Source organism: Parambassis ranga, chromosome 7 (genome assembly GCF_900634625.1).
Source record: "Parambassis ranga chromosome 7, fParRan2.1, whole genome shotgun sequence".
Classification (NCBI taxonomy): Eukaryota; Metazoa; Chordata; class Actinopteri; family Ambassidae; genus Parambassis; species Parambassis ranga.
The window spans coordinates 20,713,950-20,970,396 of record NC_041028.1 but is presented as its reverse complement, the minus strand read 5'-3'; the positions used below and the strand labels follow the sequence as shown (position 1 = coordinate 20,970,396).

At 44.7% G+C, this 256,447-nt stretch overlaps 19 protein-coding genes, 2 long non-coding RNA genes and 2 pseudogenes across 32 annotated transcripts in view; 10 read left to right on the top strand and 13 right to left on the bottom strand.

Annotated features, from left to right (window-relative positions):
• Positions 1 to 2,173, top strand: part of tamalin (trafficking regulator and scaffold protein tamalin) — an 8,706-nt gene extending 6,533 nt beyond the window's left edge. Inside the window, exons 6-8 of the mRNA XM_028410958.1 lie at positions 614 to 680; positions 1,150 to 1,216; positions 1,386 to 2,173. Of these exons, the coding sequence (XP_028266759.1) occupies positions 614 to 680; positions 1,150 to 1,216; positions 1,386 to 1,861 (610 nt within the window). The 3' untranslated portion in view covers positions 1,862 to 2,173. The remainder of the gene's footprint in view (positions 1 to 613; positions 681 to 1,149; positions 1,217 to 1,385) is intronic.
• Positions 2,174 to 19,223: 17,050 nt separating this feature from the next.
• Positions 19,224 to 22,861, top strand: nr4a1 (nuclear receptor subfamily 4, group A, member 1). Its single transcript, XM_028410842.1, has 7 exons — positions 19,224 to 19,335; positions 19,752 to 20,547; positions 20,642 to 20,771; positions 20,844 to 21,007; positions 21,102 to 21,304; positions 21,391 to 21,569; positions 21,885 to 22,861. The coding sequence occupies exons 2-7, from the start codon at positions 19,762 to 19,764 to the stop codon at positions 22,139 to 22,141; spliced, it is 1,719 nt and encodes a 572-aa protein (XP_028266643.1). The 5' UTR covers positions 19,224 to 19,335; positions 19,752 to 19,761; the 3' UTR covers positions 22,142 to 22,861.
• Positions 22,862 to 23,243: 382 nt separating this feature from the next.
• Positions 23,244 to 25,767, bottom strand: LOC114439091 (uncharacterized). Of its 4 annotated transcripts, XR_003671019.1 has the most exons (4): positions 25,609 to 25,767; positions 24,351 to 24,480; positions 23,949 to 24,222; positions 23,244 to 23,788 (listed from the first exon to the last, which is right to left on the bottom strand). It is a non-coding gene; the product is annotated as an uncharacterized LOC114439091 (long non-coding RNA). The 4 variants fall into 4 exon arrangements; XR_003671020.1 differs by having other exon boundaries at positions 23,244 to 24,222; positions 24,334 to 24,480; XR_003671018.1 differs by having other exon boundaries at positions 23,244 to 24,222; positions 24,346 to 24,480.
• Positions 25,768 to 26,486: 719 nt separating this feature from the next.
• Positions 26,487 to 29,523, bottom strand: gtsf1 (gametocyte specific factor 1). Its single transcript, XM_028410495.1, has 7 exons — positions 29,391 to 29,523; positions 28,873 to 28,966; positions 28,681 to 28,787; positions 28,388 to 28,514; positions 28,228 to 28,308; positions 28,082 to 28,139; positions 26,487 to 26,618 (listed from the first exon to the last, which is right to left on the bottom strand). Exons 2-7 carry the CDS (start codon positions 28,952 to 28,954, stop codon positions 26,534 to 26,536), a joined length of 540 nt encoding a protein of 179 aa, XP_028266296.1. The 5' UTR covers positions 28,955 to 28,966; positions 29,391 to 29,523; the 3' UTR covers positions 26,487 to 26,533.
• A 1,208-nt stretch (positions 29,524 to 30,731) lies between these two features.
• On the top strand, positions 30,732 to 36,839 carry letmd1 (LETM1 domain containing 1). The gene is made up of 9 exons (XM_028409065.1): positions 30,732 to 30,863; positions 31,149 to 31,303; positions 31,983 to 32,095; positions 32,738 to 32,820; positions 32,943 to 33,129; positions 34,288 to 34,389; positions 34,478 to 34,630; positions 34,701 to 34,797; positions 35,673 to 36,839. Exons 1-9 carry the CDS (start codon positions 30,745 to 30,747, stop codon positions 35,747 to 35,749), a joined length of 1,086 nt encoding a protein of 361 aa, XP_028264866.1. The 5' UTR covers positions 30,732 to 30,744; the 3' UTR covers positions 35,750 to 36,839.
• Positions 36,840 to 36,876: 37 nt separating this feature from the next.
• On the bottom strand, positions 36,877 to 43,157 carry cd63 (CD63 molecule). Its single transcript, XM_028409066.1, has 8 exons — positions 43,023 to 43,157; positions 42,332 to 42,422; positions 39,065 to 39,253; positions 38,908 to 38,982; positions 38,670 to 38,768; positions 38,344 to 38,487; positions 37,517 to 37,600; positions 36,877 to 37,275 (listed from the first exon to the last, which is right to left on the bottom strand). Exons 2-8 carry the CDS (start codon positions 42,395 to 42,397, stop codon positions 37,210 to 37,212), a joined length of 723 nt encoding a protein of 240 aa, XP_028264867.1. The 5' UTR covers positions 42,398 to 42,422; positions 43,023 to 43,157; the 3' UTR covers positions 36,877 to 37,209.
• agmat (agmatinase (putative)) lies at positions 42,429 to 47,677 on the top strand. The gene is made up of 9 exons (XM_028409067.1): positions 42,429 to 42,534; positions 42,629 to 42,664; positions 44,033 to 44,401; positions 45,238 to 45,440; positions 45,600 to 45,648; positions 46,071 to 46,266; positions 46,490 to 46,669; positions 46,745 to 46,829; positions 46,910 to 47,677. Exons 3-9 carry the CDS (start codon positions 44,118 to 44,120, stop codon positions 46,981 to 46,983), a joined length of 1,071 nt encoding a protein of 356 aa, XP_028264868.1. The 5' UTR covers positions 42,429 to 42,534; positions 42,629 to 42,664; positions 44,033 to 44,117; the 3' UTR covers positions 46,984 to 47,677.
• Positions 47,678 to 48,814: 1,137 nt separating this feature from the next.
• Positions 48,815 to 56,964, top strand: LOC114438503 (calcium/calmodulin-dependent protein kinase type 1D-like). The gene is made up of 14 exons (XM_028409919.1): positions 48,815 to 49,075; positions 50,398 to 50,588; positions 51,771 to 51,882; positions 53,617 to 53,742; positions 53,819 to 53,893; positions 53,972 to 54,110; positions 54,610 to 54,733; positions 54,856 to 54,931; positions 55,016 to 55,128; positions 55,224 to 55,302; positions 55,444 to 55,531; positions 55,758 to 56,104; positions 56,184 to 56,281; positions 56,634 to 56,964. Exons 2-13 carry the CDS (start codon positions 50,465 to 50,467, stop codon positions 56,239 to 56,241), a joined length of 1,461 nt encoding a protein of 486 aa, XP_028265720.1. The 5' UTR covers positions 48,815 to 49,075; positions 50,398 to 50,464; the 3' UTR covers positions 56,242 to 56,281; positions 56,634 to 56,964.
• Positions 56,965 to 59,595: 2,631 nt separating this feature from the next.
• Positions 59,596 to 60,247, top strand: g0s2 (G0/G1 switch 2). Its single transcript, XM_028410352.1, has 2 exons — positions 59,596 to 59,709; positions 59,812 to 60,247. Exon 2 carries the CDS (start codon positions 59,829 to 59,831, stop codon positions 60,168 to 60,170), a length of 342 nt encoding a protein of 113 aa, XP_028266153.1. The 5' UTR covers positions 59,596 to 59,709; positions 59,812 to 59,828; the 3' UTR covers positions 60,171 to 60,247.
• Positions 60,248 to 60,852: 605 nt separating this feature from the next.
• On the top strand, positions 60,853 to 64,726 carry taf8 (TAF8 RNA polymerase II, TATA box binding protein (TBP)-associated factor). 3 transcript variants are annotated; one of them, XM_028409467.1, is made up of 9 exons: positions 60,853 to 61,026; positions 61,603 to 61,659; positions 61,747 to 61,906; positions 62,562 to 62,660; positions 62,742 to 62,804; positions 62,912 to 63,036; positions 63,121 to 63,268; positions 63,356 to 63,498; positions 64,300 to 64,726. In XM_028409467.1, the coding sequence occupies exons 1-9, from the start codon at positions 60,979 to 60,981 to the stop codon at positions 64,438 to 64,440; spliced, it is 984 nt and encodes a 327-aa protein (XP_028265268.1). In that variant the 5' UTR covers positions 60,853 to 60,978; the 3' UTR covers positions 64,441 to 64,726. The 3 variants fall into 3 exon arrangements, with proteins under 3 accessions (XP_028265268.1, XP_028265269.1, XP_028265267.1); XM_028409466.1 differs by lacking the exon at positions 60,853 to 61,026 and adding an exon at positions 61,052 to 61,517; XM_028409468.1 differs by lacking the exon at positions 61,603 to 61,659.
• A 212-nt stretch (positions 64,727 to 64,938) lies between these two features.
• On the bottom strand, positions 64,939 to 70,335 carry atp6ap1b (ATPase H+ transporting accessory protein 1b). Its single transcript, XM_028409465.1, has 10 exons — positions 70,143 to 70,335; positions 68,997 to 69,117; positions 68,632 to 68,706; positions 68,357 to 68,550; positions 68,231 to 68,268; positions 68,072 to 68,157; positions 67,772 to 67,998; positions 67,634 to 67,669; positions 65,919 to 66,144; positions 64,939 to 65,824 (listed from the first exon to the last, which is right to left on the bottom strand). The coding sequence occupies exons 1-10, from the start codon at positions 70,262 to 70,264 to the stop codon at positions 65,612 to 65,614; spliced, it is 1,338 nt and encodes a 445-aa protein (XP_028265266.1). The 5' UTR covers positions 70,265 to 70,335; the 3' UTR covers positions 64,939 to 65,611.
• A 798-nt stretch (positions 70,336 to 71,133) lies between these two features.
• gdi1 (GDP dissociation inhibitor 1) lies at positions 71,134 to 76,499 on the top strand. Its single transcript, XM_028409464.1, has 11 exons — positions 71,134 to 71,425; positions 72,363 to 72,470; positions 72,634 to 72,733; positions 72,825 to 72,959; positions 73,040 to 73,238; positions 73,361 to 73,492; positions 73,559 to 73,658; positions 73,739 to 73,910; positions 74,547 to 74,691; positions 74,776 to 74,830; positions 75,421 to 76,499. Exons 1-11 carry the CDS (start codon positions 71,381 to 71,383, stop codon positions 75,571 to 75,573), a joined length of 1,344 nt encoding a protein of 447 aa, XP_028265265.1. The 5' UTR covers positions 71,134 to 71,380; the 3' UTR covers positions 75,574 to 76,499.
• Positions 76,500 to 77,924: 1,425 nt separating this feature from the next.
• On the bottom strand, positions 77,925 to 87,283 carry itih6 (inter-alpha-trypsin inhibitor heavy chain family member 6). 4 transcript variants are annotated; one of them, XM_028409456.1, is made up of 17 exons: positions 86,893 to 87,283; positions 86,348 to 86,383; positions 85,709 to 85,863; positions 83,673 to 83,783; positions 83,348 to 83,595; positions 83,044 to 83,213; positions 82,833 to 82,949; positions 82,534 to 82,705; positions 80,883 to 82,451; positions 80,759 to 80,791; positions 80,436 to 80,453; positions 80,288 to 80,335; positions 80,177 to 80,206; positions 79,994 to 80,089; positions 79,789 to 79,902; positions 79,311 to 79,694; positions 77,925 to 78,710 (listed from the first exon to the last, which is right to left on the bottom strand). In XM_028409456.1, the coding sequence occupies exons 1-17, from the start codon at positions 86,998 to 87,000 to the stop codon at positions 78,448 to 78,450; spliced, it is 3,672 nt and encodes a 1,223-aa protein (XP_028265257.1). In that variant the 5' UTR covers positions 87,001 to 87,283; the 3' UTR covers positions 77,925 to 78,447. The 4 variants fall into 4 exon arrangements, with proteins under 4 accessions (XP_028265257.1, XP_028265258.1, XP_028265259.1 ...); XM_028409457.1 differs by having other exon boundaries at positions 79,994 to 80,038; XM_028409458.1 differs by lacking the exons at positions 85,709 to 85,863; positions 86,348 to 86,383; positions 86,893 to 87,283 and adding an exon at positions 84,239 to 84,296.
• Positions 87,284 to 87,597: 314 nt separating this feature from the next.
• On the bottom strand, positions 87,598 to 112,470 carry pfkfb1 (6-phosphofructo-2-kinase/fructose-2,6-biphosphatase 1). 3 transcript variants are annotated; one of them, XM_028409462.1, is made up of 14 exons: positions 92,526 to 92,666; positions 91,480 to 91,605; positions 91,286 to 91,382; positions 91,063 to 91,129; positions 90,821 to 90,895; positions 90,535 to 90,591; positions 90,347 to 90,468; positions 90,054 to 90,261; positions 89,833 to 89,979; positions 89,621 to 89,725; positions 89,017 to 89,146; positions 88,885 to 88,947; positions 88,739 to 88,803; positions 87,598 to 88,337 (listed from the first exon to the last, which is right to left on the bottom strand). In XM_028409462.1, the coding sequence occupies exons 1-14, from the start codon at positions 92,632 to 92,634 to the stop codon at positions 88,278 to 88,280; spliced, it is 1,431 nt and encodes a 476-aa protein (XP_028265263.1). In that variant the 5' UTR covers positions 92,635 to 92,666; the 3' UTR covers positions 87,598 to 88,277. The 3 variants fall into 3 exon arrangements, with proteins under 3 accessions (XP_028265263.1, XP_028265262.1, XP_028265261.1); XM_028409461.1 differs by lacking the exon at positions 92,526 to 92,666 and adding an exon at positions 112,381 to 112,470 and having other exon boundaries at positions 87,599 to 88,337; XM_028409460.1 differs by lacking the exon at positions 92,526 to 92,666 and adding an exon at positions 94,523 to 94,714 and having other exon boundaries at positions 87,599 to 88,337.
• On the top strand, positions 96,029 to 99,563 carry LOC114438248 (UDP-glucuronosyltransferase 2B20-like; annotated as a pseudogene).
• LOC114438254 (P2Y purinoceptor 1-like) lies at positions 100,986 to 102,055 on the bottom strand. Its single transcript, XM_028409469.1, has one exon. The coding sequence runs from the start codon at positions 101,985 to 101,987 to the stop codon at positions 100,986 to 100,988; it is 1,002 nt and encodes a 333-aa protein (XP_028265270.1). The 5' UTR covers positions 101,988 to 102,055.
• LOC114438290 (P2Y purinoceptor 1-like) lies at positions 107,966 to 109,025 on the bottom strand. Its single transcript, XM_028409512.1, has one exon. It carries the CDS (start codon positions 108,968 to 108,970, stop codon positions 107,966 to 107,968), a length of 1,005 nt encoding a protein of 334 aa, XP_028265313.1. The 5' UTR covers positions 108,971 to 109,025.
• LOC114438255 (P2Y purinoceptor 1-like) lies at positions 110,409 to 111,439 on the bottom strand. The gene has a single exon (XM_028409470.1). The coding sequence runs from the start codon at positions 111,437 to 111,439 to the stop codon at positions 110,450 to 110,452; it is 990 nt and encodes a 329-aa protein (XP_028265271.1). The 3' UTR covers positions 110,409 to 110,449.
• A 966-nt stretch (positions 112,471 to 113,436) lies between the features above and the next one.
• On the bottom strand, positions 113,437 to 119,069 carry ccn5 (cellular communication network factor 5). The gene is made up of 5 exons (XM_028409085.1): positions 118,843 to 119,069; positions 118,079 to 118,295; positions 117,454 to 117,702; positions 115,140 to 115,381; positions 113,437 to 114,543 (listed from the first exon to the last, which is right to left on the bottom strand). Exons 1-5 carry the CDS (start codon positions 118,894 to 118,896, stop codon positions 114,256 to 114,258), a joined length of 1,050 nt encoding a protein of 349 aa, XP_028264886.1. The 5' UTR covers positions 118,897 to 119,069; the 3' UTR covers positions 113,437 to 114,255.
• Positions 119,070 to 128,109: 9,040 nt separating this feature from the next.
• Positions 128,110 to 139,446, top strand: ada (adenosine deaminase). The gene is made up of 11 exons (XM_028409084.1): positions 128,110 to 128,263; positions 131,481 to 131,542; positions 131,865 to 131,987; positions 133,368 to 133,511; positions 133,595 to 133,710; positions 135,249 to 135,373; positions 137,330 to 137,401; positions 137,786 to 137,887; positions 138,143 to 138,210; positions 138,297 to 138,426; positions 138,797 to 139,446. The coding sequence occupies exons 1-11, from the start codon at positions 128,126 to 128,128 to the stop codon at positions 138,899 to 138,901; spliced, it is 1,185 nt and encodes a 394-aa protein (XP_028264885.1). The 5' UTR covers positions 128,110 to 128,125; the 3' UTR covers positions 138,902 to 139,446.
• A 915-nt stretch (positions 139,447 to 140,361) lies between these two features.
• Positions 140,362 to 158,941, bottom strand: pkig (protein kinase (cAMP-dependent, catalytic) inhibitor gamma). Of its 2 annotated transcripts, none has more exons than XM_028409086.1 (3): positions 158,670 to 158,941; positions 142,544 to 142,725; positions 140,362 to 141,025 (listed from the first exon to the last, which is right to left on the bottom strand). In XM_028409086.1, exons 2-3 carry the CDS (start codon positions 142,695 to 142,697, stop codon positions 140,943 to 140,945), a joined length of 237 nt encoding a protein of 78 aa, XP_028264887.1. In that variant the 5' UTR covers positions 142,698 to 142,725; positions 158,670 to 158,941; the 3' UTR covers positions 140,362 to 140,942. The 2 variants fall into 2 exon arrangements, with proteins under 2 accessions (XP_028264887.1, XP_028264888.1); XM_028409087.1 differs by lacking the exon at positions 158,670 to 158,941 and adding an exon at positions 146,463 to 146,709.
• Positions 158,942 to 169,992: 11,051 nt separating this feature from the next.
• Positions 169,993 to 172,921, bottom strand: LOC114438289 (centrosomal protein of 55 kDa-like; annotated as a pseudogene).
• A 2,350-nt stretch (positions 172,922 to 175,271) lies between these two features.
• On the bottom strand, positions 175,272 to 183,053 carry LOC114438847 (uncharacterized). The gene is made up of 4 exons (XR_003670996.1): positions 183,019 to 183,053; positions 176,846 to 176,898; positions 176,275 to 176,369; positions 175,272 to 175,344 (listed from the first exon to the last, which is right to left on the bottom strand). It is a non-coding gene; the product is annotated as an uncharacterized LOC114438847 (long non-coding RNA).
• Between the last annotated feature and the right edge of the window lie 73,394 nt (positions 183,054 to 256,447).

Sequence of the window (256,447 nt, the reverse complement as noted above, 5' to 3'; positions counted from 1 at the left end):
TAGCAGGCGAGCTAACATTGGCTAGTGACGCACACTTAAGTGAGGCATTTTGGAGCTTTCATTAACATCATGTACTTGGGCTTTTTGGGAGTTTTTCACCTAGAAACACCTAAAAGTCTTCAGTTTAATTAGTTTGATTTGCTCATAGGAAAGTGAGTATATCCTTTTTTAAAGATTATAATCTGGGATTAGAATCTGTAGATTCCTTCAGTCCTTGCTGGAGTATGCCCCGTGCTGTCTGACAGTTTGCTGAGTGGGTGTTTAATTTGAACCACACTCTCTTCCTCACTCTTGATTAAAAGATTAAAAGGACAATTAACGCGGCCCCGTCTGCAAAAGACGTGAGGTGAACCACATCAGAGCGCCCGTGTAGGAGTACGGAGTTTACAGACTGACATCACCGAACTCTCAAAGCATCTGAGTGGAAACTGTGTTTATTCCTCGTCTTCCCCCTCCAGCTCGTAAACTGTCGCTCGACACCAAATCCTAAAAAGAGCCTTTCATATGGTCGAGTTCTGTGTGTTTTTTATCGCTGTTTTCTGCTCTTGTAGTTTTTATAGCTGCTTCCTGTTTGGCTTAATAACTCCACTGCCTTCTGGTCTTTCACTTGCAGGCTGGAGACGGTTTACAGTGACTCAATCCGAAAGGCCGAGCTGGAGGCGCGGCTGCAGTATCTGAAGGTGAGCGGTGTTTTTTCTGTTGCTGTGGCAGTTTGTCAGCGGTGAGTCAGCCTGATTGTGTGTCCAGCAGCAGCCCCCCCCACCACCACACACACACACACACACACATTACATTAGAGGCTAGATATAGACGCCACCTCCCCCTCCCTTCACACCTGTCTCTCCAGCAGCACCACCTGTTACAGCAGCAGTTTGTCCTGACGGCCGCAGACATTCTTAACCGGTGCTGCCTGTGAAGTGGCTCAAGCGGACCAGCTTTCCCCCAAAGATTACAGCAGCTGTCCGGCTCTAATCCGCCGCAACACAGCCGCCTTCTCTGATACTAATCCGGCATTTTAAAGATTAACCCGCTGCGCTGCACATTCGATGCAAATGGAGACATTTTCTCACTGTCGCTGTACTTTAGTGTCGAGCCTCCATGATGCCCACCTCTTGACTGCATATCCAAACATGTCTGTGCCCTTTGCAGCAAACTCTTCATGAGAAGTGGGACGAGTATCGATCGCTGATGGTGCAGGAGCAGAGGTTGGTTCACGGTGAGTCCATTGTTTATTTGTTTATGCAGTCTTTCATTCTGAATACTTTGGTGTTTTCCTCTTGGAGCAGAGCAGGGTCCTGCCAGGACCAGATTCCCCACAGACCGAGCCAGGCGTGCTGTGCTGGCTCAGAGATTTGTTTTTTAACGAGCTCCTTTCTGTCCCACAGGCATAGTGATGAGCGACGCTGCCGTGTACGAGTCTCTGGAGTCAGCCGGTGTGTACGGCAGCCTCGGCGCTCCCAGCCCCGCTGCTCAGAGAGCCCTGCGCTGCACCGGCAGCACCAGCAGCAGCGCCAGCTTCCTCAGCACAGCCACCGAGGACGAGCCTCTCTACCAGACCTGCTTGTACCAGGTGGACGGCAGCGTGGACTCTGTCCTCGCCGACAAAAAGAAAGAACAGCCTCAGAGGCAGCAGCGTCTCCGACCGGCCAGCGAGCTCTTCACATCGGCCAAGACGCAGCTTACCCGCAGCGCCAGCACTCGCAGCTACATGAGGGGGTCGTCGTCGTCCGCCTTGGGAGAGAAGCAGGGAGGAGTCGGCTCGCTGCAGAGGAAACCCAAACAGAAGAGCTTCCGCAGACGCCTCCTGAAATTCATCCCGGGTTTGAATCGACCGCTGGAGGAGGAGGAGAGCAAGCTGTGAGCTCTCCACCCGCTCTCCACCCGCTCTCCACCCTCACACACCTGAAGACTGTCAAACTAAACTGCCAAAGAAAACAGCAAAGAGTCTGAGACCAAAGCCCGGGGCTCTGTTGTTGCACCTCTTCCTGTGTAAATGAGTAGACCAATGAACGTTCGGCTACATGCGGTAGCTGCCAGTGTTCCACAGCTGTACATAACTTTTGTTTCCGTCCGTTTAAGTTATTTATTTATTTTATGTTAATCTACAGAATGAAGATGGTTTTTTCTGTTTTCACTGCATGCACAACTTTCATTTTGACAGCTGAAAAAATGGCCCCACAGTGATTGATAATTGTTCAAAATGACACTTTGTAAGAGTTTGATCGATGATTCTTTTTTTTTTAGAGATTTTCACCTAAGTTCACAGTTCCTAAAAATAAAACATGGTATTTTCTGATCATAGGTTCAGTATTATTATTATTATTATTATTATTCTCTTTTAGCAAGAAAAGCTGTTTTGTTCTACAAGCCACAAATGTTTGTGGGAATTGTTGCTGCCAGGACTTAAATTAGCGCTCAGACCTCGAGTGTACACAACAATCTGTTTGTAATTTCCCCTCGGTGGAAATGTGTCCTCGTCCATGTGATGCTTTAAAATAGTCGGCCTGTTTGCACGGCTCCTTTCGCCGTTTGAAGAATGTTATCACCCGAGTTTTTGGAGGTTAGTGTGCGGCTTTGGATGCTTCAAGGCCTTTTTATGGTGCGAGGGATCCAGAATGGAGGCCGTTGTATCGGCTCTGACACAGTTTATTGTTGCGAGCACGGTGTGGAATGTGCGGAGAAAAGCATGACCCAACATTCCAAACACAACCGTCTTCTTTCAGACCAATGCTGATTCCTCCTCTTCCACGCTCCCATGTTCCCAGGGTGGCTTCAGTTGTCCTTGTTGGGTGTGTGTGTGTGTGTAGGGGTTGGGCGGGGGTTGCTTGGAGTCTTTTCATTCCTGGCTCCCAGCTGACCCATGAGGTCATGGTGGTCACTCTCTTCGTTGGCTCTGCAGCGTTGATCCCTTTTGTCCTCCGCCGCTCATTCACAGATGCAGCAGGAGTGTCAGTGATGCTGAGCGATGGTATGCGCTCATGTTGGAGAGGAACCCTCTGCATACTCTGGAGGAGAAGCAGTGGAAGGGGGGCATGAAGGATTGTTATGCATGCGGTTGGAGTGACTGCATAACAAGGGGATCATTAGTGAAGAGGATGGTGCACTAAAAACAATGAGAAGGGGCGGCAGAAGCAGTTAACACACTGGGAGATTAGGATGGTATGTGACTGCTGTTGCAAATGTTTGGACGCCGCCTGCCTGCTAAAACACCGCTGTTGATTCAAAGACTAAGTGCTGAATTTGTTTTGCAGCTGTGCTGTAAGTTCATCCAGTTCTCGTGCCGTTTGTCCGGCTTAAATAGAAGTTCCTCTGAAGAGTTTCCTCTATCTCTTGGTTTAAATGTCACAGCAGCACAGGGTGACGGTGCATGTTTGCAGGTCAATACAGTAGCATGACGGCAGCATCACAAGAAAGGGTTCAATGTTTTAAGGTTGCATTAGCACCACTGACCCTGGTTCCTCTGGTACAAAAGCAGGTGCTGTTAGCATCGAATGTTATGTGGTTTAGCCACCTGCTAGCAGCTGCCATCCATCCATTGTTCAATCCCTGACCTCCACCAGGACTGGTGGAACAGCAGGGGGGCTCAGGCCTTCCTCCCTCCAGCTCCTCCTGGTGGATCTAGTAGATGTAGGAGGTCCCTGGGACAGCCAGGACTCCAGGACCTGTTGCTTCGGCTCCATAGGTGACTTCCAGACATGGCTAAAAAGAATATTTTAGACACCCAGACATTCATTTTTTAACCTGCTGTGTCCTGTACAGGGTCGTGGGTGGGGGGGGGGGCTGGAGCCTTAAACCTTAAATCTTTCTGTTGTTATATGCTGATAGACACATGCACGCCTAACTGGAAATGTTTGCTGAGACACCGACAGTCCCCTAACTGTCCTGTCAGTGATCAGAAAGAGGAAGCCGGAGGGGCCTGCAAGACACCGCCGAAGCCTCTGCGGTGACACAGCTCACGCCAGACTGCTGCTGGTGTGCGTCACACTTTCTGATCGGCCGTTAGTGCCTCTGCTTATACATTAATGGCTATTTTAAAACAGGAAGTAGTTAGTTAGTAGTAGTAGGACATTTGTCTCCACAATTAGCTGTCTGTCTGTCTTCTGTCTGTCCTCTGTCTGTCTGTCTCTGTCTGTCTGTCTGTCCTCTGTCTGTCCTCTGTCTGTCTGTCTGTCCTCTGTCTGTCTGTCTGTCTGTCAGTCTGTCTGTGTTCTGTTCTGTCTGTCTCTCTGTCTTCTGTCTGTCCTCTGTCTGTCTGTCCTCTGTCTGTCTGTCTGTCTTCTGTTCTGTCTGTCTGTCTTCTGTTCTGTCTGTCTTCTGTCCTCTGTCTGTCTGTCTAAACCCACATTTTAACATACAGTCATAAATATAAAAAGGTCACAGCAGCTAGAGGACGAGTCTGTCCTCTGTCTGTCTGTCTGTCTGTCTGTCTGTCTGTCTGTCTGTCTGTCTGTCTGTCCTCTGTCTGTCCTCTGTCTGTCTTCTATCTGTCTGTCTGTCCTCTGTCTGTCTTCTGTCTGTCTGTCCTCTGTCTTTCTGTCTGTCTGTCTGTCTGTCTGTCTGTCCTCTGTCTGTCTGCCTGTCTGTCTGTTTGTCTGTCTTCTGTTTGTCTGTCCTCTGTCTGTCTTCTGTCTCTCTGTCTTCTGTCTGCCTGTCTTCTGTCTGTCCTCTGTCTGTGTTCTGTTCTGTCTGTCTTCTGTCTGCCTGTCTTCTGTCTGTCCTCTGTCTGCCTGTCTGTCTGTCTGTCTGTCCTCTGTCTGTCTTCTGTCTGTCTGTCTGTCTGTCTGTCTGTCTGTCTGTCATTATTCTCACACAAGCAGAAATGTCACTAAAATAAGGAAGGTTTAGTTTTGTTTATCAGACAGTGGGAGGACGGTACGCTGGTGTCTGATACTGGGAGAGGAGCAGTTTGTGTGGCCAGGATGTGGGTGACAAATGTGCCGGAAATCCACCATAAAGATAAGACGACACAACTGGCAGCAAGGTTTGAAAAAAAAAGGAGAGGGATTCTTATATGTGCACGTCTCAGTGTGTGTGTTCCTCAGTGTGTGTGTTCCTCAGTGTGTGTGTTCCTCAGTGTGTGCAGAGCGGACAGACACACTAACATGTCACTGAATAGGTTTAACACGTGGCCACAAAGAGGAAGCCGCCCACAGCCTCACCAAACTGTGAAACTGAACGTTTAGCTGCATTAATGCAAAGAGCTGGAAGTTCTCCATTATCTGCATCTGAGATAATTCGATGCTTCGCTTCCCAGCAGCAGCAGCAGCCAGCTGACACCTTAATATTGTCTCTCTGTGGCTTTAACTGCCTCTTTCCTGGAGCGGCTGCTCATAATTTCCATCCAACAGCTCGTTAATGAACAGCTCAGGACTTATACTTATATCAAACCTGTTTCATACAGTCCATAAAAAGATTTCCAGTAGCTGCACATATCCAAAATAAACCCACATTTTAACATACAGTCATAAATATAAAAAGGTCACAGCAGCTAGAGGACGGTTCTGTCCTCTGTCTGTCTGTCTGTCTGTCTGTCTGTCTGTCTTCTGTCTGTCTGTCTGTCTGTCTGTCTGTCCTCTGTCTGTCTGTCTGTCTGTCTGTCTGTCCTCTGTCTGTCTGTCCTCTGTCTGTCTTCTGTCTGTCTGTCTGTCTTCTGTCTGTCTGTCCTCTGTCTTTCTGTCTGTCTGTCTGTCTTCTGTCTGTCTGTCCTCTGTCTGTCTTCTGTCTGCCTGTCTTCTGTCTGTCTGTCTGTCCTTTGTTCTGTCTGTCTGTCTGTCTGTCTCTGTCTGTCTGTCCTCTGTCTGTCTGTCTCTCTGTCTGTCCTCTGTCTGTCCTCTGTCTGTCTGTCCTCTGTCTGTCTGTCTGTCAGTCTGTCTGTGTTCTGTTCTGTCTGTCTCTCTGTCTTCTGTCTGTCCTCTGTCTGTCTGTCTTCTGTCTGTCTGTCTGTCTTCTGTTCTGTCTGTCTGTCTTCTGTTCTGTCTGTCTTCTGTCCTCTGTCTGTCTGTCTAAACCCACATTTTAACATACAGTCATAAATATAAAAAGGTCACAGCAGCTAGAGGACGAGTCTGTCCTCTGTCTGTCTGTCTGTCTGTCTGTCTGTCTGTCTTCTGTCTGTCTGTCTGTCCTGTGTCTGTCTGTCTGTCTGTCTGTCTTCTGTCTGTCTTCTGTCTGTCTGTCCTCTATCTGTCTTCTGTCTGTCTGTCCTCTGTCTTTCTGTCTGTCTGTCTGTCTGTTTGTCTGTCTGTCTGTCTGTCTGTCTTCTGTCTGTCTTCTGTCTGTCTGTCCTCTGTCTGTCTGCCTGTCTGTCTGTTTGTCTGTCTTCTGTTTGTCTGTCCTCTGTCTGTCTTCTGTCTCTCTGTCTTCTGTCTGTCTGCCTGTCTGTCTGTTTGTCTGTCTTCTGTTTGTCTGTCCTCTGTCTGTCTTCTGTCTCTCTGTCTTCTGTCTGCCTATCTTCTGTCTGTGTTCTGTTCTGTCTATCCTCTGTCTGTCTTCTGTCTGCCTGTCTTCTGTCTGTCCTCTGTCTGTCTGTCCTCTGTCTGTCTGTCTCTCTGTCCTCTGTTCTGTCTGTCCTCTGTCTGTCTGTCTCTGTTTGTCTGTCTGTCCTCTGTCTGTCTGTCTCTCTGTCTGTCCTCTGTCTGTCTGTCTGTCCTCTGTCTGTCTGTCCTCTGTCTGTCTGTCTGTCAGTCTGTCTGTGTTCTGTTCTGTCTGTCTCTCTGTCTTCTGTCTGTCCTCTGTCTGTCTGTCCTCTGTCTGTCTGTCTGTCTTCTGTCTGTCTGTCTGTCTGTCTTCTGTTCTGTCTGTCTTCTGTTCTGTCTGTCTTCTGTCCTGTGTCTGTCTGTCTAAACCCACATTTTAACATACAGTCATAAATATAAAAAGGTCACAGCAGCTAGAGGACGAGTCTGTCCTCTGTCTGTCTGTCTGTCTGTCTGTCTGTCTGTCTTCTGTCTGTCTGTCTGTCTGTCCTGTGTCTGTCTGTCTGTCTGTCTGTCTTCTGTCTGTCTGTCCTCTGTCTGTCTGTCCTCTATCTGTCTTCTGTCTGTCTGTCCTCTGTCTTTCTGTCTGTCTGTCTGTCTGTCTGTCTGTCTGTCTTCTGTCTGTCTTCTGTCTGTCTGTCCTCTGTCTGTCTGCCTGTCTGTCTGTTTGTCTGTCTTCTGTTTGTCTGTCCTCTGTCTGTCTTCTGTCTCTCTGTCTTCTGTCTGCCTATCTTCTGTCTGTGTTCTGTTCTGTCTATCCTCTGTCTGTCTTCTGTCTGCCTGTCTTCTGTCTGTCCTCTGTCTGCCTGTCTGTCTGTCTGTCTGTCTGTCTGTCCTCTGTCTGTCTGTCTGTCTGTCTGTCTGTCCTCTGTTCTGTCTGTCTGTCTGTCTGTCTGTCTGTCTGTCTTCTGTCTGTCTGTCTGTCCTCTGTCTGTCTGTCTCTGTCTGTCTGTCTGTCTGTCTGTCCTCTGTCTGTCTGTCTCTCTGTCTGTCCTCTGTCTGTCTGTCTTCTGTCTGTCCTCTGTCTGTCTGTCCTCTGTCTGTCTGTCTGTCAGTCTGTCTGTGTTCTGTTCTGTCTGTCTCTCTGTCTTCTGTCTGTCCTCTGTCTGTCTGTCCTCTGTCTGTCTGTCTGTCTGTCTTCTGTCTGTCTGTCTGTCTGTCTTCTGTTCTGTCTGTCTGTCTTCTGTTCTGTCTGTCTTCTGTCCTCTGTCTGTCTGTCTGTCTTCTGTCTGTCTGTACTCTGTCTGTCTGTCTGTCTGTCTTCTGTCTGTCTTCTGTCTGTCCTTTGTCTGTCTTCTGTCTGTCTGTCTGTTCTCTGTCTGTCTGTCTATCTGTCTGTCTGTCTGTCTGTCTTCTGTCTGTCTGTCTGTCTGTCTGTCTGTCTGTCTGTCTTCTGTTCTGTCTATCCTCTGTCTGTCTTCTGTCTGTCCTCTGTCTGTCTTCTGTCTCTCTGTCTGTCTTCTGTCTGTCTGTCTGTCTGTCTGTCTGTCTGTCTGTCTTCTGTTCTGTCTGTCTGTCTTCTGTCTGTCTGTCTTCTGTCTGTCTGTCTTCTGTCTTCTGTCTTCTGTCTTCTGTCTTCTGTCTTCTGTCTTCTGTCTGTCTGTCTGTCTGTCTGTCTGTCCTCTGTCTTCTGTCTGTCTGTCTTCTGTCTGTCCTCTGTCTGTCCTCTGTATGTCTTCTGTCTGTCTGTCTGTTCTCTGTCTGTCTGTCTTCTCTCTGTCCTCTGTATGTCTGTCTGTCTGTCTGTCTTCTGTCTGTCTGTCTCCTGTCTGTCTGCCTGCCTGCCTGTCTGTCTGTCTGTCCTCTGTCTGTCTGTCTGTCTGTCTGTCTGTCCTCTGTCTGTCTTCTGTCTCTCTGTCTTCTGTCTGTCTGTCTTCTGTCTGTCTGTTTTCTGTCTGTCTGTCCTCTGTCTGTCTTCTGTCTGTCTTCTGTCTGTTCTCTGTCTGTCTGTCTTCTGTCTGTCTTCGGTCTGTCTGTCTGTCTGTCTTCTGTCTTCTGTCTGTCGGTCTTCTGCCTGTCTTCGGTCTGTCTGTCTGTCTGTCATCTGTCTGTCTGTCCTCTGTCTGTCTTCTGTCTGTCTGTCCTCTGTCTGTCTTCTGTCTCTCTGTCTTGTGTCTGTCTGTCTGTCTTCTGTCTGTCTGTTTTCTGTCTGTCTGTCTTCTGTCTGTCTTCTGTCTGTCTGTCTGTCCTCTGTCTGTCTTCTGTCTGTCTGTCCTCTGTCTGTCTTCTGTCTCTCTGTCTTCTGTCTGTCTGTCTGTCTGTCTGTCTGTCTTCTGTCTGTCTGTTTTCTGTCTGTCTGTCTTCTGTCTGTCTTCTGTCTGTCTGTCTTCTTTCTGTCTTCTGTCTGTCTTCTGTCTGTCTGTCTGTCCTCTGTCTGCCTTCTGTCTGTCTGTCCTCTGTCTGTCTTCTGTCTCTCTGTCTTCTGTCTGTCTGTCTGTCTGTCTTCTGTCTGTCTGTCTTCTTTCTGTCTTCTGTCTGTCTTCTGTCTGTCCTCTGTCTGTCTTCTGTCTGAAGTGGGTGGTGATATCGTCTGTTTCCAGTCGACCAGTGCGAGCACCATGTGAGATGAAATCTGATCAGATTTTGTGCGGATGTTTGCTCATGTTGCCAGCAGCTGTCGATGAAATCTAACAAACGCCCACACAGACCTCGCTCAGTTCCACACAAAACACACAGTTACAACAAAAACACTTAGAGCATCTGCTGGGTTCTTATTTAGAACAATATTTGTTTGTCAGCCAGATGTTTGACCAGTCATCATCATTGCTCGCTCAGTCCTGTAACAGTGAGCCATACTTGTAGGCTCACAAGCCGACTTCACCCCACCGCCTCCTGCCTCCTGAGTGGAACGCAGCCATTGTTAATCCACCTGTTCTTTCCCTACTGCAGCCTGACCTAGGAGAGGACGACCCAAACCTGCAGACACACAAGGGCTAAACTGTGATGCTACACCACTGGAGGAGAATCATACTCAGCATAAACCTCTCTGCTTTACAGATTTACAAGAAAAAGCAGCATAACAGGCTTTTAAAGAGAGTTTTACAGTGCTGCTCAAGGCATCATGGGAAATGTAGGATGTAGTCATTTTAGATTTCAACCTGTAGAACCTCAGACTATATGAGTTTCTGCTGTTAAACCATTGTGTTTTGTGCGTGTTTAATAAGTTAATAGAAGCATCATAGTAAACAGAAAGGTCTGAGACAGAAACAGTGCTGAAGCAGAACTGAAACTGCAAAAACCAATGAACAGCGGTTTCTGTAGCAACACTACACACAACACCTCACCATCTCTTCATGTGGCGTCCTCCACTACTGACAAAATATGACCTTAAATAACCTCACCTCTCACACACACACGGTACATAGTCGTTTCCTGTTTCAGTGAGCGACAGGCATGAAAGTCTGTTTTTATTTCTCTGTGCTGGTCGGGCAGACACAGGACGGGAAACAACCTGATCTTCTGCAGGTTACATGTGTGTGTCTGTGTACACTGTGTGTGTGTGTGCATGTGTGTCCAGATGCAGTGTACTTTGGCTTTTAAACTGGTTCCTCTTTTCAGTATGGCTTTATGATATTTGAGAAGAAGATAAGGAACCACCTGTTAATGTTCTCTCCTCCACCCTGACACACACACACACACACACAAATGAACACACATGAGAAGCAGAAGCTGACAGAGACAGCTTGTTAACCCCGCTTGTTGTTTAAAATAAAGTAGAGAGATAACTGACTTTATTCGGGAGCTGAAGGTTGATTTTGGTCCATCCACTTTCATCTAAGGCCTGAGCCTCTGTTATATAAAACCTGGAACAGCTGTGTGTGAAAGTCCTCAAACACAATGGCAGGAAGTGTCATGGGGTTACAGCATTAAACACACTGCAGCCTCAGTCTGAAAGATTCTGCCAGAAAGTTCAACAATACAAAAGTTACAGCAGAAGAAAAAGACCCTAAATGACATATATTCATGGAAGCTGTAAGCAGCATCCACATGTGCAGATGTGACTTGGCTGGAAGGACGAAGAGCGGCGACTGTAACGTCTTCCTGTCTCCACAGACAGGAAGTGGTGGGGATCAGCCTGTTCTGGACGTCGTATTTTCGTTTCCAGGAGATGCTGAACAAACAGAACTTCCACATCCACACACTGACGGAGCAGCAGCAGCACGCTGTCCTCAGCTCCTCACCATGTTGGAGCAAATGAAACCAGCATGGCCGCCTCACAGCTCGGCCTGTGGAGCAGCGGCGTCTGGCCTTCAGGAATGCAGGAGCCCGAGTGTTTGTGTGAAAAGGAGAAAGGATGTTGACTCAACAGGCTTTTTTTTTCAGAACCAGTCCCGGAAAACAGAGAGGATGGAGCCCAGAGATACTGTGCTGTGTTCTCAGAAAACATTCTGATTACAATTAGAAATCCATGGAGTGAAGATGACAGAAAATCGTCATGGACAGACAGCTTCTCCTACAAATTCAGACAATCAGAACCGGACGCTTGTTTTACTTGAAGTTCCTGGTCTTTGAGGGGTGATGCAGAAAGTTTGATGCTGCTGTTTCAGGACTTCCTGTGCTACCACTGTCTTTAAGGACATCCACAGGAACATGGTGTCAACATAAGTGGAGGGTGTTCCCATTTACAGTATTATCAGGGGGCTGGCAGAGAGAATCACTGACATAATCACGCACAGGGCTGCGTGTCCATGCAGTTATCCACAACAAACTCCAGATGACCAAAGAGTCAGCACGCTGAGTCCTCAGACCGCTCGAGACAAACCAACACACATCAATCTGCCACTTCTGAGGAGGATCCAGAGTCCAGAGATCTCTGCAGCACTTTATAACCATGAGACTCAGAGACCAAAAAAACAGTCCAACCAAAACAGAGAGGTCAATATGGAGGTAATGATCAACCAATCAACCAATCAATCAATCAATCAATCAATCAACCAACCAACCAACCAACCAATCAATCAATCAATCAATCAATCAATCAATCAATCAATCAATCAATCGGTCAGTCAGTCAGTCAGTCAGTCAGTCAATCTGATTAGTGAGTTTAAGGAGCTGTACAGATGCTGAATATCCCAATAATGACGCAGATTAATCAGCACAGTGATGATGTCATAGCTTCTGGATGTCAGAGATGTCTGCATGCTTCCTGATGCTGAACATACAGCAGCCATCCTGTGTGTGTGCACTGTGTGCGTACATACTGCAGGCAGGTGCACACACAGACACACAGACACCTCAATCCAAGAAGGTAGAACTAACTCATCTGAGGTGTGAGACACACACACACACACATGTGTGTACACACTTTGGTAAGGGAGATATGACACACGGATGACGACTATGAAAGGTTGTGACATGATGTGACTGATCAAAACGCTCCTGGAATGAAGTGAAAGGAGGAAGTTCACACGTCTGTGGTCATTCAGACGTTTTTACATCACTCTCCTCAGGCTAGCTGGGTGAATTTAGTACTAAACAAGCAGTGACTGTACTCTGATGAGACCTGAGACGGGGAATTCACTGTGATTTGAAAACAGACCTAATAAAGTGCGCTGGGGCAAAGCTATTATCCATTTCCAGCTGAATGTGGCTGTGGCTCTTGTGGCTGACGTTTCTCTTCCACTTTCTTCAGCCCCTGTTTAATACCGAGAAGCCAGGCTCTGTGTTGTTTGGGGATTTCACCTGAATCGGTGCAATCAAGCCCTCTGACACACACACGGTCCTCCCTGCCTCTGGATCCTGACCTTGAGCAAGTCCAGGAAACTTTGAGACAATAACAGCACTATTTCATCCACGGCCTGTATCTGGAAAAACAAGAGGAAACTCACTGAGGGAAAAAAGAGAAAAGTTTGAGATGAAAAGAAGCCAACGTCAGCCGAGAGCCGACACCAGTGAGTCACTGATGGCGACTGTCCCAGAGCTGGAGAGGAATCAAAACAAAAGCACCAGCCGTGCACCGTGCACGAGGAGAGGCGGCTCCTTCCAGGGGGAGTTCCTGCAGGGTTTCAGGGCCGCCTCCTGCTCTGAGGCCCGACCAGAAGTGTTTGGGGTGTCCTGACTGTTTTCCTGTGGGACCTGTGAAGACATTCCCCGCCCTCGTCCAACGCCTCTGCTCAGTAAGTCTATTGCTTCTAGGAATTGTTGTGTTCCATCTGATACATTTCACACCTTGACCTATAAGATTGTAACATCCTGTCTTTTGTTTATTTTGACCTTTAGGTGCCACCAAAGACACATTTCACAGTTTCAATGAAGCAACAGCTTGAGGCCAGAAGAGCTCGAAAATCCACAAAAAATGAAGATAAAGGAAATCGAGTGCACAGATTTGTCTGATTATTTATCGCATCAACCCCTTAAAATTCATCCTGTGACCTTCTCGAGCAGGTCTGTCCATAGGATGGTCTAAACTATCACACTTATATTTAGTTTAATGTAAAATCTCTCTGTAATCTACATCTCTGGTGTCTTACACATCGCTAAAATCATGAAAACATGGCGTCCCTTAGCAAGATGCTACCAGCAGCCTGCTAGCTTATCCTACTGATGGCTGCAGGCAGCTTTCTGTATTCATATTAACATGGAGATCTGTGGCAGCTGACTCACTCTTGCAGTCAGCCTCCAGTGGTCATTGGAGGAACTGCGGATTTGTGGCATCACCTCACAGGCTTAATATCTCAGTCCTGGAGGTTGCTGCTTGGCTTTGAAAGTGCTGATATCTCAGAGCCAGCCATCAGCCATAAGCTAAGCTAACCTGCTATAACTAGACTAAAATGCTGAAGTTTTTCTTTCTCGTCCATCTCTGTGATTAACTGTCTTCCTGTATCTCATTTTGTCGGCAGACTTTCTCTGGTTGTGGCGCAGTGACGCCAACAGATGTGTCCCAGAGAATTGGACCATCCCTGTGTGTGTGTGTGTGTGTGTGTGTGTGTGTGTGTGTGTGTGTGTGTGGCCCCCATTGACGTGGCCCCGTACGTGGGCAGCTGATGAGGGAGGAATGTGAGAGAGTGGGAAGGCTCAAAGGGGGGACATTCCTCTCACACAGACAGAAAGAGTTTGTCCTCTCAGGGTGACAAACACAAGCTCATTATGCAGACTGAGGAGAAATGTCTCTGATGACAGCACGGCCGGGGCCGTACGTCAGCTTCACTTAATGTCAAATCAGGAAGGAAGGATTGTTCAACACTGAGCGACTGTCAGACACATTGTGACATCAGATTATGGAAACTACTTTTAAACTCTCTTTTGATTCTGCACATCTGGGACATTACATTTTGTCAGAATGTTACAGCTTTTAGTTGATTTGCCATCCTGTAACTTTCAATGTCTTGTTACACGTCTGCTATAAATAAGAATACATAACAGTTTATATATAATATATTGGAATAATCCATGCTATGCCAAAACCAAGACGCTGCAGCTGTAAAGTCCAGTTTCATGTCCGTCCACCAAAGAGAGGCTGTTCAGTCCTGTCAGCATGCTGCCCTCTAGTGGTGGATCCATTCAATGTCTAAATTGTTCTTCATCTTCAGGTAGTATTATTATTATTGTATTATTAAGTTATTAAATATTCATTTTTTATGTCCAGAACCAGGTGCCCTCGGCCGTTTTTAGTACACTGTAAGATCAGCTCTGATGTCACAGTAAAGTTGACCTTTGACCTCTGAGATATAAACTCTTCTAGTAGACATTAGAGAAATGTTGTGTATGAGTCTCCAGACTGAAACATTTCCTCCACACAAAAACACGAACTGAGCTAATCCTGTGTGGTGGCTCTCGCTGCTTTCACTCTTCACATGATGTTGTAGGTCTTATTTTCAGAATATATCTCATGGCATTCGGTACTATTTACATTTATGTCGTGGTGCATTATGACGATGGTGTTAGCCCATAAAAGGAGGAGCACTCTGCCATCATATATGTTTTAGTCAGCAGGCTGTAGCATTCAAACCAGGGTTGATTAGCTTGAAAGATGCCTGGAGTGTGCCTCTCCCCGTTACATCAGTGTGCTTCAGCAGCTTGCAGCTGCGTTTTGCTGCCCTCTCCTGCCTGCTTTGGGTGATCCTGTGCTTGCCACAGCCTCAGATTTCTGTCCTTGGCTCACAGAGCTGGAACTCTCTGCCTCAAGGTTGAACATGTTGTTCATTCCAAGATGTTGTCTCCTCAGCCTCAGCACAGTAGTAAATAGTGGTTATGTAACTTATGTCAACCAATCTGAGCTCTCTGTTCAATAAGGAGTCCTAGTGGATGATCGAGGCAAATCCTACTGATAGCGTTGGTGAAAATCCTCCGTTTTAGCACAATTTCTGCACCAAAAATTATAAATTGAATATACTACATCAGGATGTAGCACACAGTAATTTACAGATTACATGCAAGTTAACACAAGTTATGTAAAAGGTCTTCACGTCCAGAAATTAAGTGATCACTTCCTGGCTGAGCATCGTTAGCACAGTAGCTGGAGACAACTTCCTTTCTCATCTATTGCATGAATATTGTATTGAATCTGAATTTCTTCCTTTTATTCTGAAAGGGAGTTCTTTCTGTCAGGTTTGCAGCTCTCTGCCACCAGATGGCGCACGTGCAGCATGTGCTGGGTCTTCCTCATGGTGCAAACATCAGCAAAAACTGAGAACTCTGAAGCGACCACAGACATAACAGATCAGATGTCACTTGTTCCTGTACTGAAGAGCATTACATGCCCTCACACTGCACATGCATTAAAAACACAGAGGGGTCTGATGCAACATAAAGAGCGACACACAAAATGGATGCAGAAGTCTTTGAAGAGACATGGAATAAAGATGATAATTTATCTGTGTGATCTGCATGTTAAATATGAGACATCTTTTATGTGTGGGTGTCTGATCCTCTTTTCACTTGACACTGGAAATTGGAACCTGATAAGGACAGTGGTGACTTAAGCCTGGTGGAGGAATGCGGGGGTGATAAAACACTGTCTCACGTGTTCGGTCAAAGAAAGGGGAAGAGCTAGAAGGAGGCCTAGTCATGTTTTCGTCATGGGTACAGCTTCTCCAAATATGTCTGTAAATTCTGGTTTGTGCAACATGTGGTGTTAAAGGTGACATACAGCAACATATGATATATTTCTCTTTCACTTTTGACTTTTTTTAAAAGGAAATCATAGAAAAACCTCATCACCACAAGCAAAACGTCAGCCTGTGAGTTTCTGCTCCAGCGCATGATCAGCTGTCCGGGGGACTCCTCCTGCCGAATCGTGCTGTTTTCCTCCTGTTGCTGCCTCAGAGATCAGCGTAGTCAGCACTTGTAGGAGTGTGACCCTCAGAAACACTCAGAAGCCCGTGGCCTTGGTGCACACCTCAGAGATTTACTCTGGTAGTCTCTGGTTGGAAATGGTGGACCCATCCAAGTCTCATCCATGGTTCAAACTGCTGCAGAACTCTCTGAGGACCCACCTCAGGTGTCATAAATCTGTCTTCATTAGTTGCACGGCCACACGCAGTGTGTTGTCAGATCATATCATGGATCTTGACAGTGGTTTCCTGAGTGATGAGGATGAAGGGGTCATCTTGTAGGCACCCTCACCTTAATGCAAGAAGGAGTGTCCTCTCTGTGCTCATGGACGTCCTTCACAGAGTGCTGACACACCGCAAACTGACTTCAAACTGAAAGTCTCAGACTTTTACTGCATGTGCTTATTAGAAGAGCTGCCTCTGCCTCTGCCTCCATCTTAGGCCACACACTCATCAGTCACCTCCTCAGCTGAGGTCTTTGGCCCGATACATGGTGCCCTCTCTCCTCTGGTCCATACTTTTTAAGGAATCATGTGCATCCTTCTGGTGAAGTGGAACACGCTTTCACCTCCATACAGAGTGGACTCCTCTAAACTAGCTGATAGCATCCTCTCTGCTCATTTACATCTGTATGCAAACTCCCAGAGAGTCGACTGAACAGCTGTGACAGTTTTCCATGGTTGTAACAGTCACAGCTTCATTCAGACCATCTGATAAAAAACACTTTGTGAACCCTCATCCTACTCATCCCAGTGCTGAACTCCCTCATGGATCTCCCACACACACACACACAGGTCCTGGATGTGTCTCGCATATTCTAAAATCATTTGTTTTTATTTTTCAACGACAAGGCTGCACTGAAGAAGCAGAGGATTCCTCCACAATGCCAGACATGTTCTCAACACAAAAATAGCACCCTGGAAGAGCAACAGGTGGTGGGCGGAGCTCTGGCAATGCATGTGTGATAATACATAACAAGTACGTGTCTGTGTGTGTGTGTGTGTGTGTGTGTGTGTGTGTGTGTGTGTGTGTGTGTGTGTGTAAAAACAGAAGGGACAGTTATACATAAAGGCCACATTCCTCACACATCACATTTACGATTTGTGCCACCTGACCAGAAAATGTGCCCAAGATCACACACACAGACACACACACACACAGACACACACACATGCAGAAGAAATGATTGGCATATGTGGCAGGAAGACACTGTCTGATAACTCAGATCAGATAACAACTGAATCAGTTTCTGTGCAGCAGGGAGGCCCTGCCAGCGCTGGCATGACATCACAGACACAAAGGGGGAAAAAACACTCAACAAGAGGATGATTAGTTTCCACCGCAGACGGCAACCCACCCAGATCCTGACATCTCTGTCAGAACGCACAACTGAGGATCACAGCTGAAGCACTCTCCTTACTCAAATACTCTCACAGCGTCAGCTTGGCATGACTCTGTGTGTCTGTGTGTGTCTGTGTGTGTGTGTGTCTGTGGGTGTGTGTGTCTCTGTGTGTGTGTGTGTGTGTGTGTGTGTGTGTGTGTGTGTGTGTGTGTGTGTCTGTGTGTGTGTGTCTCTGTGTGTGTGTCTGTGTGTCTCTGTGTGTGTGTCTCTGTGTGTGTGTGTGTCTGTGTGTGTGTGTCTGTGTGTCTCTGTGTGTGTGTCTCTGTGTGTGTGTGTGTCTGTGTGTGTGTGTCTGTGTGTCTCTGTGTGTGTGTCTCTGTGTGTGTGTGTGTCTGTGTGTGTGTCTGTGTGTCTCTGTCTCTGTGTGTGTGTGTGTCTGTGTGTCTCTGTCTCTGTGTGTGTCTCTGTCTCTGTGTGTGTGTCTCTGTGTGTCTCTGTGTGTGTGTCTCTGTGTGTGTGTCTGTGTGTGTCTGTGTGTCTCTGTGTGTGTGTGTGTCTGTGTGTGTGTGTGTCTGTGTGTGTGTCTGTGTGTCTCTGTCTCTGTGTGTGTGTGTGTCTGTGTGTGTGTGTCTGTGTGTCTCTGTCTCTGTGTGTCTCTGTCTCTGTGTGTGTCTCTGTCTCTGTGTGTGTGTCTCTGTGTGTGTGTCTGTGTGTGTCTGTGTGTCTCTGTGTGTGTGTCTGTGTCTGTGTGTCTCTGTGCTTCCTCTTCTTCCTCCCATGGAGCCACACAATGAATTAAGTTATGAATGACATTCAGTGACGCTCTGGGATCTGAAAGAAATCCTCAAAAGAGGAAGCAAATGAAGATTTTCAGCACATTTGCTGAACATGTGTTAGCAGCACACACTGCTCCACCAACCACACCACAGAAATTCCACTTAAACCACCTTTTATAAGTGTCGATGGATTCAGCAGTATACGCCTGTAATCATAGGGGTAGACCTGGATTGGATTGCAGTGTGTAGCTCAGGTGATCCTGTGCCCAGCCTGGTGCTGTTCCCTCACTCACTGGGTGCAGTGTTTCTGCACCACATTCACATACATTCAGTTACATTCAATTATAACAGCTTTTATAATAAAAAGCAGGTGACACTTTAACAGGAGGAAACTCCTGGACCTGGCTCATAAGGGGCCCTCTGGCTGATGGATGGAGGACAGAAACATACTGAACACTGTTGGGTTTATTACAAGAGCTCAGTGTTGGACAGGTATTCTAAAAGGTGAAGGGTCACAGGGCCGGACTGCAGGTCAGCATGCACAGGATGCACAAAGATGCACAGACGGAGAGAGACAAGCACAGATTATGACATGAAGTACTGGATTATAAATCTGAGTTAGTCTGAGCAGAGGAGGGGATTATTAAATTATCAGGAATATTTACACAACTTTGAGCCTTGCAGCTAGATTTTAGAACATTGGTATCATCTTCACAACACAGCTTCAAAACCGGTAACACCTCTGAGTGTGTGTGTGAGTGTGTGTGTGTGAGGATATTGTGCATTTTAGGACCTTTGGACTTCCACTACCCTGCAACTGCTTCTCTTTTTGTTCATGAACTTATTAAGTACATTTTGTTTAGTTCTATTTTTGGACTACAGTAGAACCACTGGTGACAACATCTGCTGCTGTACTACAGTTCAAAAACTATTCCAAGTATTAAAACAGCTTTTTCTCACAGGAACAGGAAACAGTCGTATCTGACTTCCTGTCTCTGAAATCATTAAAAAAATTCTTTCCTATTTCATCAGTGTCACCAAAAAACAAACAGTGACTGTAGCTGTCTGCATGAAGAGAGACTTTAATATGGTCTGATTGAGTTTTATTCTGCTGATGACTCTGTGTGTGTGTGTGTGTGTGTCTGTGTGTGTGTGTGTGTGTGAGCCGCCAGACAATGCTGCGGTTCTTCGCTGAACGCGCGTCAACGGAATCCCGTAGTGCGTCATCCAGCGACTATTCTCTGTTAGCGCGCGCCGTGATTGGCCGCAGGGTGGAAATCTCCCCGCCCACCGCGCGCCCTGTGCATGGAAACCTTCCTGACGTCATGGGGACTCTGAAGCCAATCGTATAAGTGTCGCTGAGAGCAGGAGCGCGCACAGACTGCTCCCAGCTGAGACCCGCTGAGGATGACGGACGGTGGTTTGTGGAGCACAGACAGTTCAGAGCAGTTGTAAACGAACACAAACAGGTGAGAAATGAAACAGCTGTTATTCTATTATTTATTTATTTTAGTATAAATCCGAACGGAAGGCAGCCATTGTTAAGTTTTATATGGGTGCAAACATTTTATGTTCTATAAATAATGATGTAACATTAAACAGCCTGCTGGATAACCTGCCAAGTGTTTGCATGTGTTTACCTTGTGATTTATAAGCTGCCCCTGCCTGAAAGCCACCCTCTGCAGATGAAGTGACTGCTGCTGTAAAGAGTAGATAACTTTCTAGGTTTTCTCATTAAATGAAGGCTGATACCTCTCCTCAGGGATGCATTACAAACTAACGGCTGTGTGTGACGGGGCCTCCGGGCACCAAAGGCAGGGGGATTTTTCTTTAAAAGACACTGTTGCTGTGGCTCCTCTGACAGGTTTATGTTGTGTTTTCACAGCCTTGCAGCCATGACTTGCATACACCCCCAGCATGGATCTCAGCCCTACGAGAACGGCCTCGGCGGCCCGGAGCTGCAGAGCACCGACTTTATCTCCAGGCTGGCCGCGGATGTGACCGGCCCACGGGACCACCTCTCTGCTCCGTCCCTGCCGAGCATCGGCTCCCTGGTGGGAACTCCCACTGGAGACTTGGATGCGTATTCGTGCCAGTTTACAGCAGCGCCCGCTCACGTCACTCCGTTGTCAGGCCAGGAGACTCCCTTCAAGCTGGATGATCTCCAAGTATACGGGTGCTATCCAGGACCGTTCATGCTGAGCTACCCGGAGGAGGCCGTGTCGCCCTGTGGGTCCGATTATTTCGGTAGCCCAGGGTCAACCTCTTCTCCCTCTACGCCCAGCTTCCAGAGTCAGCATGCATCCACCTGGGATTCAGCTTTTGGGCCATACTCCCCCAGTCCAGGATACTGGGCGGCTGAGGAGACCTCAGGACCGCGAGCCCCATCTTTCTTCACATTTGGCTCAGGGTCTGTGGAGGACATGTCTCACATGGGTCAGCCACACATGCAGGAGCAAGACCCCTTCACTCTGAGCCATCCTCACTCTGCCCTGGCCTTCCCTGCCTTAGCCATGGAGCAGGCATGCAACCTGGATGGGACTGACCAGATGGATGGAAGCTTATCACCCAAATTAAAAAGCCCCAGTGGGAACGAGGGCTGCTGCGCTGTGTGTGGGGACAACGCCTCCTGTCAGCACTATGGTGTTCGCACCTGTGAGGGGTGCAAAGGCTTTTTCAAGGTAATAAGATCTGACTTGTCTGTGCACCCAGTTAGACACACACATTTGCTCTGTTTGAGCTAAGACTAGAGTAACTCTTCTTTCTATTCCACAGCGGACCGTACAAAAAAATTCCAAGTACGTGTGCCTTGCAAACAAAGACTGTCCGGTGGACAAGAGGAGGCGGAATCGGTGCCAGTTCTGCCGTTTCCAGAAGTGTCTGGCTGTGGGCATGGTCCGGGAAGGTGAGTTCAGAACACACACACAGATGAATCAGATGCTGAGCACAAAAATAAACAGTGATGTCTGTGTTACAGTTGTGAGAACGGACAGCCTGAAGGGACGAAGAGGTCGCCTACCTTCCAAGCCTAAAGTCGTCCAGGAGGTGACAACCACAGTGTCTCCAGCGAGCATGATCGCCACGCTCGTGAGGGCGCACATCGACTCAAACCCCAGCATGGGTATGCTGGATTATTCCAGGGTAAGAAAGAAACAACACCCCACTTTCTTTTTTAGTATTTTTGGGGAGAGATCATTTCAGCTGAGCGAGATATTTGTGTCTCCTCTCCTTTCAGTATGTGGAGTCAGAGGTCAGCCCGAACCAGAAAGAGGACGCCAGTGACATCAAACAGTTTTATGAGTTACTCACATCCTCCATGGAGGTCATCAGGAAGTGGGCAAAGAGCATTCCTGGTTTCTCTGATTTCTGCCCAGAGGATCAGGAACTGCTGCTGGAGTCTGCGTTTGTAGAACTCTTCGTGCTGCGTCTTGCATATCGGTGAGTGCAACTTCCTGCCAAATGCTTGAACGTAAAGACATCAGATAGATGCAACAATCTGTATGTTTTTTTATTTTATTTTGAAGGTCCAACCCTAAAATGGAGAAGCTCATCTTCTGTAATGGGACTGTGCTTCATAAAACACAGTGTGTCCGAGGATTTGGGGACTGGATTGACTCCATCTTGGAGTTTTCTCAGAGTGTTCATCGCATGAAGCTGGACGTTTCCTCCTTCGCCTGTCTCACAGCTCTCGTTACCATCACAGGTAAGATTATATCAGAGTTGCATAGCCGGCATGCACAAGAAGTCTCCTTCCAGTTTTACTGCAGAGGACAGTGAGCAGCAGTTACACGAGACACGACTGACACAACAGGTGTATGACAAAATGTGACAGGATCTCACGTACAGCACAGAGTCATGTCATATATCACAGCAGACCTAAACATAACCACAATGACAGTTTACGTGCAAAGCCAGGCGATTGTTCGGGCATTAACACGGCTCAGTCCACAGAGGAAACGATTAGATAACCCGCTTCCCGTTGTTTCACTTTGAACATGTGTGCTATTCTTCTCTGCAGACCGCCATGGTCTTAAGGAGCCGAAGCGCGTGGAGGACATGCAGAACCAGCTCATCACCTGCCTTAAAGATCACGTCTCTGGCTGTGGCTCCGACTCGCTGCGCCCAAATCATCTGTCCAGACTTCTGGGGAAGCTGCCCGAGCTCCGAACTCTGTGCACTCAGGGCCTCCAGCGCATCTTTTACCTGAAATTAGAAGATCTTGTTCCGCCGCCACCGATTGTGGAAAAGATCTTCATGGACACACTTCCATTTTGAGATGGGAGACTGAGCACAATATCTGGAGTTTAGAAAGACTCACACTGAAACTGCAATAAGAGTAATCCTGAGGGATTGTGCCACATCAAGTGCAGCTTCTGAGTGATATCGAGCGGTGAAACCTGTGTATGTGGAGCCGTCACATGATGCTCTTGCTAGTTTGTTGTCCAGTCTTTTTGTTGTTGTTGTGCAGATTAGAAAGGCCAGCTGATGGACCAAACGGTGGCTGTTTACAGACAACAAAGTGCCGTGGATGGAGGAGGCTGCACTTCCCAAACAGTTACGAAGAAAAACATATCGACGACAAGACGCATTATTGTGACAATGTTAGTATCGAAACCGGGCAGATGTTATGTTCGTGTTCCTTCAGGTGCTTCAGCTTGTTATTCCCCTGTAATTCACACAGATTGCCAGTCGGTGCACGTCAGCATACAGAGCTCCAGGGTGCTTTATATTAAATGCCACCATATATATTTGGTGATGATAAAGTAGGTTAAACCTACAGAATAATTCAGTAGTATCATTCATGTATCATGAATCGACTATTGTGTTGTCCAGTACAGTCTTACTCACTGGTCTTCTTTGTATTATTGTATGATTTTGCTGGTGTTATGGCCACATGGATTGTGTTCTACAATCTGGGGACATTTGTTTTGTTTCCGGCCTGTTTATTTTTACATACTGAGAAGTTCTAAATATGAAATAAAAAGTAGAACTGCCTATTTGAAGTGCTTCTGTCATCTTTATCAGAACCAAAGAGGAGGGTTTATCCACTGTTTGTTCTTCCATTGTGTGGCGGTGCTGTGCCAGGAGCCTTAAGCCTGAGTCAAGTGCACTTTATTCTTTTGGCAACACATCAGAACAGACTGCTGAAAAATGTGCCCCCGCCCACCTCCCTCCCAGTTATGTACTGGTCTCTTTTTAGAAGCCGGTGGAATTCCCTGTCCGGTCTCAGATGACCCCAGACCACTTTATCATTGTACAGTGCCACGCTCGTATATATGCGTGCATTTATGCTGGCAGGCACGTATGTGCGAGTGTGTCAACACATGAATGCACACCTCGTAATGTTTAAAGTCACGTTATGAGAAATCTGCCACAATTCAAAGCAAAGATTATTGGTGGAGGAAACTTTAGTCGGGTGCACCTGTTGTCTTTGCAGGTGGGAACTGACAAAGAAAGAAGGCATCAGGTGGAAGAAGAACTTTGACATGATGATGATGTTAGATCACTGACCAATCCAAACAACCGAATGACAGAGTGAGAGGAAACATCTCCAAAGATCCACCCCTGAACATCTGAACCCTGTTTCACTGCAGCCAGTTTATTGTTGTGATTATTCAGAGCACCAGTATGATAACAATGGGGTCAGATGGCTTCTGGAGCCTGATGAGAAGTAGGTTCAACATGAGAAGAGACAATCTGAGGCAAATCCTGAGCGGTAGTTTGTCACCATGTCCTCCATGTCCACCCAGAGTCTACACAGTTTCCAAGTCTGCGTGGTCTGCATCACTGCAGTGATCACCTGGTTTGTCCTGTTGGGGACATCCTCTCCCTCTAGATGTACCAGGAGCTCATTCGTCGCCATTTTGACAGTCACCAATACACTCTGGAGATCCATCTGTCTATCAGATGATGCATGATGATCTGAACAGAAACACAAACAGCATCTCTGCCTGGTGTTGTAACTTAACATACAAGCTGACTGATGTGAGACTTATGCAACAAGAGCAACTGTGTCACTGACTGGGTGTTAAAGAGAGTGTAACAGGGATAGGGCTATAGTGTCCACACTTCATGTACCCACCACAAACTACTTGAATGTGCCTTGTTAGAAATGCCGTTGATAATGGAGGATCACAAGCTTCAGACAGGGATTATAGGTCAGCTCCAGCGCCTGTGTGTCCATCTTTCATTGTGCACGACTGTGAGAAAATGAGAATGCCACATTTGTACGAGGCGAGACCAGCAGGGAGGATTTGGTGTCAGATGTGCCTCAGAGTTGATTGCAGTGTCCGGCAGGCAGCAGGACAGGTTCCATAAGGGTCACATCTGATCAGGGGTGTCATATAAACTCAAAACTGTCACATGTGAGAAAGAGGTGAGGCAGGACATTCAGGGGGAAAAAATCAAAGATGTCAGCCATAGAAATGCAATGGAAAAGGAAAGGAAAGTGCTGTGTGGTGTCATACTAGATACATCACCTGACCTCAACCAGGCTGAAGAGGTCAGTGATACATCAAATGGAAAGCAGGTGCACCTTCAGTCCTCATAGTGAAGCTGTTGAAGCTGGTGGACGGGTAGTAATTCATTCCAAATGTCACCCATATTGGGTCCAGCTGTAGACACAGAGTCAGAGTCTTAATCAGCCTGGAACATGATGTACTGGATTTTTACCAGGGTTGAGTGTATACACATACATATAGATGAGGTATTGGATTTCAAATGGAAACACCAACTGATCAATAACCACATCCAAATGACTGGATCCACCGGGTTTGCCCCCCTGTAAGTGTTTACTAGACAACATGGCTCACTTTGACACTGACTGACATTTAATAAAGTCGTGGAAAGCAAGTTTCATGTGTTCTCATTTATCCAGGTCATAGTCATGTCCAAGAGTTTGAATCGAGGCAGCTGGACTCAGGTGTGGCGAAACGTCTTCATAACAAGTTTCATAAGATTGAAGGAGTGACAGGCAGCCTCCACGCTGAGCCTCAAAGAACCACCGTACATGAGCTTTAGATGTCTTAAAAACAACCTGACCTTTATGTGCTTTTAAATTAATATTTGATTTGTCTGCTCTGATTGGTCAGCCCCAAAGACATGAGCAGGCTCCGCCCACCATCAGCTTCAGCTTATTCAGATACACTGGAGACTTAGCAGCAGTATTTGTGTTATGATATTGCATTGTCATCAATTTAAAACCTCATTAAATGATGTATTTATATCAGTGTGAAGCCTCATCAGTGCAGGCTTTATGAACTACTTGGCCCTGAGGTCTAAAAATACTTTCCTTTGATGCATCTAAATGGATAAGAAGCCCTTACGGTATCCGCTTTGTGTCTGATATGACACCAGGATACTAACACCTGGAGAAAAATGGACTTGAATGAAGATGTGAATGGTTCCAGTACAGTATGACACGATGCTGTGGGGTCTGTTCTGCACCAATTAACTTCACCAACTGTTTTTAAAATGTGACACTCAAGCCAGTGACAAGTTCGAAATTACCAGTCAACACTGTGTACACGTAGTAACACCTAGACAGTACCTGCAACAGCAGGTTGTTGCTCCTCGAAAGACTCAAGGGTTCACTAAGGACCACCAAGTCCAGCACAAACTCATATTTGAGGAATCATATCTCATCCTTACAGATGGTGACAGGGCAGCACAGTCTGAACGCATCCAGTAATAGCCACAACTAAAATAGATAGTCATCACATGAAATCAATAATGCCACTTACATATGACAGAGTGCGCTGGCAGCCTGCCCTCACACTGGGATTATCCTCCTGACACCCTTAGCTCCTTCCTATACAGCACCTGCAGAACATTCTGCTGCGCAAAGCTGGAAGTTTATAACCCAGAATAAGGACTCGTGTTAAAACCCTGCTGACTTTGACCAACCTGTGACCCTCTGATCAAAGGAGTTGCGTTTCAAAAGGCCTGAGAAGAAGCCAGAGATGGTGATTCTGTGTCAGTGCTGCAGGTTTGTACACACAAAAGTTGAAGAAGAGCCCCACCCAGTGGCCTGCTGAGGAAGTATTTGATGTTGACACTCGTGGCTGTTTAGGAAGAGCATAAAGGACAAAAACAATTCTCATATAATTTTGTCTCTTGTTGTGACCGATCTTTATTCACCTCCCTCTTCTTGCCCATACATCATTTTGTGTATTGATTTTTAGGTTTTAATGCTACACCCGTGACCTTGTTCACTCGACCTGTTGACCCATCACGCTGCAGAGGTGTGGCGCTCTAAACTCTGCTCGAGTTTGAAATTTACAAAGCTATCAATTACTGCAACCCTGAGTTCACGACCGACCTCTACACCGTCCAACTCCTTTACCATTCGACATACCGAACGAAATGTTAGAACTCTACATTAGATCAAACTGAACACACTGTATTTGATGAATTTCAACCACATTTCAGACCTTTACTACAAAACAATATGAACCAATTACAACAGAAGGCCATGAGAACATGCAAGAACACAGATGTGTATCAGGTATAAAAGTTATGCCCACATGCAGTGGCAAAAAATGGAACTGTGGAAGTTGTATGAAATTTAAGAATTATGAAAATTAAAAACTTGACAAAGAACACATTTAAGAAGAAAACACCCATGCAGGCATGCATACTGCAGAGGGGTTCTGCAATGAGCTCGATTTAAGGCTCTTCACTGGACCACGGGAGGTTTTCGGGGGCTCTACAGAGTGGACTGTAATGCATGTTGGTGGGCTGTGGGCCGAGTCTGAAAAAGAGGGGGGGACAGCTGAAGACCAGCAGACACGCACACAATATTAAGAGTATTACAGTTTTTTCTGATTGCTTAAACACTAACAATGATTCTTATAGCACAATTTCTAAAACTATTAATAGTTATAGCAAAATCACTCACTGAGTTTGCAAAACTAAAAGCAAAAAAACTGCTTTACACTCAATTTGCACTTTTGTAACACACAATTTGCAATTGTATAAATATAATCCACTTCACAGCACTGTTTTTGCTGAACTGTAAACACAACTCACTGCTTTACACACAACTTCCAAATGATCAACACACTCCTAGTAAAACTACACACATTTATGGCTGGTATTTACACTATTTTGCCAACTGTCTGGCTACACTGTCACATGTGAGAACTGTTTTACATCATTAGTTCACTTTGCAATCAGCATGAGATCTGTAAATAAGCCACAGGTAAGCTTCAGTGTGGAGAACAATGGAGGGAGAAGAAGACTGAGAAGAGTGAGAATTAGAGGAGGAACATGAGGAAGAGGAGGAGGACGAAGACTAGGAGGTGAATTTAGAGGAAGAGGACGAGGAGGTGAAGAGGAAGGAGGAAGGGTAAGAAGAAATAGAATTACTGATGTCATCGGAGCTACAATAGTGGATCATGTGATCAACCATGGAATGACCCTGAGGGAAGCTGGACAACAGGTTCAGCCTGAGCCGCTACACTGTAGCAAGCATCATAAGGACATATTGATGAGAATGGGTTAGTACAGTTCCCTCACACTAAGTTTTGTAGTAGTACCATACTCTAATGAGAAAAACAACAATACTGTACATGTAAAACTGAAACTGTTACTCCACAGAATTACTAGACATCCAGCATCTGGAAGGAGGCATGCGAGGATATGGACCAGGCATCATGTCAGGCCTGGATACGGCACTCCAGGAGACATGTTCCCCGGTGACTTGGGCTAGAAGACATTGCATGAGATGATGAAATTCTGTGGCCGGACCCAGAGAGACAATGAGACTGATTTTCTCTCTCTTTCAGTGAAATTGTATGTTTTCTTGTGTTTGTTTTGATGTGTGTGAATAAACATTCATACTTGAAATTTGAATCCCTGTGTGTTTATAGAACTATTTATGACAAAAGTTTGACCTCACATGGACATACCTTGTGCACAGAGAAAGCAAAAGCCAGATGTGTTTTCAGTTAATACCATCAGTGTGTAGTTGGCACATTGTGTGCTTAGTAATATGATGGTTTGTGTTAACTGTGTGGTACAAAAATACCATTTTTACAAAAGTTTGAAGAGTTAAGCAAGATGTATTAGCTTTTGCAAGAGATCTACAATGTTTTGCTGATTTGGTGTAAGGTTTTTTTATTTGTGTGTAGAGTTTTGCACAAATAGCCAATAGTTACAGAAATGTGCTTAAGCAATCAGAAAAAACTGTAATCGTTGGAGCTGACCACTCACCTCTCAGCAGCATTTGTAGTGATACCCCAGATAAACGGCGCAGCAGCATCAGACGACTCTGCAAGACAAAACTCTCAGCTGTAAGCGTTCAAAGCTCCACAAACTAACATCAAATCTACAAAGGACAAAGTGTGACTAAGTCGTACCATGGTCCCAGTCTTCAGTCACGTTTGGGTTTACCCATGTACTGACAGGGAGGGGCCTGATATGCCCACTTGTCTTTTCAGCTGTAAGGAGAGAAAAAAATCAATTTAATACCAAAAACACAGAACTCTGAATGTGTAGGTGCAGAAACTAAAACCTCACCATCTCCGCCGTCCACAGACTTCCTGTTCTTACAGGTCTCCATGTGGTATGCCAGCTCATGTTTGGGGACCAAGTGGCGGGCGTTATAAGGGCAGGTCTTCAGCTCACTGGCAAGTTTAGGATGGTTCTGAATCAGTTCAAGATGAGATCAGTTAGACACACAGTCAGGATGTGCTACAAATAGGACGTGATGATTAATGTATGCAGACAGTTCCTCCTGGCACACTGTAGCTTATTTACACACAGTTACAAAAACGCATTGGTAGCCGAGACACAAACGACGTCCAACTCACCTTTCTGCACTTTATAAGGTGGTAAGGGAAGCGACAGGCCCGGATTTTATGGTTCTTATCAAATGGGCACTGCTGAAGACTTTCTGGGTCCAAGTCTGCTTGCTCATCTTTAAAATTTGCATATTAAAACACATATTTTAAATAATGACAAAGGTTTAAAATGAGGGGAGCAAAAACAAAACCTCATCTTACCAGCGTCCATCTGGTCTTGCAGCTGTGGTTCAGCACCTATCCTGCATGGGCCGGGGCTGGTTCCAAATCTAAATGTAGTCATGTCTGGGCTTCACTGTGGACGGTGGGTGTGATCAATAATAAAAGAAAGGACACATGATCGGTTTCCACGTGTGCAGCATGTTGGATGTTATCATAAAACACACACTGAGACAGGTGAGCTCCATCAGACTGCGTCTCATCAGACTCTGGTCGTTTTAAGAGTTGTACAACAAACAGTTTAGCTAGCTCGAAGAAAACAGACTGAGCGCACGTTAAGATTGTGACTGTGATGTGTGGCTTTAAACAGTTTGAACATTTTAGCGTCAAAGTAGTTTAAGAAAAAAAGAAACTCGTCGTGTTCACGTTTAACTTCAGCCATTCCTCGTTGATTACAACGTCGCCTAGCTTAAACAAAGTAAAGGAACCGTAAAACCAGCCAGGCGCACGCGAACTTTCTAAACTTTAGAGCTGTGTAGTTGGGAAAATGCAAAGGTTACCTCAGAAAACGGCCGTGTCCGCCTCTTATCTGTCCTCCTGAGCTCAGGCTTCTGACTTTATAAGACAGCGCAGGTCATGTGACCAGAACTACAAACTAACTACGAGAATCACACGAAACAGAGAAACTCCATCGGAATGTGAACACAACTGCATGTGAGTAACTTATAGATATCGAGGCTGCAGACGGCCCCGAGTGAAGAATGGAATTGAAGTTTTGTTCAAAAATAGTAGCGTAAGTAACCCGGAAGTTAGCATCTAACGTGGTCCCTCTGAAAAGACACTGGGGTTTGTCTATCGAAAATGCTAACAGTTAACAACAGCTAACAACAGGACCAGGTTAGTGGTTGGTACCTATTTTCCAGCACTCCATTGTTTGCATGTAAACTGTAATTCATCAAAAACAGAACTACGACAGAGTGCTAACTATAACATGTGCAGCGTGGTGCCCTAACAAGGCCGGCTGCCCCCAGTGCCGGAGGTAAAAAACTGATCACAGATGTGCAACAGATGTGGGCTGATAACAAGCCAGAAGGTCCCACTCCTGTTCTGTCAGGAGGATGCTGTGTCAATAACTGCACGGCAGAGTTTTACACACTGAGATCCAGTCAAGTAAAAACTACAAAGGACAGCACACCTCTTGGTGCCACCCAGTCCTTAAACCACGTCCTTTCTGAGACAGAGACGGTTTTGATTTGGATATTGTAGATTTGTGTATTGACCTGCATTCAAAGTTTATTTACACAAAGATTTTTTTTTGTTAACTAATAATGTTAGTTCTATATATAGCCTACAGTATACAGGACATGGTGGATCCATGCCAATCAACCCAAAGGGCTGGGTTACCTTCAAACTATAATCATATTCTAGAGTGGAGTTTGTAATATTGTCTTTGTGCTTTTACCGTGATTGGTGTACTCCAGCTCCTTTTTATTTTTTATTTTTATTTTGCAGTAAAACATTACACACAGTAGGTTTAATATTTGTTGTATCTGTAAGAGGTAAACATGAACATTTATATCATATTGTATTAGCAAAAAAATAATTAGAGGAATGGTAAAGTGTTAAATAAAAATATAAATAGAAAGTGACCTTTGTGTCCATTTGTACACAGGAATAATAGAAGACAAGTGTAAATAGGGCGTTATAGAGGCGTGTTTTTCTGCCACATCATCTAAACTAGTTCTGTTGCCACAATATCTTTTCAGTGTGGTACCAAAACACACTTGTAGCTGACAATTCGAGGAAGTTTAGAAAAGATCCAGTTCCCCAGTTTTTGATGCTTTACGGTAACGGAGGGATTTCATCTGTGCCGTATATGTGCGTCATTACGGTAACTGCGCGGGGGCATCCAACATGGCGCTGTCCTGTTCGCGTCTGTGCAGCCAGTTGTCTTTGGTCCGACTATGCAGTCTCAGGACGAACAGAGCACCAACACACGGCCTTTATTCTCGTTATGTGTCCCGTCAGTCCAGGTGTGTGTGGCACATTTTAAAGCGCGTCTCCTCTCGTTTGTAACCGTGTTTCTCCGTTGAACCGCTGCTAAGCTAGCCGCCTGTCCGCCGCTCAGCCGTTTGATGAGGAACGTTTAAATTCCTCATGATAATATCAAGGGAGTTGGTCCTTTAAACGGCTGAAAGGGGTATTGTTCTGTAGTCATTGGTAGCTGATGTGTTTTTATGTAGTATACAGTGAGAGTGTTGAGCTGTCGTTATGTATTTCATTCATGTTATGCCATGTATCGTCTCTGTTCTTCACAGGTGGCCCCTGTGTAAACACTACTCATCGTCCAAAGTCAGACTGGGCCTTGGTCGATATGTGGCCTCCACACTGCAGTGGGCAAATACCAAATATGAAGGTTTCCTCAAAAGGCGGTTCCCACGCTTTTTTCGGCTCTACCACACCTTCATGGAAGGTAGGTGTTCATACATCCACACACACACCTTCACACACCTTCATGGAAGGTAGGTGTTCATACATCCACACACACACCTTCATGGAAGGTAGGTGTTCATACATCCACACACACACCTTCATGGAAGGTAGGTGTTCATACATCCACACACACCTTCACCTGTCCGTGGGGTGCTGACAGTCTGCCTCCCATGAGGGCGCGATGCCTCTACAGTTATGAAAGATTAAATGGGCTGTTGTCTTAGTGGATGAAGTCAGAGGAGGCGAGGGTTAAGCTCAGTATTCGGGCTTCCTGGTTAGGGTAACAAGTGTTTCAGGTCTGTGACACATGTGAGATAAAAACCTCAGTGTCCTGTTGACACGGTGCCTCCTGTAACTTGTACATACAGCTGCATTTTGCATCGATGCTGTCAGTCAATAAAGATAACTAAAACAACAACTAGAACTGTGTGGACAGAAAATAAATATGGAAACACTCAAAAACTCAAAACTGTCCACAAGCACTATTCATATATGCTAACAATAAGAGATCACCATGTTGTTTACTGTATATGTCATCAGGCCAGAGGTGCCTAAATATTGGGAAGTAAATGGAGGCGTTACACTTTTGATTTTGCTGACATTCATTGGTCTATTGTCTGTATTTTTAAACTGCGATGTTTTTTATTGACTCACTCCAGGATTTAAGCTTCTGTTACAAGATGGCAAGGCGATGAAGGATATAAAAATAAAAATGGCTGATGGTGTGAAGTTCCAGGATTTGCCCTACAGGGACATGGAGAAACTCAGACAGGTTGGTCTTTTTACTGAATGAGTCATAACAGCCAACACAAACACAGCAGGGTGTTTGACACATACAAGAGAAGGGGGCTGTGATATTCTACCGTTGTTGGCCTTGTTCATTTATTTAAGTGATAAAAACGAAGTCCCGCTCAGGCGGGTCATCATATCGTCATATGCTGATTGATTTTTGGTTGCTGGTGATAAACCCAATTGTTCACAATAACATTTACTAGTTTGCCGTCTTCTTCTTCAGCACCTGTCCTTTGCTGCTTATCTGTATCTTATGGCCTTGCCTCCATCTGTTGACTGGCAGAATAGTGAGAAACAGTTGGCAGGAATGTGTGTCCGGTTACTGGTGTAAATCTTTGTGCACAGCATTGACACCACAGGGGGCCATTCATAAAACAAAAATAAACTCAGTGGGACTACTGGAGGAAAACTCCTCGGAATACCTTAATCAAAGAAGAAACAAACGTCCTTCTTAACATATGAAATGTTAGGAATAATCAGACTGGCACTCAAACAGTGGTTAAATACCAAAATGAAGGCTTCTGTTTTATGACCAGGGCTAGCTGGTCTCCTGGCAGCATTCTGTTATATCCTGGCAGTATATTGGAATGTAGAATTATCATTTACATGACCTGTGTGACAGTTTCGCAGAGACTTGATCAAGGCCATTCCACTGATGATGATATCGATCCCTCCCTTTGCCAACTACCTGGTTTTTGTCTTGATGTGAGTTCCTCTTAAATACCCAGCTTCTTTAAAATTAGTTTCATAGTTTGTGTTTTAAGTCTTCGTTCCCACCAATCATTGCACCTGTCCTCTCTCTGTACAACCCTCCTCCCCTCGTCCAGGTACTTTTTCCCTCGTCAGATCCTGATCCCTCATTTCTGGACTCCCAGTCAGCAGGTAGAGTTTCGTGGAGTCTACCATTCCCTGAGGGCTCAGCACCACAGGCCTGTGCTGAAAGGGCTGGAGCATGCGAGCCAGAAGGTCTCAGCGGGTCATCTACAGAGTCGCCTGAAGGACCTGTGCGCTAAAGTATGTAAATAAATCAGATCAACGTTTTTGTCTCCCCACATATTGGCGGAGATATGTCATCCCCACATTTATAAATGATTCTCAGTCAGGTTGTATGTAAAGGCTGTTCCATACTCCGCGAGACAGAGAACTGAGAACTCGCTCCACGGGTGGTAAGAGATAAAAAAGTTCTTTTCGGCACGAAGGTTCCATACTCCGCGAGACGTGTGTGTGCAGAACTCCTCATACGGCCTCCTACGCAGCGCACGTCACACTAGGATGACAATGCAGTTGTGTTGTAAATTGTGAGCACAGTCGTGGTTACCTGTCCTAACGAGCTGATAATGTTCAGGGAAGAGGACGCACAGCATGACAATAGATAGAAGATCAGTGCAGCTGACTGCAGCAGACCTCTGGTCTGTGTGGGTTTAACTCTGTGAAGGTGTGGATGACTGTCTGCAATAATACATCCCGTCTCCTGGTGTTTAATGTCCAGCCACTGTAACACCGTGATCAATACTGGGATTAGTTTTTATCGCCACCTTGTGGACAGACTGTCTCCTCTGTGCGCCGTTTCTCCTTCCAGCAGCTGTTTGCCAGCTGCTCATCAACTGTCTAAACATCACGCCCACAATCAATTCTGACCAATCGCAGCATGGTTGAAGCACAGCCTTGAAAGAAAAAGTTCTGCCCGGACCCTGTGCACAAGAGTGCGGAACAGTGGGCGGTCAGAGACAAAAAAAATGACGTCATTTTGTGGGTGGAACGTCTGCAGGGGGGGGGGGGAGGTTCTCTGTTCCCGCGGAGTATGGATCCAGCTTAATGCACAGACATTGGGATTAAAAAGGGCAGCTTTTATATTCTTTGTGCTTCAGCCTGTGATCCCACAGACACTGATTAAATGAATGACTCCATGCACTGATGTCTCCAAATAATGTCCTCCTAGAAGATGTTTCTGTCACTTTTAAATGGTGTAGCCCTCTTTAATAAATGACCAGAGACTGAATTACAGGACATTTCTATTACAAATGACTTTAAATGCTTTTTAAGTGCCACGGAACTTTCGAGCTCGATGGGACTGCATTCACTAACACTGATTTGTTAATCTGCCGGTCTGTCACCAGTCGTCTGGTTTTAGTGCGGGCTTTAAGTTGAACTTTGTCTTTTCCTGTCTGCCAGGTGCAAAGTGGAGCCAATCCCAGTCTGTCTGAAATCCTCGCTGTCCGCAGCCTGTTTTCTGGACCTCCTCTGGGTATGAAGAGGATGTGTGTCAATCACATGGTCAGTTACACTCGCCTGCTTGTAACTTCTTAACAGTCGAATGTTAGAAAAGCAGCAGAACATCTTATCTGTGCTTATGGCTAACCAGAGACACATCAGCCCCCTGCTCTTCCTCACCCCTCACCTCCCTGGCTTCCTGATTAGCCGGCGGCTGAACAGCCACGCCCTGGAGCTGCTCCAGCTGGACCGGGCCCTGATCCGACTGGGCCTTCATCAGCTCAGTGACTCTGAACTCAGACAGGTCTGTCTCTCTGCATGCCTTTCCATTTTCACCAGTTCTTGGAATACTTACAGCGCCTTCCTCTTTTCAGGCGTGTTATGTACGGGGTCTTAATTCCGACGTTCTTGGAATCGATCAGTGTCGTGATTGGTTGTCTCAGTGGCTTCAGATGTCCTCCTCATTAAAAGGTATTGTCACAGTATTTCTGAGATTTCCTTATGAACATTATGATGAAGGAACAGTTCAACCTTATGGGAAATAGTTCAGGCTAGCATAAATAAACAGGGACACGGTGGGCAACTTCAGCCTAAAGCTCATAATAAACACATTTTATTTAACGTGTACAGTGTTGCACCAGTTTGTGGCTTTATGTCCGAGATCTTCGAGCAGACTCATGCTAGCTGTGTGTTGTGAAATGTATGTAGTAATTATTGTGTAAACTACATTATTTATTTATTTAGGGCCGATTTAGGGTCACACACCTTTTTACTCTACTACTTCTACCTTTTTAGGGAACTGTCCTAGTTTGGGACGAACAAACAGTCCATCTATCTGTGTATTTATGTATTTGACGTTGATGGATCCTGATGAATGCATTTATCAAATGCGAAAGGCTTCAAGTTAAAGGAAGTTGCAGTAATGCAACATGTTGCCTAAAGAACTCAGCTGCTCAGACTACAAGTCATACTTCTGCAATTGTGTGTGCTTGCCGCCGACTTCACAGCCTTAATATCGGACTTTTTTTGCATCATATAGCTGATGAGGAGAGCAAGACAAAGCCGGGGTTAGGTCGCTGTTTGCAGCAGCCAGTTGCATTTAGAAGGCAACAATGAGTGTTGAAGTTTTATTACAGCCTTTGTTTCTGTTTGATGTGGTACTATAGCACATATTCCCCATTGTGCTACAATCTACAACCTGCAACCTGCCATAACCATGGCAGAGGTGTTTGCTGCAGGACTGACGGTGCTTTTTCTCCCCAAGCTGTGTAGCTACTCTCCAGTGTTGTACTGTTCCTTTAATCTTAACCCACTGATATTCATATTGTTTGGTTTCATTTTTGCAGAGTCCGAGGTGTCGCTGCTTCTTCATAGCATTGTATTTTTCTCTGCAAACTACCCACACGGCCTGAGCCGCCACTGACAGGAAGCCTGAAGCAGCCTGGGTTTGTGATTGTGGACTCTCAATGCTTTCGACAGCACAGCTTCCTAAGTTGTCAACATCTCATTTTTTTGCAAAGGAAAAAACATTTCCAAACTCTTTTTGGCAGGATTTTAGACTGAACTGTCTGAACATCGTGTGAAGCAACAAATCAAAGAGCTTGATAACCAGAGTTTAGAAAATAGGATGAAGCCACGGTGTCTTTATTAAAGAGATTAGTGCCGGTCTTCAGGGAGTTGTGATGCACTCGGGCTTCTCTTCTGCTATTGCTCAACCTGACACACATCATTACACAAGCCAGGGCCACAAAGGACATTGTTAGAAGTTCAGCAGTACTTTTTAGTGGAATTGTACAAACACATTCCATTCATAGAAACTACATGAGAGCTTTTATGCGGGCATGTTACATGCTCATAGCAAACTCGTACTGTATTCTCTCATGCCATTACCTCACTCTGTGCTCAGCTTTTACCTTATTTTATTTTATTTTTTACTTCGAACAATGCTGGTCATGACATAGTTAGAAATGTGTTTAAAAAAGGACATGGCTAGTTTACAGGGAAGGACGTTTCTGTCAAAAAAAGAGGAAGTGCTCAACATAGATTCGCATGAAAGCACCTTTTAGTGTAAATATGTTCATGGATACTAAACAGATCAGCTGAAAGACGTTCGGGTTTGTGTGTGTTTCCCAGTTTCGGATAATCATTGTCCTCATAAACCTCTGGACGCCAGCACAGCAGTTACAAGGTGACTGACGGAGGCTGTGATGGCACTTTATTGTTTACTGCTATGGAGACTTTACATTTATTTATCCCGCTAAGACTCAAGCTCCAAATTTCATTCAAGACTTTTGCCTAGTTCTGGCTGACGGTACAACAAAGCGGAACTGCGTGTCCGTTGGACCGTTGGAAATCAGACGTTTCTTTCCTGTGCCTTTCACAAGGACAGGCCTGATGCCTCTGAAGTGGTTTTGTTTCAGAGTGTGTTTGCTACTGTTTGCTCATGCTTTGTTGTGCCAATATTCTACACACATTATCATTGAACTATGTCTGGAATAAATGCCTTGAAGGTGGCTCAACTCTCACTGTTTGTCTTTACACAAACTCAGATATTATTGAAGGAGTCTTTAATAAAAACAGAAACCAGCAACAAAGAAAACTCATCACCAACACGGAGCTTAAGTCTCAAAAAACGAGCAAAGAACAAACTCTTCATAACCAAGAACATTCACTAACATTAACCTCCACTACCGTTTATCATTTCTATGCAGTATGTAAGCAGAAACATTGTTATTCTATGAAAGTACAATCCAACAAATCAGTAATAAGGAACAAATATATTGTTCCTGTGCAGGTGATGTGAAGTGAAAGAAAAACATTGTGACAATTTTTCAACTGAAACTCCCAAAAAAATGACCTGAACGTCCAGCTCCTGCTGGAGAATCACATGACCTCATAGCCACTGTGGATGCCTCTCATCAACAAGCAGGCAAACACGATGCCCGTTATCTGGAAGAAAGAAAGAACAAACATGAATGTTTCCTCGTACGCTGCACGTTGATTTTTACAGGCCTGTATTCAAACAGAGCTCAGCAGTCTCTATGCGGCAAATCAAATCTAATACACCAGGTGAAAATGACTAAAAGGATCAATGAAAGTCGTGTAGCTACATGTGTTTAGGGATTAAGTAAACATATCAGGAATAAAGTCTGGTCAGATGATGCTGTGTCTGTTCACTGGAGCTACATACCTGCAGGAAAGCAATAACAAGAGCTGCAATTATCACCCACAGCACGTTTTGTTTCAGTACAGCTTCCACTGCATCATGGCAGCCCTGCAAATACAACAGAAACATGCAATTTAATGTCAATTTGTGCTGCTTCACTTCAATGATATACATCACCACACACGCCATACAGTGCAAATGCTTTTCCTATCTATACTCTTATGTTCCAACTGCAGACTAATAACCCTAAACCCTGCCCTCAGAGTCAGTCTCAAACAACGCTGTATGCACATTCATGAAGCTTTTTTTGAATCCACTGCTCTGCAAAGTAAGCAAACATCATCCTGTAATGTTTTGTGTAAATGTTAAAGGCCTTAGTTGTGTTATGTGAAGATAAGACAGAACCAGACAAATGCTGTGTGAGCTTTTTTTACTGTGATATAAAGTCCTCCACCTCTGTGTGGTCAGCACAATCGTGGCCTCCATAGAGCCAATCATATCTTTATGTGTAGTATAATACAGACACTCTGCACATCAGTGTATGATATACGGCCGCTGGCAGTCATGGCTTCCTCGCTGCTCTGAGGTCTTTTTGTGTTTTTTCCGTTGAGACTTGCAGACTAAAATGGTTGTGATGAAATATGATTTCAAGCTTACCCCAAGAAAGACAGGGTATACAGCTGCGTTCTGATGTCCCCACTCGCAACACAAATACTGTATGTTTGCTTGTTTGTGTGTCTGTGTGACTCATCCATCTAGTCACAGTTTGCTCTAACCTTTTCCTAGTCTGCTGTTCTTTCATATGGACCATCACAGAGAGGCTGGATGGATTCGGTGTGGTGGAGGCTTACCTCTGTGTGCACTTTTTTTGCGTCTCCCATGGCATTTTTTCCACAATCTTTGGTGACATTCAGGCAGCACGAATCAGGTACGGACTTCCCATCACTCGAAAAGCTTTTCCAGTCAGCAGAGCTGTTCACACCACAGCACTTCAACTGGGAGTGAAAACGCACATTTGTTATGGAAGTGCCAGCCTCAAGGCTGCAACGTGGGTCAGCAGTGTCGCTAAAAAACAATAATGCCATGCAGGGCGAGCCAACAGGATGCAGCAGTGTTATGCCAGGGTGTTGTCAGACTAAAAGCAAATAGTGACTAGGAACGTTTACACTGAACTTACTCCCTCCTGCAGATGGTCCACAGACTTTCTGAATTCATCTGAGCCGTTTTTGTAGTTGGTAATCATGTCAGTGAGGCTGTCCTGGACAATGGTTGACAGCTAGGGATGAGAGACACCGCACAGCAGACAGAGTTAAGCCACGCCTTCTGCAGGGGCCTATATATATATATATATATATATATATATATATATATATATATATATATATATATATAAAAACATTCTATTCTGCACTCACTTTGTCCCTGAACACGTATGCAGCGATGGCTGCGGCAATCTCAACAATGATGATCACTGACAGAAGGACGGCAAACTGTGGCAACAGGACACGAGGCATATTTATGCATGTTGTAATCACATAAATGTATGCTGCACAGACAAAACCCTGCTGTTACCATGGTGACCATGCAGTAGTTCTCCTTCCAGGCTCCGCAGCAGCCGAAAAAGGCGACAAAGAAAATCACCACGCCGACCACGATAATGACGATGGGGGCTCCTGAGGCCGACGCGTCATCGATCATGAAGGTGTTGTGCAGAGCCACTTGAACCAGGATCCCCACAACGATCAATGCTAGGCCGCATATCTGCAGGAAACACAACGCAATAAGGGCAAAATGAATGGGATCAGGGTTTTTCTTTAAAATGACAGCACTCAGCCTGGATTCATGTAGTCTGAACTGTGTCGATTTAATTTTCCAGTTTTTTAGACGTGATACCCAATTTTCAGGAGCACGACTTGGGCCACTAGATGGTGCAAATGATGGAGTCAAATATCAGAAGAATTCTTCTCAGAACCATGAATGTTGGGTTGAAGTTCAGGAGTCGTCCAGTGGCTGCTGAGGTATTTCTAACTAAGACTATGACTAAGCTGATCAATACGAAACACACAGAGGGAAGTTGCAACATTTTTCAGTTCCTAATGACAAATGTAAATTAGTCAGATGACAAACTCTGATATTAATGTGTCACCGGGTGGGGTGACCAGAACGCTTCACTTGATCTTTGCAAACAGTACGTGGGTGGACTGTTTGACCACGATCAGCTGATCCAAAGCAAATACCAGAGAACAGCTGTTGTTACTTAGACTTCAGCACAGAGGAGCTCCTTGGAAGACACAGCCTGAGGAGAAGGGATTCACACTGAGGGGAATCCAGCAGCACAGCTGACAGTCACTGACGTTCTTTACCTACGGGTTTGACTAAACACTGCTCTTTTAATCTGTAGTGGAGCCTCTACAACTACCTGACTGTTACTGAGCATTTCCTCTGCTCTCTTACCGCACAGCAGGGACAAACACTCTGACCGTAGCAGAAGCACCGCTTTTAGGTTTTACATCCTCATTAGTAAAAACTGTTTTCACATAATAACTGAACACCATCGCACTTTATGTGTTCTCCAGCTGCTGTGTGAAGCATGTGACCGCTCCTGTTTGACATTGTACCTTATCACGAGTGGGGAATGTGTTGAGGAGTGGGGGAAAACCAAACAACCAAACAAACCTGTACAACTGTTATTGTGTAATTTGTTGAAACCTGGTGACTATGACGGGTCACTGTTTGAGCGTTACACAGGGATAAACAGAGCTACAGTCAGGGACTATTGTCATTCTGTTATGTAGGTTTCTAATTCTGATTATTGTTTAAATTATCCAGGGTCAGAAAATGTGAGCAGCATCTTATTTCCCAGGGCTCAGTTTGACTAATTCAAGCTTGAGCAAAAGCACAAATTGATCAGGATGAGGTACTTTTCAAGCGACATGCCAATCGATGTCTTCAGTTCCTCAAATACTGGCAAATGCTGGGAAAGCCAAGACATTAAAAAACAGATAAATAGACTGCTTCTGTTACAAAGGAATCAATCTTTTCCTTATTATTTTAAATACTAAAACGATGTGGTTAGAATCTTTGGATTTTTCTGTGGTTTATCATCTTATTATGCAAATATGAAAACAGAGTTCCTCTGTGTAGAGACACAAATTCACCTCAGGTTTTTTACAGGAGGTTCTTTCTCCCACCTGACGTTAAACGCAGAAGCAGAACCCCAGGAAGGACAGTTTGTTTCACAGCGGTAAGACCTCTGAAGTAGCACTAACAGGCATGTTCATGTCACTGGTGAAAACCTTCTGCGCCCCATCATCAGGCAGGTTTATCCTGGTTAAACCCTGACTACTGCTGAAGCCCTCTCCTGACCAGCAACACCAATGTAAATATTTGAGCAGGAGTCAAACAGCTAATGGTTGACACAGGAAAATGTAAAGGAGTGAACAGGGCCTGCAGACACAGACCCATATGTTCTCAATCCCTGTTCACTGCATCGTGCCGTAGATTCAACAAGAGATGTTCAGTTTGTTTCAGCATGGAGGAAAAAACAGCGTTGGTGCAGGTTATTGTTGTGCACTGTGCAGGTTATTGTTGTGCAGGTTATTGTTGTGCAGGTTATTGTTGTGCAGGTTATTGTTGTGCACTGTGCAGGTTATTGTTGTGCACTGTGCAGGTTATTGTTGTGCACTGTGCAGGTTATTGATGCGCACTTGTTGTGCACAGTGCAGGTTATTGTTGCGCACAGTGCAATGTGTCGACATCTGATGAAACCGGCCAAGTGCAGGGACACTACACAGTGACGGCTTTCTTTAGGGTTTGTAGTGTTTTATTGTCATGATTGGCTGAAAGTTCTTGGTGATAACACGCAGGCCAGGCATGTCAGTATTTGTCATTAATGTTCTGTGTGTGTGTTCACGGTCCTATGGTATGAATGAATACATCCATACTCCTGGGTGGAGAAACAGAATCTAATAAGGATGGGTTAAGTTAAATATTTAGTGATAGATGCATCAGAGTCTATTTATACACCAGCCTACACACTTCACACCAGGAAGTGTGCAGCTGCCTTACACTGCATGTAAACATGTAATACACAGAGTGAGTCACAACCACAATAATACTGGTAATGGATTCCTACAAATGCTTCAATGTGGAGACGGTGAGGACAGAAACAACACTTAGCTCCACTCGTCTCAGCAGTGAAGGGACATTAAATAAACGTACTGTGATATCTATGTGTCATGCCGGTGTGTACACAACCTTACAGCAGGAGACGTGTACGCTAACAACTGCTGCACGCACACATCACTGCAAACACACCTATACCACCTACTTTATAAACGTCAGTGTGCTTCATGACGGTTAAATAGGGGAAGCCTCGTCACTCTTTACTTCCTGCTGTCCACGCTGCTCACTGTGCAGTCACCACCATCTAAACAAAAAGGTGGCACTGTGTCCGTGAAGGACCGAAAACATGAAAACACGTTCTGCATGAGTCACATGATCCTGTTACACTTTTGAAATCTGGTCATAAGATTCACATTCCATCATCACCACCTCACTGTCTGTCTGTCTCCAGTCGCTCTCAAAAAAACACACCAAAGGAACTGACACCAAGGTTCCCTGTAAGTGTTAGGGGTTAATAATAAACACATCATAGGTGCCAGGGGCAGATCAGACCTGTGGCTGTGTGTGTGTCAGCTCGTCCACAGGTGATTACTCGCAGCAGGGCGACCAGGCGGCCAGCAGTGAAAACATTTCACACACTTCATGTGTTGGCTGTCCACGTCCCTGCTGCCTTTCAAGAGGAAACGCTGACGGACGGGGATGTCTGCTACTCACCCAGAAAAGGAAGTTGAAAAAGAAAAGTAGGTACTTGACACATTTCATTCCCCCTTCCACGCCCATGGCTGATGAGGATCAAGTTCCTGGACTGGAAGCAGAGCAAAAACAGAAGAAGATGAAACTTTGATTGCTTTTATTCCCTGTTCAAGGCTGAAGTACAGGAACATTACATCAGCTGTAATAGGAGGGAACCGTGGAAGGTCTGACTCACGCATTGGGAAACATCCTCAAACCTTTACAGGCTGAACAGAGACCTTATGACAGATACTTAACTATATGACTATATTACTACAGATCTGCACATTCCCCGCGGACTGAACCCATAAACAGGTGAGTTCAGCGCAGCTCCAGAACAGAACTCCACATTAGTCAAAGCAGGACGGGTCAGTGCTGTGGGCCTGCAGGAGACATCCAGGTACATCACCACCAAGCAGAGCCCGTCCGAGCCGGACTGTCCATCAGGCAACAACCCAGCCTGCACCCACGGCCCAGATCAAATGATCCGATCAGTTAGCTCGACAGTAGCTTCGACACAAACAGAACCCCGAGAACATCTGGGGGACTTTTCATGGTGTTTAAAATCGTAGAAGCTTTGTTCCCCACAGAACTAACATACACACAACTTCAACAGACGGACCCGGATCGTGTGGGCTAGGTTAGCTTCAGGAGTCCTTTTAAAGGTTCTTACCTGTCCGAAGAATCTTTACTACGACACTGCGACGACAAACGGACACGGACTGTGGAAGTTTCAGACAAACTTCTGCCGTTTACTCCTCCCTCAGCTGCTGCTCCTCCTCCTCCTCCTCCTCCCTCAGCTGCTCCTCCTCCTCCTCCTCCTCCTCCCTCAGCTGCTCCTCCTCCTCCTCCTCCCTCAGCTGCTCCTCCTCCTCCTCCTCCTCCTCCTCTTCTTCTTCTTCCTCTGCTGTGAGACGTTCACGGACTTCTTGTTCAGATCTGGTTATATTCAGGTGAAATAGGAATAATTGGGGTGTAACTGCTCTGTCAAACTTCAGAATGTTCTAATTCCGAATCGTGTCCGCGCGCCAGGCTCTCGGAGTTGGAGTGCTGTTTGAGGTGTCCTGTGCTGTTACCATGGTGACAGGCTGACACACAGAGGCACACAGCTCGGCTCTGATTCTCCATCAGTTCAGAGCGGAGCTTCAGCTGCAGCGATCACACTTCATTCTTACTTTATTCTTTTAATATGTTTGTATATTTAGTTATCAATAAAGTCTAATTCAAGTATGACATGTGGGAACAATTTACAACAAAATAAGATCAAATAAAATAAATGAGTAAAAAAATATTTTAGGAAGTTTATATTAGAAAGTAGAGATGTAGTGTTCTACACACACAATCTTTAAAGTGCCAATCCCTGCTGTGCTGCATTCAGGTGTTAGTTTTCTGTGTTGTAAATAGTTCAGATTATGATCTATGATCATCATCATCACTTTACATGATGAATATTTACATATTAGCCTAATGCTCCATACATGCCCTGCACCTACAGCCGTGCTGCCTTCACGGTCACCTTTGTGTTGTATATTTGAAGATTCAGTGAAACCTCCACTTACAAATTAAATGTTGACTCGTCCATTCCCTGAAAGAGGACACTGTGTCACCTCAACGTGCTCATTACATTCTCACGACCTTTAATCAAACACTAAACAGTTCGACCTCTTTCTCTGTGTTTGACAGAGTTGGAATATTACGAGCTTTCAGGGAACGTAAAGGCAGCAGCGGACTTCCTGACCCCTCAGCTGACAGAACTCCCGCAGCGAACATGGTTCCAGTTTGGAGAAGTGTGGCAGCACGTCGCGCTGTTTTCTGTCCGTCCTCCTCCGCAGCGAGACAGACTCCGTGCAGCGACACACGTGTGTACAAAACCCCACAGAGAAAGACTTCCGGCCAGCGGTACAATGTGCCGCCGAGCGCGGAGTTTGTGGCCCGGGTGTCAGGGATCCCCACCATGGCTAAACTCCCGTACCAGGACACTGCAGACGGGCTGGACGCGGCGTTTGTGGGAGTCCCGATTGACACCGGGACCTCGAACCGACCCGGAGCCAGGTGCAGTTTATTTCTGTGCAGCTGCTGTCAGAGAGCCTGTGGGCCTGCTGCAGCTGGCCAGACACACACAGACACACACAGACACACACACACAGACAGACACACACAGACACACGCAGACACACACAGACACACACACACAGACAGACACACGCAGACACACACAGACGCACACACACAGACACACACACACAGACACAGACACACACACACAGACACACACACACAGACAGACACACGCAGACACACACAGACACAGACAGACACACGCAGACACACACAGACACAGACGCACACACACAGACACACACACACAGACACACACACAGACACACGCAGACACACACAGACAGATACACACACACACAGACACACACCTAACCACTGACAGACAGATGTACTTCATTGATCCCTGGGAAAGGTCACTACAGCTGCAGACTGGTTTAAGTCATAGACACAGAGATCCCTTCAGTGACCTCCTGAAAATGATACATGCAGCAATGTTGTCGTCATCCGTGTCACATAGTGACATCCTCCTTCATTGTTAGGAAGAGGATGTAGTCTGAGGGGTCAGATTAGGTGAACAGGGTCAGCAGTGAGTGATGGTGGACTTGTGGTCTGATGATGCATTTCCTCGTGCTGACTCAGGTTGATGTTCTTGTGTGGCAGAGGTCAGTGTAACCCTTTGTGCAGACTTCTCCTTTGACAGGGACAGTAGATAATTAGTCATTATTGTCCCTTTATAAATGTTTCAAATGTTTTGTCTCCAGACTTTTTGCATAATGACTGAGACAGACTGCATATCTGTAGACTGAAAGTAGACACTCCCTCCACAGGTTCGGTCCCAGGCAGATCCGAGTGGAGTCTGCCATGCTGAGAGCTTACAACTCGGGCACCAGAGCAGCACCGTACGAGTCCCTGACGGTGGCTGATATTGGAGACGTAAACGTGAATGTTTATGACCTGAAGGACACCTGCAGACGCATCAGGGAGGCGTACAGGAAGATCCTGGCAGCCGGCTGCATCCCCCTGACTATGGGTGAGTTTGATGGTTTGGTACATGTTTGTAGTGTTTGTAGAATCAATCCGTCCCATAGTTTATACAGATACTTGGCCAACATTTAGGATGCAAGTGTACACAAGCTGCAGAGCACCTTCCGTCAAAGGTCCGATGTTAATGACATGTTGCTGTCCGTAGGTGGCGATCACACAATTGCATACCCAATCCTCCAAGCTGTCGCTGAGAAGTAAGTATGCACCACTGCTAGAAGCCGGATGATGCTTCAAATGTGTGTACAGCAGGAGTCCATATAGGTGTTGCTCTGATTCCATAACAGAATAGAAGAAAGGTGCAAATACTCAGAGAAACCAGCAACAAAGTCTAGTTTTCATACTTTGTATCCTTTAGCTTTGAACTGGGCTGTTTCTACAGTTTCACAGAGGAAGTTTCCACCTTTTGTAAAACATGTTTGAGCGCCAAGAGCTGTGACACTCTCCTCTCTCCCCGGGTCATTTCCCAGCACGTCTGCCTGTCTTTGTGTTGTTTGAGTAGGTGTGTGATATGCAGGCTGCTACAGGCCTCTGTAGAAAGCAGACGTAGGAGGACCGGAATGTCCCTTTAATGTTCTGTTTGGTTGACTAACGTGTTTGTTCTGTAATAATCCATCAGGCACGGCCCGGTGGGTTTGGTTCATGTGGACGCTCATGCTGACACCAGCGACGTGGTCCTCGGGGAAAAGATCGGTCATGGGACTCCCTTCAGACGTTGTGTGGAAGAAGGACTGCTGGACTGCAAGAGGGTGGTCCAGATCGGCCTGCGGGGGTCAGGCTACTCTCCAGACTCGTATGAATGGAGCCGATCACAGGTGATCTGCTGGATTACCGGCTCAGACTGTTTCTAATAAATGTAAAATGCCTTTATGTCATGTCTTCATGATCAGATGTCTGACTTCTTTACAGTGGGACTAATTCACTTCTTAGAAAACACAAATGATCCAAAACCATAGACACAAAAAATGACCCAGATAAAGAAGTGTTTCTGTGTGATGCTGGTTTTGCTGCTGTAACCATGAGTCGTTCCTCCTGCAGGGGTTCCGTGTGGTGCAGGTGGAGGAGTGCTGGTTCAAGTCTCTGGCGCCTCTGATGGCTGAGGTCAGGGCTCAGCTGGGCAGCGGGCCGGTTTACCTCAGCTTTGACATTGATGCTCTGGACCCAGGTTTTGCTCCTGGAACAGGCACCCCAGAGATAGCAGGGCTCACCCCCATACAGGTACCACAGGCTGGAAGTCTGCCGTTCTCTCTGCTGTATGAATATTGACACCTGTATATTCTGGGATGCATTAAGGGAGTAGAGATCATCCGTGGCTGCCGTGGCCTTAGCCTTGTGGGCTGTGATCTAGTGGAGGTGTCTCCACCCTATGACACCACAGGTACTATTTTCAGATTTGATTCTTCATGAAAGCATTTATTCACTGTCTGTGTTATTTATGCATCTTACCTCCTTCAACAGGAAACACTGCACTCACTGGAGCCAACCTCCTGTTTGAAATGTTGTGCGTCCTCCCAAAAATGAAATATTACTGAGCTGGCCTGTTGTGTAAACCAGGAAGTAAAACACAATATTAAATGAGGCATTTATAAATCAACACCACAGCCATCGGTCAATGATCAGTGCACTGCTAAAAACCTCAAGTCAAACGTTTGCACTAGTTTTGATAATTCTGTATAAATCTCTATGTTCGTTAAATCAGATTACGTAATAAAGCGATCACAGCAAGTCTGTCGTCACATCGCTTCAGTTCAGATCTTCACACTCGAAAACTCTGAAATATGTTTTTGAATGTTTCAGTTGTCCTTTACGACTTAAAAAGTCACAAATGATATTTTATCCACACTGGGTAAATGCTGGCCTGTAGTGTGAAGGTCATGTAGCTGTATAGCTGTACTTAGCACTTCAATCTCTTTCCTAAATAAAAACTGATGCAACTCTACAAACTCAATTAGATCCTGACCCAAAGAACAAAGACAGGGGGCAGCATATACATTGTAGCACAGCAGAGCACGCAGGCTTCTGTTCCTGCTGTTCTCACCTCTAACCTCTAGGTGGCACACTTGACTTCTGGATTGATTATAAACTGCAACACTGGGAGCTGTCAGTAGTCAGTTGTTAATCAGACACTGCAGGGTTGGTGCTCCTTCACTGTACATGTTGAATTGTTGAATATTAATGCACCTTGATGTGGCTGCTGGTCAAATGTAAACTACTTTCCTCTGTGTAGTGCTTTGTTTGTTTGTAGTCATGAATTCACAGTAATAACTAATATTTCTCTGAGAAATGGTTTAAGAAAACAGCATGAAGTGGACACTGAGGTACCAGACAGTAATCAATCAACACATTTTTGATTTATTTGGGTGATTAGTTCACAACAGCAGCTCCTCCCTCAGACCTCGTCCTCCTGTCTCTGCCATGCTCATTCATGCAGAGTCCCAGTCATGTCCAGCACATACTCTGTTGAAGTGGCACTTTCTGGACGCTCTGAAATGTTTGCTGGTTACAGCTGAACCCTCGGGCTCATGAATAGTACGCATTGTGTTTTTAATAATTGGACAGGTTATATAAAGTCATTTTTATATCAACCTTAACATCACACACGGGCCAACAGCTTCACATTAATCCCAGGTTATGTTAGCACCAATTAAATTAAGTTACGTAACACTTCACCAAAACAACTTAGTGTGTGGTGGATTTAAATCCTGATGACGTTATTTGGTCTCTGAACTCTTCGCCTCCTCAGCACACCAGATTGTATAAGGTGCTCCTCTGCCGTTAATCCGATTGACTGCTGATGTACGGTATAGCTGCTGTAACATCTGAAGATGCGCATTGTGCGCTCATTGTTTAGTTGTTGCTCTCAGGATAATGGACGGCTTTGTTTTACATCACTTTAATGACATAATTGAAATCTTGGATAATCCCTCTGGCAGGGACAAGTTCCAACCTGTAAGCTGGTTGATGATGTAACACAAGCCTCCCACTGCTTTATCCAACACTGCTGCTGCCTCAGGTGCACTGATACACTCAGACCCTCAGATAATAACATCAACATATTAACCTGGGTTTGGTAAATATTTTTTCAGGCACAAGCACAAACTACTTACATCAGTTTTTTGTATGTGCATTTCATGACATGACCACAAGATGGCGCATTAGTTAAGATTGAGATTAAGATTTACTTTATTAATCCCCATAGGGAAATTAGGTTGTAGCAGCAGCAGCACATATCAAAGAACAATCGATACAATGTATTCAGGAACAGATCGTACAGCAGACGGGAGGTGGAGCCTCTGTGGGCCGGACTGGAGGTTCCTCCTCTGAGATGGACTGGAGGTTCCTCCTCTGAGATGGACTGGAGGTTCCTCCTCTGAGATGGACTGGAGGTTCCTCCTCTGAGATGGACTGGAGGTTCCTCCTCTGAGATGGACTGGAGGTTCCTCCTCTGAGATGGACTGGAGGTTCCTCCTCTGAGATGGACTGGAGGTTCCTCCTCTGAGATGGACTGGAGGTTCCTCCTCTGAGATGGACTGGAGGTTCCTCCTCTGAGATGGACTGGAGGTTCCTCCTCTGAGATGCTTCGCAGGCCGTTCCTGCAGCTTTCTGCCTTCAGGCTGGTCTTCAGTGAGTGAGATCAGCTGACTGACAGAATATCCCAGGTCTTTTCCTGGAGAAGCTCTTGGGGGGCTGTGACGGTCAAAATGGTTGCTTCATGTTACAGATGGATGATGATACAGCGGCAGCTTCCCAAGAGCTTCTCTCTGTGTGACCTCCCCGAGCTGTGCTGTAGTGTTGTTGATGACCGAGTTTCTTTGTCTGGAGCATCAGATGTTTTCTAGTAGCCTAGGTGGTCCTTTTTGTTTCTGTCTGCATCATTGTTCAGAGGCTCAGTCAGCACTGTGAACGTTATGTACTCTGTATTTTGGGATAATTTGTGTCCTCGGCCGTGCTTCAGTGTGTAATTCTGACCTGACACTGCTGATTGTGTGCAGTTTAACATCCATCGTTAAACACGCTCTCATTATCGAAGCTGCAGACCTCATGTCCTCTCTGCTGACTGGAACAGATTCAGTTCATCCTGTTTCTAAAAAACAGAAAAAACAGAAATGGAGGATGACCACGACAACCTCTTGAACTGGTATCCATGACAACACGAGGAGCTGGTCCAGCTGTTGATATGGTGTTTCTGTGTTTGTCTGAAACTCAGTGAAGTGCTGCAGTAAACATGTGAATGTAGAGCAGACAGCTCAGACAGCTGTGTCTGTTGTGTCACTCATACTTACTGTATGGCTCTTTGTGTGACCGACACAACAAGAAGCTGATGCAGATTAACACATAAGCCTGTTAAAGGTCGTCTCTGTAAGCCCGCGGTGTGTGAGCATCAGTGGGAAGGTGTTTGTTCTCTTTTCATATGACAGGAGGCAGCTTCATATGAAGCATAATGAATACACATCAAAAGGATTCGCCACAACTTCAGAAAATATATACATGGTTCTTTATCACATGTGCATCCTTATTGCAAAACTGAAAGATAAATACACATTTCTACAGCTTCATTCATTACAGAGTGACAGTGGTCATGTGGTTTTTGTTTCAAAATAAAAGCACCACTACATAAAGCGAGTTATAGATTTGAAATCCAGCGTGTTTGTGTAGGTCGTGATTACTGGTCCCAGTTTGAAAAGTGGAATATTTTGTATTGTAAGTGTGGTTAGAGTTCGAGAGACAGAATGTGTCCAGTTCTTCTAAAGCCTTGATGTGTTTAGAAAAGGGGTGAACAGTGTTGTCATGGTAACATTCAGTAACGTTACTCCTGACCATGCATTTCACAGTGATGGTAGATTTTTATTGATTTATTGATTTATTTTGGCGTGTACGCACTTTTGAATGAGTCTTGCATTCTACATTTTTATTTCCATTTGTGCGCATGTTTTCTCTCGAAGCAGCTCCTGTGAAGAATGAATGATGCAGCAGGATCTGTGAGGCTGGCCGCCCCTCCCCTCGGGTGTCTCCATGGATGTAATCTCCGACTTGACAACAGGTACTTGTACAGCCCCAGACAAAGTAATCTGTCCAGACCGCGGTGAGCTTTTGGCAGGAGAGTCAGAGCAGAGCTCCTACAGCGCAGAGTCTCTAGGTGAGTGTCTTCAGCGTGCTTTCAATGGAGCCTTTTCTTTACTCAGTGCATGACTAATGTTTAACTGTGATACTGACTTGTTTTTACTGTGTTGCCTAAATTATAATCTGCGTAATTTCGGTCATTTTGCGCATGCCGCGTTAATCCGGAGTCCGATGCTGAATGTATTCACAGTGTGCTCAGGTGTGAGGTCTGTGAGGCTCGAGCCTGATCTGAATATCTGATCAGTCCCTCTGCCGCAGAGTGATCTTTCCTCGGAGCCGCAGCAGCTGCTGCTCAGCGTGGAGGAGGCAGGATGCACCAGCTGTGTGTGTCTGTCAGTGTCCTCAGTGCGTAGTATGCACAACAGCAGTGGATACCTGCAAATATTTCTCCTGTGCACTGATATTTGGAAGGATGCTGCAGGGTTTGACTTTGGGAGCACTTTGGTATCTGATCCTGGTCCTGTGCTGCTGGAAAACAATACAGAGGCCGTCCTCCTGTTTTCCCTTCCTTTGTTGATAGATGCACATAAAAAGAGACAAGCTTCTGGTTATAGTTCTTTTTAAGTGTAAGTCTAATTGCTCTCTGGTGTTCGTGCCTTTGACACAAAGCCAGGTTTCCAGATCAGAGTTCCTAATCCATTATATAAGAGGAACGAGGGCAGGGAAGCAAAGTGGGTAACCTGTTCAATTAAAGTGTCCCTAATCCTGCTCAGGAACTCCAGGTTTATTGGATGCGTTGCTTTAATTAACTCCTGTGCAGGTTCATATTTGAGCCTTTTTGTTTGGTGAGTCCTTCAGACGGAGCAGGGAGCAGTTTGTGTCTTTGTACCCCCCTTTGAGTCACGTCTCTGCGACTCACGACTCAGCCCCATTGATGCCCAGCTCTGTGATACAGGGTCATTTGGTCCAGGGCCAAGGCTCTCGCCGCCTTTCCTGTGCGCTACTTCCAGCACAGATTAGTGCGCTAACCTTTTGTCTGCCAGACAAAGACTTATGTCCTTATCGTCAGACCGTCTGAGCGGCGCGGCAGACACACAACCTTCACAGCTGCTCACTCATGACTCTCCAATAATCCTGAAGGACACTGTGTTTATGATGATGGAGTCTGATCACTAAGCTGGGATTATTTTTTGGTCTTTTGTGGTGAAGTGACATCTTTTCCTTCTGTTTTCTCTCTCTCTCTCCTGAACTCCAAAAGAAATCCCTGTTGAAGCGTCTGCAGCCATGGGGCGTCAGGAGGCCGACTATGTGTGGAAGAAGAACACTGAAAACATCCAGGAGATTTTTGACATCATGGAAGAGTTGGGATCGTAAGTACCTCATTTACTCTACACCAGTGATGCTCCTGTATCTCTGGGGGGTGGATGTTCTGCTGCAGCCAGGCTGTGTTGACATAACCTCAACAACCTGTTTGAGCTGGACGACAGACTACACTGGCCTACTTTACTGAAGCCTTAAAGACACTCAAGCTGTTAAGAGGGTCAGGCAGGCTTTTCTGAATCAGAGCTGCAGTTCATTCACAAAAAAACATTTCAAAAAAGCCAAAAATTCCAAAATCAAATTTTTAATGTGATTGTCATTCATGCAGAACACTGATCAGTCAGCTTGTTTTTGTGTTTTTGTGGCTGTTTTTATAGGTTTTAAAGATAGTTTCAAAACATCTACATGTTAAATCTGTGTAACAAATCCCAATCTGTGCACATGTAACACATCTTTTGGTCAAAGAGTGTCGTCTGCTGAAAGAAAATCAGTGAACTAGTTAAATATGTGATCAGACTACAGAGATCTGAAAGCTCACTTGTGCTAATCTTTGACAGAGTACAGTGAAATTCGAACAGTCTCCTGCCTTGACCTAGTTTTCCTCCCCTCATTAATGGGTGAAAACAGAAGAGGCCGGTGCTGAATACAGGCTCGAGGGAGCGAGCTGCCGGAGTGGCGTCTGTGTGAGGAAAGCTGAGAGCCGAAGAGGGGCTCCTACCATATGAGGACTGCAGAATATACTTTATTAATCCCTTTGGGAAGGCCCCTCGGGGAAATTCGGCACTGGGTCGTTCCAGTTATTCTGGTGTTTCCCTAAAACATGGTGTCATGAGTGGGTGAAGACGTGTTAATGGGATGTGATGTCGCTCTGCCCACTCTCAGGTGAACAGCTTAGTGTCGCTTCCTGTGAGAGAATTCAGATGGGAACAGCTAATGATGGGCCTCACCACACACAGTAAACTCAACTTCCTGTTTGTTTCCTATCAATAAGGATGGAAAGGCATCACCGGCATGAAGCTACATTCAGGCTCTGACTCATGATCAAATATTTTCTCCAAGATCCTAAAATGAGCCACAGACAGCTGAGCAGTGGGACCGTGATGATGATGATGATGATGATGAGTGGGTCACCTGCCCACAGACCTTGACACCTGTCTGTTCCCTGCAGCTTATTGTTGTTCTCAGGGATCTCTGCCGCACCAGCTCAGTTTCTGACCTCTGCGCCTGGAGCCCTCAGCTGGCCGCTGTTTCCATTGCGTCAGGGATAAAGGGCCTAATCCTCCTGGTGGAACAACTATTCCCAGACAGCACTGAAGACAACATGTACAGAGCAGAGAGGAATAATAAGCTGCTGACATGTGAACGGTTACAGCACCAAGATCCTCAGAAGGCCTTAATTGAGCCCTTTGATAGACCTGTAATTGCACTGTGTTCATTTCAAGTCTCATGGAAATCTGGAAGTTTCCAAAGGAAAAAAACACACAGGAGATAATCAGGAGGCTTTAACTCACTCAGGAGTTAGATCAAGTGGAACCAGCAGCCAGTTAGCGTAGCTTAGCATCAAAACAGGAAATTGGGAAACAGTGAGTGTGACTTCCGAAGACAAACAAAGCTTCTGGCTACATAATTATAACGATGTTTAATATGGCTGCACCAAGGGGGCAATGTTCTGTGCTGCTTGTTTGATTAAAAACTGATTTGATTCTAATGAGGGAGAAGCTCATTTCCTTTGACCAGGAGACATGTGTTATCTCCTCCTGCTCATCCTGTGTGTTCGTTAACAGGGGGGCGTTCTCAGAGGTCTACATGGTGAAGGAGAAGAAGACGGGGAAGATGTTCGCCATGAAGTGTGTGAAGAAAAAACAGAAGAGGGATCTCAACCTGGAGAACGAGATAGCTGTGCTGAGAAGGTCAGTTCTTATTTCCAGGTATTACCAGCTTCACAGTGGGCTCTTTAGTCACTGAAACACTGTTTTTGTCAAACAGAATCAAGCATGAGAACGCTGTGGGGATGGAGGATTTCTACGAAAGTCGGACTCATTACTACCTCATCATGCAGCTGTGAGTTTTTAGAAAACATTACACCATGGGATGTGTTTTTTTGATTATTTTAATTTTAATTTGAAATGAATTGTCTAGTGTTTCAGGAGGCGAGCTCTTCGACAGGATCCTGGACCGGGGCGTGTACTCGGAGAAAGATGCCAGCAGTGTGATACAGCAGGTGCTGCAGGCCGTGAGCTATCTGCACCAGAATGGCATAGTGCACCGCGACCTCAAGGTAACACAGTGAAGCACACACAGTGCACGGCTTTTCACTTGAATGAACAATATGGCTGCCCTACCTGAGCTGCAATAATAATCTGGGAAGTACATGTGTTGTATAAGTAGCACTTAGCTTAGCAACAGGACGAGAATTAGGCTAAAGAACAGCTAATGAGCTTAGAGGCCCAGAAACACAGAACTAAGAACAGAGATCATGGACAGAGGCAGGCCGACGCATCCTGTGTGAGTGGAAATACATCTGTACCAGCAGATGGCAGTGGCCTTTTTTCACACCAATCCCGCTCATGGAGACACACTGGCAGCTGTTCTATCTCCTCACACAGACCCACAGCTGACACCAGCTTAGAGTGCACACTCCTTTTTATGCTTCTCAGTATGAAAGCAAATATATTTCCCGTACTGTTGCTCCCTGTGCAGCATCTTGAAGAGAAGGTGGATTATTTGTGGACCTCAGTGTGTGACCTCTGCTCTCCTGTCTGTTTGTCCCTGAACAGCCGGAGAATATCCTGTACTACAGCCAGGAGGAGGACTCCAAGATCATGATCAGTGACTTCGGCCTCTCGAAGATGGTGGACAACGACATCATGTCCACAGCCTGCGGCACCCCGGGATATGTCGGTGAGTGAGCATGCCTGTCTATGATCAATGTATGGACACACTCAACGTGTAGACACAGGAGCACAGCACAGTTTCACCAGGCTAATCGCTGCTATAGCTTCAACATTTCTTCTCACTTTCAGCTCCTGAAGTTTTGGCACAAAAGCCCTACAGCAAGGCCGTGGACTGCTGGTCTATTGGAGTTATCACCTACATCTTGTAAGTGTAAAGGTTCTTTTAGTGGCCGGATGTTCAAATTAAAAGCCCCTGTTGGCCGTTGTGATGATGATGTTTTCATTTCAGACTCTGCGGATATCCTCCGTTTTATGAGGAGAGTGAGGCGCGGCTCTTCTCCAAGATCATGAAGGCTCAGTATGAGTTTGACTCGCCCTTCTGGGACGACATCTCTGAGTCTGGTAAATACACACTGAGCTCTGACGCATACCTCTGATGTATTAGTGCAGCCACAGAAACGTCTTTAACGTGTGCGTCTTCTATTTGAAATGTGCAGCAAAAGATTTCATCCGTAACATGATGCAGAAGAATCCCAACATGCGCTACACCACGGAGCAGGCGCTCAGACATCCCTGGTGAGTGTCACATAGCTACAGCATGGACAGGTTAATCCAGTGATGTCATCAGTCCGTGCTGACCAAAAAAATAAAGAAAAAATAGCATCACCTTCAAATAAAGCTAAATTTAAGCTTCCTGTTCTGTTCTGTGTTTTCCAGGATTATCGGAAAGACGGCCCGGAGCCAGGACATCTACTACTCTGTCAGCGTTCAGATCCAGAAGAACTTTGCCAAGTCCAAGTGGAAGGTAAGCCCACACTGAAGGCTCTGTTTCCATAAGCTCATTAAGGAGCCTGCGGGTTATAGTGGATTAATCTGTCTAAATCCTTCCTGCTTAAGGACAGTTTAATAAGATGCCGTGTTGTAATCAGGGCCTCCAGTGGCTGTGTGTAGTGTATCAATACACTCTGATTGATAAACGATCTCACCACCTTCCAGCTAACATGCAGCTCTTATGTCTGCTGTCTTTACAGCAAGCCTACAACGCTGCTGTGGCCATCAACCACATGAAGAAGCTGCAGCTGGCCCACTCCGACCTGGCCCTGAGGCAGGCCAGCATCCCAGACATCAAGGTGGTGGATTTGTCCTCTCCAACCAAAACCCGGAAACAGCCCGATCCTGAAAAGCTGGAGCCCAAGACGGCAGAGGTGAACGGGAACACGCTCGGGACTCATCACATGTTGTTGCCCACCAGCCCCATTGAGGTGAAGAGCCACTACCACATGCTGAAGGCCAGTCAGAGCCAGGGCAGCAGTCACCACGCGCCCACCATAGCTGAGCAGAAGCACGTGTACCACTCGGAGCCCGCGAACCTGAACGGGTACGTTTCAGCTCCGTCTGATGTCAGTTCCTTCTGATGTCATGGCACAGCTGACGGAACTTTTCTGTCTTGCTTTCAGGTACACTAAGAACCACAGCGGGAAGACGGTTCAGACCGGAGTTTGCTCCGTCATGTGAAGGCTGCATGAAGTTTCCATGGAAACAAGCATTTTACTTGGTACGGTCCTTTAAATGATCAAAAGTAGAAATTACTTTTAAATAACTGATCCCTGACTTTCCAGAGTTCAAGCTTCTGGTGAATGTGACAGTTACTTATTTAAATAATAAGTAACTTCAGCTACTTCTTAGCTGTTTATAAGACACATAAACCTAAAAACAGGCTCACAGGTTTTAGGACTCACTCTTTTCTCTTCTCTTTGTGCAACACTTCACACAGTCCCTCCACATCATTCTTTTTGTATCTGCGCTGTTGCATCAATGCAATTTCCCCATTGTTGGACAAATAAAGGTTCTTAATCTAATCTAATCTGATGGAACTAATCCAGCCGCTGTGTCTGTGCCCTCTGCAGGTCAGTGTTGCTGCTCTGGCTCAGCATGCAGCTGTTTTGTGTCGGCAGCTCCGAGGTGCTGAGGATAAGAAGTGCTTGATCCTGCTGGTGGGCCCGAGCAGTCTGTGAGAACCACAGTCTGTGGGACTATTTATTGTTGGAAAGAGTGCCTATGAAGTTTCTCGAAAACCACACTGATGAGCACACAGACACACTTCAGCTCAGTGAAACCGTGCAGACAGTATTTACAGAAGACATGACGGGCTCACCTGCAGACGGAGTCTCTGACTTCTGATGATGTGAACGCTTCATCAGGGAGCGTTTAATCCATCGGAGCACTTAGAGTTCAGCTTTGTTTGGATCGTGTTGTTTTAACACAGTAACAGAGATTATTGTGCTTCATCGTGTACGAGGCGTTGTAGCCTGTAGCCAGCCTGTATCTGTGAGCACCGAGAGTGTTGCATGCTAACTTACTGCTTTCAATAAGCCATGCTGATTTATTTCATGTATGACCTTCTGTAAATTCATAGTTTGCTTTATTTTTTCTAACATATTTGCTTCTTTTTTTTAAATAAATTTAAAAAATAAAAAATAAATGTAACCAGCAACATCCTGTCCTGATCACTAACAGTGTAAATGCCACAAGTATACCTCACCGAGTCGTCACCTGCTAGAATATGACCTCTGTATGTACCCCCCCATCTCAGTGTGGATCAGTGTGCTTCTTCTTCTGTATTGATGGATTCAACACATATCGATCTATTTATGTATTATGGTGGCATCTCTGTATGCTCAGAATTAAAGCCTGTACAGAATCTGCACATGTCTGTTCATGTCAGTCACACTTCACACTTCAGATCAGATAAGATAAAACTTTATTAATCCCAAAGGAAACTCTTGAATATAACATCATTACGGAAATGTCTCATGCAGCATCACACAGAGTACAAACATGAGCAGTGCATAGTTTCAGTTATAGGATTTTTACTTACACAGGGGTTAATGATTGCTTTACCTCTGCATTATTTTCATTTATTTAGGTCAGTAGTTTTGTATGTTTGCTGGTCAAACCAATAGTTGCATGCTGGCTGCAGAGGAGCTAGCGCACCTGTCTAGATGACCCACAGACCAGACCATTACAACATGCATGTCTCAATGTTTCCCAAAGCTTGTCAAATAAAAGACCTAGATCTGAATAATCTGAGTTACTCACACATACTGAGTCAGAATATTAGTATTTGTGGTCTTATCTGGTGCTTTCTAACCAAAGAGTCCTTGATATGTGTTTATCTTGTGTGTAACCACTGAACTGGATGGAGACACCTTCTGGATATGTGTTTGGTTACAGTAAGTAAAGATGAAGTTTTAATAAGGAAACCCTGAAATGGACATGATATGTGAAGCTCTTACTGAGGCAGAAGCAGGCAGCCTGTCAGTTCTTGTAGTTCTGAGTGAACTCAGGGATCAGGGACTCTGTTCTTGAAGGACTTCTAGGAATAAAGGACCAGTTCTCACTTTTTACCCGTTTTGAGTTTTTTCTGCAAATTAAAACTAAGAAAAGATTTTAAACTGGAACTTTCATGATTCTGTGACCTGAGTAGATTTACCCAATTAAACTCACCTTCAAACCAATTAGCAGGCTGTACACCAGCAGATTAGCTGACACAGCTCCTGCAGGACAGTCAGGATTACAGAGAGCAGCGTATTTGGAGCAGCAGCTTTCAGCCAGAGCAAAGAAGTCTCCACCTTTTCTTATGTAAAGTCTGTACCTTTCTTCATGTCCCCACACACCAGCCAAACCTCAACATGGTCACCCTGCTGCAGTCCAGTAAAGAAGACAGACCATCGATTCAAGCAGGAGAACTCCAAAATATGGAGCAAAGGTCTCCAAACAGTCTCGACATGAATGCCCACAGTCCACAGCGAGCTGCTCAAAGAGGGACATTATGCACAGTGACGCCACAATCTGGGAAAGTCTGCATTCAAAAACAGGACAAACAGGGTGAGAGGTCGCCTTTGAATGAAGCCACAGAGTCTTCGGTGCTCCATGAATGTGTGAACTTGTTCATTCAGCAAAGATGCAAACACAGGTCATTTCAGGACCTTTAGTGACTTTAGTGACTTTAGTGTTTCCACTGATTTTAAAGCTGGGAGGTAATCGTGACTCTCCTGACGCTGAAGGTCAGAGGTTCAACAAAATCTGTATTATTGCTATTATTATGAGTAGAAGAAACTCAACTCTGGATTAACCTGGTGAACCTAAGGACACACGTTGTCTACAAATCTGTGTGGATTAAGTGTTGTTGTGTTTGTGCACATGTTGAACTGTCGTGCAGACATCTGACGCATGTCTCTCTGTGACAAAGATCAGACACATTTCCCAACTAACTTTGCCTCATTTCACTCACTTCTCTCCTGCAGTGTAGAAGTGGGTCAAAGGGCAGAAAGTTGCCTGACACAACAGTGTGATGTGTGAGTGTGGAGCAGCCACAGGGCTGCATGATGGTTTATCTCACAGGGATCAATAAGGGGTATTCCAAGTGTAACCAATACATTTGTCAAACAGCCGATAAATGGATCAGGCTTTCTGCAGTCTCACATACCGTGATGAAGCTCACCTGATGAAGATCGATGTGCAGGGTGACGAGACACAAAACAAAAACACACCACTCCAGACGTGATGAGTGACACGTACTTTTTCGTGGAATCGGCACGTCCTCATAACAGAAACATGGACGTTAGCTTTATGGCTCTACACTGGAGGTGGATGGTTGTGTGATTTAACCCCACGTGGATGGATGGACGGACAGTTGAACATATTTTACTGTATATTTAATTACTGTCAAATCCATGTGTTGTGTCACATGCACACATTTGTCTTGGTTGTCGTCCTTTTTTTGTTGTTGTTGCCCTTTTACCCAAACAGGCCTGTAATCTCCAAAAAGCAAATGAGCTCATGAATATTCATCATGTCTCCACTGTGGGAGTTGACCTGAGTCTTCCCTGTGTTTAAATTGGGGGGCTCTTCTTGTCCCTCTCTGCTGATGAATTCTTGATTTGGCCAAAACACTGAGAAATTGAGGAGGTGTGCACCTAAGTGAGTATTATCTTTTTTTCCATTTCTATTTTTATTATTAAAATATTGTTCTTGTTACTCTGTCAAATCATTCGGTAACAATTTCTCAATTTCCTTCAACAGTCATCAAGCAACACATCATGGAAAACCTTAGTGAGATCATTCCATTTGCAAAGGAGATGCTGAATCAGAAGCCCAACAGACGCATGCTGAAGATCTACCTGCTGGGCTCCAGCCTGGCCGTGCTCGGAATGGTCAGTGGGGTGGTGGAGACCATTTTCCTGCCCTTTGTTGATGGTGTTGAGGACGAACCAGCCGAAATAAGCGTGATGACAGAGAAGAAGAAGAAGAAGGTGGAGGTGGACTCACACACGTCTGTGGTTGACACTGAAGTTATGCAGACAGCAATGATCGAGGTCAAGGCCAAACATCTGCCCACAGCTGCACAGAGAAGCAATGCCCACCGCTTACACGCTTCATAAAGAAACTCCCCTGATGTAAACGGACAGCAGTTATAACACTGATAGAATGGTGGTCAATTAAATCACCATGCTGAGTTGGTCCTTCTGTTTTTATTTCCTTCAGTTTTGGTGGATTGACTGAGATGAGATGAAAACTGCAGATTACACTGATGACTGGCTGCTGGGCAGCAGACACTGATGGATGTATTAGGAACAAAAATTGAATATGTGCATTTTGCACTCAAATAAACCTATTTTTCTGCAAGCAACAGAATCAGACCATGATTTTATAACCAGTGGTGTATGATAACACAAATCAACAAGCATTGATTTGAGGGATCTAAATGGCTCAGAATAGTTATTTTTATTATCAAGCAATCTTATTATTTTTTTATTGATAGACCGATGTTTGTTTGATTGTCTGTCAAAATACTAAAACAGTCACATTTCTGTTTTGTCTGACAAAACAAATAATCACAGTAATTCAAACAATCACACAAAAACGCCAATCATAATCTGAAATTATTTATTTTACTGTATAATGTATGGGTAGTGTTGTAAACATTGAGCTTCAAGCTACATGTGGTGGAAAAATAGCTGAAAACGGACCACGCTGTAAATGCAGCAGGTGCCGTTCCTACAGTCGACCACTAGAGGGCGAAAGTAAATTCAGTGGGATCATTTTCACTTCCGCCCGGGCGACGGAAACGACATCAAATATTAAGACGGTGTTTACTATAACGGCGGCTAAAACGACCGTCGGGACAAATAGAAGTTGGGATCACTGTAAATCAAATGAACACATCGAGCAGAAGTATAATAACTGTAGATGGCGGATTCTGTGGTGGCGTCGGGAGGTTCTCTGAACGCGTCAGGGGTAAGAGAAGCTACTTATGCTCTCTGTCGTTTAGCCTGCTGCACGATGCTAAGCTAGCAGTGAACGCTGACTGCAGGTGATGCTGTTCATGTGCTGACATGTTTCAGCAGGTATTAGCTAATAAATTACAACAGTTTAGTCCAAAAACAACGTACTACACTTCTCTATGGACTAATAAGCTAACTAGCTGTAGCTACGTATAACCGGTGTATGCTCTGTTACTGTTAAGACGTCATGTCCGGAGAAATGCTAATAAACTTGTTAGCATTCTTAGTTAATTGCTGCTTAAATTTTCAGTGGCAAGATAAGGTCAGCGAACCATTTTAAAATCATCTGTTTGTATTTTTATTCGCCTATAAAGTGACAGAATGTGAGTTTCAAGTAATAACAAACGGTATGCTAACGTCCTTCGTAAGAGTCGATACATGTATGATAGTAATGCCGTGTGTAGTTGTAACGTGCTGCGTTGTTCCACACGTCAGAGCCCTTTGGTAAGAACTTTATCAGCAACACAATAATATTTTGTTTATCAAATGGTCCGAACATCACAAGAGTGTAACGGAGACTCATTTGCAGCTTGTCGGTGAATATTCTTCGTCATCCCACCTGAATTTCCCCCCGGGGATCAATAAAGTATCTATCTATCTGTTTATCGATCTATCTTTCTATCTATCCAAGAACAAAAACAAAAGAATCAGGTTATGTTTGTTGTTTTGTCAGCGTGGAGTTGGTGGCAAAGCAGCTTCCAGCCCGGCAGAGAACTACTACCTGGCCCGACGGCGCACCCTGCAGGTGGTCGTCAGTGCCCTGCTGACAGAGTGTGGCTTTGAAAGTGCAGAGAAGGCGGCGGTGGAAACACTCACCGAGATGATGCAGAGCTGTGAGTGTTGAAAGGCTTCTGTTTTTGTAGATGTAGTAAAATGCTTGTGGAGCTCAGAACATTCTTTGTCAGGTTATCTGACAGATGTTTCTGCTTTATGTCAGTTTGCTGCTGTGAGCTACAGTTAAATCACTTCAGGAATTTGGTGCAATGCATTTGATGATAAAAAGTTAAAGTGCTCCATTACTGTGGAAATACATGTATGCTTTTTCAGTTGGCAGTGTTTACTGCAGGGAAGCTTGCTCTGCAAAAGACCTATATTGTGACTGTGGCTTCCTGCCTTATGTGTAAAAGGAAACACAATGTGTCGCTGAGAGCTGGACTCTGTAGAAATGGAAAGTATAGATAGATATATAGATAGAAAGCCTGTTAAAACTTGGTTAGTTTGCCCCTTAAAGGTAGGGAGGAGACTTTGAAAACTCATTAGAGGCAGCCAGATTTCAAAGTAAGCACACGCCCCTTTCTCTCGGAGCTCAGCCCGAAGCCACGCCTCCCAATCACATGACATCACCTGAAGACGAGCTGCGGTCTGTGCCTTCGGCCATCATGCACGTACCTCTCTGGTGCACAGAGCAGGAAGAGAGTGACAACCAGCCAATACTCCTACAGGGTCCACCCGGAGGATTGGCTGATGTAGTGTTTGTCTTTCTTTTAGATATTACTGAAATCGGTCGGTGTGCGAAAGCATATTGTGAACACACAGCGAGGAGCGTCCCAACCTTATCAGACACGGTGGTCACACTCATTGAAATGGGTAAGATCTTTGTTACGCTAACATATTTACTATACACAGTAAAACGCTAAAAGGAAAAACTATGATTTTATGTTTTTAAAGGTTTTAATGTCGACACCCTGCCTATATATGCCAAAAGATCACAGAGGATGGTCATAACTGCCCGTAAGTAGATGCTCTGTGCTGTTAGTATCAGAAATAATGGCTATAAAATGCTAGTCTAAATTCATAAAGTGATTTTAATTGAATTGTCTGTGCTGTATGACTTTCAGCTCCAGTTACGAACACACCTGTGACTCCCAAAGCACTGTGTGCTGGACAAAAGCGCACACACCCGCCTTACATCCCCTGCCACTTCCCGGAGTTCCCCGACCCTCACACCTACATCAAAACACCGGTGAGGCGCAGAGATCCTTAAATACCTGAAGATGCAGATTGTTTGAGTAGTGCTGCATTGAGGTGTGTGTCTCCGTTCCTGCAGACATTTAGAGAGCCCGTGTCAGACTACCAGGTGTTGAGAGAGAAAGCAGCCAGCCAGAGGAGAGACGTGGAGCGAGCCCTCACACGCTTCATGGCCAAGACCGGAGAAACCCAGAGCCTTTTTAAAGATGACATCACTATCTTCCCATGTCAGTGTCTCTGATTGGTTCACACATTCATCCTCACTTTACTGAAAGCAGTTTTGTTCTGAGCCCTGTGGCTGTTTTTTTTTTCAGTGATCGCGGCCCGGCCGACCACAATCCCATATCTCAGTGCCCTCCTGCCTTCAGAGCTGGAACTGCAGAGTCTAGAGGAGACGGACTCCTCGGAGCAGGATGACCAGACTGACAGCGAGAACACAGCAGGAAACATCATCACAGTAGGTCCTCACACAGCTGCAGTATGAGGTCTGATGTCCCTGTATGAAGAAGCTTTTAAATCTGCAATGTGTGGAGATTAATCCCAGGATAGATGTAATTAACTCTTAAATCATGTTGTGATATTTTTGAAAAGGATTTTCCATCACAGTGTAGCAAAGGTAAACATCAAGTGCTGAAAGCTTGATGTACTGTGTTGTCACAAGCTAGCTTTTCAAAGAGAGGCACAGTGGTTGCACAGGGTTGTCATCAGGGAGGTTGACAGGAGGCTTTTTTGGTCAGTACATGAGAGAGATAGAGACATGGTCCTTGATCCTGAGGGAAGTTCAAGTGATGATCTTAAGTACAGGAACACAGACCTGGCTTGTTGTGGGTAGATTTCAAGATCCTCAGGCACTATATATGTCTATAATGGAGCTTTTGTTGAGAGTAAGAAGAGAGGACGTCACATAATTTAATCTGTGTTGTGGTTGTTTTGTGTCTGCCGGGGGTCATTACTCCACCTTTAGTTTAATTCACTCCATTATTTCTGAAAGTGCTAAAATGCTCAAACCAGATGGAGGTAATAATAATCGTGTGCAGGTCGTCTTAGCAGCAGCAAGCGGCTGGCCTGGCTTTGGTGAAACTGCCTTGCTGTTAATTAACAAGGTCTCATTTGTTACATCCAATACGAGCACTGATGGTTTTAGAGAGTTGTGTTTGTGCAGTGTTTTTGCCATTCTATGAAATCAGCTTGACCTTTTTGGGGAGCGGGGGCTATACTGATCTATTTAATGTATGTATATCTCCGACTGATCCTTCAGGATGAGACAGGAACAGAAAAAGAGGAATCCATGCTTCCTCCCAGTGGTGTTGTTTCGTCTGCCAAGGCCAATGAGGACAACGTCATCGACAACCCGTACCTCCGACCAGTCAAGAAACCCAAAGTAAGGAGGAAGAAATGAGGCAGGACTCCCTGCACCCACAGACTGACCTTTGCCCCAGTGGCTGGTGCTTTCAGTCCAGTCAGTGGCTCCACACAGAGGGGGAGCAGCCCAGTGTTCAGCCTGCTGCAGGAGCCGGGAACACTGGGACCAGCACTGCTGCTGAAGACCTGTTTTTGTTGTCACTTTTTCAGCAAGCACTCACTTTGTTTATGAGGTTTAATTTTGTAAGCAGCATCACTGTGTGTAGCACACAGAAGTCATCCAGTCCTCTTGTGAATAAAGGATGATGTGTCTGTTTTTTTAAGTTTGGCATTGTGTGGTTTTTCCAGATTAAGTAAAGGTAGCTGTTGTTGATGCTCGTGATCAGAAACAATACTGTATAAGGAAGGCCCGATCAGGTTTTTGGCGTGTGTGTGTATTTTATTATAAATGTTAAAATATTCACTCCTACATTTAATCTAAAAGTTTGTATCACAACTTGTACACTGTCTAACAGTTGCAGCCCCACACCACAAATTACAGACATCTTTATTTGCAAAGAAAGACTGTACACAACTGCACATTCATACATTTCACAGAAGAACTGAGGCACCATCCTTAAACTATTAAAACCTGAAGCAAAGAGTAAACCTAAAGAGCAGAGAATTTCTACAAATAAATTATCAAGAAAATACTGCAGCTGTGTACATGTGTGTAATTTAAAAACAAGTCCAAACACAACACGAATGATTCTTCTTTTTTATACACAGGCACTTCTGTTATTACCAGTAGTCTTTAAATTACAGTTATTTTAGGAAAAGGAGTAAGAAGTGAGGTCAGAAACGGTCCAACAGCATTCAGCCATCACATTCATTTTGGCCGAACAAAATAAAAATAAAGGCATTCTCTGGTAAGAGTGCAAATTATTTCAGAGACAGATCAGCTGTACCAGCCCAACAAATGGCATGAAAACATCTTTGAGCACTCAAAAATAGTTCATATTAAAAGAAAGTGCATCCATTTTGGCACTTGTAAAAATGGAGAGATGACATGGAATGTGCCTTGTGTCTGAAAAACAGCCATGAAAAGACTCGGGAAGAAAACAAAAAGCATCAAAAGCTACAAGGCCAAAGGGGGCGCTCTCCTGATCCACAATGAATGAAAAGGCACTGACAGACTGAGGAGGGAGTGTGTGGGGGGGGGGGGTACTTCACTCTGACTGAGGCACTGATATTGAAGGACCTTTGGGGTCATCAAACCGATCCATGGTGTTCAGGTTCATGATCATCTGAAGACCGTACACAAAAATGAGCAGCATGAGCAGCGAGGTCACCAGCCCCATCCAGATCCCTGCGGTGAAGAAGCCTGCGCAGTCGCTGGCGTAGCTGAAGTTTGTCCCGTTGTTCAAACCAAATCCCTGAATCTGTATCGCAGAAGGAAACATGAAGCGACTCTACATTAAAAACAGCACCGCTGCATGAACAAGGACTCACACTAGAGCAGCCCAGCGTCTTTACCTGGAAGTCGATGAAGTTGAGCCTCCACTGAGAGGAGTTCTGCGGGACGAGCAGAGCATCCCGGAAACTGTTGACAGACTGGCAGTGGAAGGAATACTCTGCAGGGGCGTAGATGCCCCGGTTCCCTCTGTAAAATGCAGTGGTGCCGTTTGCCTGCAGCTCCACAAAGTCCAAGGTGAACCAGTTTCTCGCTGACACCGAAAAGAACCGCTGACTCATGGCAAACCTGGAGACAAACAAACGCGCTCAGTTTAATTCAATACAGCATTTAAGACAAAAACAGCTGATAATATGTGAGAGTATGGCTGCAGTGGTGTAGAGGATAAAAAAATATCAAAAATTATACTAAAATTAAAGCTGCAAGCAGCATTGCGGGCCCTCGCGCACCTTGTGATCCGCGGCGCTATCAGTCTTCTCTCCTATGCTCTCGTCTCCTATACTCTCCTGTCCTATGCTCTCCTCCTCTCATTTCCACAGATATACAACAAACACATGTTTACAACCAAACTTTCCTTCTACCAGTAGGTGGCGCTATGACCGTATCATCCTATTAGCATATATATCTGTTCAGACTCGGGTCCATAGCAGTACTGTAAGATTTTGTCCACATTGCATAAAGTATATGGGTAGTACTGCATAAAACACAGCGAGTTCCTTTGTAATGGCGAATGGTCAACTTTGAGGCCACTCCCCCGCCACACGGTAATACTTTTGAAATAGTTTTGGAATGTGTCTATTCCCTATGGTGTCCTGAGTGGACATTCAGCTCAATTAGTATGTGATGCATGAAAAGTTTTGAAGCAGGGTCACAAATAGGCAAAAAATGGCCACAAAAGTCAAAATGGCGGACTTCCTGTTGGGTTTGGAGGGGGGGTCCAAGAGACTTTTTTGTGCATCTTGGGGTGATACATATGTGTGCTAATTCTCATGATCCTGTGTCAAACTGGCCAGCGGGGCTACGCGTTAGGGCAAAACATACAGGGAGTTCCTTTATAATGGCGAATGGTCAACTTTAAGGCCACGCCCCCACCACACTGTGAGACTTTTGTAAGAGTTTTGGAATGCGTCTATTCCCTGTGGTGTCCTGAGTGGACACAGTGATTTTCAGCTCAATCCGATGAAGTATGCGAGGCGTGAAAAGTTTGGCAGCAGGGTCACACCTCGCCAAAAATGGCCACAAACTTTCAAATGGCGGACTTCCTGTTGGGTTTGGAGGGGGGGTCCAAGAGACTTTTTTGTGCGTCTTGAGGTGATACATATGTGTGCCAATTTTCATAATCCTGTGTCAAACCGACCAGAGGGGCTACGCGTTGGGGGCGCTATAGAGCCATTTTTCTATGTGCATTTTCAAAGTCAGCAAATTTCAAAATATTTCGGGCGAATGAATTTTTCTACCAAGTTTGGTGAGTTTTTGGGCATGTTAAGGCCCCCAAAAATGCGATCTCAGGGGGGGGGGGGGGGGGGGGGGAATAATAATCCTAAGGGTTTCAATAGGGCTCTTGCACCATTCGGTGCTCGGGCCCTAAATATAGAATACATTTTATGAGTTGATGAATCCATAAACATGATCCCAGGAGCCAGCCCCTAGAGGCTGCATGAGGAACTGCAATTTCTGCACAGGCCTCACGTCTCAGCCCCAGAGGTTTCCACTCTGGCTGGACACAGTGACCTTCTCTCTGCCTTCAGATTATGGACATAGAAAATGTATTGCTCACCTCAGTGTGAAGCCGGATCCAAAATTAAGCACAAGCCTAAAGACAGAAATAAAGAACGATTAAAAACCACAACAACAAACGATCCAGACTCACAACATGCTGGACGTGTTCTTCATTGAGCAGTGAAAGTCCTCTTACACTGCGTTAGTGCTGTTGCACATGGATCCTGTCAGGGTAGGAGTTTGGGCACCGAGGTCAACCCACTCCGAAGTGGCTGAGAGGCTGACGTTGAGATTCTGAGCCCACATCATTATGCACGGACTCCCTGATACATTATACATGATGGGGGGCTTGACGTCAGGAACAACTGCTTGAAGCAGGGCCCGGCCTGCTGCCTGGCTTGTCATGGATGGTTCTGTAATCACCTTAAAAACAAAATCCAAATGTCCTCAAACACACTGTGAATCAGTGATCATATGAGCAGTGATAAACCCTCACTTGTGATGGCCGGAGCCCAGTGTATATCGCTGTGTATGGGACGTCTGTGGCTTTCATGGTACTCAGAACATTTCCAATGATCTCATCTATTAACAGAAAAAGATTATATGTAGTAAAAAGACAGAACACTGATCATTTTCCAAGTCTCCTCAAACATACCGTTGTCATGTAAGACTTCTCGGCATGACTTGTGTAAGCTGTAAGACAATACACAAAGGAACATCTTGAGTGAGGTTGTCCATGTCTCCATCTACAAATATAGAACTTAGCAGAAAACAAACGCACCCGGTACAGTAGGGAAGATTGATGAGCAGCAGATTGCTGACAGACGTGTTGATGCTCAGATGCGACAGAGTGTCTGCGTCTACAAGCACGGGCGACACGCCGAGCTTCTCCTGCAGCAGAGGCAGGATGGCAGAGGAGCCGGACCACTCCAAGGCAGGGAGTGTCACTGAGGAGGAAGAGGACTGCAGTGCAGCCTGAGCAGGGAGTGGAAGAAGTCATCAGTGGAAAGAAGTATTCTCTATTCTGGACTGATTTATACCATATAAAAAACAAACCTCAAGATGTTTAAAGGCACTATCCTCTTTGTTGCCAAAGACTCCTCCAAAGACTGTGAAGTCATCTTTGCTCAACTAAACACAAACACAAAGTTAATCACATATTTGTGTCCACAGACATCCATCAGTCACAACAATGACCATTCTCCACAGAGTGTGTTACTGAGGAACTGTGAAAGAGAAGTCAGAGCCAGAGCTCACTGTCACACCAGCATGAGAAGCCCGTTAGAGTCACATGGGACTGCAAACACACACTGACTCATTACTACCCCATTTTTACACAACTACATACCCAGAGGGCTGGTTTAGAGGAACACTGAGCACTTCAGTGAATGATCGCTGCTGTATGTTAGAGAGGTGCTGACCTTGTCCTGCAGAAACAGCAACACAGTATGGGAGCCAGAACCAAAGGCAGCATCGAGGTAGGAGGTCAGCTGGTCCTTAGACGTTATGTGACCAGCTGAGGGTGAGGCCAGCGGTGGTAAGCTGAACATAAAAGGACACAAAGGACAGATAAAGGACACGCTGTGGCATCAAGTTGTTCAAATGTTGACGTTTTCAGCCTTAAGGTTGTTGAATTCTGTTGAACATGAGGTTAGCACCATAAATCCATACTGTGTGTTGTTAAAGAGGAGATCTGCTGGAGACATGACACATACACGATGCTACACATTTATCTGAAAACACAGAACACAGAGGAAACAGGTTTTTATTCTCCCAGCACCAAAATTCTTCTGTCACATAATCACAAATGTCCCCATTCATACTTTGTCTGGTCATTTTCAATTTCATTTATTATCAGAAAACTTTTTATCATAACACAACACACACACTGTCCACGCACACTGTCCTCACTCTGACCACCACACACACTGTCCACACACACTGTCCTCACTCTGATCACCACACTGTCCACACACACTGTCCTCAGTCTGACCACACACACTGTCCTCAGTCTGACCACACACACTGTCCTCAGTCTGACCACACACTGTCCTCACAGTGTTACTTCCACCAGTTCCTCCGTGTGAGCGGCCTGTTGTTCCTCCATGGTGCAGGTATGTGTTAAGAAACTTATTTTCACATCCTGAAGAGTTAAACTCTTTAGTTTAATGTCACACGAGCCACTTTACGTCTGTTCCTACCGTGTATACTTTATATTTCAACATATGGCAGCCGCCTGCAGTATGTTTTAAAATGACACAAAGCATACAGCAAACAGGCTAATTCACTACCACAGTAGCTTATTTGAAGTTTATACCAAGGACAGATATACGAGTAAATATTAAAATTAATCAGATTGTACACTGGCAGTGTGTATACTGTGCTTAAATAGGCACGTTATCAATAAAGTATGAATCCCAAAATATCGAAGTGTTTGACCAAGCTAGCTGTAAAGTTAGCAACAAGTGTTAGCATTAGCATGCAAGCCAGCCGGGGCAAGAAGGAACTTATTTGTCTTTTGTTAGAGTGGGTTTCACTAAATAAAACAGGTGCGAATGTAGTATTACCTTTCGCTGGACCATAGAAGAAGTGGCACTTGAGGAGTAGCGCTCCCTGAAGCCAGAAAGGCAACAAAAAGGGCGATAAAAGCCATAACTAGTGACCGTCTGCGGCGCCTCAGCTCTGCCATGTTCCGTTTAGCCCTTTTTCCGCAATGCTCCGATCACGTGATCCACAGCGGCTGACAGTCATGTGAGTCCCCAGAAAAAGACTTCCGGGTTCTTTCATTCAGCCTGCCCTGCCCACAGAAGCCTCCACACAGACTGCATCCTGGCACTTTCATCTTTTAGGGTCGAAGAAAAGTTTACAATACATATTATGTTTATGTTAAGTCCTCATAAGACTTTCCTCCTGTCTGTGAACCCTGTTCTACACGGTTATGCAACATTTTTGATGCTGTAACAATAACAAACACTAAATCTGAATGCATACACATTATATGTGATAAATATATATATGTATATATAAATATAAATAATATATATGTATATATTTTTAACAGTGCTCCTGACTGATGGGGGGGGGGGTTACCTGGCAACTGACCGTGGTGCTGACACACTTCCACCACGTCATCACGTGTTAATAACACTTTTATAATCAACACCAGCCAGAAACAAACAATGGAAACATACATGCATGTGTCAGCTGACTGCTCGGTGAACAGGCCTGAGAGCGTTCAGTCAGTGAAAGCAACTCCCATCCACACAGCTGTGGTGGCGGAGGGATACCGCTGCCTGCATCAGCGCTGCGCCTACAACTGGGAAGGAAGGACAGAAAAGAAACACACACACACACACACACACACACACACTTATTCAAAATGGCAAAACAAGTGTAGAACTCCAACACAGAGTGAACTCAGTGCGCAGTGCTCGCGGTTTAAACTTCAGAGCTTCCTTTATTGCACGCACAGCCTTCAGTCTATTGTGCACCAAGATGGGAGCAGAGGAGGAGGAGGAGGAGGAGGAGGCGCACTATTTCCCGGCGCGCAATGACATTGTTGTAGAGTGCTCCATGATCAGGGCCATCTTTGGTCGTCCTCGCCGGTGACAGTGTGGACAGTGTGTTCCATTGGTCATTAATGCCTGATGATTCATAAATAATATTTTCCTTTGAAGAGCCGTTTGAAAACGCCTCGGGCAGAGAAAGCAGACCCCGGCTTGTGGACTCTGGTGTTCTTTTCCTTCCACTACCCTTCATTTCTCAAGGCAAAAAGAGGGCGAGACTGGAGAGGCGGTGATACAACATGGATGAGGAATATGATGTGATCGTTCTGGGCACCGGACTCACAGTAAGTGCTCGAGCTTTAGGTTTAGTTTAGATGAACAGCAGATGGATTGTGCGAGCTTCCAAAAAAAAAGCTGCTTGTACCCGGAGCGCAGGCCCGCTATCCTCCCCCTTAGCCCGGCAGCGAGCGCCTCCTGCATCCCGGTGTGATAATAGAAATTATAAGAGCTCCATACGCTGTAATACATGTGTGGAAACGACACCGGCCCGGTGCATCACAAGAGGCGGACAGAGCTCCATGTGTTATTTATCCTTCAGAGCTCGCAGGCTTGTGTTACACCCAGCAGCATCTTTTAGGCGTAACCCCACCAGTGCGTGTCATGGTCCTCTTTGCATAGACAGGCCTCCATCCTGAGGTGGCGCAGGCCTGAGCACGGGTTTATTACAAATGACTGAGCCATTCACTACACTGTTACTGTCATTTATCGCAGCCGATGCGGCAGAAACACTTTAATCCCGCTCCGTGCTGGTCGGTGCGCGTGAAACACGACGGGTCGGGCGTTTTATTCAGATGTTTCAGTTGTTTTGTGTTTTTTTGTCCACACGTTGCCACACCTATTGCTTTTTGTGACGTGGCATAACTCCACCCTATAATTATTTTAATAATTAATATTGTTGTTATTATTATAGCAGATGTATGAGAGAAACGATCCAGCCTACGCATGCGCAGACAGTCCCTTGCTCTGCCCTGCAGCTTTCTGTCAGAACCTCCCAGCTCGCATCTTTGTCTAAAGCTGTTCAAATCTAATGCAACATGTTTATTTTCTAATGTCAATAAAAGGGGTGGACAAAATAATAGAAACACACACACTAATAATCCAAGATGTCGCCCTCCTGATGGAGCACATTTCTCCTATAATCTGAGGATCTTAATCCTTGTTTGATGTGTGTTTATTATTGACTCCAGGTTATGTTATTGATATATTTTTTTTTAAATACAGGAATGCATTCTGTCTGGGATCATGTCTGTGAATGGAAAAAAGGTTCTGCACATGGACAGGAACCCCTACTATGGTGGGGAGAGCTCTTCTATCACACCCTTGGAGGAGGTACGGGGGCTCCTGTGGATCCATAAAAACAATCAATACTCTTTTTACGACCCTGTGTACATCTGCTTTTACTTCCAGTGCCATCTGCTCTGCTGTCTTTATTGTGTGATGCCTCCGAGCCTCGTAGATTTGATGTTTCTTTTTTCCTGTCCTGTGACCGCAGCTGTACAAGCGCTTCAGTCTCCCAGATAGCCCACCTGAGTCCATGGGCAGAGGAAGGGACTGGAACGTTGACCTCATCCCCAAGTTCCTCATGGCTAACGGTCAGTATCAGGATGCTTCCTGGAGATTGGTAACATTATCAGAGGAAGAATTCATCCCTGTACTAACAGGTGTTTGTCTGTGTGTCTGCAGGTCAGCTTGTGAAGATGCTGCTATACACAGAAGTGACACGGTACCTGGACTTCAAAGTTGTGGAGGGAAGTTTTGTCTACAAAGGGGGGAAGATCTACAAGGTGCCGTCCACTGAGACCGAGGCACTAGCTTCAAGTAAGCCACCAGAGTATTTGTATACTTGCGGGCACGGCTGTGAGGCGTTCACACTCATCATGCTGCTGTGTTGTTTTCAGATCTGATGGGAATGTTTGAGAAGCGAAGGTTCCGCAAGTTTTTAGTCTTTGTGGCTAATTTCGATGAGAATGACCCCAAGACCTTTGAGGGCGTGGACCCCAAAACCACAACAATGAGGGATGTTTACAAGAAGTTTGACCTCGGTCAGGATGTCATAGACTTCACTGGCCACGCCCTGGCCCTCTACAGGACAGACGAGTAAGTCAGAACATCATCATCATCATCATCATCATCCTCATCATCTCCGATCAGCGTCACAGCTTCCACCGTTTTAAATGTACACACTGAGATCGGCTCTGATGTGCTTCCTTCACTTTCAGCTATCTTGATGTTCCCTGTTTGGAGACGATCAATCGCATCAAGCTCTACAGTGAATCGCTGGCACGGTACGGGAAGAGCCCCTACCTCTACCCCCTGTACGGCCTGGGAGAACTGCCGCAAGGATTCGCCAGGTAGTTTAAATCAGATTTGGTAATACAGAAAAAAAACCCTCCCTGATCTAACTCATGTCTTCTCAGGTTGAGTGCAATCTATGGAGGAACCTACATGCTGAACAAACCAGTGGATGAGATTGTGATGGAAGGCGGTCATGTGATCGGAGTGAAGTCTGAGGGCGAGGTACGGCCGCGGCCCTTTTTTAACGGCGTCCTAATAATAGAAGTCTATTTTTTCTCGTAACGTGCTGCTCCTGCTCGCAGATCGCTCGCTGTAAGCAGCTCATCTGCGACCCCAGTTACATCCCAGACCGCGTGCGTAAGGCGGGTCAGGTGATCCGTGTGATCTGCATCCTCAGCCACCCCATCAAAAACACCAATGACGCCAACTCCTGCCAGATCATCATCCCTCAGAATCAGGTCAACCGCAACTCAGGTCAGTGGCATCAGCAGTTTGTGCTGCAACACACAGGACACACACGGTTCTTTAAAGCAGCTGGAACCAGGGTTCCTCTGATATCAAAGAGGGGACTGGGTTCCAGCATCCTGCATCGGCTCTGCAGAGTGCTGCTAAAAGACAGTGAGAGGGAGGGGCGAAGAAATTAAACACAGTCATCAACATTTTTCAGCTTTACATAATATAATAATAAACTCCCAGAAACCATTACAACTTTATGGTGACTGTTGCATATGCTGCAGTGATCATGGTGTAAAAACACTTCAGATTGAATTTATAAGGACTACAACGATGGATCAGTCCACTTCCTCTCAGCCCTACAAAGCCTTGTCACTGTTTTCATTCACTGCTCCGCCCTCCCAGCAGCAGAGTGCAGCTCTGTTAAGTAGAAAGTCTCCCTGCATCCTACCTGCTCTGCAGCGCATGTTTATGAAAACAACAACAGAGATAACTACAGCTGAATATGACTCCAAATAAAAGCAGCTCCAGTGAACAAACAGGCGACTGTTGGTTCAACCAAAGAGGTTAACTGTCAGTGTTTACAGTTTGTTTCTGCTGCCCCCAAGTGGTGAAAGAAAAGCAAGCTTAAGGTTATCTGTGATGTCAATTCTCCAGACATCTACGTGTGCATGATCTCCTACGCTCACAATGTGGCAGCCCAGGGGAAGTACATCGCCATCGTCAGCACCACAGTGGAAACCAGCGAGCCGGAGGCTGAGATCGAGCCGGCCCTGGAGCTGCTGGAGCCCATCGACCAGAAGTCAGTCTCACAGTTCATTATTCCTGCCGGCAGTTAAAACGTTATGACGTATGCTGTTAAATAAAACATGTTTTTTTTTGACAGGTTTGTGGCTATTAGTGACCTTTATGAGCCCACAGATGACGGCACTGACAGCCAGGTAAGACAACAAGCGGAGATAAATGGAAAGAGCGTCACTCACGTCCAGGGTGGCATCCAAACATGGAGAGGTGGAGCGTGAACTGACGGGCACGCACTAAACTTTAATCAACATAAAACAAGTCATATATTTGTCAATCGTAAGCGTGGGCAGTAAAGTATTTATCTAGTTTGTTTGTACCAGGCTGTGAATGGGACACTTTTAGCTGTGAAGGAACATCTTAACACAGAGAGCTAAGGAGGAGCAGTTTTTGGCACTTGGGCCTGGGCTTCGTTTCTCCGGCCTGTAGGTTGGTCTCCATAGACGTCTGCTGGCTCAGATCATGATCCCTGCTTACCTCAGCTTTAACTCTGAAGATAGGAGGAGCCAACATGGCGATAGCGGAGTCACTGAGCATCTGAATGGATGAAAAAATACAAGTTAAAAATGAACGCTGTGTCAACATTTGACATGACTTGCAGCCTCAAGTGGCCATTCAAGGAACTACAGTTCACATATTTAGGATCAATAAAACACATTTCATTATTGATCCTCTGACTGTTCCTTCAGCCCCCCAGCTGTAGACTTACCTGGTTTTTCATCTCTTCCAGGTCTTCGCCTCGCGGTCCTACGACGCCACCACTCACTTCGAGACCACCTGCAACGACATCAAGGACATCTACAAACGTATGACCGGGAGCGACTTTGACTTTGAGAACATGAAACGCAAACAGAACGACGTGTTCGGGGAGGACGAGCAGTGAGCGGTCAGAGGGGCTTCTGAGAGAGGGCGGGGCCTGGAAAGGAGGCGTGAGAGAAGGGGGGGTGAAGGAGGCAAAGAGGCGGCAGAGCCGGGGCTACCTGAACAGTGCTTTAAAGAGGAAGAAGAAGAAAGATGTAGATGGGTGGGTGTGTGTCAGGGCTCTGCCAGTCTCCAGCCGCTCGCCTCCTTTTCCTGATCGTCTCTCTCTCTCTCTCTCTCACACACACATAAATGCTCACACACACACGCTTTTCAGACACTCCCGGTCTCTCCGTCACTGAAAAGCAGGGTTGATACGGTCTTTCATTCCATTGTAGAATTTACAGTATATTCATGTCTTACTATTATCATTAGAGCTGAATTTATGACTTGTTGTGGGCGATTTTTGAAGTGTTTCATTCTTTCTGTATCGTCTCTCTGCTCTCATCAGAGGCTGGGTGGATGGAAGGTTTGACAGTGCCAGCTTTTGTCATCTGTAACCACGGCTTTAGTGTAGAATCCTCTGGACGGTTCACCTCCAGTTGGCGTGCATGCATCTTTTTCCACACAGTAGTATTGTACATAGACACTGCGGTATGAAGGCTGGGCCGTTCCACCACGCAGCACCCCGTCAACCCTGCTTTCCCCTTTCTCTATCTTGGTCTTTAACCTGTGTTACTTCAATAGACGCCGCTCCTTTTTGGCTAAATCTGTTGGTCGGGCAAAATCATCATAATATAAAAAAAATGTAAAAAAAGGAAAAAAAGAAAAGAAAAAAAAGTGATGAGAAGTTCCATGTACCCGGGCTGTCCTGTCGACTGATAGTGCTCACTTTGCAAAATGCTGTTGTGTTCCCTGTGCTAGCAGGCAAGCTAACCATTGGCTATTAACCGTCTTCCCCTTCTGTCCCCTTCCTTCCTTCCACCACCCCCCCCCCCCCAAAAAAAACCAACAGTTCCTTTGTTTACCTTTGTTGTGTGATGTTTGAATAGTTTACTTTCTAACAAGTTAAATTATTGAAGAGTTTTATTTCTATATATTTGGTGCACATTTCACTAGCTGAAGTTATGACGTTTACAGAGGAGGAGGAGGAAAATACAATAAAAAAGAAAGAAAAAAGGGAAGCTAAGAAGAGAGGCACAGAGAGGGTTTGTGCAGGGTTGAAGGACAGATGGAGAGGGTGTGGGAGTCACAGGGAAATAAAAGAATGTAGGGAAGGTCGTGGATCGGACTTTGTTTTGGAAAGTTTCACTTTTGAGTGAAGAGAGCGAAGACTGAAAATTCGGCTCATGGTGAAAGCACCAGATTGTGTCTCGGTTGCTTCAAGCCCTCGTGTTCGTCATTTCCCCTTGCGACTATAAAAAGTCGTAGGTGTGAAACAGAAGGAAAGGCTCCCATCGTATTTGTAGCATAGCTGAAGTGCCGCCCCACGACAACGAAGCGAGAAGCTTTTATTTGGCTGCAGCCTTAATTTGGGGTCTAATTCAGATTAAGATTTGTTTGTCTCACCGGTCAGACTTGTGCCAAAACTGTTATTGGCAAAGCTTGCTGACAAAAGTTGAGTCTGTCTGTGGCTGTGAAAAGACGCTACAACCATCAGTTCAATTTCCACTCCCTCCACCCAACTCTGAACAAAGTGAGGGCGTTTGGGGTGTTGACATGTCTTATGCTCTATTTATTTGAATTTCGCTGACGTATCGTGGAAAAAAAGGATTTTTTACGTCAAATGCTGAATATGCTATGCTATTTAGTTCATGTTCTGATGATATGAAATGGAATTTTGAAAAGTGATGCACACCGAAGTCTTTTGGTTTTTGTTTATTTGCTGTCATGTGTTACGTTGACCTTCAGTGATCATTCCAGTGTGGCATCATGATTTAAAAGTGATTATTACTGTTATTATTCTTCTTATTGTTAGCAGGAAACAGGTTTTTTGGTGGAAGGAAAGCAAAAAGTTGAAATCTTTACAAGCTGTGTATTCACACTGTCCATCATCATTGTGTGTGGTCTTCATCCTGGAAACATGATAGAAAACTGGAATAAAAACTGTTCACTCCGAGATTTATTCGAAGCCCTTTCTCGCCCCACCGCCCCTTCCTGAACATCAGATACTGTCCTCTCTCTCTCTGTTTTTCTTATTTATTGAAAACAAACGCCTCATGTGTGGTTGTACCGTTTTAATTTCCATCCAGTATGGCCTTTGAAAACCACTATTGACAATATCCCTTGAAATTGACAAAAGAAATAGTTCAGGCTGACTAGTAGAAAACTTACTGTCCTTGTTTGATCACTAGTATGTGAACAATGCCTAATGTCTTGTGTAACAAATAAAATGAATTAAACTATGAATGAAATGATAGAAAAATAAAAAGCACATGGCAAACCTGGAAAGACCCGGATTTGGATTTGTGTTTTCCTTTTTTTTTTATCTATACATAATATTTTATATACATTTGTCCTAAAAATGAAACTGGCTCTGATTAATAATCCATAAAGGAATAATCCGATAGATAACTGGTGAACAGACATGTTGGAGGAACTGCAGCAGCACAAATGGACGTTGTGCGGTTGCCATGCGACTGGCAGAACATCACGTCTCTGTCACAGATACAGAACACAGAGCTTGAATCCAGTTCAAATCCAGTGATGGAGAAGGCACAAAGGCACCGTTCAGTCCTTCGCTATATTTCATTCCTTTATATGTAACTTTGTTGCTTGCTGTTCTGTCACACCCTCGCCTCCCCCTTTTTGCAGCCACACCTGTTCTCCTCACAGATTCACTCAGCGACCGCAGCAACGCGTCATTGTAGCCCGGCGAGGTCCCGCTTTAGGTTTTTCACCCTTTGTCTGATAACCGCGTCAGAGAGGCGTCGGTGCGGTGCCGACTCGGCTAGAATTACACGTGATTCACCACGTAGCTCTCGTATGAATGACCCAGTAGTCTCGTTACCTCTGCCTTGGGCACCACCCAGCATTTGCCCGGGTGGCGTTTTCTCACAGAGTCCTTCAGCGTCTTATCCTGTAAGGTGACCAGCATGTGCTCTGACCCCCACCTCAGGAGCCCGCGGGCTGCAACATCCTCCCTGGCAGATGGTTGAGGGCCTCCGTCCTGATCCTCTTTCTGCACCTTCACACTCATGTCAGCATGCTGAAACTGACCTGCAGGCAGACAAAGGAGATTTACTGCTACTTTATACTTTGATGACAGATTTGGCATAAAAACTAGGTATTCAGATAAAGTGGACCGAATTCTCTGTGTTCCCAATGTGAGCACAGATCAACCACCAGTCAGGTGTGAAGGTTTTCATGCATACGCCCCGCTCCCAGTTTATAAGGACAATGGTGCTCCTGTCTTTTTGTTGGCAGTCATATTGGTCCGTCTGCTTCATTTTCTCCAGGTTATCTATGGAACAGGCCTTTTCAGGAAAATGGGGCGTGGCCAGCAGCAGGTCATTAGCATTTAAAGCTACAGCGACTGAATTATTATGTGGGGAAACTTAAAGGGACTTCAAAATGATTTTAAAATTATAAACAAAGACAGAAACTGTAAAAACAGGAAGAATCATGAGACTTCAACTTGAACTTGCCATCTGTTGGACATTATAACCCAATATAAGCACCAAAAAACATAAACCATTTACGCAAACAGGATTCTGTAAAAACACAAAATCTGCAGACTTTATACAGTTGATGTGCAGGGTAGAGTGAAAAACTGGTTCATAGAGGCTGAAAAATGTAAATAACTACATATCCACACACCCAGCAGTCCTTGGGTTGAGTCCGAGAGTCCCCGTCCATCTCTGATGTAGAAGCCCAGGTGAGCCATCTGCAGGTAATTGGGGTGTTTGTAGTGGTGGAACAGAACTAGGAAGTGCACGCCCTTGGCCAGCTCGATATAGCAGCTCCGATGGTTGTCTACGGTCACCGTCACACCCTGCCTCGTCACAGATCCTTGCTGGTTGATGGGCAGAGTTTCCCGTCCCTCGCCCTCCATCACCACGGCGTCCAATGACAGCGTGATCATGATGTCGCCAGAGCCGCCCGTTGCTGCGGAGATGGTGAGCTGGTCAAAGTAGGTTCGGGCGCGGTCTTCAGCACCGTGCTTGGAGGGAGCTCCCACTAGTCGCCCGTCCACAATGATCCCTTAAAAAGGAAAGATGCATATACACATTCAGGAAAAGAAACCTTCAAAATAATATGATTTAATATTAAATTAGGTGATTATTGGCCTGCATGCCTCTCTCTGGGTCCTCCAGCAGTCTGAGGATGTCATTGGCTCTGCCGTCTACTGTGAAACACAAGTTCTGATGCACCTTTGGCAGCTGGACCACAAAATGAGGATCTCCATCGACTACAACACACAAGACTAATAAGAATCAATAGCTTCTCAATAACTCTGAGAGTAAAATTACAGGCAAATAAATGAAACATGGACTCTTGACCTGAGGAGGAGAAGATCCGGACACTTGTCAGCCTGGATTGAGGTTCTAAAAGCAAAAGACATTCAACTGAAGGACAGTCCTCCTCACTCGCAAGCACTGCAACCAATGACATGACTGCACATGTACTGCCAGCAGCATCTCTGCAATAGATTCTATTAATGTTTAAGGCATCTCAATTCTCACCAAATGAGCTGGGGTCTGCCGTGTCGTCCCCTGAAAAACAAATCCGACATGTTCTGTGTCATTTTCAGGTTTAAAAGGCAGAGACAGTGAAGAGCTGCAGAAAAAACTTACAGGCATCGTAGCTGAGATCGTAGTCGTAGTCATAGGTTGCATCATAGTCTAAAACAAACATGGAGGAAATTGGTGAGGAGGTTCAGGACACACACACTTCTGCTGTTTGTGGGAAAAACAATGGTGGTGAATTAGCAGGGATACTCACCTTTGACGAGGTCGATATCTATTTAACAGAAAAGAAAAACACGATTAAAGCTTTATATTCGGCTCTACAAAGTGTTCAGACTGAGCTTTCAGCTTAATAACTTTACAGTAAAGTGTAAAGGAATCAGTATGTATGTGACTTCTCTGGATTGCCACAGGAAATATGCAATAAAAACATATCAATACATCAGCTAAACATCGATATTTCACTGTTATCCAGTAACAGTAATAGACTATTTCCTATTTATAGTAAAACTATTTTAACATGTGTTCAAAAGCTGAGGCAGAATGATGGAGTAGTGAATAGAGCAACTTTAGTTTTACCTTTTCTCTGGATCTGAATGGAGGTTGAGACGTCTAACAGAGACAAAACAAATATTTAAATAAATCTGCACCATTAACATTTAGCTTGTAACTCAGCGTCATGACATGAGCGAGCACAGCCTACCCAGAAGCCCCGCTGCCTCCCAGAGTCGTGGCCCATCTGTTACACCGGGCATGGGAGCGAAGGTGGCCGACACCAGCGTGGCAATGCTCAGGTTGGTGTCAGTGTCTGTGTCGTTGTCCTGCACAGCTGGAGCTGGGGCCGGGGTGGGCGAGGCGAGCGATGGCGGTAGGCCCGGCAGAGCGTTGGTGGTAATTTCAGGCTGGTGAACATCTGGAGCAGATGTGATGCCGTTCTCTGTCTCCGTGGAGGGACGAGTCAGTTTAACGGAAGGTAGAGCGGCCCTCGCTGTACTGGGCTGCTGGGTCAGGGGTGCAGGGTCGGTTCTGACAGAACTGAGCGGCAGTGAGGTACTGGTGGTGAATGCGGGCATTGTGGTGGTTGTTGAGGGAGTGGTTGTTTTCATGGAGACTTTTCCAGGTGCAGGGGGTGGTGCTGTTTTTAGAGCATTAAGCAGGGAAGTGGATATCTTTCCAGCTGGAGGGGAGGCGGTTTTAGAATCGTTTTGGGAAGGAGTGGGCTTTCTACCAGAGAACGGAGCTGGGGCTGTTTTTACAGAGGTGGGACTGGAGGTGGTGGTTGTTTTCTTGGATGGAGAAACTGCTGTTTTTGCTACGGAAACTGGCAGCGAAGGTTTTTTTGGAGGTGGCTGGGGTGGATCTGGTTTCATTTTGGGTCTTAGGTTCGATGTTGAGCCGGCCTTCTTTGCAGTCCCAGCAGCTGGTGTTTTGGTGGTGGCTGTAGTCGTCGTTGCTGTGGTTATAGTTGCAGGTTTTGCAGTTGCTGGAGCTGCTTCATCTGCATCTGGCTTAACTACAACCAAAGAAGTGACTGGTGTTACAAAGTTGTATTTGAGGGAGAGGTTGGTGGCCTTTTCTGCCAGTAGTCTCTGAGTTGCAGGGTCAGTGGAGTTCAGTTTGGCCAGCAGCAGCTCTTTGATGGTGAAATATGCCCAGAGACGATGCACAAAGCTGGAGATCCCTTCTAAATCTCCTGAACAGTTAAGTGAATCTGCACTTTCATTTTCCTTTGTAGGTGAAATAAGCATGTCGTTCTCCAGCTTCATGTGCTGCTTCGAGTCAGTGGCTGAGATTGACACCTTTAAATCTTTGACCCCTGGTTTGACCCTCCCGGCCACGATCAACTCAGACCCTTGAAAGTAGTTTGGGAACAAGGAGCGGGTGATGTCAAACGCCTGATCATCCAAGTAAGACAGCTGGATGTCAGAGAGCAAAGGGCTGGCTACTTCGTCATAGAAGCCCTTCAGCTGTAAGGCTGCATCCGCATCCTCGTACACCATCCTTGCAACACCGCGGTTATCCAGAGCCAAGCGTTTAAGAAGAAGGAAGTCTGCGTCATCTCCAAAGGCAAGGCCAAACAGAGAGGCCGAGCCCAAGGCCTTCTTGGCATTGGTGAGGATGATGTCACCGGATGTTACTCCAATGGTTGCCTCTCCATCGGTGAGAAAAATCACCAGAGGCACACGATAGGAGGAGAGGCGTCTGGAAGATCCTGAGGTTTGTGGGTTGACGAGTTGGGCAGCTGAGAGAAGAGCTGCATTAATGTTGGTCCCTGATACAAAACAATAGGACAAGACTCAATCAGTATTAAAGGCACACAGGAAACAAAGAACAAACAGACATGACATCCTCACATCCTTCTGCAATAATCCTCTTCACAAATTCTCTGGCGTCTCGCACATTCTGCCGTGTTGCTCGCACCGTTCGACCTTTCTTCCAGGTCTGAACCTTGTCTGAGAAGGTGATGATGTTGAAGTGGTCTCCCTCTCTGAGATCTCCAAGGATGGTGCTCATGGCCTGCTTGGTCTACTGACAGAAACAACTGGATTTACTGACAGAACAGTGAGGGTTAGGCACCAACTTTTCAGCATACCAACAATTACTAAGGTACATTGAGCAGATATTTATTTGTTATGCTCTTTGTCCACTTTACCTGCTTTATCTTGGTGCCAATCATTGAGCCGCTGACATCAATGACAAATATAACATCCTTGGGAACTACTGGAAGCCCTCTGGGTGCAAAGTAATGCACAAAGTAGCCATCATACACCTGACAGAGGGCGAGAAAGGAGACAGCTGTCACTAAAACCACATTTATTCAACAGAATTCAAGTAAATGAGAAAAGAAAAATGATGCTACTGACCTGAATGTCACCAATGAGGTCAGTCAGGTCCACATCGTACTGAATGATGAAGTCTGCATTGAGACCCTTGGAGGAGATGCTGTTCTGCTGCTGTAGACTGGGACTGTAGTGAACTCGAGCACAGCCAGCACTCCGCTCGACACGGGTGGAGGGAGGGGCGGCTCCATCACCTGTGGGAAAGAAGTACACAGTTAAATCATGTCATAGAGAGAAAAACAGTAGAAGAGGAGGAGAATGAAACACTGCCCATCCTCCACATTAGACAGATGCTTTATTGATCCCTGAGGGGAAATTCAGATTGTACCTTGAGCGGAGTTGGAGAGCAGTCGGCTGGTCTTGAGAGGAAGCACCTTAATAAAACTGATGCCCGTCCTCTCCGTAATGCTGACGTCCAGCGTGAGGTTCTGCACGAGCTGTCCGGGCCTCAGGCCCACGCTGAGTTCATAGCGGCCGAGTCGACGCGGTAACAGCTCCTCATAGGACAGCAGGAAGGACATCAGAGTTCCGGACGGCACGCTCACTGCCACACGAAACTTTTCAATTTCCCTCTCTCTGCAACACCACAAAGAAATCCAACTGAACATGCAACAAATATTCTGAGGACACAGTCAATGTTTCCTGGGACTGACTTGGTAGCGACAAGTCCGGCTGTTTTCCCTTGCTTCTTAGCAGCGTCGTAAATTTTCCTGGCAGTCGCTCTTTCCTTCACCTGGGCCACATACACCTTGCCATTGGAGGTGCTGATGAAGAGTTGAGAAGAAGAAGAAACAGCTCTCTGTGTGACTCACAGTAGCCAGATTATGTTACAGCCTGGCCTGCATTGAGTTGTCTTTATTTTGCACCTTCTACATTTTCAGAGCAAAGCTGCTTCACAAACAGGCCTGTTTACAAAGGGAGTTCATACCGTGTGAAGTGGAAGTGCAGGTCATAAACAGGGTGAATGGAAAAGTGTAATTTCCCTCTAAAAACAGGATTAATGAAGAGAGATCATGCAGGCCGATGATGCCCCAGAGGTACGCCGCTGGGAGCAAAATCCCAACCAAAACCAGAAAAAGGGGGTCCAATCCACACAGTGCACTTCCTAGTCTCTAGTGACCACCACAGTCACGTGACAAGGTGCTAAATTAAGGTCAAGTCCTTTGAACAAATATATCCAAAGAGCAAAAACATCAAGGGCTAACGAAAATAAACCCACAGGCCTGAAGCAGGTCTTGTTTGAGACATAGAGCAGAACGGCATGAGAGCTCCGAGTGGAAAATGGAGGCGCTTGTATTTATACGTGTGGCTGGCTGAGGGGGTTACAGGAATGGCTGTACACCAGTGACCCACACACAGAACACAGAGTTCTCAGTTTCAGACACAGACATGCCAAAGAACTAACGCAATACTTATGCCACAGCGTTTTTCCTCCTGGGTATTTTGGCAGTATCACAGTGAGCGTGAAAGAAAGGGAGAGAAGTGAAGGATTATGGCTGCAAAAAGCTGCCCAAACTCACACATACTTACAAAGTCCACCTATGCAGCCACACATACATACAGCACATGTAGGCGTGTGTGTACATGCAGCGTATCTAAACTGGCAGGGTGCCTTAGTAAACTGTGTGGGGGAGAAAAAAGGGGGGACTGCACAAACTCCTGTCATTTTCTCTATTAACTTTCTGACTTCCATTTACAAAGCCTGGTATTCATCTGCCCTCAGGTTCTCCCTCCTCCTGACCTGCTTCCGCTCCCAAATCCAGCTCCAGGCTCGCAATGTTGACTTATTTGTTTTGTTTATATTTAGCATTTTTAGAGGAGAGTGGTTTCCAAGCCTCATAGTAATCAGATTATGCATCTCCTCCAGACCGGAATTGGAGTTCCTTACATAATTCCTCTGAAGTTTTATTTCTGGAGTCCGCCCATCAACGCAGGCTTTACTTTCCTCATTTCAACATATGGGAAAGAAAAATTGTTTCTACAGGTTAGGAATAATATTTAAATGACAGGTTTCAACTTGATACGTGTGGATTATAAACCCATCCTTACAGTGCATGTTACAATATGAGTACATTAAAGACAGCACTCACTCTGATGGGGATGAGCAATGAATTTTTTAAGTAATGAATCACCAAGTGTTTGCATATCTAGCGCCCTCCTGTGGCCATATGGAGATAAAGACCATGTATTGTCCAGGATTGAAGAGTTCAGTGTGGCAGCCATGAAAGCTGCAGAGAAGCATGTTCAGATGGGACGGATTCCCCTCAGCATCGTCTCAGACCACGAGGCTATGCTACACCTATCCAAGATAGGTGTATGCCTAAACCTAAACTGCCACCCTCCTGGGTGAAGGTTAGGAGGAACACATTGGGGCATTCATGTTCCAAAAAGTTTCCGCGTGGATTTCAAACAGATGTTTTCAGACATTCAGGGCAGTATCTCAGTGGTTTCTTTATATGCAAACCTCCTTAGCAAGTTAGCAACTCAGCTAATACTGGCTATTAATTCAGCTAAGTAGGTATCTTGCTTGGTAGCAGGTTGACCAGTCTGGTTAGCTAAACTAGTTTTACATTTCAGAATCACTAATGCAGAGTGAAAAAAGAAACTTCTTTAAAGAGTCCATTGGTTTAAAGAACTGGATTCTGATCACCATGATTGATTGTTGACAAAGGTAGAAGATTGGACTTACATGGTGAAGTTGGAGATGAAGGCAGTAGAGGGCAGGTCCACCTCAAAGGCCGCCTCCTTGATGATAGGGAGCTGGTTCCACACTGAGCTCTGGACCGTGGTGACGGCATAGCGGGACGCCACAGAACACTTCACATGGTAGTCTGTCACCTTCAGCTGTGGTGCCAGAACACAAACAATGCACTTTGAAGACTGGAGAATTTCACTGGTAACACGACAGGCCACCACATAGCACAGCTTGTCCTGCACAGACCTGACGAGTCACAGAAACAACACAAAGCAGTTCCCCGTGTGCTGCCTCTGCCCTCCTCTTGTTTACTTGAGGGAACGCTGGCGCCTGCAGAGACCAATCTGGTCAGTGCTGGCCACAGTACTGCAGGACGAGGCGACAGGCAGGAGGAGGAGAGCCACATCAGGCCTCTCCTGACTCACTGGTATTTAGGAAAGCTGTGGTTTGGTGCCATACAGACAGAATTACTGTATGTTTCCAGGGGATTGCTTCACAGTTAACACTGAAGCAAACTGAGGAAGAAACCACAGTGCAGCTACTGAAAAGAGACACTGCTGCCTGTTCACAGGTATTTGTGGGACAAAGGTACCCCAATCCTACACCAACAACCAAACGGACACACAAACTCACCACCGGCTTTGTTGGTTTGCTTTGACGTCTGCTTCTCTGCAAAAAAAGAACAAACATCTTCATTTGTCAAATTAAACACAGATTCAGTATTTAAAAAGTCTCATTTTTTAAATAATCTCCACCTTCTGCTTATTGGAGAGTGGGGTCAAAGATTTTGTGTCAAAATAGTCTGAATCAAAGCCATTCATGAATGGAGGGGAAGTGGAACTGGAAATAAATGCTTTCACTGTACACAGGGCTGCATGGTTCACACACACACACACACACACACACAGACAGTTGTGTCAATACATTACCAAATATCCTGCACATTGATGGGAGTTTAGCATAAACAAATACCTTTTAAAGAGTGGAAACTCAGAGAAGTGATATTTAATAAATATATATATACATATTAAGCTGCATTGGTTGTATTTAACAGTATCTGATAAGCAGAGTGCAAACGTATTCTCTTCTATCAAACACAGTTCTATATGATCAGGCTATCTTCCAGCCTGAAGGGGCGTGTGTCAAACAGCAGCAGAAGAATTAAAAACCATCCTCACCTGGAGATGGACACTGGTGCCGAGGCGCGCCTCATAGTCCACTGATAAACCCTCTTGCGCACAAAAAAGAACCAAAACTAGAATGCCTGGCGTTCCTAAAAACATCATGTCCACTAAATTCAGAATTTGGATTGGGGGAAAAATATGAAAAAGTCCACGTGTTGACTGAAAACAATGCACCTCGACGCAACTCACATTTTACGCAAGCTGCGTGTGATAGGAGTGATAAAAAGTGACAGAAGTCCTCATCCGTCAGGTGTGGAAGCAAAGTGCAGTCAGAAAGTTGCGTGAGTCCCGCTGCGTGGAAGGAAGCAGCTCCCGTGCAGTTTGTGTTCACGCATACTGGAAACTTCGCGGAATGCTGCCACCGAGGTGCACGAGAAATGAGGGCTTATTAACCCCTGCTCGGCTATTTGAGGGCAGGGTGGATGGGTGGGGGGTACCCCCTGCTACACACCTCCTCCTCCTCCTCCCTGCGTGCTAGGAGCGCTCCTAAAAGTGTTTCCCTCTTAAATTACTCCCACATGTGAGTTTGTCTGGAGTGCACTTTCACAAAGACGCATTATTGGCCAACATTGCAGCGTGTTGCTCATGACGTGCATTCACCTTCGGACATGTTTATCTTTCTTGACATCATTTATTTACATGTTTGTGCACCTGGGTCGCGTCGTGTGACGTCACAGCTGTGACAGGCGGCTGCTTTGTTTGTTTGGGTGCTGTCCGTGGTGCTGATTCCTAATTCTAAAATCAACAACAGGTTGTTGTTACCAGTTACTGTGAGAATGTTCTCATCATGGACAGGGCAGGCTTTTCCTCCTGGGGCAGAATGACAACACAACACAGCTGATTACATGGATGAAGAAACATTTTTAAGACTGAGGGGGTTCAATTATGTATTAAATCCCCAAAACACACCAGATGTTAAGCATGGAGGCGGTAGCATCATGCTATGTGTTTGTTTGAAGAGGAAACATAACATGGAATATTTGCTAGCAAGCAGCTTTTAGCAAGTCAGTAGACGTTTTGTGGTTAAATATTCAACCACCTTCACTTTCATTCCGTGTGTATAATATTGACTGGAGGAAATTGTTGTATTATCAATCTGCACAGGAAGAACAGCAGCTTTATAGAATGACATTTAAGTTCACAATGAGTGTGTTATGAGCACCAGGGCCCAGGTTATAGGGACATCCACCCTACAGGGTGTTAATATTTCTACAGATCAAAGTAAACGACAGAAAACCACGGCGTCCATGTTCTTCTTCTGTCCTTTTTCTTCCACCCTCACCCTCATTCAGTCCTCTGCTTCTACACGGGCCTCTAACTGCATTGCTTAATATTTATAGAAGCATCACATCCAGTGAAGCTGGAGTCCATGTCAGTGGTCATATGTGCTGGGGAACAGTCTGCAGGGCTTCCTCTGGGTTTCTGCTGATGTTTACGTTCTGTAAAGGCAGTACACAGAAACTGAAAACAACAAGCTGCAGATAGAGATCAACAGAAGACAGTCAGCAAGCTGCCTCCCTGCTGTCAGCCACACACCTTTGACTTTAAAGTTTGCTGCTAACTTTAGCAAATACAAGCTACCGGTCATACCAGTGTTACAGTGAGGCTGCAGCGGCAGGAATTCTGAGTATGTGCAGGGAGCTCCTCATTGTTTATGAACTCAGCAGCAAGCAGAAGGAAAAAGTCTGTATTTTTATGTTTATCTGCTGTTTCAGAAGCTCGTTTGTCACCTCATACAAAAATATTACTGCCAACCATCATACACAGTTAATGCACCACAGACGGATAGTTGGCAAAGCTGAGTATGTATTACAGCTAATGTGTCCTTATGGAAACTTACCACTGGCCTCTCTCTGTGCGTGTTAACAGCTTCAATATTGAGGAAAAATGATTCGACTTTACAGCCTACAGTTGAAGAGAAAACCCGACAGTCAGTGAAACACACACTCACATTCACAGTTGGTGCCAGGCCGTCAAACAGCTTACCGTAGGCGATCGGTGTGAGTTTGAGCACCGTGTGAAGGGGGCATCGTAGATAAGGCAGCTCATCTTCAGAAGAAAATACACTGTAAGTGTGTGCTTGTGGCATTCAAACGATGTTTCTGTCTGTTTTCGTACCTGCTGGCTTGTTTAAGAAGTAGGCCAGCAGGCAGCGCATCACAGCTTGGTGACAGATAACCAGAACATTTTCCTGCCTCTCCAGCTCCATGATGACCGGTTCCAGACGATGGACAAGGTCCTCATAGGACTGGAAAACACACAAGACCATCAGTTATTCATCCAGGCTTCTTCTAGCTCATGTTGTTCAGAGGATTCAGACACCATGAGGATAAAACTGGGTGAAGGTACTGCACCTCGAGCAGGAAATTATTAAACACTTACATAGGAGAATGACTCTCGTGTTTTTCTGTCACCCAGATGATAATTAGCTTAGCTTAGCATAAAAACTGGAAATACGCGGCTGGCACAATGCACCTGCCGCCACTAAAACACACTATATTTGTAAGTACATTTACAAAAATGGGACTTTTTGTCAACAGTGTCATCTTGCCTGCTGATCCCGCAGTCACTCACTGAATTTCTCAGGAAACCACAACCAGTAATCTTCTCATCCAGACCTTGGCACAAAAACATCTAAAACTAGTCCTGCAAACCACCTCCAGGTCAGCGCTGCACAGATCTCAGGTGTAATTGTGTGAACGCTGTGTTCAGCAGCTCTTACCTCACCCTTTGGGTAACGGTAACGATACTTGTCCTGGTCCCTCAGTGCAAACTCTTCTGGGAAATTCTCCTGGATCTCCTCGTAGGTGAGCTCCTCACATACACCCTTAAAAAGATACCATCATGGTGAGCACTTATTGGATGGCTGGAGGAGCACTTTGATTTGAGGACAACATTAAAACAAAGTTTATGGTAATTTCATCCAAAACTCACAGCATCTATTTCATTGAGGGCCTTCCACTGTTCATACTGGACTCCCAGAGCCTCTGCAGTCTGGATGGTCCTCTTCATGTGGCTCGTCCACACCTTCAGGTCTTTGATTTTTTGACCCTTGAGGAAGGTCCCCAAAGCGCTGGCATACTAAAGAGAAATAATGGTGTGGTAATCCTTTCCTGCCCTCCATGATAAATGCATAAAATAAGTGAGGAGTCTACCTTTTGTCCTCTGGGGGATAAGCCTGTATCTCCGCCGATGCGGCCTAACAGGTTGAGCTCGCTCTCTCCATGCCGGCTCAGGTAGATGGATCTGGGTGTGACATGGATGTTCATGAGGTAGTAGACGATCCTGCTCTGAATGTGGTCCTGGACCCGGTTCACCAGGTACCTGCTGCCCACATCAAAAATCTTTATGTAGGACAGTTTTCTGAAAACAAAGAAAAACAAAATGTAAAAAAAGACAAAAGCTAAGAGAACATGTCTTCACATTAAACAAACATCATAGGTCTTACCTGTCTTTCTCATCATCTATAGTCATGTAACTCGCCTTGTAGCACTCAATGCGCTGGATGAAGTCATCCATGGCTTCATCTATGTCACGATCCACATAATCAGGACTCCCGAATTTCACTTGCTGAAAGTCAGTTTTGTTAGTTTGTAAAAAAAGCCGAGCCATTGTGTGGTAAAAAGTGTTTCTCACCTTTATATTCTCTGCTATGATGTCAGGGTCATCACAGATGGATTCTACAAAGAACACCTGCATACAAGAAGACTTACTTTAACAGATGAATGTTTAATACACGTGTGGTGGATTAAACAAATTGAGCTTTACAGTTAGAAAGAGTTCATTTTTTAACCTTTGGACAGATCAGGCTTTTTAACCCCTTCCTAGTCTTTATGCTAAGCTAATTGAACTGGCTAACTGTATGTTTAGTGTATGGGGTCTGCTGGCAAGAGCAATTCCCCAACAACAGTGTGTCACTTGCCTTGTAGCCATTCTCCTTGGCAAAGCTGTTGATGATCGCCCTCCTCTCCCTCGTAGTGTTGGTGGCATCAAACACCTGCATGATGAAGACATCACATCCGTAATATACACTCACACTATTCATAACAATTGTTAAGTATATAGATCAAAAGATGACCTCTAATGTTGCGTGACAAATAAAAAGAAAAGCATTGTGTCATATATTATGATTAAAACGGACGGTTCCGTTGTCCTCTTACTCACGGCTACTTGTCCGTGATCCCTTGTGAAGTAGGCGGCGACGTCTTTCAATGCGGCTGCTGCACAGGCCCTGAGAGAGAAGTTACACTCATATAGGCAGAGCCACATATGACGAGTGAGTGATGAGTGCAGTGTTAACGTGACAAATGACCTCATCTCCATCTCATGTAGAAAAGACAGTTTTCTGTGACACCCATGGCTTAGAGGCCCCTCTGCTGCTACTTACTTGCGGATCTTCATGGCCTCCTCGTTGTCAGGTTTAAAGAACTCAAAGTTCTTATAGGTCTTGACGGCCTCCCTCCGGTACTGGCCCACATTAAACACTTTTAGATTGAAAGACAGATTAAAGACATAGATTCAATTTCAGGGCAATAAAAATGATATGTATACACAATTGAGATTCTGTTTTAAAAAACAGACTTTTTGTAGGAACCCCGATCCAGTTCAGGTAGCGTGTGAGCTTCTTGGAGATGTACGTCTTCCCTCTGGCGGGCAATCCCACCATCACAATCACTGTGGGAGAGTTACAGAACTGGGGCACTGAGGCTGAAAGGAAAAGAAAGCATGACAGAAATTCAGCTGGAAGAGTTTACAGCATGTGTGATGCATACGTCAGAGGCAGGTTATCTGGTTCAAATACAGTCCAGTGTGTGTGTGTGTGTCACAGTAATCTTCATTAACAGGGAGAACAAGAGCTCCACTGTGCAGCTCACATGTCTGCAAATTAGTGTAGTGATCTGCCAGTCTTTGGCAGACGACTGTCCAAACAACTTACAGACAAAATCACATGAACAGACACACAAAAGCAGAAAGAAATAATAACGTTCAACGGCCAACAATCAAATACAAGCTTAGGAGGAGAGACCAGCACGACACAGGGTGCTGCACCATATGTCCACAGTCCTCACCTCCAGGGTGTTAAAATGCCACTGAAGACAGTTCTAAGCTCAGTGACTCATGTTTCAAATACACCATTATTATTCTTAATAGAATAAGCAGGACTTTAAGGCTACCATCTCACTCAGTTATAGTAGATACAGTATAATTGTGTCAAATAAGTTCAAGTAATCTGTAAGGGAGACATCAGGTTTGCCTGACCATTAGCTGTACCCAAACAGACTGCGCATGTCCACACAGGGACAGGAGAGCCTCTTGACCCTGTGTGGACATGAATGGAGTATGCTGCATCAGCACAGTGCTAACAGGCCCATGTCAGACACTGAGCAGAGAGCCGACTGGGACCTGGTTTGGTCCAGCCTGGCTGGCTCTCATCCCATGACCGACTCCTCTGTCTCACTCCAACTGCTGCATGTCCTCCTACCTGTGTCCCACGACAGGACAGAGCTCAGGTCAATGAGGGAGGAAAAGTATTATTACAGTATGACCCCAGCACAGACACTGTCTTCATCTGCTGAAACCAGAACATTAAAGCAGAGGCACAACAGGGAGTTTTTTCTTGCACTTACAGCCCCTCCTGCGGTTCAGGTTGCATCCCATCCATGGTACCCAGATCTTGAGCAGAGGCGCCTGTGTGAGTTTTTTCTGCTCTGTGGACGTGTTAATTGTCAAAGCCATGAGGCCTGTGTGGCAGGTGGAGAGCTGAGGCGTAGTGCTCTGTGATCCGTGTGCAAGTGAGTGCTTTACTGAACACTAACCTACTGCAGGTCAGCTGACTGTTGCTAAGGAGAAGTACTTGGTAGGCAGGAGGGGGGAGGACCTGAGGTCATGCTGCTTGTCTGTCTCTCCGTCTGTTTCATGATTTAAAAGGCCTGAGCAGAGCTGCCAATATCTCTCAGACAGCAGTGAAGCACTCAGATCCTCCGTCCATCTGTTTCTCAGCCAGAGCAACAGCAACATAAGTACAATAGAAGAGGGAACCCCCTGGTGAATTCAGATGAGCACAATCAGTGCTGCACTGTTTATTAATCTGAGACATGCAGATGCCCACTAGAGGGCAGTTTCAGCCTTAATCTGATGCTGAACAAAACAACACGTTTGATATTAACTGCACTAAAAGCTGACTTGTTTAAAGTTTTTAGTTGGTTTTTAATGCAATCAATCATTAAACAGGTCAATGTGAATGTAACACATTAAAAAATTGGCTAAGTATTATTTTATTTGAACTAGATTATCAGTGTGATTGCTTATTATAATAAAGTGCATAAAGCCTATACAACAGAGTATAAAGTGCAGTGGTATTAGCTGGGCATGCTCTCTAGGGCTTCTCACAAGCTGACATCATGAGTGGAGGGTGTTCCTTCTTACAGCTTGAAGAGGACTGCTGAATATATATGTGCAAGAGAGAGCCAGGAAAAGTGAAAGGTGGGTCACTGTCACCTGTGACATGATACACAGGCACAGAGAACGCATGTGATGTCATCATCACTGTCACAATTTGAGTCCCTGTCTGGACGTTCTACAAAGGTTAGACTTATTCTACTAACTGCTTAATGTGAAAGCAGAAGAGGACAAACTGGGCACACCCAACCAACCAAACAAACCAATGACTGCACATCATCTCAGTTCATTTGTAGTGTAGAAACTAGTGACAGTCTTTTGCAACTCCATGTAAAGTCAGTCTGCCTTCTCAATCACCAGGTTTGGGTAGTTTGTCAGCTATGGGTCAAAGCAGGATACAACATACAGTCGTTCTGAGGTGTCATCCTTCTTTCTGTTTGAGCTGCTTCTTCATGATTGTTTTTGAAACTATTCAACACTCATGATGACTTGGCTGAATTGTGGGAAATTTATTGGTGACAGTTTGTTCCTCTGCTCTTATTTGCAAGATCAAAGTTAATATATAATAATAAAATACAGCACTTCAAGCGCACAATCATGACTTCATATTTCCCTGCTTCAAATGTTCAGTACCTCTTTTATCATTATTCTCCAATTCAACATGCTCCTCCCATTATTTTGTTATTTGCACTGCTGCATGTCATAGTTTTGTGCGGTAAAGGTTGACTGATAACACAGCTGCATGGCTTTATGTGTCTAACAATCAGGTCCCTGTATTGTCACTCAATCCATTAACCTCATTCTGAGAACATCACGTACCCAGTTTTGGCACACAATCAGAGTTAAACGTGCACTTACTCTGGAGCAATGATCACCTTTACCACTGTTTCCTGCTTTGGAACAAGCTTAACCATTAAGATAAGGTACATGCTATTCTGCCAAGTATGTTGTCCTGGCAACAGTCCGCCATCCTCCAAACAAAACCAAAACCACCAAACCAGTTAATATTGTTAACCAAAGCTCACAAAAGCAGCTTTTAAGTCCGTGAAATAACAAGCGAAACAGACGTTACGGTCCTTTTTCTTATGCATGTTTCTAGTTGTGTTGAAGTTGCATGAAGCACAACACAGAATCTGTTCTAGCCGTCTGCATTGCTCTTATCCCATAAAACTGCTGTAAGAACGCAGAAGGTTTCCTGTGTGTACTGCAGAGGGAGTTAGCTCACCTGCACTGTCACACCTGCGCAGCCTCACGTGTTCCAGCTGGGGAAGCTCCATTCTGTGCAACAAACAGACCACATGTAGCACAGTAGATGCAGCCTGCAGCAACAGAGCTAATGTTCTTTTTAAAGAACTGAACTCCAAAGTATTCTCAGCCCACCGCCGCCCCTGAGTCCTCTCTCCTTTTTTCGACACACACGGACATATGATAGCAGCACGCTGGGCTTGTCCTTTAATGTTTGCCAGGGCCAGAGTTCACAAGGTACACACACGGCAAGGGAGAAGCAATACTCAAGAGCGTGCATCATAACATGTGCAAAGGTCACTGAGAAGGTGATTGTCATTGCAGTTCAAATAAGAAGACGACTGTCGGTGTTCAGACCAGAAATCCACACCACCAAAAATCTGTTATTTATCCATATACAGTGATACGAAATATTTTACATTTTTTCCATGCATGAAAGGCTACACCTAAGCTAAACCATGTTATTTTAGTTCATAATCAAAGTAGACCAACAACACCCTTCTATCAGCTGTTCTCTAACGTTCAAGCTGATTTACATTAGGTCCCGGTGTAACACCTGCATTCTGCCATGCTGGTCTTTATGTAATCATTACTCTTACTGTCTGTTGGGGGAAGAATGAAGGGCCGTGCTGCAGCTTCAAATACTTGGCATCATTTGTTGTTTTTTTCACCAGCACCCACATCTTTAAACTGTGAACATCTCTGCTTCATGCAGACAAACAAACCTTATTTTTTTAAACATACCTCAGTTTGCTGTTTGTCTTAAATAAAGTTAAATTGTCTACATTGTCATCACATTCAACATTTAAGCTAATGAAGCTGGCAGCATTCAGCACCCACCCTCCCCTCACATGGCTTCTTCAGCCTTCTGCCTTCAGGGAGGTGGAGACATTGGTGTCTCCATGCCTCCACCTCCAAACTGAACAACAGCTTCATCCACCAGGCTGTCAGAGGACTCAACTCTTCCCTGTCCCTATCCCCTTATCTGACCCAACACACACATACACACCTTTACTAATCCTAAAACTGCTGCTGCCTACAGGGACAACACTGCTGCTAGTTCTTTGCACTATGTACATTTATTTATATTTAGGTTTATGACTTGTTTTGCACACCGTGGATTGTGGAGAGGCGACATTTTGACCGTGTGTCTTGTACATGTGGCAGAATAAACAAGTTGATTTAGACTAATCTGAGAAATTAAAGATAAACTGTGTATACTTCAAGCCAAAAATAATGTGTCCCCATTTACTGGGGACCAAAGTGCGGACTGTTAACTGAGCACTGAAGTGAAGCTATTTTGTCATGCAAGATGACGTTACCATCAGAGACTTAAAATCAGCCAACCAATGCAGCACACTTTGGCAAGGAAACATTGTTCCAGAGATGTAACGCATTAACCAAAATTGTATTATTTGTTGCATAAACAAAGGGGATGGGGATGGACAGAAGAGGCAGCAGGATGGACAAGTTCAGTAGATTTATACATTCACCTGTGTTTGAAGAAGCTCACAGTTGCAAGATAAAAGCTCAGACACTGTACTCATTTTGGTTTGTACAGGAAATCTGAAACTGCAAAAGGCCTGAGGTGAGCACTAATTATGTCTGTGTGGGCTCAGTTTTATGTTTTATCAGCAATGTGCATGTTTTCCTGCTGCAAAACAGTGTGTTATTTTGATAAGCATGACACGTAACTGCAACAAACGTCTGCTGTGGAGAGAGTTAAGAGAGGGCAACGGATATGAATTTAAAAGCTGTGCTGGCTGTTTTTCCTTTTGAGCTCACGTTGAGCATTTTGCACCAAAACAGAACAGAATAGTACTCATTGCTATCCTTTATCCTGTACACTGGATGACTGCAACATTGATTCTGAGCACTTTGATGTCATGGTGTGTGTTCTAGCTTTCATTTATCCAAAAATGATGCTACATATCCTAGTTTGCTGCATGCTTTACAGCACAAAACCATGCATGACATGCTCAAGCACTTTGTCTTTGACTGAAAAAATGCAATTCCAGGAAAATAAAACTGAATGAGACTCAGTACGAAGAAAAAGATGTAGCCAATGTTGCCAGTCTATTCTAAGTCTTTGTTAATATTTTAAAGTAAGCTTGTTCCTCCTCCTGACCTGAAAAGTGTTTTTTCCTGTTGTGGGCATACATCTTACATCTTACTCTGTGGTGTACACCACAGAGTAAGATGTGTACACGCCACAGAGCTGACTCTAACAACACAGCATAATTCAGACCAACAGTCTTTAACATATTCCACATATCCTGACAGGTAAAAGGCAACAGGTAGAAAAAAAGACCCAATAATGAACATAGAGTTTTGAGGAGCCAAACTCTGTATTTATATTTTGAAACACAAGCACACACACATCCTTCCAGTGAAACTGATTTAGAAACATCTGGAAAGGCGTTATGGGAAGGTTCTAGGTTTAAATACTGCATATTGTGTGTGTGTTTGTGGTGGCGTTGTGGAGGGCGGCTGTCATGTGGGAATCCTCTCAGCATTCGCCACAGGGGTGCTGACCTGACCACCACATCCAGTAACAGCAGTAACTGTTTAGTAGTTAGTGTTAATTTACTTCTATTAATTTTTTACTTTGCTACAAAACTTATTAAGCTACTTTAATCAATTATTTTTATTTTAACCTGCAGATGCACACTGAGGAAATGTGCCAATTTTCTGTTTTTCAACAACTACTGTAGATCAGATGTTTGAACAACATCGTATCTGCACGGTAAATAAAAAACTATAATCTGCATACAAATAGAACATATAGGAAAACATATTAGTCTGGCTCTTGCCAAAGGTACCAAAATCTGTCTACCAGTCAATGCTAATAAATGACATGTTCTGGTTTGAACATACAAAAACAGATTAAGCAGTTTAGGCATCACACATACAAATTCAGTAAGAAGTATCAGCTGGTCCACCGTTAGTTTATATAATGCGCCTCGAAACAGTGTCAAAGAAGACTCTTAGTCGTCCAGGTTGTTTTTCATTCACGAGTTTGAAGCAGGGCAACTGGACTTGGGGACAAATAAAGTATTCTGAATATGAGTCTTGAAGACGTTGTACTGGTTCTCCAAGCAGCTTCATCAGTTCTAACTGGTTGAGAGTACAGATTTAGTTAGGTTGGGTAGAGCTCTGTTAAACTGGCGTGACTGTAGCCTCAAGCTTACCTGAGTTGGTTGTTCTATCTATTAAAGCTCTAGTATCCCTAACAACCAACAGTCAGAACACTCCAATGACTGCAGTTACCGTGCTTCAAACTCTTAAATGTCCCAAAACATTGTGGGGTATTTGGTGTATTTTTCTGTACACTGTAAAGTATCTAAAACAGTTATGAGTCAAAGAGATGAAGCACTGTATGGACTACAATATTTGTCTTCTGTGTTCCCTCTGTTTCCTCAGTGATGGAGTCACATCAAGATCTTGCGTTCATTCTGCTGTTTTCAGCGACTCTGTCTTCCACCTGTGATGGTGGGAAAGTGCTTGTTTACCCCATTGATGGGAGCAACTGGCTGACAATGGAAATCCTTGTGGAGGCGCTTCACTCTAGGGGACATCAAATCACTGTGCTACGTTCTTCCACCAGCTGGTACGTTAAGGAATTCTCCCCCCAATACACGTCCATAACAGTCACCCAGGTACAACCCCAGAACATAGAGATCCAAGACTTTCTGACTTCTTTCTTAAAACGGTCGATAGAGATCCATCGGTACAAAGGTTCAATATGGGCATTTTTTGAATTTTATAACAACATTTTCAAAGCGGCAAGAGAAAATCAAAAAGTTATAGCAAAACGGGTCTTAGCATCTTTGAGAACAAGACATTGATTGAGCAACTGAGGGAAACTGGATATGATCTTTTTCTGACTGACCCTATATATCCAGCGGGAGTGCTGGTAGCACACTATCTCCAGCTTCCTATAGTGTTGAATGTGCGTTGGCTTTTGAACGGCGATGCACACTTTGCCATCGCTCCTTCTCCCACTGTCCTACATCCCTGTCGTCTACACCCACTACACCGACAAGATGGACTTTTTTCAAAGACTCCATAACATAATCAATAGGGGCATGTTGTTATACATGCACCACTATGTCTCCAATCCACCATACCAGGCTGTGTGCGATCAGTATTTTGGACGTGATGTCAGTACCATGTCTCTCATACAAGGAGCCGAAATCTGGCTGGTGCGAGTCGACTTTACGTTTAAACTTCCTCGTCCCACTATGCCCAACGTTGTCTATATCGGAGGCTTCCAGGGTAAGCCTTCCAAGCCTCTTCCACCAGAGTTCGAGGATTTTATGCAGAGTTCAGGTGAGCATGGGGTGATTGTCATGACACTTGGGACCCTGCTGAGCGACCTTGGCACTGAAATATCAGAGATCATCGCCTCAGCTTTTGCTAACCTCCCTCAGAAGGTTGTGTGGAGACACCTGGGGAAAAGACCAGCCACTCTGGGAAACAACACTATGTTGGTTAAATGGCTGCCTCAAAATGACATACTCGGCCATCCTAAAACCAAGGTTTTTGTCACACATGGGGGGACTAATGGGATTTACGAGGCCATCTACCACAGCCTGCCAATTCTGGGCATTCCTCTCATCTTTGACCAACATGACAACATGGTGCGTATGAAAGGCCGTGGAGTAGCTGAGTCAGTTGACGTGACAAAATTAGATGTTAAATCTATGACAAGTGCTCTGAAGAATATTCTTGACCCAGAAAAGCCTTACAAACAGAACATGCTCAAATTGTCACAGCTTCATCATGACAAGCCGATGAAACCACTAGACACTGCCATTTTCTGGATGGAGTACATCATGAGGAACAAGGGGGCACCACATCTGCGCACAGAATCTTATAAGTTGCCGTGGTATGCCTACTTTTGTCTAGATGTGATGGCATTCTTTGTAGGATTTGGTTTTCTAATGGCATTAGTCTGGATTTCTTGTAAATGTCTCATTAGGAGTGTTGTAAGGACCAAGAAGTTCAAGGTTGAATAGACACCGAAAACAATCAATATTACTAGAAATAGTGTCCTGCAAATCTGTGAAATAACACCAGGAAGCAATGTTTTAAATTTAAATGAAATTAATACTAAAGGAAATGTTGTATCTGCTGAAGTGATTTATTTTTGTCCACAACAATGATGCATCTGTGTTTAAAGCCAATGAGGATGTTTTGATTTATTTGTCTAGAGATTATTGTACCACACTTTGGCTATTTATAGCTGTGATCTTGGAAAGTTCATGAATGCTGATTAAAGTACATTATAAGATAGTTAAACTGTTTGTTATTATTGTAATGTCGGTTTCTCGAACTAACCTGTCACCACTTAACTGAAGATATATGTCAGGTGTGGGTCATAAAAGAGACTCGGGGAGCTTCTTGATAGCAGCCATGACATATCTCTCTTCTTCTTCTCTTACATGTGCCGTAGCACACAAACTAACAGGTGGCACGCAACCTCCTTTGTGCCTACGCCACGCTAACTAACACCATTAATAACAAACAATAGTTTCTTTCTTCCTTTTCTTTTTAAAATAAAATAAATAAATAGACAAAATAAATCTCATCTTACATTATCATTTTGTAAGTTGCAATGGTTAACCTAATCTTTAACATAGATCTTGTGGCTGCTATTTCTGCTGGCAGTGGTAGAGGAGGTACTGAAGCTTGAAATACCCAGCAACAAAAACAAACAAAAAGCAGAAGTGCTACATCAACGATCCTACTTAAGAGAAAGTCTTAACTACTTACTTGTAAATGTACCGTGAATGTATTTCAAGTATTAAAAGTAAAAGTACTCACACAGTGAGTTGTCTAATATCTAGGTGGTGTCATATTGATGAAGAATACAGCTGCAGTCCTGGTGATACTTCTGCCTCTACAGATGTCTCTACTAGTAAACCCCTGCCAGCAGCCCTTCTCTTTGAGGCCCACACAGAATGCTCTGCTATATCCACCAATCTTTTTGAGCCCTCTAACTTCAACCATTTTAAATACACTCACTGGTGGCTCAGTTCAGAAAAAAATACTTAAGTGAAGAAGTACAAATACTTTGGTACACTCCACCACTGACTGCCAGACATTGTTTTTGTTTAAAAGAAGGCACTGTAGCAGGTGTGACACTGTATCTGTTTTAACCACGGGAAGTCAGTCAGCAGTACAATGATCTAGCGGTCTAGCAGTGTGCATTTTGACACACTTTGTTGTCAAGGCAGATATGTAGCTATTCTATGTGCTGCTGTGGTGAAAGTTGTTTTTTTTTTAAATAAATGCTGCACAAACAACAAGTTTTGCATTACACTTTATTTGAAACCGTTTTATCCCTTCAAGGCATAGCATAGGCACAAGGGTATGGGAAATTGCAAAACATGAGTCAAAAAAACATCACTCAGTGTGAAATGCAAACAATAAGCTGTTTAAGATGTTACAAACACATTTGAATTGTGTAGCTCTTGTTGAACTTCTGCAGTCTGAGCCACAGGCACACAGCCAGAAGCTGACACAAACCCAAAACACCTCTGCAAACACTGTCTGAGCTGGGCCTGAATATCATTCTCGTGGAGGTAAACCAGCGGGTTAAGAGCACTGTTCAGACACACAAGGCCACGACTTATCTGATGAGCACTGAAGGCTGCATTATCCCACGGAGGACAATTCCTCTGGTTTGATAACACCCTGGAGTAGAGAGTGAGGTTCTTCAGCAAATGATAGGGGATGTAACAAACAAAGAAGAGAAGAATCAAGATAAACAACAACCTCAGGCTTCTTTGTCTCAGTATCTTCTCAATTCTATTTGACTTGCACAAAACCACTGTCACATGTCCATAACAGCCCACAGTGATGAGGAACGGGATGAAAAACCCAGTGATCGTCCATACAAGGCTGTACTTCAGGTAGCCCCCAACGTAGTCTCTAGAGGTGGTTTGATAGCATTTTCCAGTGTAGTTCTTGTATGTTGTTTTGACGAAGAACATGTCTGGAAGGCACTGAACACTCACCAAGAACCAAACCATCACAGAGATAATCACAGAGTGAGCAACAGTTATTCTTCCCATTACTTTCATTGGATGGACGATAGCCAGGTACCTGTACACACTGATGCAGGTGAGGAAGCCGATGCTGCCATACAAATTCAGGTTGAAGCAGAATCTGGTCATCTTACAGAAAGCGTCTCCAAAGATCCATTTACTTCTCATGAAGTAGTACGCCACCAGGAACGGAAGTATAGCCAAGAACAAAATGTTGGCAAGTCCAAGGTTGAGAACAAACACATTGATTATTCCCAGTTTCTTCCATTTCTGCAGTAAGGACTTCAGTCCCCATCCGTTAGCAGCCACGCCAATGATGAATACAACAATGTAAACAGCAGGCAGAAATGTGTATTCATAGATCTCGTTGCTGACAGGCTTACAGTACATTTTCTATTCCGGAATATAACTTCTCCTCTGTAGATGATGTGGCTTCTGAAACTGTGACCTATTATTTGCTGAAGACAACTTCCTTTTTTAAACACAGTAGGCATGTGCTTTGAGCTGCACATGCCTACTGTGTTTGCAGGAAGGAAGTACGGGCAGGTTAGTTTGACGTACAGAGACACTCTTTTGAGTTTATAACATGAAGCCTGATTTACGCTTTCCTAAAAACATCCCATAACCAGTTATAGTCTAGTCTGTGTCATGGGGCAGGCAGTGGGCGTCAAGTGAAGAGAGGCTGCTAAATGGATGATAATAAAAGGCAATAAGAAGTAGGAAATCTTATTTTTACTGTGTATTTAAACTAGCTGACAGCATGCAAAGATTTCCTGCTTTAGTTTAATGTTAATCAGCCCATCAGTGATGGATGGACTTATGTTAGCACCTCACTCTTCATCCACATCCACCCCCTCAGTCCTGCATCAGGCTACAGTGCTCTGTCTCTCAGCCTGCAGCATTCAGCTCTGTCTGGTTTGTAGACATGGCCCTGAAACTAGAGTGATGTTTGAAGATCTTGTATTAACGGTAAGAGCCCTCACTCCTTCCATTATTTACACTACTACATATACACACACAAACATGCAGTGATGCGGGCAAATCAAGAGAGAGTGGGACATCTGTAGTATTAAAGATCTTTTGAGCACAGTGAGGAAAGATGATAAAAACATGTTTGAAAGGCACGCTTGCTTCTGGCTCTTATGGCAAAACCTAACCACTTCCAAACTGCCTTTTCCAGGGGCGAGCTCATCTCTAATCGCTGCCACGTTGTTTAAGATCATCTCTGTCAGATACAAATGGGGAGGGCTGAGCCCACTTTGAAATACAGATGAACAGGGTGAGCGTCGGCAGTGGATTCATTCTAAAGAGCATATTTAAAATAATCGATAAAAATAAATTTATCGCGAAGCCCAAGTAGCAGTCATTATTACTTTACATTGTTCCCTATGTGACACTATTTTCTAGCATGCAAACTACACGTGCATCATAATATTGATGAGTTATAAGTGTGCAAACTGTGTGAGTAGGAGCAGGAGCTTTATGATTGACACAAATGAGTAAGAGTCTCCCTCTGGTGGTAATTTTCATGAATGAAAAGCAAAACTGTCCACAAGGAGAATGACAGATTTTCCAAATTCATGCTTTTGCATTAAGAATGGTTCAATGTAAGAACTAGGGATGTCTCGATCCGATCACGTGATCGGAACTAGGGATGTCTCGATCCGATCATGTGATCGGAAATCGGGCCCGATTACGTGATTTCAGACTCAATCGGAATCGGATGTTGCCCCCCCGATCAGGACTCAGATATGTATTTATTAGGGCTCTCAAAGTTAACGCCCTCTGTGCAGGGTGGCTCTGTGTCCTGTAGTGTAGGGGTATGACAGCTGCTTTTGGTGCGAGAGGTCCAGGGTTCGAGGTCTCGATGAGCTGCTGTGTGTCTAAAATCACCTAGCGTGGCGCTCTGGACACAAGCACACACTCACACACACACAAGCACACACACACACACATACAAGCACACACACACACACAAGGACACACACACACACAAGCACACGCACACACACAAGGACACACACACACACAAGCACACGCACACAAGCACACACACACACACACACACACACAAGGACACACACACACACAAGCACACACACACACAAGCACACACACACACACATACAAGCACACACACACACAAGGACACACACACACATACAAGCACACACACACAAGCACACGCACACACACAAGGACACACACACACACAAGCACACGCACACAAGCACACACACACACACACAAGGACACACACACACACACAAGGACACACACACACACAAGGACACACACACACACACACAAGCACAAGCACACACTCACACAAGCACACACACAAGGACACACACACACACAAGCACACACACACACAAGCACACACTCACACACACAAGCACAAGCACACACACACACAAGCACACTCACACAAGCACACACACACAAGCACACACACAAACACAAGCACACAAGCACAAGCACACACACACACACAAGCACACACACACACAGGTTTTGCTGCAACGAGTGACTTGCTATTTGCCGCCTTTTTAGAGAATCTTGAAAGTATCGGATCGGGACTCAGTATCGGCAGATACTCACAATTAAATGACTCGAGGGCAAAAAAACCTGATCGGGACATCTCTAGTAAGAACTAAATCAAATTAAAATTTTATTTATATAGCGCCTTTCATACAGTATACTGTAACACCAAGGGCTTTACAAAAATAAAATAAGACCCCCAGACACACACACCCAAAATATATACCAAGCACACACACACCCGCACCCATACACACTTCTACTTAAATTAAAAACAAAATAAAAACAGGATAAAAGGATAAAAAGATACGGACCAAGGAAACGCCATCATTACTTGTAAGGTTTGCAACGTGAGGAGACACTGAGGAAATGGAGATACACACCAGAGAAATCCCTAAAATCAAACTGTCTAACAAACAATAAAACAATACAACTTCAAATGAGCTAAAAGTACTAACAGACCTATGCATAAAATAAATAAAAGCTTTAATAAAATCTGATGAGTTAAAACCACATAATAAAATAATAAAAACATATAGCTGACCACCAGCATCAGCAAGTCTAAACCTACTACCTGTCTTCTGGATCCGATCCCATCACGCCTCCTCAAAGATGCTATTCCTCTGATCGGAGAGTCTATATTAGGACAGATCAACAATCTGGAAACAGGATATGTACCGCAGGCTTTCAAAACTGCTGTGATCATTCCGATACTTAAAAAACCTTCACTGGACCCGGACGTCTTAGGAAACTACAGACTGATCTCCAACCTCACCTTTACCTCCAAAATACTCGAAAGAGCTGTTGTAAGTCAGCTAAACGACCACCTGTGTAGTAACAGGCTTTCCAGTCTGGATTCAGAGCCCATCACAGCACAGAAACAGCACTGCTTAAAGTCACCAATGACCTCCTCATGGCATCGGACCGTGGACTCGTCTCTGTACTCGTTCTACTGGATCTCAGTGCTGCCATCGACACCGTAGATCATCGCATCCTGCTACACAGATTGGAACACGAGATCAGGATTACAGGAACAGCACTGCGCTGGTTTAAATCATATTTATCTGACAGATTTCACTTTGTTCACACTAACGATGTGTCTTCCACAGGTACAAGGGTTAACCACGGTGTTCCACAGGGTTCTGTGCTCGGACCGATCCTGTTCACCCTCTACATGCTCCCTCTAGGAAACATCATCCAGAAGCAAGGCATAAACTTTCATTGTTATGCTGATGATACCCAGCTGTATTTATCCATGAAGCCTGCAGAAACAGAGCCGCTAGTCAGACTACAGGCGTGTCTAAAGGACATAAAGGACTGGATGTCCTCCAACTTTTTACTATTAAACTCAGACAAGACTGAGGTCATTGTTTTTGGACCTAAACATCTCAGAACTAGTTTATCAGATAATACTTTCTCTCTGGATGAAATTACTCTGGCCTCCACTACGACTGTGAGGAACCTTGGAGTTATCTTTGATCAAGACATGTCGTTTGTCTCTCATATTAAGCAGGTCTCCAAGACCGCTTTCTTTCACCTGCGTAATATTACTAAGATCAGGAGCATCCTCTCTCAGAGTGATGCTGAAAAGCTCATCCATGCTTTTGTCACTTCAAGACTGGACTACTGCAACTCTTTATTGTCAGGATGTCCACATTACTCCATCAACAGTCTGCAGCTGATCCAGAACGCAGCAGCTAGAGTTCTGACAGGAAGCAGCCAAAGGGATCATATCTCTCCTGTTCTAGCGTCTCTTCACTGGCTCCCAGTGGACTCAAGAATACACTTCAAGATCCTTCTTCTAACCTACAAGGCTCTTCATGGACTTGCTCCATTGTATCTGCAGGACCTGATTGTACCATATGTTCCTAATAGGACACTCTGATCTCTGAGTGCAGGTTTACTTGTAGTTCCTAGGATTCATAAAAGTAGAATGGGAGGACGAGCTTTCAGCTATCAGGCACCGCTATTATGGAACCAGTTACCAATCTGGGTCCGAGAGGCAGACACTGCCTCCACCTTTAAGACTAGACTTAAAACCTTTCTGTTTAGTAAGGCGTACAGTTAGCCTTAGACCTAGTGTGTAGCACAGCTATGCTGCTCTAGGCCTACGCTGTTGGGGGGCACAAACATGATCCTCTGAGCAGTTTCCCCCTCACCCTCTGACCTCTCCTCTACTCTCCTTAGTCTGGATCATACTGGGTAATATCGTCTCATAATCTGTGTTTACTGTCTTCCTCGTAGTTCTGTGCCTCGCTCTCTCTCTCTCTCTCTCTCTCTCTTTGCAGATCTCAGACCTGCATCCTGACCTGCAGTCTGGCCCCTGATCTCTCCTGTGCTCATCAACTTCATCAGCCCCTGCTGCTCATCTTTGCTTTGATTACTATCAAATCACTATTCCTACTTATGGACTAACGATATATATAGATATCTATTACAATATAATCACTGTTTCACCTTGCTGTCATGTTTGCTCTGTACTGTATCATGTTTGCTCCTCTCTCCTTCATTCTCTCTCTCTCTCTCTCTTTCTCCTTCATCCTCTCTCTCTCTCTCTCTCTCTCTCTCTCCTTCATCCTCTCTCTCTCTCTCTCTCTCTCTCTCTCTCCTTCATCCTCTCTCTCTCCTTCATCCTCTCTCTCTCTCTCTCTCTCTCTCTCTCTCTCTCTCTCTCTCTCTCTCCTTCATCCTCTCTCTCTCTCTCTCTCTCCCTCATCCTCTCTGACTAGCAGCAGGACTGGTTCCCCCTTAAGTTGACAGGTCCTGCTCAAGGTTTCTTCCTCTTAAAGGGAGTGTTTCCTTGCCACAGTGCTCTTAGGGGGGTTCCTGTGAAGCGCTTTGAGGCAATGTCTGATTGTAATATGCGCTATATAAATAAAACTTAATTGAATTGAATTGAATATATTGGCTAGAGCTAAATAGTTAAGAATGTATTATAATTAAGTAAAAGCCAAGGTAAAAAGCTACGTCTTAAGTTTCCTTTTAAACTAGCAGGTAGTTTCATAGTAGTGTGTACCTTTGTATGCAAGTTTTAGGAGACAGGGACTGTTTAATTAAGCATTTCCTTCATTCAAACTTGAATGTAAAAAAGGTATAACAGTGATACTTTGCTGCTGAAAAGAAGGATATAAAGAATCCAGACTGTAGAGTAAGGGTAAAAAGATCATTGAAATTGGTGCTAAAGAATCAGAGAAACAGAGAAAAAACTACCAGCTTTCATTTAAAGGTACAAAAACGACTTTAAAAGCTATTTAGTTCAAGAGTAGTCAGATCCATCTATCTTTATTGTGGCCTTTATTTTGATATTGACTGCAAACAGGAAAACGTTTGACAAAATATGTCCACTGACAGACAACCCAGTCAGGCAGAGTCCATGCAGGAGAAAACAGCACATAAGCAGGCTACGATCAAACTGACAGTTCTAAATGTTTCTAACCATGATACGACAGCTTGAAGGTGTCTAAAAAACTACACAGGAAACAACTGATGCAAATCAGCAAACATGGCTGCATCATTGCTGCTAAATCAAGATATCAGCAACACGTTGCAGTCTTCAGCTATACTGGGCTTCCAAACACCGACCCACACCACAGCTGCTATTAGCTGAGCTATTAATTCCACGTATACTTTCAAACATTTCCGCAGGAAGCCACACCATTACAACCTGAAAGATCACAACTACTGATCAGTGAAGTACAGATATCATGCAGAAAAAATGCAATAATTACAAAGGTAAAAGCCATATTTATTTATGCTGCAGTACATTTTACATCCCCAGGAGGGCCTGAGCTGAAAGAACAACAATATAAAAACCTGAATTCTCGCTAAACCTCATCAGTAGATTGGCCTACAGATCTGCTGCCAGAGTCAGACAAAAACAGATGATTGAACACTGGACGAGACTGCAGCCATCTTCTGAGCTGGGCAGCAAGCCTTTCATTAGTGTGAAGGTACACGAGCGGGTTGAGAGCACTGTTCAGACACACAAGGCCACGACTTATCTGATGAGCACTGAAGGCTGCACTATCCCACGGAGGACATTTCCTCTGGTTTGATAACACCCTGGAGTAGAGAGTGAGGTTCTTCAGCAAATGATAGGGGATGTAACAAACAGAGAAGAGAAGAATCAAGATAAACAACAACCTCAGGCTTCTTCGTTTCTGCACCTTGTCAATTCTCTTAATTGTCCATAAGACTACTGCTATGTGTCCATAACAGCCCACAGTGATGAGGAACGGGATGAAAAACCCAGTGATCGTCCATGCAAGGCTGTACTTCAGGTAGCCCCCAACGTAGTCTCTAGAGGTGGTTTGATAGCATTTTCCAGTGTAGTTCTTGTATGTTGTTTTGACGAAGAACATGTCTGGAAGGCACTGAACACTCACCAAGAACCAAACCATCACAGAGATAATCACAGAGTGAGCAACAGTTATTCTTCCCATCACTCTCACTGGATGGACGATAGCCAGGTACCTGTACACACTGATGCAGGTGAGGAAGCCGATGCTGCCGTACAAATTCAGGTTGAAGCAGAATCTGGTCATCTTACAGAAAGCGTCTCCAAAGATCCATTTACTTCTCATGAAGTAGTACGCCACCAGGAACGGAAGTATAGCCAAGAACAAAATGTTGGCAAGTCCAAGGTTGAGAACAAACACATTGATGATCTTTAGGTTCTTCAATTTCTGCAACAAATACTTCAGTCCCCATCCGTTAGCTGCCACGCCAATGATGAATACAAAGATGTAAAGAGTGGGCAGTAATCTGTATTCATAGAACCCATGGCTGAAAATAGAACAGAACATGTTCTGCATTTTGTTCTCCAGCATCAAACCCCCTCCTCTGCAAATGATTTAGCCTGAAGAAAGGCTGTACTCTTTAGTGAAGCCACCATCCTTCCTGTAAACACAGATAAGAGGTAGACCATGTGAACCAAGCAAACGGGCAGGGTCGGTTAGTTTGATGTACAGAGCTGCTGATCATTATTCTAACACTTAAAGTGCAACATAAGGATCTCTAAGACATGATGGCAGATGAGGTTCAACAGAAAGTACCCTTTTCTAAAGTCAACTTTCTGATGAGCGATTTTAAAAGTCTCAGTGAATCCCTTCATTGTCTGTTATAGTTCGAAAAGGTAGCAGCCAGTTTAACTTCATGTTGCTCCCTATGTGCCACTGTTTTTAGCACACAAGCTATAAGTACATCATAATATTGATGAGTTATAAGTGTGAAAACTGTGTGAGTGGGAGCAGTAGCTTTATGACTGACATAAATGAGCAGGTTGGAGTCTCCCTCGGGTGGTAGTTCACAAGGAGAATGACACATTTTCCAATTTTATGCTTTTGCATCAAGAATATTTCAATGTAAGAACTAGCAGGTAGTTTCATGGCCTGTATAACTTTTCTCTTTTTTTGGACTGCTTTTAGTAGAGAAAGAAGTGGGAACTTTTGAGCCAGCCTGAATACCCGTGAGAGACTGAGCTTATGAGGATACTTTTCTGTTGAATAGAAGGACTTATCATAAATCTTGACTGTTTATAGTGTAGTAAGAGTAAAAATTAATTGGTACTACAGGCTCAGGGAAAACTGAAAAACATGTAATAGCATTTATTAAAAGGTACAATTCTAAGCCTATAATAGACTGCCTTAAAACAGAATAACACCACGGGGAAGCACATGAACACATTCTAATTTAAACTCATGAGTAATCAGTGAGGACTCAGATCTGTCCATCTTAAAATGTGGCTTTTATTTTCAACTTGACACAAAGTCTGGAAAGCTTTGTTACACTTTTTTTTTGTTGACAAAATATGTCTGTGGAGAGAACAACCCAGCCAGCTGCAGCAAAAACGGTTCATAAGCTGACTACGATTATTCTGACAGTTAATGTGCATTGACATTTTTGAATGTTTCTAACCATGATACGACAGCTTGAAGGTGTCTAAAAAACTACACAGGAAACAACTGATGCAAATCAGCAAACATGGCTGCATCATTGCTGCTAAATCAAGATATCAGCAACACATTGCAGTCTTCAGCTATACTGGGCTTCCAAACACCGACCCACACCACAGCCACTATCAGCTGAGCTAAAAATTCCACGTATACTTTCAAACATTTCCACAGGAAGCAACACCATCATTGCAAACAGAAAGATCACAACTACTGATCAGTGAAGTACAGACATCATGCAGAAAATAATGCAATAATTACAAAGGTAAAAGCCGTTTTTATCCATGCTGCAACAAAATTTACATCCCCAGGAGGGCCTGAGCTGAAGGAACAACAATATAAAAACCTGAATTCTCGCTAAACCTCATCAGTAGATTGGCCTACAGATCTGCTGCCAGAGTCAGACAAAAACAGATGATTGAACACTGGACGAGACTGCAGCCATCTTCTGAGCTGGGCAGCAAGCCTTTCATTAGTGTGAAGGTACACGAGCGGGTTGAGAGCGCTGTTCAGACACACAAGGCCACGACTTATCTGATGAGCACTGAAGGCTGCATTATTCCACGGAGGACAATTCCTCTGGTTTGATAACACCCTGGAGTAGAGAGTGAGGTTCTTCAGCAAATGATAGGGGATGTAACAAACAGAGAAGAGAAGAATCAAGATAAACAACAACCTCAGGCTTCTTTGTTTCTGCACCTTGTCAATTCTCTTAATTGTCCATAAGACTACTGCTATGTGTCCATAACAGCCCACAGTGATGAGGAACGGGATGAAAAACCCAGTGATCGTCCATGCAAGGCTGTACTTCAGGTAGCCCCCAACGTAGTCTCTAGAGGTGGTTTGATAGCATTTTCCAGTGTAGTTCTTGTATGTTGTTTTGACGAAGAACATGTCTGGAAGGCACTGAACACTCACCAAGAACCAAACCATCACAGAGATAATCACAGAGTGAGCAACAGTTATTCTTCCCATCACTCTCACTGGATGGACGATAGCCAGGTACCTGTACACACTGATGCAGGTGAGGAAGCCGATGCTGCCGTACAAATTCAGGTTGAAGCAGAATCTGGTCATCTTACAGAAAGCGTCTCCAAAGATCCATTTACTTCTCATGAAGTAGTACGCCACCAGGAATGGAAGTATAGCCAAGAACAAAATGTTGGCAAGTCCAAGGTTGAGAACAAACACATTGATGATCTTTAGGTTCTTCAATTTCTGCAACAAATACTTCAGTCCCCATCCGTTAGCTGCCACGCCAATGATGAATACAAAGATGTAAAGAGTGGGCAGTAATCTGTATTCATAGGCTTCATCGTTGACAGGAGTGCAGCCTGTTTCATTCATTTTGTATTCTGATGGAGGTGAAACAACATGACCCCCTATATGTCCAAAGAAGACTTCTGAAATCTGAAATCCCCGCCCATTTGAAATGCAGATAATAACCTGACTGAGATAAGGACTGGACAAACTATTGCTCAATAATTCATCATTTCATTACACAATATCCAGCAGTGGATTTAGAGCACTTCAGAAAATCTACACCTAAGTAACATTTTTTATTTCTTTCTCACATGAGGCAAGTACAGCTTCCAATGTGACACACACAGCAGTACCAAAATGGATAAAAGATACTCAACAAGTCCAGTTGTGTCACCTTAACCTTTTGAATTATAAGATTACTCTCTTCCACATCTTTTAAGGTTGGTACTGTATTAACAAATACTTCTTATGCCTAAATCCTGTAATGATATGGCTACAAATGTAGAATGGACATGGGAAAATTCAGCGTTGGTGTCTGCCACAGAAATTCTCGTGTAGAATGATGAGGATAAACGCAAACTTGGCTTGTGCCTATGCACAGTTTAGTCTTCAGCATGGGACTAAAAATAAATCTCAGCTGATCCTTCCATCAATCCCCTTCTCCAATGTCTGCTCACCGCTGTAACATAAGTTCTCTTGAAGAAGCAACTCGTACACTCGTACACGTCTTTAGTAATTTCTACATCTACGCTATTAACATGCTATCAATAGGTCATATGCCGCGGAACAAAGACAAAACAACTCTAGAACAATATAAACCATTTTTACGGAGAGTACCCTTTAAAACCAGTAAATTACAACCCAAATAAATCAACGTAAAACAGGCTGTCACGTTACTAACATGCAAATTAAGCTAACATATTAGCATATTTCGTTGTGAAAAAATACCATGTAAATAAACAGATAATTTACCAACCTCATCGGCCACGTTATCTTAAGGGGAATATAGAAATAAAACTTCTAACCTCATGAGTTTTCGTTGTTCCGAAATCTTCGTTCAGGGTAGAACAACAAACTTTACATTAACACATCCTCCATTAACGCAGGTAATGTTTTGAGCGCAGGTAATAATGACCCGACCTCCCACAGTGGCATCGCAACATTGTTTCCGCTTGAAGTATCAGACAGGCCGTCTTAGATGCACCGTGTGCATTTATGTTGTAAATTGTAATAGTGTTAATTAAAACATTAAAAAGAATTCTTCTAATTTATTCTATATGTTTGAGAGAAAACAGGAAGTGTTTCTTCTTTTTCTTAAACTAAGACCGGACTAGTTGCTAAAATGACTCAGTCTCCCATCTAGCGGTGCAAAGTAGTACTACATTACATGGGCCACAGTAGCTGGGGTGTCATTCACATTTCACAAACTGTAATTATTTTATATCTTCTTGAGAATTTGGCACACTACACACTTCCTGTGTTAAAAATATTCATACAAGCATGAACTTAAGAGCAATGGAAAATTGCATTGTAGTCTCAAAATAAGCTAAACATAATCAAAATAGGCATGCTTAAAAACAGGAGCCTCTGTCAGAGGCCACAGAATCTCTCTATGATTTAAAATGAAGATTTAAAGGTTAGTCCACTAGATGGCAGGCTGTGTGAAGTCATGTGGTCAAAAGCCAGCAGGGTATTAGTGCTACTCCGTGTTCTATGTAACTATACTGTATGTCTGTGACGCCGCTTTGTGATGACCTGTATTTAAAAGCTGTTCTGATGCATAACCAGACTGAATATGACAGATAAAATAAGTATGTCATCTTTTGTGATGACTCCAGTGCAGATGAGCCAAAGGCAATGCTAATCAGCAGTGTGTAAAGTAACTGGAGGAATGAATAATATGCATGTTTTGAATGTGGTACTAAAGAATCTGAATGCTCTAAATATTAGCTGATAATTTGGCTTTATTTTCATGAGAGATTTGATGCTGTGGTGCTTCAGATAAGGTTTAAGGATGTACAGAATAACTCTGAAATGATGTGTTTGATGTATAAAGCTACAGGGTGTACAAAATAACAATATAATAATAAAAAACTACATTTATTGGGAGTAAAAACACACAACATACAGTATACAAAATAAACAAACATTTTTTTCACTGTACATAAAGACATCTGCTCAGAATTATTTACAGAACAAAAAGTGCAATTTCATCCCACAACAAACACACAACCAAAACTGTACAAGATGCATTATTGCCATCTGAGAACAAAGTCTGTCAACACAAAGGTTGGAGTCGTTCAATCAACACCGCCATTATTTTTTTACATTGCTTTTAAAGGCATGTGTTGCTGGTTAGCAAAGCAAAAACAAAACAAAACAACAACATATTTGTATGACCACCTCAGACTATAATTTATGGGTTGTGTGTTTCTTTTTATTGGATGCAGAGTTGCTCTGAAGTAACTGCCGCAGCTTTATAAAACTGAAATAAATCTTATTTTTCAGCCAAAACTAATTTAAACTCTGAACTTTTTATTAGCTACATTTTAAGATTCTGATCCGTTCTTCTAGTTTAAATAATAATAAAAGTCCTCCTTTAGTTTTTAGGAGCTTGAAGGACCAGTTCTACCATCAAACATCAAGAATCCAAATCAGTGCAGATCTTTACAAAGAAATTATTTTGGGGAATTTTTACTCCCTTATGTATCACTATTGTTCGGCAGGTTCAGCAGAATGATGCTTTTCAAGGTGCAGAAGTGTTTGGATGACGTAAAATAAGTGCAGGCAGGCAGAGTTTGTCCATGTGTGAAGATTCATCCCAGCGTAGTCACAGGTTTCTGGGTCTCTTCTGTGTCCGTTTCCTGGGACTGGGTTCAACACACTGTCCAGCCCTGGAATCAGGGCCTGTGACCCCACAGAGCTGGGTTAGTGTACGGCATGTAGGGGCAGTTATTGTGACAGACACAGGTGTGGATCATCATCACGGCCCTCTGCAGCAGTCTGTCGGCGGGGCAGCGGAAGGTCACCTGAGCGGTGGTGGTGTGGTGCGGCGTGCAGCAGCGGGAATCGGTGCACTGACCACAGTACTGCAGCTGGTAGGCACGGGTGCTGAAGCAGCCCTGGTGGACAAGCCGGATGGGTCTGGGTGATGTGTAGCTGGCTTTGCAGTGTCCCTGCTGTCCCCACTGAGGAAAACAGCACACACACACACACACACACACACACACAGAGGGAAGTGAGGGGAGGTAACCCTTTAGACCATGTCTAAATGAAACGCTGAATGTTCCTGTTTACGTTTGCACCATCTGCTCATAACAGCTATGTTTTGGCACAGCGTGGATGTCCACAGTGATTATAGTCAGAGTATGAGAAAACACTGTGTTAAAGGTTAACGAGATGCTATGGTTAACGTTAATTAAAGCTCAAACGTTAATTGCAAGTTTGTGGAGCACCAGTGTGCTGCATGAAAATTCACAGCCTGATGCAGAATCCACTAATTGCTATGAAAAGTGAACTTTCAGTAAAGAGCACTTAACAGCTTTCATTGGAAGTTTAATTTTAGACTTGGCAGCTTTGGAAAAGGTTTCAAGTAAATTAAATGTTAACATCAAATTCATGCCTGTAATTGTGTGTGCAAAGAACAGTGAGGAGGCAGTTTGTGTACTTGGAGAAATATTCAGTCCTAAGTGTTCTAGTTCTCCTCATCGTGTCACTCTCTGTGTTTGGTTGAAGGGTCCTTTCTTGAACTGTGGCAGAAACACCATCATACGATGGGACTCACCATCGGTTTCCTGATGGGAGCCTGAACATGGCGGCAAGGCCGCACTTTACACAGTCGAGTCTCCATTTGCAGCTTGCAGGCAGGATTTTGGTTAGACACCCGCGTGGATACGCCGGCGCCACAGCTCCTGGAGCAGGCACTCCATTTGGTGCTCTGCTCTATGCAGGTGGAGGCAGGTGGGGACAGTCTTCTCTGAGGGTGATCCCGTGGCAGAGAGGGCCACAGCCTGTCTGGTCTCATGGCTGGAGGGAAACAAAACAAAGCATGGTGAAGAAGTGGGCTGTAGAGAGAGACTGGAAGATGTCCCCCATCATCAAAGGTCAGTTCTCTAGTCAACACATAGGAGACGGCTGACCAGATCCATGATGTAATCTATTACAGTCATACTTTGGCTCAGAGTGGGTGTCTCCCAGGAACCCGTCCAAGGTGTCAGCCTCCTCAGAGGTGAATTTAGTGCCCGACAAAAGACAATCAGTCACTTTTGAGGCAGATCCTGAGACATTTCTGCATCACTCTGCATCCATCAATATATTTTGTGAACCCGCCTGTACAACAGGACCATAGGTGGGCTGGAGTCTGTCCCAGCTGTCAATGCCCTGGATAGGTCACCAGTCTATCCCAGAACTAACATGACAAACAACCATTCACACTCACGTCAGCAGCCAATTTAGAGTCCCCAGTTAATCTAACATGCACGTCTATGTGGGAGGAAGCAAACCCTTTCAGGCACAGGGAGAACAGTGCTAAACACTGCACCACCATGTCTGTGTCAATGATGATGATTTGAAACTTGGGTCCACCACTTCCAACCAGACACCAAAGAGCAATCCAAACAGTAAAAACAGACTTCCCAGCGAAATGTCAGAGAACTTTCTGGGAAATCACAAAGATTCAGCTCCTTCTCCAGGACACCATCCTTCTCCACACCAACTCTCACAAAGAATGGGTTTTTTACGCCATGACTGCTGGACTATGTGTGTAAATGTAGGAGGCAACTACAATTAATTACATATTTTTCTTGTCAATCATTTCTAATATTCTGTGTAGCCATGGATGCACAGACTGCACCTTTACTTAAACTAACAGACTACATGCCGAGTGAACTCACCTTCAGGTCGTACTTTGGATTTTTGCACATTTAAAAATTCAAACCAATTTTTCTCCCAAAACTAACATGTAGAAGTCAAAACAATGATCTGATCCTGCAGCAGAAATCCAGGAACAAAATGTTCTTGTAGTTCGAGTCAGACAATGTTTGGAATTCCAGATGTTTTTAAATTGGCTTCATTTCCCTCACACTCCCCTTTTAATAGAGTAATGTAATCTTTACATGGCTTCATAAGCTTAATTGTCGCACAGCTGTGGTTGTTGTTATGAAACTAGGAAACACGGAGACCAAGAATAATGTTTTCACCAAAAACTGTGGCTTATATTTGGACTTTGGGAGTTTTCCTTTGGACAGACACACCCCGCTTTAATGCAAAAAACGCTCCAGTAAAAACTTCCAGACATAACCACCAATGACAAAGCTCATAAAAATGAATGAAGGATTATTTTACACATGGACTGATCATCACTGAGCAACAACTGAAGCTGAGGAATCCAGTCATCCACTACATCCACTACAATACATGGAGATTCTTCTGGCATGAGCCCCAGACACTGGAAATTATGTTGTAAGTTGTCTCATGTCAGGGATAACTCATGTAATTGACAGTTAAGGCCTATTCTTTAAATACTAGTCCATAGCCAGGGGTCAGTTTAGCTTTACATGAAGCATGGAAACAAGTGGAGACAATGGACTGCATAAAAAGATGGACAAACCCTTCATGATGCCCTCGTGAACCTCCAGCCTTCACCACCTAAGCAGTGTCTGACCCTGCCTAACTCCAAACTACCTGGAAAATAAGCAAAGAAGAAGGTACCAAGCAACAATCCTCAACCTCCATGGCAGGAAAACTAATGTGGATCTGACAAAAACTGCAGTTCCTTGAGCAGCCACTAGGGGCTGACTCTTAGCTCAAGTCAATCCTCACAGACATCCATGTTAGAACTTAATGCAGAAACAGACATGTTTACAGCTTGGTATGATGACATCTGCACCACTGTCAAGGAGCCAATGCACTTTTGGAGCCAGCCTCTAGTGGCCATTAGAGGAACTACAGGCAACTCCTGCAGCCTCCTTCCATGACCATATAAAATTTTCTATGGATACAGCATTGCTAGATGTTGTTCCCTGTTTCCAGAATCTATGCTAATCTAAGCAGCTGCTGTGCTTCATGTTTAGTGACTCTTTTTAGTTTAGTGAGTTTACCTGTAATGGCATCCTTAATGACGGTATTATCGAGGTTTTCACACACCCACTCTCGGCAGCACTTCCCTGGCAGCCGGATGAATTGCGGGTTGGGACAGTCTGGAGTGGGGAGTAGAACGTTCAAAGGACACGCTGGCACACAGCTCACCCCTCCATCTCTGCAGTGGCAGTAAGTGTCACAAGAAGGCTGAAACGACTGGCCCTCCTGGTAAGTGATGCCGTTGACCTCACAGACCAGATCCTCCTGACCTGCAAGAGACACAGAAGCTGTCTTTAGACTGAGAAACTCAATCAGGAAGTGAAAGGATTAAGTTAGGTTAAAAAAAAGAGAAGGGGGACATGAGAGCACACAGGAGCTGCTGTCCCTGCCATGTAGCTTTATGGGAAAACAGGCCTCTCTGCAGAGAAAGGGACGAGCCTGTTTTTAAATCCACGAGTGTTGTCTCTGCAATCTATCATGCTCAGAGAGCGGTCATTAGAGGAAACGTGTCAGCAGCAGCTCTGAAAATAGAAGCTGAAGGAGTACTGGTGGATCACTGCTGCCCAGCAGGCTGAGGAGGCCCAGGCATTGACTGTCTGCATGTCCCTCCCTCTCCACTCTGTCACACACTGAAGATGCACTCACTGACACACTCCCCGGCTTCTCCTGGGAAGCTGGCGCTGTAGTCGCACTGCAGTCTCTTCTGGCTGTCACAGGGAAACATCTCAGAGCAGGGCTCGCCGCGCTGCCGGGCACACACCTGGCAGCACCGGCAGCCATCCAGCACCAGGGGGACTCCTGAGGGGCACTGAGGAGCCGGACCAGGGCAGAGGCAGGGCCTGTCACACAGCTGGCACCACACCTGGAGTGAAACAAAACTTAGGAAGGTTATCACATGTAAAGAAGCAAAGAAAACATGGTTGGAATTCTTGGAAGCTGCATCCAACACAGTCAGACCGAACCACTGTTTCCAATTACATGCATGTGGAGCCAAGTTGTACTTTATTAAAGAAGAAGGATCATTTCAGTGCTTTTAAATAGTGGTATTGTACATATAATACACTGCTGCACAATGTTACATCACATGATCACGCTGATGAAGCATTCTGAAGCAACACAATGTCAAATATTCTCTTGTTTTAGCTTCTATATTGTGGGATTTATGGTATGTCAATAAAAACAATCTTTAAATATTTGCTGTTTTTAAAACCACTTTGGTCTTCTCATATATCATGTTCAGATCTTTTCGTTTTACATCATTAGTAATCACATGCAGATGTTTCCTGTCTTTCAGGCTACTGAAATCAATCAAAATAAATCTCTATGAATGAAAGAACACACTTTGACTGCCACCTTTCTTTAGTTAATAATAATAAAAAGCTCAGTTAAATAAGCAGAGCAGGCCTCACCTGTGCCAGCAGCGCAGCCAGAGCGATCACACAGAGGTGCAGCCGTGGGTCCATGGGTGTTGCTGCTGATGGGGCTCAGTCGGCCTCTCTAACCTGGGTGACGGTGCGGTGCGACCAGTGCAGCTGTTTGCTCACTGCTCATTCTTGCGCCTGCTGACATTTATAAAGTCTGGACTCTGATGTCACGGGCTGACTACCATGTAAACAGCCACTGGACCAGCATCAGAAATGTTTCACATTCCTCCTCCCTGCTGCCCATTCCCACTTCCACACACACACACCTCCACCCCCAGCTCTTTCCCCTCTTCTTTTTCCTCTCTCTCTTTCCAGTCTTGTGGCGTTCTAAGTTTGCACAGCTTAACATGAGCTAAGGGGAGAAAAATACATTAGCCAAGATGTCTGCAAGTCAAATAACCTCTGGGGCTTTTGTGGTGACAATTCTGATTTGCGTAGACGAGATTTTATGGAGCTGATGTTTTCCCAAGCTGTGGGTCAGTCAGATATAGTAGCTCATCCTTTGAAAGGATGGATATAGAGCAGACATTTCCACGATTCCATTTTTCATCCCAAAATACCTTTAAAGCCCTGCTGTGTAGGGGGCAGAGACTTTAAAGAGATTTCTCTTTCCTGTGGTTTCTATGGTGTGTCGGCAGCGTGTCTGAGGCTGCCATGAACTAAGATCACGTCTATTCTATTCCTATTTGAATGGGAACCTGGAGGCAAACAGTCCATAAAGAGAATACTCACAGAGAGATTAATCACCTCATTAAATAGCAGGTAGGAAGTCTGAGGCTGCTGTGTCTAATAACATGTTTATACTTTGCAGCAAAGGAGACTGGTAATGATACGAGTTGCTTGTGTGGTTATGATTAAAAAAACACCAGCTCATGTTCGGGCCGGTTGGATGGGAAAAATCATTTTGACACTTCCCTGCCACTTATCTAATCTTCTTCTTGCATCATTCTCCTTCATCTGACAGTGCAGCCCCTACATCGCAGTAGATCAGACCCACGAGTCGTCTTTTCTGACTGGAGCGTTAAATTTAAATAAAGCAGGTTTGGGCATGAAACTCTTGGGCTGAAAAAAAGTGGGCCACACCAGCTGGTGGAAGCGATGTCATTATTATAAGTTGCATAAAGTGTTGTTAGAGTTAAGAGATTATTGTTTGTCTCCATTGTCTTGGCTGTTACCATGGTGACGGCCTAAACAACATATAAAGATTAAATGAGTACACTCACTGGTGAGGACAGGCTGCTTATTTAAACAAAGACTAATGGTGGTGGAAGTATACTGTAATTGATGGATCAGCATGAATGTCTGCACCTGTCCATCCAATACAAAGCTATTGGTAGATATTTCACTCAAAACCACAAGTTTAACTCTACAGTGGCACATTAAAGTCAATAGGATTTATTACCAGGTGACCCTTGTTTCACACAAAGGTAAGTCGTCTTACTAAAATTTTAACTTATGACTGAATTGCAAAACAAAGGCAGCAGCAAAGCAGGCAGCCATCCAACCAAATGGAATTCAAGCAAAAAGCAAAACCAGATTTCTAAAGTTCAACATCACTTCCCACAGAGCTGCATGGGCGGTAAATCCACTGAAGAGTTAAAAATAGAAGCTGACAGAAAAAGACTGAGAAAAAGAATGTGTGTGTGTGTGTCTTCCTCCAAGGCAGGTGAACTCCAGGTGGTCAGCAAGCATGGCTGCACTGCTACACGGGGCCTCACGGTCAGCTTTCGATGAAAGGTATGCTCTCCTGGCCATAAGTGTTTCCCATGCAGTCCAAGGCTGAGAGGGGCTGGAAAGGATTGCATTATAATAGGTAATGGCTCCAGTAAAACATGAGGTAGAATTACTTCCAAAACATTGCAGATAGAGTTACAGTTCATTCTGAGTAATGGGACAACAATGGTGCAGGTTTTCTCAAAGGAAAGGGAGGCTTGGATTAGGCAAGTTGAAAATGTGGTACTCAGCTTCCTTGTGCTTGGTCTGGGAGCTAACATGGTGCAAAAGCAGCCTGTATCAGTCACAGCTAGTGAAGTCTGCCAATTGCAATCCAGTCTGGACATTTTTCCAGAGCACACAGATGTCGGAATGTTTCCAGACAGTAAAGTATCACTCTGAGGGACTCTTTTCAAGGACCCCCACCCCCAAGAAAAAACGAGTCATGTACAATGACCTCCATTCAGTTTGTCTGAATATTGTTTTGCTATGTGCTGGTATGTAGGAAAATCTTTCTGAACCTCTTGTTGAGTCATGAATGCAAAAGCTGCAGGGTGAAGAAAGAAAAATATTATTCGTCCTGTAAACGTTTCATTGATCCAAGTGCTGAAAAAGAAGACAATCACTCGGCCAAACCTGTCACTGCAGAGCAAAAAATGTCTAACACGTGTTCAGGCGTAGGTGTCCAACAACCCTGAAATACCTCCGAGTGGAGGCCGCACTCCACACAGACTGCTGTAATGAAACTCTGAAGTGACTCGCTGCTGAAGTTACGCATGTCTTAAATCAGATCTGGAACCCTGCTTCAGTGAGTCATCATGGATCACAAATGTTAGCAGGTCCTCTCACTTTCTGTCGCTTTGGTGAGGCCTGGAAAGCAGATGGATGAGGACGCTCATGCTCCTCAGATGATGCATTAAACCATCTCTGACTGTGCAGTACCACCAGCTGAGTCAGAGCCTGAGCAGCCGGACTGAATGATAAACCCTCTGGAATCCTGTTGTAGGTTTGGTAGAAGTAACGTTGGAGTTCAGGTGAGAGTCAAAGTCAACAGACCAGCAGAGGCCAGTACAGGGTGCTCCGCGCTATGACTTCATTAAACAGGAACTAAAGCTGTCAGTTAGCAGTTTAGCTTCAGTTTTCATAGAGGATGGTTGTCTGATAGAGCTCAGTGGAAGGGGCAAAAAAAAGCAACTTAATCATTACAGAAAAGGCAGGAGCTGTAACCATGGTAACCAGGACCCAATGATGTTGATGAGTAAAATGAAGGACCAAACACAGATTTTAAACAAAACATGAGCTTAAGCTGCTCAACTAGAGAGAAAAAATATAGATTTATGTAATCGCAATAAAAAAAAATGCAAAGCAGAAGTGAGGTGGATGGCACAACCATTGAGGGCAGAGAAGGAGGAACAAAGATGGCATGGAACCCTTTAAAATACTTTAGAAAGTGGAAACAACACTGTTAAATGTTATGTAACTGAATTAAACCAACCTGGAACTAAGACAAACAACATCTCCTCCTGAAAACACGTTTTGGTGCCATCATGTGTGACCTCAGCAGACAACAGTCACTGCTCCCAGTTTGTGGGACTGGGTGGTGACTGTGACTCAGAATAAACAGACTGCGGGCACAATACTCCAAAATCCTCTCCACTATTTCACATCTACTACACAAAATACAAAGCAGCTCCAAGTGCACTCTGTGTAATCGGTGTCTGAGGTTTTGGCACCACGTGTCGCTGAAAGTTTTCCAGGTGGACTCTGCAGGTATCCTTCCAGCGCAGCGTGGTTTAACTGTGACTGTTGGAGCAGTCGCACAGACAGCTCATGATTGTACTGACTCATTATTCCAGTAAAGGTACGATCACCACCACACCCTGCAGAGGTCACAGACGGAGCTGTCCTCCATTCAAAACACTAAATGTTGCTGTCTGCTTCATTTCCAGCTTTCTCAGCTCAAAAAGTTTCCTCTCGTAGCAATTCTGATCTCTCTGAAAGCCTGCATGATAACATGGACTTTAAAATCAAACAGCAGCGCTAAATGACTCACTGCTTTTTTAATCCAAGACATAAATACGGGTGGTGCAGCTTAAAAACATTTAATAGGGAGAAAAAAGACAGGATGAAGAGGTGAATATTTAAACAGATGGAAAATGTTCCTAACGTTTATATAACATAATGAACAGCAGCAAAAGCTCTCTCACTGCTAAAGCCCAGGTGTTTCCTCTTGAGAAACTGCAGAGGAAATACTACAGGTGCGTAGCTATCACATGATGTAACTGAAATTGCAATGAGCCGTCTAAGTATATCCGAAATAAAGAACTGAGACGTGATTTAACTCCGCGGAGCCACTCAGCCAGAGACTAAATACAGTAATTACCAAAATTCCACACACCAAAAGTCTAAAAATGTCCTGGAACACAACCAAAAATCACAGAGTGGACAGCAGAGGAAGGGAATGCTCATTTGATATAGCAGCATGATCCATATGGCAGCTACAGTATGGCACACACACACATAATACAGCTGGGGGCGTCCAACATGGATTTCTCAAGCCAAAATGTTTTTCCCTAAATTACACCTAGATTCCAGACATTCCAGCTCGACGTGTGAAAATCCCACAATGTTGCCACAGGAACACCCAGAGCAGCCGATCAGGACGTCGTCCCGAGCAAAGGTCACCTCCTGACGTACACGGGGCCGAGGTCACTGCCGTGTCTACAGCACAAATAAAAAAGAAGCTCGCCCAGCCACCCGCTCACACACAATCCCTGTGTGATGCCACCCTGCAGCACCATGTGTCAGACCTGAGAGTACGGGGCTGAAAAACGGGCCTGTTGGTGGCTAATCTGTTATGAAAGAGAATGGGAGGTTACAGTCTGCCAGTTCAGTCCAGATGGAAATATTGCTACAGTTGTACGGATGTGAAGGTTTGTGCAGTTTTTCATGATGAGGATGAAACTGATGCTGTCCATCGCATCCCACATCTGGACACTGTGTCTGAAAGTGACTCTTAAAAACCCTTAACTTAAATTGCAGAGTAAGAATCTTTGGTATCTTGCAGCACAAACACAGTATAACAAGTAATCATCATGGAAAAAGTGACAGATATCTGTTTAGACTTGAGAAAAGTGATTGATGATGCCGACAAAGCAGGAGCAGGATCACCAAGTTTACCAAAGAACTTCCAGGTTTAAGAAAGAAATAAAACTAGAGAGATGAGTCTAAAGAGCCGAGAACAGCTGCAGAGACACGAGTGAAGGATTTAACCAGGTCTGGACCTGAAGAGTCAGAGAGGACAGTCACTAGAGTCCTGCACAGGAATGGACTGCCAGGCTGCAGAAAAGACACCTCCAAACCAGACTGAAGTCTGCTAGAGACCACCTGGAGACAGAGCACGCAGACTGAAGTCTGCTAGAGACCACCTGGAGACAGACACACAGACTGAAGTCTGCTAGAGACCACCTGGAGACAGACACACAGACTGAAGTCTGCTAGAGACAACCTGGAGACAGACACACAGACTGGAAGTCATGTGGTCAGATGAAACTAAACTAGAGCTCTTTGGTCACAGAGATGTTTGGAGAAGGAAATGAGGGGTGTATAATCAATAGGAAGGAATCATGAAAAAAGAAGAAGAAAGAACCTTATAACCTTGAAAGAAACCTAAAAAAGTTGGCAGCAAAACAGGATCTTGGTCTTTGTTTTATCTTCCAACATGACGTCAACTCAAAGCAAACGTCTCTTCCAGTGAAGAACTATGTCCAGGAGAGAAGAGTGAACGTTACTGACCGGCCTGCACAGTGCCTGATTTTAATCTGATCGAAAATCTGTGGAGGATACTCAAGGCCAGAGTCCATGCTCGGAGACCATCAAATCTGGAGAAGCTTGAGAGATAGGTCAGGAACAAAAGTGATGATGCCTGGTTACTTCATGCTTGGAGCTAAATGCTAACATAAAGTAACCAGACTAGGGTAGCAGCAGACTCTTAGTCTAGTTTGTGGTTGTTCTTTCTGCATACAGTCCTCACTCACTGTAAATAACGGTGACTTCTCCTCAGCCTCGACTTTTTTGTCCGACCTTGGGTTCAGAAGCTGTTTGTGGAGAGTTGATTGCTGCAACATAGAGTGAAAATAAACTCCAGCATTTGTTGACACACCTAAACCAACAACACATCCATTTCTAGCACCAGTTACTAAAAATATATCTGAACAAATAAATATGGAACAAGGCCTACAGTCAGCAAGGAAACCACTTCCTAGCTTGGTGAGTCAATATTTTTAGCCGAGATTGTCGCTAACTTCAGGTAGAAGAGGATATAACCTGCACACAGCTGAAGATGTGAGTGAGTTAAGGGCTGAGGATTGAAAGAGAATTGATCCCGTATTGATTAATGATCGGTTAGATTCAGGAAACCAAAAAGTGAAACACTGAAATGAATGTGTGAAAGCAGCGGTAACGTTTGGAGCAGGGAGAGTGGAGTTCTGAGCGACTGACCACAGATGGAGATAAACAGTGTCAAACACGCCACAGCTCTCCAGCACTGGAGCTGAAACGGTTCAGTGATGGCATGAAGCTGCAGCTGCCAGCATGTGGGAGTAGTCAGGATGTGCTGCTGCTGCGTTCCCAGCGGCGATTCTGAAACAGTCTGAAAGAGTGCATTCTAACTTTTCACAATGTTTGGAGAAATGTTTGGCTTCTGGTGAAGATTTTTTACTGTGTTTACCTTTGTTATGTGTGCAAAGGGGAGGAGGAGCAGACCACTTGTTTGAAATCAGTCCGTCAGGCCCCATTCAGACTGACTGAGGTGGTTTCCTGTCAGATTCCCATAAAACCACAGAGAGATGAGGACGAGGTGATCCAAACCTTTTTGCCAACTTCCTCTCCTCACAAAGAAGAAGAAGAAGAATGAGGAGGTGGAGGAGGAGGCGATCAATAAAAGGCAGAACAGAAGAGATTAAAAATAAGAGAGAATAAAATAGAGAATAAAAGAGACCTCTAGTGGTCAAATTAAGAAGCACAGGTAGACACTATTCCCAGGGGAGCATGATGGTCTAATATCAGTGCAATAAATAATACCATAAAATACATAAATAACAGGTGTAAGAAACATGTTTCCCTTCAGGTGCACTGATTTCAGGCACATGCCTCAAAGATCAATGCTGCTGCTGATGTTGTGGATGAAAGAACAGACAGATCTGCTTTGATCTGATGGAGGATTTCAAAAAAAAGAAAAAACTGTTTATTGATCATGAACTGGGCCTGGACACAAAAACAAATGCACCAACACATTTGAAGACGCAACCAAAAGAAGATTAGTAAAACTCTGTGGCACCATATGGCCCATATGTTTGTGCACTTCTGGTTAGTTGATAAATCGCTGCCACCTGCTGGACATGTGGAGTCAGTGCTGCCTATAATCCACATCAACTGAACAACAGGCTGAACAAACTGATAAGAAGGCTGGCTCTGGCACTGGCTGCAGGACAGGAGACGGTTGAAGCAGTGCTGGAGAGGAGGACAATGAACAAACTGTGGACAGCCCCGATCAGCCGCTCCTCCCTGTACTGGACAGACAACGGAGCGCCTTTTCTGAAACGCTCAGAGCTTCGTTGTCTTAGGAAATCTTCCTGCCTGAAGCAATAGGACTGTATAACACCTCATCTGTGTGGGACAGACAACACTCTTTTTCACACGGTTTAGCTCATCAGTTGCACACCGTTGTATTTTATTCACATTTTATATCTTTAGTCTCTTGTAAATAATCTCTATACTGTTTTCTTTCCTTTAGAGATTCATGTCAGTGCCTGTATATTGCTGCTGTAACAGTGAAAGTTCCCAGCTTGGGATAAAGATAGTTTTATTGTATTCTATTATCTGGATAGCACTGTAATATGAGAAGACTGCAGGACGTCACTGGAAGCAGACAAGAAACATAAACAGTTAGAAACTGTGTACACTAATGATGACAATACCCTCCACTGTTTTGGCAACAGTGTGGTTCATCCAACATTACACATAGCATTAAAAATCTGAGCATCCTTCATGATGACAGCAACAGGGTTCCTGATAAACACACATTACTGCACAAGTCGGCTTATATAACACCAAACAGCTATTTTCCACGAAGTTACAGCGTTCTCAAGTGGTTATGAGCCTGGCGGAGGAGAGGTGGAATCCTGTCTTAAAGGAACAGTTCGACATTTTTGTATCATTACAGGCCGGGCTGTCTGCACGCTAATGAGAACATTATGGATGGAAGACAAAAGCAGCCAGAGAGACAAAGACAGGGGCAGATCACTTCCTCTCATTACCCTGGCATGTTTTTTTCTGAGGAATGAAATCCTTAGTAATAATTGCAGGCTTGTGATTTAAATCACTGGGTGGTTCAGCTGTGAGTGGAGATGATGCACAGCTGTGAGGAGACAGATGTCGGTACAGGTTCAGTCTTGTCAGTTTTCACTGTGCAGTGCTGAAATACTGCAGTTCTTCTGCTTCAGAAAGTTTAGGTAGAAGCAGAAAACCTGAAACCTCAGCAGAAGATAACAGAAATGTAACGCTCAAGCTGACACACACAGTCTGAGGAGGGCTGCACACACACACACACGTCATTTGACCTGTCAGCAAACAGGAGACATCTGGAGCATAAAGGTGGAACCAGAGCTCACAGTTGCTGCTCCTGACAGGCAGACCTGCTTCAGATGTTCAGTCTGAACAGGAGACTGCAGCAGTTTGGCATTTTTCTTTTCGTTTCCCTGCTGTTAGTGTAAAATAAACAAACAAACAAAACAGTTGATGATAAGAGGAACAAACATTGTTCAAAAAGTTGTGTTAATGCATTCAAATTCCTACTTTGAATCCTTTTTTACTTATTTTTTGACTTAAAGCTCTTTTACTCAGTAAACAATTATTATTTTAAATCTTATTTGTCAATTTTTCACCCAAGCACTGGCTTTGTCCTTAAGGTGTAATTTTTTTTAAATAAAATAATAAATAAATAAAACTTTTTTAGTTTTATAGATTAAAAGTTAAAGTATGAATATGAATATTAAAGGCCAGTTCACTCAAAATATGCAGATTTTTCTGGGATATCAATGAATACTGTTGCTCAACTTCTCTTTATCAATATATATATATTGATCTATATATATATATATATAGATCTATATATATATATATTGATAAAGAGAAACTGCCAACTATCATCATCAGTTGTGATAGTTTGGCAGGTGTCTATGTGAACTATAGGTCCATGAACGCTTCCATTCCTCCGTTTCGTAACCCGCTTTAACTTATTAATTAGCCTGCCGTAAAGCTCCCATCACATGGCTGCAAAGCTGCTGCCATTACCGGGCTGTTAATCCTTCTGCTGCCTACTGTTGTGAAGCTTCAGGTGTGGATGCTCTGTGCGCCCGCAGCCCCTCGCTGTGTGTGTGTGTGTGTGTGTGTGTGTGTGTGAGTGTGTGTGTGTGTGAGTGTGTGTGTGTGTGTGTGTGGGGAGTTCTGCTCTTCGCTTTTTGCCGCTGAGTGAAAAAAGGCGTGTCTCTGAGTCATGCATATAATAGCGAGGCGGGCTGCGACAGGCATTGGCTCTCCAGTCCTCACTTCTCTGTGCACCAGCAGACTCACCGGGACCCGCAGGCTCTATACGATGGCCGACTCTGACCACACGGTGTTCAACAAGCCGAAGGTAGGTCAGCCAGCTGGGCCGCTCCCCGTGGGTCAGATCTTAACACAAAGCAGGTGAATTACTGAGCCGCGCACTGATTTGGTTTCCTCGTGGTTTTACGCACAGCGTTCAGTTGTTGTTGTGATAGATCCAATAGAAAGTTAGAAAAAACATGAACAAACAGTTGATATTATTTTTAAAACACGGATCTAAGCGCTTCCGTCTAGCTGGTGTGATTCAAACAAGGAAGAGCATGTTCAACACTTACGGTGTGACATGTGACTGTAATCTGATTACAAACCGCGCTGCTCTGACGAAGAAACGAGCTCATTGGAGACTTTTATTTTGTAATATATCAGCTGGTAAACACACAGCAGAGGAACAAAGGAGGGCCGTGGGTCCATCAAATCAATACCTTCTGCTGAGGTGAAGGACTTCTCAGCATGTGACCTCTGACTGCAGCCACAGCGACCTGTGCTGCACATCAGGCGTGAAACGCACTCACACTCGTGCCGTTTGAGTGAACATGGACCTGGTCTGGTCTGGTCTGCCTGGTCTGTCTGCTGACACAGGAAGTAACTCTGAGAAACAAAGACCCAACAGCTGTGACAAGGAGATGTGGGTTGAGTTTCCAACCACTGTGTGTGTGTGTGTGTGTGTGTGTGTGTAAGGGGATTGCTTGCAGAGATAACCTCATTACATATTAATATGCTGTTGCAGAGCTGATCGGGTCGCTGTCTCCTGCAGCAGCCTTCACTGCTTCCTGCATGCTGACATCGCTCTAGCTGCAGGTTTATTATTGTGTGATAAAGATACAGGACCTGTGAGCGCTGGTTAATGAGTGTTTTCATTATCAGTCAATCTGCTAATCATTTTCCAAGTCAATCAATTAATTCAAATGTATCTTTTTGTGCAATTTTCTATTCATTAAAGCTCACATTTCTAGGAGGTTTGACTCTGTGTGAGCTCTAAGTAGAGCTGGATTAGTTTAATATTATTAAATATAAAGTCTAAGCAGGCCTGCAGCTCTATTATCAGTTTTTTCACTACTAGTTAAAAGGTGTGTGTAAAATAATGAGGAAATTATGCATATCCATTGCAAAAATTTGGTAACCTTTTTTATATTAGGGTTAGGGTTTACATTGCGTATCTGGCGCCCTCTTGTGGCTGTGTGAATGTGATGCACACAGGCCAAATCAGTGGCTGTGCCCGGAATCACCCCCTACTCTCTAAACTGGGCCCTATAAAGTGTCTGAATAGTGCCCTCGATGTTTCCCATAATGCATCATGAAAAGCAGTGTGCAACCGATGGTCAGTACATTAGCCAATGATGAGAAGAACAGGCACAGGAGCACCGTAAACCTGATCTGTTTAACTAATGACGTGTTTAGTTTATCAGTGGTTGCCACACAATGAAACGTTTATTTGATAGATTATGCTATAATGGCAAATAATTATAAATGCTAGTGACGTAGCTTGTTTAGCGACAGAAATGATGTAATGAACGAAGAGAGAAAATAATACAAGCGCCCTGATGATTTGACTATATAGCGCCCTACATTAAACCCCCCAGGGCGTAAGGATTTAGGAAATGGCAGGTTGGAGTTGCCTCTTCTCTTAGTAGTTTTTTCTTAAAAACCGTCAGCTGTCACCCTGCTTATCCACTCCAACGTGTGAAAATCATCTGTGAGGATGGGCTCGCTAAAGTAAAGCCTCCAATGTTAGCATGCTGAGCTGGACGCTAACGCTTGCTCGTTCATTTCATCACTTGCAAAGCACTATCTTAGTGGATATGAGAGCCAGCTGGACATATTACTTCATGATAATATGTCTCCAACATAGATATTAGCCAACAGTCCAATGACAATGATGAATGATTCCATTGAGGTTCGTAGCCTGCAAGCTGTTGCTCACTTGGACAACTGTCATCATGATTAATTGGTAGATGCAATGAAGTGGTCAAAAGGGCGCAGGTGGACCGCTCTCAGTGAGTTTCTGTTCAGGTTTAGTGTTACACTGCACTACGGACAGATCATATGAGTATTCATGACAAAGATAGACACAAATAAAAAAGGTTGTGTAACAACATGTGTCACAACTTCACCGCCAGCCCCTGGTTTTTAGTCTCCGGCTTCAAACGTCCCATTTTGTTTTTCAGAGCTGCATAAATATAACCATACATACATAACAGGATTTTCTCTTGTAAAACACTTCCAGATTCTTCCACATAAAGAGAACTGAGTTATATACTTTACCACAACGCAGTGCAAGGAGTTCTGTGTGTACTAAAACAAGCAGGGTTTCCTGATTGGTGAAGCAGCTGTTTCTTGTCAGGAACAGCTGGAGGCTTTTGTACATACAGAGGAACTCAGAACACTTTACACTACTTCACAGTTACCCTTTCACACACACACATTCACACACCGATGGTGCAACCGCTGGACACATCTGCACGCATCCATTCAGTGCTCTACCAACTGAGCCACAACCGCCCCATAAACAGTCATAATATGAGGTGATCTCTCAGGATACACCTCAAATATGTCAAGTGTTCATAGACACATTGAATCTGCTTCTCATCAGACCTGAAGCGGTTCGGGTCAGGTTAAGTTTGTTGCTGTATGAACAGTAGACACACAGCTGTGTATCGATGTTCCAGTGTGTTATTAAATCATGTCATGGATCTTATCGGAGGTCTCCTCTGTGGTGCGGAGGAAGGAAGCCCACTTCCCCATCATCCTGCACTCATTAAGCCTCCATGTCCTCATGCACCTCCTTTGGTGACCCTGAGACTAAACCAGTAGAGCAGCATCAACATCAGACCTCACAGGCTCAGTGACTGATCTTTTACACTTAAAACCAACTGAGGTTAGAAATTACAATTTAAATCAGACTTCAGTGTGAAAACACGAGGTCTCAGCTGTTGAAGGAGAGGCAGAGATTTATCTGCGTCATCTGCCTGGATAAACCCCACCCCCCAGAATGAGAGCCAGAAAACGTCTTCTTCTTCTCTGACCCCTCTCTGGCAGCGCTCGGCCTTTTCACCACTTGTTGCTCAGTCATGCGTGCCGCATTCAAAATGAGCTGCAGCCAAAACATTGAAGTGCAGCACCACTCTCTCTGCTAGAGCTGCTCTTTGCACCATTCTCTCCTCTTAACTAACAAAAATTGATACAATAATCTGTAAAAAAAAAGTCCTTTTGCCTGCCTGAATTTTTTTAATCATTCTCCTCCCCAGGTTGAGCTGCATGTGCACCTCGATGGAGCCATCAGGGTGCAGACTATTCTTGATGTGGCCAAGTAAGTCGATATACTGGCTTGTATGTGTCTGTGGGAACTCATGAATAAAAGTGTTGTGACCAAAACAAGGAGCTCAAAGACAAAACTGTAAAACTACAAATTGAGGGAGAATTGTCCACAGTAGAAATGGAGGTCTGTGGAAACCTTTGGAGTCAGCCTCTAGTGGCCACAACAGGAACTGCGTGTTGTTTTGTTTTGGTCCTTGCCTTCTTTCAGGCCTGGAGATTAGAGGGAAGGTAAAAATCCGCTGGTCTGATGGATATATGTATTTTTATTTAAAAAGCTTGCTCTAAACTTTAACTGATGATTTTTTTCTTTTTAGGAGACGAGGCATCACTCTACCAACAGACACAGAGGAGGAGCTGACACAAAAGATCGCTCTTGAAAAGCCTTCCACTCTCACTGCGTTCCTGGAGAAGTTTAACGAGTACATGCACGTGGTTGCGTAAGTGCTGACAAGTCTCATTCAACATTTCAGTTGCATAATTTACTAACAATGTCTTCTTGCTGAGTATGTGGAGCGAAGAGTTATTAAGAGTCAGGGTCCACCTCATTAATGTCGCAGGAATGTTTACAATGAGGAGTAAAGTGCAGTTTGTTATCGCGCGCCTGTCCTTTAAGGCCAGGGTGTGTGTGGTAGCTGTGATTGATGTTATTGGAATGTGAGACACAGCAGGATATTCAGTGTGATCCTGCACTGTGACAGTGGATGGGTGATTTTAAAGGCCGGACATGCAGAGCAGGAACACAGCATTATTGAGATCAAGTGTCACCTCGGCAACCAGAGGGTAGCGTTGTTTAGGGATCCTTTCCGGTGTCTTATATTTAGTCTGAGCTGTTTAGAAAAGACCAAATACAGTCTTTCAGATGCTCAATGGCTGTAAAAGCTTTCAACAATGCTGGTCTGTAGTGGCTGAACTGCAGCGCACTGTGCTGAATGGAGCCTTCTGTGTGGAGCCTCTTGAAAGCCTGCTGTCCAGTATGGGCTTCGACAACACAGGGGAAGCTGCTAGCTGAGTTCAGCTCATGCAGGACTGTTGAATGAGCCTGGCAGCGGTGCGTTTCTGTGTGTTCTGAGGGGGGGTGGACAACAGACAACAGTGTAAATGCTGGAAGTTCAGTCACATGATGTGCTGCTGAGACCAAGGAAATGAAAATGAACCTTTGTCAGTGTGTTGGCACAGAGCAGGGTATCTCCCAGAAACATGCAGTAATCCACAACAAACAGTGTACAGAGAGAGAGATGATAACGCTTTTTTAAGGCGGATCCTGAAAGATTTCTGAAGCAGTTTGTAAGCAGGGATGAGACTTGGGTCCAACACATCCAACCAGAGGCTAAAGAATGTGGAAACAGTCTGTGCTGCTGGCGGACAACCTTAAAAAAGGTCTCTGATCTCCGAAACAGCTGCAGGAGGAACTCAACAAGATGAATCAAGAGGAGAACTCTGCACTGCAGACCACTACGATTCAATGTCCCCTTCATTTGTCCACTCAGACTAGCAGCTCAGTGGTTTAAAAAGTCATGAGGGGGTCCTTGCTTCTGCCTTTGTGACCTAGTCAGGTTAGATGTAAACCTTCTTTACAAAGTAGTGATAAAATAAATGGTCAAATTTAGCAGGTGGAGACTAAAGATTGAAGGTCTGTCATCACCATTACATAAACAAATCAGTTGTGTATCGTATCCCTGTGTAAATGTGTCATTACTCACATCCTTTATGATGAGTCTTTAACCCTTTATGATGGAATGACAGTTGCTAATAGTTTCATTTTTATCATTAAGATAAGTTTATCTGCACTAATTGTTCATTCTGTGTTTTTCCCTCAGTGGGGACAGAGAGGCCATAAAGAGGATCGCCTATGAGTTTGTCGAGGACAAAGCCAAGGAGGGGGTGATTTATGTGGAGGTCAGATACAGCCCACATTTTCTAGCCAACACTCAAGTGGAGCCCATTCCATGGAACCAAACAGAGTGAGTGTATATTTGAACTTAGCCGCTGCTGGGCTGAGATGTGTCAAGTTGGACTCATTGTGTGTTTTTCCTCGTTCACTCAGAGGCAACCTGAGCCCAGATGAGGTGGTGCATCTGGTTAACGAGGGCCTGAGCGAGGGGGAGAGGGCCTTCAATATCAAAGCCAGGTCCATTCTATGCTGCATGCGCCACATGCCAAGTAATGAACTGTTCATGCACCTGTCTGCCAAAACCTTGTGAGATGAGGTTCTTTAGTGTACTGTCTTCTGCCTGTTTGACTGTTCCGTCACAGTTATTAGTAGAAACACAGGAGCACAGATAATCAATACTGTAACTCTGTTTTTTATTATCCACTGAAAGCCATGTTTCTCCAAATATTAGTGGGTTAGATGGACAAACCGTCCTGTGAGGCTACCCAATGGGTTCTGAAGCTCAGCATGAAGGCCCTGGCCATCACCCTCTTGGCAGAGCCTGAGTCCAGCTCCTATTTAAACCAATACAACCAAAAAATATGGAGCATTGACACCATTATACAAATGTATACTCCCTATTAGAGCAGATTGCTGCAGGTATTTTGTCGTCTAACCCTGAATGCTACTGTTGATTTTTGGGTATGAGGGCGGAGTAGCCCCTTCACCACTGCCTACTCACACACACACATACATGTTTAGCATAGTTGTTCAGCAGATCAGCTCATACACGTCCACAAATAAGCTGCTGAACAAGCTATTTATTCTTTCACATCTGTACCGCTCTCACAGTCCAACTATTTATACTGGTATGAGCAGTGTGGCACGTCGCCAGACATCCACATTCATGTGGTCTGGTCTTCGTCTCACTCAAATGGAAACCACAGCCAATAGGCGGTTAAACAGCGTATACCTGGTGGACGGAAGCTACGTCCCATTTATTGGCAATAAATATGACTGTGCCTGAGGATTTGGGAGGACCCCATCACAGAGGATATTTTAGTCTACATGTTAGCAATGTAGACTGTAAATAAGGTGTCTAAACTCCTGGTTGATCCTAATACAGGCAAATAGGTGGAGCTGATGAAAGGTAACGAGGCCACACCTGCCTGTTAAAAAGATGATTCATCAGGCAGTCTCACCCCTAGTTATGTAACACTAATAGTGTTGTCGTGAACCTTGAAACTGTTTCTGTATCAGTCTCCAAACATGTGAATCTCTGCAGTAAAGTTGGTGGTCAATAGGGATTGGCTCAATTTTGTGGTTCAGCCCCTAGAGGCCATGAGAGGAACTGCAGTTTTTGACACTTAAAGCAGGATTCATTGCTTGAGCATCTTGCAAGAATCCAGCAGTAGAGCAAAGCTGCACCGGCTCTGGAGATTCATGGTCTTCACTCCTGTGTGCCTAATTAGTTCTGTCAGTTGGAGTGATGGTGTTAATTCCAATGACAGCAGTGGTGTGTACATTCTAGCTGTACCAGTATACAGTAGCTGTGGTAACATGAGCAGTGATACTGTGTGTCTGCTCTGCTCCATTCTTGCAGCTGTTTCCTGTGTAACAGCCAGATCATATCACTTTTCCACGACATCTCTCACGATCCCCTGTGATCATAGAAAACTCTGTGTGGGTGTCTATATGTATACTTAGAAGCAAAATGTGGAAATACTCCTTTAAGACCAATACAATATTCTTCTTGTTGTTGTCATGTAGTTTTTTTTATCTGTCTTTGTGAGTGTGAGTTATAAACTGTGTGTTTTAAATTCTCCAGGCTGGTCCATGGATGTCGTGGAGCTCTGTAAGAAATACCGACACGAGGGCGTAGTCGCCATCGATCTGGCTGGCGATGAATCACTCAACTGCCTAGCCAACCCGGGACACAGGAGGGCCTATGAGGTGAGCTTGATGAAACATAACACCAGCCTATTTAAAAAGCCGTGGGCTGCGCTTCGTGTACTTAAACACAGCTTCACATGGCTGAGTCACAGTAAAAACACCTTTTGCAGCATCAGCAATAATCAAGGTTGACTCAGCCGCAGCTTGTTTTTCGGCTACAGAGGGAACCCAGAGTTCAGAGCAGCTAAATGTTTTTGCGTTTTCCCTATGATGTGACCGCTGGAGGGGAAAAGGCAGCCAGTGTAAAAACATAATCTATCTAGAGGTTTCATTTATAAACCGTTTTGTCATTCTGAAGCCTCAGACCCTGTGTTCCCACAGGCAGTCTGTGAGACAAAGTTTATCACAGCAACAACTTTCAGAAATCCTTTAAGGCTTAAGGCTCAGTGTAAAGCCTGGAGGTTTATGACCCTCACAGGATGATTCCTGCTGCCCGGTGAGCGTCCATGCAGCACCATTGGTTGTAGTAATTGTTTTTAATGGCGTCTCCATTACTGTTGAATAGGAAGATTTTCATCCCATACTGTCAGGAAGTCAAAATTCTAGCTTTTTAATTAGTTACTTGCAAAACCAGTGGCACTCCCGTCAATCACAGCAATACATTAGGGCTACTGTAAGCGTGCCATTACATCGTCCTACACTCAGCTGCACATTAACATCATCAGAATGTGCAAGCACCAGGAATGCTCCATGGCAAGCCTTCAGGTGGACGAACCCTATATGCCATCATCCGTGGGTGCTGCAGCTCATATATACAGAGATGGACAATGCAGCTTACATGTTAGAAAAAGACGCAGTCCTAGAACCAGAGTCTGTGCAGCAGAGGTTGAAAATTGAAGCTGCACCGTTGCTGCTCCTCCCACACACACACACACACACACTTACCAAGATCTGTGTGGAGCCAGCAGCTCAGCTGCTCTGTCTGCAGCCGAGCTTGGCTTTACTTCCGTCTATTTTGCCCTATACTAGAAGCACATCAAACTAATTTGCATTTGAATGCAGGTCAGTGTGATATGATGTGCATGTACAGGATTGCATACTCTCTGTTGCCATAGAGATGGGTAAAGTCTAGGTGCAGACATCATGAACAGGTTTGAGCTCAGGTGTCGAACAGAGACTTAAAGTGAGGAATTCATTTAGCCCACACAGTAAGAGACTAAAACATAATACCCTTAAGCTCTGATGCCTCTCAGAAAAAAAAATCCCATTTAGTTTTCAGCCTGCATGTATTGATTAATTCAGAGAATACCACAGCAAGTAATCACTTTTGCCTGTCAGACCTTAATGAATGGGGAACATTAATCACTTAATGCACGACAGAGCTGGACGTTTAACCTGAAATTAATTAAGTGCACGGACACAGGATGGCTGTGTGAGGAGAATTCATAACATGTCAGCCATTTTACTTGTAGATTTTGATGGGGAAATGAATGTAGCTGAGAGTAGAGGAGGCTGTGCAACTAAAACAACATTTTCATTCTGTCAGCAGAATAAAACATACATCACATGTCATTTAGAGGAAGTCAGATGTTAAGGAGCTGTTGTGTAACAGTTCATATGTGTAGTATCTGCAGATGTTGCACATATTTGTGATAAACTTCCTGATATATGTATGTGTTTCTGTGTGATGTAACAGATGTCTTTTAATTATTAACAGGAAGCCAACCTGAGTGAGCAGAGTCCATGTTAATGTTGAGGGTTATCTTCATAATGATGTGATCGCCATAGATACATACTGTACATGCAGAGGATTAAGTCCAAGGTTAAGAAAGCCTGAAAGGAACACACAGACGATCACAGCAGAGGGACGTCCTCTGTCTGTTCCTTGACCACTAAGGAATGTTGTTTAGTTTTTCTAAACAACTAAGGGTTTAGATGGTCTGATACCATCTGCCTGAGACAAAGCATGTGAAAGCCAGATATCTGGCTGCTGCTAATGGTCGATGTTGTTGACAGGAAGCGGAGCGCTGTGGGATCCACAGGACGGTTCATGCGGGAGAGGTCGGGCCCGCATCCGTGGTGAAGGAGGTAAATCGCTTGACACTGACTTGAGGCATTTCTAAATTGGGTGGTGCAGTCATCTGAGGGCCTAATTGTCCTTAAACGACAAAATCCAGCCACGCGCTAACAATAGAAATGTGGGCAGAGAACATACGAACAAAGCAGGGGCAGGAGTCTTATGTCTGCCCTTAAATTATGAGTGCCCTTAAATTACAGGGCGCTGAATGTAATCCAGAATGAAATGACCACTCTCTAAGCAGCCCATCCTTCAGTGACAGTTCAGCAATGCCATAACAGTTGAGTGTGCCTCTGGAAATAGCCTGCAAACTGCTGACATGCTGCGCCGGAGATGTTTTTCTCTGGTTTATAACCTTTTGCGTCTTCACCGTGACCTCTGTCACGATATTTTAGGCTGTGGAGGTGCTGAAAGCTGAGCGAATCGGACACGGCTACAGAACCCTGGAGGACGAAGGCCTGTACAGGAAGCTGCTGGCTCAGAACATGCACTTTGAGGTAATAAATCAATTTCATCAAACGATTATTGATTAGATTTTGAATACACCTCCTGGATAATCTATACAAATGTACTTTGATCGTTGTACACAGGTAACACTGGTCATCACAGATAGGAAATGGGTTTATAATGTTTGTTGATAAAGCAGGCTGGCCCTTAAGAACAAAGCTGCACTGCCCCCTAGTGGAGACTTCAGTGCTCCAGCTGGCAGTATTAAGGTTTCTCTGTGTCCCCTTTCCTGGTCTGTTCTGCAGGTGTGTCCTGTTTCCAGTAAGCTGACAGGTGCCTGTGACCCGGATTTCACCAAACACCCGATCATCACGTGAGCTGCTCTTTACTCTGCACAACAGAATTGATTTTAACTCCCGTGTAGACTCTCCACCATCCTTCCTGGTCTCCTTTGTGCAGGTTCATGAAGGACAAAGCCAACTACTCCCTGAATACAGATGACCCTCTGATCCTCAACTCGAACCTGCACCTCGACTACAGCACCGTACACAGATACATGGGATTCACCGAAGAGGAATTCAAACGACTGGTGAGCTCAAATGCGTGAATAATTATGAATGCACGTGATGCATTCTGCTGCACCCTGTACATCCTCCGTTTCATCTCATCATTGCAGCTCTTAATGCATTTTCCCCTCAGGGGCTGACAGGTTATGGATATGAAGCTATAGTCAGCGTCAACTGTCTAATGTATACATCAAATCTTGTTTGTTTAATCAAAGTGTTAAAGCAACAGCAGCGCGGCACACAAAGCTGTACCGTAGGTTACTGAAGAGCCACTTTGAGTCCCAGTGTCCCGGCCCACCTGAACCTAATACAGGCAAAGAGGTGGAGCGCGAGCAGAGCTAAGGTGGCCTCTCCATCCAGAGCTCACTGCTGTCGCCTCTTTGTGTCTTACAGAACATCTGCTCTGCGGAGTCGTGCTTCCTGCCTGACGAGGAGAAGAAGGAGCTGCTCGACAGACTGTACGAGGCCTACGGGATGATGACGAGCACTGCCTTTTAAAGCCCACACCAGGAGCATCACGTCACTCTGAACCCTAAATCTCCCCACCTGACACAATGGAATGTGTTGCTCCTCCTTTTCTAACCAGACATCAAGCCTATAGAACACCAGATATGCAGTTTGTCATGCGGCTGCTGCCTTAGGACGCAGCGTCTGAGGAGGTCAGGGTGTTGATGAAGATGTTATTTTATCAAACCACTGCATTCAGTCTTCGTCTCGTGTTTACATCCTTTTATCATAAAGAGAATCAGGGGAGCTTTAGATGCACAATTACTCAGAACTTGTGATGTTTGAACAGTTTGTGGATGGGCAGTGTTATTTCTTCTTCACCTGTTTAAACCAGTGTTCAGCTGAAGGGTGGAACGTGCGTCTCACCCTCCACATGCAGGTGAAAACAGCTCAATACCAAATATTTAGTCTTCAAACAGTAGGTGGCGCAGTACTGTCACCTAGCTGCATTTGACAATTACATTCAGTTCCTATGATGTATATATTTATTTAAAAAATTTTTTTCATTTCACTTAATAAAAAAAGTACTTCCATTTGTAACAAACACACTTACGGAAATCTTCTCTGACTGCAATAAAAGTTATTATAAAAATATTCCTGCATTTGTGGCTGCTGCTTTATTTTTATCGTAAAATATTTTTCTGTCATTAATAAACTTGATAAGTTTTGTAACATGAAGTGAGTCCTAGTTAGGAAGTGCAGAATATTTTTAGTCTTTAGCACTTACTGTCTTTATAAACAGAAATCTAAATGAATGAACTGAGATTTGAAAGTTGTACATTGTAAAAAGGCGACAAACAGGAAAAACAACAATATAAACGTATAATGACAATGAGCGGTTGTTGTTATAACAACAAACTACTTATCACATTATAACACAAGCTAATTAAACACAGCTGAACTCTTAGAATCCTCTGCAGCGGGGTGTCCATGTTTTGTACCATTGTGAAGCCACAAGGCCGAGTGCAGGTCCAGACCTGCAGTCAGGGGAGGTCCACCCCTACCCCTCCACTCAAGACCAGTTTATCTATTCATCACATTACAAAGCGACTTTATAACATAATAAATAGTGTTTTGACTATTACATTTTATAAAACAACTTCTCATGTTATTCTAGTGCAGCAGAGCTTCCACACAAGGCAAAGAAAAGACGTCCATGCTTTGCACCTAAAACTCTACAAAGCTAAACGTCCTTTTCTTCATTGTATAGAGATAAATGGGAACAGCAGGGCCATGCAAGGTGGACCTGTAAACTGTAAACCCCGGCTTCCCGTGGCCATTCTAAACGTACACAAACGCTGCGTTAATAATAATAATTTATGAAAACCTCCGACTCATTAATCCTGCTCGGCTGGGACTCACCAACCTTCACAGCTCCTCTCTACCTGCTGTGCTGCATTTGCTACCGGCGGCCGTGGAAACGAACCCTTAAAAACATTCAATACAAAATGTTACAGTAATTCATAAGTATTTTATTACACAAAGAAAAATGGCTATCACAAAGTTATCACTGAACATTTAGCAATAAATATGGAGTCTGTACAGGACAGAACCATGGAGACTGTGTAGGTTACCGTAAAAAGAAAAGACGGGACAGTGAAACTGAACAAGAGGCTCACAAACACACACACACACAAACGCAGAAAGAAAATGACAAACAAATGATTATGAATATGCCCTCCATGACAAAGTCTCACATTAGGCTGGAGCAATGTTTGGAGTGGTTATAAATGGATTCTGTTTAGCTCGGTCCATCTCCGCATCAATCCAGAGTGTCTGTGCTTTCTGGTCTCATCGGGAATATAAATGACTAACAGAGTATGAAGCATCTCAGTGGTCAGTTCTACTCTGTTCTGTCCCACGTGTTACAATCAGATCCAATGAAAAGGCGTACGTTCGAGGCCGCTGAAGCTCCAAACAGGCCGGCAGTGAGTGAAAGTGTCCTCATGTCCAGTCAGGACAACCAACATACACTCTCTACTTCCCTACTCCACGTTCACCTGCTTCCTCTCTGCACTCCCTCTGGCTGACTTTAGGACGGGCCTCCGCCTCCCTGGGCGTCTTGGCTGGTGGAGCCCTCAGCCTCGGGGGCTGGGGAGGCCCCTGGGGCTCCTTCTGCAGATGGAAAAATAAAAACCCAGTCAGTAAATATGATCAGAATCAAAAATATAAATATAATAAATCTGCCTTTAGATAAAATAATAAGACTCCTGAGGAAGGAACTACAACTTCCTGCAGCCAGATATGAGATATCATCGCTGAACTGGACTCTTGTTTGATTTACGGCGCTCATGATGAGATGGGGAAGTTGGCAACAACACAACAAAGCAACGCACAGCCGTCAGACGGGGAACATTTGCGTCATATGAAGACATGTTTCTCCTGAAAACACTCTGCTGAAAGGAAGGAAGGGCCGCGTGTCATCACTGCGGTTACAAAACGCAGAACACTGGCTGCACAAAACCGTCTGCATCTTATTAACATGTTGGTGCATCCAGTCCATGGCTCTGATACAGCAAGGATAGAAGGTTCCAGTGAACTCAGACTATACAACTAGAAAAGCTGTTATCACCTCCTATCAGCCTCCTTCATACTTGTTTTGTAATTTAGGGCAACTGTTCCCATGTTACCATGGAAACCTGGGTCATAGGTCAGCTAATTTTAGACTTCAGGGCCAGTGTTTTCCTATCTTTTTGGGTCTAAATGATCCATAAGGTCATAACTGATGCTTATAACTATAAAAACAATTGGTCCACAGTCCACTAAAAACACATTTTCGTGCTTTTCTCCAGCCAAGCCGTTGAGAGAGTACTGATGCCAAGTCAGCAATTTAATTTGAGGTGAAGACATTAGCCTACCTCCACTGTGTCTGCAGCAGGATACTCCTGTACTTTCTTTCTTCAGGACAAACTGCTTTCGTTTCATCCAGGTCAATGCTAAAACTGCTCCAAAGTGTGCAGTGTACACAACAGGAGCATCCTTCTGTGGCTTTTTTTGTCTTCAGGCCATCATTTTTAAATCAGAAATGCACAAACACAAATGATTTGAACAAATGTCTGTCTGCAGGGATCCATAATGTGATTTTGTGGTTGCTGGAAAAAAAGCGTTCTTGCTCCCTATTAAACATTTAGACCCAAAAAAGAGGGTAAAACACACACACAAAGCAAACACTTTTAGCAGACGAATGCCCCATGTGTATTTCACAGTTGCTGGTTATCGTGTTCTCACTGAACATTGGACCAATTCCAAACCTTTCTGTCCTCATTTACACCCGAAAAGATACAGAAAACTTACTTTAAATGAATTTGACATTTTACATGTTGGATATTAGTTTAGCACTATTTGTAAAGAATAAAGGGTTGCTATGAAGAACAGACTGTTGCTATGGACAGTGTTTAGAGCATCAGGAAAGGATCAAGTCTAAATCACATTTGATATCAACGCTTTGTGTAAATATTTTGAGTTCTTAAGCGAGTAGTTCTATAATCACTGGGAAAACATGCAGAGCTTTGGCCGCTGCATGACGATGACATAAGTTTGTTCAGGTACTAACCATGAGAGCTGCAGCGCTGGTCACCTTTAGAGGCCAATCATCATCAGCTCTTTACATGCCCCGCCCCCCACCACACTGACCTGCAGCCTTCAGGTCCATCTCTGCCATGTCTTTGGTGAGTTCACTGGTGCTGGCCACTGTTGTGCCCTCAGGGGAGATGTCGGGCACTGCGTTCCTGCGGCCTGTGCGATCACAGTTGATGAAGTCTGAGTACGACGTCTCCACGTCCATCATCTGTCCATGACCAGCGCTCTCATTACACCTGCAGAAGAGAGAGAGAGGGAGGAGGCGGAATGTCAGCCGTGCTGCGGAGGTGTCGCAAGAAGCACATAAATCAACCCTGCTGTCTTCTTTCAGTGCTGGTGGGAGGATGTTTTACTGTCTTCTGTGCATTTCCAACAGGACACAAAGACATTTACCAAGCAGCATGGAGAGTGAGAAGGAGCCGTTTAGGAAGCACAGAGGCCTACAGCTGAGAGGGAATTATTAAAGAGAAGAAGGAAGGTGTTAATAATTGCAATTTCTATTTCCGTACAAGGCACCACTGACATCTGTGCTAATTGGTCGCCCTAATTATGGGAAAGAGAAAAGAGCTCTCACTTGCACTCATATGCTGCTACTACAGTCCTAAAGGCACTTACACAGCGTGGATTAAAACACATAGGAGAGCACTCTGATCAATACAGAAAGCCTGAGTAAAAAGAATGGAAACCATTCAAAGGAAAAGCAGAGGTGGAGCCAGAAAGAGCAAATGCAGCTCCATTAGCCATTCGTTCCTCTTCTGTTTCCTGTTCTCAGTCCATACTTAACTAGGTCATGGATCCTGCCAACCACTAAAACATGATCGAGTTTGTAAATCCTCAAGAGGGCAGAGGACAAAAAAAATACTGCTCCAGAAAAAAAAGTGGCCACAGAAAGTGGAAAAGGAGAGACTTTATCAGACACAGCTGCTCCTCTCCCTGCAGCTTCATTCCCCACAGGTCTCCCCGCAGCCTGCAGACTCCTCTACAGATCCAGACGTACTCTCTATTAAAACATGTGATGCTTCACAGCTGAGCAGCTAAGCTATGAATCTTTCAAAAAAAAAACACCAGGGAGAGCTGGAAGGGAAGCAAGTCAGAGAATGAGAGGGGAATGAAAATGAGATGCAGCTCCAGCAGGCTGACCTGGGGCCAGCTGGTTCCCAAACTCTTTCAGAAAAAGGTCCCACGATTGTTTTCCTTCTCTTACGTACAGTATGTGAGCAACATGCCAAGAAGGAAGCAGCCGGGGTCATTCCCTGAGAGGGCAGACGGAGGCGGCGCTGCTTGGGACTCACTTGACAGTGAGGTCTTTTTAAGCCCTCGCAGGTAGGTGCGCTACCTCGGGAAATGTCACTGAGCAGCTCTGGACTGCTGGCATTTTCCCTGAGTGCTCCCACTACACACAAGAGCCACTCTGTGTTCTCCACCGCAGATGGTGGTGTGATCCTCTGATTGTCATCTCGATAGCGACCGCTGTGCAGTCATTAGCGAGCCAGCTCAGGGTGGGAAGCCGCCGATCTCACAGGTTCATAATTTGTCCCTCAAAAAATGTTTTTTTCCCACCACCTGAAGCTTCCACAGTCAAACACAGCCTCCCCTTACAGCTACGCTCAGCCACACAGGCTGGGGCCGTATGTAACAAATCTGCATTTCATTCAGCTTATCAAACACAAACATACAGCAAATCTATCAGACAACAAGCACCGACTGCACCTTCACTGCAGCCGTTGGCCTTTTTCTCTCCTCCCAGTTGTTATGAGGCTTTTGGGAGTCCCATCTAACTTCCATTTGTTTGTTCAATTAGTCGGCTTGCCTGCACATGTGGATCAAATCCTACCATGAGATCACTACAGGTTTCCATGGAGGGATGATGGTGATGATGACAAGTAACACTCCCCTCTGCCTGTCTGGCCTCAGCTGGGGTAGAAGCAGACTAAAATCACTTGATCCTCGATATCCACCAAGCTAACTGTGATGATGTACTTGTTTTTGTAGCGCTGTCTTGACTGAACGAAGCAGAGGTGGCTGCTCCCGTTTTCCACCCACTGTGATTTGTATAAAATGTAAATGGGAGTCAAAGTGACTGCGATGATATGTATAAACACGGCCTGTGCAGGCATGTAAAATGCATGGAAACGCCTGTGAGCACCAGGAAATATGTTTGACTTGAAAGATATGAAACTTTGTTTTCATTTTCTGTCAACCGTAAAATGTACAGTCCCGGTCCGATTATGGATTTGGACATATAAAGGCTGGCCTGATTTCTAATTTTCTCTTAAGGAACAAATATATAAATATAAATATAACATAAAAAACAACAACAACAACAATTTATGCCGACGTGTGAAGTCGTCCTGGAGACACATAAACAAGGCTAAAGAAACGTACGATGACATTAATAATGAAAAGGGCTGTGGACAACTTTTCAGCTAGTTCTGGATGGCTTTCTCGCCAGAATACTTAAAGGCCTGCCCCAAAGGCAAATAAAGGCCCGGGCTATAGTTTGAAGTTTTACGGTATATGTGTATTATGCTGCTCTTTACTTGAGGCAACCACTGCAATATTTGCATAGACGTGAGTAAAATATTCCCCTGAGAGGGAAAAATGTCAGAAATAACTTCTTCAGAGTTCAGAGGGTTACACAAGCTGAACAAAAACAGATGTTTGTCATTTCTGCTGGATAAATAACAGCTATTGAAGCTGCACCTCACCTTCGACGAATCAGTCTCAGCTGAGAGCCACCCTATAGGAACATCCTTTACAGGCAAACTGTGCGATGAACTGACCCATTACACAGATTTGATCCATTCACAGCTTCACACTGAAATGTCAACAGCACCGCATTCCAGAAATTGTGATTATTTATAGTGCTGCTTAACTTCCATATTTAAACAGAAAGGTGCCTTTATGTGGAGAACGCAGCGAGCGTACATGGAAACTCAACTCGACTGCAGCTGGAAACACAAGCGCACAGGACAGATGTCACAGGTGTGTGTTTTCACTGGAGACAATAACAAGTCAATCCTCAAAGGGAAATGGCTGCAGCTCGACTCACGAGCTGAACACGCCTTAGCCTCGCGCTCCTTCCTGCTCGGCGCTGTGTGTGTCGGTTGTTTCCCGTATGTGTGTGTGTTTGTGTGTGTTTGTGTGTATAGAAGGGCTTTCTGAGCTGAGCTCAACTCAAGTTGTGGTCATTTTGAAAGAAAGGAGCAGCACTGTCCTTTAAAATCAGCACAGGGAATGACAGCAAACACCAACTTTCCTCCAGGACAGGTCTGAGCATGATCAGGGACCACACCAGGAGGGGTGGGGGGCATGTAAGAGGAGAGGTTTTTGGCACGGAGATATTAGGAACAAAAGCCTTTGAGATCACTGAGGGAATATGAGTCAGCATAGCTACTTACACTCAGGCCATTAGAGAGGCAGGCTCACTGCGCTCCCGCCGGAGCCTTTTAAGCCTGATTTGTGTGTAATAAACTCACATTATCTGCAATAACCGACACAAAGACGGGCTTCTTTGCCAATTTTTGACATCCATTAGTGGCCATCTCCCCAACCAATTTCAAGTCTGTCAACTAATTTTGCAGCAATTATTGACAAGGCAAAAACTCTCCATGTGAACGAGGGTCACCTGCCTGTCACGGTGACCCATTCACTGCACATGAATGAAAAACAGGAAAGCTGCTTGATTGATGGACAGAAAGCTGGCTGCTTTTAGCTTTTCAATGTGAGATTTGATGTCACAAAGGACAGTAAAATATACACCTTTAGGTTTTTGAGAGCATAAAGACATCAATAATGAGTTACATTTAACAGACGACCCTTAAAATTGTTCTTTTTATGTCCAGAAAATATTCAGATTACAACGATATAAAGAAGCTGGAGCTGTTCAACATTTGATCAGTAAAAGGGGCTTTCCAGCTTTAAAGGAACACATCATCCTCACTTTTAAAGATAAATCCAACAACAATCTTACCAAAGTAGTCAGAGTTTCTTCCTCTGCTCCCGCTCACAGACACAAACTGCTCCAGACAAATCCATTCACCGTCCTGTGGAAGCGCAACACTTTCTTGTGTGTGTGTGTGTGTGTGTGTGTGCGCCTCAGCTCTTTGCCCTCCTGCTCGCTGCCTCTCAGCCCCCATCGAATGTGGTCTGGGCACTGTCTATTCACATGATGTCAGCAGCTGCTTGGTTGACAACAAGCCCAATTCAAACACAAGGGAGCTGTATTTCCTCGTCGGGATTAGCATTGTTGTTCCTCTCTCCGCGTTTCCTCTCATAAATAAATAAAAAGCCCTGACCATTCAACTCTGCCGTGTGTATATTTGCCCCACATCCTTCCTCATTCTTATGGGGCCCAGGGCTGGGTGTGAAGATTTAATTTCCCTCTGGTAAAGTGAATATTGCAACTTGGCAAACAGTTTATTTTTTCTTTTCTGCTATAACTTTCCCTGCTGTGGAGGCAAAAATCTGTGCGAGTCAGAAGAGGCTTTCAGCACCTCTCGCCGCCACTTTAAAGTCTCAGAGTTACTATTAAATCACAGTAGAAGCTTCCATCTTCTGTCAGACATGCAGAGTTACCACTGGATACTCGATGCAATTTTCCTTTCTCCTTTTAACCGAGCAGAGATACAGAAAGAGCTCACTGCCACTCACACATAATTGCCATCCAAGATGAGTGTACAGAGCCCCGACGCCTGGAGGCATTATGAATCAGCCGAGGAACAGGAGATAAGAAGCCTGACCAGTGCCATTAGCATCAGCTACTGTGGAAAAGTCTCGAGTGAACTAATGAATAAAACAGAAGGAGCCGGGTGAGGGCGCTTCTTCAAAAAGCTTCAGCCAAATCAAAAATCAATCGGGCTCAGACAGATTATCTCGGCAGGCCTGCAGTGGAGCAGCAGAGCTGTGGTTCCCCCACTTCACAACTCAGAGCACTTCGGAGATCAATGATCGCTCAGGAGAGATCGGCGCTCCAGAAAAAAACCATTCAGCTTAAGGTTGCTGTCGGTATCAGAGAATGGACGATGTCTTCGGTCGATAAATGATCTGAATCACAGGAAGCACACTGACTATATGTTTCTGCTGTGAGTATATTCTGCACATGAAACTAAAAGAACAGCTTGGACAGACTTTCTCTGATGATATACATATAAAACATTATATTGATTGATAAGTCTGTGGCCAAATGTAGGAGTGACAGGCTTCACTGTATGTATGTGCAGACATGCAAGACATGGTGACCTCACTAGTGGAGGGTGTTCCCTTCCTACAGCTTTAGTAGGACGGCTGAATTCAAACATGTCAGGGACAGAGGTGGCCCGGTCTCCTTCACAACACAGGAGCCCAGGCGGTTAGTCCACCACAAACTCCAAACGACCAAACTGTCCGCTCACTGTGCCCTGATGAGAGTCAACATGTCAAGAGACAATCTACCAATTCTGAAGTGGATCCTGAGACTTTAATCCACCACTACCAGAAACCAAAGATCAAATCAGTGCGGTTTACATCAAGGAAAAGGGGGCACGCTGTTACAGAGGCCAACTGCGCTGGTCTCTAAAGCTGGTTTACACCAGAAGTGTTATGGAAGCCACCGTGAAATGCTTCTGTTTTAGTTAACGAGAGTATTTACACCAGGCGCTAACAGAGCGTCCCAGAAACGTAGCTCCACTGTAGATACGTGCTGGTTTTATTTCTGAGCTGTGTCGTGTCAAGATGCATCGTCGAGCAGGCAGGAAGTCAGGCACCAGAACACCAGAGAGTCAAAATAAAACGCTGAGAGACTGAACCCTCAATGATTTAACATCACAACCGGCAGAGAAACAGCCACAGCCATGTACGAGGAGAGATTCAGTTTAGAAGTAAAGAAACATTTTATATGATATACCATCAGAAAGGAAACGGCAGGGAGAGAAGCAGCAACACAGAGTGGAAGGTGAGGAGCTGCCCTGTGTGTGTGTTGATGGAGGAACCAGAGGATTCAGTAACTGCTCTGTAACTCAGCCTGATACATGTAGAGAGGACATTAACCAGCAGGTAAACAGTACATTACTACCTGAGTCTGTGAATGTCATGGGAGCTTGTAACATACGCACAGATACACCACACTTCAGAAACATCTGGTGGGGGTTGATGTCGCTCTGGAGACGCGATAAAAATGCTTCTGGTGTAAATGGTGTAAGCCAGCTATGGAAGATATACTGATACCAAAACAACCAAAAGGATGAAGTCCAAATCCAAAAACTGAAGAATGCTCGTCCATCCTTTCCTCCCTGTCTTAGAAACTTCAGGCAGCAGTGGCTCATCTGGATTTAGAAGGTCAGATATGCAGCGACAAACTAAAGCAACATGAGCCTCAGTGGTCAGAAAAATCAATTCTGAACTTCACAGACAACCTGTGCGGTTAAGTGTCTGCTCAGAGGGTCCTCTTGACTTTGGTCTGTGGGTTAGTAGGATCGTGTGGCAGCTGGGCTGCTGTTAAACAACGATCCAGCATTAGCTGCTGAGCTCACGAACAGTGAACGTGCTTCAAATTAAATGACACTAATCATGATATAGATGTTCAGCAAAGGTAATGTAAAGATGAGACCTATGGCATGACAGGAGAGAGGCCGATGCTTTGTTCAGTGTATCTGCTGGAAGCCCAGTCAGAGGTGAGTGGAGCCATCTGAGATTCATGCTATGTTTACAATTCTTTATGAAACCTGAGACAAATATAGCAAAAACAGCAGGAACAAACATGCTTTCGGCCTGGTACAAAAACTGTTGGTCTCTTCAGAAAATCCATAAAGGTTATATAATGTGGGAATATTCTTCTAGAACCTACTCTTCAGCTCCATCCCTTCACCCATATTTGGAAAAATATGCCAGAAACTCCACAGTGAACTTCAAACCAGCTGTTCGGAGGACACAAGGGAAGGTCTATTCGTGTTTATTCACAATGTGTGGTCACGATTTATGATTTCACACAGGTCAGCTTAGATTGTCATAAAAGGCATCTTGTCTGTGGAGCTCTTTGACTGAAATTCATCCACTGCAGATACTACAGACACACACTTGTGTACAGTCCTCAAACACTAACAACAGTGTGTTGTTAATGCTTTGTGTAAGTCAAATGCTGACCGGTTACACACCGCCCACAGCTGCACGCACTCTCTGACACGATGCTGGTTAGTTTGACCCTCTGTTGTCCAGTCAAAAGCTCAAAAAAAAACAAGCACTCGAACGTATATGTAGAGTAGTCACCCTCCGGAAAATCCCCTGAACTGTTTCAACAGTGACACTGGAATATTTGGACTCACTTCCTGGAACAGCTGCTGGTTGCCTGGAGCCCGGGAAGCACACCAGCTCCTAATCCTATAAAAACACATTAAATGACATCATCACCAAGCAATCACACAGAAACTCCTTCACAACACAAGTCACAGCTGAGAAGAAATAACATCTTAGACAGAGCTGCTTTAACTGAGCACAAAGGAGAAACCCCCATACACACACTTTTTTAGTTTTGCTAAGTCGTCTGACCTGTTAGACAGATGGCAGGATTGTGTCATAAGACACACAACACTCCTGCTACAGACGTGCTCCCTTGTGTTAGCACAGCTCACTCAGCAACAGCTGGGCCAATCAATACCCGTCCTGCAGGCGTGAGAGCCGCTGCCATCATGATATTGCTATGTCTTCACACAATGCAACAACAACAGGATCACACACACAGAGAGGGGTCAAATATCCATCTCTGAAGGTAAGTGAAGGTTAGGTTACCAAGAACTGATCAACCAATGCCTCACAGTCAGCGACAGAGTGAAGTGGCAGACATATGAGACCGAGTGTGTAGTAGCAGCACCGCCTCAGGCTAGTGGGATTCCCCTGGTTTGTGTTTGTTTGTGTGTCTGTGTGTGTGAATAGGATGGGTGTGACTGATTCTCATCAACCACCCATGATTCACAGCTGAGTCAGGAGCAGGTGTTTGAACCGGACTCCAAAATGAGGCCATGATTACAACCCTCAGAAAAAGAGAAAAAAAAGGGAACACCCTCATTTCTCACGTCTCCATTTCCGATTCTTGCAGCAACTGTTCGTTTGGAGACTCACAGACGGCTACAAAAACAAATGACAACTGTGTCAGGAGGAGCAGATTTTCACAATGAATGCACATCACAGGGAGCACCCACATCTTTCACCATCAAAAAGCAAGACAGATGTTCCCGGAGACGCTGCTGTCTCATTTGTTTATCTAACAAGAAAAGTCTTCCAGCGCTACAGTATAAAGACTTATCTATTGTATCCTGTTGACTGTGATGTGACAGGTTAACCCATCCTTCAGTCAGTTTAAAGTATAAATAGGACTTATTTCCTCATTCCTGCTCTGAAGTCTGACTCACCACATTCACATGCACAACAGCTCTCTGACTTTCATCCTACTATGAGCATGCTCTGAATAGAGCTACGTTCAGACTGCAGGTCTTAATGCTCAATTCGGATTTTTTGGTGTTTACAAAAACATTTGTGACTGCTGCCACTCTCCTGTGTGAATGGACTGCGGCCCTGAAGTGACTTGCATGCGCAGAAGAGGACACGACGTCACACAATGTGTGCTTGTGTGGCTTTGTTTACGTTAATGTCCAATCGTAGCCGACATGATTACAACCAAATAATATTAAGAACGCTGAGAAGGAAGAGAGCAGCAGCTGTCTGTACAGAGATGTGTGTGGGGTGGTGGGATAGTGACGTGACTTCATTCATAACATTCATAACTTCAGAATGACGAGAACCTTTGAATACGTGTGCGAGCGCCTTTCTGTGTCACTTTCACGGCAGGACAGTCGACATCTCCCTCGTCTGTGAGCGAGCGCGTCAGAGTCAGGCTCTACTTCCTGGCAACAGGCGCTGGTTGCTAACAACACCGCTTGTCTGCCCGCTCCTGTGTCGCAGAATTGTGACGTCTGTCACCTTTCACTGACGCAGAAGTCGGATATATGCCGCATAGCCGTTCAGACTGAGGTCGCATTGCAAAAAATCGGATTCGTATCTGATTTAGGACCACATGTGAAAGTGGCTTTGGTTGGATATAAAAAATTGGAATTGAGCTGTTCAGACTGTCATGACAGCATCAGATACAGGTCACCAAATTCGAATTTGGATCACTTCAGCCTGCAGTCTGAACGTAGCCTAAGACACTGCCATGTAAACACCCCTTTCTGGTTTACCTTAGCCCATATGTCAAGAATGCCGAAATTAGTCTGATTATTACGGCACATGAACACATTTCTCTAGAGCGTTTTTCCTTTTTAAGGCAGCTGCCAGCGTCAAGTGTGTCTCACAACACGCATAAATTCCCTCTCCAGTCTACCATTTCCCACCAGTCCAAACTCCCCTGGTGGTTGGTGGAATAAACAGCCCGCTGATGCTCACAAGTCTCACGGTTCTACTTGTGATTTCTTCGTGTTCTCATCTCACCTGAGTTTTGTCAATAAATAGCAAATGTAAAATGGATAAATGATGATGCGAAAGATTCCTGTTTCCAAAACAAACAACACGCCTTCACCATGACATCTGCCACCATTATCAGTGTATGTCTGGTTTATTCAGATCATGGTGATAGACATGACTCAGAGTATTGCCTTCATCATTTCACGCTTCACATCATTTTAAATAAAACCTTATCCTACAAAAAGCTGACACCTGCAACATAATCCAATCACTTACACCGAGTGAGCTGCCAGAAGACCATCAGTAGATATTCCTAAGGGTTATAAATATCCAAATACGTCATTAATGCAAAGATCTGTTCTCTGTTACCAATAACATTGATTATTTTTCACAGATATCTGGTTTACTAAGGACAACAGGCTTGTTTAAGCTGCAAATTAAGTTAAAACAATCACTTAATCAATGCTTTGTTTGGGCTGTGATTAGCTCCTCCTCTATCGAGACCACACACAGGGTGACGCGAGGCACTCTGCTGTGTGATGTCCCTCCCGCTGTCCACTCTATCTGTTCTAATTCTACTGCAAGGTTGCCCATTTCTATTTCTGTCCACACATTTAACAACACGAGACCTCAGCAGGATGCAGGTGGTTTGTTTGCCAGCGTTGTTTATGCCCCATCTTTTTTTTTCTGTACACACACACACACACACACACACACACACAGAGGCTGAAAAAGACCCTTCAGTTGATGAGGAGATGGAGGAGGAGGAGGACAAAGCAAGGACAAGCAGGAGGTGAGGGGACAGGAGAGGAGCAGAGGATGATGGAGGAAAAATGAGAAGGATGGAAAAAGAAGGAGGTTGAGCTGCAGAGAAGGAATGTGTGCATGTTTATTGTGCTTTCTAAATAAAGAACTATTCCCTCACAGCCTGTTTTCATTACTTTTTGGAGATCTTGAGAAATGCAGCGCGCCCTCCTCTATACTGCAGCACATCAAGCCAATCTGTAACAGAACACACGCTCTGAGGTTTCTCCTTCTTCTTCTCTGCACCACCTGTTAGAGGGGTTTCACTCGCAGCCCTCTCATCGAACAGAATAACACACAACAGAGACCGCACCGTTTTTTTTTCTTTAACTCTGCAATTTGCAGTCATTTAAAGAAACAACTCGTTGCTCTCACCTGACAACGGCCTCGCTGTGCATCATCACACTCTTCTCCCACGTCCGGGAGGATGTGGGCGTCATGTGATTTGATTTGCTGAGTCGACGGGGATACAAAAGAGCAACCCTCCACACATATATTCTAAAAAAAGGGGGGGAGGTAAGCAGCGCTGGTTCCTCCTGATGTGATAGCAAACTCATCATCCATGATGCTACACAAGGAACCAGAAACATGGAGGCCTGTAAACAAATATTGTGGCTGGATGTCCACATTTGTCCATATTGTGCAGTTTTAACTGCATATTGTCCTGGAACACATCGAATAATCTGTCATCCAGGGTAACAACCTAAAAAACTACAGTTCCCCCCACGGCCTCTAGAGGCTGGCAAGATTTGGTCAAGATTTATTTCATAATAATTAATAATTGCAGCAATTAACCTGCTGTCTGACCAACTAATCTAGCTGACTAACTAATCTAGCGGAATGTTTTAAAATATTGCTTTTCCTCTGTGCTCTCTGTCAGCAGCATTAACATCTCCTCTGTGATTTAGATGAAAACCATAAAACATCTTGAAGCAAAGTGAGCCTGGGAATTACCAAAGTGGATCAAATAAAGGCGTAAAGCTGGTCATGAGACTCTGAGGCCCTGTCAGTCAGTGAAGATCATGGTTCCTTTTACCCTGGAGGATTTTTTTTGTCTCGTCGCTTTAACGGTTCACTGCTCTTCATCACTTTATGTGCATTACATGGACTTTCAAATGGGCCACACAGTCTAAAATAATTACAGCTCATATTCATTTTTTTTTTCCAGGAAGAGACAGGGAGATTCTCATCAAATCATCTTTCAGCGAACCTGATGGGCCAGAAAAGGACATGTCGATTTTACTTCCACACCAGTTCACATGGGTGAGAATCCATTTACATAATAAGGCTTGATTAAAAACTGTCTTCCAAACTGTGTGTATTCAACACCTCAATCCTTTCTGTGAAATTTATGCTCAAGCCATGGTGGCCAATCCAGCTGAAGTGAGAGGGTGTAACTCTTCTGTGCTGCATTAAATCAGCTGAAACCCACGTGTGTCCACTTTAAAGAGAACCCAGCCAAACATCATTCAGCAGAAGACAAACTACATTTGGGTCCTAAAAATGCATCTATGCATGATCCTGTCACAAGCAAAGAGCCACATACAGCTGCAGCTCATCTCTGACTGGCTGTCGGGCTAAAGTGGAAACCACCAAACCGAAAATGACTCCACCCAAAATCTGCCATTCCCTCAGAGTGTAACAACCTGTAGTTTGATCCCTTGCAGAGGACGAGAAGCTGCAGCCTGTTTGTTTTCAGCTTCATTTTAACAGAAACTCCTCACACTGTTTCCACAACAACTGATTTTTTTTTGCCCACATATGGTTAAGGATGAGGCTTCCATTTCTGTCCTTACGTTCGACCCCAGTAACCCTGCAAAGAGAAGTGTCTGTTTATCTGCGGTTGTGGTTGCTGAAGCACCCGCCTCCCGCTCATCCATTAGTCAGAAGAACGAGTTTGTCACACAGTATTTCTTAGCTCCACTTTCCTGGAAGCTGTTCTCTGTCAACAAGCAAACGACAAAAAGGGGGAGAATTCTGAATGAGGTACAGCTTTGTAATCATTAGAGATGCACTGCTCCCTCCTTCTCAGTCCTGACACCAACACCTGTGCGTCGTCGTGTACCCCAACCTGATACCCTTTCATTTGAAGATATACCAAGAAGCTGCTGAACCTGTTAGCATAGCAAGCGTGACTCTTCGCCTCCCTCGGTGTTGTTGCTTTACATGTTTTGAATGAGTCAGGTTTTGTGGTATGCTAACACATGATGTCACATGTAAACTAGAATTAAATTAAAAAGATCAGCCCCACAGATCAGCCACATTTTTGGATAGTCTAGCTATTTAGTCAATGTATGACATCAATGTTTGATACTGTCGAACTTAATCAGCTCTTAGCATTTAGTAATGGTGCGCTGGTATATCCTGATCAAACAGTCCACCCAGATAAAGGAAAGTCAAACACAAAGGGAGCTGCAGCACAGTTGTTGGTACAAATCAACACCGTGACTCAAAATCCACTCCCTCCACATCAAGCCTGTTCACAGAGTGGTCACCACAAATGTTAGCATTATGACTAACAGGTGGGTTCATCTCAACTTTTCCTGGCTGAAAAAAACTTCAGCTTGTCAGTCTTTGTCAAAGCCGTCACTGCTAGTTAGCCAAACTAGCAAAAATCAGACACAAACCAACCCAGTAAACTATGACACTATAGATGTTAGAAGATGTGAGTGTGCACTGGACTCATTTCACAGTGTGGCTGCATTTTAATGCAGAAGAAAAACCAGATGTGTAAATAAGTGATATCTGCCAGCTGGAGTAGGACTTGTCGCCATGGTAACCAAGAAAATGGCATAGAGGCTTGTTAATACATCACTTTATACACCTAACCAAACAACTGAAAAAACAGGTAAAGTGACAACATGACGGGCCAGCATAAGACAAAAATCCTGCAAGATTACAGAGATTACACCTTTAATCTGTGAAGACGTGTTGCCTCTCCACTTTATGGAGCCTCATTCACTGCACACTACCTCTACATCACCACACAGCTCACAGGCTCAGCTACAGACCAGCTGGTGGAGATTTCTGCAGCTTAAGTTAGGAGGAGACCAAATACTGAGTAAAAGGAGCAGCACATATACTGACCAATGCCTCCTTAGGATGCTCTTATAAGCTCCAATAACAAGTTTATTGGTGTTAACAAGAGTTCCCACTTTTAGCCATATCCATACACAAAACTGTGTGAAGGTTCTCCAACCTCACCGGAGCAGCTTTTATTACATGAGACCATTATGCAGACTGGCTATTTATAGCAGCTCTAATGTGGATTCGTCACATGTACCTGGAAGCCATCATCTGTGATATCTCCATCATCATTATTAAACGGCAGAGAGATAATCAATAATATAGCACTGCTGCCAAAAACCAGAGACCAGGGTGGCAGGAAAAGAACGAACCATGTGCACACGCTCATCTCTCACGTTTTAGGACGACTAAAGATGCTCACACACATGACCTCAGACATGGCGCTGTAAAGAATGTGGAAGAACTAGCACACAGTAAATATACGTTTCTAAAGCCTTCACAATGTCAGCAGAATACCAGAAGGGTCTTTCCGTCTGTCACACAAGACACTAAAGGCTGGGGTGATGGCGCTCATTTTCCCCTCAAGAGGAAGCCAAGAAGCTAAAAACAGAGACGCTTACAGCCTCCGCACGAAGAATGTTGTTGGAGGTCAGCGCAGTTGAACTGACAAATCCTAGTCCACAAAAATATGTACACATTAAACCAATCATGGAGGATGGAAGGACGGAGGAAGCACACAAAAATAGAAGCCATGAGCAGTGCCCTCACAAAGGATTAAAACACTGCTTCACCCTCTTACACTTGTGTCGTCTTTAACATGGATGGAAGGGACATAATCTCAAAGAAATCTAGAAGGCATCTGAACCAATTCTGAGAATAGAGTGCTATATTTAGCTAAAGCCTGTAATGTCCAGTCCTCCCCCTGCAGAAAGAATCCTTGCTTCCTTTAAAGGACAGCTGTGCATGACATAATGTATACAAAATATGGGGGGGGACTGCAAGTGGATTTTAGAAGACCACTTATGGAGGAAAAACACAGGAACAAGCACACAGTAGCCATCGTGTCCCTGCTGGGCGCTCTGGGCGCAGGCCGACAGGGGTCCACATGTTCTCGGAGTAATCATGTTATTGTTGGCAGCCCACAGCAGGAGGAGATATTCACTGAGAGGTGGAGAACGGTGTCTGTGCCGCTGCTGGTCATGCAGCACTGCAGACAATCGGAATCGCAGCGGAATGACCCGATTACTCGTAATCTTTCTGAATAACCGGTGTCACAGATGAGGCCTCAGAGCAGAAGGTGAAAATGCCTTTTCCTCGACGTGCCTTGTTGTTTTCACTCAATAAATATGACAGAAATACACAAGGGGCTCTGCAGGGCTGCTTCCAAGGTCAGCAGGGCATGTGCGCCTCTCTCTCTCTCTCTCTCTCTGTCTGTCTAGTAGCCTGGGCTTTCTAGCATCACAGCACTCTCTGTTCTGGCTGTTCTCCAGCCCCCCCTTGGCCCTTTCTGATGGATAACAGACCATGTTTGGTTAGCTGGTTACAAAGAGAGGAGACAGCAATGGAGAGCTGCTCCAAAGAAGGCCACATCAGACATGCAGAATCTAATCTAATCCTCTGTCACATGTGATTTATCAGGGAAAAGGAGGAAACACTCAACCAGGAAAGACGCTGTGTGACAAACATTACATTTCTTATTTAAGGGACCAAACATGGCTGCGTTTCACGGTCAAGGTGTCGAAGAACCACATCTACAAAGCAGAAGGCAGAACTTCATCAGTAACCTGGATGGAAGTGCTTCACCGGCTGCAGCCAGAGTTTTCAAAATACGGTATTATTTTAGTTTAGTGCCAGACACCAGCCATCAGTGCAGACAATTGGACAATCACAAGCAAACAGGTGAATCCTTCATGTACAAAAACAGAGGGAATTCATTCATCCAAATGAAAAAAGTCAAAAACTGTCTGTATTAAAGACTTGGTGTAACCGGCTTTATATTTTGTTGCTGATAATTGTACCTGATTCTGGATCAAACATGTCCTCCCTGTCAACCTGTGCCACGACCCCTGTTCCCTCACACCGGTGCAAAAAAAAGTGCAAATTAAATGTAACCACGCTCACTGGCACCACAGGCAGGCAAGGAGCCAGTGTTTATTTTCACCACTGCTCGTGCCTGGTAACAATGGCACTTGCCCAGCAACACTCACGCAAAGTGGGGGGTCCCAAGCTGCTCCCCCACCAGCCTGCTGCTGCTGCTGAGCTGCATCTCCATCTGAAGCAGCAGCAGCAGCATGTTTATGGGTGATGGTGGAGGCGGCAGTGGTGGAGGTGGTGGAGGTGGTGGAGTGTGTGCACTGACAGGAGAAAAAGCACAGTTGATGGGAAGATGCAGCAGCTAATGTGTGGGAGGGACCTGCATGCCAGCCCTTTAAACTGTCCACACACACTACACACAGGAGACACACACACACACTACACACAGAAGACACACACACACACACACACTACAAACAGGACACACACACACACACTACACACAGGACACACACACACACACTACACACAGGAGACACACACACACACACACTACAAACAGGCGACACACACACACAGTGGAAAATAGGGAATACATCCTAAATGAGCGCAGCGTGACCCCGAGGAGCAGCAGCCGCTTGGATGAGGTGTGTGTGCAGCGGACACACTGCGCAGAAAGAAAGATGTATTATTGCCCATCGTCGGTCGCTGGGCTGGCCGGGAAAATGCCGAACTAAAAATCACGTAGAGAGGCTTCGCTTCGTGACTCCGCAGCTCCCCGCAGTCACTCCGAACAGTAAACCTCCCGGTTTGTTGGTGTTTTCATATATAATGTGCATAAAAATCCCGCCGCATGCGGTCCAGTAACACAAAGAGCAGCACTCACCTTGGTCGGGTCGCCTTCTGTTATCCACTTGTTACAATGGAGATTTAACACCATGGATCTCCTGGTAAGTTTCCTGGCAGGCGGACAAAAACGAAACACCACGAACGGACCCGAAAACAGACACGAAGGTGAAGTGAATTAAAAAAACAACGACCTGTGGCTACGAAGAGACTCACACAGCCAGGGATGTTTTCCTCACTACCGTCGGCGAACAACGAGAAAAGGTTGGTGTCTTCAAACAGCTGTTTTCCAAAATGGAGTTAGCCGTGTCTGAGCCAATCAGAGCGCGCCTGTGGAGGCTCCCACTCCTTCTGTTGGCTGGAGCCAAACCCACACTGCGCTCCCAACAGAAAACACGCACAGGCTACACATCATGATGGCTCTTTTTTTAGACAGAGGGTGATTCTTTGTTAGCTTTCATGTCGCCCAGCTTTATTTAGACTCACATCAAACCCACAGATGTTCCTCTGAGGTCTGTTACACTGTTCGTCCTGCGCAGCTGCAACAAATCCTGCAGGAGGGTTCCAGTATTCAGATTTATTTCAATGATGCCGCTAGTTTGTAGTTTTAGTATTAATTGGCTGACATTTGTGTGTTGCAAAATATTTAAGGGATTTTACAGTTGACAGTGCTCAGAGGATGGATCAAAATTATTTTCCATAATGCAATATGTGTTTTTATGTTTATTTCTGCAGTAAAGCTGCACATACAGACTGACGCTCCTTTAGGGGACAGCCTCCAGTGGACATGTTGAGGAACTGCACTACCACGTCGGCTTTTCTCCTCATTATAAAAGCTGTGGTTGAATTTTTAAACAAAAACATGTGTTTTTGCGCCCTCTTGTGGTGATGTGAGGAAATGTGTGAGACTTTTGCAGCAGAATGTGTTACCATAGTAGCCAAGAAAATGGCAGAGAGACTTGTAGTAGATGTTGTTAGCTCATAATAAACCACATCTGTTCAACAGCTGAATGAATCTCAGAGGAGTTAGAGGCTCCTAATTTACCAGTTCATCTGCCTTCATTTATGGCTGCAGGGCTGTGGTTAGTGATCAGGGAAAAAACAACAAGAGCCGCTGCAGGGCTGCTGGTGTCTCCCTTAGAGATGATGGTGAATTATGTGATCCGGGAGAAGCTCCATGAGCTGTTGCTCCTAAACATTGGAGCCAGTTTCGGTGGTTTGGACGTCTGGTTTGGAAGGCCCCTTAGTGCCTCCTGCTGAGGGTTTCCAGGAGGAACCAGGGCAGACCCAGAATGTGGTGAAGGAATTATACCTTTCAGCTGGCCTGGGAACGCCCCAGTATCCCCTGTGTGAGATGGAAGAGGTGGCTAGGAAGTCTGGGTTTCCCTGCTTAGGTGGCTGAAACTAAGATGTGTTGATGCACCCTTTTCCCATCTTATGGGCTTGTTGCATAGCAGCATCCTGAATACTAACTGTACTTCTGAAGATAAACAGGTACAGACAATTGTCCTCATTTTGGTCCATTTTCAATTGTATGGAAACAGAGTTTGGGTTAAAATGATTTTAACATGCTCATCATAAGTCTTTTTAAAGTTCCTACATGAAGCCACAGGGGAAACAGCAGAGGGTTTAGGTTCTTACTTCACATCTTAAATCAGCTGAGTGCCTCTTTTAATAAAACAGCTTTTCTTCTTCAGAAGTAATATTGCAACAGTCGTGCTCACCAAATGAATGTCATGGAAACAGCAGACCAACAATAGCGGTGTGGGCTGCGTGGAGTTTAAAGTCAAAATCTCATGAAAGAGACACAGAACGAATTAATGAGTTCTGTGCGAGTGTTCCAGATGGCCGGGGTCCAGCATCAGACCTCACCAGCCAAACGTACTGTATTTGAACCTCCACTGTAACACACACAGCTCCTCTTTGTTTAGTGTACAACACATCACCTGATCCACGAAACCCAGGCCGAGCTGATGAAAAGTTAAAGTGGAGGGAGGAACGTAACTCTACCCCATAGTTTAAAATACAGTGCACTTTAATCCCACTGCTATTATCTGATATTCTGCTTTTAACGCTGTGATGATTACGTCTTCCAGCACTCTGTTTCTGACCTGTCATCGGGGACCCTTGGACACAGTTTAGGGAACTTGGCTCGACAAAGATGCAATTATGTTGAAAAAAACACCATCAACTTCCCTCAAGGCAGCTAGAACAAAAGACATGTATAGCACTCCCTCTATTCCACTTTACTGTCTTCACCATGAACAATAAATATCCTGCAACACAATAATAGAGCTCATACAGTCACAGACATGCGTGAAATAAAAACATAAAGAGACGGAACAGAAGCTCTGGGCTACAGAAGGAAACCCCAACATTATTGCACAGTTTAGTTTGGCAAACCAGATGTCTCTAAGGTCAGGACTGAATGTTCTATTTTCCCCACGTGACTCCTGTGATCAGTAATGGCCTTATGTTAAGACTGTGTGATGGAACACAGGCAAACAGGTCAGAAAAAAACCACAAGGCAGATTATCTGAACTTATAAAAATAATCCTCTGAGAAGATTCAAACATGGACTACACAAAAGGCTCTGAAATGCTCTCTGTGAGTTACATTTTTGGCTAAACATTTAAGTCTCCCTCTTGGCCCCAGTAGCCACCTACAGTACAGCACTTTCTAACAAGCTAATATTATGTAAGACAGGCCCTGATGGGAATACACATGAATATTGCTTTGGTGCGCACAATTCCAACAAGAGTAATACCACGGTTTAAGGCAACATATCCAAAGGTTGCATACACAAACACTGTTCCTGTGGACTGAGGACCGATGGCCAAAGTAACACTGAAAACAGACTGAAGACATAAGCATTTTTAGAGGTTAAAATATTACATAGTGTCCTGGAACTTGGCTCGAATGGCTGCGTGTACACTGAAACAGCTTCTACATGCTGTGATAACTCCTCCTGTTCAGACCCACTGCTCCCAGTAGTGGACACGATTCTCAGCACTCAGTGAAAATATCATCCAAAATTCAACCTAATCCACTCTGAGCCTCGAGTCTTGGGATGCATCAAGGGATGCACAATATTGGATTTTTGCAAACTGCCCAATGAATTCTGGCTGATTACATATTAATAATTGCATCAGGTTTCCCCTGTAGAGGAATGTTGATTACATTAGTCATGACAGTGTCAAAAGCTGCAGGAGGCTTCACCTGTTTATCTGTAACTGTTACACCAGGGACGCTGTGAGCTTGTCTGCTCCTAAATGTTTGTTTTAGATCAATACTAATATTTTATTTTAAAGTCTGATGTCAATATTAGGCAGGGGCAGTTCAGGAAAAAAATATCTTCTTTGTCAGGCGACTAGCCACAAATCTTGTGACTTCCTCCATAAGCTCACAGGCGGTCAGTCTCAGCTGCAGTGAGAGCAGAGAGGGGACCCAAACTGTCCTCTCCGTGCTGGGAGCATCTAACAGTGTTCATCACTAAAGTTGAGAGCGCAGCCTCCTGAAGGTGTCGTCATCCTGCCCGCTGGCCTGCTCGCCTTCAAACAGCATGGAGTCTGGGAGCACCACGCCCTCTAGTGGATCAGGCTGGCAGAACTCCACAATAAATTCCTCCTCACAGGCCAGCAGCAGTCTCGACCAGGCGCGCATGTCTAGGCAGTGCCGCCGTATTCCTCCGGCAGAGCCGAGCGCGGGATGTTCCGGTGCAGGCCAGGGAGCGCAGGTCTGAGCCATGGAGGATGTACTGTCCCCTGGTACCGTGAAGGCCCTGGCCTTGTTGTGTTGCAGTGATGAGCAGATGTTTAAAGAAAGAAAGAAAGAAAAAACGCTGTCTGTCAGCTTTGCTTCCTTTCTTGCACGTGTGTGTGTGTGTGTGTGTGTGTGTGTGTGTGTCCAAACAACATCTGTTGTAGCCTTTGTAGCCAATAAACAACCTTTGTAGCTTCTGTAGTTGTTGTCACCTGCTGTGGTATCAGTTGATGTATTTTATGCACGTCTTGCTTTTTTTGTCCATCAAAGACCAAAACTGAAGATGTTAGTTCCCAGGTACCAGTGGGGACCGCGTCTAACTGCATGTCAGACGCGGTTACCATGGTTACCAAACGTCAGAATCCTGAGATCAAAGGCAGTAGTGTGTGGCCATGAGCTGCTGTCTCCTCAGCTACGGTGTGCCGTTGTTTGGTTGGGTAACGTATTGCGTCACTTCCTGTTTCGACTAGTGATGGGTTTTCGAGGCTTTGTTGAAGCCTCGACACCTGATTCAAGAAAAAGGTTCATTACTCGAGGCTTCATTGACACAGTAGCTCGAGTAGGACATCTAGTGGTGAATAAAATGAACTGCGGTGTGTGTTATTGGTTCATGGATCTTTGGGATTTGACTGCCCATGCACAGTCTCGTTCCACTACAGGTTTCACTGGTTTGAAGCTAACACAATACAGTACATATATTAAAGAAGATGTTATTACCATTATACTAATATATTGTTTAGATGTTTAATTGCAGTAAGTAACACAAACCTAGTGACAGGGTTTCGATCCTGTGTAAAGGAGTGAAGTGTAAGTCACATGATTTTTCCTAAAGCAGGCACTTACGTTTGACTGTAAGTGTGACTATGACGGACCTAGAAATAATATCACATTTCAATTGCACTGCTATGGGATTTGACATGGATAATTACTGATAATATAAAATAATAATTATAATCACATATTCTGTGTTAAGAATACTTGAAATGCATAGGAAAGTCTGTTTTGGGGTTCATTGGTGATTCACATGACAAACCGAACCAATCACATGGTTCGAAGCACTCAACTGCTTCAAACGTCACTGAAGTGGTTCAAACGTCACTAGTCACGTGACCGAAGCAAGCCTCGGCACAGTGGTTCGAAACAATTGCTTTATGAGCTACCGCGCATGTGTCGAAGCCTCGGGTGTCAGAGGACCATCCTTAGTTTCGACACTGTCCTGTTTGTTTGGTGTGCGCTGTTGGTGCTACGGACTTTCTGCATTAGACATATTGTGTTTGCTTTTATTGTGGTAATACACAAGCACCTCAGTGTTAGAGTTAAGTGCACCAGTTTCTGGGTTCCCTTCTCGTTTACCACTGTAGCGAAGCTTACCGTAACTTAGCGGTTAGCATTAGCGCTTAGCATGGCTTCTTCCACTCGCTCTGCATCTCCCTCTCCTGCTCACTGCACGGTGTGTGACATGTTCAGCTACTCCTCTGCCTCCTTTAGTGAGCGTGAGGTGTGCACAAAGTGTAGCTTATTCACAGTCTTGGAGGCGAGGCTAAGCGAGTTAGATAATAGACCTGTAGCCGCAGCAGCTAGCCAGCAGCAGTTAGCCTGTGCGGACCGGCCTGCCTTAGCTGATGTTAGCCGCACCCCGGCAGCCCCTGAGCAGCCGGGAAGTCAGAGAGGTTGGGTGGCGGTTCGAAGGAAGCGTAGCCCGAAACAAAGGGCCGTGGTTCACCACCAGCCGCTTGATATATCGAACCGTTTTTCCCCACTCGGCGACACACCCGCTGAGAAGCCGACCCTGGTTATTGGCGACTAAATAAGCATAAATACAGTAGGATTATAATTCACGTCGGTGTTAATGACACCCGGCTTCGCCAGTCAGAGGTCACTAAAGTTAATATTGAGTCGGTGTAATTTAGCTAAAACCATGTCGGACTCCGTAGCGTTCTCTGGTCCCCTCCCGAATCTGACCAGTGATGACATAGAATAGAATAGAATAGAATATACTTTATTAATCCCTTTGGGAAGGTCCCTCGGGGAAATTTGGGTACCAGCAGCAATACAACACCAACAGTCAGAGCAAGAGTTAAATAGAATAAAGTAGAATATAGTGCAGTAAAAAAAAGATAAGAGGAATTATTTACAAACATTGCACAGCAGCATAGATGGTCATGTGATATAGTGCAGTAATGTAAAGGGATTATGTACCAAATTTGCACAGCAGCATAAATGGTAATGTAGTAGAGCAGCGGTCCCCAACCTTTTTTGCACCATGGACCGGTATCATGTAAAACAACACTTTCACGGACCGGCACAGAAAAAAATAAAAAATAAAAACAAAGTGCATAAACAGACAACTGCACTCTTTGAGCCTTTGAGCTTTCTCAGCAATGAGGCGGTCCCATCTGGGGATAATGGGAGACAATGACACTAGTGTTGGGAGGTTCGACTCTTTTTACTGACTCAAATCAGTTACTCTCGAACCCTCACGTGAACGAATCTTATTGTGAGTCATTTCGTTCATTTCGTTCATTTTTACAGCCGGTGGCGCCGTGTCCCTCTGTAGTATAGTGCCGCGCATTGATATGGGACAAAGTATAATAAGTATAACTACCACAAGCAATTCAAAGCATGTGAAAACATAAGAGGGCAAATACACACCACGGTACAGTGACTTCTGTCCTGCATCCTCCCTGCCAGTGTTGTTTAACAGTGCCACAGTGACTAGGTAGCTGTCACGTGACAAATGAACGAGAGTGTACTGCTTCACACACACATGAGCTGTGAACGAGAACGAATCTGTGCAGCCTGTGGAGCTTGTCACGTGACAAATGAACGATGAACGAGAACGAGGAGGAGAACGAATCTACAGCTCTGATCCGTGCAGCCTGAGCAGCCTATCACGTGACAAATGAACGATGAACGAGAACGAGGAGGAGACCTGCTCAGACCTTCGTTGTTTGTGTTCTGATTTAACCCTGACAGTGTCAGGCTGACACCTAATGTAAATGTTGGGGGATGGGTGGCGGTTGGGTCACAGCCCCCTATGGATGACAGTAGCGCTCAATTTGTGGCACAGGATCACGTCACTCCTAATAGCCCACTCTTAATCGACATTAAAATGTAACAAGGTGAAAAGCGTTCTCATGAGAGTCAAACAATTGCAACTTTTCACACCCTTTCATGCCAGACATCAACAATTAACTCAGGCAGTGGAAAACAATGTATCAATAACAACGGCAACTCGCGACGTTAATCAGATTCGCACTGCTGATGCAACACCGGCATGTGCCGTGACAGAACTCCAGTGAACTCCGTGTTGCGCTGTCAAAGTGTAAACGCTGACAGACAGAGTGACAAAGTGGTCTTTAAACGAAGATGCACACTTCCACCTCTTTTTCTCATTCAATGCTAAACAGTTATGTGTCTGTCAGACAGACTGAAGGGGATACCGCATCAGCAGAGCAGGGTTATGCACAGATTAGTTTAGGACAGGTAAACGTATTATAATAATAATATTTCTCATTAAATGAACACAGATATGTGCAGCAGAGTGGATGAAGTTTAACAAGTAAAAGTTTAACATGATTAAATTAATATGATTCAATTTAATAAAATGGTTACATATGATTTCATGACTGGATAATGTACTATTATATTTATTATTTAATGGCAGAGTATAACACAAAACATGATGTCATTTTAGAAAGCATTTATTTACAAACACACTTTACATTATATACACAATAACACTACACATCAACAACAAGCAAAGACCATTAATTATAATTTCATGAATACATAGCGTTTGCCTGGTGTCACATGACAAATTGAGGAGCGTCAGATATCAGACATTCATTTCCTTGTTTGTTTCTGAGTCCACAGCCCCGCAGCTGAGCTTCAGCTCTCGCGTGACAAATGAGCAATCCGGAACGATTCGTATGAACGATTCGTATGAACGATCTGTGAACGAGTCGCAAGTTCCTTTGCTGATCATTTGCTGCTGGCCAATTGGCACACAGCCTGAGTGGCTTGGCCGTCACGTGACAACAGAACGAAGATCCGGGGGCTACCGCGACTCAGGAACGAATCATATCTGTTTCCTGTCCTGCCAACTGAGCTTTATGCGGCTGCCTGCCATGTAGCGAAAGAACGAATCACTCACTGAGGGGACTCGTTACCCCGATTCATATAAAAGATTCGTTCATATCGAACGAATCGTTCACGAGCAACACATCACTAAACCCCGCACTTCCTCTGGCTCCATGGCCGCTGCCGTCCCTGTGGTTGGCGTGCTCCGGTTAGCATTCTGGCAAAATTAGCGATTAAACTGCTTCATGACCCAAACGAACCGCGCCGATTGAATCTACATCATCTCCGTAAATATCCACTCAGCGGCGAGTCATTTATTGACCCTGCGAACTTTGTTTTATAATCGAATGCGGTGCCGCGGTCGCCCATTTAAAAGCCTATAGGCTAACCGCTAGGCTAATGGCTAAGCTAGCGTAGCTAACGCTGTTAATACCGGTCTTTATTTTAATAGACCGTGCTATTTGTGTTACTTTTATGGCCGAACGTTAGGCATAGTGTTAAAGTATCGACTGAATACTTAATTATTGGTTGTTTTGTTCGTTTTGTATAGTTTTTGTTGCTTTTCTGGTTAAAGCCAAACCGGCCTATGGTGCTTCTGAACTGACCCATCGACATGCACAAACAAATTGTTTGTTTGTCTAAACATTTAAATGTTATGAACCTGTGATTAGCATATTGCTGATTTAATTTGATTTATTATAAAGTGCATCATTAGCTTCACCTTTACCCAAAGCTTGAAAGTTGAATGATTGATTTATAAATGTTATCATTAAATAACCTGAGTGTTATATGCTGTATGACCAATAGCATTAATGGTATTATTTATTCATCATTATGCATTATGTATGAATGTATTAACTTTCTTGATGGAAGATCATTTCATTCATACTGAATTTTAATGTGTGTGTTTGACCTTGTTTAGGTCAGGGTTTTTCCCTTTAGTTTGAAATCCAGTTCAACATGGCGAGCTGCCCGATCACCCTGTGACGCTGTAGGATTATAAAAACCTTTTTTTTGGCCTCCTACTACGGACCTATTTGAGTTTTCCCCTTTTTTTCTTGAACTCAAACCTTTTTTTGGAACATTGAATGAACTATTGTTTCCTGAATGAACTGAAATATGGACAGAACTGCAGAGTGACCTTCTGTCATCACAGTTTGGATTGTTTATTGTGCATATTATTACTTAATACCTGTTTATATATATTACATAGTAATAAATACATTTATTATCATTCATAACTTGCTGCTACTGCCCTATTGCATATCTGCTTATTACATAACAATATATTTATTTGAGCTCTATTATTTTGTTTGGTGTCTTATTCACACACTCAGCCTCCATAGCCGACGCTACTTTTGTTGCTTTATTACATCTATGGCCGCGGTCAGGCCCCTAGCCCCATAGTGCGTTACACTTTCATATTCAGCTGTGTAGCTCAGCCTCTTGCTGTGCTCTGTTTCCATTCAGGCTGATGGAAGCTGTAGAGATGACAGTGATGCTGCAGCGTCATCATCCAGGGAGCTCAGACTGAAGGAGGACCTGTCCTCTGTGAGCTTCTGTGTTCCTCTGACGGGGAGATGTGTGTGGTGGATCTGCTGGTTCAAGAGTCTGATGGCTGAGGACAAGAAGCTGTTTCTGGGTCTAGTCCATGTGCGGATGCTTTGGTAGATCCTACAGTGAAAAGAGTGTGTAGCTGAGGTGTGTGGGGTCTCTGAGGGTTTTCTGTGTTTTCCTGAGTGATGAGTAATGAAGGTGGTTTGCAGGGAAGGCAGGTGAGAGCCAGTGACGTGCTCCACTGTCTTCAGCACTTGTTAGAGACCTGTGGTCTGCAGCAGAGCAGCTTCTGTAGCAGGGAGGGGTGAAGATGTCAGTGAGGACCTCTGAGAGCTGGTCAGTGCTTTGAGGAGCCATCCTGGAATGCCATGTGGCCCAGGTGACCTCTGCTCCTGTCTTTGTAGCCAGTGATGGAGAATCCACATCCACACCCTTCATACTTTTACTCTGAATCAACAATAGATGTGTCCCAATGCAAGACGTTTGTTCTTCAGGTGTGTACATTTGTGCATCATCAGCATACCATGAAATGTGTGTGTGAGTATGAACCCCAGGAGACGTGTCTACAGAGAAATGGACCCACTAAATGTCCCTGTGGGATTCCTCAGGTGAACTCTGACTCCTGGTCTCCTGAGGCCTCAAAAAAGTGTCTTTTGTCTTTTCACAGCTGGTACCTTTTCAAAGAACTGAACTCAATCCTCTTTAAGTGGACCAACAGAAACAGGCCTCAGTTCTTTTTGTGTTCACACTGTGAGTTTATTGCAAAGAGGACCAGCTTCTGGTCCAGTTCAAGGTAGTTGGGGCCTCAGTCCTCCTTCTGTTCACACCAGGTCCTCTAGAGCTCTCAGACCCCCAGTGCACTGAATTCTGGGTAGTTTAGGTTTGTTTTAAAGGGGCCTGGGTACAGTTGGAGTATTCACGTATGTGGAAAAAATGCTGAGTCATGGATCTGTTTGTTTAGAGGGCTGAAGGGGACCAAGTGTGAAAACATCCTCAGATTCAGATATAAGAGAAACCAGACTGGACCAGTCCCACAGAGGCCGATCAGATTTTAAAGAAAGATGTGACCAACTGTGGCTGCACTGAAACACAAGGACACTTTGTGTAGATCAGCTCTGACTCAAAGTTCTGGATGGATGTTTTGGTGACATGATGTTGGTTTTACTGCTCAAAATACTGATCCTAGAATGTATCTAAAACTCATTTCTTGAATGCACACTTTGTTAAAACTGTCTGTCTTTAGCTCTCCACTGACTGCAGATAACAGAGGAGAGAAGGTGAAGGACACACTGAACAAAGGAGGAAGCAGCTGGAGCTGTGACAGTGTGTGAGTCCCTCTAGTGGACGGTGTGGAGTATTGTGTTGTCTTTGCTCCACAGGTTTTTGTACAGAGTTGAGCTGTTTCCTGTCACTGTGGGCTGCAGAGCATAGTAGTACACAGCAGAGTCAGTCACTGCAGCTCTCCTGCCTCACATTACTGTCCTTCAAATGCTAAGTAGCTTCAAACAGTGACAAACGTATTATGAATTTTCCTCTAACTTACGAACCTCATTGGCCTCGTAGCTCTGGGGGAGGTCAACCAATCTTCTAAAACAGTCTTGACTAAACACAGTGAAGAATTCCTCAGCATTTCTTCATCTTCTTCAAATATCAGTTTTAAGGCGGTCCGTTTCTTCCACGTGTCATTCTCAGTGCATCGGTAATAACAATCTGTCTATCAATGAACGTTGGTCCGTTTGGAAATTAAATACCGGTAGATCCTCTTGGACTCTTATTTTTAACACATTATAGTGCAATGAAAACAAACGAAAATAGCTTTTTAATAAATATATGAATTTTATTTTTAACATTTATCAATTAAGTTCAATAAAGTCACTCTGACAGCTACATATAGAAGAAATGTTTGTGATGGTGGCACTGCTGATCTGCACTGAGGCGCCCGGTGAGAAAACGACATGCTTTCACTTATCATAACAGTAGTCAATGTGATCCAGAAGCTCCCTGTGACGGCTGGCGGGATACTGGGCCTGACAATATGGGCACTCCAAGAAAGTCGTCTCCAGGAGGCGATGTGGGGCCAGGGTCAGTAGTAAGGCGCTCAAAGTTATTGTACGAGCTGGGCTCTGAAGAGCGAGCATTAGGCTGCATCTGAAATAGGAAAAAACAAATGCACTTGTAGAGCAACATAATATACACATTCCAAGAGGACAGTGGAATACTCTACTACTATACTGTTAGAAAGCAAAGAAAATGGCATGAGAGTCATGAGGGTTTGACTTCATATTGATGAAACTATAGATCACATAACACTTACAGCAGACTCCAGATTAGAAATCTGATCTTGGGTCTTGCGAAGCTCCTTCAGCACTTTATGGAACTGGTGCTGCATGCTCTGACGATCATTTTTTTCATTTGCAAAGTCCTTGGCAGAAATCTGGATCTTAAGAGGCAGAACCACAAGTATGAACAGGCGTACGTTTAAGAGAATGCTGCCATCTCCTCTTCTAATATTTGACAGGTCTTTTTGTAGGTGTGTGCTATAATTAAGAGAGTGTTACCTGTTGTTCCAGGGCAGCGATTCTCCTCTCGTCTCCATTTCGGTTCAGAAGAGACTTCTGCAGCATATTTACCTGTTGAAGGCCAGATACTAGGGCAAATTTTGTATAGTGCCTACAATGCTGCTGTATATTAGAATATGGAACTAGATTGTATCTAAAATGCAGACATCCTCATTTGTATTTGTATTTTTATTCAGTCTGAGCAGACTTTGGTTTAATCTACAAACCACTCCTACCTCCCCCCACCTGTGCAATATGTTCCTCTCATTCTTTAACTGTATCCATCTATCTGTATTGTGTCTTTGTAGGTAGTTTTATTTACCCTATCTGCGCTGTTGCAACAATGCAATTTCCCCATTGTGGGACAAATAACGGGTTCTTAATCTTATTAACTTTAGTTAGTGGAGGTAAACAGTGAATTCATGCTCACCTGCAGCAGAAGTTCAGCCAACCCCTTCCTCTCTTCCTCCAGTCTGACGTCCATACTCTCCAGTTCCGCTGCATGCCTGGACACATTGTTTGTATATGTAATCCAAAATTATTGATAATACTTCTGCTTTTTTTGTACCCTCATTAACAGCTTTAAACTTTCCCTTAACAAGTTAATTCAAAGGTCAGTACAACATTAGTTTTTGGCATTAGTATTAATGAGAGGAGGTAAAATTGCTGATTGATGACATGTTAGCAGCTCAGCGTGAAACCTTATTGATCCGACGTCAACCAGAGCCAGCAGCTTTACCTGTTGCCAAGTCTCTCTGCCTGGAGCTGCATTTTGGCTTCCTCCAGCTCTTTGCTCTTCTCTTCATACTTCCTCAGGAAGGATGACAACTCGCTGCACTTGTCCTCGTACTTCCTCTGTTGCACTAACAGCTCCACCTGGAGCCTGGTGACCTGCTCCTTCTGAGACTGCAGCTCAGCCTGAGCCTTCACGGTCTGCAGAGCGAAAAAAACACAATTTGCAGAATGATGTTTTCTTTGTTGTCAGCTCAGTTCTGAAAAAGACTTCTACAGGTCAGTTATAAAGATGACTGAATCCACAGAATATGCATGTTCAGTGCTCTAGCTGTAGCTGCTCTATTCTGATTCAGGGTCAAAATCTTTTAACAGAGGCAATGTCCCTAAATCTGTGAAGATGTAAACATTTTCTCACCAAAGCTGCAGAAGAGGCCAATATATGCATTCATGGATTCAAGGGCAACAGAACTTCACTTTCATAATTACATGAAATAATGCAGCATTTACCTGGTTCCTCTGTGCACTGAGCTCCTGCTGGGTTCTAGTAACCTCAGCGTTTTGGCCCTCGAGGTCTCTCTGCACCCCTAAGCTGAGCTGAGGTTCCTTTTCTGGACCTGCAGTAGCTAAAAAAAGAAATGTTAGTAAGCAATTGACCAACATATATTATGCAGGAGCTTTACAGCACAACCAGTATGTAGGACTTACATGCCTAAATCTTTCTATATATTTCATAGCCTATTACATGGCCAACAAAATTAAGTACTTGTTAACTACACTTTCCTAGAAGCTTTCCATGTACTTTATTATTGTAGAAAATTATATGAGAGCAGTATCACCCTCTGAAGTGGCCCCTTGCTTGGGTTGTTGCCGCTTTGTTTGGGCCAACTGCTGTGCCAGCTCCGCTGCGTAGGCAATGACGGACTGGACGTGGACCTCTCTCTGCTGGTCATACAGCCACTGCTGGTTCTTCTCCAGAGCCTGGTGGTGAGACACACACGCCAATAAAGACAAACTGAGTCCAGGTTTTTTCACTTATTTAAATAAACAATCAATCAAATTATTAGGCTTACATCTCTCAACTGCTCTTGCACTGATGCAGAGTCTCCAGGAGGTTCTTGTCCAGAAACAAAAATATTTAAAATCTGAATTGTGTTTGTGTCAACATTTGTTTCTGAGAGGACAAGTGCTGCCTCAGGGCGTCCAAACACTGGATGTGTGTACTGAGCATTTTCTGATGGATACAGTTGAATATATATGTGATTTTTGTAACCTTATGTTAGTGCAGAGAGCTGTCATGTGTGCACATACCTCTCCTTTGGCTGACAGCTGCTGTCGCAGACTTTCCAGTTCCTGCTCTTGAACCAGCAACTGCTGATTGTCGCAGCGCCTCAAGGTTAAGATTGACCTGAAATAACCGACACCGCACATTCAAATTCAAACAAAAACAGCCCAGAAGCTGACATGCAAATTAACCCAGAGACAAAGACTTTACCTCCAGCAGTTCATCAAGCTTCTTCTTCAGGTGGCTCTTCCTGAGTTTAGAGGAAGAGCTGCTAGATTTGAAGCCCAACTTGCTGAAAAAGCCTTTAAAGGCCATGGCTGCTTCGATCTATATTGACAAAAAAATGAATCACGATTAATTGTGGCATTTAGCCGATAACCATTAATTTGACCATTCATTGATGACAGATCATCAGTCAAGTTAACCCCTTCATTAGGTTAAAGTAGTGATCAGGCACCAACCAGCCATGTTTGAAATGTTTGTCCTTCACATGTTCTTATCTTCAGGTCACAGAGCAGTGCATGTCAACATTAACATTAAACAGGACAAATGAGTTCAGAAAAGTCCCATCAGTGATTATTAAAGTTAAAAATGTGTCTGTGGAATGAACCCACACTAGAGCATGTTTTCACTCAGACTGTAGAACAGCAGCAGAAAGAACTAACAAACAAACCCACAATTTCACATTTAAATGTGTGTGTGTGCAAATCAGCCTGTTACGTTCTTCCAGCGCTTAGTTTGGTCGTAAGCAGCACGATGACTAAACGTACCGCGGATTCTCGGCCGAGTGGAATTCTCTCAATATCTGCTGTTGTAATGTTTCCTATGCTGCTGTGGCGTCCGTAAATAAAGATCGGAGTTCATTCCTTTGATACGACATCCAGTTGCTATGGCAACAACCAACGCATCAAAGCATCAAAGTACTACCTCTAAATGAATAATATCCTACAATCGTGAGAGAAGAGGCAGCTACAGATTCACTAGAAGGTGTTTCAATAAAGAATATGAGTTTCTCTGCAGTAAACCTGCTGAAATGAACTCAAAAACCACAGGTGCAGCGCACACTCATGCCAACCACTTTTCAAAAATCTGCACAGCAAAATCAGTGTCAATTCAACTCTAATAGAGTTAAATTCAACACTTTAAAAGTGTCTATATTGGTCCACTCTGAATTGAGTTATTTCAACACTTTTGAAAGTGTTAAATATTTTACACCGTCACAGAGTTGAAGCAACACCATCAAGAGCTGAATTTTAACACTGGCAGTGTTGAATTTATGCAACACTAGTGTACAGAGTCAAAATGTAACTCTTTCAGTGTATAATTTTTAACACTAAATAGAGTTAAACTATGTTAACACTATAGACAGTGTTAAATATAACTAAATATTTAACTCTTCTATATAGTTGATTTCTATTTTAAACAACACTATTGGGAGTTATTTAATAATCCTCAGTTTCACTCTCCAAAACATTACAGATAAAATTATTGAAAAAAAAAACACAATACAAAAAACTTTGTTCAACTTGTATTTAGTTAAAATGTCAACAGAACAACAACAGAAGCACTCTACAACAAGTTATTGTGGTACAATGTATGTTTTTCCATCCATTTCATTTTAAAACAGTTGGTTTCATGGTCTATAATAAATTAACTCCTTTAGTGAAAAAATCAAAATCAAATCTGCACCTTGGATTTCTGAAGTACAGCTGTGAATGGCTTCTCTTGCTTGACTGTGAATGTCCTTTACAAATTATAATATATATTATAATTATATTTTAAAAAGTCTTGCTCGGAGTTCCCTGACTCTGGGATTTTCTTTGGCACTTCCCAATGTTAAACACTGTGGTTTGGATGAACATGTAGAAGTTGTAGAGGGCTTGATGGTAGTTGACACTGAAGATGAAGTGTGCTTTTAAGAGCTCATCAAAAGCTGCCAGTGATGTCTGTGCCTTGCAAGGGATGGCCTTGTTGTCAATGATGATGTAGTACCTTTGGATGCTGTTCTTCTGTTCACCAACACACAGGAGGAAGGGCTGTCCTGGCCCCACATCTTCAAGCAATGTTTCAATACTGGCTCCGATCTATGACAACACATTAAGAGGAACCATGAGAAAACAATGAAATGTAGCACCAATTAACAACAAAACAAATGTGCAGCAGTGTCAAATAACTGTGTAACAACGCAAAACAATTACTTACCCGCAGATATTTAACAATATGGTTAACAGCTTGATAGGAGCTAATTTTGGCACTCTTCTTGTGGCCTTTGGAGGTAGGAGGAAGCAGGTGAACCAAGAGTAGAATACTTGAGAGGTCGCTGTCTCAGCCTAGCAGAAAAGTAGAAAACAAATTAAAGATACTTATATATGAAATAAATCACATATATTGAAAAGAATAATATGGCAAACTTACCAGCACTGTCTGAGTTTTGAGCATCTTTCACCATCTAAAAGAGATAGAAACAGAAAGGTATGAATGAATTTAGCCTTTCCACCAACAAACCACAGGATCTGAGAATGAACAACCTGATATATCACTCATTATAAAAGGGGAGGCGGCCACACACCTTTCGCAGATTCCCGATCAGCAAGGGTTCTTTTCCCTCCATTTGTCTTAACAATCACAGTTGCATCTGATGAATCTGAGGATAGTAGCAGAGGACGACGAGTCTGACACTGATGCATTCAAGAATGAAATGTCTGATACAGGTGACTCCAAAACCTCATGAAGGACAACTGTAATGCATTTTAAAGAAATACAAACAATTACAAAATAATTAGTCCTCCACAATATTCGTCGTTAGTGATTGTGAGGACACAGTTGCAGGATGCAGAGCGGTTTAAAAATCAAAAGTAGTCCTTTATTTAAGGGCCAGGAGGGCAAAACAATACAAAACTAAAAATCACACTTGTCGTGGTCAAAAGGTAAAGTACAAAATAACTAACTGAAAATCACACTTTGCGTGGTAAAACTCAGAAAGGCAGGGTTCAAAAACATAACATAAACAAAGAAACTACCTGGAGCATAGCATGGCATGGCATGGACGAGACCGGGAACGAAACAAAGCCCACACAGACGAGACGAACTAGCAAGGACAAAGGGGAAGACACAGACTATATACAAAGGGACCAGGGAAGACAACGAGACACAGGTGACACACATGAGGGCAGGGCAGGTAATCAACAAGGAGGGAAAACACAGGAAGCAAAACTCAAGACAATACACAGGGAGGACAGGACTACCAAAGTAAAACAGGAAACACAAGACAAGACTAGACAACTAAACACAAACCCAAGGAAACAAAACACCAGAACTACAGGAAAATAACAATAACTAAGCACAGATTAAACTAAAAACCCAAAACAAGGACGTCAAAAACCATAAATAACACCAAGTCATGACAGTGATCCACCGTTTCCCTGGCTAAGTCTCACCTGTTGACTGTTCAGTGGACGCTGTAACTGTAAGGTTCCCTGCTTGCAAAAGCTCCTCAAACACATCTGCATCCACCTCTGTCCCTGATTCATCTGTCAAGTGCAGCTCTGCCTCAAGTGGAAGACCTAGCTTCTCTATGACTGAGAAAGTATTAGATGTAGAACTCTAAAGAAACTGGTTTCTTCTATTTCTATTCTCACAGAACATAATACAAGTTATGTGATACCAACCTTTCTGAAGAAATGTGTTGAAGTCTTCATAGCCCTCCAGCCACTTTGACATACTTCTGACTTTCTCCATATCTCACCTTCACCAACATGTTGTACTATAAAGAAAACAAAGAACATTTGTGAATTGTCTACAATTTATCTGACGCTGCAGTCAGCTGCAATTTTCATTCCACCTGTGTAACTTGAGTAATGTCACTACACTAAAACATTTATTATAATTAGCAGAGTCATTCAAGACAACACAAACACAACGGTTGCCTTCTGGCTCATTCTGAAACTCCTTGCTCCTAAAAGTACAAAATATATTAATATACATGACAAAAGAGTCACTTTTCTTTACCTCATCAGTCATGTGTAGCTTACTAGCGCGTAGCATGGTAAATCCCGCTAAAAACGCCTAGCATAAAACACTTGAAAAACTTTCCTCTGCACGGTCAAAACAACACAAAACTGAATGGACAGCACTCCATGACAACAGACCATTATTACACTTTAAAGTGTTTAGCTTAAATGATACAATTCACAACACAAGCTAATAATTTTAATGACAGCGATCCCTCCAACGACTTACCTCCAGCAATGCATATTAGCAATGTGGGGGAAGGGCAGGAGGAGCTACAGGAGCTGAGGAGGGACAGAAAGGCGAATGTAATGATACTACTTCACTTTAATAATATAACGTTTACTTAGCTAGCTAGGTAACACGGTTTTACATTGTGAATCAGCTAACAAGCCATATCTAACTACCGGCCCACCTTATCCTCCTAAAAACTGGAGGTTATGGCTATAACCATGGTTCTCTGATTAGCATGAGTGAGTGTCTCACTATGGGAGAACGCCCCCTGCGTGATCCCGACAGAAGCTTTAATTACACTACACCAGCCCTTGGGGCTGGTATCAGTGACGTCTATGTCAGGAGGGACCGCCCTCCTCCTATATAATAGGCTGACATAGCTTCAGTCGCCATTCAAACAAGCTCACCTCTTCCTCGCTTCCATAGCAAGGAGGGTGGTCTGGTGAGACACTCACTCATGCTAATCAGAGAACCATGGTTATAGCCATAACCTCCAGTTCTCTTTCATAGCATTCGTTTCGTGTCTCACTATGGGAGAAATACTGACTCTCGGATTGCCAGACATGCCTGTAAAAATGACAACTGTCCCAGAGGGGCCTCACGAAGAGTGGGTTGTACCCCGTGAAAACCCTACCCCAAGAACTGAATGTGCCAGGGTTGGAACCGTAACATCCAACTTGTAAAACCTAGCAAAAGTGTGGGGTGAAGCCCAACTTGCAGCTGCACAAATTTCCTGGGCTGAAACCCCCTTAAAGAGAGCCCAGGAAGCAGCAAGGCCCCTAGTGGAGTGCGCACGCAGACCAGCAGGAGGCGGAAGACCTTTGGTCGTGTAAGCCAGAGCAATAGCCTCCACAATCCAGTGGGAAAGCCGCTGTTTTGAGACTGGCTTGCCCACACATGGCTTAGCCCAGGACACAAACAACTGGTCACTCTGCCTAACACCCTGAGTCCTGTCCAGATAGGTCCTTAGTGCACGGACCGGACACAGCGTATGCAGACGCCGATGCTCCTCAGAGGAGTAAGGCGGTGGATAAAAAGCAACCAGCTCTATTGGGGAGAGAGACCCAACCACCTTTGGGATAAAGGCTGGGTTAGGCTGCATACTGACCCTCTCGCCCCCTGGTGAAAAATGGGTACAAGCCTGGTGCACAGACAGGGCATGAACCTCACCGACGCGCTTAGCTGAGGCCAAGGCCAGGAGCAGCGCTGTCTTAAGAGATACCACCTTCAAGTGAACCTGATCCAGTGGTTCAAAAGGTGGACCAGAAAGAGCATCCAGCACCGTGGGCAGGTCCCATGACGGCGTAAGAGACCTAGATACCGGCAATTTACGTCGTGCACCTTTCATGAACTGACACACCAGAGGGTGTCGACCCACAGATTTACCATCAAAACCAACATGGCAAGCAGAGATTGCCGCCAGGTACACCTTGATGGTTGAAAAAGATTTTCCCTTCTCAATGAGGTCCTGCAGAAAGGATAAAATCACCCCCACAGAACACTGAAAAGGAATGGCCTGGGACTCCGAGCACCAGCTCTCAAACACTTGCCACTTAAACCCATACAACATCCTAGTCGATGAGGCCCTAGCACATTGAATAGTCTCAATGACACTGTTTGGGAGTCCTGTTGAGTTCAGGTTAAACCACTCACGGGCCAGGCCCACAGAGCCAGCCTCTCTGGGTGAGGGTGAAATATTTCCCCTCGTGCCTGGGATAGCAGGTCCCTGCGTAATGGCAGCTGCCAAGGCGTGCCCGCCAGAAGCTGGTAAATCTCCGCCATCCAGTGTTTCGCTGGCCAGTGCGGAGCCACCAGGATTACGACCAGCCCCTTCTCCCTCACTCTGGCCAGAGTTGGAGAGATGAGAGCCACTGGGGGAAAAGCATACAGGAGAGCATGTGGCCACTCGTGTGCCAGTGCATCGATCCCCAGCGGAGCCACTCGGTCGTGCAGGGAGAAGAACAGTGGACACTGGGCATTCTCCGCTGACGCGTAAAGGTCCACTGCCGCCCGTCCATACCGCAGCCAAATCTGCTTCACCACTTCTGGGTGAAGTCTCCAGTCTGCATATAGAGGGATCCCCCTGGAGAGTAGGTCCGCCCCGCAATTCAGTACGCCTGGAACATGAGTCGCTCTCAGTGACTGAAAGTGCACATTGCTCCAGACTATCAGTCTGTGTGCCAGCGCATGCAACCGCAGAGATCTCAAGCCTCCCTGCCTGTTGATGTAGGCTACCACGGTGGAGTTGTCTGTCCTCACTAGGACATGGTGTCCCCGCAGCCAGGGGAGGAAATGTTTTAGAGCCAAATGAACAGCAATCAGCTCCAGACAGTTTATGTGGGTGAAGCGCATGTGAGGGCCCCACTTCCCATTCACTGTCCTCCCTTCGTGTGTAGCACCCCAGCCTGTGAGAGAGGCATCTGTAGAGATCACCTTCCTGGCCGAAACAGTTCCCATGGTAGCCCCCTGGGTCAGAAACCCTGGGCTCTTCCACTGGCGCAGAGCCAGTGAGCAGTCCACAGAAACCCTCACCCGTCGATGACCATCTCGGAGAGGATCTAGGCCAAGGGAGGCTACCCAACGCTGAGGCCCTCTCATGTACAGGCGTCCCAGGGGTATCACCACCACAGACGAGGCCATCGGGCCTAACAGCCTCTGACACTGTCTGAGTGTGACTGTGTTGCCCCTGTGAAACAGTGCAAGGCATCCTTTCATTGCCACCACCCTGTCCTGAGACAGGAAAACTCTGCCTTGGAGAGAGTCCAAAGTCAGGTCTATGAAGGTGATGCACTGAGAAGGTGTCAACATGCTTTTTTCCATATTCAGGCGAAACCCCAAACTCACCAGATGTTCCCTGAGAACATCTGTATGGTGGGCCGCCTCTCGGGGTGTAGAGGCTGCGACAAGCCAGTCGTCTATGTAAGTGGCCACGCGGATGCCTCTCTCCCTGAGTGGAGCTACAGCTGCCTCTGTGCATTTCACAAACACTCTGGGACTCAATGACAGGCCGAACGGCAGCACCATGAACTTGTATGCTGTCCCTCGGAAGGCAAACCTGAGAAACTTCCAGTGTGGAGGATACACTGGAATGTGGAAATATGCATCCCTCAGGTCGACAGATGTGAACCAATCGCCTGCCCGCACGAAACGCAGCAGAGAGGCGTGTGTCAGCATCCTGAATTTGTATTTCCTTAAATAGTGGTTCAGGGCTCTGAGGTCCAGGATGGCCCTCATCCCCTGCCCCCCCTTTTTTGGAACCAGGAAATACCTCGAGTAGAACCCGCTGTGGGCCTCCTCGGGCGGGGCAACTCTTATTGCTCCTTTCTCCCTCAGAGTGGAAATTTCCTCTAGGAGAATGTTTGCGGATTCTCCCTGAGCATGAGAAAAAATCATCCCTTTGAAATGAGGTGGAACGGCTCTGAATTGAAGTCTGTAACCCTTCTGAACGGTTCTCAACACCCATTCTGACCGTGTGCAGGCCGCCCAATTCTCTGTGTGCAGAGAAAGCGGACTGACCGGCAACCCTGTCATATGTGGTACGTTGGCGCCCTCTTGAGGTCGAGGTGCGTAACACCCAACGCCCATCCGCCCCGGTGACTCCTGCCTGCTGCATGGAGGTGCCCGGGCGGTCTGCGTCACAGCCGCGGGGATGTTGGTCCCCGCGGGCTGTGTTATAGCAGAGAAGATAGTTGTGTGTCTTAACATATCTTTTTTCTGCATTTTTTTTTTTTTGTCATAGTCAACAGCGCCCTCGGCTCTCTGCCTGGATGCGCATTGGACTGTTTTATTACAGAGTGCAAGACAGAAGTGCTTGTGCAACACTGAGAATGCTGTCTGTGTTTGTTGGGCACTCGAACATGAACACCGGCCCAAGTGCTGCACTCTATGCGGGCAACGTCCCGCAGAACCCGCTCTGGAACTGAGCTGGAGAAGGGCAGGGCGACCCGTTGGGGGGGCAGCCTGGGTCGGCCCTCCACCTGGGGAGAAGCGGTCGGGCCTGCCGCTTCTTCTTCCTCACCGTCGCGGTAGCGGGTTGAGGTGGTGGAGCGGCTTGCCGAGCATGGGGAGACTGCTTCCTAGCCCATGGGTTGCCGGCGCTTTTAGGGGCTGGAGGGGCTGCCTGCGTCTTGGACACCTTGGGGATCCGATAAGCAGGAGCCGGGTGAGAGACAGCCTGAGCATATGACTGACGCGAAGTGCCGGGAGTAACAGGTGGAGCCCTCCTCGGCAGGCAAAGTTTCAGCGCCTCATCATCTCTTTTTCTCCTCACATCTCTTCTGCATGGAGGCAACAGCCGAGCCGAAGAGCCCATGAGGGACGACCGGAGTGTCGAGGAGCTCCTCTTTCTCCTTAGTCGTGAGGTTGGTGAGCCCCAGCCAGCGCGCTCTCTCTTGCAGGACCATAAGACCCATGGCTCTTCCCGTGGCTTGGATAGCCACCTTGTGGAGGCGAAGGACGTGGTCCGTAATGACGCAGATTTCTTCCCACAGGGAGTTATCTGGTTTAGCCGTCATGTCCTCCTCTAATTCCGCCTGGTAGGCCGTCAGGATAGAGGAGGCGTTGAGAGCTCTGGTCGACAGAGCCGCCGCCTTATAACACTTGTCAGTGAGGCTGGACTGAAAGCGGTCTGTCTTGGATGATGAAAGATGAAACCGAGGAGGACAGGGACGTCTTCGGGTGAAGGTGTGTCGCTACCAGCGGCTCAATGGGAGGTATTTGGCGGATGCCGTTAGCCTCCATCCCCTCGCAATCCAACAGGGAGCTCCCCGAGATGGGGTGTTTCTCGCTGTATGGTTTAGCTTTCCACGTAGCCGCTATCTCATCAAGCAGCTCTGGGAAAATTGGCAGCACTTGTTTCCCCGTCTTCTTTGCTTTGGGCAGCTTCTTGCCATCAAAGCGAGACCTGACTTCCTCGGCTTGAACCGTGGGCCACGGGATGTTGAGCCTTACAGCGGCACGTTTGCACATGTCCTGCATGTCGAGATCCAGGGGAGAAAGCGCCGAAGGGATTTCTCCCATCGCGACGCCCGGCTTTGCAGCCCCGCCGGTGACGCTGAAGTTAGTTTCTTCTTCGTCACCGTCTGATAACAGGAGCTCGGAGTCGGCAGACTCTCCCTCCTCGTCATCAGCGTCTCGTCTCGGGTCGACACGGATAAGGCTCTCCCATCCCTCCTCTGACGGGAAACAGGAGTCTGCAGTCTGGGGAACTGCGTCTGCCCAACTCAGCCCGGGCGGCAGCGCTTCAGCCGCCCCACCCGACATATCCACCCCGCCTTGCGGCGAGGCTGTCTCCGACAGCAGTGGGTCACCGCCGGACAAACTAGCCTGGCGAGCTAGCCGTCGGCGGAGCAACTTGCGTGGGAAAGCAGCGCAGTGGATACAATCGTCCGTGGAGGACATAGCCGTCTGCGCGTGAGGTACGCCCAGACATGCTGCACACACGGGGTGAGTGTCCCAGCTAGACATTTTATTGCCGCAGGGGCAAAGCTTTGGGCTTTTCCCGTCTTCAGCGGGGTTGTTAGCCGTGGCCATGACTAGCATAGGGTTCAAGGGCGCTAGCGTTAGCTTGTGCAGCTACTGGTTGTGTTCAGGGAAATATGGCTATTCTCCTGGCTAGCGTGTGATGAGGTATCGCTACCTGCTGTGGGTATTATTAGCGTGAGCTGTATAGTGGTATTGCTACCTACAGACGATGCTAACGCTGTTAGCAGAAGTATCGCTACTTCGGCTGTGACAAGTATTGCTACTTGCGGCAAGAGTATTTCTACTTTCACCGATAGCGTGGAATAGTATTTCTACTATTCTTCAGCTGTGAAGCAACCGTGTCGTGTGGGACCAAGCGCCCGGTGACCGAGTTTTCACTCGAATCAGTGGGCAGTTTAGCTAGGCACCCAGTAACACAGTTGTCATCAGGCTTCTGTGAGAAGCGAGAAGAGGTGTTTGAATGGCGACTGAAGCTATGTCAGCTTATTATATAGGAGGAGGGCGGTCCCTCCTGACATAGACGTCACTGATACCAGCCCCAAGGGCTGGTGTAGTGTAATTAAAGCTTCTGTCGGGATCACGCAGGGGGCGTTCTCCCATAGTGAGACACGAAACGAATGCTATGAAAGAGAACTACTACACAGAAAGTGTCATTAAATGTGACATATTGTGTTTGGTTTACTTACATGAGAAAGCTCTTCACAGTTGACGTGGAAGAAATTGGAGAGTAAGAGAGTAGTCCTTTGCAGGTGCTCTCCTGCCGCTCCCAAAGTCTCAAATACGTCACAGAGCCGTTATTATTAGATTTGTGGCTCACTCAGAGTTGATTTTGAAATTAACACTGAACAGAGTTGATCTGGATTTGACTCCCAGGATCAACACTAACTCTTTTTAAGGAATAACTCTCTTGTACTTGAAATAACTAAACAAGTGTTGAAATGACTCTGTATTTTTGACACCCAACACCAACACTGAGAATTTAACACTTTTGAGTTTGCTGTGTGGTATTTCATGAAGTCATACAGCCCGTTCTCTGACTGGAAGCAGCAAATAGTGACTCATATCGGTTATTATAGCCAACAACCCATCAAAAAGATTACAAACAAACAGAGACACATCGGGACGGGCTCATACCAGTTTAACACCGCGGTGTGCCAGCATGAAATTTAAACACAGTCCGTTCGCTATATGCGTTTTTAAATGGCCTCAATAAAAACTATATTAAGTGAAAAAGATCGCTTGTCGTGTTTCAGGCAGTTTATAATGCACTTCACCTGCCGTGCATTGTAGCTGCAGCAGCTGAATTCAAGTTAGACGTGCGCGGTGTCAACTTGCAATGAGTATATGTGCTGTTTTGATGGGGCTCTGCAGACACACCCCTCTCTCTCTCTCTCTCTCTCAATGGAAGTTCAAGCCAAGCCGGGAGAAGTGATGGCGAATTGTTGCGCACTTGTGGGATCTATGAGCGCAGCTGTAGCTGCAGCGCGCCGTGCACGGCACAGTATTCACGCACACCGGGGTAAAATGTGGAGGCCGTTTGACGGTGTCAGAATTTGGATACCGCCCAACCCTAGTGCAGACACACACACACTCTCTTTGAATAAACGCCATGAAGTTGCACTTATCACTCACTACTGTTGGGACTCACCACGAATCTGACTGTATGAAGAAATGTGTAGAAGATGTTAGCCTCCTCTGCAGCTGTTTCCTTCTTCCTCTCTGCTCCTTCTCTTCTCCGAGTTTAGTCCAGTAATCAGTTTGAAAATATTTTCCTTCGTTTCCACGAACTCTCCAAAATCTCCTGCTGTGTCTCTCCTTGAAACTCTCCACCAACAGCTTTATTGCACAAAAGTGTATCCTTATATACCTTTGGTATGCCTTTGATCTCTGAGTCACCAAAGGTACACCTGTCACCACGGTAACAGCCCTGCCTGCCAGTATCCATGGCAACCTGAATGTTTCTCAACCGCCCCTAACTGCAGCTCTCTCTGTCCCCCTCCTAATGCATTTCTGATGTAAACACACCCTCTAAACAACTGCTGCTTTTGTCCAACCCGAAGCCTTCAGTCAAAAAGTATGGACACAGCCAGAATCACAAGATGTTGCTCTACAACACAGTATATGCGATGTGGACATGTAGCAAACAGCTCCATAGCAATGAATATGGCAGATCATGTGTAACGATTGATAAAGAAGCAGCCGAATACTATACAGCTGAAGGATGATCAATATGACAGATATAATGCTTAAAGTCTGATAAAGACTACAAATATGGCTGCCAAATGCAGCCAAATGCCATATGGTTACCAAATATGGTAACAGCTCTGCCTGCCTCATTAAGCTTAATTAATTATTTATTAGTTATTTTTTTCAAAAGAGTATAGTTTTTCACATATTAAGCAGTTTCTGTGTCATTTTTAACATGGGAGTCTATGAGAGAGCCCTTCAACCAGGGTCATCTGCCAAATTTATCTCCTGCAAATTTCAAGCTTCAGCTTTAGGCTTAGCCTGCCTGTGTGCGTCATCTCCCCAGTTGTGTTGTTTTAGTACTGGTTGTGTAGTGTTAGCTGTGTGTTTATACATTTCAGTGCCAGTAACTCATGTCCAGGAGATCTGCTGAGGGGAGGATATTTTTAATATCTTGTATCATTTCCTTTCATTGACTTTTCCTGCAGTATATTTATCACTTTCCCTCTTATGATGCTGATGAACATTGTGTCTAGAATCACAAGGGTTTCTTTTGGATAAACCTCATGTAATCTTATGATATATTGTTTAATGTTTAAATAAATAATGGTGACCAGAAATCTTACTCTGGTTTCCGTCTCTGAACACAGGTTGTGTTGGAAGAATTCTGGAAAGAACCTGTGTCAGCAGCATGGCCCGCTGGACTTTGTGGAGACAGTCTGTCCATATTCCGTACTATGGACATATATGTGATGTCACTCCTATGATCTCATCCATGATATGTTACTGTGAAATATGATTATGCTTGTGCCTGCTCTAAGATGTGTGTGTGTATTCTGAGAAGCTGTCTGCTAGATAACAGAGGGTATAAGACCGCAGGCTGGTTGGAGGCTCATGTTTCCAGAACCAGAACCTGAGCCTATAATGTTTGTAGCAGGTTAGTAGCTCTGCACTTGGTCCACATACACCTGGCCGTGGTCATCGTGGTGATAAGGCAGGCGATGGGGGTCTATGTAAGCTCCAACCTGGTCATGGTAGGCTACCTGAGGTCATCGGTGGGGGCGTGGTCTCTGCCAGCCAGCAGATTGGTCCGTTTCAGAGCGCGGCCTTCTCCAAATGCACGGTACAGATACACCGCCATGACGAACAGCGCCACCTGCAGAGAGGCGGAAACACTCAGTGTGATGGAGCTAGAGTAACATAAGGTTACCATCCAGACTCACTGTATGAGACAGCCTCTAGTGTGTGTGTGTTAGTGTGTGTGTGTTAGTGTGTGTGTGTGTGTGTCTGTGTGTGTGTGTGTTTGTGTCTGTGTGTTAGTGTGTGTGTGTGTCAGTGTGTGTCGCTGTGTGTCAGTGTGTGTGTTAGTGTGTGTGTGTGTGTGTGCTAGTGTGTGTGGGCATAGAGAGGGCATAGCTGTTTTCATTGGTACTATGGTTACCTATGTAATGATATGAGCCATAATGATCCAAAGGAAGGAAAGGATTCAGCCTGCTGAAGAAGCAAAGGTGTACATTCAGTCTTCCAGTGACAAGTCAGGTTGCATACAAACATTTATTGACAGTAATAAAGGTATGGAGTTGTTATTTTAGTATGATTATATGGTCTATAATTAAGTGTTGGCTCAGTATTTCTATTAAAATGCCTCTATAGGAAGAGGAGTGTTTGCAGCCCAGACCATTGAACCAGGGGCTTTTGTACTGGAGTACAGGGGTGAACTCATATCAGTGGAAGAATGCCAGTCCAGACACTACTCAGAGAAAGAGAGTACATTTCTGTATGAATTTGAATGGCAGAATCACCGCTGGTGGTAAGCAAATCACATGTTGTGTAGAGATTCAGGCAATTCTTATTAACTCATGAGTCAAATATTGTAAATAACTGATGGATGAGCAAATGAAGCAGTGTTGACATGTTTGAGACATGAGAAGAGATGTATCTGCGTTGTAGTGTTATCCTACAGTTTAACCCTCATGTGTTGTTCGGGACATTTTTGTCCTCTGAGAGAAATTTTTCTGTTTATTTTGGCCATAACTTTGTCAATATGTGGACAAATTGAATCATTTTTCCTCAATAAGCTTAATTTTACATAAATTTTGTTAATATGATTTTAAAATTTTTCATAGGTCAACGGTACACTGTGGGCAAATTTTACCCCCTAATGTGTTGTTCGGGGACAAAAACGTCCCCTAACTTTAACGGTTTTAAAAATATATTAGATAAATATTTTTTTGAAATTTTTTTGCATAGACCTTTTAATTAACTTCAGTTCTAATCAACAGTAGTGAAAAAATCATTTTCCCCCAAGATTTTAACCCTTTAATCGCCAATTTTATAAGGGGTGGTGCTGAAAATTGAAAAAAAAAAACACAAAATGGCTCATTTTTAATAGAAAAGGTGAATGTGGACTGGATTCTTTTTAACCTTTATTACAGTCTTGGTCATGTCAAACATCAGTAAAAAAATTGACTTTATTGCATTATTAGTTTTTGCACAGCACTGGATTTTCTTTTTTTCTCCCATTTTGTCCCATAGACTTACATTATAAACACACTTTTTTTGACTGCACAGCCATGGCACTAAATAATCATGCATTCTTGATTGTTGGTGGTTTACCCTGTTGGTAGGAGGTAACATTTGTGATTTTTACAGTTAACAACTTAATTACCATATTAACCCTTTACCTGCAGGCCTGTGCTCATGTAGTGTAGTTTCTGGCTTGTATATGGAGTTATAGGGAGTATTTTAGCACATAATTGTGTGTCTACACACTGTGTGTGTATGTTAGAGAGGAAGAGAGCCATTTGCACACTGTCAGGGAAGGAAAGTCAGGAAAATAAAGTTACTAAGTAAGTGAAGTGTACCTAATTCAGACGTACAATGGCGATGCATAAGCATGTAAAATGAAAACATCCAGGAGTTCTGGCGTCTGAAGTTGTGGATGGGTAAAATAGCTGTTTTTTTTTTTAGCTTTCGGAAAACACATCCTCCAGTAGAGTGACTTTACTTTTAGGTTAGTGTCTCAGTTGAGATCACTTAGAATTAGTCTAAGTGAAGTCTAAGTGCCCCTTTTCCATGGTGTGTTGCGCTCCACACGACCATACGTACATGTGCATGTTACTAAATAGACACCATAGATAGATAACTTGATAACATAATAAATAATCATTGACTAACCAAATCTAATCTACAGTTTAGTCCCCTACTAAAATTAGTATTAAAAGTAGTTTAGTAAAGTAAAGTAAAGTAAATTTGTTGCAGCCCTAAAAGTAAGTGCCGACCCTTTGATGCTGAGAGGTTCAGACTAAACAAAACAAAAACACTAGTGGACTTGCATGCATCCTCCTGGTCATTTAATGGTGACAAGAGCAGCAAGCAGCATGAAGAGAGGATTCACCTGTGCATGAGTGAAGGATTCACTTGTGAACGAATGAAGGATTCACTTGTGAACGAATGAAGGATTCGCTTGTGAACAAGTGACGGATCTACTTGTGCAGCCTTCACAGCTTCACAGCCTGGCCCTTCATAGAGCCAGGCTGCACAATCATTTCCAGAGATTGTGCACAAGTGAATCCTCTCTTCATGTTGCTTTCTGCTCTTCTCACCATCAAATGACCACAAGGTCACATGTAAGACCACTTGCCTTTTTGTTTTGTTTAGTCTGCACTTGTAGACATCAAAGGGCCACACATGCATAGCAACACTTTCTTTGTTTTTGTTTACTATGAAGACTCTGTGGTTGTGTGTACTCACAGACAAGAAGATCAGTGTGCAAATGGCTCTCTTCCTCTCTTAACATACACACACAGTGTGTAGACACACAATTATGTGCTAAAATACTCCCTATAACTCCATATACAAGCCAGAAACTACAGTACATGAGCACAGGCCTGCAGGTAAAGGGTTAATATGGTAATTAAGTTGTTAACTGTAAAAATCATAAATTTTACCTCCTACCAACAGGGTAAACCACCAACAATCAAGAATGCATGATTATGTAGTGCCATGGCTGTGCAGTCAAAAAAAGTGTGTTTATAATGTAAGTCTATGGGACAAAATGGGAGAAAAAAAGAAAATCCAGTGCTGTGCAAAAACTAATAATGCAATAAAGTCAAATTTTTTACTGATGTTTGACATGACCAAGACTGTAATAAAGGTTCAAAAGAATCCAGTCCACATTCACCTTTTCTATTAAAAATGAGCCATTTTGTGTGTTTTTTTTTCAATTTTCAGCACCACCCCTTATAAAATTGGTGATTAAAGGGTTAAAATCCTGGGGGAAAATGATTTTTTCACTACTGTTGATTAGAACTGAAGTTAATTAAAAGGTCTATGCAAAGAAATTTCAAAAAAATATTTATTTAATATATTTTTAAAACCGTTAAAGTTAGGGGACGTTTTTGTCCCCGAACAACACATTAGGGAGAAAAAAAGAAAATCCAGTGCTGTGCAAAAACTAATAATGCAATAAAGTCAATTTTTTTACTGATGTTTGACATGACCAAGACTGTAATAAAGGTTAAAAAGAATCCAGTCCACATTCACCTTTTCTATTAAAAATGAGCCATTTTGTGTGTTTTTTTTTCAATCTTCAGCACCACCCCTTATAAAATTGGTGATTAAAGGGTTAAAATCCTGGGGGAAAATGATTTTTTCACTACTGTTGATTAGAACTGAAGTTAATTAAAAGGTCTATGCAAAAAAATTTCAAAAAAATATTTATCTAATATATTTTTAAAACCGTTAAAGTTAGGGGACGTTTTTGTCAACACATTAGGGTAGTGTTTGCGAACAATGCATGAGGGTTAAGTTGACCTCTGTTTTATGTGCTATTTAATGTTTTTACATTGTAAGTGTGTACATTTGATGATTAAGTATTACATGATTTAAAAGGTTCACTTTATTTCTCTGGCTTTTAGTATTGATGCATCCAAAGAAAATGGATCCCTGGGAAGATTAGTGACAACCACAAATCACCAAACTGTGTAATAAAAAGATAATAGTAAAGGACAGGCCACATTTGTGCCTCTTTGGTGTTCAGGCCATAGAAAATGGAACTGAAATTGATTTCAACTCTGGTGATTCCAAGTGGCCTTGGCGTGAAAAGGTGAGTGAGTTAGATTAAACATCTATCTGTGTGGTGTTTAAAGGGGTATTTATATTGTAGTGAGTTGCAGTATCTTATATATGCTGAAAAAACCTTCACATGAGCTAACTATCACTGCTAATCTTTAATCTGACTTCAGGTGACCAACAAGCAGGCTCCTGCTGGGGCAGTTGATCTGGGGATGTCCTCCACAGATCACACTTCACATGGAGATTGACATGGAGCTTCACACAAAGATGGTGTCAGCACACAGGTAATGCAGATTCTTTCTTTTATGGCTGTGGCTGTGTACTGTCTGGTATCTTTGTTTAGATGGGAAGGTGTTTGTATTGCTTTTCCTGGTAAAGGTCTCAGACTCACACACTCTGTTTCTATTTTGGCCCTTATGGGGCCCCGGGTGCATCTCGAAGTGATTTTCACATCAGCATCACACACTCCTTGTTTTCCATGTTTCTCCCGTATGGATGTAACTAGAAGTTATTTTACATCAATACTGAAAAACCTGACAGTGTCAAACTGTAAATTATAATAAGCATAATTCACCACTTCCCAGTCTGTTGTCTGTCTAATGCTGTGTTTATACTGTAGTCCATTGCAATGTCTTATATTTGCTCCGAGACATCGCAGGCTCACACACTGTGTTTCTATTTTGGCCCATGTGGGGTCCTCCTGACCTCTTCATGATTTGGGATGTTCTCAACTTGTGGGGCCTCTCTCACGTCACACACAATTTTGATCTTCCTAGCTTTGTAGGGCCACTTTAACACCAAGAACTTGTACTTTTGATGTTCCTTATGGAGCTCTTTTTTGCGATAGTCCAAGTATTTTTACTCCTAAATGCATGGTAGTATCAAATCTCAGATTATGTTAAGCTCAACTCCCAAGTATCGCATCTAATATCTACAGGGTATTTAGTATGTGATCCATTGCATCTCTGATACTGTTAAGGGACTTGCTCATAACTCTTGTAAAAGGCATGTTACCAGATTAATTGTAAGGCAAACGTGATATGAAAAGTTGCCTCCACACGAGCCATAGACAATGCATTAATTAGCTGTTTGGAGAACAGTTGTCTTATCACTTACCTTTTTCTACGTTCATTTTTAAGGTTCTTTTTTATTTATATTTAGGTTACAGTTTCCAAGTTTTGCCTTGTGGAGTACTCTGATAGTGAGGATACAGATGAAGGCTGTGGCACAGACCACCCTTTGACTTCACACTGTAATGAAGTTGTCTGTGTTTTGCAGAAAGATGCAGTGTCAGATGTTGCTAAATCTGTGTCTGACTCAGATGAGAGTGTTGTGCTTGAAACTGATGATGATTCAATAAAGGATAGATTCAGTCTGCACTCAGACAATGAAGCTGTTCAAAGCTTAGGAGGACAAAAAGTATTCTGATATGTGTTAATGGCCATTTCTCACTTTTCCCAATGTAATATTTTTTCTTACATTAAGAATGAAATGATTACAAATGTCTTGTTTTGCAGATGGATGACATGCCATGCTCCGATGCTCTCTGTGATTCAAGTGATGATGACGATGCTCACCCTTCCACATCAAAGTCTGAAATTGCTTCACAAAGGCCAAAGAGAAGTTGTTGCCACCCGGTAGGCCTTTTCTTTCCCCCTTCATTTTATAATTAATTGTTCTGTAGTTTGTAAAAAGCATAGGCCTGGTATTTTGTGAATGACACATGTTAGGATCTATATTGACTTTACTGTTCTGATTGATTCCTTTTAGGGTTTTAAGAAATTCTGATATTGCAGCATATAACTGAAATGTAGATAGGCTGTCATACATGACAAGCTAAGTGGAGGCTCAGTTATTAACTTGTTTTCTTTTTTCAAAAGTCTCTTGTAGAATCAGACAATACAAGCGAAGGTAGTGAAGAGGAGTATATTCCACATTTCAGGGAGGAAAGCACTGACAGCAGCATGGAGTTGTCCATGGAAAATAAGAAAAGGACAAAGTTGATTCTACAAGTCAGATGAGAACAAAGTCCTCCAGTCAGCCCCAGTGTGAGTCTAGGCAGTACCGAAGATTTGAAACAGAACCTGATTCCTCACAAAGATTTCCTATTGTCACAGCACATGCTAATGAAGATGAAATGGTAGAAGAGCCACGTGTACGTTAATCCAGTTTTGAAAAACGAAGATGGTTCCAGAAGTTATAACAAGAAACATCACTGCTTCTACTGTGGACAACAGGTTCAAAAAATGTCAAGACATTTAATTCGTAAACACCATGAAAAGGTGGAAGTTGCCAAAGCTTTAAGTTTGCCAAAAAACTCAAAAGAAAGGCGACTCCAATTAGATTATATCCGAAATAAAGGCAACTTTGAGCATAACATTGAAGTTTTGGAATGTGTTGTGACCTAATCTGGTCACCCCGGATTCCCAGACTCCGTCCCCGATGCACAGAACATTGAATGAAAACCAGTACTGATCAGTTTCAGTTTCGCCTTTATAAAGGGAGAATGCACAGCTCAATACAGACCCCTCGATCTGCTCCTGCAGCTGACCATTTGCATTCTGTCCGTCCCATGCATTAGGCTCGTTTTATTAATCTGACAACAAGGTGTGGTTACATTTACATAGAAAGGCATAAAAGGTAATGTTTTTCAGTGAAACATGCATATTCAATAATCACAAAGTGGAAGGCGTATACGAAACTAAAAGACATTGAAGTTCTCCCACTCACATCTCTGATGTGAGGGTGTGTGTGTATTTCACAGATCCTCCTGTTACGGCCTTGAGTATATCTTGTCTTTCTGGCAAGCTTGTGTTTACATCTCTGGGTCAACTTAGGGGTTTGCAGTTCGAATATCTAAACACACCATTAAACATCAGAATGCTTTATGACCTCAGCCAGAGGTCTGGATCTATGCACAACCATACACTTTTACCATATATGCAGACAGACATATATTTTGACCAAGTTTGACCATATATTTCCACAATTCCCCCTTTTGGACTCTACTAAGAGTCCAACACAAAATAAGCAAAAGAAACATTACGCATGCCATGTTCTTTGACAAGGTCTCTGAGAGGTTGTGTGAGGCCAGTGTAGTTAGCAACAAAGTTTCTACTGTAACCAGTCAGACCGAGAAATGAGAGCATGTCCTTCACTTTATCAGGACGCGGATGATGCAAAATGGTAGATTTGTGCGAAGGCGATATGCTGACCCCCTTTTGTGAAACAATGCGTCCTAAGAAAGCAACTTGTTTCCTGACTAATTGGAGTTTAGATTTGCTGACCTTAAAACCAGCTGTGGCCAGATGTTGCAAAACAGCCTGCGTGGCATCCAGGCAGATTGCTGCCGTTGGAGCTGCGATAAGAAGGTCATCAACGTACTGAATGAGTGTAGTGTTTTCTGGGAGGGTGCAGTGACTGAGTATCTGTTTCAAAACCTGATTAAAAATACCGGGGGAGAGCGCAAAACCTTGAGGTAGCCTGGTGTAGCGATACTGTGTTCCCTGATATGTGAATGAGAAAATGTCTCTGCATTCAGGTGCCAGAGGGAGACAAAAGAAAGCATTAGCTAAATCTATGCAGGTGAACCAGCTCTGTGAAGGATCCAGTTGGGCCAATGCCACGTATGGATTCGGAACTGGTACCGTGGGGGTTGACAGTACAGCGTTAATGTCCCTCAGATCATGTGCCATGCGATATTTACCTGTCCCTTTCTTTTCTACAGGTAGGATGGGAGTATTCCAGTCTGAGTGAGAGAGTTCCAGCACGCCATTTTCAAAAAGTCCATGAATAGTATCTGCAATGCCAGCTCCGGCTGCTGGCTTGTGTGGATACTGTGGTATCCACAAAGGGCCTGGTGTGTTAATCTGAAACGTCACAGGTTCACAGTCCACCAGACCCACGTCAGTGGGGCCGTCTGCCCATAAATGTGGTGGCAAGCTGTCAATCACAGCCTGTGCCAGAGGATGATCAGTTTTCTCTCTACCATGATGTCTAGCAAGCAGTTCATGTGCCAGAGTGACAGTGTTCATAGTTGAAACAGTTATTTTGTATGCTTTAGCAGATGGAGAATACATGATTTGAGGTAAAGGTGTGGGTTGCCAGTCTGATTGCCCCATGGCACGTTTAACCATGCCACCTAGTTCTTTGGCCTGGTGGTTTGGATGTACAGCTAATGAGACGTGGGGATGCCCTTCGTCACTCATCATGTACCAAGACATTTGTTCTGGAGTGAGGTCCACACCGGCTGCCACGCCCTCAGATGCCACAAAAATGTCTCGGACTGTAATAGACCAGTCCTGTCCCTCTAGGGAGTGCGCAAACTTCTCATGGTACCAATCAGTTTGCTGCCTGTCATAAAATAGAGTCACATGAGGGGGGTCAGGGGGAGAAACATATGGTTCGACCTGCGCTATCCAGGGCTTCCACCGCAGGTAGGCAGAAAGGATTCCTGGGTTCTGGGGAGTTTCAGGATGTAACATGCCCCAGTAGATGTCAGCACATGGGTCAGTCACAGGTCTCATCAGATATTGTCCGCCTGTGTCTGCAACATTACAGTGGAACATGGTGCCGTCCGGCAGTGTCACTGTCAGCCCGTCTGGGCCGCACAAAATAGATGCTCCAAACTTAATCAGCAAGTCTCTCCCCAGTATATTCAGAGGCAGAAGAGGTGAGTGTACAAAACAGTGTGAAACAGTCTGATGTCCCAACTGAGCAGTCATGGGAGTGGTTATAGGCAGAGTCTGTTTATCCCCAGAGAAGCCCATCACAGTGATAGAGTTGTTGGACAATTCCATAGAAGATGATTGAAACAGTGTAGAACAGGTGGCGCCAGTATCCACCAGAAAAGGCAGTGTCTCATCCTCTACTTGCATAGATAACATCGGGTCTGCCGTGCCGATGTAATCTGAGCTGCTCTGTGGGGTGTGTCATTGTTGTGAGAAGTCACAATCCCACTGTTACCAGCCGGAAACAGGAAACTGTCCAGTGAATGGAGGTCCTGGGGGGCGGGAGGAAGCCCTCCGTGGACCAGACGCTGCACGTCCTCGGGCCTACTGTCCCTGTCTGTGTGGACAGTCTTTGGCCCAGTGTCCCAACTCCTCACAGTAATAGCAGCGGTCACGACTTGGGTCTCCCCTCGGCTGTCCCCTAAGTGTTCCACCCCTTCCGCGCCTGTCTCTCCATCTGCCCCTCCCTGATCCGTACCCCCTGTAGGACCCCGTAGGCTGCTGATAATCAGGAGAATAAGGTGATGGAGGCACCCAAGGTGTGACAGGAGGTGCGTCAGAGCTTTCAGTGACAACCATGACTTTATTATTTTTATCTTTCTTTTTGTCATTGGCCTTCTGTCTGGCCTCAGTCAATTGCAGTTTCAATAATTGTGCTTGCAAATCCTGGACATCTTTACTGTCAGCTTGTGCTGCCTCTTGGGCGCGTGCCAAGTGATGTACTAGATGTCTCTCCCACACACTGGAATCACACCCTGCCATGTCTGGGTTATTATCCATGGCAGTTTTTACAGTCTCAGGAACCCCGTTTAGGACGGCGGTCCTGTACCACACCCTCTGAATGCCTGGGTTACCAGGGTGGCACCCGGTGTGTTTGATCCATGTGTCTTTGCTTTGATTAAGATATTCTCTTGGACTCTGTTTGGGGTCCCATCTCAAAGTGGGAACGGCGGCTCCAGCAGGCAGAGGATATTTATGTCTTAGTGCTCTGCCTATTTCAGTGCTGACCTGAGTGAAAGGTGTGTCATCTCTCTGTCTAGTAGTGGCGGCGTCCTCCTCTATGTCCCTCACTTCTGAAGCTGTAAGACACCTAGAAATAACGGCCCGAAAATCACCTAGAGCGAGTCTGTGGCCTGCTGTCAGACTGTCAAGTTGACTCAGCCACATTGCTCCACCTTCGGCCACTGGAGGTAATTTATCCACTAGTGCCTGTACATCACCTAGTGGGAATGGACGATATTTGATCTGGTGTTCAGTTTGAATCAGTGGTAACTGATAGTTGAGTGTCTGTGTACTGTCATGTCCTTGAGATCTAGTTGTCATGTGGTGTGTTTTGTTTCTGTGTGCTAAGTGTTCAGCTTCATGTGTTTTCAACCACTCCTCAGTAGCCTTGGCCTGTCTCTGTAATAGTTCAAACGTCTCTCCCTGCTCCGCGGACCAAACACCCTCGACCTGCATCTGAATTCCAGCTGTCCTCCCTTCCTGTGATCCATCTTTCCACACGCCTCCCACGTGAAGTGTAGCATCTCCAAATTGGGGGTTAGCGTGTGCATATGTGTGTGGTGTTAAGTCCTGAGCTATAGCAGCCCGCAACTCCTTTAATTCCTCCTGCAACTGTTGCACCTTGTCTATTTCTCCCTGCTTTGTGTTCACAATGTCTGGTGTCTGTGTTCTGTGTGACAGCGGGGCTTCAGCTGCAACACATAGTGCTCCGTCGCAGCTCAGTTCTCTCTCCTTTCGCAGCTGGAAAGGTGAAAGGGCAGGGGCCTCTGGAGGCCCTTCACGGGTGCTAACTCCCGAGGGTAAAGCAGACACACTACTCACTTGGGACGTGTGAGAGCTGTCATCAGACCACGCCTCAGGGGAATCAGGCATGTCTGTTATGGCCAGTGTGCCTTGAGTTATTTGTAAAACTGGATATAATCCAGCAAATGAATGAGAGGATGGTGGTGCAGTAGGAGGGGGTGGTGTATACGGTGGGGGATCCTTAGGTTTTTCTGCTTTGGCATCCTGTGTTTTGGGCTTCTCAGTCATGAGGTGAGTTACACCCTGACCTATCAAAGCCCATCGCGCCCACTGAGCTCTCTTCTCCTCTGCTTTTTCCTGCTCCCTCTTAAATCTCCCTTTCTTAGACCAGCCACACTGCTCTGCACTCTTCCTGGCCTTCTCCCCCTCTGCCTTCGCTTCACCCTCCTTTCTCCAAAACTCCTTCTGTAAACAACCTCTATCTTTCATGCCACGGCCTATTTCTCCCAGCAAATTAATGACTGCCTCCCTCATCTGAGTCATCTCTTCAGATGCGGTTTTAGAGTCAAAAGCCTGATGCAGCGCTTTCTCTAAAATAATCAGTTGAGCTTCTACTGTTTTTAGTGGGCTGTTCGGACCCCACCCATCATCAACAGTGTCTCTGTTAAATTCTCCGTCCATGTCGTCAGTCATCAAAGTCTCAGTCAAGTGATTACGTGAAAATTAAAACTAAAGCTTAATAATAATGTGTTATTTGCAAAACTGTGCTCAGAAGAGTTAACAAAACTATGATGTTAGAAAAGTTCAGAAACTATGTTCACATCAGAAATATATACAAAAGTATGTGCACAACAAAAAAACACTAATCCAGTTCGTGAGTGAACCTACTTCAACAGGCCACTGCTTTACGTTTACACCGATTAAGGTTTCCAGCAGTGCTGCTGCTTCAGTTCACCTCGTCTCTGGCATTCATACACATTCCACACTCATGCTTTACCCATTTATACTGCGAGCTCGGTGTGTGTGTGTCAGTACTGTATCTTCACTTCTCTTTGTTTCTCTTTAGGGGTGCTTCATGAACTCACAGGACTTATTCTCTGGTCTTGCCGTCCAGTGTAAGAACGGCTCACAGTTATTTCATTATTTACTCTCTACTCTCTGGTCTTGTCGTCTTTATCTCAGACGACTCACAGTTATGAGTCTCAAGAGTTCCTTTTTTTTCTAGATTCTGGCCGACTGAGAAATATGGCACGCTGTGTCCCTGGTACTCAGTCCAATGGATTCGAGACTAGCCTCTGTCCGTGACACCAGAATCTTATATATCTGTAATTTGGAAGCCTGTTGACTTACTACAACTTCCGCCTAACTAGTGCGGTCATTGTTTCAGTTTCCAGTCTGTCCAACATTCATACCATGTGTTTGCCTGGTCTTGTTCCTTTTTCTCTCTTTTTTTGTAGTGATTTAGGGTTCCTCAAGCCCCGGGCCTCAAACCCAGCTTTTCCGGCCCCTCGTCAGAGCACCGGTGGAGTCGCCACACTCAGGATTTTCTGCTACCCCTTTTTCTCTTATTCCTCTGCAGGCATTATTCCTCTGCAGGCATTATTCCTCTGCAGGCATTATTCCTCTGCAGGCATTATTCCTCTGCAGGCATCATTTACTTATCTCTTAAACAGCTGTAGTCATTACTCATTTACCGTAGTCATATTCATTCACATACGGTTATTTCACTGTAGTCATATTCATTCACATACAGTTAAATTCATTCAGTCAATGTTCTTTTTGCTTTTACAGACAGATTACTACTAAGACTCGGGACACGTTACATTTTAGAGTAGTCAATGCAGATATAAAAGGTCTGCTTACCTTATTGTTGCCGGCACGTGTCCTCTGTCTGTTCGTAATCGGCCCTTGTGTTCAATTGACGGATCTGAGGATGATTTTTTGCCCTTTGATCCCGGACGAGCCCCCAATTGTTGTGACCTAATCTGGTCACCCCGGATTCCCAGACTCCGTCCCCGATGCACAGAACATTGAATGAAAACCAGTACTGATCAGTTTCAGTTTCGCCTTTATAAAGGGAGAATGCACAGCTCAATACAGACCCCTCGATCTGCTCCTGCAGCTGACCATTTGCATTCTGTCCGTCCCATGCATTAGGCTCATTTTATTAATCTGACAACAAGGTGTGGTTACATTTACATAGAAAGGCATAAAAGGTAATGTTTTTCAGTGAAACATGCATATTCAATAATCACAAAGTGGAAGGCGTATACGAAACTAAAAGACATTGAAGTTCTCCCACTCACATCTCTGATGTGAGGGTGTGTGTGTATTTCACAGATCCTCCTGTTACGGCCTTGAGTATATCTTGTCTTTCTGGCAAGCTTGTGTTTACATCTCTGGGTCAACTTAGGGGTTTGCAGTTCGAATATCTAAACACACCATTAAACATCAGAATGCTTTATGACCTCAGCCAGAGGTCTGGATCTATGCACAACCATACACTTTTACCATATATGCAGACAGACATATATTTTGACCAAGTTTGACCATATATTTCCACAAATGCCACAGAGGAAAAATGATCCCATGGAAACAACCAAAGAAAAGATGAAAGGACAAGAATGTACACATGTGTGTGTACTGCTATGGATTGTTCACAAGAAGAGTGATGTGGCGACATCTTCAGGTCTGCAAATTCAAGCCTCAGGGTAAATCATCACAAGGAAAAACTAGAGTCCAGGCATTGTGTGCTTTTGCTGAACCAGTTACCAATCTGGGTCCGAGAGGCAGACACTGCCTCCACCTTTAAGACTAGACTTAAAACTTTTATGTTTAGTAAGGCGTACAGTTAGCCTTAGACCTAGTGTGTAGCACAGCTATGCTGCTCTAGGCCTACGTTGTCGGGAGGCACAAACATGATCCACTGAGCAGTTTCCCTCTCACCCTCTAACCTCTCCTCTACTCTCCTTAGTCTGGCTCACACTGGTCTCAAGACCTGGATGATGACCTGCAGTCCGGCCCGTGAAGTCTCTCTTGCTCTACGTTGTCGGGGGGCACAAACATGACCCACTGAGCAGGTTCCCTCTGACCTCTCCTCCACTCTCCTTAGTCTGGATCATACTGGGTAATATCGTCTCATAATCTGTGTTTACTGTCTTCCTGTAGTTCTGTGCCTCTCTCTCTCTCTCTCTCTCTCTCTCTCTCTCTCTCTCTCCTTCATCCTCTCTCTCTCTCCTTCATCCTCTCTCTCTCTCCTTCATCCTCTCTCTCTCTTTCCTCTCTCTCTCTCTCCTTCATCCTCTCTCTCTCTCTCCTTCATCCTCTCTCTCTCTCTCTCTCCTTCATCCTCTCTCTCTCTCTCTCTCTCTCCTTCATCCTCTCTCTCTCTCTCTCTCTCTCCTTCATCCTCTCTCTCTCTCTCTCTCTCCTTCCTCCTCTCTCTCCCTCTCTCTCTCTCTCTCTCATCCTCTCTCTCTCTCTCTCTCTCCTTCATCCTCTCTCTCTCTCTCTCTCTCCTCTCTCTCTCTCTCCTTCATCCTCTCTCTCTCTCTCTCTCTCTCTCTCCTTCATCCTCTCGCTCTCCCTTTCCTCTCTCTCTCTCTCTCTCCCTCATCCTCTCTCCCTCATCCTCTCTCTCCCTCATCCTCTCTGACTAGCAGCAGGACTGGTTCCCCCTTAAGCTGACGGGTCCTGCTCAAGGTTTCTTCCTCTTAAAGGGAGTGTTTCCTTGCCACAGTGCTCTTAGGGGGGTTCCTGTGAAGCGCTTTGAGACAATGTCTGATTGTAATATGCGCTATATAAATAAAACTTAATTGAATTGAATTGCTTGTTGTGTGTTTGTTCCACTATGGTTGCAGGTTTCCATCAGGGTGGCGCTGTGTTGATTGATCCTGCACTGCAGTCTCTTCTCTTCTCCTGCATTCACCACCTGCCAAATTGGGGGGGCCGTCCAATCGGTTGTGGTAAGGTGAATTTTGCTGTCTTTAGACAATTTTTGTCATGCGTCCTTTTTCCAGTTTACTGTCGGCGTTGCAGGTCCAGTGTAGGGAATTTGGTTGATCGCAGCGGTTAATGCTCTAGGAGACACGCAGGGTTTATTGTGCTGGTGTTTGTAATTTCTTTTTTTTAAGGCGGGTGTCGGGGCTAGAGAGGGATATGTGTGGCTGTGTGTGTAGCGGCTGGGGCCTGTCGGTGTGGTCCTCCGGTTAGGCTGGATGAAGGAAACCCCCAAAAACTGAACTCACTGCACAAACAGACGCTGCGTGCCGCACAGCAGCTGTGTGTGCAACATAGCAGGACAGAGAAGATGAGATGTCCTCTCCTCCTCATCAGAGCTTTGAGGAGGAGGGAAAAAACATCCGACGTTGTCACCCTGGATCTGAAAGAGCCAGTGATGCTCTTAGGTGTAAAAGTCGGATTAGGATGCAACACAGCCGAACTTATGTTTCAGATTTGTGGGTTTCTGTTGAAGCTGCCATAGGAATGTGTAAATGTATTCCTGGTGAGTCTCGATGTGTCATATTGGGCTTGCAGTATCGTCAGCTTGGACTTCAGGGGAAAACTCCATGGTCTCATTTGACGTCACCTTTCTGTTCACCTGACACCTGTAACTAACAAGGATGCAAAGTAACGAGTCACACAGTGACCTGCATCCCTACCTCAGAAGCCACAGAGATGGTAGGAAGATGTCTCACACAAGACGGCACACTGAAGGAAAGAACCAACCTCATGCCGGACCACAGCTGTGACCTGCCGGACCTCTGCCTGAACACCACTTGCTTCCAGTACAATGGGATCACCTGTCTCCAATTGTGGCTAATCTGTACATGGAAGAAGTGGAGAGGAGAGTTCCTGTTGATACCTGGGTTAAAGACCCATGAACTGGAACGGTTCACAGAACACATCAACTCAGTGGACGTCAACATGAAGGTCACAATCTGTCTTGAAGGAAATTCTGCAGATGCTTTGCTTTAATCTTCAATCTCTTGCTTTAATCTGTCCCTTTTTCCTCCAAACTTTTGGACCTTGAGTCCTGAATGAAAGGCGCACTTTACTTTGTATGTTGGCTCAGGCTTATGAGCAGCCTTTATTTATTGATTTGTTTATGTATTAATTTATTTCAGGAACAGTGCATATTAAATAACAAATGTGTAAATATGCCAGAGTTAGACAAAGGGCTTTTTTCATTTACAAAAAATGAATTTTGAAACCCGAGGATCTGAACAGCTGGAAGCCACCTCCTGGATGTGTCTGAATGTGACTCCTGGCTCATTTAAGTGGATCAAATGTGGATCTCTGCCTGAATATTATTAACTGACATTAACCGATATGCTTGGACACAGCGCTCCTTAGCTATGAACTGTTGCATATGGAGGGAGTCAGTGACGGTCCTCTGGCCAGTTGTCATGTCTGCAGTGTTGCTCATATTGAAGCAATGTAAAGACATCTCAGAACATCTGTGCAGGTGTTTGTGTGAGGAGCCACAGCAGCTGTCGATCAGGTGATGGTTTGTCCTGGTGTGTGTGTTGTGTTGCCAGTTAGTGCTCAGTAGTTAGAGATTTTGATTGTACATCAGTGTCATTACTTTGAACCACTTTGTCCTCTGAGTGGGTCAGTACTACTTCCTCATGTGCAGACATTGTTCATATTCAGTCAAATTCAGTGAGTAATGTTAGAACAGAATGAGTCAGTATATGAATGTAAGTAGGCAGCTGTTGGTGTGCATGTTAGAATCAGTGTGATGGTCTGCCTCAGACAGACCGGACCAAAGCAGTAGTACAGCTTCAGGCAGCCTTAAACATAGTGTGTAGAGGCTGACATGGCCTCAGCACACGACATGTTGTAGCATAGCTGAGCTGCTGTTACGATACTGTTGCTGTTAGACGAGGTAGCTGAGACTGTTGGCAGTGTTATTTAAATGAAGTGGAAATGAGTTGAATGTGTGTTTGTGTAGGTCCTGGAGAAGAAGATGATCCAGCTTCCCAGTGAGTGAAGTGTACGCAGTGAATCCAAGCACAAGTCTTTGGAGGAAGTCTTTCCTGTCTTAAGCAGTAAGACTGGAACACCTCATCTGTGTGCAGAGATCACACTGACTGACGGCTGTAACTGACTGATTTGACAGAATTGTTCTGTACTTATCTTCTATTTTCTGTAAATAATGTCTGTACTGTGTATTTTTACCGTTAGAGGTTGGTATGCAGAGCGATTGCTGACGTTTCCCAGCTGGGGATGAGTGAAGTGTTTCTATTCTATAATCATCAGCAGCTATTGGCATGAATGCTAAACACAATACATGATTTCAAATCCAAATAGCTGAAGGTTTTTACGTTATTTTTTAGAATAAAATAGAAGAACTACCAGCAGTATGATGTTAACACGATCAGTGCTGGAATGTTCCCGCCTCTTTGTGTGAGGAGCTTTGAAGTGGCGAGCAGTAGTCGTATGATTAAACCCACATCCCGCTGATTCAGCCAGTCAAAACGCGCCTCAATGAGACTCTAACACATGTTTCTCTGTCCCTCATGTCAGGTGGGTCGTGTCAGGAGAACGGCCGCCCGTCGTCATCGTCATCCTGTTCATGGTCGTCACCACCGTGGTGTGGTACCTGCTCTGCTGGATGCCGTACGGCATCATTGCGATGATGGCCACCTTTGGCCAGCCCGGCCTCATCAGTCCTGTTGCCAGCGTCATCCCATCAATTCTTGCCAAGACCATCAACCCCCTCATCTGTATCCTCATGAACAAACAGGTGAGTTGTTGATGAAGATTCTCAGTCATCCAGGTCATCATACGTAGAGAAGATTGAAGCAAGGCGTCTGGACTTGTAGGTGAGTTGGTGACGTGCCTGTGGTCAGGGGTTAAAGTGGGATTTGTTCTTTACTTGAACAGCACTTGGCTGCATGTCCACTGCTCTAAATAACATCACTCCTGCCAGCTACAATCTTTAAATATCTCCATTCCTTGTGCTTGAAAACAGTCTGTAAGTCTGGGTCCTCTCCTCCTCCATCTCCCTCCATCCAGTGATGGTTACTGAGCCCTGGTCTAAACAGTGAATGTGTTGCTGTACCTTGTAGTTTACAGAAAGTCATTTAAATGTCCACTGTCTTTGCCTCTACTAGCTAGAGAGCAACATGAATTCCAGCACATAGTTTTTTACATGCACAGGTGCTGCGATGATGGTACGGCAGAACCAAGGGGTGCGAGTGTGAGAGTGGTAGACAGATGAGAGGAGGGCGGGAGGAGTTTGAATTTGTGGATTTAGTGAACCCTAACCCTCGAAGACCACCGTGCTGCAGCTTAACCGTCGAATTATGGACAGTAGCCCCATCACTAAGGCCCGGGTGGAGGATGTGGAGCGAACCAGTGCTGCTGTGTCAGACAAAACTGAACCTGCTGAAGCACTGCATGAAATGTCTTCCTGACTCTGGTTAAACTGATGAGAGACCTGCAGATACTGAGCCAGATCCTCCAGAAGGAGGACCAGTATATAAACACTGTCAATGAAGCACTATTGGTGCATCGTGAGCAAATGTTTGAACAAATTCATCAGCTGAAACCAAAAACATTAGTTCAGCCAGTTCAGAAAAAACAACGTAGCTTTATTGTCCCTTTATTATTGTAACAATTGTAAATGGTCTAAGTTATAAATCTGCGTATGAGTGAGTTATGTACTGATGATAATCATCACACAAACATGCTGCAGGTTCAGAAGTCCCCCTGTGAAGTCCAGCAGCATCTGTCCTGTCTGTCTGAGCAGCGTTCATCAGGGTGTGTGTCTTGGGTCCAGACGGACCCTTGAGTTCAGGTCAGTGTTTTCTGAGCAGTTACACTGAGCTGTTTTAAATGATGCCTCTCGGCTGTAACAGAGCACATTCCTTTCACAGTGATTCAATGATTGTGCTATAAAATAGTGATCTAGTTATTTATGAGTGTGAACACAGAAACCAGGACCACTGCATTCATGAAGACTTTAAAGACACTTTTTGTAAAATGAACTGCAGGGACGGGCAACAAAGGGTCACTGGAGTCTGTGCCGGACTGAAGTGTGAATATTTGTTCTTTGGTTTGTTAACTGTTTGTGTAAAATTATTGTAAAAGCTCCCTTCTTTGTTCCATCTCATCATTACCAATGAAGTGAATGTGTATGTTCATTCAACAGGCTGTAAGTCTTGCTTCTTATAGGAGAGATGTTGAAAAGTGCTCTGTGCCGCAGTGAGGAGACGCCTGGGATGGTGAAGCTGCTTCAGAAGATGGACAAACCTCTGGCAGGAAGAACAGACGCTCGTGCGACCGGACACATCCAGTAAACTTACAACCAGACATGGAAGCCGAGCGCGGCCTGCAGGGTCAGACTGATGAGGAGCTAGTTTGTAGTCACAGTCATACTGGTCTAGGTGGCAGTGTTGGACAGGGTTAGCAGTACTCTCATCAGCTGGTCAGACTACAGCTAAAGCAGTCCAAACCCAGATCAATACCAGACCAGACCCGCTGACAGCAGTACAGGACCAGATAGTAGTCAGGGTAACAGACATGCTGGTAGGAAGATTAACACCTGACAGCCAGGCTAATATCAGAGCAGCTGGGCGTCAGAGTAACAGCAGACCAGCTGTAAGTGTTTGGGTACGTGTTGTTACTCTATCATGGAAGAAATCTCTGGAAGAACTCATTCTAGCCGTGAGCTTCAAAGGTGTGTTGATATAGAACACTGCACTAGTTCAATAAAATACACAAGCATTCGCTTTCACCGTGCTTTTATTGTGAAGGTCTATCCGCACTTCCTGTTCTAACCTGCTGCGGCTGGAGCAGCTTGGACAGAGTTTGAGGAGAGTTTGATATATACAGATGGATCCAAGGATCCAACCAGTGGCAGGACAGGAGCAGCAGTGAACATCCCATCATATAACATCAGAGTTAAAAACAGAACATCAGACCCCCCACAGTACTGTTAAACTGACTGTAAAATTACCTGTCAGGGCTTGAATACGCTGGTAGTTGCCTCAGATAGTCAAGCTGTGCTGTTGAGCATAAAGTCAGAAGCAGTGTGACATGTCCTTTAGGAATGTAATAAGTAAGAAGAGGCATGTATTTAACTGCAGCCCTGAGCAGAGGAGAAATTTATGTAAAGGATTCCCTCTGTTCTTGATGCCCAAACTCCAGTCCAGTAGGTGGCGGTAATGCACCTCAAATGTTGGTTGTCACTTGCCATTAAACAGAAGAAGAAGTTCTCAGGAAGTGATAAGTTGGCCGTGCGTCGGCGCCATTTTGGAGACAACCTGAAGCAGGTGTGGAAGTTCAGCTGCTTGGTCTAATGTAGTGGTGGGCAAATGAAGCTTCATGAAGCAATGAGGCTTTCCAGCCCAATGTGTTGCTCAAAGGTTCATTACTCGAAGCTTCATTCAGTACTCACTGGTGACATCTGCTGTTGGAGTTAAGTATTGACTGCGACAGCCAAGTCATTCAAATAGATCTTAGTTTTAACAAACTACCACAATATAGCTTTATATTCTCTATTTTCATAATAAAGATTTTTGTCAAACCCATATACAAGTCTGTTTTATGTCACTCTGCTAGCTCTTTATCCCTGTCTATTCCTAATAAAGATTTGGACCCAAAGTGACTCTGCTATCAGTTTGGTTCTCATTGGTGGTTGTGCTTTTGTTTTTCATGGTGGGATGGGAGTGCAGTGCTTGTGTAGGGACACAGTATATGTGTTTTTCTGGGGTTAATCATTTTTATTTAAAAACAAGACTTTTTTCACAGTTTCTGGTTTGAGGCGGTTCCTCCTTTTACTGATGATCTCTCCTGCCTTAGAGAACACCCTCTCACAAGGCACAGATGATGCTGGTGAACACAGGAACCTCAGTGCCAGGTGGTGTAAATGAGGATACACATGTTTTTGTGTATGCCAGTACACCAGTGGATCCTCATTTCTTCTTAAATTGTTTTCATTTAGGTACCGCTCCACTTCCACAATGGCATCTGCTGTGGCATTAGAGCTTCGTCTCTTTTCATCCACACTTGCATCCAGCAAACAAAAAATAAACGGTACACACACTATGTTTTGAATAATGAAAATCGGATAATAATAGCTTACTTTGGCCTGTGTCTGGTCTATCTGCAGATACATTCTCATGTATTGCTCGATAATGCCTGAACATTGAGGAGGTATTGTTGTTGTACACGAGCTCTGTCACACAGCAAACACCTCACCTAACAAACAAAAATGTGCAATATAATTAACACAAAAGTATTGCTGATGATACACAATTACATAACAATGTAGGCCTACACAAACATTATACAAACTTTGTTGTGAGCAGCCATTTCAAAGTATTCCCAGACGGGAGACGTTTTCCTCTTTCTTGATGGCTCCATTTTAAGCTAAATCTTCTTCACTATCCACTATTCTATTCTTTACTGCCACGACAACTCACTACTACAATCTCTACTGCTGACACTGCGCTATCCACCTACTACAACCCACGAAGCGCCCGCGGTTCTCGCCGCTTTTATTTTGAAAACTGACAAAATGACTCGCGCTTCGAATCGAGGCTTCATCTGACACGCCCCCTTTTACTCGGCGCAAGCCTCGAAGCCTCGGCTTCATTTGTCCCATCACTAGTCTGATGTACTGGTGGTGTAACGGCAGCTGGCCAGTATCACTGCACGTCACCGCCAGCTCTGGTGTAACATCCACCGAAAGATTAGAGAAAGGGCCCTGGTTCGACTGAAGGAGAAGAGAGAAGGCCTGGTTCCACAGAAAGGCCTGGAAGCAGAGGCAGCGGCCTGCTGCTGGCGGGCACATGGCGCACAGCGAGGAGCTGCAGCAGGTGCTGTTGACTTGTTTGAGTTTACAGTGAAGATGAAGACACAAGTTGATGAATGTTGTTTTGTGTTTAGAAGCCAGAGCAGGTGCTTCCACCCTGTGAATGGCTGCAGATAATCTGGACTTCATTACAGTCACTGAGATAAAAGGGAAGCATTATTATCTGTGTTCAACAATAAGTGTTAAATTCAAACGCTTCATAAATATCAGTGTGAAGTCAACGCTTCCAAACTAACAAAGTTTGTCTCCATCTAGTGGTGAACAGGAGAAATGCGCCACTTCCAGAGACACAGCTGAAAGCAGTGATAATCAGAGCACATGGCGCTCAGGAGCAACCATTGACAGTAAAATCTATGGACAGAGCTTCCATGACGTCACCCGTTTGTTTCTGAAGAGCCGTTCTGAGGCTCGGTGGGAGGTTCCAGGACGTTGATGACCGCCGCCATGTTGGCAGCGTCACGTCCGCCAAAACTCCAAATATGGACAAAAAGGGGGAGCACGAGCGGGGTTTAGGGGGCGGGCGATCGTGGAAGCAGGAAACTCACGCTGTGATACGTCAACTGTCTGTCACTCAAGCGGCAACGCCCATAATTATGCGTAATTTTAAGTCAGAATACAATTGAAACGAGTGAGTTGTAAAAAAATTCACCCCCCCTACAATTGACACAATCATCTGAGACTAGAGTGGTTTTTTGTACCAGGCTGTAAACATGTTTTTTTCTGCTGTGAAGTCGGCCATTTTAACATGGGAGTCTATGGGAAATTACTCGCTTTTGGAGCCAGCCCCCAGCTGTTGCAGCGTGAATTACACACACACAGACAGACAGACACACAGACACGCAACACACACTCAGACACACATAGTGTCCACCAGAAGGAGCTACATATTAATTCTATGAGAAGGGCCTACTATGAAACCTGTAGTAATATACAAATGGTCCACCAGAGGGAGCCAGCATGAGTATCTATATAGTGTCCACACACTCAGACACACACAGACACACACACTCAGATACACACAGACACAGAGACACAGACACAACACACACACTCAGACACACAACACAGACACACACAGACAGAGACACACACACACTAACACACACAGACACAGAGACACACAGACACAACACACACACTCAGACACACAACACACACACAGACACACACAGACAGAGACACACACACACACAGACAGACACAGATAGACACACACAGAGACACAGACACAGAGACACACAGACAGACACACTTAGACACACACAAACAATGATGTAACCTTGGCTGACAGTCTGTTTGCTGCCGTTTTTTCTGATGCACCAAACTCTGTAGAGAAACTTCCGGAGAAGGAGGAGAGCACTGTCACTGCTGTGGAGCAGCTTGACAAAACCTCATCACCTTCTCCTGGAGAGTCTCGTGTCGATGAGGGATGTCCATCCTTGTGTGAAGCCCAGAAAAATGATCCGACACTACAAGAGTGCTTCAGCAAAGTTGTGAGTATTTCCCCTGAGATGACTGATGCTCCGCTCTTTTACGTGCACAATGATGTCCTAATGCGCAAATGGTGTGCTGCATCAGGACACGAGTGGACAATCATTCATCAAATTGTAGTGCCAGTCCGAGACCGCAAACAAATTTTATCATTGGCACATGAGAGTCCGTGGTCTGGACATCTGGGCATCTCAAAAACTTACAGACTGATTCTAAATTATTTCTTTTGGCCTGGATTAAAACGGGATGTAATTTCTCACTGCAAGAGCTGTCACGCATGTCAGATGAGTGGGAAACCAAACAAACCACTCCCGTCTGCTCCACTACATCCAATTCCTGTTGTAGGAGAACAATTTGAAAGAGTGATAGTGGATTGTGTAGGACCTCTGCCACGCACTAGAAATGGAAATCAATTTCTACTCACTATCATGTGTGCAGTCAGTAGATTTCCTGAGGCTATTCCCCTGAGAAAAATCACTGCAAAGTCCGTTGTGAAAGCATTGACTAAATTCTTCACCACCTTTGGTTTACCCAAAGTAATTCAAACTGATCAGGGTGCGAACTTTATGTCAAAGCTGTTTGAACAGGTGCTCAATACGCTGCAAATTCAACACCTAACATCTAGTCCTTATCATCCTGAATCACAGGGAGAACTCGAACGCTGGCACCAAACCTTAAAATCTATGTTACGAAAATATTGCTTTGAGACACAGAAAGACTGGGATGAGGGAATTTCGTTCGCTGTGTTTGCCGCACGTGAAGCTGTTCAGGAATCGTTAGGATTCAGCCCAGCGGAATTAATATTCGGACATAATAGAAGAAGCCCACTGAAGATGTTAAAGGAACAGTTAATATCAGAGTCCGCCGAGAAGGTGACAATATCTAAATACATTGCCACTCTACGTGAACACTATTATTATTATTTAATTATTTAATGATGTTCCGACGCGCACGACTGTGATTAAGCACGATATTAATGTGGGGAATGCAAAGCCAATTAAACAGCACCCGTACCGTACTAGCCCACATAAGCGTGAACTAATGCAACAGGAAACTGATTATCTTTTACAGAATGGCCTGGCTGAACACAGTTCCAGTCCATGGAGTTCACCCTGCCTGCTGGAGAGCAAACCTGACGGTAGTCCAAGATTCATTACAGATTACGGAAAGGTAAATGCTGTGACTGTTAATGATTCATTCCCGTTGCCCAGATTTGACGATTGTGTAGACACAATTGGAGCTGCTAAATTTGTGACAAAACTCCATCTTTTGAAAGGATATTGGCAGGTGCCGTTAACTGAACGCGCATCAGAAATTTCGGCCTTTGTCACTCCCGACCGGTTTCTACAGTACACGGTAATGGCATTTGGAATGTGTAATGCGCCCGCTACATTTCAAAGATTAATTAACACTGTCTTGTCGGGTATAAAGAATTGCACGGCATATTTGGATGACTTGTCGTCTATTCTTCAACCTGGACAGATCATTTGGAAATACTGGAACAGGTATTTTCTCGCTTCGCTGATGCTAATTTAACACTAAATCTGGCAAAATGTGAGATAGGGAAAGCCACGGTAACCTATCTAGGAAAACAAGTCGGTGATGGCCAAGTTAGACCCATCAAAGCTAAAGTAGACGCCATTCAAAACTATCCCGTTCCATCCTCCCGCAAAGCATTACGCCGGTTTCTTGGCATGGTAGGCTACTACAGAAACTACATATTAATTCTATGAGAAGGGCCTACTATGAAACCTGTAGTAATATACAAATGGTCCACCAGAGGGAGCCAGCATGAGTATCTATATAGTGTCCATTAGAGGGAGCTACATATTAATTCTGAGAAGGGCCTAGTATGAAACCTGTAGTAGTACATAAATGGTCCACCAGAGGGAGCCAGCGTGAGACACACAACACACACACTCAGACACACACAGACAGACACAGACACACACTTAGACACAGAGACACACAGACACACACTTAGACACAGAGACACACAGACACACAGACTCAGACACACACAGAGGCACACACACACACACACAGACACACACAGACACACACACAGACACACAGACAGACAGACACACACACTCAGACACAGACAGACAGACACACACACACACACACACACAGAGACACACAACACACACTCAGACACACAAACACACAGACAGACACACACACAGACACATACAGACAGACACACACAGACACAGAGACACACAGACACACAACACACACACTCAGACACAGAGACACACAGACACACCCACAGACACACACACTCAGACAGACACAAAGACAGACACACACACAGACAGACACAGACAGACCCAAAGACAGACACACACACACACAGACAGACACACACACACAGACAGAGACACAGAGACACACACACACACTCAGACACACACAGAGACAAACAAATTATTGCACATGTGTTGTATCAGGCGGGCTGTGCTCCTCCCTCCTTCTCTGAGTTGTAGAGTTTGATGGATCGGGGGACAAAGGAGTCTCTGAGTCTGTTGGTCCTGCTCCTGGGGAGGAGCAGCCTGTGACTGTTCTGGCTCCTCTGAGCGCTGATGACAGTGTGCAGAGGATGACTGGCATCGTCCACGATAGCCAGGAGTTTTCTTAGTGTTCTCCTCTCTGCCACTGTCACCAGGGAGTCCAGCTTCATGCCGACCACAGAGCCGGCCCGCCTGATAAGTCTGTCCAGCCTGTTAGCACACCTTTTGTTTATGTTACCCCCCCAACAGACAACAGCATAAAAAAAGTGTACTGGCCACCACAGACTGGTACAGACATTGTTTGTATATATATATACATACATACATATGTGTATGTAAGGAGTGTTTCTTGTCGCTGTAGCTTAGGGGTTGAGGCTCTGGGTGTGTGAAGTGCTTTGAGAAAGTTGAGATTGTGAGACATGCTGTTGAATTGACACAGAATTGAACTGAATGTGTTTTTTTATGTAGGCTAAGGAGAAGGAGCTTCACAGTGGTGTCAGCCTAACAGAAATGGTGGAAATGTAAGCATGACTGCAGGTATGTGTTTTTTCTGTATGTTGTCTAGTCGGACAGAATTGGAAGTCCTAAAGTTTATGTCTTGTTGTGTTTGTGCCCTACACCCTGGTCCTGGCCCTGGCCCCGGCCCTGGCCCCAGTCCTGGTCCCGGTCCTGGCCCTGGCCCTGTGTGAGGAGCCACAGCAGCTGTCGATCAGGTGATGGTTTGTCCTGGTGTGTGTGTTGTGTTGCCAGTTAGTGCTCAGTAGTTAGAGATTTTGATTGTACATGAGTGTCGTTACTTTGAACCACTTTGTCCTCTGAGCGGGTCAGTACTACTTCCTCATGTGCAGACATTGTCCATATTTTTCCAGGTCAAATTCAGTGAGTAATGTTACAACAGAACGAGTCAGTACATAAATGTAAGTACACCGTAAAAAACGTTAATCATTTTCAACGCAAAAAAATGAAGGCAACATTTTCCACTTTTTGTTAGTTTAGTGAACGTCTTGGAATTTGAAGTTGGTAAAAATCAGTATGATCAAAAACAAAACATTTGAGTTTAACCGAACTGAAAGAGCAGCATTTAGACCACATCATACTGATTTAAAATAAGTAACATTTAAATAAAAAACTTAGGCTAATTCATGTGCTCTCATTAATTTAGACTAATTATTTATGTGATTCACTTCAAAACATTAGTTAGCATGGCTCTAACTTTAACAAAGGAGGAAAGAGAGGTAATAGTTTCCAGAGTTTATTACTGTAACAGTTTCCATATACATACAACAATTCAATTCAATTCAGTTTTATTTATATAGCGCATATTACAATCAGACATTGTCTCAAAGCGCTTCACAGGAACCCCCCTAAGAACACTGTGGCAAGGAAAAACTCCCTTTAAGAGGAAGAAACCTTGAGCAGGACCTGTCAGCTTAAGGGGGAACCAGTCCTGCTGCTAGTCAGAGAGAGAGAGAGAGGATGAGGGAGAGAGAGAAGCAAACATGATACAAACATGATACAGTACAGAGCAAACATGACAGCAAGATGAAACAGTGATTATATTGTAATAGATATCTATATATATCGTCGGTCCATAAGTAGGAATAGTAATTTGATAGCAAGGATGAGCAGCAGGGGCTAGTGAAGTCGATGAGCACAGGAGAGATCAGGGACCAGACTGCAGGTCAGCATGCAGGTCTTGAGACCTGCAAAGAGAGAGAGCGAGAGCGAGGCACAGAACTACGAGGAAGACAGTTAACACAGATTATGAGACGATATTACCCAGTATGATCCAGACTATGGAGAGTGGAGGAGAGGTCAGAGGGTGCTCAGAGGATCGTGTTTGTGCCACCTGACAACGTAGAGCAAGAGAGACTTCACGGCCGGACTGCAGGTCATCATCCAGGTCTTGAGACCAGTGTGAGCCAGACTAAGGAGAGAGAAGGAGAGGTTAGAGGGTGAGAGGGAAACTGCTCAGTGGATCATGTTTGTGCCCCCCGACAACGTAGGCCTAGAGCAGCATAGCTGTGCTACACACTAGGTCTAAGGCTAACTGTACGCCTTACTAAACAGAAAAGTTTTAAGTCTAGTCTTAAAGGTGGAGGCAGTGTCTGCCTCTCGGACCCAGATTGGTAACTGGTTCCATAATAGCGGTGCCTGATAGCTGAAAGCTCGTCCTCCCATTCTGCTTCTATGAATCCTAGGAACTACTAGTAAACCTGCACTCAGAGATCTGAGTGTCCTATTAGGAACATATGGTACAATCAGGTCCTGCAGATACAATGGAGCAAGTCCATGAAGAGCCTTGTAGGTTAGAAGAAGGATCTTGAAGTGTATTCTTGAGTCCACTGGGAGCCAGTGAAGAGACGCTAGGACAGGAGAGATATGATCCCTTTGGCTGCTTCCTGTCAGAACTCTAGCTGCTGCGTTCTGGATCAGCTGCAGACTGTTGATGGAGTAATGTGGACATCCTGACAATAAAGAGTTGCAGTAGTCCAGTCTTGAAGTGACAAAAGCATGGATGAGCTTTTCAGCATCACTCTGAGAGAGGATGCTCCTGAGCTTAGTAATATTACGCAGGTGAAAGAAAGCGGTCTTGGAGACCTGCTTAATATGAGAGACAAACGACATGTCTTGATCAAAGATAACTCCAAGGTTCCTCACAGTCGTACTGGAGGCCAGAGAAATTCCATCCAGAGAGAAAGTATTATCTGATAAACTAGTTCTGAGATGTTTCGGTCCAAAAACAATGACCTCAGTCTTGTCCGAGTTTAATAGTAAAAAGTTGGAGGACATCCAGTCCTTTATGTCCTTTAGACACCCCTGTAGTCTGACTAGCGGCTCCGTTTCTGCAGGCTTCATGGATAAATACAGCTGGGTATCATCAGCATAACGATGAAAGTTTATGCCGTGCTTCTGGATCATGTTTCCTAGAGGGAGCATGTAGAGGGTGAACAGGATCGGTCTGAGCACAGAACCCTGTGGAACACCGTGGTTAACCCTTGTACCTGTGGAAGACACATCGTTAACATGAACAAAGTGAAATCTGTCAGATAAATATGATTTAAACCAGCGCAGTGCTGTTCCTGTAATCCTGATCTCGTGTTCCTATCTGTGTAGCAGGATGCGATGATCTACGGTGTCGAAGGCAGCACTGAGATCCAGTAGAACAAGTACAGAGACGAGACCCCGGTCCGATGCCATGAGGAGGTCATTGGTGACTTTAAGCAGTGCTGTTTCTGTGCTGTGATGGGCTCTGAATCCAGACTGGAAAGCATCGAGCAGACTGTTCCTACGCAGGTGGTCGTTTAGCTGACCTACAACAGCTCTTTCGAGTATTTTGGAGATAAAGGTGAGGTTGGAGATCGGTCTGTAGTTTCCTAGGACGTCTGGGTCCAGTGAAGGTTTTTTAAGTATCGGAATGATCACAGCAGTTTTAAAAGCCTGTGGTACATATCCTGTTTCCAGAGACAAGTTGATCTGTCCTAATATAGAGTCTCCGATCAGAGGAATAGCATCTTTGAGGAGCAGTGAAGGGATCGGATCCAGAAGACAGGTAGTAGGTTTAGACTTGCTGATGCTGGTGGTCAGCTCAGGGAGGCCGATGGGCACGAAGCAGTCCAGAGTTAGATCAGGATCCGTTTCCAGAAGTGGCGGTGTATCCTCAGCGGTCACAGAGAGATTGTGGTTGATTTGTCCTCTAATAGTGGTGATTTTATCGGTGAAGAAGCTCATGAAGTCTTCACTACTAAGAGCTGCAGGAATGCGAGGCTCCACAGAGCTGTGGCTCTTTGTCAGCCTGGCCACGGCATTAAAGAGAAAGCACGGGTTGTTCTTGTTTTCTTCTATTAGTGATGAATAGTAGGCTATCCTGGCTTTGCGAAGGGCCTTCTTATACGTCAGCAGACTGTCTCTCCAGGCCCTCCGGGAGTCATCTGATTTAGAGGACTGCCACATCCTCTCCATCCTACGTGTAATCCGTTTCAGTGATCGGATATTTGAGTTGTACCACGGAGCTAGCCTCTTCTGGTTTGTAGTTTTCTTCTTCTTCAGTGGAGCAATCCTGTTTAAGACTGAGTGTAGTGCGTCTGCAGTGTTGTTGACAAAACGGTCCAGCTCTGCAGGAGTAATATTTAAGTTGGTACCCCCGTCAGTACTTGGGACTGTGGGGAGTACTGGTAGGATTGCTGTCCTAAACTGCTTTACGGCGTCTTCAGACAGACATCTGCTGTAGTAGACCATTTCCTCAGGTGCTGGTAGGTCTGAAAGAGAGAAGTCAAAGGTTATTAATGAGTGATCTGAAAGAACAGGATTTTGAGACCACACTAGCAGGTTCTCAGCTTCCAGGCCGTAGGTGAGAACCAGGTCGAGGGTGTGACTGTGGCAGTGTGTGGGTTCATTTACTAACTGAGAGAACCCAACTGAATCCAAGAGTGAGTTGAAGGCAATCTTCAGACTGTTGGAGTCGACGTCCATATGAATGTTAAAGTCACCCACTATAATGACTTTATCTGTGCTAAGCACTAAACTTGATAAGAAGTCTGAAAACTCCAGCAGGAACTCTGAATAAGCAGCAGCAGGTGGACGATACACTACGACGAGTAAAACAAATTCTGACTTCTTCCAGCTTCCGTGAGACAGGCTGAGAGTGAGACTCTCAAAAGAAGTATGAGTAGACTTAGGTTTAGGATTCATCTGAAGACTGGAGCGGTAGATTGCTGCCACTCCTCCTCCGCGACCTGTAACTAGGAACATGACAGTTAATATAACAGGACGGAGTTGATTCATTTAAAGCAACATATTCTTCACCCTGTAACCAAGTCTCAGTGAGACAAAGTATATCAGTGTGATGATCAATAATTAGATCATTAACTAAGAGCGACTTAGAGTGTAGGGATCGTATGTTAAACAATCCACACCTGAGTGTTCTGTTACCTTGTTCTATGTGTTTGTGTGTGTTAGTGTGTATTTTTATGAGGTTATTATGATTAATATATCTTAACTTGTGTGCTTGATGAACTGTGGGAGGACGTGTGACCGTCACCACTTCTATAACATTATTAAGCTTAGTGTTTCTATGTGTATTTGTGTTTAATGTGTTTCTAACTGAGGGCGGCAGTCCTCCAGAAGCAGCAGAGAGGTGTGTAGGACAGCGACTCTGCCTCCTGGCCTCGACCCTGGGTTGTCAGGTTGGTCTAATAAACTTGGCTATGTTGCTAGAAATCAGAGCTGCACCACCCTGGGTGGGATGGATGCCGTCTCTCCTAATAAGGCCAGGTTTCCCCCAGAAAGTTTCTATAAAATAAAGTATCTATAAAGGCCACGTTGTTTTCTGGACACCACCATGACAGCCAGCGACGGAGCGAGGACATGCGACTAAACATGTCATCACTGGTCAGATTCGGGAGGGGACCAGAGAACACTACGGAGTCCGACATGGTTTTAGCTAAATTACACACCGACTCAATATTAACTTTAGTGACCTCTGACTGGCGAAGCCGGGTGTCATTAACACCGACGTGAATTATAATCCTACTGTATTTATGCTTATCTCTCGCCAGCAGCTTCAGGCTACCCTCTATGTCGCCCGCTCTGGCCCCCGGGATGCACTTAACTATAGCCGCTGGTGTCGGCTTTACATGCCGCAAAACAGAGTCGCCAATAACCAGGGTCGGCTTCTCAGCGGGTGTGTCGTCGAGTGGGGAAAAACGTTTTTGACGTTTGATATGTCAAGCGGCTGGTGGTGAACCACGGCCCTTTGTTTCGGGCTACGCTTCCTTCGAACCGCCACCCAACCTCTCTGACTTCCCGGCTGCTCAGGGGCTGCCGGGGTGCGGATAACATCAGCTAAGGCAGGCTGGTCCGCACAGGCTAACTGCTGCTGGCTAGCTGCTGTGGCTACAGGTGTATTATCTAACATGCGGAGCCGACCCTCTAACTCGCTTAGCCTCGCCTCCAAGACTGTGAATAAGCTACACTTTGTGCACACCTCACGCTCACTAAAGGAGGCAGAGGAGTAGCTAAACATGTCACACACCGTGCAGTGAGCAGGAGAGGGAGATGCAGAGCGAGTGGAAGAAGCCATGCTAAGCGCTAATGCTAACCGCTAAGTTACGGTAAGCTTCGCTACAGTGGTAAACGAGAAGGGAACCCAGAAACTGGTGCAATTAACTCTAACACTACGGTGCTTGTGTATTACCACAATAAAAGCAAACACAATATGTCTAATGCAGAAAGTCCGTAGCACCAACAGCGCACACCAAGTGAACAAACAGGACAGTGTCGAAACAGGAAGTGACGCAATACGTTACCCACTGACGCATTACGTTACCAGGTGTGCATGGTATGCAAATACATTTTTTGAAGTGAATGGCGTTGCCCCACTGTACCTCTCTGAGCTTCTCCTTCCGCACACCTCATCGGGATTTCGGGTCGGCTGGTTGTTTTTAAAGTGCGATATAAATAAAGTTGCAGTTTATAATTTTTATTTAGGTCTGTGTCCCACCTACTAACATGCGATCCAGATGATTTGACCCTAATTTTTTTTTTTTTTAATAAAATCTTTTTTGCCACTCAGAATAATAATCTACGTAATTCATTTAAAATAGCACAAACAGAGTTTTTTTAAATTTTTTATCCTGCATGTTTATTCAGTTTGACATTTCTGTAGATTAATTAGAGCAAAAGCAAAAGAAATCATCAGTGCTTTGTGGAAATCCCAGGCTATACCTCTAAGACTGATCAACAGCTGATCCCTCCTCAGGTCAGGGTAAAGAAGCTGCATCCTGAACTGTGTCTTCAGGTGGACACATTCAGCCCTGGTAAGCAGGCTGACATCGAGCGTTGTATGCTTGTGCCTGGTACTGTCTGTTTCTATTCCTGCAGCGGTCAGAGGAGGGAATCAATACACTAATAACAAAAATCAATCATTTTGATTTTCATATTGATATCCACAAAAAGTGCTTACCTTGAATTCAGTTTGTTGAAGTTTCGAGCGTGTTTGAATGCTAACACAGATAGGAAAGGTGAGAATTTATAAAATATATCTGAGCTCTACATCTCTTCAAGTCAGCAATGACGACTTGTTACTTACCTCTGAATCCTGGCCTGGCAGCTTTAAATGCAAAGTGGGCACCTCTCAGTAGACTGCCCATAAACCCCTCCCCGGGATCCGCCATGAGGACGACCAATGACATCACCAGGAAAATCATAACACACTTCATCCTGAAAAAAACATTTTTTTCTTCTTATGATGCCAAATCTTCACAAATATTGTCCTGTCAGTACATTTTTTACCTTTTCACAGGTTGAGTCTGTTGTCAAAGAGAGTAAATAAGTCAACAGAGAAGTAACGCTACTGTGAAGTTCTCTTTCTCTAAAATACCTGTTCATTTCAGTGGGTGGGCCAGAAGTCCTTGTGGCAATTTAACGCTATTGCATTTTTTTTTTTTTTTTTTTTTTTTGTCACGTTCAGGCGGTTTTAAAATTCTTCAAGCTGTGAAAAGTGGTCAGGCTGAAGACTCAACTTCCACCTCTGAAACCTTGTAAGGGGAACAAAGTGTAATTCATGGTACATAATTTTAATAACAAGTAATAATAAGTAATAATAAACAAGTAATAACATGTTTATGATGCTCACACAGGTTCATCCTCACTACCATGCACGTCTATATGATATTTAAATCCTCAGTATGATCACCAGGAGGAAAAAAGAAGCTAATGCTAAATTGTAAAAACTAGTAGCATGTTTGTATGTCTATGACACCACCAACAAGTTAAATGCTCTGATTTAACTGCACAGATGCCTTCATGATATGTATAGTCCTATTAAGCCACTTGAACAGACTTAGTGGGCCTGATTATACCTGATGTCTGACCGAGTGTGTAGCCTTTGTGTGATTGTCCACTAACTAGAACAGGGGTCTCAAACTCAACTTACCTGGGGGGGCTGTTGGGGGTAGAGTCTGGCTGAGGCTGGGCTGCATCAAATATTTAAAAAAAAAGTACAACTGGTGCAATCGTCTCGATCTTTATTAATAACAGGTCAGAACATGAACAGTTCTTCAGAACATAGAACCTCAGAACCTCTTAGTTAATCGCGTTCCAACCACGTGACCAACTTGCCTAGCTTGTCAACAAACACCACCAGAAGTCGAGCTATGGCAGCCTATAAGTGATAAAACAATATGAAATGCACAGGGCGAGCCTCAGCAAATAAGTGTGTGGGAGAAAGGTTTGGGTTTGTGGGCCGCAAGTTTGAGCTCCCTGAACTAGAAGGTCAGTGGTTGCAGGCCAATATGTGCAAGACACTTAACCCTGCTTGCACCACTGGTGTGTGTGAAAGGGGTAAATGTGAAGTAGTGTGAAGCGCTGTGTGTACCTAAGTAGGTTATAAAGTGCTATATAAGTACAGACCATTTACCAAACAACCTCCTTTTGCAGTGAACAGGAAGCAGAAAGACGGCAACATATCACATCTAAAACGGAAGTTAAAGGGTACAACATGGTCGTGCTTTGTAAGATTCTTTTTCTTATAAATGCTACGAAGCCAGTTTAATCCCACTATAGTCTTTTTTTAGTTTTGGTGACCGACACACACCTTTTTACTATATTTTTGTCACATGTGGTGAAAGCCAGTGAAACTGTGACCTTTATAAAAAAAAACATAATTTTTTGTCATCATGTTGTTGATTTATACATATAGCTAAATACAGACCAGCTGTGCAGGCAGCAGACAAACCAAGTGGTGACTTCTCCCACATAAAGCAACAGTGCACTCGGCCATCTTATCAGATGTTTGAGTCACGGGGATTGTGTAAGAGCATTTATCAGCAGTGCACACATTGATGATGATGAACACACAACACCACAAAGACAGATGGAGACAGAGGCGGGTTTCCTCTGGGTGTTCCACTTCCCCTCATAGGTACTCTTCCTACTGTTACCCTTGAACAATGCTCTGACCTCAGACCTCAGGGTGGGCCCCAGACACAACACACAGCACTAAAAATCTTCAAGTGAGTCAAGTACAAGTTTCCCCCGATGCTTCAACAAAGTATGATGAAAACACGTTATTTTTAACTGCAAAGGCACATCATATTATCATAATGGCTCCGCAGAGTTTTGGGCTTAAAAGCAACAGGACAGGTCGATCGGCTTAGTGTCCATACAAAAACACAAACAAATCATCATATGCTGTTTAGGTGTAGGCAGCGTAAAGAACTACAAGTTCCACAAAGGCATGGGATTATGCAGCTATTATTTTTACGTTGCTTTACTGTAACTACCACGTTTCTCTGCTGTGTTCTTGGTTGCCATGACAACAAATCAGACAGACAGGTGAAAATAATAAACAGGTGCTCATGTGTCCATAGGACATCATTCCACAAGTGTTGTTGTTTGGTCAGATGCAGTTTAGTGAACCTCAGCCCTGCTTCCATGTGCTTTTTCTCCTGGTAACCCTCCAAACAGTCTTCCTCTAATTGTCACGTTAACACTGAGCATGCTCAGTGAGGTCTGTAGCTCTTTGTATCTCTCTGGTCTTGGGGTGATTTAGCTGGGACACACCTGTTTGCTGCAGAGGTCTGTACACCTGCTGATGATCAATTCATTAAGGACTGATCATCAGCAGCACCTACTGCAGCTCAACTAATTAAATCCTATGGAAGAAAGAAGAGGGGACGGAGTACACATGAATGGGAGTGGTGCTGTTTATGTTCATGCGTCCATAGTCAGGTCCCTCTTGGTCCATTGAAACACATAATCATGTCATTTTATTCAAATGGACCAAAGTTTAAGTTCAAGAAGAAATGCTGCTGCAGCTGCTTAGCAACACCTTGTCAATAGAATATAATGTGTACTGCTGGTGGGTGTGCACAGATGGCTGTTTTTTTGACCTGGAAGACTGCATGTTTATATTATCAGTGTGTTTCTGTTGCTAGGTGTAATGTGCGGCTTCACTGGTGGTTACAGGTTCTCTCTTAAAAGGCAGCAGATGGAGACAGGTAACTTAATGCAAACAGCCCTTTTACTGCATTTAAAATATCACTGTAGACATTACTGAAAAATAAAAATTGGTCCTAACTGGTTAATTTGCTGACTCTTCTAAGTCACATTTAGTTCATCCTCAAGACGCACAGAAATCTGACACTTATGCCTGACACCTATTGGTGGCAGCACTAGGCTCTATGACAGGGGTCTCAAAGTCAACTTACCTGGGGGGCCGCTGGGGGTATAGTCTGGTTGAAGCTGGGCCGCATTAAGGCCGCATTAAAAAAAAGGGTTTCAAATATTCCAAAAAAGTACAACTGGTCCAATCGTCTCAATCTTTATTAATAACAGGTCAGAATAGGGATGCAAATTATTGATTAATTCAATGATTGTTAGTTGAATGACCTTATCGATCGAATTGATAAGAGGTGATTTTCCTGGACCTGTATTTCCCTCAGTTTCACTAAGACTAAAATCTAAACATTGTTTACTAAGTAAACTGCATGTCATATTCCTTAATGAGTGACTTGCTGTACCTTTGGAGATACAGTACAGACAATGACATTTATGTAGGCTAGTATAACAAAATCTATTGGGAATAGAAATTAAATTAAAGCTGCAAGCAGCGATGATCGGGCCCTCGCAATCCGCGCGACCGCCCCCTCCCTGTCACACTGTCCCTTCCCACCCCCGCTCCCCCCACGAGCTGCGCCGATTTTGACAGCGGTGGGAAGAAGCAGAGATGTGTCAGTGCAACAAATCTCTCAATATATGTAAAAATTGTTAGTGTGCAGTAACCTCCTCTTTACAGTAGGTGGCGCTGTCCACAGATGTCCACACGTGGTCGGGGTCGGGTCTGTATCACATGTAAAAAATTTGAGGATTTTAGGAGCATCCGTGGTGGAGTTATATCAGTTGCAGTACCGTATGTGTCCACTGGGTGGAGCCAGACACCATGAGAATAGTGGAGACCCGTCTGTGCATCAAACCTCAAAAAACATTTGATTCATACATGAAAAATGTCCAGAAGCAGTTACTTCCGGTTTCCTGTAGGTGGCGCTGTGCAGGTGACTCATGAGCATGCAGACGTGTGGGGGGACGGACCGTTAGGACATGAAAAAAATTTGAGGACGCTAGGACGATGCACGGCGAAGTTATAAGCAGTTGATGTTTCATGGCGAATGTTCAACAGTCGCCACCGCCACGGGCAGCATGATACAGAAAACCACACAGGTGTCTCTGTGGGACGTCAAATCTGTGATCCTCATTTCGCTGTGTAATGACAGGGAAGGATTAAACAGAGTGCATGTCAGTGAAGAACATGGCACTTCCTGTCTCCACCACAAGGGAGCGCCATAGATCATGATGACATAGAGACGTTCAGGGAGGGGCTCTGACCACGTGTAGAAAGTTTGAAGCCGTTTGGAGCAAGTATGTAGGAGAGAGAGCTGTTCGTGTGTGAATGGCGAAGTGACGCCACAGCGGCCACGCCCTTTAACTTAGAGAAAAGCTTTTGATAACTTTTGATCAGCATGGTCTCTAGGTGACAGCGACCGAATATGAAGTCAATCGGTCGAAATCCCTAGGAGGAGTTCGTCCGCATACCAAAGGTGGAAATCGCTGAAATTTGACCGCCTAAATCAAAATGGCTGACTCCCTGTGTGGTCTAGATCAATGGTGCAAGAGACTTTTATGTGCGCCTGGACGTGTTCTGTGTGTGTGCCGATTTTTGTCTTCCTACTCCAAAAAAACCCCTATGGAGAGGGGTATTTTAAAAATTCAAGGGGGCGCCATTGAGCCATTTTGCCCCGTCCACTTACGAGGCCCCCATCAGTTGCTAGTACATGCCCCCGAGAATGTGTGTATGAATTTTCATGATCATAGAAGGTCATTAAGGTCATTAAATACTCAAACGTAATCTCACGGCGAAGGATCGACAGTTGGCGCCCCGCCACACGGACACCATTGCACGCAGCTTCACGGCCTTCATAGTGTAGCTTCACCAACTAGTTGGGAAGGTTCTAGAGGTGAAATGAAGTTGATGCTGTCAACTATGTAGGAGCAGTACACGTCAGAGTAAAAAGAGGCCATTTCCTGTTACCAGCAGGGGGCGCCACGAGTAAGTAAGGGTTTCAACATATGGAGGTGTTCAGGGCGGAGCCCTCGTCATGCTCATAAAGTTTGAAGACGTTTGGATAAAGTATGCAGGCGTGAGAGCCGTTCAAAGTTACATGGCGAAATCATGAATCGTCGCCAGACTTTGGCGAGCCACAGAGGCCACGCCCTGTAAGTTAGAGAAAAGCTTTTGATAACTTTTGATCAGCAGGTCCTTTAGGTGACCTCCAGCAAATTTCAGGTCAATCGGGCAACAGCTCTAGGAGGAGTTCGCTCACATACCAATGGTGTAAATCGCCAAAATCGCCATTTTCCGTCCAAGATGGCGGACTTCCTGTTGGGTTAAGGTCATGGTGTCAAGAGACTTTTTGGTGCGTCTTGGTATGATAAACATGTGTACCGATTTTCGTGCACCTACTCCAAACTAAGCCAAAAGCGAGGGGTGTTTTGAAAATTTCAAGGGGGCGCTGTAGAGCCATTTTGCCCCGCCCCTTTGCAGCGACCACAAAATATCAAATTTTTCGCCACCCCTGATGAGTGTGCAAAGTTTCGTGAGTTTTCGTGCATGGCAAAGGGGTGAAAAATGCAGTTAAACAGGCAGGCAAATAATAAGAATAATAATAAACACAGCAATTACAATAGGGCCTTCGCACCACTCGGTGCTCGGGCCCTAATAATAAACACAGCAATTACAATAGGGCCTTCGCACCACTCGGTGCTCGGGCCCTAAATAATAATAATAATAATAATAAACACAGCAATTACAATAGGGCCTTCGCACCACTCGGTGCTCGGGCCCTAATAATAATAAACACAGCAATTACAATAGGGCCTTCGCACCACTCGGTGCTCGGGCCCTAATAATAAACACAGCAATTACAATAGGGCCTTCGCACCACTCGGTGCTCGGGCCCTAATAAACACAGCAATTACAATAGGGCCTTCGCACCACTCGGTGCTCGGGCCCTAATAATAAACACAGCAATTACAATAGGGCCTTCGCACCACTCGGTGCTCGGGCCCTAATAAAATATGTCCAGCTGCTTTAACGTGAAAATAAGTTGTTCACTGGCTCCTCACACAGACACATGTCAGGAGTCAGGCGTGTGCGCAGCTTGTTTACAGTGAGGGCAGCCACTGAGAACACGTGTTCTATTCAACTAGCATCCTGATTAAAAAGAAAGAAAGAAACTCCAAGTACTTCATGTAAGCTGCGTATTCACAGCGAGCACAAATGGAAATATTGTTTAACACGTGGCAGTCTCCTACTTTGATCCATTCTGGGACTATATTCTGACGGAGCACTGCTACATGCGCACTGAGATCACGCCGCACCTGAAAACACACACCGTCAACATACCAGCATGGCTAGGCTGCTGAGAACTGTCCAACAGACAGCGCATCGCTTGACACAGTTTTCAATGCAGGCTCTCATTCCGCTGGTGCAATGCACTCTCATGTGTGTGCGCACGCCTGTGTGTGTGTGTGTGTCAGGGGGCGGAACTCCTCTGCATGCAGAGACAGAAACGACACGCTGAGCAGAACGGAGGCTGCCACTCCTCAAAAAAAATTCAAACTAAATATCAGAGAAATACTGCCGGGGCAATTAATAATAAAAATAAAATGCACAGGACAATCCTCAGCAAATGAGTGCATGTGAGAAAAATGTGCGGGCCGCACTAACACTAAACTTTGATGTCAAGTGGGGGGCCATAAAATATCGGCTCGCGGGCCGCTACTTTGAGACCCCTGCCCTGGACCCACGGGCCAGGCAGGCGCAGCAATTCTGTGCAAACCGGGCCTCCCCTGCGATGTGTCCTGCGTACATGCTGGCGACGGGGGCCGGCTGGTCGTGGCAGATCTGGGGAAGAACAGAGAGAAACTAAGAATCATGAACATTTACGAAAGTAATGAGGAAACAGAAAGGAAAGAATTTATTAGGAAAAAATTAAATAAATGGATAACTGGGAAATGCGTGTTGGTGGGAGATTTTAACATTATTTTAACAGCAAACGATACCTCAAACAGCAACACACTGAAAAATGACGTCAGCAGGCAAGAGCTCAACCACCTAATTTCAACCCGTAACCTCATAGACATCTGGCGAACACTCAACCCGGGCACAAGGGACTACTCCAGGAGGCAGATAGTCAGAGGGGAGCTGAAGCAATCGCGCATCGACCTGGCTTTGGTGTCTCCTGGAGTAGTCCCCATCATAAACCCAGTCAAATACATAAAGAACAGATGGAGCGTCCACTCTGTAACCCAGGTCATTTTATGGGTTTTGTATTTTAATCACCTGTTTTTACCGTCCGAACTATCGCGAGGGTTTAACGCGGCTCCGCGAGATGCCGCGTGATTTCCGTGTCTCTGTTTTAAAAAATGGCTGCGCCCTGCTCAGAGCACTGCGGTGAGTCGGTTCGATGGGAGCTACAGGTAGTTAAACAATTCCTCTTAATGTACTCTGTACTTTTTATTATCGAAATTGACTGGTTCACTTCTTAATCCTTTTAGATGCCTCTTTACCGCATACAAACCGTCTGCAAAACTTATGCACAATCGACCAAGACTGGTGAGTCAATTGTTGTTGTTGTTTGTCAGCTCGGACCTAGCGTGTTAGCCTAGCTCCGAGCTGGTGCTTGAGACTAGTCGGACAGTGTGTGTTGTAGCGCTGACTACACTTGTCCCTGTGTTATTGTGCTCATTTAGCACAGTCTTTTTTAATTAAGTTAATCATGTACATGTGGAAACTGTAAGAATGTTTAAGTATTGTCAACTTACTGACTGGTGAAAGTTAATGTTATGTTTAATACAATGTTGGACCTGTTTTACACAGGCCAGGTCCTATATGCAGATGGCGAGCTACCCTCTAAGAACCTGAAATCCTCAATACTTCCTCCAGAGCGGTAGGAGGCATTGTAGCCTGATTTTACCTCACTGACCTACACGGACATCTGAGAAAGAACTGATTGAGCTAACCCATGAACTGTTCCGTACACTCTTTTGCCAACTGGGAAATCTGAGACCAAGAGGACAGTTTTGTAAACTCAGTTCATCGGAATTAAGAACATTGAAATCGAATGAAAGTCCTGCTTGGATTTGAAACTGACATCATGATGGAGCACTGCTTAAGCAACATCAAATTCTAGAATCTTCTTGTAAATATGACTCACTGTAAATATTATTTTTTTTCCTTCTGTTACAATATATTATATTTTCAGCATACTTGTGTTTCCTGTGGTGTTTTAAACAAATCCACGTTCCTCCCTGAGCCGAGCTATTAGATCTTCTGAGCCCAGTAACTATATGTAAAACAATAACATCTACATCACATTGGTTACATAAATTTTGGCGAGCTAGCCAGGAGGAACATTAGGTTTGTTTAATTCACCGTGGGTTCATTGATATATTGATTTATTTTCTTTCATTTTGTTCATCCTTTCAAATATGGATGAATTTCAAAAATTAGGCATTAAGGTACCTAATTCAGTCTTGGTCGAAGGCATAACAGGAACAGTGATCGATGAGGAAGTGATTAATTTTCTTAAACGGTATGGGTCGATTAATAAGTCTGAAATAATTTCAGATTCAACCTCAGAGTTTGATGAGGCACTGGTTGTTGAATTCAACAGTTGCGCAGCTATAGTTGAACTGCATCCAATATTACCATACACATTGACTTCAGTCGATAGGGAAGTAACATTCTTCATCTCAGAATTATCAACCGTTTATGCCGCGTATGTCGCCAAGAAGAAAACCAATGCGTATTTGTCTGAACTACAGAATGTAGCTAAACTGTCTGGAAGAGAGTATACAGAGGTGCTAACAACAATGATGACTCAGATTGGACTTTCTGTTGCGGAGCTTCAGCCAGCTCAAGTGAAAGAGCCACCGGAGGACATGGAAGCTTCAGTGTCACAGTCAAAGCCATCACTGAGGAGATCATTGACAGTACCACCTGTTACCACGGTGCCTGCCCCTAATACCACCGACCCCGGATCAGGAAGTGAGCCACCTGCTGCCGGGACAAATACAACACATGCAGAGGTGAGACAATTGATCAGAAATGTTGATATAAATCCACCAGAAATTCAGCGCTTAGTAGTGGAGCACATTGTGAAAAAGGAGGAAAAGCGAAGGCTGAAAGTTTTTTCAGGCCGATTGCCGAGACCAACACAAGAAGCAGACTATGAAACATGGAAATCAGATGTTGAGCTATTATTACGCGATCCATCTGTGTCTGATCTGCAGCGATCCAGCCGAATTGTGGAAAGCTTGTTACCTCCAGCAGCAGACTTGGTCAAGCAGTTGAGCCCAGATATGCTGCCAGCTGTGTATTTAAACACATTAGAGTCTGCTTACGGAACAGTCCAAGATGGTGATGAGCTGTTTGCAAAGTTTATGGACACTTACCAGGATGCTGGGGAAAAAGCATCTACTTACCTGCAACGGCTTCAAGTAGCTCTGAATCTGGCTGTGAAAAGAGGGGGAGTGTTAGAGAACGATTTGAACCGGCACCTACTGAATCAATTCTGCAGAGGGTGCTGGGACGACACACTGATTGCTGAACTACAACTCAAGCAAAAGAAACTACAACCACCCACCTTTTCTGAATTACTTCTTCTTCTACGGACAGAGGAGGACAGAGAAGCAGCCAAAGCACTCCGGAAGAAACAGCATTTCGGGTCAGTTAAACAGAAACCCAGCACACATGTTCATTCAGTTTACATGAACAAGGAGGAGGGAAACGCCATTGCTGCTCTCACCCGTGTTACCCAGCAGCTAGCTGAACAACTGGCGGATGTGCAGCGACAGTTAGCTAAGCTAACAACAACAGCCAACCAGCCACAGGTCACTGCTCATCACAAACCTTCAACTCTGGGAAAACAGTTTGGAAGAGAGAAAGTCACACCATCTCGACAACTTAGACCAGGATATTGTTTTAGGTGTGGTGAGGATGGTCACATTAGGCCACAATGTGACAACAAACCAGATCCTGCTCTAGTTAGCCGAAAGAAAAGACAGTTTGCGAAGAACCAGAACTCTTCATCCCACAATAATCATTTAAACTGAACTCGGTTCCCGTCGTGGGACAAACTGGAACCAGAGGGAAACAAACCCGTCCCAAGAAAGAGAAACCTGTTGGCTGTGCAACATTTACATCCAAAGAAGGGGAAAGAACAACTATACCACAGGGATTAATTGGCTCAAAATGTTCAGCAGAAATAGGAGTAAATGGACACACCTGCAGCTGCCTTTTAGACACAGGTTCACAAGTCACAACCATTCCCATTTCGTTCTACAACCAGAAACTGAGTGATCAGCCTGTGAAACCACTGCATGACCTAGTAGAGGTGGAAGGTGCAGCAGGACAGGCTGTGCCATACTTGGGGTATGTAGAGCTGACCATCACGTTTTCCAAAGAGTTTCTAGGAACAACCTTTGAAGTACCGACACTTGCTTTAGTGGTACTTGACAACCGACCACAAGGACCATCATCGGTACTTGTTGGAATGAACACCCTAGAGCCCTTGTATGAACAGTATTTTGAAAGTGAACGTTCAGATTACCAGCCTACTGCTCCAGGATATCGTGCAGTTCTGAAGATTTTGCAGTTGAGACACAGGCAGAGCAAAGGGGGAAGTGCTGGAACGGTGAGACTGACAAGTCAAACTCTGGTCCTCATTCCAGCTGGTTAGACTATTGTCCTAGAGGGTTCTGCAAAACCGAGCACCCCTTTCAAAGTTCCCTGGGTCGTTGTGGAGCAACCTACTTCACCCTTGCCGGGAGGTTTGTGTGTGCAGAGCTGTTTAGTTACAGTCCCCAATCATTTACCATATAAAATCCCTGTAATAATGAAGAATGAGTCTGGACAGAATATTTTCATACCACCATTCTCTGTCATTGCGGACATTGGTGCAGTACCAACCATTCTGTCTCAACGAGTCACTTCTTCAAAACCTGAACATAAGCCCCTGGAATTCAACTTTGGTGATTCACCTATTCCATCAGAGTGGAAGAAACGAATTACTTTAACACTGAACAACATGCCAGAAGTATTCTCGCATCATGATCTGGACTTTGGATGCACAGACAAAGTGAAGCATCGAATCACACTTCATGACAAAACTCCCTTCAAACACAGAGCACGACCAATTCACCCTCAAGATCTTGAGGCAGTCCGAAATCACCTTCGTGACTTACTAGACGCCGGTGTTATCAGAGAGTCAGAATCACCCTTCTCATCACCCATTGTCGTAGTTCGTAAACGCAATGGTGACATCAGATTATGCATCGACTACCGGAAATTGAACCTACAAACGGTTAAAGATGCATATGCACTGCCAAACCTGGAAGAATCATTCACTGCATTAACCGGATCCAAATGGTTCACGGTCTTAGACCTGAAATCTGGATACTACCAGATAGAAATGAGTGAAGAAGACGAGCATAAAACTGCTTTTGTCACTCCACTTGGGTTTTGGGAGTGGAACCGAATGCCGCAAGGAATAACAAACGCTCCAAGCACATTTCAGAGATTGATGGAAAAGTGTATGGGAGATCTTCATCTCAAAGAAGTGCTAGTCTTCTTAGATGACATCATTATCTTCTCTGACACTCTGGAAGAACATGAAAAACGACTACTTCGAGTGTTTTCTCGCTTGAAAGAGTTTGGTTTGAAGTTATCACCAGAAAAATGCAAATTTTTCCAAACCTCTGTGCGATACTTAGGCCATATAGTATCTGAGAGAGGTGTTGAAACAGATCCTGAAAAAGTGAAGACATTAAAATCCTGGCCAGTCCCACAAAATCTGAAGGAACTTCGATCATTCCTGGGTTTCGCTGGGTATTACCGAAGATTCATCAAAGGTTATGCTAACATTGTAAAGCCACTAAACGAACTCACCCGTGGTTATGCTCCAGTACGCAAATCCACCAAGGTGAAGAACACCAAAGCAAAATACCTCGACCCAAAACAGTCTTTTGGAGAAAGTTGGACCGATGCACAACAAACTGCTTTTGAAACAGTCATTGATAAGTTAACTTCAGCACCTGTTCTTGGTTTTGCTAACCCCAAACTTCCCTACATCTTACACACAGATGCAAGCATGACTGGATTGGGAGCTGTGTTATACCAAGAACAAGAAGGTCAACTACGCGTCATTGCTTATGCCAGCCGAGGTTTGACATTAAGTGAGTCGAGATATCCAGCTCACAAACTGGAATTCTTAGCTTTGAAATGGAGTGTAGCTGAGAAGTTCCATGACTACTTGTATGGAGCCAATTTCACAGTTGTCACAGACAATAACCCACTCACATATATACTTACCTCAGCTAAGTTGGATGCTACCAGTCACCGATGGTTAGCTGCATTGTCAACTTATTCCTTCAATTTACAGTATCGAGCTGGTCGACAAAACATTGACGCTGACACCTTATCGAGACGAACAGATGGAGATGTTCCCCAAAGTTCTTCCGGTACGGAAGAAGAATTGGTTCACCATCTGACCAGAAAGCTATGTGAACCCATTGAAACACAGGACATTCCTTCTGACATCGTGGATGCAATCTGTCAAAATTGTTTAATTAGGGCACATCAACCCACTCCATCTCAACCCATGGTTGCTCTGGTTGAATCTATGTCAGTGTCTGTTAATTCCATCCCTGACAGTTACCTCCACGAAGACAGTCATGGTTTACCTGTGATTCCATCTTTATCCCACTTAGAGCTAAGAGAAGAGCAAAGAGCAGACCCCGCTATCCGTGAGGTCATTCATCAGCTTGAGACTGGGGAGAAAATTCCTCCCACAGCCCGTGATGAGTTACCTGAGCTTCCTTTGCTACTGCGTGAGTGGAAAAGACTGGAACTGGCAGATGGAATCTTGTACCGGAGACGGCAGGAAGAGAACCAAAACCTCTTACAGTTGGTCCTCCCGCCAGATCTTCGTCCTGTTGTTTTAAAGAGTTTACGCCATGATATGGGACACATGGGAATCGAAAGAACTCTTCATTTGGTTCGCCAACGCTTCTTCTGGCCGCGGATGGCAGCTGATGTAGAGCGTTGTGGACGATGTGTGAGACGCAAGACACTAGCGGAGAAAGCTGCTCCATTAGTTAACATTCAAACCAGCCGGCCACTTGAACTTTTGTGTATGGATTTTCTAACACTCGAACCTGACAGTAGCAACACCAAAGACATCTTGGTTTTAACAGATCATTTCACCAAGTTTGCCGTTGCTATTCCCACTTCCAACCAAAAGGCCAGAACAGTAGCAAAGTGTCTCTGGAATGAATTTATGGTATATTACGGAATTCCTGAACGCATACATTCAGACCAAGGACCAGACTTTGAGTCCAAATTGATCAGAGAGCTGTGTGAAGTTGCTGGAATCAAGAAAAGCCGAACAACACCGTACCATCCAAGAGGAAATCCAGTTGAACGCTTCAATCGCACTCTACTTGGCATGCTTGGTACATTAGAAACCAAACAGAAGTCAAAGTGGCGGGAATACGTCAAACCCTTGGTACATGCATACAATTGCACAAGGAATGATGTCACAGGATTCACACCTTATGAACTGATGTTTGGTCGTTGTCCACGTCTTCCCGTTGACCTAGCTTTTGGATTGCCAGCTTGGGAAGGACAGCCCATTTCCCATTCACAGTATGTAAAGGACCTTCGGACTCGATTGGAGGAAAGTTACAAACTTGCTTCTAAAAATGCACTCAAATCTGCTGTAAAGAACAAAACCCGGTTTGACCAACATATCACGCCTTGCAGTCTGGATGTTGGAGATCGAGTGCTAGTCCGAAATGTTCGTCTACGTGGAAAGAACAAATTGCAGGATAAATGGGAGCAGCAGGTGTACAAAGTTGTTAAGAGAGCTGGAGATCTACCAGTATACACCGTGCAGCCCGAAAATCAGGGTGGACCTTCTCGCACTTTGCACCGCGACCTACTGTTTCCATGTGGTTTCCTACCAGCAGAGGACATTCCCACAATTACACCTGCAAAACGACCAAAAACCAGAAGTCAGACTCAACCACAGCTGAATGTTGAAGAAGAGGAGAAAGACACTGATTCAGATGTCTCCGAAAATGGACCTCCCATCATGTTCAGTATGGCATATGAGAGACCATGGAAACCAACAGTTGAACCCTCAATCATTCTTCCACCACCTATTGATATCCCTGGGTCGGAGGTAGAGGAATTACCACCTGTGGAACAACACTTACCTGACGAAGATTTGTTGCTTTCAAGTGATTCATCTACATCTGGAGAGGGGATACCAGTGGAGTTGCCTGTGGAAGAAGATCCTGAACCAGACTTACCAGAACCAGCAGAGTCAACTGAGGAAGAGGAAATAATCCCTGAAGTACATGTTGAACACTTACCTGAAAATGAGTTGTCATCAGAATCTGAGGCTGAAGACCCTGGGGTTGTCCAATCTGAGTCATCCATAGATCGTAGCAGTCTTAGGTCTGGTGCCACACCTCATAATTCACCTGAATCCGAAACAGCACTCAGGCGATCCACTAGGGAACGCAGATCACCTAACCGCCTTAAGTATTCAGCGTTAGGTAACCCATTACTTTCAGTTGTTCAGACTCTATTGCACAAAATATCTAGTGCATATATAGAGGCACTCCATCATGTCCCTGTAACAGATATTGCTCCAAAAGAGCAGACTCTATTAGACCCATGCAACGGGACGTGCATGAACTAAAGGGGGGAGGGTGTAACCCAGGTCATTTTATGGGTTTTGTATTTTAATCACCTGTTTTTACCGTCCGAACTATCGCGAGATTTTTTAAACTATCGCGAGGGTTTAACGTGGCTCCGCGAGATGCCGCGTAATTTCCGTCTCTGTTTTAAAAAATGGCTGCGCCCTGCTCAGAGCACTGCGGTGAGTCGGTTCGATGGGAGCTACAGGTAGTTAAACAATTCCTCTTAATGTACTCTGTACTTTTTATTATCGAAATTGACTGGTTCACTTCTTAATCCTTTTAGATGCCTCTTTACCGCATACAAACCGTCTGCAAAACTTATGCACAATCGACCAAGACTGGTGAGTCAATTGTTGTTGTTGTTTGTCAGCTCGGACCTAGCGTGTTAGCCTAGCTCCGAGCTGGTGCTTGAGACTAGTCGGACAGTGTGTGTTGTAGCGCTGACTACACTTGTCCCTGTGTTATTGTGCTCATTTAGCAGTCTTTTTTTTTTAATTAAGTTAATCATGTACATGTGGAAACTGTAAGAATGTTTAAGTATTGTCAACTTACTGACTGGTGAAAGTTAATGTTATGTTTAATACAATGTTGGACCTGTTTTACAGGTCCTATATGCAGATGGCGAGCTACCCTCTAAGAACCTGAAATCCTCAATACTTCCTCCAGAGCGGTAGGAGGCATTGTAGCCTGATTTTACCTCACTGACCTACACGGACATCTGAGAAAGAACTGATTGAGCTAACCCATGAACTGTTCCGTACACTCTTTTGCCAACTGGGAAATCTGAGACCAAGAGGACAGTTTTGTAAACTCAGTTCATCGGAATTAAGAACATTTAAATCGAATGAAAGTCCTGCTTGGATTTGATCTTCTGAGCCCAGTAACTATATGTAAAACAATAACATCTACATCACATTGGTTACAACTCACTTCTCCAGATCCAAATACAGATGGCCGGCAGGTCCAGGAATGGGGGGTTATGGATTTTAAATAGCAGTATTTTAAAAGACAAAACATTCATTAATAAAACTAGAAAATTTTTGAACGATGTGCGAGAGGAAATGATAGAAAATGACTTACTGGGATGGTGGGAGGGAGTGAAGGAAATAATCAAAAAGTTGTGCATCAGATACTGCAAAAGGAAAAAGTGGGAGGAAAAGCAGGAAGAGAGGGAACTGCTTGAAATAATCCAGACGGAACAGAAAAAGATGGAAAAGGACCCAAAAAGAGACATAACAGCTCTGTCAGTGGCTCAATCCAAGCTACACAACATAACTGTGAACAAATGCAAGGCGGCAGCGATCAGGGCAAAGGCGGAGTATTTAATAGAGGGCGAAAAATCCACCGCATTTTTTGTGGGCATGGAAAAACAAAAACAACAAAGGGCATATATAAAAGAGATAATCAACAGAGGGAAAAACTGTTAGTGAAATTGAAGATGTGCTTTTAGTAGCGCAAGATTTTTATAAAGAACTGTTCACTAGTCAAAATATCAGTGAAGAACACATTGACAGAAACATGGCTGACCTACACAGAACACTGGATGAAGCCGATAGAGGGATCTGTGACTCCGACCTCACCCTACAGCAACTCATGGTAGCCATTGATGGGCTTAACAGCAACAGAAGCCCAGGATGGGACGGCCTGACGGCCAAGTTTCATAAGGTATTCAAATTACAACTGGCCCCCATCCTACTGGTGATCTACACAGAAATAGAAAAGGGAAAAAAAAGAGAAGGGAAAAACAACTGAAAACTTTTCAAAAGGAGTCATAACACTGGTGTTTAAAAAGAAAGGGGAGGAAAATAAACTGGAAAACTACAGACCAATCAGCTTACTGAACACTGACTATAAAATTCTGGCGAAAACACTGGCAAACAGGTTAAAACAGGTGATAGAGGGGGTGGTGGGTCCTGGTCAGGCGTACGGCATGCCGGGCAGAGACATCTCGGACTCTGTCCTGGCCGTCAGGTGCCTGATCAGACACATGTGCACAACCGGGGGTTTTTTGATTAGCATCGACTTTGAAAAAGCGTTTGACCGTGTTGAACACGCCTTTTTGTGGCGAGTCCTGGAAAGGCTGGGGTTCGGAGAGCGGTACATTAAATGGATCAGGACTTTGTACAGCGGGGCCACCAGCTGCGTTAAAGTGAATGGCAGCCAAGGTGGACAGGCCCTTACCAGGTGGTGGTGCACTCCACCACCTGGTACCTGAATGAAGTATTTTCCCACGGGCTGACGCAGAAACAAATCTTATAGAATGTCGCTACTTCATATACCCTCATTGGAGGAATTTCCAACACCTCAGCGACGAGGTGAGTTACAAATATTTAAGACTCACTTTGTAATCTAATGTGCTGACATTAAGTGTATTTATATAAAAATAACAATTTAGTGCTACACTAATTTGTTTGGCATCAAACTGCTGGGAAACATATTCTGGAAAAATAAGCATGCCTTGTTCATGAGAGAGATGGGAAGCCATCCATGTTGCCTCTGGGCTAAATCCAGCACTGGGATGGTGGCTGCTTGCTTGTGTCCATGGGGGTACATTGAAATGATAGCTTCGATCCTCTGCAGAGGGAAATTATACATCGAAATTACTGTGCATTCCTCTTTTGTAATATGACAATAAAACTGTTCATACAATAGAATGACATTGAGATATTTACAAAAATTCCATGGTACCTGACTTTAACAAGTCTGAAAGGTTCAAGTTTACTCAGGAAAAAAAAATTGGCATACACAAACCTGAAATATCACATTTGGGTTTTGAAGGAAAAGACACTGCTCAACATCCGCCTCACCTTTTTGTTTTCCTCAGTAAACTCAAATGGAATATCAGGGTTGTTGTCAGGAGTATCTCTGTGCTAAAACAGAAATACCACAATGTTAAATGAGTCAGCCTAATATAGTTTGCCCCAAATCAAATTTATCAGCCAAGCTATTAAATTCTGTTCACAAGCTATCAAAGATCTGCAGCTGTTATTATGGGTGGATGTTCACTCACAGGTTTAGAAGCAGCTAACAGTGTCTGATAAAATATTGATAACCTATCATGTAAGCCCAGAGGGGAAACAGGTGCTGCCATCCGACATGAAATACTTTCAACACAGATAACAATTGTTTTCTGCTCCTGCACACAGTGTCCCCCTATGAGAAGCAAATGCTAAGCAATTAGGAGCAAGTACCAACTTTTACATGTAATAGAGCCTGAAGTTAAACCTGTAAACAAATTGCATTCCTGATTGAAGAAGAACATATCGTACACTGGCCAAAAACACTTGACTTTACTGTCAAGGGACAGTGAAACCATAGTATGTTCCCATGCTGCAGTGCAACTTTGATGTGTCAAAGGGAAGCATATACATCAAATGCATGGAGGGGGCCAAAACCATGTGCTATAATGTCTTGGACAGGCATGTGAGGGAGGGAAACCTCGGTGAAAAGGTTGCCTATTACTGGCAAGAAGCAGGGTGCCTCTGGAGTGAATGATGGCTTTGATGGGACATGCTGCCCAGTTATGTCCAGTATTCTGGTCAATAACAACTGCTGTGTCCCCTGTGCTGACCCTAAAGTGCCAAAACAAACCTCCGTTTGTGGCAACATGTCAGCACTTCAGTCTTCCTCCTGCCAGAATCAAAATAGAGATGTTACTACAACCCTTCTTTTGCTGTTTTCATTTCTAGTTGTCTGCTCTAAACTTTGTTTTTAATATGTTGTCATTTGCTGCACACATAAAAAACAAACCACACACCTCTGACAATTGACAGTAAGAGCTATACTTTTATGTTGCGCCAACATTGTATTGTATTTGCACAGTCAACTGAAGAAGCTTGGCAAACAAGAAAAGGTTGTCCTGCAAACTCAGCAGCATGTGGGTTCAATGGAACTGGGCACAGTGGAGTGTCAGCCACGTCACCCACATCGCTGTCTTAATGCCGTTTGCACCACAGTAAAAGTATTTATACAATATGTATCTGGTCAAGTGTTTGGCTTGACAGTTACAACACACACGGAGGATACATGTGTGACATGCAACTGTGACTTTAGCGCACATGTCCAAACAAAATCTGTAAAATTGTGTTAGCACACCACACAAGATGAAACCACAAGCTTAATACTGAGAGTTACTAAAAGTGATCATGCTGGGTGGAAGTATATTAAAATTCCCATTTGAATTATTAAAGTGGAATCAAATTTATGTTATTTCAAAAAACACCTTTCACAACTGCAGATATCATAATGAGATCTCAGATATCTTTAGACTACAAAGGCAAAGCATCTTCACTTGAACACACGAATGAATCTACAGAGCACAAATACATATTGCATAGTACACTAAGATCAATACTGTACATTAATAGACATAAAGTACATACTAAATATTAAATAAGCAGCAACATTCAATAACAGTGATAACATGCACTATGTTTTCAGCTTTGATTCGTCACTACAAACTGCTATTTAGGCAGCAGTCTACACATTCTGGAAATTGTTTTCTCCACCCCAACAGCTAAATTCAGCCTCACCATGTTTGAATTTTAAGGCAGTTGACCTCAGAGCTTTAGCAGGCTTACAGAGTGACAGTAGTATTTTGGTCCTAAACCATTAAGTGATTTGTAAAAGTTTGTAAATGACAGACTTACAGACACACACTGTCCTTTTCATGTAATATCAGTACCTATTGCACTGAGGCTCGCAGAGTTTCATCACTGCAATCATTCATTTCACCAGCCTGGAGATAAGGTGGACGCCAAGTTGTTGCTGTGTTTTGGCTTGATACCATTCTGTCTACTGGCATGCCAATCATGGCTGTCCTGACAGGCATCCAAATCCAAACCATAGACACAGTCACAGTGGGAACAACAGGTTATCAATCCTGTGAACTCACAGAACTCACAGTACAACCACGCGTTGACTGACAGAGTACTTTTACAGGAACCTCATTTACAACAATCAATACAAACTTCTCCCAATACACTGACTGGTTTTAATGTGTTTCTTCTCAGGGAGGGAAACTCACCTGACCATCACATGACCATCACCTACCGCCAGCTGCTGAGCCAGGTCTGCCGCTGTGCTAATGTGCTCAAGCAAATGGGTGAGAACAATTAAACCAAAGTCAGAGGAAGTGCTATATGTAGATCAGACAAATAAATCTATGAGACACTTATGTAATGCATTACATGATACTGTCGGTGTGACAGTATCAGCCCCAGTGTGAACACACTAGAAGCTGCTGCAGCCTCAACAGGAGCCTGTGGATGAATAATGAGAGAGTGAGGCCTCCCAGCAAAGTGCTCGCCCCTGTATGAAATCTGCTTGGGGCCAAACCTTTCGCCTGCGTCGAGCATGGGGCTTCTTGTAACGGTGTGTCGTTCATTGTCTGTCAGAGGCTTTCGCACACAGCTGCAGGCATGTGCAATTTGGAGTCCAATTTTTGACAGATTGCACGCTGGCGAAATCAGCATGGAGCCCTCAAAAAGGTTAATGCTGCCAGCAGGGCACCTGGAGAACGGAGGCCATTTAGCAAAATTGATTAAGATTTTTTAATCCATGCAAATGGCTTTTACTTAACAGAATAGCAGGTCTATTTAAAAAGTAAACAAATAACAGCCACTGAAGCGAGACACCAAGCTGTCATCTCTACAGCTTCCATCAGCCTGAATGGAAACAGAGCACCGCAAGAGGCGGAGCTACACAGCTGAATATAACGTGTAACGCACTATGGGGCCATAGATGTAATAAAGCAACAAAAGTAGCTTCGGCTATGGAGCCTGAGTGTGTGAATAAGACACCAAAGAAAATAATAGAGCTCAAATATATTATGTAAAAACAGATATGCAATAGGACAGTAACAGCAAGTTATGAATGATAATCTATTTATTACTATGTAATATATATAAACAGGTATTCAGTAATAATATGCACAATAAACAATCCAAACTGTGATGACAGAAGGTCACTCTGCAGTTCTGTCCATATTTCAGCTCATTCAGGAAACAATAGTTCATTCAATGTTCCAAAAAAAGGTTTGAGTTCAAGAAAAAAAAATGGGGAAAACTCAAATAGGTCCGTAGTAGGAGGCCAAAAAAAAAGGTTTTTATAATCCTACAGCGTCACAGGGTGATCGGGCAGCTCGCCATGTTGAACTGGATTTCAAACTAAAGGAAAAAACCCTGACCTAAACAAGGTCAAACACACACATTAAAATTCAGTATGAATGAAATGATCTTCCATCAAGAAAGTAAATAAATACATCCATACATAACGATGCATAATGATGAATAAATAATACCATTAATGCTATTGGTCATACAGCGTATAACGCTCAGGTTATTTAATGATAACATTTATAAATCAATCATTCAACTTTCAAGCTTTGGGTAAAGGTGAAGCTAATGATGCACTTTATAATACATCAAATTAAATCAGCAATAAGCTAGTCACAGGTTCATAACATTTAAATGTTTAGACAAACAAACAATTTGTTTGTGCATGTCGATGGGTCAGTTCAGAAGCCCCATAGGCCGGTTTGGCTTTAACCAGAAAAGCAACAAAAACTATACAAAACGAACAAAACAACCAATGATAAAGAATTCAGTCGATACTTTAACACTATGCCTAACATTCGGCCATAAAAGTAACACAAATAGCACGGTCTATTAAAATAAAGACCGGTATTAACAGCGTTAGCTACGCTAGCTTAGCCATTAGCCTAGCGGTTAGCCTATAGGCTTTTAAATGGGCGACCGCGGCACCGCATTCGATAATAAACCAAAGTTCACAGGGTCAATAAATGACTCGCCGCTGAGTGGATATTTACGGAGATGATGTAGATTCAATCGGCGCGGTTTGTTTGGGTCATGAAGCAGTTTAATCGTTACTTTTGCCAGAATGCTAACCGGAGCACGCCAACCACAGGGACGGCAGCGGCCATGGAGCCAGAGGAAACGCGGGGTTGTGCCCCGGAAGTTAAAGGGACACACCCCGCCACAATAAAGCGGTGACAGGAAGTGAGACGCTGTCTGTGTTATGTGGGTTACAAAAGGCTGCATGTTGGAGTGAAGAGCTGCTGTGTTCTCTCTGGTGTTCATTCAGCACAGCTGGAAATAATGCTCCTCATTAGTACTCAGTGCACCACCACCTCCATCCTTCTTTGCTACCGAGTCAGGGTTAGGGAGTTGGCCCCGGAGGACACCGCCCTTCGGCCCTGGAGACCGCTCTCCCCTGTGTTGCCGACCACAGTCTGGATCAGGACAGGAACGGCTAACAGCAATCATATATACTGTAGAAGCCATAGATGGTGGCAGTGCAGCTGTTTTGTTATAAAAAGGCAGCTTTATTTATATAATTTATTTAGAAACAGATGCTCACTGCATTCTATGACGTGGTTATTTAAGAGTCCCAGCTGCTCATCTAAAGCGTCATGTTACCATGGAGACAGAGAGCGGTTCAAAGGTAAGTGTCACTCAGCTTTAGTTGGAGCATTGCCATAGTTACACAGTTTATGTCTCAGGCCTTTGCAGCATCGTGAGTAACTTTGTTTTTACCTTATCTTATTGATCTTTAGATGGAATCTGATGGTGTGGTTTTGTGCTTGTGTTGACATTTTTTTACATTTGATCGAGTGCTTCTTTGACTGTTGTGGTCTTCGACTGTAGAGGGCGCTAGCCGCTGGTAGGACCTTTGTTGCTTGTAACAAACATATATCAACAAATTGCTCTCTGTGTTTTATCTTGTATCTATTGGGAGGGATGCCTAAGATAAAAACATGTAGGTTCTAGTTCAATGTTGATTTGTAGGATTTCCTGCATTATTTCTACAATTTCTGTCCAAAATTCTTTCATCTTGGTGCAAACTGCAACAATTCTCTGCCCTGCATTTAACACACACGTCTAAAACATTTGGATTGAATTTACTTAATCTTGCAGGAGTCAAACTCTCATCAACCATTTATATTTAGACATACAACGTATTAATAATACTGAATTCAGTTTTAGTTCATAAATGCATATTGACTGTTGGTAATTAGTTGTATGTGTTTGTTTTCAGTTTCACACTTTCCAATAAACCTGTTGAGACGAGCGGACTGTCGTCAGAGTCTTAGAAGGAAGACTGGAGCAGACATATAGTGAGTACTTTGTTGTTTGTCGTCCGGTTGTCATGGTGATGGGGAATATTTGCGTCACGTGGTGTAGGTGGTGACAACCGGATTGTATTAAAGGGGCACTCACTCACCGTCACAGGTGTTAGGAGGAGAGAAGAAGCTGGGTGGCCACAGTTTTTGTTGACCGCAGCGTGTCGTAACATAACGCAGCACATCATACCGTAACCATAGCGCACACCTTTGCACGTTCATCACCGGGTTATTCTTTTGGTTTATGTTTTCATCTCCCCAATGCAGCGTTTTATCCCATGTCCATCTACTATATCAAACCTCATCAAGAGGCAGAAGGCCTCATTTCACATATAGCTACAGCGCCTCATACAGAGAGGCAGGGCCCATCTCTCCTCTCATCTGGGACTTTGGAGCTTTGAGGAAGCCGCTATATATACTGCTGCTGTTTAGCTATGTGCAGCTCCTTGTCTTCCGCTGACAGACACAGACATAAAAACAGGCATATGAGCCACAGAGCTGTACGAACCCCTGGAAGATCCATACATTCATATATTATAATATATGAGTGACACATGGTGCTAGAGCAGACTGTCCAACTGATGAAGTCCAAAACGGGCATTAAATGGCACCAAAACATCCCCAGAAGCTGGCATGTGAGCCACAGATCGCCACATGCCACTAACACAGTCAGACATGGCACTTTGAGATCGCCACATGCCACTTCATCAAGCGAGGCAGGCCAAATGCCACTTTGGGGTAGACCGACAGGATACGGATTCTCATTTAACTGGACTTGTAACACAGACAGTGTGTCAAGTAACAACAAGTGTGGCCAAGTTTACGAGTTATTGTTAAAGTGAGTTTAGTTTAGGGCTGATTGTTAAGGAAATAACATGTAACCACTCAGTAATAGTTAGGGCCCGAGCACCGAATGGTGCAAGAGCCCTATTGAAACCTTAGGGATTACTACCCAACAGGAAGTCCGCCATTTTGACTTTTGCGGTCATTTTTTGCCTATTTGTGACCCTGCTACAAAACTTTTCACGCCTCGCATACTTCATCCAATTGGGCTGAAATTCACTGCGTCCACTCAGGACACCAAAACTCTTACAAAAGAGTTACGGTGTGGCGGGGGCATGGCCTCAAAGTTGACCATTTGCCAATACAAAGAAACACAGTATTTTCTGCCATACCTCCAACATACTTCATGCAATGTGGACAAAATCTTACAGTACTGCTATGGACCCGAGTCTGAACAGATATATATGCTAATATGATGACACGGTCATAGCGCCACCTCCCAGCAGGAAATTTCTCTTTTAAACATGTTTTTGTTCTACGTCTCTGGAAATGAGAGGAGAGAAGAGCATAGGACAGGAAACTGCAATGGCCCTGCGGGTCGCAAGGTGCGCGGGGGCCCGCAATGCTGCTTGCAGCTTTAATTTCCACCTGCTGTTGGTTCGGAGTTGAGTACATGGCTAAGATGCAGGAAGATGCATCTCACAGTCCTCTTACATGTTTTATGTTTGTGCAGGATTGCTCTTAGGACCGTGACAGGGCATCCAGAGGAAATGGCGAAATTCTGTCTCGGTTTTTCACTGACACTGGCACTGTGTCTTGGGGCCGGCTTGGCTGTTTCAGGCCTTTGCTACTATATGTATAGGAAGAAGAAGAAGACAGCAGATGAGCTTGATGTGAGTAAGAATGTATTTCATTAACATTATATAGCAGTAGTCTGCAAAGTGAATTGCGGTTCTGACTGCTAATACTTACAGAGGGACTGTTGCATTCAGTGCATGCTGACAGCTCACTAGTCTCTGACAAAGAAGTACACCATGCAAAAATGCTTGAGAAAAGCTCTCCTACTTGTTTAACCAAAATCCTTTGCAGCCCTTTAACATGTTGTTGGTGATGGTCATGCAGCGTAATGTGCAAGTTTGTAAAACCTCCATGTGCCATCTGACTATGTGTGTGTCATATTCAGAATGCCTCCCACATCAACATAGATGGAAACCTTAAAGACACTTTGGAGGTTACACCAGGAGCACGTCTGCAGTATGCTGTTGTTGAAGGTAACCAGAACTGGATCATTTCTAATACAAACAAGTGATGATTATGTATTTCCACTTCATACTGTATGTTTGTGTATATATTGTAGGTGTTGTGGAGCCTGTAGGCGAGCCACTGAGGTGTCAGTGTCATGAAGACATTGTTGGTGTGGTGCACAAAGTGGAAGTCACAGAGCCCAGGCTGGGATTGAGCAGCCTTTACTCTGCTCTTTTCAAGAGTCATGATAAGCCAGTCTTGCACAAAGTGAGATCGGTGCCCTTCGTATTAAGGGGTTCGGATGGGACTGCAGTCCAAGTCCATTGTCCACTGAAGGCCTGTGGACTGAACATGGAGATGTTCTACAAGTTTGTCAAGACCGACTTTGAGTTCAATGTTGGTGGACAGTATTCAAGCGGGGTGAAGTTCAACAGTCAACTGGAGACCGAGGAAATGCTTAGAGTCAGTTACCAATGCTCGTTATTTTAATAGTTAATTCACAACAAAATGTCTGTTGCTTATCACTAATAATTTACATAGTAACAATACATTATGAAAATATGCACCTTTTTTCAGGTGGGCACACGTGTTACTGGTGTAGGCAAGCTGACGCTGGACCCAGATGACACCCTGAATCTTAGACCCCCTTCTGATGGATCTAAGTACTTTCTGAGCATGGCAGACTATGACACTTTACGAAAACAATACAGGGCTGCGGCCAAAGTGTGGAAGAGTTTTGCTGTTATATTTGCTTTAGCCGGTGCAGCGGCACTCTACCAACACAGAAAGCTTCGCAGCGTGACAACGAAAATGAGGGAATCCTGTTGAAGATGGGGAAAATAATCAGGAGAACATCTGTCATCTGCCTCTCTCAGCCATGTAACCGTATACTGTGGAACTGTGGACATGCTGCTGCTACACCTGCTACCAAGCTCTGTCACAACATTTGATGTTATGATTTTATTCTTTTTATGATTTTAATTTCCTTCTTAATTGAGTGTTTTAAAATGTTTTATTCTGTGATTTCATCTTATGTAAAGCACTCTGAATTGCCTTGTGTATGAATGGTGCTATATAAATAAAGCTTGCCTTGCCTCCAATTGTACTGTAAATATCTGGCCATGATGTTCTGTGTCAGTAAAGTATCTCTCTTAATGAGGATGTTTCACTTGTTACCGTTTGCTACTCCATTCGTTTAAAAAGAGAAATTCCACCTTCTAACTGTTTACAGGCAGTCTGAAAAGAACAGAACACAATATAGGGGGATGCTCTAAAACCAAGAATCCAACCAACTCATTAAACGTATAAAATGATGAAGATAACACATCGCTTTTGGTTATCCTAACTCCCCTGGATACCTCCACACAATAACATATTTTCTGGGTTTCAGAAAACATGATAAGATAAGAGATAAGATAAGATAAGATAAAACTTTATTAATCCCGAAGGAAATTCTTGTGCCAGAGGTATCAAGTCACAATAAATGCAGTTAAGTACAGAGTATAAGTATAAGTGTCACTATAATCCAAAAGAGAGTACAGTACAGTGAGCACAATATATGATACATGGATACAAATATGGAGATGTAAGGTGCTAAGTAAACATAATATAGACAAGTGGAGGGAATGACAGTGATGCCTGACATGATTATCTAGCGCTTCTCCCTACAGAAAGGGGAGAAGTTATACAGTCTGATGGCCACTGGCAGGAAGGACCTCCTGTGGCGTTCTGTGCTGCTCCTCGGTAGTCTCAGTCTACCGCTGAATGTGCTCCTGTAGGACAGCAGTGTGTCGTGCAGGGGGTGAGACGTGTTGTTACGAATACTGAGGAGTTTCCTCATGTTAGATCCCGGGAAATAATCGTCAGCTCTCCGTCTAAATGGGGTCCCGGTGCCTTAGTCAGAAGGGTATTACCCTAGCATGAATTCTAAAAACACACTACTTAAGCTGAGGGCGGGGTAACTCGCCTGGCTTCTAACCACCGTTAATCCTGACGTCTGCCCTGCTTCCTCCCTCGCACCGATGCAACCACGCAGGGAGGCTTTACCCGCAGCCGGGACCGGTGGAGGGCCCCGTCAGTTGTGGTGGCTTACCCCTAATGGATCTGTGCACTTGGTACGTGCCAGGTTAAAGTTTAACGGCTAGGAAAATAAGCCCTAAGGACATAAATGGTGGTGGACTCCTAAAAACCAGTGTGACCGCTAGAGCTAGATGTTGGAACACGTCAAAAAAGTCATTACCTAGAGTTTTACTTCCATGAGACTGTGGTGTACTATCACTAGGGAAAACAGGAGAATTCTTAATTTTAAAACATTTATTTTGTATGCAGGTTCAGCAGTTTAAGCAACGCAACAGCTCTTAAATTCAGATCGAGTAATTCTTAAAAATCCCAAAAATCATCAAAATCATTTAAAATTGCAAACTCTCAATAAAACCGATCAAAATCATCAATCACATCAAAATCTGTAGAAAATTATTCAAATTAGAATACTTATGAGCCGGCTGAATGATGAGGAGTGGAAAAGTCCAATTCTGTTCAAAAATCCTTGTTGAGTAAGATTGAGTGAGCCGCGGGGCCAGGGCGGCCACACCCGATCAGTCGCTGCCGCAGCGAAGTCGGTCCGGGGATCCGTCGAGGAGAAGTGTGTATATGTGTCCACACTTCTCCTGTTTCAGTCCAAGATGTCTCTCTTCTCTGTTCTTGACTCAGTACAAAGTCCAAGAATTAGCACTAGCATGCTAAAGAAGCGTCCAACTTCGCCTGCTAAGCAGGGGGAAAACAGACAGAACTTTTTAAGCCAAAATAGCACTGCAGAGGGCTTGGCTCGGTCCGCACGCAGCGCAGTCCTCGTCCGGTGTAGAAATCCCGGGTTGAGCTTACTTACTCAACCTTTTATAGTCCTTTTCACAAAGACAACCTATTTTCCAAACATCATCATACTGCAGATGTTTTCTAACCAATTGTACAACATTTCGTCCCACTGCAGATATATTTTGACCAATGGTCAACATAATGATATCACACACTTTTGAATATGCATTTCTTAGATCATACTTATATCTAATTTCATTAACCATCATGTTTGTCACGTACGCCATGGCAACCCAAATTTCAGTTCCCCATTTGGTGCAACTATGGTGCAATCATCCACCAGATGCATCCTGTTTTTCACCAGCCCTACTGCTTGGTCCACCCTGACCTTTGGGATTTGTGACCATGACTAATTTCTGGCCATTACTTATACACACACACACACATTTGTCCTCATATGCCCTTAAGTATACAGAAAGATGATCTTAGAGATTTATTTGATTATTATATATTGGATATTTCAACATTTTATGAATCATTACATCATGAATTACTGTCAATCTTTAGGTTAATATTTCAGCCCATAGCTTTCTTTAAGGGGAAGTTAGCCCTGAGATCTCAACTCCACTTGACACTCAGTATCCTCCTCTCCGTCACCTCCACCACAGACTCCAGCTCCACTCCCAGCACCGAGCCAGCCTTCCTAATGAGCTTGTTGAGTCTGTTGGTGTCGGCCGTCTTCATCCTGCTGCCCCAGCACACTACAGCGTAGAAGATGACGCTGGAGACCACCGAGTGGTAAAACATCTGCAGCATGGTCTGGCAGACGTTAAAGGACCTGAGTCTCCTCAGTAGATACAGGCGACTCTGTCCCTTCCTGTATATTGCCTCTGCATTTGTGGACCAGTCCAGTTTGTGGTCAATGTGGACACCCAGGTATTTGTAGCTGTCCACAATGTCCACGTTGGTACCCTTGATGCTGACCGGGTTTGGGAGTGTCTGGTGCCTCAGCCCACAATGGCAGAGTCATCCGAGAACTTCTGCAGGTGGCAGGACTGTGAGCAGTGTCTGAAGTCCGATGTATAGAGTGTGAACAGGAATGGAGACAGTACCGTGCCCTGGGGTGCCCCCGTGCTGCTCACTATCGTGTCCGAGACGGTGTTCCTCAGCCTCACAAATTGTGGTCGACCTGTAAGATAGTTAGTGATCCAGGTGACCAGTGGGGTCTCTACCTGCATGTCCAGGAGCTTCCTATTCAAAAGGGCAGGCTGCACGGTGTTAAACGCACTGGAAAAATCAAAGAACATGATTCTAACAGTGTTACCTGCCTCGTCTAAGTAGGTGTGTGCTCTGTGCAGCAGGTAGATGATGGCGTCCTCCACTCCAATACGGGGCTGGTAAGCAAACTGCAGGGGGTCCAGCGATGGTTCCACAACAGCACGCAAGTGTTTCAGGACCAGCCTCTCCAGAGACTTCATCACATGTGAAGTCAGAGCAACTGGTCTGTAGTCGCTGTGTGTACTTGGATGTTTGGTCTTGGGCACAGGAACAAGGCATGTTGTCTTCCACAGGGCAGGGACAGTCATCAGGCTCAGACTCAGGGAGAAGATGTGCTGGAAGACCCCACACAGCTGTGTGGCGCAGTCCCTGAGTACTCTGGGGCTGAGTCCGTCCGGTCCTGCAGCTTTTCCCGGTCGTAGGCGACTGAACTCCCTCCTCACATCCTCTGTGGTGATGGTAACTGTGGACACAGAAGAGCAGAGAGAGAGATCTGATGGGGGAGGGTGGGGGGTTGTTAATGGAAGGTGGGGTAAGGGGGGCAGGGTGATGTTATTGATGGGGAGGTGAAACTGGTTAGTATGGTTAGGGGGAGGGGGAGGAGGAAGAGGTACATTGTTGTTATCGACAGGTGTTAATGGTGCATCACAGGGAGGGGGAGGGGGAGGGTGGTCAGGGAGTGGACTATCAAACCTGTTGAAAAACAGGTTCAGCTGGTTGGCCTCCTGCAGATCTCCATCCATCAGCTGGTCGGAGATCCTATTGTGGCCGGTGATGGTTCGCATGCCACTCCATACCTCCCTCAAGTTGTTCCGGGCAAGTTGGCTCTCCAGCTTCCTCCTGTAGCTCTCCTTGCCCTCTCCAATCTTCTCCTTCACCTCTGCCTGGGCCCTCCTCATCTCCTCTCTGTCTCCACTCAAGAAGGCTGTCTTCTTTCTGTTGAGTGATGCCTAGGCTATGGTCTGATCTGCCCAAGGGAGGGAGAGCTATGGAGCTGTATGCCTCTTTAACATTAGCATACAGTAAATCTAGAGTTTTGTTTTCTCTTGTTTTACAGTCCACAAACTGCTTGAAAGTGGGCAGAGTTGATTTCAGATTAACATGGTTAAAATCGCCAGAAATCGCTATGAAGGCATTAGGGTGCTGGGTCTGAAGCCTCGCGGTCACAGAGCTGATGACGTCAGTAGCCCGCGACGCCTCAGCCGAGGGAGCAATGTAAACAACGAGTACAATGGCGTGAGAGAACTCTCTGGGCAAATAATATGGACGTAGACTTACCGCTAGCAGTTCAATGTCCGGGCTGCACACACGCTCCTTTACCGTAACGTGTCCAGGGCTGCACCACCGATTGTTCACGTAGAGCGCAAGTCCCCCTCCTTTCTTCCTGCCGCTCTCGGTGCAGTTCCTGTCCGCCCGTACCAACTGAAAGCCGGCTAAACTCACGGTAGAGTCCGGTATGTTTGCGTGCAGCCACGTCTCTGTAAAGCACATTACAGACGCCTCACGAAACACACACTTGCTCTTTGTGAGAGATGTTAACTCTTCCATCTTATTACCCAGTGATCTAACATTACCCATGACGATAGAAGGAAGATACGGCTTGTATCTTCTTTTCCTCAGCTGTCTTCTTTTGCCCCCTCTGCTTCCGCGTTGTTTCCTTCTTAGTTCTTTGGGGATTTCGTGTCGCTGGCCATACATCCCGCTGTGCTGGAGATTCATCAGCTGATCCCTGGTGTAAACAATGGAGCCCTGGCGTGTTTCCGTCACGGCCGAGACGTGGCATGATAAAAGTGCTCCAAAAGCGATGAAGACCACGAAGAAAGTCCGAAAAAGACGCATTATTGCAGTGCCTGACCGCTTATACTTCGATTTAGTACGAAGTAGAGTGTTTAGAGTAGGAATAAATTAAGAAAAACAACTTAATACACCCGCGGTGTGCGGAGCTTCTCTGGCTGGCTGCTACCGCGAGGCCGCGCCAGAAGAGGTAAGCAGAGAGGATTCCCGGGTCGTGTGGCGTTTCTGCATGTAACAGACCCCAGTAGATGTCCGCACAAGGGTCAGCTACAGGTTTCACAAGATACTTTCCACCTGTGTCAGAGGCATTACAATGGAACATGGTGCCGTCCGGCAGTGTCACTGTCAACCCATCAGGGCTGCATAAAATAGATGCTCCAAGCTTAATCAGCAAGTCTCTCCCTAGTATATTCAGAGGCACTGTGGGTGAATATACAAAACAGTGTGACACAGTCTGATGTCCCAGCTGAGCAGTCATTGGAGTGGTTATAGGCAGAGTCTGTTTCTCCCCAGAGAAGCCCATCACTGTGATAGAGTCATTTGACAGTTTCTTTGAATATGTATGAATCAGAGTAGAACAGGTTGCCCCTGTGTCTACCAGAAAAGGCAGTGTCTCATCTTCTACTCGCATAGACAACATCAGATCTGCCGTAACGATGTCATCAGAGCTGCTCTGTGGGGAGTGTCATTGTCGGGAGGTGTTATCCCCTTCCTGTTCCCAGCCTGAAACAGGAAACTGCCCCTTCCATGGAGCTCCAGCGGGGCGGAAAGAAGTCCCCTGTGGACCAAATGCTGCATGCCCTCGACTGTGCTGTCCCTCTTGGCTGTACTGCCCCATAATGTATGGACAGTCCTTTATCCCGTGTCCAAGCTCCTCACAGTAGTAGCAGCGGTCACGACTGAAGTCTCCCTTCAGCTGTCCCCTAGGCGGTCCACCCCTTCCGCGCCGGCCTCCCCAGCTGCCTCTCCCTGATCCTTTGCCCCTGTATGACCCTGTGGGTGGCTGATCATAATTAGGATAAGATGGCTGTGGCACCCAAGGTGTGTCAGGCGGTGAAGTAGAGCCCTCAGTGGCCACCGTGACTTTATTAGTTTTGTCTTTCTTTTTGTCATTAGCTTTTTGTCTGGCCTCAGCCAGTTGCATTTTTAATAATTGAGTCTGTAATTCCTGTACATCCTTACTTTCTGTGTGTGCTGCATCCTGGGCACGAGTCAAATGATGCACTAGATCCATGTATCATATATATTGTGCCCATACTGCGTACTGTACTCTGATTTGGATTATAGTGACACTTATACACTCATACTCTGTACTTACTACTACTGTACTACTACTGTACTGCATTTAATGTAACTTGATACCTCTGGCACAAGAATTTCCTTCAGGATTAATAAAGTTTATCTTATCTTAGATGTCTCTCCCACACATTGGAATCACAATCTGCCATGTCTAGGTTACTTTCCATGGCATTTTTCACGTTCTCCGGGACCCCGTTTAGGACGGCGGTCCTGTACCACACCCTCTGAATCCATGCGTCTTTGCTTTGATTAATATATTCTCTTGGACTCAGTTTCAGATCACATTTTAAGGTGGGGCAGGCTGCTCCACTAGGCAAAGGATATAAAGGGGAGTATATTAGATTGTGTGTAGGGGGAGGGTCGCTACTCTTTTCTGTTTTCCCTTTCTTTGCTTTGGGCCTTCCTCTCATGAGGTGATTTACACCCTGGCATAACAAAGCCCATCTCACCCACTGAGTTCTTTGCTCCTCTGCCTTCTCCTGCTCTTTTCTAAATTTTCCTCTCTTAGTCCAACCACACTGCTCTGCACTTTCCTTGGCCCTCTCTCTGTCTAACCTCGCTTCTCCCTCTTTTCTCCAAAACTCCTTTTGCAAACTTCCTCTATCTTTCACCATCAACTTTCACAACATCTTTCTGCCAACAACTTATCTACAGCATCCTTCATAAGAATCACTTCTGCCGCTGCAGTCTTAGAATCATAAGTCTGGTTCAGTATTTCGCCTAAGACCGTCAGCTGTTCTTCTACCGTCTTTAGTGGGCTGTGCGGACCCCACCCGTCGTCAGTCATGTCTCGGTGCACACTTAAGTCCATGTCGTCAGTCATTAAAGTCTTAATCTCGTGATCACGTAGGAATTACAAAACTATAGTTTAAGTTCAAATTACAATGTTTCTATGTCCTCTACCAAACTATGTACACATCAGAAAAAAACTAATCCAGTTCATGAGTGAACCTACTTCAACAGACCACTGCTTTACGTTAGCACCAGTTAGGTTTCCAGCAGTGCTGCTGCTTCAGCTCACACGTCCCTGGCACTCATCCACATTTCTCATTCATGCATTACCCGAGCGCTCAGTATGTGTGTGTGTTACAGCTTCACTCTAAGCTGTGTTTCTCAGTAAGGGGTGCTTTCAAACTCACAGGACTTTCCTCTGTTCTTGTAGCCGGTCCGACTACTCACAGTTTATCTGTTCTTGCCTTCTCTCTGTTAGACGACTCACAGTCATAATAACAGTGTTCCTCACTGTCCTAGATTCAGGCCGACTGAGAGATATGGCACGCTCTGTCCCTAGTACTCAGTCCAGTGGATTTGAGACTAGCCTCTCTTCCACGACATCAGAATCTTATACGTCTGTAATTTGGAAGCCTGTAGACTTACTACAACTTCCGCCTAACTAGTGCGGTCGTTGTTTCAGTTTCCAGTCATTCCAACATTCATACCATGTGTTTTGCCTGTTTTTGTTCTTTTCTTCTCTCTTTTTTTAGTGATTTAGGGTTCCTCAAGCCCCGGGACTCAAACCCAGCTTTTCCGGCCTCTCGTCAGAGCACCGGTGGAGTCGCCACACTCAGGATTTTGCAACCCCTTTTTTCCTTTTTCCTTTCTTTTATTCTTTATCTTTACAAGAATTGTTTAACTTCTTTTTTTTTGTTTCAGTCAATGTTCGTATAATTTACAGGCAGATTACTACTAAGACTCGGGACACGTTACACTTTAGAGTAGTCAATGCAGATATAAAAGGTCTGCTCACCTTATTGTTGGCGCGCCACGTGTCCTCTGTCTGTTCGTAATCAACCCCTGTGTTCAATTGACGGATCTGAGAAGAATATAATTACCTTCTATCCCGGACGGGCCCCCAAAATGTCGTGACCTTCCCTGGTCACCCCGAATTGTCAGACTCCGTCTTCTGTGATCAGAACATTGAGTGAAAGAAAATACCCTGGGTTTGCAGTTTCGCCTTTGCAAAGGGAGAACACTCAGTGAACACAGGCCTTTCAGTCTGCTTCACTCCCCTCCATAAGTGTTCTGCCCCTCCCTGGACACAGGCTCATTTTATTGAAAAGTGGAGGTACATTTGCATAATAGATAAAGTTTTTCAAGACCTTCGTTGGTATTCCCATATTAGGACATGTTGCCCTTTTATCCCCACCTACTAATTATAATAATTGGTCTAACATATTTATGACTGTGAAACACTTTGTATCCCTCCTATGTTGGATGATTTATCCTACGTCCGTGCCTGCCAGTGCTTCGGCCTTCACCGCATCAAAGGGTTCCTCCCTAACTCTCTGTAAGGGTGTAAGCATATATAATCGAGTACATATGTGCTTTATATCATGTCAGTGGTAGCCTTATATACTTCCACACAAGGCAAGGCAAGCTTTATTTATATAGCACCATTCATACACAAAGCAATTCAGAGTGCTTTACATAAGTTGAAATCACAGAATAAAAACATTTTAAAACATTAAATTAAGGAGGAAATTAAAATCATAAAAAGAATAAAATCAAATTTTATCAAATAAAATCAGGATGATTAAATGAGAGTGCAGTTAGGACAGCAGTGATGAAATTAGGAGAATGCTGCAGTAAACAAATGTGTTTTCAGGCCTGACTTAAATAAAGTGACTGTCTGAGCAGACCTCAGGTGTTCAGGAAGGCTGTTCCACAGGTGAGGGGCAGAATAACTGAATCCTGCTTCACTCTGTTTGGTTCTGACCCTGGGTACACACAGTAGGCCTGTCCCTGATGATCTCAGTAGGGGTGGGCTAAATATCGATAGTATCAATACCAAAGTTAGGATCAGTAATTACTCGATACTAGCGTGATTAGATCGATATTTCTGTGGAAGTTTCTCTTCTATACCTTCAGCAACTTTACTCGTATTTACTCATGGTGCAAACAGCGCTGCTCTCTCACTCTGCTCAGCGCGCAGGCGCACTCCACCCCTCCCCCTCCTCTACTCGGCTGGAGCAGACGGAGCTCCTGATTGGCTGTAAAGTGCAGCTAGCGTGCTGGAGACAGCAGAGAGGAAGAGGAGCACTGTTTGGAGTTATTTCACAGCGACAGACGAGAAGAAGAAACTGCTACTTGTGAGGAGGAAGGGCAACGTTTATGCCGGTCGGGGCCCCCGGGCGACCCGCCGGGCCGACTCAGAAGATCAAAAGATCCGTGGATCGCCGATCGACCAGCCCACCGCCCCGTTGTTTTGGCCCGGCCCTGCGCACATGGCTAATTTGCATATGACGCCGTCTTAAAGGAAGAGGCGGAAGCGCACTGTGTTAGACGTTTATTATGAATTCAAGTCAACCACGAAATCGACTTAAAAACCACACAAAATATACAATAATATAAAATAAATGAAAAATATAATTTGACCAAAAAGAAAAATCTCAAATATAACTGCTGTACATGCTAAAGGTGCTGACGTTTTTCAGCCAGCCAGGCCTCGACGGTCTTGCCAGCGAAAACGGCACAGAAGTGCTCCCCCTTGTACTGGCTGTGCCCCAGGTCGCACTTCTTCTCGTGACCACACTTTTTGCAGACGTGCTGCTTGTGTGGCCTTCCTCGCCGACCTGCATCCTCCCTCTTCCTCCGGCTCCAGGTTGTTGTACGGGGAACCTGGGGTGGCGGCTCTCGTTTCTCCGCATCCTCCACATACTGCTTGGCCACCTGCATGGGGCTCCCTGTCGGGTGGAATCCCTCGTAATAGCAAAAAAAAGTCCCCTTGAAATAGGCATGTCCCGTGTTTAGGTGCCTAGCAACGCCGCAAACGGGGCAGGTGCTTGCTGTGGCGGAGGCAACATCTGCATCGGCGGCAACATCTGCCTCCGCGGCGGCGGCAGCACCACCACCTTCAGCGGCGGCAGCAGCAGCAGCAACATCTGCACCAGTAGTCTCCACTTGTGGATCAGGAGGAGCAGCAGAAGCAGACTCTACATTAAGACAGAAATAAAAATCAATTGTGTAATTCTTCATTTGTAATTGATTTTTAAACCTCTGTAACACCTGTAATTGCTATTCACCTTGTGCTGGGTCTTCCAAACACCCGGTCTTTGCCACAGCTTTCCTGGCTGGTGTTTCCATCTGTGAAACCTGAAAATGGAGTGTGACCCTGACCCCCCCAGCAGCAGTCTTTGTGGCCCTCAACTCAATAGCAAAGCTGCACCCTTCCTCCCACCCACTTCATCAATCCATAGACAAAGGGAGGTCTCTGACTTGCTTATTTACATGAGGTGTAAAGGTGTGAAAGAGCAACTGTAAACAGGGGGCCCCTTTAATCCCATCTCCTGCGCAGTCGTCAAAGTGTCGTACAGAGACAATGATGTGTTTTCGATCCACCTCCTGCAGTCGTTTGCTGTGATATCACATCACCCTGTCCTCCTTTCAACAGTGTTCTTGAGACAACGAGGTGTTTAGGGACCCTGTGGAGCCTTTTTGTCTTTTCCAAGACTAGTCATTGGTTTTGATCCGCCTGCCAGACAAATCCCAATAGACAGAATGAACAACTTGAGCACAAGTGCTAAAAGAGTGCTTTAATAGCAAACCAAGAAACAGGACCAGCAGGAATGAGCAAAATAATAAATAAGTCAACTGTAAGTAGTAGCACAAAGTCAGTCAGACAGTCAAAAAGCAAATGTGCAAAGCAAGAAAGCCAGCTGAAAGTACTGGACTGTGCAAAATAATAAAAAAGTAAGTTTTAAGTAACATGCAAACTGAAAACAGAAAATAAAAGTGCAAACACAAAACAGCCTGCAAAATATTTGCATAGCAATCACTTCTTACAATGAAGAGCAATAACACAACAAGCGATGTCAAACTATATACATAATTTACAGAACAGTGCACACTAAAGTGATATCAAACTATATACAAAACAGTGCACACTAAAATCTAAAGTGCAAAGAACACACACACACAGCAAACTCAAACACAAAACAATAGAAAAAGGAACATTACAGTGTAGGAGCAGCAGGTGGAGGAGGAGGAGGAGGAGGAGGTGGTGGAGGCTGGTTAGCAGGTGTAAGAGTGGCAGCAGCTGCAGCCTCCTCCATCTTCTTCCGTGCCAGCCACTCTTCCACACTCTGCTGCTCCCTCACAGGACAGTACCAACCGTACTTCCTGTAGCTGGTGTGTCCGTACTGCTTGGTCTTTGGCAGTCCACAGTCGCGACAGTTAAAGTGCGTTGTCCGTCGATACGGCCTCGCAGTGTCCCCCGCCGCCAGTGCAAGCTGCCTCCCCATTTCATGTTTTTTCATCCGCCAAGCTGTGGTCCTGGAATACCCAGCTGTGTCGGCGGCAACAGAGGGGGCAGCTGTGGCGGCGGCAGAGGGGGGAGCTGTGGTGGCGGCAGAGGGGGGAGCTGTGGCGGGGGGAGCTGTGGCGGTGGCAGAGGGGGGAGCTGTGGTGGTGGCAGAGGGGGCAGGGGAACCTCTCACAGCAAATGGCGGGAAAGCTGTGGCAGGCTTAGTCCTCCCCATGAATGGCGGAAAGGCTGTGGCAGCGGACGGAGAAGGAGCTGGAGCTGGAGGAGCTGTGGCAGTGGATGGCGCACGAGCTGGAGGAGCTGTGGCAGTGGATGGCGCACGAGCTGGAGGAGCTGTGGCAGTGGATGGCGGAGGAGCTGTGGCAGTGGATGGCGCACGAGCTGGAGGAGCTGTGGCAGTGGATGGCGTACGAGCTGGAGGAGCTGTGGCAGTGGATGGAGCTGGAACCGCAGTAGCTGTGGCATGGGGCGGAGCTGTGGCACGGGACAGAGCTGTGGGAGCCGTGGCAGTCAAGCGCCTGTATAGAGCCTCCGACAGTGGTCCTCTGCGCGTGACTGCCAGACCGGACAGATCTGCAGGCACATTGGGCTGAAACAGAGAGCTGTGGGTCCTCGCTTCCTGCTGCAGTGTCTGTGCCGGGTTCAGCACCTCAGCTGCCGACTGTGTTGCGGTCGCCGGCAGGGAGGCCAGGTTGGCAACATGAGCCGCCTTGGCCTTGCTCCGCTGCATGTTCCTGGGAGGAAGAATGTGACAGTGTGAGCGACCGCATCAAGACACACATAAACAGATATGTGTTTTTTATATACACATATTTAATCTTACCACAGTGAGAGCGTGCGCTGGTTGACGTCGTACAGCTGGAGCTTGGTGGCCCCCACCAGGGTTGGACAGTTGAAGATGTTGTCCTGTATCTGGTTGTAGTCCCTGATGATGACGCCCCAGCGGTTGATGCGCAGGTGCGCGATGGTCCGGGTGTCGGCCTGGTGGAGTGTGCACAGGCGAAGCATGATCGCCTCTACAAGCCTGCTGGCCTTTGGAGACTGAGAAGCCCCCGCCCCCTGGCCCATGGCACAGCTGCACACAAGACAGTGTG

Bases quoted from the DNA above. Each gene is read 5' to 3' on its own strand.
- nr4a1 (XM_028410842.1), top strand. From the start codon at position 19,762: ATGACTTGCATACACCCCCAGCATGGATCTCAGCCCTACGAGAACGGC. The intron at 20,772-20,843 runs GTGAGTTCAGAA...TCTGTGTTACAG, and splicing joins TGTGGGCATGGTCCGGGAAG to TTGTGAGAACGGACAGCCTG. The intron at 21,305-21,390 runs GTGAGTGCAACT...TTTATTTTGAAG, and splicing joins GTGCTGCGTCTTGCATATCG to GTCCAACCCTAAAATGGAGA.
- LOC114438503 (XM_028409919.1), top strand. From the start codon at position 50,465: ATGGATGTAATCTCCGACTTGACAACAGGTACTTGTACAGCCCCAGAC. The intron at 50,589-51,770 runs GTGAGTGTCTTC...GAACTCCAAAAG, and splicing joins CTACAGCGCAGAGTCTCTAG to AAATCCCTGTTGAAGCGTCT. The intron at 55,303-55,443 runs GTGAGTGTCACA...TGTGTTTTCCAG, and splicing joins CAGGCGCTCAGACATCCCTG to GATTATCGGAAAGACGGCCC.
- pkig (XM_028409086.1), bottom strand. From the start codon at position 142,697: ATGATGGACGTGGAGACGTCGTACTCAGACTTCATCAACTGTGATCGC. The intron at 141,026-142,543 runs GTCAGTGTGGTG...TTCCATCTGCAG, and splicing joins GATGGACCTGAAGGCTGCAG to AAGGAGCCCCAGGGGCCTCC.
- ada (XM_028409084.1), top strand. From the start codon at position 128,126: ATGCATATAATAGCGAGGCGGGCTGCGACAGGCATTGGCTCTCCAGTC. The intron at 131,543-131,864 runs GTAAGTCGATAT...TTTTCTTTTTAG, and splicing joins ACTATTCTTGATGTGGCCAA to GAGACGAGGCATCACTCTAC. The intron at 138,211-138,296 runs GTGAGCTGCTCT...TCCTTTGTGCAG, and splicing joins ACCAAACACCCGATCATCAC to GTTCATGAAGGACAAAGCCA.
- gdi1 (XM_028409464.1), top strand. From the start codon at position 71,381: ATGGATGAGGAATATGATGTGATCGTTCTGGGCACCGGACTCACA. The intron at 72,471-72,633 runs GTACGGGGGCTC...CTGTGACCGCAG, and splicing joins CTATCACACCCTTGGAGGAG to CTGTACAAGCGCTTCAGTCT. The intron at 73,239-73,360 runs GTAAGTCAGAAC...CTTCACTTTCAG, and splicing joins GCCCTCTACAGGACAGACGA to CTATCTTGATGTTCCCTGTT.
- pfkfb1 (XM_028409462.1), bottom strand. From the start codon at position 92,634: ATGGCTTTGACAATTAACACGTCCACAGAGCAGAAAAAACTCACACAG. The intron at 91,130-91,285 runs GTAAGTAGCAGC...CTTCTCTCTCAG, and splicing joins GAGGCCATGAAGATCCGCAA to GGCCTGTGCAGCAGCCGCAT. The intron at 90,262-90,346 runs GTAAGACCTATG...CTTTGTTTTCAG, and splicing joins ATAGATGATGAGAAAGACAG to AAAACTGTCCTACATAAAGA.
- itih6 (XM_028409456.1), bottom strand. From the start codon at position 87,000: ATGATGTTTTTAGGAACGCCAGGCATTCTAGTTTTGGTTCTTTTTTGT. The intron at 80,207-80,287 runs GTAAGTTTTTTC...TTTGTTTTTCAG, and splicing joins CGATCTCAGCTACGATGCCT to GGGACGACACGGCAGACCCC. The intron at 79,903-79,993 runs GTCAAGAGTCCA...TGTGTGTTGTAG, and splicing joins CCGGATCTTCTCCTCCTCAG to TCGATGGAGATCCTCATTTT.
- LOC114438254 (XM_028409469.1), bottom strand. From the start codon at position 101,987: ATGTACTGTAAGCCTGTCAGCAACGAGATCTATGAATACACATTTCTG.
- LOC114438290 (XM_028409512.1), bottom strand. From the start codon at position 108,970: ATGCTGGAGAACAAAATGCAGAACATGTTCTGTTCTATTTTCAGCCAT.
- atp6ap1b (XM_028409465.1), bottom strand. From the start codon at position 70,264: ATGGCAGAGCTGAGGCGCCGCAGACGGTCACTAGTTATGGCTTTTATC. The intron at 68,158-68,230 runs GTATGTTTGAGG...TTCTGTTAATAG, and splicing joins AGAAGTCTTACATGACAACG to ATGAGATCATTGGAAATGTT. The intron at 65,825-65,918 runs GTAAAGACGCTG...TCTGCGATACAG, and splicing joins TCAACTTCATCGACTTCCAG to ATTCAGGGATTTGGTTTGAA.
- LOC114438255 (XM_028409470.1), bottom strand. From the start codon at position 111,439: ATGAATGAAACAGGCTGCACTCCTGTCAACGATGAAGCCTATGAATAC.
- g0s2 (XM_028410352.1), top strand. From the start codon at position 59,829: ATGGAAAACCTTAGTGAGATCATTCCATTTGCAAAGGAGATGCTGAAT.
- taf8 (XM_028409466.1), top strand. From the start codon at position 61,452: ATGTATGATAGTAATGCCGTGTGTAGTTGTAACGTGCTGCGTTGTTCC. The intron at 61,518-61,602 runs GTAAGAACTTTA...ACTCATTTGCAG, and splicing joins CCACACGTCAGAGCCCTTTG to CTTGTCGGTGAATATTCTTC. The intron at 63,037-63,120 runs GTGAGGCGCAGA...CCGTTCCTGCAG, and splicing joins ACACCTACATCAAAACACCG to ACATTTAGAGAGCCCGTGTC.
- letmd1 (XM_028409065.1), top strand. From the start codon at position 30,745: ATGGCGCTGTCCTGTTCGCGTCTGTGCAGCCAGTTGTCTTTGGTCCGA. The intron at 32,096-32,737 runs GTTGGTCTTTTT...CCTGTGTGACAG, and splicing joins ACATGGAGAAACTCAGACAG to TTTCGCAGAGACTTGATCAA. The intron at 34,631-34,700 runs GTCTGTCTCTCT...TCCTCTTTTCAG, and splicing joins GTGACTCTGAACTCAGACAG to GCGTGTTATGTACGGGGTCT.
- ccn5 (XM_028409085.1), bottom strand. From the start codon at position 118,896: ATGGACCCACGGCTGCACCTCTGTGTGATCGCTCTGGCTGCGCTGCTG. The intron at 117,703-118,078 runs GTGAGTGCATCT...TGTCTCTTGCAG, and splicing joins AGAAGCCGGGGAGTGTGTCA to GTCAGGAGGATCTGGTCTGT. The intron at 115,382-117,453 runs GTAAACTCACTA...GTTTCCCTCCAG, and splicing joins CATTAAGGATGCCATTACAG to CCATGAGACCAGACAGGCTG.
- cd63 (XM_028409066.1), bottom strand. From the start codon at position 42,397: ATGGGCGTGGAAGGGGGAATGAAATGTGTCAAGTACCTACTTTTCTTT. The intron at 39,254-42,331 runs GTGAGTAGCAGA...TGTTTCCTGCAG, and splicing joins TTTTCAACTTCCTTTTCTGG to ATATGCGGCCTAGCATTGAT. The intron at 38,488-38,669 runs GTAAGTTCAGTG...TTTCACTCCCAG, and splicing joins TGGACCATCTGCAGGAGGGA to TTGAAGTGCTGTGGTGTGAA.
- agmat (XM_028409067.1), top strand. From the start codon at position 44,118: ATGGTTCCAGTTTGGAGAAGTGTGGCAGCACGTCGCGCTGTTTTCTGT. The intron at 44,402-45,237 runs GTGCAGTTTATT...CTCCCTCCACAG, and splicing joins TCGAACCGACCCGGAGCCAG to GTTCGGTCCCAGGCAGATCC. The intron at 46,670-46,744 runs GTACCACAGGCT...GGATGCATTAAG, and splicing joins CAGGGCTCACCCCCATACAG to GGAGTAGAGATCATCCGTGG.
- gtsf1 (XM_028410495.1), bottom strand. From the start codon at position 28,954: ATGACTACATTTAGATTTGGAACCAGCCCCGGCCCATGCAGGATAGGT. The intron at 28,309-28,387 runs GTGAGGTTTTAG...CTCTCCTTACAG, and splicing joins GTCTGTGGACGGCGGAGATG to CTGAAAAGACAAGTGGGCAT. The intron at 28,140-28,227 runs GTACGACTTAGT...TTTGTCTTGCAG, and splicing joins GACTGAAGACTGGGACCATG to AGTCGTCTGATGCTGCTGCG.